Here is a 288358-nt window from a genome sequence, read left to right as displayed (position 1 = left end):
AACACAGTTGGTGCATTATTTAAACCAAACGGCATGACCATAAACTCGTAATGACCGTAACGTGTTCTGAAAGCAGTCTTTGGAATATCATCTTCTTTCACCCGCATTTGATGATACCCGGAACGTAAGTCAATCTTTGAATAAACAGACGAGCCTTGTAGTTGATCAAATAAGTCGTCGATTCTCGGTAGTGGGTAGCGGTTCGTGATGGTAAGTTTGTTCAACTCTCGGTAGTCGATACACAACCTGAATGTACCATCTTTCTTCTTGACAAACAAAACAGGAGCTCCCCACGGTGATGTGCTTGGTCGAATGAAACCACGCTCTAAAAGTTCTTGTAATTGGCTTTGCAGTTCTTTCATCTCGCTGGGTGCGAGTCTGTAAGGAGCACGAGCTATTGGTGCAGCTCCTGGTACAAGATCTATTTGAAATTCAACGGATCGATGTGGGGGTAATCCCGGTAATTCTTTCGGAAATACATCGGGAAATTCTTTTGCAATGGGAACATCATTGATGCTCTTTTCTTCAGTTTGTACTTTCTCGACGTGTGCTAGAACAGCATAGCAACCTTTTCTTATTAGTTTTTGTGCCTTCAAATTACTAATAAGATGTAGCTTCGTGTTGCCCTTTTCTCCGTACACCATTAAGGGTTTTCCTTTTTCTCGTATAATGCGAATTGCATTTTTGTAACAAACGATCTCCGCTTTCACTTCTTTCAACCAGTCCATACCGATTATCACATCAAAACTCCCTAACTCTACTGGTATCAAATCAATCTTAAATGTTTCGCTAACCAGTTTAATTTCTCGATTCCGACATATATTATCTGCTGAAATTAATTTACCATTTGCTAATTCGAGTAAAAATTTACTATCCAAAGGCGTCAATGGACAACTTAATTTAGCACAAAAATCTCTACTCATATAGCTTCTATCCGCACCCGAATCAAATAAAACGTAAGCAGATTTATTGTCAATAAGAAACGTACCCGTAACAAGCTCCGGGTCTTCCTGTGCCTCTACCGCATTAATATTGAAAACTCTTCCACGGCCTTGTCCATTCGTGTTCTCCTGGTTCGGGCAATTTCTAATAATGTGGCCTGGTTTTCCACATTTATAACAAACTACATTGGCATAACTTGCTCCGACACTACTTGCTCCGCCATTACTCGTTCCGACACCATTTGTTCCTTTCGTTCTATTAACCCCTGGTCCGTAGACCTCACACTTCGCCGCGCTATGACCATTTCTTTTACACTTGTTGCAAAATTTGGTGCAGAACCCCGAGTGATTCTTTTCACACCTTTGGCATAGCTGCTTCTGATTGTTGTTGTTGTTACGGTTATTATTGTTGTTGGGATGATTGTTGTAGTTGCTGTTGTTGTTGTTGTTGTTGTTGTTGTTGGGCCATTTGTTGTAGTTGCGATTGATGTTGTGATTGTTGGGATAATTGTTGCGATTATTGTTGTAATTGCTGTTGTTGTTGTATTGGTGATTCTTATCACCATTTTCCTCCCACTTTCTTTTGACTTGCTTCACATTGGCCTCTTCAGCAGTCTGTTCTTTAATTCTTTCTTCAATCTGGTTCACTAGTTTGTGAGCCGTTCTACATGCCTGTTGTATGGAGGCGGGCTCGTGTGAACTTATATCTTCTTGGATTCTTTCCGGTAATCCTTTCACAAACGCGTCGATCTTCTCTTCCTCATCTTCGAATGCTCCCGGACACAATAGGCACAATTCTGTGAATCGTCTTTCGTACGTGGTAATATCAAATCCTTGGGTTCGTAACCCTCTAAGTTCTGTCTTGAGCTTATTGACCTCGGTTCTGGGACGGTACTTCTCGTTCATCAAGTGCTTGAATGCTGACCACGGTAGTGCGTACGCATCATCTTGTCCCACTTGCTCTAGATAGGTATTCCACCATGTTAACGCAGAACCTGTGAAGGTATGCGTAGCGTACTTCAATTTGTCCTCTTCAGTACACTTACTTATGGCAAACACCGATTCAACCTTCTCGGTCCACCATTTCAATCCGATCGGTCCTTCGGTTCCATCAAATTCCAAAGGTTTGCAGGCAGTGAATTCTTTGTAGGTGCATCCTACACGATTTCCTGTACTGCTAGATCCAAGGTTATTGTTGGTATGTAGCGTAGCCTGTACTGTGGCTATGTTTGAAGCTAGAAAAGTACGGAATTCCTCTTCATTCATATTCACGGTGTGTCGAGTAGTCGGTGCCATTTCCTTCAAAATAGTTAAATGGAACAAGTTAATCATACAGAATATTAAGAGTAGTTAATAGTATTTCGTAGCATAATATGAACTCATTTATAAAAGCTTTTTCTTCATATTAGCGTTTTATAAGTTTAAATTCGGGTAGTACCTACCCGTTAAGTTCATACTTAGTAGCTAATATACAATTCAACTACTACAATTCTATATGAAAAACTGATTATAATAATATTTCGCGTTCAAACTTTTATACAATATTTTACAAACTTACAATACCGCTTATTTTACATAAAGCATGAAATATAGCACACAATAACTTTGATACAAGATAGTTGTGAAGACAATTCTAGCTAGTACACAAGTCGTTCAGCAAAGGCAATAAAGACACGTAATTCATACGTCCAGAAACAAGTCATGCATTCTGGTTTTACTAGAACTACTTCCCATCCTTGGTCTTGTGCAACATAACCATTATGGCCGTTGATAAGACAGCGTGTTGTAACGTCATCAAAGGGACGAGGGTTACGTAATGTCCAACAGTCCCGTAATAATCTAAAAACCTCATTTCTTACCCCAATTACCGACTCCGTCACTTGTGGAAACGTTTTGTTTAATAGTTGTAGCCCGATGTTCTTGTTCTCACTTTGGTGAGAAGCGAACATTACTAATCCGTAAGCATAACATGCTTCTTTATGTTGCATGTTAGCCGCTTTTTCTAAATCACGAAGTCCAATATTCGGATATATTGAGTCAAAATAATTTCTTAACCCGTTGCGTAAAATAGCATTTGGGTTCCCCGCAATATATGCGTCAAAATAAACACATCGTAACTTATGGGTTTCCCAATGTGATATCCCCCATCTTTCAAACGAAAGTCTCTTATAAACCAAGACATTCTTGGAACGTTCTTCGAATGTCTTACAAACTGATCTCGCCTTAAATAGTTGTGCCGAAGAATTCTGGCCGACTCTAGACAAGATTTCATCAATCATGTCTCCGGGTAGGTCTCTTAAAATATTGGGTTGTCTATCCATTTTGTGTTTTTAAACTGTAAAATAGATAAGAGTTAGATTCATAAAAAAATACTTATTAATACAAGCAATTTTTACATATATCATAAAGCATAAGAACACTATATTACATATATTACACCACACGAATACAACTATCTTATTCCGACTCGCTCGTTTCTTCTTCTTCGGTTTTGGTTCGTTTTGCCAAGTTTCTAGGGATATATGATGTTCCCCTAATACGAGCCGTCGTTGTCCACATTGGTTTAGAAAAACCTGGTGGTTTAGAGGTTCCCGGGTCATTGTTACAACTTAAGGACTTCGGGGGTTGACGATACATATAAAGTTCATCGGGGTTGGAATTAGATTTCTCTATTTTTATGCCCTTTCCCTTATTATTTTCTTTTGCCTTTTTAAATTCAGTTGGGGTAATTTCTATAACATCATCGGAATTCTCGTCGGAATCCGATTCATCGGAGAATTGGTAATCCTCCCAATATTTTGCTTCCTTGGCGGAAACACCATTGACCATAATTAACTTTGGTCGGTTGGTTGAGGATTTTCTTTTACTTAACCGTTTTATTATTTCCCCCACCGGTTCTATTTCTTCATCCGGTTCCGATTCTTCTTCCGGTTCCGATTCTTCTTCCGGTTCCGACTCTTCTTCCGGTTCCTCTTCGGGAACTTGTGAATCAGTCCACAAATCATTCCAATTTACATTTGACTCTTCATTATTATTAGGTGAGTCAATGGGACTTGTTCTAGAGGTAGACATCTATCACATAATATCAAACACGTTAAGAGATTAATATATCACATAATATTCATATGTTAAAAATATATAGTTTCCAACAAAAATGTTAATCAATCATTTTTAAAGAAAACACAGTCGAAGTCCAGACTCACTAATGCATCCTAACAAACTCGATAAGACACACTAATGCAAATTTTCTGGTTCTCTAAGACCAACGCTCGGATACCAACTGAAATGTCCCGTTCTTATTGATTAAAAATGTTCCATATTAATTGATTTCGTTGCGAGGTTTTGACCTCTATATGAGACGTTTTTCAAAGACTGCATTCATTTTTAAAACAAACCATAACCTTTATTTCATAAATAAAGGTTTAAAAAGCTTTACGTAGATTATCAAATAATGATAATCTAAAATATCCTGTTTACACACGACCATTACATAATGGTTTACAATACAAATATGTTACATCGAAATCAGTTTCTTGAATGCAGTTTTTACACAATATCATACAAACATGGACTCCAAATCTTGTCCTTATTTTAGTATGCAACAGCGGAAGCTCTTAATATTCACCTGAGAATAAACATGCTTTAAACGTCAACAAAAATGTTGGTGAGTTATAGGTTTAACCTATATATATCAAATCGTAACAATAGACCACAAGATTTCATATTTCAATACACATCCCATACATAGAGATAAAAATCATTCATATGGTGAACACCTAGTAACCGACAATAACAAGATGCATATATAAGAATATCCCCATCATTCTGGGACACCCTTCGGATATGATATAAATTTCGAAGTACTAAAGCATCCGGTACTTTGGATGGGGTTTGTTAGGCCCAATAGATCTATCTTTAGGATTCGCGTCAATTAGGGTGTCTGTTCCCTAATTCTTAGATTACCAGACTTAATAAAAAGGGACATATTCGATTTCGATAATTCAACCATAGAATGTAGTTTCACGTACTTGTGTCTATTTTGTAAATCATTTATAAAACCTGCATGTATTCTCATCCCAAAAATATTAGATTTTAAAAGTGGGACTATGTCATAACCCGTCCTTAACCATAAGAACGCGTTAGATAACGTATGATTTCATTGCGAGGTATTGACCTCTATATGAGACATTTTTGAAAGAAAACTGCATATATTATACATTACAAACCATAACCATTATTTTTGTTACAAGCTTAAGACAATAAAAAGAAGATTAACGTTTAGCGATAATCTTCGACTTACAAACTTTACAAATGATGACAACAACACGGTTTCTAGCATATTTTACAATACAACATCTCGGATATGCAGTTTTATTTTTGACACAAACATGCGTACGCAAGATCCTGGTTAGATCCAACATGATGCAGCGGAAGCTTTAGAAATCACCTGAGAATAGACATGTTTTAAAAGGTCAACATAAAGTTGGTGAGATATAGGTTTAATGCCGGCAGCAATATATATATAGACCACAAGATTTCGTATATAAACAGTTTAATAAAAGTATTCTAAGTGGTTGAGCACTTGGTAACCATACTTAACATTTTCACGTCGCATATTCCCTTTAATATGAAATCTTACTACACCGTACCAAGTGTAGTCACAAAACGAAGTACTGTGCAACCGTTGAATACTGGTCGTCCAGTCCGGTTGGGGTTGTCAGGCCCGATAGATCTATCAACAGGATTCGCGTTTACAATACCGCTGTAAATATTAGTTACCAAGCTACAGGGAAGTATGCCAGTGGTACAACTCAACGTAGAACATATTTTTCAGTTACTTGTGTCCATATCGTAAAACATAAAATACATGTATTCTCATCCCGAAATATTTAGAGTTTAAAAGTGGGACTATATACTCACCCTTGTCTTGATGATATATATATTTTGACTCGGTCTTCCGGTTGATATCACGAACCTATCCATATATAATATATCAATATGTTTTCATTTTAAAACAAACGTTATATATATATATATACTTGTTATACTTTTAATATTTTGAATATTTCCTTAGTCCGTAGTTAGCATTCCGATGTTAGTAATTCAATTTTAATGGTTCATTTTTAGATGTTTAATATACCCGCAATAAACAAAACCCCCAACGAAATAAATTAAACCCCATCGTATATGTATTGGTCGAGATTAATCTTGACCCATGGTACCGGTGTTGTCAAATGACGTGTTGCGTACATAAAGTACCGGTGTTGTCAAATAACGTTACGTATAGTTATCGTTTTGAAAACTTAAGTTAGTAGTTTCAAAATACACATATAACTTGTTGTTATTAATACAAAATGAGATATTAAAACATTTATTAATCATGTTAAATATGTATATATACATTTATATACACAAACGTATAATTATCATATATTGTATAGTTCGTGATATCATCGGTCAAACTAGACGGTCAAACGTTGTGTAAAACTCTTTTCGGAAATATAAATCTCGACAATTTGGATTGCTTATCATGTTGGCAAGGTTTAATTTATGTAAATATTAATCTTATGAGTATAGTATGATCGAAAAAGTGCGGGTCGTTACATTACCTCCCCGTTAAATAAATTTCGTCCCGAAATTTTTAAAATTGTACCTATTTTGCGTCATCGAGAAACAAATGCGGATACTTTCGTTTCATCTGATCCTCTCGTTCCCAAGTAAACTCGGGACCTCTTCTAGCATTCCAACGAACCTTAACAATCGGTATATTGCTCTGTTTGAGCTGTTTAACTTCTCGGTCCATGATTTCAATTGGTTCTTCGACGAATTGTAGTTTCTCGTCGACATGGATTTCTTCAAGAGGAATGGTGAGGTCTTCCTTTGCAAGACACTTCTTAAGGTTTGAGACGTGAAAGGTATTATGTACTCCGGCGAGTTGTTGCGGTAACTCGAGTCGATAAGCTACCGGTCCAATGCGTTCGATGATCTTGAACGGGCCTACATATCTTGGGTTCAGTTTACCTCTTTTACCGAAACGTATTACACCTTTCCAAGGTGACACCTTTAGCATAACCATGTCCCCGACCTGAAACTCTAATGGTTTCCTTCGAACATCGGCGTAGCTCTTTTGGCGACTACGAGCTGTTTTCAATCTCTCCTTGATTTGTACTATCTTCTCGGTCGTTTCATGTATGATCTCGGGACCAGTTAATTGTCGATCTCCTACTTCATTCCAACAGATAGGAGATCTACACTTCCTTCCATACAATGCTTCGAATGGCGCAGCTCCAATGCTCGCATGATAACTATTATTATACGAGAATTCTGCTAACGGTAGATATTTATCCCATCCGTTTCCAAAATCGATCACACATGCCCTGAGCATGTCTTCAAGAGTCTGAATTGTTCTTTCGCTCTGCCCGTCGGTCTGCGGATGATATGCGGTACTCATATCCAAACGAGTTCCTAGTGCTTCCTGTAGTGATTGCCAAAACTTTGAGGTAAATCTACTATCACGATCGGATATAATGGAAATAGGTATTCCATGCCTTGAAACAACTTCCTTTATATACAATCGTAATAGTTTCTCCATTCTATCCGTTTCCTTTATAGGCAAGAAATGTGCAGACTTGGTGAGACGATCAACAATCACCCAAATGGTGTCGTATCCCCAAGCAGTCTTTGGTAACTTCGTGATGAAATCCATGGTAATACCATCCCATTTCCATTCTGGGATTTCTGGTTGTTGAAGTAACCCTGACGGCTTTTGATGTTCTGCTTTGACTTTGGAACAAGTCAAACATTCCCCAACATATGTTGCAACGTCGGTCTTTAAGTTAGGCCACCAATAACGTGTCTTAAGATCTTGATACATCTTTCCAACTCCAGGATGTATCGAGTATCTTGTCTTATGTGCCTCGTTCAATATCAACTTCCTTAATCCACCCAACTTAGGTACCCAAATACGATTTGCAAAATATCTAATTCCGTCTTCCCGTATAACGAGTTGCTTCTCATACTTCTTCATTATTTCATTCTTTATGTTTTCTTTATTGAGTGCTTCTTGTTGAACTTCTTTGATTTGTGAGTTGAGATTCATGCGAATTTTTATATTCATTGCTCGAACTCGAATTGGTTCTCGTTCCTTTCTGCTTAAAGCATCGGCCACCACGTTCGCCTTTCCGGGATGATAACGAATTTCACAATCATAGTCGTTTATTAACTCGACCCACCTACGTTGCCTCATGTTCAATTGTTTCTGATCAAAAATATGTTGAAGGCTTTTATGATCAGTAAACACAGTGAATTTAACCCCATACAAGTAGTGTCTCCACATCTTCAATGCAAACACGACTGCTCCCAATTCTAGATCATGCGTCGTATAATTTCGCTCGTGAATCTTCAATTGTCGGGATGCAAATGCAATAACTTTCTTCCGTTGCATAAGAACACAACCAAAACCTTGTCGCGAAGCGTCACAATATATTTCAAAATCATCGTTCCCTTCTGGTAACGATAATATAGGCGCCGTAGTTAACTTCTTCTTCAGTATTTGAAATGCGTTCTCCTGCTCCGAGGTCCACTCATATTTCTTCCCTTTTTGCGTTAACGCTGTCAACGGCTTAGCTATTCGGGAAAAATCTTGAATAAACCTTCTATAATAACCGGCTAAACCCAAAAATTGGCGTATCTGTGTTGGTGTCTTAGGAGTCTCCCATTTTTCAATAGCTTCAGTTTTTGCTGGATCAACCTGAATTCCTTCGCTATTAACAACATGGCCAAGAAATTGCACTTCTTTCAACCAAAAAGCACATTTAGAAAATTTAGCATATAGCTGTTCTTTTCTTAACAACTCCAATATCAACCTTAAATGCTCTTCATGCTCTTGCTCACTCTTGGAATAGATAAGAATATCATCAATGAAAACGATAACAAACTTATCTAAATACGGACTACAAACTCGATTCATGAGGTCCATGAATACAGCTGGCGCATTCGTCAATCCAAACGGCATAACCAAAAATTCGTAATGACCATAACGTGTCCGAAAAGCAGTTTTCGGAATGTCCTCTTCTTTAACGCGTAGTTGATGATAGCCCGATCTTAAGTCGATTTTCGAATAAACACATGATCCTTGCAATTGATCAAATAAGTCATCAATTCTCGGTAGTGGATACCGATTCTTGATAGTTAACTTATTTAATTCACGATAGTCTATACACATCCTAAAAGATCCATCTTTCTTCTTAACAAACAAAATTGGAGCTCCCCACGGTGAAGTACTCGGTCGTATAAATCCACGGTCCAGTAATTCTTTTAACTGACTTTGAAGTTCTTTTAACTCGGACGGTGCAAGTCTATATGGAGCACGAGCCACTGGTGCAGCTCCTGGTACTAAATCTATTTGAAATTCTACCGATCTAAATGGAGGTAATCCCGGCAATTCTTCCGGAAAAACTTCAGGAAAATCTCTTGCCACAGGCACGTCGTTGATGCACTTTTCTTTCTTTTCGACTTTATTAACATGTGCTAAAATAGCGTAACATCCCTTTTCTAAACACTTCCTGGCTTTCAAACAGCTAATGAGTTTTAGCTTTGAATTACCCTTCTCTCCATAAATCATCACCGGTATTTTATCCTTACCAGGAATACGAATTGCCTTCTTAGCACAAACAACTTCCGCTCCTATTTTGGACATCCAGTCCATGCCGACTATTACATCAAAACCTCCTAATTCTACGGGTATTAAGTCGATTTTAAACGTTTCTCCGGCTAGATTTATTTCACAACCACGACAAATTTTATCGGCTTTAATTAGTTTACCATTAGCTAACTCAATCAAGTACTTAGCATCTAGAGGTAATGATGAACAATTCAATTTGGTGTAAAAATTTCTACACACATAACTTCTATCGGCGCCAGTATCAAATAAAATAGATGCTGATAAGTTATTAATGGTAAACGTACCCGTAACAAGCTCCGGGTCTTCTCGTGCCTCTCTAGCATTAATAACAAACGCTCTTCCACGTGCAGGTCCGCCATTCTGATTCGGGCACTGGCTCTTATAATGACCTTGTTTTCCACACCCAAAACAAGTAATGTTAGCCAAAGCAGTTCTATTTGCATTGGTGGCAGGAGTCTTGTTACCATTTGCATTTGTAACGAGAGCCTTACAATCTTCAGCAAGATGTCCCTGTCTATTGCATTTAGTGCACAACACACTACAGTAACCAAAATGATGTTTGTGACAACGGTTGCATAAAGGACTTTGTCCTTTGTAACCAAAGCCTGAACCACTACCCGCACCTTTCGTGGTTTCTTGTTTCTTATAAGGTTGTTGTTGGTTACCTCGATCATAACCTCCATTCCACTTTTTCTTATTCCCCAATACCTTCACCTCAGTATTGAATGCTTTCTTGTCCAAAATGACCTGATCCATTAGCTCGTTCGCCATGGTTATAGCTTCATGAATTGTTTTAGGTTTCGATGCCGTAACGTTTGCCTTGACCTTTCTGGGCAAACCACCTTTGTACATTTCAATCTTCCGTGCTTCGGTTGGAACCAATTCAGGACATAGTAAAACCAATTCCATGAATCGCTGATTGTAGTTGGTGATTTCAGTACCAACCACCTTCAAACTTCGTAACTCATCTTCTAACTTAATAACCTCATTCCTTGGACAATACTCGGTGATTATCATTGCTTTGAATTCTTCCCATGGAGTATCATAAGCTACATCTCCTCCTACCGCCTTCACATAATTCTTCCACCATGTGAGTGCACTATCTTGTAAAGTGCACGATGCAAACTTGGTCATGTCTTTTTCATCACAACCACTGATTTTAAACACCGTCTCCATCTTTTCTATCCATCGGGTTAAACCGATCGGTCCTTCTGTTCCACTGAATGATGAGGGCTTGCAAGCTTGAAAAGTTTTGTAAGTGCACCCCACACGAGGATTTGGATTAACTGCAGCAGCTCTTGCAGCCTCAACCCATAACATTCTGTCGTTCACTCGCTGGTTGATGAGTTCCTCGAGTTCTTGTTCCGTCATTCGATTCAATCGCGCCATTTCCTAATGAAAGAAAATAATTATTCACATGGAATATTATAGATGTAGTGTGTATTTATAGTACATTTATAGCTTGTTAATAATATGAACCAGGTATTATTATAAAAGCCTTTTCTTCTTATTAGCGTTTTATAATTATATCTAGGGTAGTACCTACCCGTTAATGTTCATACTTAATAGCTTAGTACAGAATCAATTACTACAATCTAAATAATACTTAACCATGGAAAATTATTGCATTTCATACTTCGCTATTTTACATATGCTTACATCAAACTTTAAACAAACCACACTAATAATATTATACAAAACATTATGTGATTCCATGGTTTAATACGGTAGCGCATCATTTGGTCTATTTCCCAAAACATTTATGTCCAGGGAATCCCCCAACGCGAATCCTAGCTGTCTCCCTACGTTTTGGCTGAGGTGCCGAAGAACTAGATGCCGGGATAGCACTAATAGGAATAGCGGGGATAGGGGTGGTAGTGTTGAGTGGAATTGGTGCCACATCATTCTCATTAAACTCGGGATTTGGATTTTCTAATTCATTAGCCTTTCGTTTCTTTCCTAGTTCGAACTCGTCTTTTGTAATTTCCTGTATTTCTTCCTCGGGTTCACTTTCCTCCTCGGGTTCACTTTCCTCCTCGGGTTCACTTTCCTCCTCGGGTTCACTTTCCGGGTTCTCTATAGTCGGTTCATCCGGAATTTGTGAGTCTTCCCCAAAGATATCACTTTCGTCATCGGATATGTTAATGACTGGAACACCATATGAAGGTTCTGATTCGGAGTCGCTGAATGTGATAATAAGTTTCGAGCCCGACATCTATCACATAACAACTAACCCATTAGTACTTACATAATATTTACATATAAATTTTTAACCAACAGTGATAAGCAATGGTTTTTTAAAATCAGACCCGGTCAAAGTCCAGACTTTACTAATGTATCCTAACGACTTCTTGGTTAGACACACTAATGCAAACCTGGTTCGCTAAGACCAACGCTCTGATACCACATGTCATAACCCGTCCTTAACCATAAGAACGCGTTAGATAACGTATGATTTCATTGCGAGGTATTGACCTCTATATGAGACATTTTTGAAAGAAAACTGCATATATTATACATTACAAACCATAACCATTATTTTTGTTACAAGCTTAAGACAATAAAAAGAAGATTAACGTTTAGCGATAATCTTCGACTTACAAACTTTACAAATGATGACAACAACACGGTTTCTAGCATATTTTACAATACAACATCTCGGATATGCAGTTTTATTTTTGACACAAACATGCGTACGCAAGATCCTGGTTAGATCCAACATGATGCAGCGGAAGCTTTAGAAATCACCTAAGAATAGACATGTTTTAAAAGGTCAACATAAAGTTGGTGAGATATAGGTTTAATGCCGGCAGCAATATATATATAGACCACAAGATTTCGTATATAAACAGTTTAATAAAAGTATTCTAAGTGGTTGAGCACTTGGTAACCATACTTAACATTTTCACGTCGCATATTCCCTTTAATATGAAATCTTACTACACCGTACCAAGTGTAGTCACAAAACGAAGTACTGTGCAACCGTTGAATACTGGTCGTCCAGTCCGGTTGGGGTTGTCAGGCCCGATAGATCTATCAACAGGATTCGCGTTTACAATACCGCTGTAAATATTAGTTACCAAGCTACAGGGAAGTATGCCAGTGGTACAACTCAACGTAGAACATATTTTTCAGTTACTTGTGTCCATATCGTAAAACATAAAATACATGTATTCTCATCCCGAAATATTTAGAGTTTAAAAGTGGGACTATATACTCACCCTTGTCTTGATGATATATATATTTTGACTCGGTCTTCCGGTTGATATCACGAACCTATCCATATATAATATATCAATATGTTTTCATTTTAAAACAAACGTTATATATATATATATACTTGTTATACTTTTAATATTTTGAATATTTCCTTAGTCCGTAGTTAGCATTCCGATGTTAGTAATTCAATTTTAATGGTTCATTTTTAGATGTTTAATATACCCGCAATAAACAAAACCCCCAACGAAATAAATTAAACCCCATCGTATATGTATTGGTCGAGATTAATCTTGACCCATGGTACCGGTGTTGTCAAATGACGTGTTGCGTACATAAAGTACCGGTGTTGTCAAATAACGTTACGTATAGTTATCGTTTTGAAAACTTAAGTTAGTAGTTTCAAAATACACATATAACTTGTTGTTATTAATACAAAATGAGATATTAAAACATTTATTAATCATGTTAAATATGTATATATACATTTATATACACAAACGTATAATTATCATATATTGTATAGTTCGTGATATCATCGGTCAAACTAGACGGTCAAACGTTGTGTAAAACTCTTTTCGGAAATATAAATCTCGACAATTTGGATTGCTTATCATGTTGGCAAGGTTTAATTTATGTAAATATTAATCTTATGAGTATAGTATGATCGAAAAAGTGCGGGTCGTTACAGACTATAACTCACTTTCACAGATTTTTACTTCGTCGGGAAGTAAGACTTGGCCACTGTTGATTCACGAACCTATAACAATATATACATATATATTAAAGTATGTTCAAAATATATTTACAACACTTTTAATATATTTTGATGTTTTAAGTTTATTAAGTCAGCTGTCCTCGTTAGTAACCTATAACTAGTTGTCCACAGTTAGATGTACAGAAATAAATCGATAAATATTATCTTGAATCAATCCACGACCCAGTGTATACGTATCTCAGTATTGATCACAACTCAAACTATATATATTTTGGAATCAACCTCAACCCTGTATAGCTAACTCCAACATTCACATATAGAGTGTCTATGGTTGTTCCGAAATATATATAGATGTGTCGACATGATAGGTCGAAACATTGTATACGTGTCTATGGTATCTCAAGATTACATAATATACAATACAAGTTGATTAAGTTATGGTTGGAATAGATTTGTTACCAATTTTCACGTAGCTAAAATGAGAAAAATTATCCAATCTTGTTTTACCCATAACTTCTTCATTTTAAATCCATTTTGAGTGAATCAAATTGCTATGGTTTCATATTGAACTCTATTTTATGAATCTAAATAGAAAAAGTATAGGTTTATAGTCGGAAAAATAAGTTACAAGTCGTTTTTGTAAAGGTAGTCATTTCAGTCGAAAGAACGACGTCTAGATTACCATTTTAGAAAACATACTTCCACTTTGAGTTTAACCATAATTTTTGGATATAGTTTCATGTTCATAATAAAAATCATTTTCTCAGAATAACAACTTTTAAATCAAAGTTTATCATAGTTTTTAATTAACTAACCCAAAACAGCCCGCGGTGTTACTACGACGGCGTAAATCCGGTTTTACGGTGTTTTTCGTGTTTCCAGGTTTTAAATCATTAAGTTAGCATATCATATAGATATAGAACATGTGTTTAGTTGATTTTAAAAGTCAAGTTAGAAGGATTAACTTTTGTTTGCGAACAAGTTTAGAATTAACTAAACTATGTTCTAGTGATTACAAGTTTAAACCTTCGAATAAGATAGCTTTATATGTATGAATCGAATGATGTTATGAACATCATTACTACCTTAATTTCCTTGGATAAACCTACTGGAAAAGAGAAAAATGGATCTAGCTTCAATGGATCCTTGGATGGCTCGAAGTTCTTGAAGCGTTATCATGACACGAAAACAAGTTCAAGTAAGATTATCACTTGAAATAAGATTGTTATAGTTATAGAAATTGAACCAAAGTTTGAATATGATTATTACCTTGTATTAGAATGATAACCTACTGTAAGAAACAAAGATTTCTTGAGGTTGGATGATCACCTTACAAGATTGGAAGTGAGCTAGCAAACTTGAAAGTATTCTTGATTTTATGAAACTAGAACTTTTGGAATTTATGAAGAACACTTAGAACTTGAAGATAGAACTTGAGAGAGATCAATTAGATGAAGAAAATTGAAGAATGAAAGTGTTTGTAGGTGTTTTTGGTCATTGGTGTATGGATTAGATATAAAGGATATGTAATTTTGTTTTCATGTAAATAAGTCATGAATGATTACTCATATTTTTGTAATTTTATGAGATATTTCATGCTAGTTGCCAAATGATGGTTCCCACATGTGTTAGGTGACTCACATGGGCTGCTAAGAGCTGATCATTGGAGTGTATATACCAATAGTACATACATCTAAAAGCTGTGTATTGTACGAGTACGAATACGGGTGCATACGAGTAGAATTGTTGATGAAACTGAACGAGGATGTAATTGTAAGCATTTTTGTTAAGTAGAAGTATTTTGATAAGTGTATTGAAGTCTTTCAAAAGTGTATAAATACATATTAAAACACTACATGTATATACCTTTTAACTGAGTCGTTAAGTCATCGTTAGTCGTTACATGTAAGTGTTGTTTTGAAACCTTTAGGTTAACGATCTTGTTAAATGTTGTTAACCCAATGTTTATAATATCAAATGAGATTTTAAATTATTATATTATCATGATATTATCATGTATGAATATCTCTTAATATGATATATATACATTAAATGTCTTTGCAACGATAATCGTTACATATATGTCTCGTTTAAAAATCATTAAGTTAGTAGTCTTGTTTTTACATATGTAGTTCATTGTTAATATACTTTATGATATGTTTTCTTATCATAGTATCATGTTAACTATATATATATATCCATATATATGTCATCATATAGTTTTTACAAGTTTTAACGTTCGTGAATCACCGATCAACTTGGGTGGTCAATTGTCTATATGAAACATATTTCAATTAATCAAGTCTTAACAAGTTTGATTGCTTAACATGTTGGAAACATTTAATCATGTAAATATCAATCTCAATTAATATATATAAACATGGAAAAGTTCGGGTCACTACAACCTACCCGTTAAATATTTTTACAATTTACAGTTTGTACAGAAGGGTTTTTAATTACAATCTTTATGAAGATATATATTCGTATATATTTTTCAGATGTAATCATGGATTTAATGAGTTAATATAATATTAAACTCATTTGATTTACAGTTGAAGATAATCTCCAAAGCCTTAGAGATTTCATAATTGTCGCGAAATATTTTGTTAATGAAGTTATGAATCAATACTTCATCGTTCATTTTTTATTGATATACCTCGGTATATGATATTGATGATCGTGGAGTTCTTGTGAAATTTACAAGGCACGAATAATGTTTTCTGGAAAGTTTCGAGTACATCGAAAATAGAAGTGAAAAATCAAACATGTATTTGAATAATACACTTAGTTTATTATGAAATGGAGTTTATTGTGCTGAAGCAGTGATTAATGATTGTTAAGTCATTAATGAAGGATGTACATCATAGCATATTAGTGATATGATTTAACCAAGTAGTACATACTAGTTAAGATTCACACGTAATAGTTTAGTACGAAAAGATTTATTATTGTTCCAAACCACATATATATAAAGTATACATATATAAATTTTTTTTTCGAGGAAGAATGAGTCAATACATCTTAACTCACAATTACTAATATTCCTTGGTATCTATGGGGTGTATGATGTTGATATCCGAAGTACCGAGTGTGATGTTGAGGTGTGGGATGCGGATGTTGTTATTGGTGAGGCTGATGCTATTGGTGGTGATGTTGATGGTACTGGTGGTGCTGGCTATGCTGCTGGTGCTGCTGATGCTCTTAGATTTCGCACCATATTCTCCAGAGCCACTACTCGAGCGCGAAGCTCGTTGACTTCTTCTACTATTCCGGTCGGACAAGTGGATGAATAAGATCTAGAATTCTGGATATTAGATATTCGTGGCGGGATATCCTGGAAATGAGGGTGAAAATTGTAGTGACCCGAACTTTTTCATGTTTATATATATTAATTGAGATTGATATTTACATGATTAAATGTTTCCAACATGTTAAGCAATCAAACTTGTTAAGACTTGATTAATTGAAATATGTTTCATATAGACAATTGACCACCCAAGTTGACCGGTGATTCACGAACGTTAAAACTTGTAAAAACTATATGGTGACATATATATGGATATATATATATATAGTTAACATGATACTATGATAAGTAAACATATCATTAAGTATATTAACAATGAACTACATATGTAAAAACAAGACTACTAACTTAATGATTTTTAAACGAGACATATATGTAACGATTATCGTTGTAAAGACATTTAATGTATATATATCATATTAAGAGATATTCATACATGATAATATCATGATAATATAATAATTTAAAATCTCATTTGATATTATAAACATTGGGTTAACAACATTTAACAAGATCGTTAACCTAAAGGTTTCAAAACAACACTTACATGTAACGACTAACGATGACTTAACGACTCAGTTAAAATGTATATACATGTAGTGTTTTAATATGTATTTATACACTTTTGAAAGACTTCAATACACTTATCAAAATACTTCTACTTAACAAAAATTCTTACAATTACATCCTCGTTCAGTTTCATCAACAATTCTACTCGTATGCACCCGTATTCGTACTCGTACAATACACAGCTTTTAGATGTATGTACTATTGGTATATACACTCCAATGATCAGCTCTTAGCAGCCCATGTGAGTCACCTAACACATGTGGGAACCATCATTTGGCAACTAGCATGAAATATCTCATAAAATTACAAAAATATGAGTAATCATTCATGACTTATTTACATGAAAATAAAATTACATATCCTTTATATCTAATCCATACACCAACGACCAAAAACACCTACAAACACTTTCATTCTTCAATTTTCTTCATCTAATTGATCTCTCTCAAGTTCTATCTTCAAGTTCTAAGTGTTCTTCATAAATTCTACAAGTTCTAGTTACATAAAATCAAGAATACTTTCAAGTTTGCTAGCTCACTTCCAATCTTGTAAGGTGATCATCCAACCTCAAGAAATCTTTAATTCTTACAGTAGGTTATCATTCTAATACAAGGTAATAATCATATTCAAACTTTGGTTCAATTTCTATAACTATAACAATCTTATTTCAAGTGATGATCTTACTTGAACTTGTTTTCGTGTCATGATTCTGCTTCAAGAACTTCGAGCCATCCAAGGATCCGTTGAAGCTAGATCCATTTTTATCTTTTCCAATAGGTTTATCCAAAGAACTTAAGGTAGTAATGATGTTCATAACATCATTCGATTCATACATATAAAGCTATCTTATTCGAAGGTTTAAACTTGTAATCACTAGAACATAGTTTAGTTAATTCTAAACTTGTTCGCAATTAAAAGTTAATCCTTCTAACTTGAATTTTAAAATCAACTAAACATATGTTCTATATCTATATGATATGCTAACTTAATGATTTAAAACCTGGAAACACGAAAAACACCGTAAAACCGGATTTACGCCGTCGTAGTAACACCGCGGGCTGTTTTGGGTTAGTTAATTAAAAACTATGATAAACTTTGATTTAAAAGTTGTTATTCTGAAAAAATGATTTTTATTATGAACATGAAACTATATCCAAAAATTATGGTTAAACTCAAAGTGGAAGTATGTTTTCTAAAATGGTCATCTAGATGTCGTTCTTTCGACTGAAATGACTACCTTTACAAAAATGACTTGTAACTTATTTTTCCGACAATAAACCTATACTTTTTCTGTTTAGATTCATAAAATAGAGTTCAATATGAAACCATAGCAATTTGATTCACTCAAAACGGATTTTTAAAATGAAGAAGTTATGGGTAAAACAAGATTGGATAATTTTTCTCATTTTAGCTACGTGAAAATTGGTAACAAATATATTCCAACCATAACTTAATCAACTTGTATTGTATATTATGTAATCTTGAGATACCATAGACACGTATACAATGTTTCGACCGATCATGTCGACACATCTATATATATTTCGGAACAACCATATACACTCTATATGTGAATATTGGAGTTAGCTATACAGGGTTGAGGTTGATTCCAAAATATATATAGTTTGAGTTGTGATCAATACTGAGATACGTATACACTGGGTCGTGGATTGATTCAAGATAATATTTATCGATTTATTTCTGTACATCTAACTGTGGACAATTAGTTGTAGGTTACTAACGAGGACAGCTGACTTAATAAACTTAAAACATCAAAATATATTAAAAGTGTTGTAAATATATTTTGAACATACTTTGATATATATGTATATATTGTTATAGGTTCGTGAATCAACCAGTGGCCAAGTCTTACTTCCCGACGAAGTAAAAATCTGTGAAAGTGAGTTATAGTCCCACTTTTAAAATCTAATATTTTTGGGATGAGAATACATGCAGGTTTTATAAATGATTTACAAAATAGACACAAGTACGTGAAACTACATTCTATGGTTGAATTATCGAAATCGAATATGCCCCTTTTTATTAAGTCTGGTAATCTAAGAATTAGGGAACAGACACCCTAATTGACGCGAATCCTAAAGATAGATCTATTGGGCCTAACAAACCCCATCCAAAGTACCGGATGCTTTAGTACTTCGAAATTTATATCATATCCGAAGGGTGTCCCGGAATGATGGGGATATTCTTATATATGCATCTTGTTAATGTCGGTTACCAGGTGTTCACCATATGAATGATTTTTATCTCTATGTATGGGATGTGTATTGAAATATGAAATCTTGTGGTCTATTATTATGATTTGATATATATAGGTTAAACCTATAACTCACCAACATTTTTGTTGACGTTTTAAGAATGTTTATTCTCAGGTGATTATTAAGAGCTTCCGCTATCGCATACTTAAATAAGGATGAGATTTGGAGTCCATGCTTGTATGATATTGTGTTAAAACTGCATTCAAGAAACTTATTTTGTTGTAACATATTTGTATTGTAAACCATTATGTAATGGTCGTGTGTAAACAGGATATTTTAGATTATCATTATTTGATAATCTACGTAAAGCTTTTTAAAACCTTTATCTATGAAATAAAGGTTATGGTTTGTTTTAAAAATGAATGCAGTCTTTGAAAAACGTCTCATATAGAGGTCAAAACCTCGCAACGAAATCAATTAATATGGAACGTTTTTAATCAATAAGAACGGGACATTTCAGTTGGTATCCGAGCGTTGGTCTTAGAGAACCAGAATTTTGCATTAGTGTGTCTTATCGAGTTTTTTAGGATGCATTAGTGAGTCTGGACTTCGACCGTGTTTACTTGAAAAATGATTGCTTAACAAATTTTGTTGGAAACTATACATTTTTAACATGTGAATATTATGTGATATATTAATCTCTTAACGCATTTGATATTATGTGATAGATGTCTACCTCTAGAACAAGTCCCATTGACTCACCTAATAATAATGAAGAGTCAAATGTAAATTGGAATGATTCGTGGACTGATTCACAAGTTCCCGAAGAGGAACCGGAAGAAGAGTCGGAACCGGAAGAAGAATCGGAACCGGAAGAAGAATCGGAACCGGATGAAGAAATAGAACCGGTGGGGGAAATAATAAAACGGTTAAGTAAAAGAAAATCCTCAACCAACCGACCAAGGTTAATTATGGTCAATGGTGTTTCCGCCAAGGAAGCAAATTATTGGGAGGATTACCAATTCTCCGATGAATCGGATTCCGAAGAGAATTCCGATGATGTTATAGAAATTACCCCAACTGAATTTAAAAAGGCAAAAGAAAATAATAAGGGAAAGGGCATAAAAATAGAGAAATCTAATTCCAACCCCGATGAACTTTATATGTATCGTCAACCCCCGAAGTCCTTAAGTTGTAACAATGACCTGGGAACCTCTAAACCACCAGGTTTTTCTAAACCAATGTGGAAAACGACGGCTCGTATTAGGGGAACATCATATATCCCTAGAAACTTGGCAAAACGAACCAAAACCGAAGAAGAAGAAACAAGCGAGTCGGAATAAGATAGTTGTATTCGTGTGGTGTAATATATGTAATATAGTGTGCTTATGCTTTATGATATATGTAAAAATTGCTTGTATTAATAAGTATTTTTTTTATGAATCTAACTCTTGTCTATTTTACAGTATAAAAACACAAAATGGATAGACAACCCAATATTTTAAGAGATCTACCCGGAGACATGATTGGTGAAATCTTGTCTAGAGTCGGTCAGAATTCTTCAGCACAACTATTTAAGGCGAGATCAGTTTGTAAGACATTCGAAGAACGTTCCAAGAATGCCTTGGTTTATAAAAGGCTTTCGTTCGAAAGATGGGGGATATCACATTGGGAAATCCATAAGTTACGATGTGTTTACTTTGACGCATATATTGCGGGGAACCCAAATGCTATTTTACGCAATGGGTTAAGAAATTATTTTGACTCAATATATCCGAATATTGGACTTTGTGATTTAGAAAAAGCGGCTAACATGCAACATAAAGAAGCATGTTATGCTTACGGATTAGTAATGTTCGCTTCTCACCAAAGTGATAACAAGAACATCGGGCTACAACTATTAAACAAAACGTTTCCACAAGTGCCGGAGTCGGTAATTGGGGTAAGAAATGAGGTTTTTAGATTGTTACGGGACTGTTGGACATTACGTAACCCTCGTCCCTTTGACAACGTTACAACACGCTGTCTTATCAACGGCCATAACGGTTATGTTCCACAAGACCAAGGATGGGAAGTAATCCTAGTAAAACCAGAATGCATGACTTGTTTCTGGGCGTATGAATTACGTGTCTTTATTGCCTTTGCTGAACAACTTGTGTACTAGCTAGAATTATCTTCACAACCATCTTGTATCAAATTTATTGTGTGCTATATTTCATGCTATATGTAAAATAAGCGGTATTGTAAGTTTGTAAAATATTGTGTAAAAGTTTGAACGCGAAATATTATTATAATCATTTTTTCATATAGAATTGTAGTAGTTGAATTGTATATTAGCTACTAAGTATGAACTTAACGGGTAGGTACTACCCGAATTTAAACTTATAAAATGCTAATATGAAGAAAAAGCTTTTATAAATGAGTTCATATTATGCTACGAAATACTATTAACTACTCTTAATATTTTGTATGATTAACTTGTTCCATTTGACTATTTTGAAGGAAATGGCACCGACTACTCGACACACCGTGAATATGAATGAAGAGGAATTCCGTACTTTTCTAGCTTCAAACATAACCGCAGTACAGGCTGCGCTACATACCAACAATAACCTTGGATCTAGCAGTACAGGAAATCGTGTAGGATGCACCTACAAAGAATTCACTGCCTGCAAACCTTTAGAATTTGATGGAACCGAAGGACCGATCGGATTGAAACGGTGGACCGAGAAGGTCGAATCGGTGTTTGCCATAAGTAAGTGTACTGAAGAGGACAAAGTGAAGTACGCTACGCATACCTTCACAGGTTCTGCGTTAACATGGTGGAATACCTATCTAGAGCAAGTGGGACAAGACGATACGTACGCACTACCGTGGTCAGCATTCAAGCACTTGATGAACGAGAAGTACCGTCCTAGAACCGAGGTCAATAAGCTCAAGACAGAACTTAGAGGGTTACGAACCCAAGGATTTGATATTACCACGTACGAAAGACGATTCACAGAATTGTGCCTATTGTGTCCGGGAGCATTCGAAGATGAGGAAGAGAAGATCGACGCATTTGTGAAAGGATTACCGGAAAGAATCCAAGAAGATATAAGTTCACACGAGCCCGCCTCCATACAACAGGCATGTAGAATGGCTCACAAACTAGTGAACCAGATTGAAGAAAGAATTAAAGAACAGACTGCTGAAGAGGCCAATGTGAAGCAAGTCAAAAGAAAGTGGGAGGAAAACGGTGATAAGAATCACCAATACAACAACAACAGCAATTACAACAGTAATCGCAACAATTATCCCAACAATCGCAACATCAATCGCAACTACAACAAATGGCCCAACAACAACAACAACAACAATAACAACAGCAACTACAACAATCATCCCAACAACAATAATAACCGCAACAACAACAACAATCAGAAGCAGCTATGCCAAAGGTGTGAAAAGTATCACTCGGGGTTCTGCACCAAATTTTGCAACAAGTGTAAAAGAAATGGTCATAGCGCGAGGAAGTGTGAGGTCTACGGACCAGGGGTTAATAGAACGAAAGGAACAAATGGTGTCGGAACGAGTAATGGCGGAGCAGGTAGTGTCGGAGCAAGTTATGCCAATGTAGTTTGTTATAAATGTGGAAAACCGGGCCACATTATTAGAAATTGCCCGAACCAGGAGAACACGAATGGACAAGGCCGCGGAAGAGTTTTCAATATTAATGCGGCAGAGGCACAGGAAGACCCGGAGGTTGTTACGGGTACGTTTCTTATTGACAGTAAATCTGCTTACGTTTTATTTGATTCGGGATAGAAGCTATATGAGTAGAGATTTTTGTGCTAAATTAATTTGTCCATTGACGCCTTTGGATAGTAAATTTTTACTCGAATTAGCAAATGGTAAATTAATTTCAGCAGATAATATATGTCGGAATCGAGAAATTAAACTGGTTAGCGAAACATTTAAGATTGATTTGATACCAGTAGAGTTAGGGAGTTTTGATGTGATAATCGGTATGGACTGGTTGAAAGAAGTGAAAGCAGAGATCGTTTGTTACAAAAATGCAATTCGCATTATACGAGAAAAAGGAAAACCCTTAATGGTGTACGGAGAAAAGGGCAACACGAAGCTACATCTTATTAGTAATTTGAAGGCACAAAAACTAATAAGAAAAGGTTGCTATGCTGTTCTAGCACACGTCGAGAAAGTACAAACTGAAGAAAAGAGCATCAATGATGTTCCCGTCGCAAAAGAATTTCCCGATGTATTTCCGAAAGAATTACCGGGATTACCCCCACATCGATCCGTTGAATTTCAAATAGATCTTGTACCAGGAGCTGCACCAATAGCTCGTGCTCCTTACAGACTCGCACCCAGTGAGATGAAAGAACTGCAAAGCCAATTACAAGAACTTTTAGAGCGTGGTTTCATTCGACCAAGCACATCACCGTGGGGAGCTCCTGTTTTGTTTGTCAAGAAGAAAGATGGTACATTCAGATTGTGTATCGACTACCGAGAGTTGAACAAACTTACCATCAAGAACCGCTACCCACTACCGAGAATCGACGACTTATTTGATCAACTACAAGGCTCGTCTGTTTATTCAAAGATTGACTTACGTTCCGGGTATCATCAAATGCGGGTGAAAGAAGATGATATTCCAAAGACTGCTTTCAGAACACGTTACGGTCATTACGAGTTTATGGTCATGCCGTTTGGTTTAACTAATGCACCAGCTATGTTCATGGACCTTATGAACCGAGTGTGTGGACCATACCTTGACAAGTTTGTCATTGTTTTCATTGATGACATACTTATTTACTCAAAGAATGACCAAGAACACGGTGAACATTTGAGAAAGGTGTTAGAAGTATTGAGGAAGGAAGAATTGTACGCTAAGTTTTCAAAGTGTGCATTTTGGTTGGAAGAAGTTCAATTCCTCGGTCACATAGTGAACAAAGAAGGTATTAAGGTGGATCCGACAAAGATAGAAACTGTTGAAAAGTGGGAAACCCCGAAAACTTCGAAACACATACGCCAGTTTTTAGGACTAGCTGGTTACTACAGAAGGTTCATCCAAGACTTTTCCAGAATAGCAAAACCCTTGACTGCATTAACGCATAAAGGGAAGAAATTTAAATGGAATGATGAACAAGAGAAAGCGTTTCAGTTATTGAAGAAAAAGCTAACTACGGCACCTATATTGTCATTGCCTGAAGGGAATGATGATTTTATGATTTATTGTGACGCATCAAAGCAAGGTCTCGGTTGTGTATTAATGCAACGAACGAAGGTGATTGCTTATGCGTCTAGACAATTGAAGATTCACGAACAAAATTATACGACGCATGATTTGGAATTAGGCGCGGTTGTTTTTTCATTAAAGACTTGGAGGCACTACTTATATGGGGTCAAAAGTATTATATATACCGACCACAAAAGTCTTCAACACATATTTAATCAAAAACAACTGAATATGAGGCAACGTAGGTGGATTGAATTGTTGAATGATTACGACTTTGAGATTCGTTACCACCCGGGGAAGGCAAATGTGGTATCCGATGCCTTGAGCAGGAAGGATAGAGAACCCATTCGAGTAAAATCTATGAATATAATGATTCATAATAACCTTACTACTCAAATAAAGGAGGCGCAACAAGGAGTTTTAAAAGAGGGAAATTTAAAGGATGAAATACCCAAAGGATCGGAGAAGCATCTTAATATTCGGGAAGACGGAACCCGGTATAGGGCTGAAAGGATTTGGGTACCAAAATTTGGAGATATGAGAGAAATGGTACTTAGAGAAGCTCATAAAACCAGATACTCAATACATCCTGGAACGTGGAAGATGTACAAGGATCTCAAGAGACATTTTTAGTGGCCGGGTATGAAAGCCGATGTTGCTAAATATGTAGGAGAATGTTTGACGTGTTCTAAGGTCAAAGCTGAGCATCAGAAACCATCAGGTCTACTTCAACAACCCGAAATCCCGGAATGGAAATGGGAAAACATTACCATGGATTTCATCACTAAATTGCCAAGGACTGCAAGTGGTTTTGATACTATTTGGGTAATAGTTGATCGTCTCACCAAATCAGCACACTTCCTGCCAATAAGAGAAGATGACAAGATGGAGAAGTTAGCACGACTGTATTTGAAGGAAGTTGTCTCCAGACATGGAATACCAATCTCTATTATCTCTGATAGGCATGGCAGATTTATTTCAAGATTCTGGCAGACATTACAGCAAGCATTAGGAACTCGTCTAGACATGAGTACTGCCTATCATCCACAAACTGATGGGCAGAGCGAAAGGACGATACAAACGCTTGAAGACTTGCTACGAGCATGTGTTATTGATTTCGGAAACAGTTGGGATCGACATCTACCGTTAGCAGAATTTTCCTACAACAACAGCTACCATTCAAGCATTGAGATGGCGCTGTTTGAAGCACTTTATGGTAGAAAGTGCAGGTCTCCGATTTGTTGGAGTGAAGTGGGGGATAGACAGATTACAGGTCCGGAGATTATACAAGAAACTACCGAGAAGATCATCCAAATTCAACAACGGTTGAAAACTGCCCAAAGTCGACAAAAGAGCTACGCTGACATTAAAAGAAAAGATATAGAATTTGAAATTAGAGAGATGGTCATGCTTAAAGTTTCACCTTGGAAAGGCGTTGTTCGATTTGGTAAACGAGGGAAATTAAATCCAAGGTATATTGGACCATTCAAGATTATTGATCGTGTCGGACCAGTAGCTTACCGACTTGAGTTACCTCAACAACTCGCGGCTGTACATAACACTTTCCACGTCTCGAATTTGAAGAAATGTTTTGCTAAAGAAGATCTCACTATTCCGTTAGATGAAATCCAAATCAACGAAAAACTCCAATTCATCGAAGAACCCGTCGAAATAATGGATCGTGAGGTTAAAAGACTTAAGCAAAACAAGATACCAATTGTTAAGGTTCAATGGAATGCTCGTAGAGGACCCGAGTTCACCTGGGAGCGTGAAGATCAGATGAAGAAGAAATACCCGCATCTATTTCCAGAAGATTCGTCAACACCTTCAACAGCTTAAAATTTCGGGACGAAATTTATTTAACGGGTAGGTACTGTAGTGACCCGAACTTTTTCATGTTTATATATATTAATTGAGATTGATATTTACATGATTAAATGTTTCCAACATGTTAAGCAATCAAACTTGTTAAGACTTGATTAATTGAAATATGTTTCATATAGACAATTGACCACCCAAGTTGACCGGTGATTCACGAACGTTAAAACTTGTAAAAACTATATGATGACATATATATGGATATATATATAGTTAACATGATACTATGATAAGTAAACATATCATTAAGTATATTAACAATGAACTACATATGTAAAAACAAGACTACTAACTTAATGATTTTTAAACGAGACATATATGTAACGATTATCGTTGTAAAGACATTTAATGTATATATATCATATTAAGAGATATTCATACATGATAATATCATGATAATATAATAATTTAAAATCTCATTTGATATTATAAACATTGGGTTAACAACATTTAACAAGATCGTTAACCTAAATGTTTCAAAACAACACTTACATGTAACGACTAACGATGACTTAACGACTCAGTTAAAATGTATATACATGTAGTGTTTTAATATGTATTTATACACTTTTGAAAGACTTCAATACACTTATCAAAATACTTCTACTTAACAAAAATTCTTACAATTACATCCTCGTTCAGTTTCATCAACAATTCTACTCGTATGCACCCGTATTCGTACTCGTACAATACACAGCTTTTAGATGTATGTACTATTGGTATATACACTCCAATTATCAGCTCTTAGCAGCCAATTTGAGGCACCTAACACATGTGGGAACCATCATTTGGCAACTAGCATGAAATATCTCATAAAATTACAAAAATATGAGTAATCATTCATGACTTATTTACATGAAAACAAAATTACATATCCTTTATATCTAATCCATACACCAACGACCAAAAACACCTACAAACACTTTCATTCTTCAATTTTCTTCATCTAATTGATCTCTCTCAAGTTCTATCTTCAAGTTCTAAGTGTTCTTCATAAATTCTACAAGTTCTAGTTACATAAAATCAAGAATACTTTCAAGTTTGCTAGCTCACTTCCAATCTTGTAAGGTGATCATCCAACCTCAAGAAATCTTTGTTTCTTACAGTAGGTTATCATTCTAATACAAGGTAATAATCATATTCAAACTTTGGTTCAATTTCTATAACTATAACAATCTTATTTCAAGTGATGATCTTACTTGAACTTGTTTTCGTGTCATGATTCTGCTTCAAGAACTTCGAGCCATCCAAGGATCCGTTGAAGCTAGATCCATTTTTCTCTTTTCCAATAGGTTTATCCAAGGAACTTAAGGTAGTAATGATGTTCACAACATCATTCGATTCATACATATAAAGCTATCTTATTCGAAGGTTTAAACTTGTAATCACTAGAACATAGTTTAGTTAATTCTAAACTTGTTCGCAAATAAAAGTTAATCCTTCTAACTTGACTTTTAAAATCAACTAAACATATGTTCTATATCTATATGATATGCTAACTTAATGATTTAAAACCTGGAAACACGAAAAACACCGTAAAACCGGATTTACGCCGTCGTAGTAACACCGCGGGCTGTTTTGGGTTAGTTAATTAAAAACTATGATAAACTTTGATTCAAAAGTTGTTATTCTGAAAAAATGATTTTTATTATGAACATGAAACTATATCCAAAAATTATGGTTAAACTCAAAGTGGAAGTATGTTTTCTAAAATGGTCATCTAGACGTCGTTCTTTCGACTGAAATGACTACCTTTACAAAAATAACTTGTAACTTATTTTTCCGACTATAAACCTATACTTTTTCTGTTTAGATTCATAAAATAGAGTTCAATATGAAACCATAGCAATTTGATTCACTCAAAACGGATTTAAAATGAAGAAGTTATGGGTAAAACAAGATTGGATAATTTTTCTCATTTTAGCTACGTGAAAATTGGTAACAAATCTATTCCAACCATAACTTAATCAACTTGTATTGTATATTATGTAATCTTGAGATACCATAGACACGTATACAATGTTTCGACCTATCATGTCGACACATCTATATATATTTCGGAACAACCATAGACACTCTATATGTGAATGTTGGAGTTAGCTATACAGGGTTGAGGTTGATTCCAAAATATATATAGTTTGAGTTGTGATCAATACTGAGATACGTATACACTGGGTCGTGGATTGATTCAAGATAATATTTATCGATTTATTTCTGTACAACTAACTGTGGACAACTAGTTGTAGGTTACTAACGAGGACAGCTGACTTAATAAACTTAAAACATCAAAATATATTAAAAGTGTTGTAAATATATTTTGAACATACTTTGATATATATGTATATATTGTTATAGGTTCGTGAATCAACCAGTGGCCAAGTCTTACTTCCCGACGAAGTAAAAATCTGTGAAAGTGAGTTATAGTCCCACTTTTAAAATCTAATATTTTTGGGATGAGAATACATGCAGGTTTTATAAATGATTTACAAAATAGACACAAGTACGTGAAACTACATTCTATGGTTGAATTATCGAAATCGAATATGCCCCTTTTTATTAAGTCTGATAATCTAAGAATTAGGGAACAGACACCCTAATTGACGCGAATCCTAAAGATAGATCGATTGGGCCTAACAAACCCCATCCAAAGTACTGGATGCTTTAGTACTTCGAAATTTATATCATATCCGAAGGGTGTCCCGGAATGATGGGGATATTCTTATATATGCATCTTGTTAATATCGGTTACCAGGTGTTCACCATATGAATGATTTTTATCTCTATGTATGGGATGTGTATTGAAATATGAAATCTTGTGGTCTATTATTATGATTTGATATATATAGGTTAAACCTATAACTCACCAACATTTTTGTTGACGTTTTAAGCATGTTTATTCTCAGGTGATTATTAAGAGCTTCCGCTATCGTATACTTAAATAAGGACGAGATTTGGAGTCCATGCTTGTATGATATTGTGTTAAAACTGCATTCAAGAAACTTATTTTGTTGTAACATATTTGTATTGTAAACCATATTATTTGTTAATCTACGTAAAGCTTTTTAAAACCTTTATCTATGAAATAAAGGTTATGGTTTGATTTAAAAATGAATGCAGTCTTTGAAAAACGTCTCATATAGAGGTCAAAACCTCGCAACGAAATCAATTAATATGGAACGTTTTTAATCAATAAGAACGGGACATTTCAAAAATGGTGTTCCGGATTGGTTCGCTGGTAAGTGCTTCAGGTTCTTCACCAAGAGGTGAATTCGGTTGGTGGAAGGGATCGCCTTCTTCTCGCCTCCATTGATTAAGTCGACTACGAACCCACCACCAATTCATCCAGAAAAGATGATGGCTAATAGGTTCGTTCGTTCCGGTTACGCTGTCCATGGAGCTCGAGGAATCAGATGAGAAATCTATATTATGTGTTTGGAATAGGGTTTGATATGAATTGAGTGTTGGATGCTATGTTTGTCTCCTTGAATAAGTGTATATAGCAAAAAGATTTCCGTAATTTATGGAGGAAATTTTGGAAATATATCAGACAAAATCTAATATAATAAGTATGATAGCGACAGGATTAGCCTATATGTAATTGGTACAATAATTGCAGTAAGATGTCAGTGGATCAAAAATGATAAGCAGTGAGAAGTAGTGATCGGTCGCGACTAGTGGTGTGAGGCGGCGTTGAGTAGTAGTAACCAACGATAAATAGCAAGGGGTAGTGGTATAAGATGATGAGTATGTCCAGGCAGTGTCTTCGTAGTGCCAAGTAGAAATCAGGGGTGACGGACAGTGTCGGGTAGTGACGAATTGTGACGTGATTACACGCTCCTTATAGGTTATAATAACAATTAAATCGTACGGTGTAAATTTCTACTCATATTTGAAATTAAACGGTTTATGTTCTAAACGGTATTTATTCAAGTAACCTACTTGACTCGCTCCTAATTCCTTATTTTGCGATGTCGGAACTTCTATATGAGTTACCGTAATGTAATCCCGGTCATTACATTACGCTATCTCACATTTTCATTCGACATAACTCCATAAGTTCAAGATGGCGTAATCAACTTAATTTAGTTAAATCTCGCGTCGCGTGTACGTATGTTGTAACATCCCGCATTTTTCCGTTAAATTATTTTTAACGCCGTTTTTTTTTTATTTTATTATTTAATATCCTCAGTATCTCGATTCGTATCCTCCATTAGCTACATTCTTAAAATATTTTCGTTATTGGATTATAACGTCTCCCGTACTCCCGTATAATTCAAAATATTCGTTCGGTAAATTCCCGCACCCGACTACAAACTAGAGGGACTAGTTTTGCCAAAAAGACAAAGAGGTGACTAGCACTTTGACTAGTCAACCTCCTCCCCATCTTTCTTTTTCATTTCTTTTCCAATTTCTTTTCATACTTCTCCATTTTCTCTCAATCCTTCAAAAAGGAAATCATCATCCATTTCAAATCGATCAAGCTTCAATCCAAACAAATTACATATTTGGAATCCTTGCATCTTCCTCTTCGATTCCATACCGATTTCATCAAATTTGGGTAACTTTCTAAAATCACTAGATTTCTTTAAATTCATGTTCTTGACTTAAAAGTGTGTCAATTAGTGTCTATGGCTCATCGTGATGTCGTGTATGTAATTTGTATGCTCGATTCGTTGTTTTTGGTGTAACTAGTCATTATGAAAATTTGCTTGCTAAATCTTTGATTTTGAATGATCAAATGTTGTTAGATTGTTAAAGTGCATTTTTTAAAAGTGTTACTAGTATCATTAGCTTCGTTTTGATGTATAGGTTGATTAAGAAAACTCCAAGAACATGATTAGTGATTTTGTGAACTTGGATTAGGGTTTGATAAGCTTTAGATGAACTTTTGATGCACCAAATGCTATGAAATATTGTAGATAAGAATTTTGTTGCAATGTGTGTATGATTACCTTCGAAACGGCATATCATACATGTAAATTGGTTGCCCGAATCATAAAATGCGTTTTAGAACTTGAAACTTTGATTATGAACGTTTAATGCGGTTTTTGGTTGTTGTTAGTGATGAATTGCTTGATGAAATGTGCTTAGTTGTTTTCCTTGTCAAATTACCTTTCTAATGATATAGGTTATGCGTTTTAAGTGTTTTCGGTGCATGAAATGTGTTATATTGTATTTTGGTTCGTGACTTGGACCATTTTTTCTGCAAACTGCATGATTCCCAGGTATTGCGCGCCGCGCATTTACACGCGCGCCGCGCAGAATCAGAGATCCCAGATGTTTGCCTTCTTGGTTGAGTTCTGACCAGAAATTGCACTTGGGTGCGCGCCGCGCAACCCAGTGCGCGCCGCGCAAAAGCCCCAGGCCACTCTCTTTTGTTTTTAAATGTCACAAAAATGTTTCCGCTTAACTAAAACTCCGTTTAACATGAAACTTGACTATTAGGCTCTTATATGACTTCTCGTCTTGGGAAAATTGTCGGATACCCGACCCGACCCCGTTGACTTTGACTTTGACTTTGACCAAGTTTGACTTTTAGTCAAACTTAACCAAACGATTATACAATCGTTCTAACATACTTAACTACTTGTATCGTGCATGAAACTTGACAAATTGATTCACATGCTATATTAATCGAGTCGTAACGAGCCATAGGACTAATTGAGCAACTTTGACCCTTCGTGACTATCGTTATTGATACAACCTATTTGTTTAGGTCGAGACTAGCGTTGTCCTTTGCGCACATTACTTGTTGAAGTACTTATTTACTCTTGCAATCAAAGGTGAGATCATAGTCCCACTTTTTAATCACTTTTATTCTTTACATCGTGGGCTGAGAAACACATACATTTCATACTTATTTACTTTTCATGCTTTTACATTGTGAACAAATACGAATACAAAGATGCATACGAGTTTGAACAAAAGTCCTCAATCCAATTATCATTAGTTCCACTTGCAGGGTGTAAGTGTAAGCGTGTAATTATGTTGTGTGGCCATACGGGTTTAACAAACCCTCATTCAGACGGTTCGCTACCGTTAGTGAATGAAATATAATTTCAACAATGTATAGTGTAAGTTCTAACACTAAATTCAAAATTCAGAGGGAAGATTCGGTTAAGCCTTGATAATTGGGTGCTCGTGATACAAATACTATTTTGGAATGTGAACGATTTTGGTTAAGCAATTCATAAAGAACCTTGTGGTTCAATACAATTTACTTATTAAACCTATGATTTCACCAACGTTTTCGTTGACAGATTCTTCTATGTTTTTCTTAGGTTTTTGAATGCTTAAGTGATACATGCTTCCGCACTCTTTTGATACTTGCTTGGATGTCGAGTATACATGCATATTTGGAGCATCTTTTTGACTACTTTTAAATTGTGTCGCATAGGTTTCAATTGTACGTTTAACATTGTAATGTAACTAGCCGTCGAACTTCTTTTGTAAACTTGAAACACCCTTTTACACTGAAATGAATGCGACATATTTTGGTCAAACGTTGTCTTAAAGACTTATGACCATGTAATGGGACCTACGTAGTCGACGCCGTCACTTGACGATTTGTCGGGGTCGCTACAAGTGGTATCAGAGCTGGTTTAACCTTAGCCGTAAAGGTAGTCACGCGCGCCGGCTGTTAGGCCGGGCACTCATACGGACTATGCTTTTTGGCGGGTTAATCGTAGAGGGGGTTCTCACAGTGTTACCTGTGACGAAGCATTGGCTCTTACCCCTTGCGATCCCTTGGAATTTGAAGGTTGGCAGTTTGGCAGAAATGCGGGCCGTAAAAACAGTGTCTGAGGTACACTCAGTGGTCACCAAGCAGTTAGCTGGAAAGGCACTGGGTGGGTTTCTACCCCATCTGTCGCTACAAGTGGTATCAGAGCCTTGGTTGTAGGGATTTAGAGTTCATTTGTGTCCACCCCGAGTCATAAGGTACATAGGTGAATCTAGACTACAACCGGCATATAGACTGAAGTAGGAATTACTTGACTATTTGTTCATTTATACTCGAACTCTTCTATCATATCTAACTCGTATTCGATCTTGATCTTACGTTGATAAATTTTGTTGATGCGCCACCTTGACTTTATGAAGTAATGTTAAATGCACATTAGAATCAGGGTAATATAATTTCCGGGATTATGTTACGGTGATTCACATGGACGTTCCGACATTATGACATAAAGAATTTAGGGCGAGTCAAGGAAAATTTTCTCTCTATCCTTATTCCATACTCCGGTTAGTATTGTTGAAAATACTAACCAACGATATTCTTGTGTCATGAAGGAACAATGGCTCGTCGACGCGCTCCTCCCGAAACTCCCGAACAAGCCCTCCAACGTATGATAGCCACTGCCGTGGATGCGGCCATGGCCGGTCACTCCTCCAACAACAACAATAACAACAATCATCACAACAACAGCAATGGAGCCGGAAATTCCAACGAAGGATGCTCCTATAAGAATTTCATGGGGTGCAAACCTCACACTTTTGATGGAACCGGGGGACCGGTTGTGCTCACCCGATGGTTTGAGCAAACGGAAGCCGTCTTTAGCATAAGCGGTTGTCGAGACCAAGACAAGGTTAGATATTCCACTCACACCTTCGCCGGTATCGCTCTCACATGGTGGAATTCGTATGTACAATCGGTGGGTATCCACGAAGCCCACGCTCTCTCTTGGGCCGACTTAAGAGGAAAGATGATCACCGAATATTTTCCTCGCGAAGAAACCCGAAGGCTCGAACAAGAACTAAGAGCTCTGAAAGCGGTCGGGAACGACCTTAAGGCCTATAATCAACGATTCTCCGAACTTGCTTTGATGTGCCCAAATCTTGTGAACCCCGAATCTTTAAGGGTTGAACTTTACATGGATGGTCTCCCCAAGAGCATCAAACAAGGAGTAATGTCATCCAAACCCGCTAACCACCAAGAGGCTTTGAATATGGCCCGCCAATTGATTGAAACAGTGGACGAGATTGAAGTGCCGGCACCTAAAGCCAAGGATAAGTCGGGTGACAACAAAAGAAAATGGGAAGCCCCCCAATCAAGCAATTACAACAACCCCGCCAAGAAGCCCTTCATCCCCAACGGCAAGAAAGGTTATACCGGACACCTACCGTATTGTAACGAGTGCTACAAACATCATTTAGGTGAATGTGGCAAACCATTTTGCTTGAAGTGTCAAAGAAGTGGCCATGTAGCCCACGATTGTAGGAATACCGCTCCCGTCGCTCAAAAGGAGCACAATGCACCCAAGACGGGTGTTTGTTTTGAATGTGGCCAACCGGGTCATTTTAGGAGTGCGTGCCCAAATAAGAAAATCAACCCCAACACCCGCCGTTGAACCTCCAACATCGACACCTAGGATGCCCGAGACGACGATGGACTAGTCACGGGTACGTTTCTTCACAACCAACCGTATATTTCATACTAATTCAATTCGGTTACAGCTAGACGTTTTATAACCAAGACTTTGACTCGTACCCTTTGCACTCCACCTTTTTCCCCTAGACACTACTTAGGCAATTTAAGTGACCAACGGAAAATATTGTGTGCCTATAAATTTTATTGGAGGATATACGTTAAGACTTTTGACTTGACACCTATAGAACTAGGGAGCTCGGAACCTATTCGTTAAAAAAAAAAAAAAAAAAAAAAAAAAATGTTTCCCCATCATCTTGTATAGATTATTGTGAACTGAGTAATTTTCGGTTGGAAACCGATACCCTCTCCCTCGCATCCATGACCTCATGATTTCTTGCATGAATCCCGTGTGTATTCCAAAACGACCTCCGTTCCGGTTATCATCAATTGGGGGTTAAGGGAGACAATGTCTCCTGAGTCTTTTCCGAACTCGCAACGTTAGTTGTAAATCTCTCTTAGTACCATTCGATTTATCCAAGGCTCGTCCGTATCCATAAACCTCCTAAACCACGTATGCAAACTTATCTAGACAAATCTGTTATCGTATTTATTGATGACATCTTAACTTATTCAAGTAAAGAAGGAAAACGAACAACATCACCATCTTACGCTCGAACTTTTGAGAAAAGAGCAACTCTATACCAAATTCTCCAAGTGAGAATTTCTGTTGAACGAAGTCCAATTTTCTAGACCATAATGTTAATGGTCAAGGCATTACAATCAATCTCGAAATCAAGCCACATGTAATCAGGAAACTCTCCCCACTCAGACTTGTATTCGTAAAATCTTAGATCTCGTCTGTTACTACCGAAGATTCATTTCTGACTTTTCTCGTGTTACACGACTTTTAAACTCGTTAACTCACTAAGGAAAAACTATAAACCTCTCCGTGTTCGAGCCTTGAGCGTGATTCTTCACACCAACATTTCTAGTTAAATTCGTTATTTTGCACGAAGAAGTCGAATACTAAATTGTGGATCCGATCAATTTTCTCGTCATCACGTACCACACTACACACCTCTGATATTTCACCGTTACCGTCTAATATTACTGGAATTTAAGATAACACACAATCCAACGATACTTCACTCTTCTTTGACTTAACGCCCTTGTGTTTCTGATAATCGGCCAACTATTATTCAACCCCGAACTATACAACTACGTGTACTATCTCGTTTCTCTTTCAGACTTCAACTTTTGACAACTAGAGGCACGTTATGGCAACCTCGAGATGTAAGCTCATCCTATTCAAAGTTCTCATTTCGCTCCTATCTTTATCGCTCGCACTTCCGTATAAGGAAACTTTTGTAACATTTCTCAATGGATAGAGAAACTCTTCATATTACATTAGTATTCGCCACGAGGGTGAATAGTCCTAACGAACATTTTTGAGCCCTAACTAACTTGTTCAAACATATCTTAAGGAATTCTTTTTCTAATATGGTGTACCATTGCCAATGCCAATTACCTCGGATCAAAATACTCGTATCGCTTCTAGTTTTGCAAGAAACCTTGGGAACCCGCTTAGACATGAGTACCGCGTATCTCTCACAAACCGACGAACCGAGCAAACGAACGATTTACATCCTGGAAGGACATGTTTCAAACTCGCATTATCGCTTTTAGTTGATCCCTCATACTACGATAGTTACCTTTCTTGTACTAACGCCGCACTTCCGAAACCCTATATGACCGCAAATGTCATACCCCTATTCGTTGGACCAACGCATGTGGCAAACAAACACCGAAATCTGAACTACATCAGGAAACAACAATTGAGATCATTCAAGTCCGAGAAGGGCTCGAGACGACCCGTAGTCGCCAAAAGAGTTATACCAAACTTAGATGAAAACCTCACAAAATCCCAGTGTGTAACCGCGAAATATTGAGAAACCGCACCTTGGACAGGTGTAATCCATTTTGGGAAATCGAGGAGGGTTATATTCGCAATATTTAACCTTTTGAAACTTTGGGGCGTATTGGAACCGCTCCCTACCATTTAGAACTGCCGACTCAATTAAGTTTCCGTTTACCTTACATTTTGTGTAACAAACTTAGAAACGTGTCCTGCGGAACAGGAACGTGCAATCATTCTAAATGCACCAACTATTGATGACAAACTCCGCTTCATAGGAAAACCGGCTGAACATGTGGATCGTAGAACCAAACCTTACTACTACGTAACACCCCGACTATTCAGATTCGTGGAAATGCCTAAGGATGTATCTTCACTTCTCCGTAGATTGAACAACACTATGTCTCGAGTAAGAGACATCGACTGTTACTTCCAACTAAATTTCGGGACGAAATTTCTTTTGAGGTGTGGATAATGTAACATCCCGCATTTTTCCGTTAAATTATTTTTAACGCCGTTTTTATTTTATTTTATTATTTAATATCCTCAGTATCTCGATTCGTATCCTCCATTAGCTACATTCTTAAAATATTTTCGTTATTGGATTATAACGTCTCCCGTACTCCCGTATAATTCAAAATATTCGTTCGGTAAATTCCCGCACCCGACTACAAACTAGAGGGACTAGTTTTGCCAAAAAGACAAAGAGGTGACTAGCACTTTGACTAGTCAACCTCCTCCCCATCTTTCTTTTTCATTTCTTTTCCAATTTCTTTTCATACTTCTCCATTTTCTCTCAATCCTTCAAAAAGGAAATCATCATCCATTTCAAATCGATCAAGCTTCAATCCAAACAAATTAGATATTTGGAATCCTTGCATCTTCCTCTTCGATTCCATACCGATTTCATCAAATTTGGGTAACTTTCTAAAATCACTAGATTTCTTTAAATTCATGTTCTTGACTTAAAAGTGTGTCAATTAGTGTCTATGGCTCATCGTGATGTCGTGTATGTAATTTGTATGCTCGATTCGTTGTTTTTGGTGTAACTAGTCATTATGAAAATTTGCTTGCTAAATCTTTGATTTTGAATGATCAAATGTTGTTAGATTGTTAAAGTGCATGTTTTAAAAGTGTTACTAGTATCATTAGCTTCGTTTTGATGTATAGGTTGATTAAGAAAACTCCAAGAACATGATTAGTGATTTTGTGAACTTGGATTAGGGTTTGATAAGCTTTAGATGAACTTTTGATGCACCAAATGCTATGAAATATTGTAGATAAGAATTTTGTTGCAATGTGTGTATGATTACCTTCGAAACGGCATATCATACATGTAAATTGGTTGCCCGAATCATAAAATGCGTTTTAGAACTTGAAACTTTGATTATGAACGTTTAATGCGGTTTTTGGTTGTTGTTAGTGATGAATTGCTTGATGAAATGTGCTTAGTTGTTTTCCTTGTCAAATTACCTTTCTAATGATATGGGTTATGCGTTTTAAGTGTTTTCGGTGCATGAAATGTGTTATATTGTATTTTGGTTCGTGACTTGGACCATTTTTTCTGCAAACTGCATGATTCCCAGGTATTGCGCGCCGCGCATTTACACGCGCGCCACGCAGAATCAGAGATCCCAGATGTTTGCCTTCTTGGTTGAGTTCTGACCAGAAATTGCACTTGGGTGCGCGCCGCGCAAAAGCCCCAGGCCACTCTCTTTTGTTTTTAAATGTCACAAAAATGTTTCCGCTTAACTAAAACTCCGTTTAACATGAAACTTGACTATTAGGCTCTTATATGACTTCTCGTCTTGGGAAAATTGTCGGATACCCGACCCGACCCCGTTGACTTTGACTTTGACTTTGACCAAGTTTGACTTTTAGTCAAACTTAACCAAACGATTATACAATCGTTCTAACATACTTAACTACTTGTATCGTGCATGAAACTTGACAAATTGATTCACATGCTATATTAATCGAGTCGTAACGAGCCATAGGACTAATTGAGCAACTTTGACCCTTCGTGACTATCGTTATTGATACAACCTATTTGTTTAGGTCGAGACTAGCGTTGTCCTTTGCGCACATTACTTGTTGAAGTACTTATTTACTCTTGCAATCAAAGGTGAGATCATAGTCCCACTTTTTAATCACTTTTATTCTTTACATCGTGGGCTGAGAAACACATACATTTCATACTTATTTACTTTTCATGCTTTTACATTGTGAACAAATACGAATACAAAGATGCATATGAGTTTGAATAAAAGTCCTCAATCCAATTATCATTAGTTCCACTTGCAGGGTGTAAGTGTAAGCGTGTAATTATGTTGTGTGGCCATACGGGTTTAACAAACCCTCATTCAGACGGTTCGCTACCGTTAGTGAATGAAATATAATTTCAACAATGTATAGTGTAAGTTCTAACACTAAATTCAAAATTCAGAGGGAAGATTCGGTTAAGCCTTGATAATTGGGTGCTCGTGATACAAATACTATTTTGGAATGTGAACGATTTTGGTTAAGCAATTCATAAAGAACCTTGTGGTTCAATACAATTTACTTACTAAACCTATGATTTCACCAACGTTTTCGTTGACAGATTCTTCTATGTTTTTCTCAGGTTTTTGAATGCTTAAGTGATACATGCTTCCGCACTCTTTTGATACTTGCTTGGATGTCGAGTATACATGCATATTTGGAGCATCTTTTTGACTACTTTTAAATTGTGTCGCATAGGTTTCAATTGTACGTTTAACATTGTAATGTAACTAGCCGTCGAACTTCTTTTGTAAACTTGAAACACCCTTTTACACTGAAATGAATGCGACATATTTTGGTCAAACGTTGTCTTAAAGACTTATGACCATGTAATGGGACCTACGTAGTCGACGCCGTCACTTGACGATTTGTCGGGGTCGCTACATATGTGATTCGTAGTATAACGTTTAGTTCAAGTCCATATCATATGGGTATAGGGTGTATATGTACGTGATGTAATGTGTAGCCCTACATGTCATATTGTGAAGCAAATAGTGCATGTATGGTGTATAAAAGTCATCCAAGACACACGACTATAGACTAGACTTCACTAATGCGCCCTACGGTTAGACACACTAATGTATCCTAGTTCTCTATAGCCAAAGCTCTGATACCATCTGTAACACCCTGTCAAAAATCCCTTTAACAGAATGTTAACTCTGGTCCCAGTGCTTGGCTTGACTTCTACATAACAGCAATATTCTACAGCGGAAGCAATTAATACCTGAGAATAAAACACGCAAAACGGATCAACAACAATGTTGAGTGAATCTGCAGGTTTTAGGCAAACAATACAGTATGTTTAAGGAATACATTTCGAAAACGGTTATTAGTGGAAGACCACCAAGGTTCAATGTTAAAAGTTAGACAACTCCGTGTCCCATTTCAAAAGTTTGTTGACACTATCATGTCAAGTTTCAATCATTTGTAGACAATACCATGTCAAGTTTCAAATATTCGTAGACAATACCATGTCAAGTTTTATCTCATTTGTTCGTAAACCACAGTTTTAAATAACGTTGTATAGTATCTGAAAAACAGCTATCAGAAATATAGTTTAGTTTACTTGACCACGAGATTTTACAAGTACAACTCCAAGTTGCGAAACGTTTGCATAATCTATGAGCACCTGAATACTAGCAATGACCCGAGTATAGAATCCACTATACCCGCCTTTACCTCATAAAATGTTATACACTTGTACGAATGTATTATGTTCAAAATAAATGCACCACAGTTTTTATAGCGGGTGAGGTTGTCAACCTAACGGATCCGTCCATCTAAATTGTGCCTACACCGATGGTATTTAAAGTATTCAAGCTAGAGGCTTTGTGTACAAACTCAATATGCAGATATAGTACTCGTGTCAATACAAAAAGCATTTGATAATATAAGTATAACAGCGTGTATTCTCATCCCTGAAAACATGTAAAAAGTGGGACTGTAGACTCACCTTTGAATAAAGCTCGGATTGAAAAGTGGACAATTTACTTGTACGGTTTATAGCCGAGTAATGCAACCTAAGTATATGTATTTAGGTTGGTCAATAAATATGTCTTAAACAAGTGTGGTTTCATAGTATAAGTTGTTTAATTGCTCGAATCGACGCGTTTCAAAGTAGAAGTCAACATACAATCAACTAATTCATGCAAGTCAAACAAAGTCAACCGAAGTCAAACCGAAAGTCAAACTTGGTCAAAGTAGTCAACCAAAGTCAACATCAGTAGGTTCATGTCAAATGTTGGTCAACATGTCAAACCTAAGTCAAACAACACGTTTTATATCATACATGGTCAATTTCACAATTTCAGTTTATCGTTGTGCACAAAGTTCATGCACATGTAGCAAAATTAGCATATTATCTCATAGTACAAAATTCATGCAAACATGGCAAACTCCAGATCATAAGTATACTCAAAATCGATTCCAAAAAGTCTATCCAGGGTCTCATACGATAATTAAAAGTCAGGAATCAGAAGGGATACATTTATGGTTTGCCAAGTCAGTTTCTGACCGCGCACTGATTTCGGTTTGGCTATAACCGGAGTTAGGGACATGAAATTGATACAAGACCAGTGGCCATGGTTCAAGGACAAGTTATACTAACACATATCAAAAATCGAGCAATTTTGGTTTAGCCAATTTGTACAGTTTATTCATGCAAGTTGAACATTCAGTTTTTCAGCTCAAATCAGAATTTACATAAAGTATGGCTCTATTGTGCCCAATGCATAAGGTTTCAGAGATTGACATAAACTAACAATAAGTCACATATCATGTTAAAATTCATATTCCAGAAGCTTACATGTTCATTCAATAAACACAATCAACAGAGTATAAAATAGAGAGCAATTTACAGATTCAATTCTAGTTTCGCTAGTCACATTCGCACGCGATTACCCGAAGATATAGATACAATTAGCCTATGATATATACATGAAAGATGAAGTAATTTTTGTGTACATTTCAAATATGCAAAGCTTTAAATCCAAAAGTTAACACATTTTATCATATAAGGCTGTTTTCATGCAATTGCTGTATAAATCAACTTTTTCACTAAATCGAGCATATCTCAGGTTATACATAAGTAAACGACATGATATCCTAGTGTAAATTGTGTGTTTTTAAATTACCTATCCAGTGGTTTTAATTTCACAAGCCAATTCATGATCTATCAAACCCAGATTTCGGATTACACAACAAAAACACAACGTTAATTTCAAATGGACATAACTTGATCATCCGGAAACGAAATTAAGCGAATCCAAAGCCTAAAATCAATAGTTTTTCTCAAGGATTATGAATATCACATAATATCATACATTTAAAAAGTCAAAATTTACTGTACATGCAATAAACAATTCGGTTTTCGCATTAATCAATCAAAAAGAGCAATTTATCGCATCTAGTATTCATCAAACATCAAGACTTGAGCAATAGACAACCTAATCCATGAAACCTTAATAAAAATTTGATTTTAGAGATTAGAGTTTATGTGTTTATACCTTTGATCACAAAATCGTTTATACAAACGCGTAGAGAACGATGCAAGCAACAATATTGATCAAAGAAGCAAAAACAAGAGATCAAAACTTGATGGAGAATTTTAGGGATGAAGGTATGGGATTATTTGGTGTGTATGGGGCTGCAATCATGGAGCAAGAATGATAGGAAAAAGAATGGGACATGTTCTCTTGTTACTTAGAAATTAAGAGAATATAGTTAGTGTCCTAAACAACCAAAAGTCAACAAACATGGGCCTAAACTAATAGTCAACATGCATTGGCTACTCATGGGACCAAGGATGATGAGGTATGAGGTCATGGCCATGTGGCCTCGGGCTCGGGTCTCGGGCTCTTTTTGTGTAAAAGCTCGTTCGCGCGTGGTTCGTTTCGAGTGCCATTAACCGTACCGAATCTTCGGAACGTTAACTAGTCGTTGAAACAAAATCACCGTGTTTAATTCATTAAGTAAATAATAAATTAAATTTCTTTCATAAGTTCAATAATTATTAAGAATAATTCTTCTATCGTTTTTCTGAGTTCCGTTAACTGAAAAGTTTTCTAGGCGATTAACTTTAATCGTATCGTTTCTAGTTTAATTCGTCAACCGAATTAAGTTCACTAATTAATATAACATATTAATTCAAGTAATCCACTAAGGATCAAATACGCATTTAATTACTTTAAATACGAAAAAGTTTCACATAGCCACTGTTAACTATTCTGGAAAAAAAAATTGGCGTATGAAAATTGTATGATTTAACTAACGATCGTCAAGTATTTAACGGAAGTTTTAACGGAAAAACTCGGGTTGTTACACATGTAGTGCACAAAATCCGGCTATTGTGACACTATTCCCAAAGATGTCTAAACGTCTATCGTCGCATCGATGTGCACCAAAACCCGGCTATTGTGCACATCGCGCACAAGCAAATAAATTATATACATACATGTATATCTATTCCACTCACCTTGTCGCCTTGAAGAATGCCACCGAATAATCCGCAACACACCGATGGAATGTACCTATTCCATTAACACAAATACATCAACACACTTAGAGTGGATTTACCAAACAACTCAAATTGACAACCAGTGCAATTTCGACCCAAATGCACTCCATAAGAGTTTCAACACTTCCATAATCACTAATCATAGTGATTATACTCGATTACAAGACACAAACATGGTTAAATCATTAACCAACCCAAAATACGCCAAATATCAAAATAGCAAGTTTCCATAAACCATCTTCATCAACTAAATGGGTTTTACAACAAATCAAACTCAAACCCTAACTTGAATATCAAATCTAACAAATGAAATTCGGAGTTTGAACTTACCAATACCGCCAAAATGATGCCGTTGACGAGATAAACAACTTTAAAACCCGAGCTTTGGTGAGAATCCGACTCCTTCTTCTCCAAATCAAGCTCTCTCTCTCTCTCTCTCTCTCTCTCTCACACTAAAAGTGGGTTTCTCTCACTAGATATGGTTGAGAGTGTTTGTGTGGGTGAAAAATGAGCTCCAATGGAGTTCTAGATCAGTTTTGATGATCCCAAACCGACCTCAAGTGAAAAGACCAAAGTACCCCTTTAATTTTAAGTAAAATACAGCTGCTGGCCCGTCAGGCCTTTTGGACGGCGTCCAAAAAGGTTGGACGGCGTCCAAAACAACTGGATCACTTTTCTGAACTTGTTTTGGTCGTAACTTTCAAACCGTAACTCCGTTTTCGATGAACCAAATATCGTTGGAAACGTAATGAGATTTCCTTTCTAATGGTAAGGTTTTGATACATCAACACAAACTTTATTTGGGGTTGAAAAGATGCGTACACACCTTGTCACTTCAGACAACGTCCAGTTTCCTTCGACGTTCAAGCAAGCAACACGTACGTGCTTCGTACACTTCATACACGCATCGTACACCATAAATACATTATGTACAATAAATATTTGGGTCTTACAACTCTCCCCCACTTAAACTCGATCACGCCCTCGTGATCTTTTCCACTTAACCAATCCGGACCTACTCAACGGTCCTCAATCATAAGTCCCAATCCCAACTTTCCTAGACAATTCTTCCCAATGAATCACCTTTAACAACTAAATCGTCACCCGCGATTTATCAAATCCGCCAACCGAGCACTAAAACTTTCCTCAATCTCTCACATTGGGGAAAAACTCGACCAATCTCGAACCGAGATATCAATTCCTTAGCGTACCTTTACCAAGGACAACGCTAAAAGCGACCAAGTCTCAACTTAAAGTCAACAATCCGAACGTTGAAGATCGAACCACATGAATCCTTATGGATTACACTTACCACTAAACATCCTTTGTAGTGCGCAATATAACCAATACGCCACTATCCTAACATCATAAGCAATGGCTAAGACCAAAAGCGTCCAAAATGACTAAGGCAACGCTAATCCTAAGGTGTACAAAATCGACTATTGTCACACCCGTAACAACATGTGAGCGAAACACGGCTATCGCATCACTAATCACACAACATGGTACTCACGATCCCACCATCGGTGTATAAAACAACCGATATATCACACCACACGGTCCTTATGACCCCACCATCAGTGTATAAAATAACCGATAGATCACTCAACACCGGATGAAGTCAGCGGACCCTGTCAACGGTCATGCTTCCTCGATATATCACTACACCCATGTTGAAGTCAGCAGACCCCGAACGGTCATGCTTCACCAATCACATACTCCCATGATGAAGTTAGCGGACCCCGAACGGTCATGCTTCACCAATCAACGCCCTTTTTGGCCTCGAACAACGAGTAGCGTAACATCGCGCTCTGGTACGCCATAGTGAATCCTAACGGATACCACTAACCATTCACACAATCGAGCAAGAACCACCTATATTGAACATAGGCACAAAACAATAATTCTCTAGAAGAGAATCCGATACGCACATCCCTTAACCGAGGGATTTCACCTTGCTCGTCAAACACGTCCTTTATCTCTCAACGAGATTTACCACATTATCACTTCGGTGATAATTCAAACCCAAAATCATAAGTACAATTTAATCGGAATTGTACTCTACCACAAATCGACCAAAACTAGGTCGCAACACAAGTTTTCGGATCTACTAAAAACGTCATCCGAAATCTCCCACTAGAACTTCCTCGTGCGGGAGTGTAACTCCCCCACTTGGAACTATGTTCCATAACCGCATCTTGTACAACCGTATAATGCTACCGAAGGTAGACTTTACCAACAATTGGGCTCACACGACCCATCACCACATCTTGCTCCAACCTTGAGCACACGAAGGATCTTAACCTATCCTTAAACACTTCGAACGAAAGGTGTACCACAATTACACAAACTCTACTCTCGCAATCATCCAATTGCTATAGTTTGTCAACTTCCACCTAGTCACTCATGTACCTAAGGGTTTCACTTCGGTACCCTAAGTACAATGTAACCGCAACACCATCGGAGTCGAACACCACGCTAGTAGGTATAAAAGAGGCACCTAATGTTGCGTCATGTAGGCTCCATTACCAACATACATCGAGATCCAAAACACTCGATCTCAAGGGTTCCAACCACCCGACGAACCTCACGATTCATCAACTTTAACACGAGAGCGAACACTGTAGTGACTCGAACTTTTCCATGTTTATATATATTAATTGAGATTAATATTTACATGATTAAATGTTTCCAACATGTTAAGCAATCAAACTTGTTAAGACTTGATTAATTGAAATATGTTTCATATAGACAATTGACCACCCAAGTTGACCGGTGATTCACGAACGTTAAAACTTGTAAAAACTATACGATGACATATATATGGTTATATATATAGTTAACATGTTTTTATTATAAGTATGTATTTCATTAGGTATTTTAACAATGAGTTATATACATAAAAATGAGACTATTAATTTAAGAAACTCGAAAACGATATATATAACGATTATCGTTATAACAACGTCTTACTAGGTACATATGAATCATATTAAGATATTGATACACTTGGTTAATTATGTTAAATGATAAGTAAATATATTATTAAGTGTATTAACAATGAAATACATATGTAAAAATATGACTACTAACTTAATGATTTCGAAACGAGACATATATGTAACGATTATCGTTGTAACGACATTTAACTTTATATACATCATACTGAGATATATTATATATCATAATATCATGATAATATAACAATTTAACATCTCATTTGTTATAATAAACAATGGGTTACCAACATTCAACAAGATCGTTAACCTAAAGGTTTCAAAACAACATTTACATGTAACGACTAACGATGACTTAACGACTCAGTTAAAATGTATATACATGTAGTGTTTTAATATGTATTCATACACTTTTTAAAGACTTCAAGACACTTATCAAAATACTTCTACTTAACAAAAATGCTTACAATTACATCCTCGTTCAGTTTCATCAACAATTCTACTCGTATGCACCCGTATTCGTACTCGTACAATACACAGCTTTTAGATGTATGTACTATTGGTATATACACCCCAATGATCAGCTCTTAGCTGCCCATGTGAGTCACCTAACACATGTGGGACCCATCATTTGGAAACTAGCATGAAATATCTCATAAAATTACAAAAATATGAGTAATCATTCATGACTTATTTACATGAAAACAAAATTACATATCCTTTATATCTAATCCATACACCAACGACCAAAAACACCTACAAACACTTTCATTCTTCAATTTTCTTCATCTAATTGATCTCTCTCAAGTTCTATCTTCAAGTTCTAAGTGTTCTTCATATATTTTACAAGTTCTAGTTACATAAAATCAAGAATACTTTCAAGTTTGCTAGCTCACTTCCAATCTTGTAAGGTGATCATCCAACCTCAAGAAATTTTTGTTTCTTACAGTAGGTTATCATTCTAATACAAGGTAATAATCATATTCAAACTTTGGTTCAATTTCTATAACTATAACAATCTTATTTCAAGTGATGATCTTACTTGAACTTGTTTTCGTGTCATGATTCTGCTTCAAGAACTTCGAGCCATCCAAGGATCCGTTGAAGCTAGATCCATTTTTCCCTTTTCCAGTAGGTTTATCCAAGGAACTTAAGGTAGTAATGATGTTCATAACATCATTCGATTCATATATATAAAGCTATCTTATTCGAAGGTTTAAACTTGTAATCACTAGAACATAGTTTAGTTAATTCTAAACTTGTTCGCAAACAAAAGTTAATCCTTCTAACTTGAATTTTAAAATCAACTAAACACATGTTCTATATCTATATGATATTCTAACTTAATGATTTAAAACCTGGAAACACGAAAAACACCGTAAAACCGGATTTACGCTGTCGTAGTAACACCGCGGGCTGTTTTGGGTTAGTTAATTAAAAACTATGATAAACTTTGATTTAAAAGTTGTTATTCTGAGAAAATGATTTTTATTATGAACATGAAACTATATCCAAAAATTATGGTTAAACTCAAAGTGGAAGTATGTTTTCTAAAATGGTCATCTAGACGTCGTTCTTTCGACTGAAATGACTACCTTTACAAAAACGACTTGTAACTTATTTTTCCGACTATAAACCTATACTTTTTCTGTTTAGATTCATAAAATAGAGTTCAATATGAAACCATAGCAATTTGATTCACTCAAAACGGATTTAAAATGAAGAAGTTATGGGTAAAACAAGATTGGATAATTTTTCTCATTTTAGCTACGTGAAAATTGGTAACAAATCTATTCCAACCATAACTTAATCAAATTGTATTGTATATTATGTAATCTTGAGATACCATAGACACGTATACAATGTTTCGACCTATCATGTCGACACATCTATATATATTTCGGAACAACCATAGACACTCTATATGTGAATGTTGGAGTTAGCTATACAGGGTTGAGGTTGATTCCAAAATATATATAGTTTGAGTTGTGATCAATACTGAGATATGTATACACTGGGTCGTGGATTGATTCAAGATAATATTTATCAATTTATTTCTGTACATCTAACTGTGGACAACTAGTTGTAGGTTACTAACGAGGACAGCTGACTTAATAAACTTAAAACATCAAAATATATTAAAAGTATTGTAAATATATTTTGAACATACTTTGATATATATGTATATATTGTTATAGGTTCGTGAATCAACCAGTGGCCAAGTCTTACTTCCCGACGAAGTAAAAATCTGTGAAAGTGAGTTATAGTCCCACTTTTAAAATCTAATATTTTTGGGATGAGAATACATGCAGGTTTTATAAATGATTTACAAAATAGACACAAGTACGTGAAACTACATTCTATGGTTGAATTATCGAAATCGAATATGCCCCTTTTTATTAAGTCTGGTAATCCAAGAATTAGGGAACAGACACCCTAATTGACGCGAATCCTAAAGATAGATCTATTGGGCCTAACAAACCCCATCCAAAGTACCGGATGCTTTAGTACTTCGAAATTTATATCATATCCGAAGGGTGTCCCGGAATGATGGGGATATTCTTATATATGCATCTTGTTAATATCGGTTACCAGGTGTTCACCATATGAATGATTTTTATCTCTATGTATGGGATGTGTATTGAAATATGAAATCTTGTGGTCTATTATTATGATTTGATATATATAGGTTAAACCTATAACTCACCAACATTTTTGTTGACGTTTTAAGCATGTTTATTCTCAGGTGATTATTAAGAGCTTCCGCTGTAGCATACTTAAATAAGGACGAGATTTGGAGTCCATGCTTGTATGATATTGTGTAAAAACTGCATTCAAGAAACTTATTTTGTTGTAACATATTTGTATTGTAAACCATTATGTAATGGTCGTGTGTAAACAGGATATTTTAGATTATCATTATTTGATAATCTACGTAAAGCTTTTTAAAACCTTTATCTATGAAATAAAGGTTATGGTTTGTTTTAAAAATGAATGCAGTCTTTGAAAAACGTCTCATATAGAGGTCAAAACCTCGCAACGAAATCAATTAATATGGAACGTTTTTAATCAATAAGAACGGGACATTTCAGTTGGTATCCGAGCGTTGGTCTTAGAGAACCAGAATTTTGCATTAGTGTGTCTTATCGAGTTTGTTAGGATGCATTAGTGAGTCTGGACTTCAACCGTGTTTACTTGAAAAATGATTGCTTAACAAATTTTGTTGGAAACTATATATTTAACATGTGAATATTATGTGATATATTAATCTCTTAACGCGTTTGATATTATGTGATAAATGTCTACCTCTAGAACAAGTCCCATTGACTCACCTAATAATAATGAAGAGTCAAATGTAAATTGGAATGATTCATGGACTGATTCACAAGTTCCCGAAGAGGAACCGGAAGAAGAGTCGGAACCGGAAGAAGAATCGGAACCGGATGAAGAAGTAGAACCGGTGGGGGAAATAATAAAACGGTTAAGTAAAAGAAAATCCTCAACCAACCGACCAAGGTTAATTATGGTCAATGGTGTTTCCGCCAAGGAAGCAAAATATTGGGAGGATTACCAATTCTCCGATGAATCGGATTCCGACGAGAATTCCGATGATGTTATAGAAATTTCCCCAACTGAATTTAAAAAGGCAAAAGAAAATAATAAGGGAAAGGGCATAAAAATAGATAAATCTAATTCCAGCCCCGATGAACTTTATATGTATCGTCAACCCCCGAAGTCCTTAAGTTGTAACAATGACCCGGGAACCTCTAAACCACCAGGTTTTTCTAAACCGTTGTGGAAAACGACAGTTAGTATTAGGGGAACATCATATATCCCTAGAAACTTGTCAAAACGAACCAAAACCGAAGAAGAAGAAACGAGCGAGTCGGAATAAGATAGTTGTATTCGTGTGGTGTAATATATGTAATATAGTGTTCTTATGCTTTATGATATATGTAAAAATTGCTTGTATTAATAAGTATTTTTTTATGAATCTAACTCTTGTCTATTTTACAGTTTAAAAACACAAAATGGATAGACAACCCAATATTTTAAGAGACCTACCCGAAGACATGATTGATGAAATCTTGTCTAGAGTCGGCCAGAATTCCTCGGCACAACTATTTAAGGCGAGATCAGTTTGTAAGACATTCGAAGAACGTTCCAAGAATGTCTTGGTTTATAAGAGACTTTCATTTGAAAGATGGGGGATATCACATTGGGAAACCCATAAGTTACGATGTGTTTACTTTGACACATATATTGCGGGGAACCCAAATGCTATTTTACGCAACGGGTTAAGAAATTATTTTGACTCAATATATCCGAATATTGGACTTCGTGATTTAGAAAAAGCGGCTAACATGCAACATAAAGAAGCATGTTATGCTTACGGATTAGTAAACTTCACTTCTCACCAAAGTGAGAACAAGAACATCGGGCTACAACTATTAAACAAAACGTTCCCACAAGTGATGGAGTCGGTAATTGCGGTAAGAAATGAGGTTTTTAGATTGTTACGGGACTGTTGGACATTATGTAACCCTCGTCCCTTTGACGACGTTACAACACGCTGTCTTATCAACGGCCATAACGGTTATGTTCCACAAGACCAAGGATGGGAAGTAGTCCTAGTAAAACCAGAATGCATGACTTGTTTCTGGACGTATGAATTACGTGTCTTTATTGCCTTTGCTGAACGACTTGTGTACTAGCTAGAATTATCTTCACAACTATCTTGTATCAAAGTTATTATGTGCTATATTTCATGCTTTATGTAAAATAAGCGGTATTGTAAGTTTGTAAAATATTGTATAAAAGTTTGAACGCGAAATATTATTATAATCAGTTTTTCATATAGAATTGTAGTAGTTGAATTGTATATTAGCTACTAAGTATGAACTTAACGGGTAGGTACTACCCGAATTTAAACTTATAAAACGCTAATATGAAGAAAAAGCTTTTATAAATGAGTTCATATTATGCTACGAAATACTATTAACTACTCTTAATATTCTGTATGATTAACTTGTTCCATTTAACTATTTTGAAGGAAATGGCACCGACTACTCTACACACCGAGAATATGAATGAAGAGGAATTCCGTACTTTTCTAGCTTCAAACATAGCCGCAGTACAGGCTGCGCTACATACCAACAATAACCTTAGATCTAGCAGTACAGGAAATCGTGTAGGATGCACCTACAAAGAATTCACTGCCTGCAAACCTTTGGAATTTGATGGAACCGAAGGACCGATCGGATTGAAACGGTGGACCGAGAAGGTCGAATCGGTGTTTGCCATAAGTAAGTGTACTGAAGAGGACAAAGTGAAGTACGCTACGCATACCTTCACAGGTTCTGCGTTAACATGGTGGAATACCTATCTAGAGCAAGTGGGACAAGACGATGTGTACGCACTACCGTGGTCAGCATTCAAGCACTTGATGAACGAGAAGTACCGTCCCAGAACCGAGGTCAATAAGCTCAAGATAGAACTTAGAGGGTTACGAACCCAAGGATTTGATATTACCACGTACGAAAGACGATTCACAGAATTGTGCCTATTGTGTCCGGGAGCATTCGAAGATGAGGAAGAGAAGATCGACGCATTTGTGAAAGGATTACCGGAAAGAATCCAAGAAGATATAAGTTCACACGAGCCCGCCTCTATACAACAGGCATGTAGAATGGCTCACAAACTAGTGAACCAGATTGAAGAAAGAATTAAAGAACAGACTGCTGAAGAGGCCAATGTGAAGCAAGTCAAAAGAAAGTGGGAGGAAAACGGTGATAAGAATCACCAATACAACAACAACAGCAATTACAACAATAATCGCAACAATTATCCCAACAATCGCAACATCAATCGCAACTACAACAAACGGCCCAACAACAACAACAACAACAACAACAACAACAACAACAACAGCAACAGCAACTACAACAATCATCCCAACAACAATAATAACCGCAACAACAACAACAATCAGAAGCAGCTATGCCAAAGGTGTGAAAAGTATCACTCGGGGTTCTGCACCAAATTTTGCAATAAGTGTAAAAGAAATGGTCATAGCGCAGCGAAGTGTGAGATCTACAGACCAGGGGTTAATAGAACGAAAGCAACAAATAGTGTCGGAACGAGTAATGGCGGAGCAAGTAGTGTCGGAGCAAGTTATGCCAATGTAGTTTGTTATAAATGTGGAAAACCGGGCCACATTTTTAGAAATTGCCCGAACCAGGAGAACACGAATGGACAAGGCCGCGGAAGAGTTTTCAATATTTATGCGGCAGAGGCACAGGAAGACCCGGAGCTTGTTACGGGTACGTTTCTTATTGACAATAAATCTGCTTACGTTTTATTTGATTCGGGTGCGGATAGAAGCTATATGAGTAGAGATTTTTGTGCTAAATTAAGTTGTCCATTGACGCCTTTGGATAGTAAATTTTTACTCGAATTAGCAAATGGTAAATTAATTTCAGCAGATAATATATGTCGGAATCGAGAAATTAAACTGGCTAGCGAAACATTTAAGATTGATTTGATACCAGTAGAGTTAGGGAGTTTTGATGTGATAATCGGTATGGACTGGTTGAAAGAAGTGAAAGCAGAGATCGTCTGTTACAAAAATGCAATTCGCATTATACGAGAAAAAGGAAAACCCTTAATGGTGTATGGAGAAAAGGGCAACACGAAGCTACATCTTATTAGTAATTTGAAGGCACAAAAACTAATAAGAAAAGGTTGCTATGCTGTTCTAGCACACGTCGAGAAAGTACAAACTGAAGAAAAGAGCATCAATGATGTTCCCATTGCAAAAGAATTTCCCGATGTATTTCCGAAAGAATTACCGGGATTACCCCCACATCGATCCATTGAATTTCAAATAGATCTTGTACCAGGAGCTGCACCAATAGCTCGTGCTCCTTACAGACTCGCACCCAGCGAGATGAAAGAACTGCAAAGCCAATTACAAGAACTTTTAGAGCGTGGTTTCATTCGACCAAGCACCTCACCGTGGGGAGCTCCTGTTTTGTTTGTCAAGAAGAAAGATGGTACATTCAGGTTGTGTATCGACTATCGAGAGTTGAACAAACTTACCATCAAGAACCGCTACCCACTACCGAGAATCGACGACTTATTTGATCAACTACAAGGCTCGTCTGTTTATTCAAAGATTGACTTACGTTCCGGGTATCATCAAATGCGGGTGAAAGAAGATGATATTCCAAAGACTGCTTTCATAACACGTTACGGTCATTACGAGTTTATGGTCATGCCGTTTGGTTTAACTAATGCACCAGCTGTGTTCATGGACCTTATGAACCGAGTGTGTGGACCATACCTTGACAAGTTTGTCATTGTTTTCATTGATGACATACTTATTTACTCAAAGAATGACCAAGAACACGGTGAACATTTGAGAAAGGTGTTAGAAGTATTGAGGAAGGAAAAATTGTACGCTAAGTTTTCAAAGTGTGCATTTTGGTTGGAAGAAGTTCAATTCCTCGGTCACATAGTGAACAAAGAAGGTATTAAGGTGGATCCGGCAAAGATAGAAACTGTTGAAAAGTGGGAAACCCCGAAAACTCCGAAACACATACGCCAGTTTTTAGGACTAGCTGGTTACTATTACTACAGAAGGTTCATCCAAGACTTTTCCAGAATAGCAAAACCCTTGACTGCATTAACGCATAAAGGGAAGAAATTTGAATGGAAGGATGAACAAGAGAAAGCGTTTCAGTTATTGAAGAAAAAGCTAACTACGGCACCTATATTGTCATTGCCTGAAGGGAATGATGATTTTGTGATTTATTGTGACGCATCAAAGCAAGGTCTCGGTTGTGTATTAATGCAATGAATGAAGGTGATTGCTTATGCCTCTAGACAATTGAAGATTCACGAGCAAAATTATACGACGCATGATTTGGAATTAGGCGCGGTTGTTTTTGCATTAAATACTTGGAGGCACTACTTATATGGGGTCAAAAGTATTATATATACCGACCACAAAAGTCTTCAACACATATTTAATCAGAAACAACTGAATATGAGGCAGCGTAGGTGGATTGAATTGTTGAATGATTACGACTTTGAGATTCGTTACCACCCGGGGAAGGCAAATGTGGTAGCCGATGCCTTGAGCAGGAAGGACAGAGAACCCATTCGAGTAAAATCTATGAATATAATGATTCATAATAACCTTACTACTCAAATAAAGGAGGCGCAACAAGGAGTTTTAAAAGAGGGAAATTTAAAGGATGAAATACCCAAAGGATCGGAGAAGCATCTTAATATTCCGGAAGACGGAACCCGGTATAGGGCTGAAAGGATTTGGGTACCAAAATTTGGAGATATGAGAGAAATGGCACTTAGAGAAGCTCATAAAACCAGATACTCAATACATCCTGGAACAGGGAAGATGTACAAGGATCTCAAGAAACATTTTTGGTGGTCGGGTATGAAAGCCGATGTTGCTAAATACGAAGGAGAATGTTTGACGTGTTCTAAGGTCAAAGCTGAGCATCAGAAACCATCAGGTCTACTTCAACAACCTGAAATCCCAGAATGGAAATGGGAAAACATTACCATGGATTTCATCACTAAATTGCCAAGGACTGCAAGTGGTTTTGATACTATTTGGGTAATAGTTGATCGTCTCACCAAATCAGCACACTTCCTGCCAATAAGAGAAGATGACAAGATGGAGAAGTTAGCACGACTGTATTTGAAGGAAGTCGTCTCCAGACATGGAATACCAATCTCTATTATCTCTGATAGGGATGGCAGATTTATTTCAAGATTCTGGCAGACATTATAGCAAGCATTAGGAACTCGTCTAGACATGAGTACTGCCTATCATCCACAAACTGATGGGCAGAGCGAAAGGACGATACAAACGCTTGAAGACATGCTACGAGCATGTGTTATTGATTTCGGAAACAGTTGGGATCGACATCTACCGTTAGCAGAATTTTCCTACAACAACAGCTACCATTCAAGCATTGAGATGGTGCCGTTTGAAGCACTTTATGGTAGAAAGTGCAGCTCTCCGATTTGTTGGAGTGAAGTGGGGGATAGACAGATTACGGGTCCGGAGATTATACAAGAAACTACCGAGAAGATCATCCAAATTCAACAACGGTTGAAAACCGCCCAAAGTCGACAAAAGAGCTACGCTGACATTAAAAGAAAAGATATAGAATTTGAAATTGGAGAGATGGTCATGCTTAAAGTTGCACCTTGGAAAGGCGTTGTTCGATTTGGTAAACGAGGGAAATTAAATCCAAGGTATATTGGACCATTCAAGATTATTGATCGTGTCGGACCAGTAGCTTACCGACTTGAGTTACCTCACTTTGCATGTCTCGAATTTGAAGAAATGTTTTGCTAAAGAAGATCTCACTATTCCGTTAGATGAAATCCAAATCAACGAAAAACTTCAATTCATCGAAGAACCCGTCGAAATAATGGATCGTGAGGTTAAAAGACTTAAGCAAAACAAGATACCAATTGTTAAGGTTCGATGGAATGCTCGTAGAGGACCCGAGTTCACCTGGGAGTGTGAAGATCAGATGAAGAAGAAATACCCGCATCTATTTCCAGAAGATTCGTCAACACCTTCAACAGCTTAAAATTTCGGGACGAAATTTATTTAACGGGTAGGTACTGTAGTGACCCGAACTTTTCCATGTTTATATATATTAATTGAGATTAATATTTACATGATTAAATGTTTCCAACATGTTAAGCAATCAAACTTGTTAAGACTTGATTAATTGAAATATGTTTCATATAGACAATTGACCAAACAAGTTGACCGGTGATTCACGAACGTTAAAACTTGTAAAAACTATACGATGACATATATATGGTTATATATATAGTTAACATGTTTTTATTATAAGTATGTATTTCATTAGGTATTTTAACAATGAGTTATATACATAAAAATGAGACTATTAATTTAAGAAACTCGAAAACGATATATATAACGATTATCGTTATAACAACGTCTTACTAGGTACATATGAATCATATTAAGATATTGATACACTTGGTTAATTATGTTAAATGATAAGTAAATATATTATTAAGTGTATTAACAATGAAATACATATGTAAAAATAAGACTACTAACTTAATGATTTCGAAACGAGACATATATGTAACGATTATCGTTGTAACGACATTTAACTGTATATACATCATACTGAGATATATTATATATCATAATATCATGATAATATAACAATTTAACATCTCATTTGTTATAATAAACAATGGGTTAACAACATTCAACAAGATCGTTAACCTAAAGGTTTCAAAACAACATTTACATGTAACGACTAACGATGACTTAACGACTCAGTTAAAATGTATATACATGTAGTGTTTTAATATGTATTCATACACTTTTGAAAGACTTCAAGACACTTATCAAAATACTTCTACTTAACAAAAATGCTTACAATTACATCCTCGTTCAGTTTCATCAACAATTCTACTCGTATGCACCCGTATTCGTACTCGTACAATACACAGCTTTTAGATGTATGTACTATTGGTATATACACCCCAATTATCAGCTCTTAGCAGCCCATGTGAGTCACCTAACACATGTGGGAACCATCATTTGGCAACTAGCATGAAATATCTCATAAAATTACAAAAATATGAGTAATCATTCATGACTTATTTACATGAAAACAAAATTACATATCCTTTATATCTAATCCATACACCAACGACCAAAAACACCTACAAACACTTTCATTCTTCAAATTTCTTCATCTAATTGATCTCTCTCAAGTTCTATCTTCAAGTTCTAAGTGTTCTTCATATATTTTACAAGTTCTAGTTACATAAAATCGAGAATACTTTCAAGTTTGCTAGCTCACTTCCAATCTTGTAAGGTGATCATCTAACCTCAAGAAATCTTTGTTTCTTACAGTAGGTTATCATTCTAATACAAGGTAATAATCATATTCAAACTTTGGTTCAATTTCTATAACTATAACAATCTTATTTCAAGTGATGATCTTACTTGAACTTGTTTTCGTGTCATGATTCTGCTTCAAGAACTTCTAGCCATCCAAGGATCCGTTGAAGCTAGATCCATTTTTCTCTTTTCTAGTAGGTTTATCCAAGGAACTTAAGGTAGTAATGATGTTCATAACATCATTCGATTCATACATATAAAGCTATCTTATTCGAAGGTTTAAACTTGTAATCACTAGAACATAGTTTAGTTAATTCTAAACTTGTTCGCAAACAAAAGTTAATCCTTCTAACTTGAATTTTAAAATCAACTAAACACATGTTCTATATCTATATGATATGCTAACTTAATGATTTAAAACCTGGAAACACGAAAAACACCGTAAAACTGGATTTACGCCGTCGTAGTAACACCGCGGGCTGTTTTGGGTTAGTTAATTAAAAACTATGATAAACTTTGATTTAAAAGTTGTTATTCTGAGAAAATGATTTTTATTATGAACATGAAACTATATCCAAAAATTATGGTTAAACTCAAAGTGGAAGTATGTTTTCTAAAATGGTCATCTAGACGTCGTTCTTTCGACTGAAATGACTACCTTTACAAAAATGACTTGTAACTTATTTTTCCGACTATAAACCTATACTTTTTCTGTTTAGATTCATAAAATAGAGTTCAATATGAAACCATAGCAATTTGATTCACTCAAAACGGATTTAAAATGAAGAAGTTATGGGTAAAACAAGATTGGATAATTTTTCTCATTTTAGCTACTGGAAAATTGGTAACAAATCTATTCCAACCATAACTTAATCAACTTGTATTGTATATTATGTAATCTTGAGATATCATAGACACGTATACAATATTTTGACCTATCATGTTGACACATCTATATATATTTCGGAACAACCATAGACACTCTATATGTGAATGTTGGAGTTAGCTATACAGGGTTGAGGTTGATTCCAAAATATATATAGTTTGAGTTGTGATCAATACTGAGATACGTATACACTGGGTCGTGGATTGATTCAAGATAATATTTATCAATTTATTTCTGTACATCTAACTGTGGACAACTAGTTGTAGGTTACTAATGAGGACAGCTGACTTAATAAACTTAAAACATCAAAATATATTAAAAGTGTTGTAAATATATTTTGAACATACTTTGATATATATGTATATATTGTTATAGGTTCGTGAATCAACCAGTGGCCAAGTCTTACTTCCCGACGAAGTAAAAATCTGTGAAAGTGAGTTATAGTCCCACTTTTAAAATCTAATATTTTTGGGATGAGAATACATGCAGGTTTTATAAATGATTTACAAAATAGACACAAGTACGTGAAACTACATTCTATGGTTGAATTATCGAAATCGAATATGCCCCTTTTTATTAAGTCTGGTAATCCAAGAATTAGGGAACAGACACCCTAATTGACGCGAATCCTAAAGATAGATCTATTGGGCCTAACAAACCCCATCCAAAGTACCGGATGCTTTAGTACTTCGAAATTTATATCATATCCGAAGGGTGTCCCGGAATGATGGGGATATTCTTATATATGCATCTTGTTAATGTCGGTTACCAGGTGTTCACCATATGAATGATTTTTATCTCTATGTATGGGATGTGTATTGAAATATGAAATCTTGTGGTCTATTATTATGATTTGATATATATAGGTTAAACCTATAACTCACCAACATTTTTGTTGACGTTTTAAGCATGTTTATTCTCAGGTGATTATTAAGAGCTTCCGCTGTAGCATACATAAATAAGGACGAGATTTGGAGTCCATGCTTGTATGATATTGTGTAAAAACTGCATTCAAGAAACTTATTTTGTTGTAACATATTTGTATTGTAAACCATTATGTAATGGTCGTGTGTAAACAGGATATTTTAGATTATCATTATTTGATAATCTACGTAAAGCTTTTTAAAACCTTTATCTATGAAATAAAGGTTATGGTTTGTTTTAAAAATGAATGCAGTCTTTGAAAAACGTCTCATATAGAGGTCAAAACCTCGCAACGAAATCAATTAATATGGAACGTTTTTAATCAATAAGAACGGGACATTTCAAACACGCTCTAACATCCGAACACCTAAGCCCACCCACATGGCTTGGTAGAAACATTTCCCAATACTAAGGAATGCTTGGTTGCACCAAGTCTTACGCCCTTCGCCCAACAATCAAAACATCAACATAGGGTACTTCCATTATGAACGTCACCCATAACGATAACATGCACAACACGATGCATTTAACATACTCCAACTCAAATGGCACATAATAAATAATGAAAGGACATATTTATTAAAACGAAACGTACCTTAACGTCTCCTTGCCACCCCCGTCCCCGCTAACTCGGGACATTCTGACTTACCCTTCATCTTGGCAATTGAAACATACCATGCCATCACCCTTTGGCACCGAACATTCCCAAGACTTGTGACCCCTCACGCCACAATAGTAACACCTAGACGCACTAGAATCCGATATACCCGTCCGTGTACCACCCGTGCTCACGCTCGGGCCCTTATTCCTCTTACTTGGAGCACCATAACAAACAACCCTTCTCTCACTTGAAGGTTCACCAACCTTCGATCGCGAATACGACTCGAAACCTCTAGCCGCGGCGAATAACTCCGCAAACGATTTCGCCTGAACTCTGCTAATCTCACTCTTCAAGTCATCATTCAAGATTCGATAAAAATCTTGCATCAACAAATGATCATTCCCCAAATACTCCGGGCAAAAACGAGCCTTCGCATAAAGGTCGTCTTGAGAGTATTCAAGTCCATAGTGTAGTGACCCGAACTTTTCCATGTTTCAAAATATTAAATGAAATTGTTATTTACATGATTAAGTGTTTCCAACATGTTAAGCAATCAAACTTCTTAAGACTTGATTAATTGAAATAGGTTTCATATAGACAATTGACCACCCAAGTTGACCGGTGATTCACGAACGTTAAAACTTGTAAAAACTATATGATGACATATATATGGTTATATATATAGTTAACATGATATTATGATAATTAAACATATCATTAAGTATATTAACAATGAACTACATCTGTAAAAACAAGACTACTAACTTAATGATTTTGAAAAGAGACATATATGTAACGATTATCGTTGTAACGACATTTAATGTAGATATATCATATTAAGAGATATTCGTACATCATAATATCATGATAATATAATAATTTAAAATCTCTTTTGATATTATAAACATTGGGTTAACAACATTTAACAAGATCGTTAACCTAAAGGTTTCAAAACAACACTTACATGTAACGACTAACGATGACTTAACGACTCAGTTAAAATGTATATACATGTAGTGTTTTAATATGTATTCATACACTTTTGAAAGACTTCAAGACGCTTATCAAAATACTTCTACTTAACAAAAATGCTTACAATTACATCCTCGTTCAGTTTCATCAACAATTCTACTCGTATGCACCCGTATTCGTACTCGTACAATACACAGCTTTTAGATGTATGTACTATTGGTATATACAATCCAATGATCAGCTCTTAGCAGCCCATGTGAGTCACCTAATACATGTGGGAACCATCATTTGGCAACTAGCAAGAAATATCTCATAAAATTACAAAAATATGAGTAATCATTCATGACTTATTTACATGAAAACAAAATTACATATCCTTTATATCTAATCCATACACCAACGACCAAAAATACCTACAAACACTTTCATTCTTCAATTTTCTTCATCTAATTGATCTCTCTCAAGTTCTATCTTCAAGTTCTAAGTGTTCTTCATAAATTCCAAAAGTTCTAGTTTCATAAAATCAAGAATACTTCCAAGATTGCAAGTTTACTTCCAAGTTTTCTAAATCCTTTCCAAGTAATCATCCAAGATCAAGAAACCTTTGTTACTTACAGTAGGTTATATTTCTAATACAAGGTAATAATCATATTCAAACTTTAATTCAATTTCTATAACTATAACAATCTTATTTCGAGTGGAAATCTTACTTGAAATTGTTTTAGTGTCATGATTCTGCTTCAAGAACTTTCAAGCCATCCAAGGATCCTTTGAAGATAGATCCATTTTTCTTATTTCCAGTAGGTTTATCCAAGAAACTTAAGATAGTAATAATGTTCATAACATCATTCGATTCATACATAAAAAGCTGTCTTATTCAACGTTATAAACTTGTAATCACTAGAACATAGTTTAGTTAATTCTAAACTTGTTCGCAAATAAAGTTAATCCTTCTAACTAGACTTTTAAAATCAACTAAACACATGTTCTATATCTATATGATATGCTAACTTAATGATTTAAAACCCAGAAACACGATAAACACCATAAAACTGGATATACGTCGTCGTAGTAAAACCGGGGGCTGTTTTGGTTGAGATAATTAAAAGCTAAGAAGAACTTTGATTTAAAAGCTATACTTCTGAAAAAATGATTTTTCTTATGAACATGAAACTATATCCAAAAATCATGGTTAAACTCAAAGTGAAAGTATGTTTTTCAAAATGGTCATCAAGATGTCGTTCTTTCGACGGAAATGACTACCTCTTTCAAAAATGACTTGTAACTTGTATTTCTGACTATAAACTTATACTTTTTCTGTTTAGATTCATAAATTTAAGTTCAATACGAAATCGTGGCCACTGGAATCACTCAAAACGGATTAGAAACGAAGAAATGGCGAGTAAAACAATATTGATAAAAACTACTCATTTTACCTACGTGAAAGTTAGTAATAAATCTATTCCAACCATAACTTAATCAATTTATATTGTATATTATGTAATCTTGAGATACCATAGACACATATACAATGTTTCGACCTATCATGTCGACTCATCTATATATATATATTGCGGAAAAACCATAGACACTATATATGTGAATGTTGGAGTTAGCTATACAGGGTTGAGGTTGATTCCAAAATAAATATATAGTTTGAGTTGTGATCAATACTGAGATACATATACACTGGGTCGTGGATTGATTCAAGATAATATTTATCGATTTATTTCTGTACATCTAACTGTGGACAACTAGTTGTAGGTTACTAACGAGGACAGCTGACTAAATAAACTTAAAACATCAAAATGTATTAAAAGTTTTGTAAATATATTTTGAACATACTTTGATATATATGTATATATTGTTATAGGTTTGTGAATCAACCAGTGGCCAAGTCTTACTTCCCGACGAAGTAAAAATCTGTGAAAGTGAGTTATAGTCCCACTTTTAAAACCTAATATTTTTGGGATGAGAATACATGCAGGTTTTATAAATGATTTACAAAATAGACACAAGTACGTGAAACTACATTCTATGTTTGAATTATCGAAATCGAATATGCCCCTTTTTATTAAGTCTGGTAATCTAAGAATTAGGGAACAAACAAACTAATTGACGCGAATCCTAAAGACAGATCTATTAGGCCTAACAAACCCCATCCAAAGTACCGGATGCTTTAGTACTTCGAAATTTATATCATATCCGAAGGGTGTCCCGGAATGATGGGGATATTCTTATATATGCATCTTGTTAATGTCGGTTACCAGGTGTTCACCATATGAATGATTTTTATCTCTATGTATGGGATGTGTATTGAAATATGAAATCTTGTGGTCTATTATTACGATTTGATATATATATAGGTTAAACCTATAACTCACCAACATTTTTGTTGACGTTTAAAGCATGTTTATTCTCAGGTGAATACTAAGAGCTTCCGGTGTTGCATACTAAAATAAGGACAAGATTTGGAGTCCATGTTTGTATGATATTGTGTAAAAACTGCATTCAAGAAACTGATTTCGATGTAACATATTTGTATTGTAAACCATTATGTAATGGTCGTGTGTAAACAGGATATTTTAGATTATCATTATTTGATAATGTACGTAAAGCTTTTTAAACCTTTATTTATGAAATAAAGGTTATGGTTTGTTTTAAAAATGAATGCAGTCTTTGAAAAACGTCTCATATAGAGGTCAAAACCTCGCAACGAAATCAATTAATATGGAACGTTTTTAATCAATAAGAACGGGACATTTTAGTTGGTATCCGAGCGTTGGTCTTAGAGAACCAGAAACTTTGCATTAGTGTGTCTTATCCAGTTTGTTAAGATACATTAGTGAGTCTGGATTTCGACCGTGTTTTCTTTAAAAATGATTGCTTAACATTTTTGTTGGAAACTATATATTTTTAACATGTATATATTATGTGATATATTAATCTCTTAACATGTTTGATATTGTGTGATAGATTTCTACCTCTAGCACAAATCCCATTGACTCACCTAATAATAACGAAGAGTCGAATATATATTGGACTGATTCACAAGTTCCCGAAGAGGAACCGGAAGAAGAATCAGAACCGGAAGAGGAGGAACCGGAGGAGGAAATAGAACCGGTGGGGAAAATAATAAAACGGTTAAGTAAAAGAAAATCTTCAACCAACCGACCAAGGTTAATTATGGTCAATGGTGTTTCCGCCAAGGAAGCAAAATATTGGGAGGATTACCAATTCTCTGATGAATCGGATTCCGACGAGAATTCCGATGATGTTATAGAAATTACCCCAACTGAATTTAAAAAGGCAAAAGAAAATAATAAGGGAAAGGGCATAAAAATAGAGAAATCTAATTCCAACCCCGATGAACTTTATATGTATCGTCAACCCCCGAAGTCCTTAAGTTGTAACAATGACCCGGGAACCTCTAAACCACCAGGTTTTTCTAAACCGTTGTGGAAAACGACAGCTAGTATTAGGGGAACATCATATATCCCTAGAAACTTGGCAAAACGAACCAAAACTGAAGAAGAAGAAACGAGTGAGTCGGAATAAGATAGTTGTATTCGTATGGTGTAATATATGTAATATAGTGTGCTTATGCTTTATGATATATGTAAAAATTGCTTGTATTAACAAGTATTTTTTTTATGAATCTAACTATTGTCTATTTTACAGTATAAAAACACAAAATTGGTAGACAACCCAATATTTTAAGAGACCTACCCGGAGACATGATTGATGAAATCTTCTCTAGAGTCGGTCAGAATTCTTAGGCACAACTATTTACGACGAAATCAGTTTGTAAGACATTCGAAGAACGTTCCAAGAATGCCTTGGTTTATAAGAGACTTTCGTTTGAAAGATAGGGGATATCACATTGGGAAGCCCATAAGTTACGATGTGTTTACTTTGACGCATATATTGCGGGGAACCCAAGTGCTATTTTACGCAACGGGTTAAGAAATTATTTTGACTCAATGTATCCGAACATAGGACTTCATGATTTAGAAAAAGCGGCTAACATGCAACATAAAGAAGCATGTTATGCTTACGGGTTAGTAATGTTCGCTTCTCACCAAAGTGAGAACAAGAACATCGGGCTACAACTATTAAATAAAACATTTCCACAAGTAACGGATTCAGTAGTTAGGGTGAGAAACAAGGTTTTTAGATTGTTACGGGACTGCTGGACATTACGTAACCCTCGTCCCTTTGACGACGTTATAACACGCTGTCTTATCAACGGCCATAACGGTTATGTTCCACAAGACCAAGGATGGGAAGTAGTCCTAGTAAAACCAGAATGCATGACTTGTTTCTGGACATATGAATTACGTGTCTTTATTGCCTTTACTGAACGACTTGTGTACTAGCTAAAATTATCTTCACAACTATCTTGTATCAAAGTTATTGTGTGCTATATTTCATGCTTTATGTAAAATAAGCGGTATTGTAAGTTTGTAAAATATTGTATAAAAGTTTGAACGCGAAATATTATTATAATCAGTTTTTCATATAGAATTGTAGTAGTTGAATTGTATATTAGCTACTAAGTATGAACTTAACGGGTAGGTACTACCCGAATTTAAACTTATAAAACGCTAATATGAAGAAAAAGCTTTTATAAATGAGTTTATATTATGCTACGAAATACTATTAACTACTCTTAATTTTCTGTATGATTAACTTGTTCCATTTGACTATTTTGAAGGAAATGGCACAACTACTCGACACACCGTGAATATGAATGAAGAGGAATTCCGTACTTTTCTAGCTTCCAACATAGCCGTAGTACAGGCTGCGCTACATACCAACAATAACCTTGGATCTAGCAGTACAGGAAATCGTGTAGGATGCACCTACAAAGAATTCACTGCCTGCAAACCTTTGGAATTTGATGGAACCGAAGGACCGATCGGATTGAAACGGTGGACCGAGAAGGTCGAATCGGTGTTTGCCATAAGTAAGTGTACTGAAGAGGACAAAGTGAAGTACGCTACGCATACCTTCACACGTTCTGCGTTAACATGGTGGAATACCTATCTAGAGCAAGTGGGACAAGATGATGCTTACGCACTACCGTGGTCAGCATTCAAGCACTTGATGAACGAGAAGTACCGTCCCAGATCCGAGGTCAATAAGCTCAAGACATAACTTAGAGGGTTACGAACCCAAGGATTTGATATTACCACGTACAAAAGACGATTCACAGAATTATGCCTATTGTGTCCGGGAGCGTTCGAAGATGAGGAAGAGAAGATCGACGCATTTGTGAAATGATTACCGGAAAGAATCCAAGAAGATATAAGTTCACACGAGCCCGCCTCCATACAACAGGCATGTAGAATAGCTCAAAAACTAGTGAACCATATTGAAGAAAGAATTAAAGAACAGACTGCTGAAGAGACCAATGTGAAGCAAGTCAAAAGAAAGTGGGAGGAAAACGGTGATAAGAATTACCAATACAACAACAACAGCAATTACAACAATAATCGCAACAATTATCCCAACAATCGCAATATCAATCGCAACTACAACAAACGGCCCAACAACAACAACAACAACAACAACAACAACAACAACAACAACAACAACAACAACAACAACAACAACAACAACAACAGCAACTACAACAATCATCCCAACAACAATAACAACCGCAACAACAACAACAATCAGAAGCAGCTATGCCAAAGGTGTGAAAAGTATCACTCGGGGTTCTGCACCAAATTTTGCAACAAGTGTAAAAGAAATGGTCATAGCGCGGTGAAGTGTGAGGTCTACGGACTAGGGGTTAACAGAACGAAAGGAACAAATGGTGTCGGAACGAGTAATGGCGGAGCAAGTAGCGTCGGAGCAAGTTATGCCAATGTAGTTTGTTATAAATGTGGGAAACCGGGCCACATTATTAGAAATTGCCCGAACCAAGAGAACACGAAGGGACAAGGCCGCGGAAGAGTTTTCAATATTAATGCGGCAGAGGCACAGGAAGACCCGGAGCTTGTTATGGGTACGTTTCTTATTGACAATAAATCTGCTTACGTTTTATTTGATTCGGGTGCGGATAGAAGCTATATGAGTAGAGATTTTTGTGCTAAAGTAAGTTGTCCATTGACGCCGTTGGATAGTAAATTTTTACTCGAATTAGCAAACGGTAAATTAATTTCAGCATATAATATATGCCGGAATCGAGAAATTAAACTGGATAGCGAAATATTTAAGATTGACTTGATACCAGTAGAGTTAGGGAGTTTTAATGTGATAATCGGTATGGACTGGTTGAAAGAAGTGAAAGCAGAGATCGTTTGTTACAAAAATGCAATTCGCATTATACGAGAAAAAGAAAAACCCTTAATGGTGTACGGAGAAAAGGGCAACACGAAGCTACATCTTATTAGTAATTTGAAGGCACAAAAACTAATAAGAAAAGATTGCTATGCTGTTCTAGCACACGTCGAGAAAGTACAAACTAAAGAAAAGAGCATCAATGATGTTCCCGTCGCAAAAGAATTTCCCGATGTATTTCCGAAAGAATTACCGGGATTACCCCCTCATTGATTCGTTGAATTTTAAATAGATCTTGTACCAGGAGCTGCACCAATAGCTCGTGCTCCTTACAGACTCGCACCCAGTGAGATGAAAGAACTGCAAAGTCAATTACAAGAACTTTTAGAACGTGGTTTCATTTGACCAAGTACATCACCGTGGGGAGCTCCTGTTTTGTTTGTCAAGAAGAAAGATGGTACATTCAGGTTGTGTATCGACTACCGAGAGTTGAACAAACTTACCATCAAGAACCGCTACCCACTACCGAGAATCGACGACTTATTTGATCAACTACAAGGCTCGTATGTTTATTCAAAGATTGACTTACGTTCCGGGTATCATCAAATGCGGGTGAAAGAAGATGATATTCCAAAGACTGCTTTTAGGACGCGTTATGGTCATTACGAGTTTATGGTTATGCCGTTTGGATTGACTAACGCACCAACTGTGTTCATGGACCTTATGAACTGAGTGTGTGGACCATACCTTGACAAGTTTGTCATTGTTTTCATTGATGACATACTTATTTACTCAAAGAATGACCAAGAACACGGTGAACATTTGAGAAAGGTGTTAGAAGTATTGAGGATGGAAGAATTGTACGCTAAGTTTTCAAAGTGTGCATTTTGGTTGGAAGAAGTTCAATTCCTCGGTCACATAGTGAACAAAGAAGGTATTAAGGTGGATCCGGCAAAAATAGAAGCTGTTGAAAAGTGGGAAACCCCGAAAACTCCGAAACACATACGCCAGTTTTTAGGAATAGCTGGTTACTACAGAAGGTTCATCCAAGACTTTTCCAGAATAGTAAAACCCTTGACTGCATTAACGCATAAAGGGAAGAAATTTGAATGGAAGGATGAACAAGAGAAAGCGTTCCAGTTATTGAAGAAAAAGCTAACTACGGCACCTATATTGTCATTGCCTGAAGGGAATGATGATTTTGTGATTTATTGTAACGCATTAAAGCAAGGTCTCGGTTGTGTATTAATGCAACGAACAAAGGTGATTGCTTATGCGTCTAGACAATTGAAGATTCACGAACAAAATTATACGATGCATGATTTGGAATTAGGCGCGGTTGTTTTTGCATTAAAGACTTGGAGGCACTACTTATATGGGGTCAAAAGTATTATATATACCGACCACAAAAGTCTTCAACACATATTTAATCAGAAACAACTGAATATGAGGCAGCGTAGGTGGATTGAATTTTTGAATGATTACGACTTTGAGATTCGTTACCACTCGGGGAAGGCAAATGTGGTATCCGACGCCTTGAGCAGGAAGGGCAGAGAACCCATTCGAGTAAAATCTATGAATATAATGATTCACAATAACCTTACTACTCAAATAAAGGAGGCGCAACAAGGAGTTTTAAAAGAGGGAAATTTAAAGGATGAAATACCCAAAGGATCGGAGAAGCATCTTAATATTCGGGAAGACGGAACCCGGTATAGGGCTGAAAGGATTTGGGTACCAAAATTTGGAGATATGAGAGAAATGGTACTTAGAGAAGCTCATAAAACCAGATACTCAATACATCCTGGAACGGGAAAGATGTACAAGGATCTCAAGAAACATTTTTGGTGGCCGGGTATGAAATCCGATGTTGCTAAATACGTAGGAGAATGTTTGACGTGTTCTAAGGTCAAAGCTGAGCTTCAGAAACCATCAGGTCTACTTCAACAACCCAAAATCCCAGAATGGAAATGGGAAAACATTACCATGGATTTCATCACTAAATTGCCAAGGACTGCAAGTGGTTTTGATACTATTTGGGTAATAGTTGATCGTCTCACCAAATCAGCACACTTCCTGCCAATAAGAGAAGATGACAAGATGGAGAAGTTAGCACGACTGTATTTGAAGGAAGTCGTCTCCAGACATGGAATACCAATCTCTATTATCTCTGATAGGGATGGCAGATTTATTTCAAGATTCTGGCAGACATTACAGCAAGCATTAGGAACTCGTCTAGACATGAGTACTGCCTATCATCCACAAACTGATGGGCAGAGTGAAAGGACGATACAAATGCTTGAAGACATGCTACGAGCATGTGTTATTGATTTCGGAAACAGTTGGGATCGACATCTACCGTTAGCAAAATTTTCCTACAACAACTGCTACCATTCAAGCATTGAGATGGCGCCGTTTGAAGCACTTTATGGTTGAAAGTGCAGGTCTCTGATTTGTTGGAGTGAAGTGGGGGATAGACATATCACGGGTCCGGAGATAATACAAGAAACTACCGAGAAGATCATCCAAATTCAACAACGGTTGAAAACCGCCTAAAGTCGACAAAAGAGCTACGCTGACATTAAAAGAAAAGATATAGAATTTGAAATTGGAGAGATGGTCATGCTTAAAGTTGCACCTTGGAAAGGCGTTGTTCGATTTGGTAAACGAGGGAAATTAAATCCAAGGTATATTGGACCATTCAAGATTTTTGATCGTGTCGGACCAGTAGCTTACCGACTTGAGTTACCTCAACAACTCGCGGCTGTACATAACACTTTCCACATCTCGAATTTAAAGAAATGTTTTGCTAAAGAAGATCTCACTATTCCGTTAGATGAAATCCAAATCAACGAAAAACTTCAATTTATCGAAGAACCCGTCAAAATAATGGATCATGAGGTTAAAAGACTTAAGCAAAACAAGATACCAATTGTTAAGGTTCGATGGAATGCTCATAGAGGACCCGAGTTCACCTGGGAATGAGAAGATCAGATAAAGAAGAAATACCCGCACTTATTTCCAGAAGATACGTCAACACCTCCAACTGCTTAAAATTTCGGGACGAAATTTATTTAACGGGTAGGTACTGTAGTGACCCGAACTTTTCCATGTTTATATATATTAAATGAAATTGTTATTTACATAATTAAGTGTTTCCAACATGTTAAGCAATCAAACTTGTTAAGACTTGATTAATTGAAATAGGTTTCATATAGACAATTGACCACCCAAGTTGACCGGTGATTCACGAACGTTAAAACTTGTAAAAACTATATGATGACATATATATGGTTATATATATAGTTAACATGATATTATGATAATTAAACATATCATTAAGTATATCAACAATGAACTACATATGTAAAAACAAGACTACTAACTTAATGATTTTGAAACGAGACATATACGTAACGATTATCGTTGTAACGACATTTAATGTATATATATATCATATTATGAGATATTCGTACATCATAATATCATGATAATATAATAATTTAAAATCTCTTTTGATATTATAAACATTGGGTTAACAACATTTAACAAGATCATTAACCTAAAGGTTTCAAAACAACACTTACATGTAACGACTAACGATGACTTAACGACTCAGTTAAAATGTATATACATGTAGTGTTTTAATATGTATTCATACACTTTTGAAAGACTTTAAGACACTTATCAAAATACTTCTACTTAACAAAAATGCTTACAATTACATCTTCGTTCAGTTTCATCAACAATTCTACTCGTATGCACCCGTATTCGTACTCGTACAATACACAGCTTTTAGATATATGTACTATTGGTATATACACTCCAATGATCAGCTCTTAGCAGCCCATGTGAGTCACCTAACACATGTGGGAACCATCATTTGGCAACTAGCATGAAATATCTCATAAAATTACAAAAATATGAGTAATCATTCATGACTTATTTACATGAAAACAAAATTACATATCCTTTATATCTAATCCATACACCAACGACCAAAAACACCTACAAACACTTTCATTCTTCAATTTTCTTCATCTAATTGATCTCTCTCAAGTTCTATCTTCAAGTTCTAAGTGTTCTTCATAAATTCCAAAAGTTCTAGTTTCATAAAATCAAGAATACTTCCAAGATTGCAAGTTTACTTCCAAGTTTTCTAAATCCATTCCAAGTAATCATCCAAGATCAAGAAACCTTTGTTACTTACAGTAGGCTATCTTGATAATACAAGGTAATAATCATATTCAAACTTTAATTCAATTTCTATAACTATAACAATCTTATTTCGAGTGGAAATCTTACTTGAAATTGTTTTTGTGTCATGATTCTGCTTCAAGAACTTTCAAGCCATCCAAGGATCCTTTGAAGCTAGATCCATTTTTCTCATTTCTATTAGGTTTATCCAAGGAACTTGAGGTAGTAATGATGTTCATAACATCATTCGATTCATACATAAAAAGCTGTCTTATTCAACGTTATAAACTTGTAATCACTAGAACATAGTTTAGTTAATTCTAAACTTGTTCGCAAATAAAGTTAATCCTTCTAACTATACTTTTAAAATCAACTAAACACATGTTCTATATCTATATGATATGCTAACTTAATGATTTAAAACCCAGAAACACGATAAACACCATAAAACTGGATATACGTCGTCGTAGTAAAACCGGGGGCTGTTTTGGTTAGGATAATTAAAAGCTAAGAAGAACTTTGATTTAAAAGCTATACTTCTGGATAAATGATTTTTCTTATGAACATGAAACTATATCCAAAAATCATGGTTAAACTCAAAGTGAAAGTATGTTTTTCAAAATGGTCATCAAGATGTCGTTCTTTCGACGGAAATGACTACCTCTTTCAAAAACGGCTTGTAACTTGTATTTCCGACTATAAACTTATACTTTTTCTGTTTAGATTCAAAAATTTAAGTTCAATACGAAACCGTGGCCACTGGAATCACTCAAAACGGATTAGAAACGAAGAAATGGCGAGTAAAACAATATTGATAAAAACTACTCATTTTACCTACGTGAAAGTTAGTAATAAATCTATTCCAACCATAACCTAATCAACTTATATTGTATATTATGTAATCTTGAGATACCATAGACACGTATACAATGTTTCGACCTATCATGTCGACCCATCTATATATATATATATATATATATATATATATATATATATATATATATATATATATATATATATATATATATATATATATATTGCGGAACAACCATAGACACTCTATATGTGAATGTTGGAGTTAGCTATACAGGGTTGAGGTTGATTCCAAAATATATATATAGTTTGAGTTGTGATCAATACTGAGATACGTATACACTGGATCGTGGATTGATTCAAGATAATATTTATTGATTTATTTCTGTACATCTAACTGTGGATAACTAGTTGTAGGTTACTAACGAGGACAGCTGACTTAATAAACTTAAAACATAAAAATGTATTAAAAGTTTTGTAACTATATTTTGAACATACTTTGATATATATGTATATATTGTTATAGGTTTGTGAATCAACCAGTGGTCAAGTCTTACTTTCCGATGAAGTAAAAATCTGTGAAAGTGAGTTATAGTCCTACTTTTAAAACCTAATATTTTTGGGATGAGAATACATGCAGGTTTTATAAATGATTTACAAAATAGACACAAGTACGTGAAACTACATTCTATGGTTGAATTATCGAAATCGAATATGCCCCTTTTTATTAAGTCTGGTAATCTAATAATTAGGGAACAGACACCCTAATTGACGCGAATCCTAAAGATAGATCTATTGGGCCTAACAAACCCCATCCAAAGTACCGGATGCTTTAGTACTTCGAAATTTATATCATATCCGAAGGGTGTCCCGGAATGATGGGGATATTCTTATATATGCATCTTGTTAATGTCGGTTATCAGGTGTTCACCATATGAATGATTTTTATCTCTATGTATGGGATGTGTATTGAAATATGAAATCTTGTGGTCTATTATTTCGATTTGATATATATATATAGGTTAAACCTATAACTCACCAACATTTTTGTTGACGTTTAAAGCATGTTTATTCTCAGGTGAATACTAATAGCTTCCGCTGTTGCATACTAAAATAAGGACAAGATTTGGAGTCCATGTTTGTATGATATTGTGTAAAAACTACATTCAAGAAACTGATTTCGATGTAACATATTTGTATTGTAAACCATTATGTAATGGTCGTGTGTAAACAGGATATTTTAGATTATCATTATTTGATAATCTACGTAAAGCTTTTTAAACCTTTATTTATGAAATAAAGGTTATGGTTTGTTTTAAAAATGAATGCAGTCTTTGAAAAATGTCTCATATAGAGGTCAAAACCTCGCAACGAAATCAATTAATATGGAATGTTTTTAAATAATAAGAACGGGACATTTCACATAGAACCTTGTGGCAAATTTCGCAACTCATTACGCATTTCCGACAAATTGGCTGAAGTTCGGAACTCCTCGAAGAATTCCTTCTTAAACTCGTCCCACGATAACACCATAAACGTTTCACCACCGACAAGGTCAATCTTACCATCCGACCAATCCTTCGCCCTACCTCGCAACAAACTAGTAGCGAGTCTCGTCTTTTTCTCAGGAGGGCATTCAATAGTGCGAAAACACCCTTGGACATCCGAGATCCAAGTCATACTTATCAAAGGATCCGGTTTCCCGTCATACATCGGGGGTTTAGTCCTCATGAAGCTCTTAAGACAATGCTCCATTTCATCACTACTTCGAGATTCGGAATACTTCCTATCCATCTCTTCTCGAAACGCACTCATTTGCTCTGCAACGGCGGCCGCAACGCTAGCGTTAAACTCCGCGTCGTTCGTCTCGATCTCAATTCCCGTCACCATTCTAAGGAATGCAAAGCGATTAGATCACGAACACATAAAACCACACACACAACACCGCCCCATCTTGCTAAACACTCACCGTACATCACTTGTTAGACACGATTTGCACCCGTAATAAGGTTTGCAAGTCCTTATTACGCACACACACCGTATCAACTCGTTAGTACAACGACCACCTCGCTCGATGATATAAATAAACACAAACAAAATTCTACGCGATATAAACACACGCGAGAATTATTATCACATCACAATAATATATTAATAATATCCGCATTACTAATATAAACGTTAGTCCACCTACAAATAAGGCACTAACTATAACCCATTCCGACCCGTAATCCTACAAGTCCCGCAACAAATTAAGCACACACAAAAGTCTAAGTCTAGGCACCTATCTCAAGTCACCTAAATCCCTTAGACTATGCTCTGATACCACTTGTAACAACCCAACCCGTTAACCATAAGAAAACGTGCCATAAAAAAAAAATTCTGGAACAGCACATCTGGACGGCGTCCAGATTTCTGGACGGCGTCCAGTTCTAAAAGACTGTACGGCGTCCAAGACCTTTGGATGGCGTCCCAAATGCCTGCCAGATTCTGATTTGCTTAACTTTTACACACGGGCGAAAAACCCGCTTCCCGACACTTTTAAACCAAAACACTTTCACAATATGTTAATAGTGATTAAACTAAGAGTTTTCCATAATAAAACCGAGTTTTACGACACCGGGCCCATAACGACCCATAATACCACAAGTGACCATTTCGACCCATTCGTTTATACAAAACATATACCGAGCATGGGATTGGGGATACGCTACCCAATCCTAATCAAATCCAAAAGCAAGTCTTCTAAAGCAAACTACGCAAGTCCACTAGTTCCCACGCTTACCCGAGCCACCTCATCCATGCAATCTATAAAAATGTAAACAACGAGAGGGTAAGCTAATGCTTAGTGAGTGCAATAGTTACACACATACATATATAATTTACCTACTTGCACTCCCTTACCCAAACCACACATTAATCCCGCATGTTAAAGCATAAGAAACGAGCATCAACAATCTTACCACAATAAACTCGTATAACAAGCGTAAAAGCTAGTAACATCAAAGCACCACAATTACCTCGTGTATCAATTCGCACAAGCTAGTAACATCAAACGTACAACTAGCATAAACCTTAGCATAATCTTGCATATCATCTCGTAACAAAGCTAGTATCATCAAAATCGTACAACTAGCAACATCATTAGCATAATAATCATAATAATAATTAAATGCTACACAACAACTATAAACCATGGTTAACCAATTCTTCGCAAGGGAATGACTTCGCGAAACAAGTCATCGATGTTCATAATAACCGTTAGCACCTAAACACGGCTATGGTATGCTAACCCCCGAGGAGTTCCAAAAACGGCTATGGCATCACCCCCAAGTGTTCCAAAAACGGCTATGGCATCACTTGATCAATGTGTGAGTAAAACACGGCTATTACTCACAATCATGTGGACAAACACGGCTATGTGCAACAATTTATACGGGCAACGATGTGGGAGTAAAACACGGCTATTACTCACCACCATATGCACAAACATGGCTATGTGCATAATTATCAATTGGACAAAACGGCTATGACCCACAACTATGGTCACAAAAATGGCTATGTGAAATCATTAATTCATGTGTGCAAAAACGGTTATGCAACACCTCAATGGTCACAAAAACGGCTATGTGACTCATTGTCAAATAGTAGCATTACAATAAATATATCGGGACCAAAATCTTAAGTCGCATGTTGTGCACAAAATCCGGCTATTGTGACACTATTCCCAAAGGTGTCTAAACGTCTATCGTCGCATCGATGTGCACCAAAACCCGGCTATTGTGCACATCGCGCACAAGCAAATAAATTATATACATACGTGTATATCTATTCCACTCACCTTGTCGCCTTGAAGAATGCCACCGAATAATCCGCAACACACCGATGAAATGTACCTATTCCATTAACACAAATACATCAACACACTTAGAGTGGATTTACCAGACAACCCAAATTGACAACTAGTGCAATTTCGACCCAAATGCACTTCCAAGCACAAACCGCGCCCAAACTAACCTATAATCACTAACACAAGTGAGAATGGTCCTAATACGTCAGTTAGACCCAAACATAGGTGTTAAACACCTATCTTGCCCAAAATGACACTTAAACCCTAATTTTGACCCATAAGTAGTCAACATCACGCCATTAGCAAGTTTTGACACCAAAACATATTTAACTCAGTTTCATACTTCAACTTAATCCATTTTAAGTTTATAAACCTTATCAAATTGACAATTGGGTCATAATCATCACCAAACCCTAATTTTGACTCTAGTCAAAATTAGTCATCCAACACACCTAAAAGAGTTTCAACACTTCCATAATCACTAATCATAGTGATTATACTCGATTACAAGACACAAACATGGTTAAATCATTAACAAACCCAAAACCCGCAAAATATCAAAATAGCAAGTTTCCATAAACCCTCTTCGTCAACTAAATGGGTTTTACAACAAATCAAACTCAAACCCTAACTTGAATATCAAATCTAACAAATGAAATTCGGAGTTTGAACTTACCAATACCGCCAAAATGATACCGTTGATGATATGAACAACTTTAAAACCCGAGCTTTGGTGAGAATCCGACTCCTTCTTCTCCAAATCAAGCTCTCTCTCTCTCTCTCTCTCTCACTAAAAGTGGGTTTCTCTCACTAGATATGGTTGAGAGTGTTTGTGTGGGTGAAAAATGAGCTCCAATGGAGTTCTAGATCAGTTTTGATGATCCCAAACCGACCCCAAGTGAAAAGACCAACGTACCCCTTTAATTTTAAGTAAAATACAGCTGCTGGCCCGTCAGGCCTTTTGGACGGCGTCCAAAAAGGTTGGACGGCGTCCAAAACAACTGGATCACTTTTCTGAACTTGTTTTGGTCGTAACTTTCAAACCGTAACTCCGTTTTCGATGAACCAAATATCGTTGGAAACGTAATGAGATTTCCTTTCTAATGGTAAGGTTTTGAAACATCAACACAAACTTTATTTGGGGTTGAAAAGATGCGTACACACCTTGTCACTTCAGACAACGTCCAGTTTCCTTCGACGTTCAAGCAAGCAACACGTACGTGCTTCGTACACTTCATACACGCATCGTACACCATAAATACATTATGTACAATAAATATTTGGGTCTTACAACTCTCCCCCACTTAAACTCGATCACGCCCTCGTGATCTTTTCCACTTAACCAATCCGGACCTACTCAACGGTCCTCAATCATAAGTCCCAATCCGAACTTTCCTAGACAATTCTTCCCAATGAATCACCTTTAACAACTAAATCGTCACCCGTGATTTATCAAATCCGCCAACCGAGCACTAAAACTTTCCTCAATCTCTCACATCGGGGAAAAACTCGACCAATCTCGAACCGAGATATCAATTCCTTAGCGTACCTTTACCAAGAACAACGCTAAAAGCGACCAAGTCTCAGCTTAAAGTCAACAATCCGAACGTTGAAGATCGAACCACATGAATCCTTACGGATTACACTTACCACTAAACATCCTTTGTAGTGCGCAATATAACCAATACGCCACTATCCTAACATCATAAGCAACGGCTAAGACCAAAAGAGCCCAAAACGACTATGGCAACGCTAATCCTAAGGTGTACAAAATCGACTATTGTCACACCCGTAACAACATGTGAGCGAAAAACGGCTATCGCATCACTAATCACACAACATGGTCCTCACGATCCCACCATCGGTGTATAAAACAACCGATAGATCACACCACACGGTCCTTATGACCCTACCATCGGTGTATAAAACAACCGATAGATCACTCAACACCGGATGAAGTCAGCGGACCCCGTCAACGGTCATGCTTCCCCGATATATCACTACTCTCATGATGAAGTCAGCGGACCCCGAACGGTCATGCTTCACCAATCACATACTCCCATGATGAAGTCAGCGGAGCCCGAACGGTCATGCTTCACCAATCAACGCCCTTTTTGGCCTCGAACAACGAGTAGCGTAACATCGCGCTCTGCTACGCCATAGTGAATCCTAACGGATACCACTAACCATTCACACAATCGAGCAAGAACCACCTATATCGAACATAGGCACAAAACAATAATTCTCTAGAAGAGAATCTGATACGCACATCCCTTAACCGAGGGATTTCACCTTGCTCGTCAAACACGTCCTTTATCTCTCAATGAGATTTACCACATTATCACTTCGGTGATAATTCAAATCCAAAATCATAAGTACAATTTAACCGGAATTGTACTCTACCACAAATTGACCAAAACTAGGTCTCAGCACAAGTTTTCGGATATACTAAAAACGTCATCCGAAATCTCCCACTAGAACTTCCTCGTGCGGGAGTGTAACTCCCCCACTTGGAACTACGTTCCATAACCGCATCTTGTACAACCGTACAATGCTACCGAAGGTAGACTTTACCAACAATTGGGCTCACACGACCCATCACCACATCTTGCTCCAACCTTGAGCACACGAAGGATCTTAACCTATCCTTAAACACTTCGAACGAAAGGTGTACCACAATTACACAAACTCTACTCTCGCAATCATCCAATTGCTATAGTTTGTCAACTTCCACCTAGTCACTCATGTACCTAAGGGTTTCACTTCGGTACCCTAAGTACAATGTAACCGCAACACCATCGGAGTCGAACACCACGCTAGTAGGTATAAAAGAGGCACCTAATGTCGCGTCATGTAGGCTCCATTACCAACATACATCGATATCCAAAACACTCGATCTCAAGGGTTCCAACCACCCGATGAACCTCACGGTTCATCAACTTTAACACGAGAGCGAACACGCTCTAACATCCGAACACCTAAGCCCACCCACATGGCTTGGTAGAAACATTTCCCAGTACTAAGGAATGCTTGGTTGCACCAAGTCTTACGCCCTTAGCCCAATAATCAAAATGTCAACATAGGGTACTTCCATTAGGAACGTCACCCATAACGATAACATGCACAACACGATGCATTTAACATACTCCAACTCAAACGGCACATAATAAATAATCAAAGGACATATTTATTAAAACGAAACGTACCTTAACGTCTCCTTGCCACCTCTGTCCCCGCTAACTCGGGACATTCTGACTTACGATGTCCTTCATCTTGGCAATTGAAACATACCGTGCCATTACCCTTTGGCACCGAACATTCCCAAGACTTGTGACCCCTCACGCCACAATTGTAACACCTAGAGGCACTAGAATCCGATATACCTTTCCGTGTACCACCCGTGCTCACGCTCGGACCCTTAGTCCTCTTACTTGGAGCACCATAAGAAACAACCCTTCTCTCACTTGAAGGTTCACCAACCTTCGATCGCGAATACGACTCGAAACCTCTAGCCGCGACGAATAACTCCGCAAACGATTTCGTCTGAACTCTGCTAATCTCACTCTTCAAGTCATCATTCAAGATTCGATAAAAATCTTACATCAACAAATGATCATTCCCCAAATACTCTGGGCAAAAACGAGCCTTTGCCATAAAGGTCGTCTTGAGAGTATTCAAGTCCATAGAACCTTGTTGCAAATTTCGTAACTCATTACGTATTTCCGACAAATCGACTGAAGTTCGGAACTCCTCGAAGAATTCCTTCTTAAACTCGTCCCACGATAACACCATAAATGTTTCACCACCGACAAGGTCAATCTTACCATCCAACCAATCCTTCGCCCTACCTCGCAACAAACTAGTAGCGAGTCTAGTCTTTTTCTCGGGAGGGCATTCAATAGTGCGAAAACACCCTTCGACATCCGAGATCCAAGTCATACTTATCAAAGGATCCGATTTCCCGTCATACATCGGGGGTTTAGTCCTCATGAAGCTCTTAAGACAACGCTCCATTTCACCACTACTCCGAGATTCGGAATACTTCCTATCCATCTCTTCTCGAAATGCATTCATTTGCTCTGCAACGGCGGCCGCAACGCTAGCGTTAAACTCCGCGTCGTTCGTCTCGATCTCAATTCCCGTCGCCATTCTAAGGAATTTAAAGCGATTAGATCCCGAACGCATAAAACCACACACACAACACCGCCCCATCTTGCTAAACACTCACCGTACATCACTTGTTAGACAAGATTTGCACCCGTAATAAGGTTTGCAAGTCCTTATTACGCGCACACACACACCGTATCAACTCGTTAGTACAATGACCGCCTCGCTCGATGATATAAACAAACACAAACAAAATTCTACGCGATATAAACACACGCGAGAATTATTATCACATCACAATAATATATTAATAATATCCGCATTACTAATATAAACTTTAGTCCACCTACAAACAAGGCACTAACTATAACCCATTCCAACCCGTAATCCTACAAGTCCCGCAACAAATTAAGCACACACAAAAGTCTAAGTCTAGGCACCTATCTCAAGTCACCTAAATCCCTTAGACCATGCTCTGATACCACTTATAACAACCCAACCCGTTAACCATCCGAAAACGTGCCATAAAAAAAAAAATTCTGGAACAGCACATCTGGACGGCGTCCAAATTTCTGGACGGCGTCCGGTTCTGAAAGACTGTACGGCGTCCAAGACCTTTGGATGGCGTCCCAAATGCCTGCCAGATTCTGATTTGCTTAACTTTTACACACGGGAGAAAAACCCGCTTCCCGACACTTTTAAACCAAAACACTTTCACAATATGTTAATAGTAATTAAACTAAGAGTTTTCCATAATAAAACCGAGTTTTACGACACCGGGCCCACAACGACCCAAAATACCAAAAGTGACCATTTCAACACATTCGTTTATACAAAACATAGACCGAGCATGGGATTGGGGATACGCTACCCAATCCTAATCAAATCCAAAAGCAAGTCTTCTAAAGCAAACTACGCAAGTCCACTAGTTCCCACGCTTACCCGAGCCACCTCATCCATGCAATCTATAAAAATGTAAACAACGAGAGGGTAAGCTAACGCTTAGTGAGTGCAATAGTTACACACATACATATATAATTTACCTACTTGCACTCCCTTACCCTAACCACACATTAATCCCGCATGTTAAAGCATAAGAAACTAGCATCAACAATCTTACCACAATAAACTCGTATAACAAGCGTAAAAGCTAGTAACATCAAACTCACCACAATTACCTCGTGTATCAATTCGCACAAGCTAGTAACATCAAACATACAACTAGCATAAACCTTAGCATAATCTCATAACAAAGCTAGTATCATCAAAATCGTACAACTAGCAACATCATTAGCATAATCATCATAATAATAATTAAATGCTACACAACAACTATAAACCATGGTTAACCAATTCTTCGTAAGGGAATGACTTCGCGAAACAAGTCATCGATGTTCATAACAACCGTTAGCACCCAAATACGGCTATGGTATGCTAACCCCCGAGGTGCTCCAAAAACGGCTATGGCATCACCCCCAAGTGTTCCAAAAACGGCTATGGCATCACTTGATCAATGTGTGAGTAAAACACGGCTATTACTCACAATCATGTGCATAAACATGGCTATGTGCAACAATTTATACGGGCAACGACGTGGGAGTAAAACACGGCTATTACTCACCGCCATATGCACAAACATGGCTATGTGCATAATTATCAATTGGACAAAACGGCTATGTCCCACAACTATGGTCACAAAAACGGCTATGTGACACCATTAATTCATGTGTGCAAAAACGAATATGCAACACCTTAATGGTCACAAAAACGGCTATGTGAATCATTGTCAAATAGTAGCATTATAATAAATATATCGGGACCAAAATCTTAAGTCGCATGTAGTGCACAAAATCCGGCTATTGTGACACTATTCCCAAAGGTGTCTAAACGTCTATCGTCGCATCGATGTGCACCAAAACCCGGCTATTATGCACATCGCGCACAAGCAAATAAATTATATACATACATGTATATCTATTCCACTCACCTTGTCGCCTTGAAGAATGCCACCGAATAATCCGCAACACATCGATGGAATGTACCTATTCCATTAACACAAATACATCAACACACTTAGAGTGGATTTACCAAACAACTCAAATTGACAACTAGTGCAATTTTGACCCAAATGCACTTCCATGCACAAACCGCGCCCAAACTAACCAATAATCACTAACACAAGTGAGAATGGTCATAATACGTCAATTAGACCCAAACATAGGTGTTAAACACCTATCTTGCCCAAAATGACACTTAAACCCTAATTTTGACCCATAAGGAGTCAACATCACGCCATTAGCAAGTTTTGACACCAAAACATATTTAACTCGGTTTCATACTTCAACTTAATCCATATTAAGTTTATAAACCTTATCAAATCGACAATTGGGTCATAATCATCACCAAACCCTAATTTTGACTCTAGTCAAAATTAGTCAACCAACACACCCAAAAGAGTTTCAACACTTCTATAATCACTAATCATAGTGATTATACTCGATTACAAGACACAAACATGGTTAAATCAATAACCAACCCAAAACCCGCCAAATATCAAAATACCAAGTTTTCATAAACCCTCTTCATCAACTAAATGGGTTTTACAACAAATCAAACTCAAACCCTAACTTAAATATCATATCTAACAAATGAAATTCGGAGTTTGAACTTACCAATACCGCCAAAATAATGTCGTTGACGAGATGAACAACTTTAAAACCCGAGCTTTGGTGAGAATCCGACTCCTTCTTCTCCAAATCAATCTCTCTCTCACTAAAAGTGGGTTTCTCTCACTAGATATGGTTGAGAGTGTTTGTGTGGGTGAAAAATGAGCTCCAATGGTATAACAACCCTCACTTTTCCATTATGAATTTACTAAATTACCCTTAGGGTTTCAGTGTCTTGTATTATTAGGGTTGTTATCCGGATAATAAATGACAAGAGATATTAACTTCTCGTAATAAATAAACACTAACCCTAATTATTAATACGAAACCCTAACACATTTAATAATAAACCCTAACCCTAATTAGCATTTAATACTATGAATCCTAATTATTCAAAACCCTAACCCTAAATAGTAACTCATTATATAAACCCTAATTCTAATATTAATTTAATACATGAACTTTTAATACTATGAATATATGTAATCTATAATAACTTGTTAATAAGTAAAGTACTACATAACTAACTTAGTAACAAAAATTTATATGATAAGTAATGTGGCCCAATTATAAATAATAAAAAGTATAAGTTAATAATATAGAAATAAAAGTTTAATATTATTAAATACCAAAAATATAAATAAAAATATATTAAATTCGTATTTAAAAATTAGAAAAAAAAATTTGAAATACTAAAATTCTAGAATAATCCTAATCTTATCTACAAAAAAAAAAATGTATACACCTAATATATATTCGGCCGAGAGTTAAAAGAAAAAAAAAGAGATAAATCTTGTTTTTATTTTTTTACTTAGTCCTAATGTATTTAAACTAGAAAAAAGACTACATTCCTAATTTAACTAATTCAAAAAAATGATCCCAAGATTTTAGCAAAATCCCACGGTTCATTTAAAAAAATTTATTATCTTCCTTTTATTTAATTTGTCAAATATTATTCTATAAATACTAGTTATCTACACATCTAATTTTTATCATTCACACTCACAAAAAAAAATATCCTCTCAAGAAATATCATGGCACTTTGAGGTATATCTCTATCCAACAATTTTTTTTTTGTTACGGTTCTTTTTATTATTTTTTTTATTAGCCGATTGCATTTTTATTTGATAATAAATTAAAATACAATGTTAAAATTTATATGAACATACTATAATTAATGTTAAGTATTCCAGTATGTATAAAATTTATTTTTATGAATTATATATTCGGTTTATATTTAAAATACAATTAAAAACAAATTTTGTTAGATATATACGAGTATATTTGAGTTAAATAATAAATAAATATATATAATTGATAAAAATAATTCTTACAGGTTCTTAAATATTAATACGATGTAATAGTACTCAAAATAATTTTGTAGATTTTATAAGTATTTAAATACTAATTATTATGTATTTAATGAGTATATATATTGAATACCTTGTAAAAATAGAAATTAAATTTTATAAAAAATAATAATCGGTTATAATAATTTTTACAGAGGTTATATGATATATAAAAATTATTGGAAGAGAAAAATTAATTATTATAACATTTTATATATTTATTCTGCATTTTAATATGTACCGAATCAAATTAATGTATAAAAGCGAATTTAAATGGAATAAAAATATTCACATCAGTTATTTTTGTTTAGAAATTATTTATAACAGTAGTAGCACTTATAAAAAGAATATTATAACAAGTTTTGGAATATTATCCATATTTAAATACGAATTACCTATTAATTAAACACAAAACTATGCGAAATTCGTAATAAATATTAACAGAAAGAAAAATAATTATATTTTTTTTTCTGAGATTATTATACTCGGAAAAAGCTGCGAAAATTATAAAAAATAAATAAATAGGCTGTTTAGTATTTAATGTACATTTGTTTGTGTTTAATTGTTAACCGAGAGGAAAAGAAAAAGAAATACAAAATAAATACAAAAGTGTATTAAATCTGATAATATAAAATTTTTATATAATTATTAGGATGTATAGACACTGTAAATATTATAAAAATTAATTTTAAAGTAATTTATCTTATTTATTCAATTATAGGCCGAATTTAAAGAGTAAATGATAAGAAAATATTGAATAAACAATATATTTATATAAAATTCAAATTTATAATTTTTATAACATATTTACAGAATATAGAACCTATAAAAAATATAAAATTATTTAATTGATTCAATTTAATATTTATTACCTAATTAACCTTGAATTATATAAATTGGATATATATAAAAATAAAAATGGGAAATAAAATATAAAAATGAGATATATTTATTTTATAAGATTTTGCACAGTTTAAAATACCTAAATAAACTTATAAAAATTTTATTTATATTTATTTGGTATTTATTGTAATTAAAAATGAATTTAAGGAAAAAGCTGCGAAAATTATAAAAAATAAATAAATAGGTTGTTTAGTATTTAATGTACATTTGTTTGTGTTTAATTGTTAACCGAGAGGAAAAGAAAAAGAAATACAAAATAAATACAAAAGTGTATTAAATCTGATAATATAAAATTTTTATATAATCATTAGGATGTATAGACACTTTAAAAATTATAAAAATTAATTTTAAAGTAATTTATCTTATTTATTCAATTATAGGCCGAATTTAAAGAGTAAATGATAAGAAAATATTGAATAAACAATATATTTATATAAAATTCGAATTTATAATTTTTATAACATATTTACAGAATATAGAACCTATAAAAAATATAAAATTATTTAATTGATTCGATTTAATATTTATTACCTAATTAACCTTGAATTATATAAATTGGATATATATAAAAATAAAAATGGGAAATAAAATATAAAAATGAGATATATTTATTTTATAAGATTTTGCACAGTTTAAAATACCTAAATAAACTTATAAAAATTTTATTTATATTTATTTGGTATTTATTGTAATTAAAAATGAATTTAAGGAGATAAATAATAAGTATAATGTTTATAATATAAGTTAATAAAAATAATAATACATTATTAATAAATACTTATATTATAACTTATTAAAATACTTTAGTTATTATATAATAATTAAAAGTTAATAATAATTAATCATACTAACCATAGTAATACATTAATAATGAATAATTATAATGTAACTATTAATACTTTATTATAAGTACGATTTAAAAATGAATAATAAGTCATTAATAAATAAATATAATATAACTTATTATATAATAATATGACTTAAAACTAAAGTGAAGGTTAATCAAGAGATAACGTACAAGTCATGCGAATTTCACCGCTACTTATGGTCGTAAGTGAATGATGTCTAGGTTGCCATTTATGGGTAAGCTTGTGGATCTCGAATGCCATGACTTAGATTCTGGTCAAGAGTCCTGGGCTCCCGGTTACATCTGGTCATTCCTGACTTATTTGATAGCAACGAAGTTTGAGTAAAGTTGTACAACATCTTAAGAAAGATTATAACCCGAACTTCCTAAATTTGGAAACTTACTATAAATGGAAACATTCCAAAAATAGTAACTTTTCGAAAATAGAACTCTTTTAGAAAACCATTATCATTAGTATAGTTACCATACTTATGTCCATTAGACAATATCTGATCGTGCATTCTATCTCTAGGTTGAGATCTCGATCACGTTCGTCCGTTCAATCCTCTCATTTGTGGAATATCTCTTCTGTGCTATTTAAGGTGATTTCATAGCCCCATTTTCTTTTACTGTTTTTATATATATTGGGGTGAGACACATGCTATCTTTTAAATATTTTACATGTTAGACACAAGTATAAAATCTTAAAATGCCATGTTATATGCTTAAGTCATATTAAATTCCCCTTAGAGTAATATCGTTAATTGCTATGTTTAGTGAGCTTAATTATTATGAATAGCGCTATTGAGGGTAACGCCTCTGTCCATTAACCTATGGTTGTGGACACATAATAATGATTTGGGGCCAGAAAGAGCCTTGGGGTTACCCTTTAGTCTCGATATTACAATTCGGCATATATTTTAAAGATTGATATGGTGAATGTCAATCTATTTTATTGAAATCTTGTGGTCTTAACAATTCATGAATAATTATAAACCTATGATATCACTCAACCTTTGTGTTGACTTTTTAAAGCATGTTTTGTCTCAGGTAATTAAGGTGCTGATAATGTGGATTGCTAGCTTTACATGGAGTCTGCATAATATCATCATTTATTTTAGTTTCATTTAATACATTGTTATTTCAATGTAAAGACAATATTTACTTTCGCTGCAAATAAAGAAGTTTACTTTTATAAAACATCTCATATAGAGTCGTTCTCGTTTAGGTACAATACTTGTTTTGATATAATTGGTCACAAATACCTCCGGCCCTATTTGGGAGTGTGACAGATTGGTATCAGAGCCAGGTTGAGTATAGAGAACTAGGATTGCATTTTATGTGTGCCTTATACAAATAGGTACCTTAGCAATGTAGGACTATACCTCTCCTTGACCTTAGTGCTTTTAATTAACACATTTACGTGTTATCTGCTTATACTTACATCCTTTATTTCTTTCTTAGAATGTCGAGCCAGTCAGGAAACTCAGTTAACTCTCCTAAGTACTCTCCAGCTACTCCACCACACTCCAATGACTCCGCAGACTCTGCTGATTCACCAAAGTATAAGCCAATGAGTACTCCTGAGTGGGAAGCTTACAAAAGTCTCCCAAACTACGACAGTGACTTCTCAAACTATGAGCCTGAAGAAGAGCCCACTCCTAAGGAGGCATCTCTAAAAAGAAAGCAACCAGAAACTACTACTGCTGATCAAGCCGGTCCATCAAAAAGGGCTAGCTCACCATTCTGTAATAACATGGAGCATGTGCTGAACAAATGTGATCTCATAAACCTTCAGCGCAGTAATGAAAAGTGTAAGAAAGCTTTACGTCGCCATGTTGCTCGAATTGAAGTGCGTTTGAACAGTTTGGAGAGAGAGAACAAGGTCTTGAAAGAGATCGTAATAGACTCCATTGCCACTCAAACTGAGAGACTAGAGAAGCTTGTTCAAAACAACTTGAAGGGGCTGAGAGAAGAGATCTTGAAGGTGAAGGCTGATGAGGAACGTGGTACACAATGGGGAAAACAGTCCATGGCTTATTTGGAAAAGGACATGGAGGCTAAAATGAAAGTGGAGAGAACCCGTGTCGATAATCGGTTTGCTATGATGGACTACCATCTCAACGTGCTCGGGGGCAGGTTTGATAACTTCTATAACAACCTTGAGTACCTTGATGATAAGCAGAAGGAAAAGAATGAAAAAGTAGAGAAGTTCATGAAAGATGCCCAAAACACTCTCATGGACAAAAAGAAGAAGGGTCCCGATCCTAAGTAGGAGTCATGTCTACTAGGATATCTATCCATGTTTTTCCATTCCTTAGTTGTTAATTTTAAATTCATAGTTGATTGTAATGGCTTTGCCCGCGTATTTTCCTTTTCCTGTTCAGTGTAATAAAGAGGATTTTCCTCTAGAACTTATTAATAAAAGTTGTTATGTGTTTAATGACTTGCCTTGAATTTATTACTACAAGGGTTATATGAACTTAATGATCACCTGTCATAAAATTATTAGACGTTACCACTCTATTCATTTAACTCGATTTGTCTATGTCTCTTGAAGGAAATGGTTCACCCACGAGCTCCAGCTACTCCAACTTATACCTTAACTGCAGAACAATTTCAGCAGCTACTCGCTGTAGCTCAAGGCGGTGGTGCTGCTCATGCTCCGCCCCACAATGTTACCTGCTCCTACAAAAATTTTATGGATTGCAAGCCTACATCTTACAACGAAACTGAAGGACCAATAGAATTGATTCATTGGTTCGAGAAACTTGAATCCGTGTTTCGCATCAGCAACTGTTTAGAAGCTGATCGTGTTAAGTATGCCACCCACACCCTTTCTGGGAGTGCTCTGACCTGGTGGAATGCCCATTGCCAAACTGTGGGGATTGATGTTGCTAACGCTACTCCATAGGATACCGTCAAAAGAATGATGACCGATAAGTACTGTCCTAGGAATCAGGTCCAGAAATTGGAGGCCGAATTCTATGGACACGTGGTAAAGAATGACGACATAGAGTCATACAATCATCGTTTTCTGGAGCTAGCATCCTTGTGTCCATCTATGGTCACCCCCTTATACAAGATGATAGAAAAGTATGGTGAGGGTCTACCTTATGATATCCAGGGGAATGTTATATCTACTGGTAAGGAAACTATTGAGGGTGCTATGCTGTTAGCCCAAGATTTAGTTATGGCTGCTAGAAGAAAGAAGGCAATTAGTAAACCAGCTGAGGTAAAGACAGGGGATAACAAAAGAAAGTTTGACAATCAGAGTAATAGTCCCAGCCAGAACTCAGGTAAGAAGCCAGCTGATGGGAAACCTAGATGTAACCGATGTGAGAAAAACCACTATGGGAGATGTATGGTACCATGCACCAACTGCAAGAAAATAGTTCATCTTGCCAAAAACTGTAGACTTCCTGCTGCTACAGCTTCTGCTGCAAAGGCCTATGTCCCTACCTGCTATGGTTGTGGGGAAAAAGGTCATATCAAGCCTAACTGTCCAAAGAAGAAAACTGATGCTGGTAATGCTAAAGGCAGGGCTTTTGTCATGACTACTGAAGAAGCCCGTGATGATGATGAAGTGATAACGGGTACGTTCCTTGTTAACAACTTCTGCGCTACTGTTCTATTTGATTCTGGTGCTGATAGAAGTTATGTGTCTACTGAATTTTGTGCCTTATTCACTGAAAAACCGCAAGCCTTAGAAATTAAGCGTCTTGTAGAAGTAGCAAATGGTAAACTTATGAAAGTAGACAGTGTTTATAAAAATTGTGATCTGATTCTAGCCGACAAACACTTTAAGATAGACTTATTGCCAGTCGAGTTGGGAAGCTTTGATGTAGTTGTAGGGATGGATTGGTTATCCCTAATAAAGGCAGGAATTATGTGCTTCGATAAAACCATTAACATTCCCCTTGAGAATGATGAAACCTTAATCATTCAAGGAGAAAAGAGTGGTTCAAAACTTAACCTCATTTCATGCATCAAAACCCGCAAGTACCTAATGAAAGGGTACCAAGCCATTCTAGCTCATGTAAAGGAAGTCAAACCGGATGAGAAACGAGTTGAAGATGTACCGATAGTTAGAGACTTTCCTGAAGTTTTTCCTGGGGAACTCCCTGGTCTTCCACCCCAAAGACAAGTTGAGTTTCAGATTGACTTGACTCCCGGTGCTGCACCTATTAGAAAGGTACCATACCGATTAGCTCCATTAGAGATGAAGAAATCATCCAACCAACTCCAGGAACTCTTAGACAAGAGTTTCATTCGTCCTAGTTCGTCTCCGTGGGGATCACACGTTCTCTTTGTTAAAAAGAAAGATGGCACATTGAGAATGTGTATCGATTACCGTGACCTCAACAAGCTGACCATTAAGAACCGTTACCCACTTCCGCGTATTGATGATCTATTTGACCAATTACAGGGTTCAAGTGTCTATTCAAAGATTGATCTTAGGTCGGGTTATCATCAATTGAGGGTCAAGGAAGCTGATGTTTCTAAGACTGCTTTTCGAACTCGTTATGGACATTATGAGTTTCTTGTCATGCCTTTTGGATTAACCAATGCTCCTGCTGTATTCATGGATCTTATGAACCGTGTATGCAAACCTTATCTTGACAAATTCGTGATCGTTTTCATCGATGATATCTTAATCTATTCCAAGAACGAGAAAGAGCATGAGCAACATCTGCGATTAATTCTAGAACTCTTAAAGAAGGAACAGCTGTACGCCAAATTCTCTAAGTGTGAATTTTGGTTGAGAACCGTACAATTCCTCTGGCATGTAGTTGATAGTAATGGAATACATGTCGATCCGCTATTCAGAACTGGGAAGTACCTAGAAGTGCGAAGCATATTCGCCAATTTTTGGGACTTACTGGTTATTAGCGAAGGTTTATCAAAGACTTTTCTCTTATAGCCAAACCTCTCACCAAGCTAACTCACAAGGGGAAGAAATTCGAGTGGTCCGAGGAACAGGAATGTGACAACCCGGAAATTTCCAACCAAATTTAAACTTTAATCTTTATATGTTTCCGACACGATAAGCAATGTTTGTTAAGTTAAATTTCAAGAATTTTAAACTATGTTCATACATTCATTCAACCTCGACCAAGTTCAAACGATTCACGAACCATTAAACGAATATGATTATATATGTATATGTGTATATATTATAACTTGAAACGTAAACAAAATATTAGATTAAATACTTTATATGATTGTATCTGTTTCAAAATGTTGATCAATGGAATTAGAAGATAAGATCAAATGATTGAATTATCAGATATATTGAATTATGATTACAAGTCTCTGTTGAAAGGCCCACGTTGATTTGAGAAATCATTCCATTTTAACAATATTCGGAATAAATGATAAAGTAACTTACATGTAAGAACAAAGTATCACCTAACGAGAGTTAGACAAAAATTAGTGGAGATTCCTGTTTGAGCTCTAATACGTATTTTACAATAATTTCCTCGTGTTGTTAATAGGTTAATTATTCAACTTTTATAGTGATTGATCATATAGAAAGAATAATTGGGATAAGGTTAGTCGACTAGACAAACCCATTTGATATGTTTACATTAAAATGATTATGTATGTTTGATTATCCTGTTGATTTAACCTTACGTTACACGATTGAACTATAAGTTAGAAACTGGGAACCATTATGACTTATGTATTATATGACTTAACTTTATTAAACGAAAACGTTTCTAAATAGTATAGAAATTGTTAATTTTTTTTTTAAAAAAAGGGTTTTGTTTAAATAACGTGAATTGAATATATACAATAAGTTGAAATGGTAATTGTTAGAACTAAGTACATAAATAACTTGCAACGCGTGTTAACAACGTGTTTATTATTAAATATATATGATTTCAATTACTTAAGTAAACAAGTTAAATTATATAAAACGAACTTTGAAATATAATTAGTTTTGAAAAGCTAAAAAAAAAATCATATTATTAGATAAATATTTTGAAGATATAAATTTATGATTTTAAATATATATATATATATATATATATATATATATATATATATATATATATATATATATATATATATATATATATATATATATATATATATATATATATATATATATATATATATATATTGTAACTTAGTCATAAAACGTTTTGGTTTAAACAAATATTATTAAATATGCTTTGATAAATAACAAGACTATGATTTATAGAAGTAAATGACCAAACACTAAAAAGATTAAGTTACACTTTGAGTGGGTTAGTTTTCCATTAATTTAAGTTAAATTATTAATAAGGGTACACGTCTCGTAACGTAAAAGGCTAGTTTTCTAAACGTACGAAAGTGCGCTCCAAAAACTGAAAGTGATACATGAGTCGAGTGACAACGTCCGTGGTATTTGAGTAAAAATTATATTTTTACCACGAACGTAAATATAATATAATATTTAATTAATTATATAAATTAAATATATTATATTAAATATTAAATAAACTAACCATTTCCACGTTTTTTCTTCTTTCATATGAGATGTAAAATAGAAGCCACAAATCAAGGAGCCTTTAAGTGGTTGGTGAGATTGAACTTCCATATATATCGAACGTACCCAGTTTTAATTTTTATTCAACTATCTCGATCTCACTCTCTCTAAATATACATATACATACTTATTTATTATATATTATTTATTATTATTATTATTATTATTATTATTATTATTATTATTATTATTATTATTATTAAACTTATTATTATTAGGAGCGATATTATTAGTAATATACATAAAATATCGAGTAGGATAGGGCTAAGGAAATTATGGGTTATAGCTATGGAGGTGATGGGTATGATTCATGGGTATGCTCGTGAGGTCAATCTAGTATTTATCATCTCCGTTGCGTCTACGTACTTTTTTTGCAATATTGAATCTCAATATTGATACGTGAGCACTCATAACTTAACTTTTATATACTAATAGTGTATCCCTGACTAGTGCTCGAGTATATAGGATTATGCATGCTTGCACTTTTGTTATTGCCTTTAGTTAGGTTATGTTAAATCTTGAATTAGTTACACCTGTGATTGAGATAAGATATAAGATATGCATGTCCTTGGAAAGCTAGCGAAAAATTAAGAACTTTTCCTTTAGATGTCGAATGGTTTCGATGAATGGATTAGAAGATATAGTCAATTGAATTTTTATTAAAAAAATGATTATTATTAATCGTCGTTATATTCGTTGTTCTAGTTTTATCAAACTATTATTATTACTATTATTATTATTATCATTAAAAAGTATTATCTTTAAAAATTGTTTTTTTTATTATTATTATTATTATCGTTAAAATTATAACTAGTACTATTATTATTTTTACCATTAAAATAGTTATTAGTATTAATATTATCATAACATTTATTATTATTAGTATTATCATAATTAAACTAATGATAGTAACATTTAACTATTATTATCATTAAAATGAACGCGACATAAAAGACGATTTAAAAGCTACTAACAAATTAATTAGGAAATAATGAGTATGAATATCATGATGAAATTTAAAATATTGTAAGAAATTGATTTAGATAAAATTATCGTTTTTCATTATTATTATTAAAATATTATTAATATTAAAAATATCATTTTTACAAAAGTTATTATTTTTTAATATGAATATCATTATTAATATAAATTTCACTAATATAATGAATTAGAATTATCATTTTTCATAATATCATTTTGGTAAATATAAAAATTAATATTTTTATTAATAAGATAAAAATAATTATTATTACAAAATAATACAACTGTTACTTACTATTATTATCAATGTCAATTTATCAAATAAATAAGTAATATGAATAATATAATTACCTTAATAAAACCTATCATAATATTTTATGAACTTTATAAATTTTATTACTTAAGATATATAAAAGTAAATTTTTTTATAAAATTACATTTAGTAATAAAAGAATTATATTGTTTACTCTAGTAAAATCTTTTAAAAATATTTAAAAATATAAAATGATGATATTTAAACTATATAATAATCATGTATAAAATCTTGAAATCATTCTTAGTCAAATTGACTTTTGTTGACTTTTGCATATTAGACTCGAGCGTTAGGATTGTGGTACACTATGTCTTGATTTAATTTATTAGACAAATATTAACAACACACAAATATATATACTTAATTTAGGTTCGTGAATCAGAGGCCAACTTTGCACTTGTTCAATGACGTTATATGTATTTTTACTACGAAATACAGTATGGTGAGTTCATTTGATTCCCTTTTTACTCATTACATTTTTGGGACTGAGAATACATGCAAAATGCTTTATTAACTGTTTTACAATATTTATATGCGTGAGTTTCATTTACTCCCTTTTACTCATTACATTTTTGGGCTGAGAATACATGCACTGTTTTAATAACTGTTTTACAATATTTATATGCGTGAGTTTCATTTACTCCCTTTTACTCATTACATTTTTGGGCTAAGAATACATGCACTGTTTTAATAACTGTTTTACAATATTTATATGCGTGAGTTTCATTTACTCCCTTTTACTCATTACATTTTTGGACTGAGAATACATGCACTGTTTTAATAACTTTTTTACAATATTTATATGCGTGAGTTTCATTTGCTCCCTTTTTAAATGCTTTTGCAATATATATTTTTGGGACTGAGAATACATGCGTTGTTTTTATAACTGTTTTACGAAATAGACACAAGTAATCAAAACTACATTATATGGTTGAATTATCGAAATCGAATATGCCCCTTTTTATTAAGTCTGGTAATCTAAGAATTAGGGAACAGACACCCTAATTGACGCGAATCCTAAAGATAGATCTATCGGGCCCAACAAGCCCCATCCAAAGTACCGGATGCTTTAGTACTTCGAAATTTATATCATGTCCGAAGGAGGATCCCGGAATGATGGGGATATTCTTATATGTATCTAGTTAATGTCGGTTACCAGGTGTTTACCATATGAATGATTATTTTTGTCTCTATGCATGGGACGTATATTTATGAGAACTGGAAATGAAATTCTTGTGGTCTATTAAAATGATGGAAATAAATGATTATGATAAACTAATGAACTCACCAACCTTTTGGTTGACACTTTAAAGCATGTTTATTCTCAGGTGTTAAAGAAATCTTCCGCTGTGCATTTGCTCATTTTAAAGATATTACTTGGAGTCTTTCATAGCATATTTTGAAGAACGTTGCATTCAAGTCATTGAGTTCATCAAAGATTATTATTAAATAAATTTATAGTTGGATAGTAGATATTATGAAATGGTATGCATGCCTATCAATTTTCGATGTAAAGAAAGTTTGTCTTTTAAAAACGAATGCAATGTTTGTAAAATGTATCATATAGAGGTCAAATACCTCGCAATGTAATCAACTATTGTGAATCATTTATAATGTATATGAATGGGTCCTTTCAGTTGGTATCAGAGCGGTGGTCTTAGCGAATCAGGTTTGCATTAGTGTGTCTAACTGATAAGTCGTTAGGATGCGTTAGTGAGTCTGGACTTCGACCGTGCCTGCATGTCAAAAGTTTTGCTTATCATTTCTAGTCGGAAATCATCTGCTTATCATCCTTAGGAAATTACCTGCTTATCACTATTAGTCTAGACACATCTTTCTACATTAATTGCATGAGTAGTGTATAGACAAAAATTCATATCTTAACGTATCTGCTAAATCATATCTTATCGTATTTGTTACTTTAAACTTTGCCTGACAAATCCCGCAAATTCCTCCGTAATCTACGAAATCTTTTGATCTATATATATAGATATCATGTGTAAATAGAATACCACCCGATAGTCATAAAAATCATTTCATATCGAAAAATCCTTTATTCAATCGTACAAAATGGAATTCGTCATTAGTTCAAGTCACTCGGATTCCGAAATGAAATCCCACTCAAGCTCCGAAAGCAGTGTGACCGGAATGGATCAACCAATCAGCCATCATCTATTCTGGATGAATTGGGGATGGGTTCGTAGCCTCCTTAATCATTGGAGACAAGAAGAAGGCGATCCTTTCCATCCACCACATTGCCCTCTTGACGAAGAACCTGAAGCACTTACCGGCGAACCTGTTCGAAACACCATTTTCTCGCTCATTTCCAGAGTATCTCGTCACGATTATATATTACATCAAATTTTAGATTTTATTTATCCACTCGTCCGAACCTACAATCACCCCGGTGTAATAGAAGAAGTTAACGAGCTTCGCGCTTGGGTAGTGGCTTTGGAGAATATGTTGCAAAGATTACAAACACCAGCAGCAGCACCAGCAGCATAACCAGTATCACCATCATCAATGCCAACAGTACCATTACCACCTCCAACCACAACCGTGTCGTAAACCTCAACTTCACAATCTGTTCCACGAGCATCAACGTCATACGCACCATAGATACCAAGGAGTACCAACAACGACAACTGACGAAGTATTAATTCATAAACTCATTGGAGAAACATTCCGCGGCGATTATGTAATCTCTAAAGTCTTAGAGATTATCTAATCTAGCCCTAACCATAAATCAGTTAAGCGAACCAAAATGATAGAAGGAAGAGTAGAAACCCTGACAAAATGGTGTGTGATTAACAAGCTAAACTTGCTTTACCAACAGCATCAACAGTACCGTCAGCGTTACCAGCATCGTCAGTACAGTCAACATCTGAATCAACAACACCGATAACATCACAAACTCCGTCAGTTCAAGAATCACTGGGGATATCATTACGAATCAATAACGTGTATATTGTATCAACGAGTTATGAAGAATTAACTCATTCCCTCTGAAGAAATTATATGTATATTATATATATATATATATATATATATATATATATATATATATATATATATATATATATATATATATATATATATATATATATATATATATATATATATATTGAAATAAATCTTTCCGTGCTAAGCTATTGTGTGTGAATCTTAACTACTCGGTTAATTCAAATTACAAATATGCAATAATGTACGTCTTTCACCTGCAATTTAACCATCGTTAACTACAATCTCTGTCTCAATTCAACAAATTCCAATTCATAATAAATGAAGTATATATTTGATTTTACACTTTCATCATCGATGTACCCGAAACTTTTCAGATAACATCATTCGTACTTTGCGAAGTTCACAAGGATTTAACGAAAACCAACATCACGCCTCAACAAATAACGAAGTATTGATTCATAATTTCAATGTCATTAAAGAAATACTGCGTAAAAGTTATGTACTTTTTAAAGCCTTTAGGGATTATTCAATTCTAGTTTCAACCGTAAATCAAATAAGTTTAATTTAACATTAACTCATTAAATCTATGTTACATCTGAAGAAAATATACATATATATATTTTCATAAAGACTGTAATAAAATTCTTTTGTACAAAATATTAATTGTGAAATTTTTTTTTAACGGGTAGGTAATACCCGAGAGATATATAAATTCACAATTAATATGTTACATTCTTCGAATCTGATTCATCAAATCATCCATTATACTCCCTACTTTCACAACAATATACATTCTTTTATAGAAATCAAAACAACCATACTCATTCAAAATTCAATTACATATTCTGATTTGATATCTCAAAAATTCAACTTGAGATATAACCAAAATCATCAGTCTTAAATCCTTACATTTTTCAAAGCTATACTTTGACTTCAAAACTGTGTTAGAACATCATACGATTACAATCTACGTTTAAACCATCATAAATTTCTGAAGACACTTCAAATAATGAGCAATTGAGATGATGATCCAACCACATATTACCCACAGTTACGTACTTAAAAAGCTCTTGAAACTAAAGTCATAATTCAACACATATCTGTGTCAAATCCTTTGGCATTTATTAGCAAAAATGACTTTTCAGATCCTTTCCAAAGTAGTCAATTTTGTCACAGCTCCAGCAAGTCAACTTCAACTTTTCAGTCAGACTAACCTTATTATAACCTTGAGATATACACCATCGTTACCAGGGAACCTTTTACATTCCACCACATTATTAGCAGATGTACCAACAACTTCATTACCCTTTGACTTTAGCCTCTCCAAAAAGTCATTATAATTATTCATTGAAACCCCATCATTTACTCATTCGCATCTTGTAATGAGAATTGCCATACGAATCATTGAGAATTAGCAATCAGTATTTTGAAATCTCGCAGGATGTCTATGCCAACAGTTAGATGTGTATATATAACGTCTATCTTCTGGACTTAATTTGAATGTGAAGTTTCTGAAAAACACTCCGAACTACGAATTGGTTCTCCGAAAATGGAAAAAAAAAATGCTGATGAAGCAGCAAAAACTATAAACGACTTTAAACAGTAAAAGCTGGATGATAATGATGAAGTGTGCCGGAAAAGCGCAGAAAAAGAGAAGTTTTAGAACTGGAAACGTATTGAGCAAAGTAGGAAGGAGGCTGTGGACAAATTACAAAGACTGAACCTGACTTCAAAGGATCCAAATGATTCAGTACCTGCTGAAGTCATTAACGAATAAGTTGCTCATGACTCTAAACCCCTGCGGACAATATTCTTTATCATCCTCTGATATTAGAAATTCTAAAATATCATCATATCTTTCATTATAAATATTCTCCATATTTCTGAAGATATTTTCTTAATTTTTCTTATTTGAAATCATTTACCTCTTCGCGCTATCTGTATTACATCATAAAAGAAACTATTTTAGTTTCTAAATTCTGAAACATTCAAGTTTAAAATAGGAATATTTTGAAGTAATGTTGGGAACTGAAGCATGAATTAGTATAATATATTGACACTTGATCAATGTGATTATATTACAGTAAATCAAGCTGAGTTTTTAAATGGAACGTGATGATTCACAGATCATAACATCATCATGTGCCATGTTATACGACTCTTGTATTCTATTTAACCTCTAAAATATCAAGAAAATATTTCTTGATGATTCGGCATTTTCCAAGGTATTCTAGTAATTTGACAAGTCAAGATCGTGCCATCACAATTTCCTTCCTAGAACATTAACAATGTTCATTCCGAAATTCATATCTGTGAATTCTGGACCATTACAAGCGGTGCTTAATCGCAAGAAGAAGAAACGAAAGGAAAAAACTCTGAAATAGAAATTGGGGTATAAATTGCAGCAAATAAAAGAGAGCATTAACTGTGAATGATATTGATTATAGAAGACAGAAGCAGAGACTTTGAAATATAAAGGAACATATAAATCCCAACGACAAACCAGAAATTATAAACCATATATATCGATGCATATAGCAATATAAAGTCACGGGAGAACTAGAAACACTATAAACCCAAGAGTATAGTAGAAGTAAATAGATTCTTCCGGCGGTAGATGAAAAAGAAGAATGACCGATATGAAAGTTAGAAGTATATCGAGAATCAGAACTTGATGGAGCATATTGATGAATACTTTAAAATATGAGTTGAGAGGGAAAGAATAGAAGGTGATGAAACATGACTAGGAACTTAGAAATCAACAGATTTAACTCACACAATGGCGAAATAAGTGAATCAAACCCTCTAGTGAATAGGTTAAGTTTTTTTTGATTAATTTAGTCAAACCACAACTAAATCAAGTGTGATTAGATCAACACCTAGAGCTATTATTCACCACCTGGGTGATTTGGACTGAGAGAGAATCGGAGGAGCTCACTAGATCTGAGTGTGTGTAACAAATGAGAGGCGTAACCTAAAATGAAGAACATAAGACTTTATATACCCCTGCTGTTGACTCACCCATATGATTCATTCATCACACGTACGAGTTGGCTTCATCAGCTGTACGGGTGATCACTCACTCGTGTCTTCTCATTTAGGTTGTAATTGTGACTTAGCTCAGCATCAACCGTGCGTATGAGCCTGTCAGCTGTACTAGTGAGGCTTCACTCGTACGTCTGACTAAGTCTAACATAGTCAAACATCTAAACCTCGTTCTTGCAGTTCCTGTAACCACATACAAACACGGATAGGATAATAACGAGCAATCATGGTGGCCTGTAAACTGTTGTACCTGCAATGGATGTGGGTAGATGTCTAGGGACTTGCATAAAATGCATCAACAGAAGGTGTGAGTTGTAAGGAAACGAAGGAGGTGAATTTATAAGAAAATCTCCGACAGAACAATTAAAATGGACGATCGCATTTAAAGCGGATCCTAATTCCCTTGATTACCGGAGAATCAAATCTTATTAAGAAGATTTTCTTCAAATCCATTGAAATCTGGGAATCAATCATATCTACGTCAAATGATAAGATGAATCTACACTTACTCATTTCACTCTTCTATGTTAGCTTCATTCGTACTCTTCATATAAATGGATTGTTTATCCAAATTATTCGCTGATGATAAAACTCTAATTTTCAGCCCGTATGCATCATGAAAACATACTTATTATCATTCACGACCTTTCCACTCAAATTTCGGGACAAAATTTCTTTAACGGGTAGGTACTGTGACAACCCGGAAATTTCCAACCAAATTTAAACTTTAATCTTTATATGTTTCCGACACGATAAGCAATGTTTGTTAAGTTAAATTTCAAGAATTTTAAACTATGTTCATACATTCATTCAACCTTGACTAAGTTCAAACGATTCACGAACCATTAAACGAATATGATTATATATGTATATGTGTATATATTATAACTTGAAACGTAAACAAAATATTAGATTAAATACTTTATATGATTGTATCTGTTTCAAAATGTTTATCAATGGAATTAGAAGATAAGATCAAATGATTGAATTATCAGATATATTGAATTATGATTACAAGTCTCTGTTGAAAGGCCCACGTTGATTTGAGAAATCATTCCATTTTAACAATATTCGGAATAAATGATAAAGTAATTTACATGTAAGAACAAAGTATCACCTAACGAGAGTTAGACAAAAAATAGTGGAGATTCCTGTTTGAGCTCTAATACGTATTTTAAAATAATTTCCTCGTGTTGTTAATAGGTTAATTATTCAACTTTTATAATGATTGATCATATAGAAAGAATAATTGGGATAAGGTTAGTCGACTAGATAAACCCATTTTATATGTTTACATTAAAATGATTATGTACGTTTGATTATCCTGTTGATTTAACCTTACGTTACACGATTGAACTATAAGTTAGAAACTGGGAACCATTATGACTTATGTATTATATGACTTAACTTTATTAAACGAAAACGTTTCTCAATAGTATAGAAATTGTTAAATTTTTTTTAAAAAAGGGTTTTGTTTAAATAACGTGAATTGAATATATACAATAAGTTAAAATGGTAATTGTTAGAACTAAGTACATAAATAACTTGCAACGCGTGTTAACAACGTGTTTATTATTAAATATATATGATTTCAATTACCTAAGTAAACAAGTTAAATTATATAAAACGAACTTTGAAATATAATTAGTTTTGAAAAGCTAAAAAAAAAAATCATATTATTAGATAAATATTTCGAACATATAAATTTATGATTTTAAATATATATATATATATATATATATATATATATATATATATATATATATATATATATATATATATATATATATATATATATATATATATATATATATATATATATATTGTAACTTAGTCATAAAACGTTTTGGTTTAAACAAATATTATTAAATATGCTTTGATAAATAACAAGACTATGATTTATAGAAGTAAATGACCAAACACTAAAAAGATTAAGTTACACTTTGAGTGGGTTAGTTTTCCATTAATTTAAGTCAAATTATTAATAAGGGTACACGTCTCGTAACGTAAAAGGCTAGTTTTCTAAACGTACGAAAGTGCGCTCCAAAAACTGAAAGTGATACATGAGTCGAGTGACAACGTCCGTGGTATTTAAGTAAAAATTATATTTTTACCACGAACGTAAATATAATATAATATTTAATTAATTATATAAATTAAATATATTATATTAAATATTAAATAAACTAACCATTTCCACGTTTTTTCTTCTTTCATATGAGATGTAAAATAGAAGCCACAAATCAAGGAGCCTTTAAGTGGTTGGTGAGATTGAACTTCCATATATATCGAACGTACCCAGTTTTAATTTTTATTCAACTATCTCGATCTCACTCTCTCTAAATATACATATACATACTTATTTATTATTTATTATTTATTATTATTATTATTATTATTATTATTATTATTATTATTATTATTATTATTATTATTATTATTATTATTATTATTATTATTATTATTATTATTAAACTTATTATTATTAGGAGCGATATTATTAGTAATATACATAAAATACTACGACGAGGTCATACGCGTGTTATTTTTCAAAACTGGTTTTCGAGTAGGATAGGGCTAAGGAAATTATGGGTTATAGCTATGGAGGTGATGGGTATGATTCATGGGTATGCTCGTGAGGTCAATCTAGTATTTATCATCTCCGTTGCGTCTACGTACTTTTTCTGCAATATTGAATCTCAATATTGATACGTGAGCACTCATAACTTAACTTTTATATACTAATAGTGTATCCCTGACTAGTGCTCGAGTATATAGGATTATGCATGCTTGCACTTTTGTTATTGCCTTTAGTTAGGTTATGTTAAATCTTGAATTAGTTACACCTGCGGTTGAGATAAGATATAAGATATGCATGTCCTTGGAAAGCTAGCGAAAAATTAAGAACTTTTCCTTTAGATGTCGAATGGTTTCGATGAATGGATTAGAAGATATAGTCAATTGAATTTTTATTAAAAAAATGATTATTATTAATCGTCGTTATATTCGTTGTTCTAGTTTTATCAAACTATTATTATTACTATTATTATTATTATCATTAAAAAGTATTATCATTAAAAATTGTTTTTTTTATTATTATTATTATTATCGTTAAAATTATAACTAGTACTATTATTATTTTTACCATTAAAATAGTTATTAGTATTAATATTATCATAACATTTATTATTATTAGTATTAAGTATTATCATAATTAAACTAATGATAGTAACATTTAACTATTATTATCATTAAAATGAACGCGACATAAAAGACGATTTAAAAGCTACTAACAAATCAATTAGGAAATAATGAGTATGAATATCATGATGAAATTTAAAATATTGTAAGAAATTGATTTAGATAAAATTATCGTTTTTCATTATTATTATTAAAATATTATTAATATTAAAAATATCATTTTTACAAAAGTTATTATTTTTTAATATGAATATCATTATTAATATAAATTTCACTAATATAATGAATTAGAATTATCATTTTTCATAATATCATTTTGGTAAATATAAAAATTAATATTTTTATTAATAAGATAAAAATAATTATTATTACAAAATAATACAACTGTTACTTACTATTATTATCAATGTCAATTTATTAAATAAATAAGTAATATGAATAATATAATTACCTTAATAAAACCTATCATAATATTTTATGAACTTTATAAATTTTATTACTTAAGATATATAAAAGTAAATTTTTTTTATAAAATTACATTTAGTAATAAAAGAATTATATTGTTTACTCTAGTAAAATCTTTTAAAAATATTTAAAAATATAAAACGATGATATTTAAACTATATAATAATCATGTATAAAATCTTGAAATCATTCTTAGTCAAATTGACTTTTGTTGACTTTTGCATATTAGACTCGAGCGTTAGGATTGTGGTACACTATGTCTTGATTTAATTTATTAGACAAATATTAACAACACACAAATATATATACTTAATTTAGGTTCGTGAATCAGAGGCCAACTTTGCACTTGTTCAATGACGTTATATGTATTTTTACTACGAAATACAGTATGGTGAGTTCATTTGATTCCTTTTTTACTCTTTACATTTTTGGGACTGAGAATACATGCAAAATGCTTTATTAACTGTTTTACAATATTTATATGCGTGAGTTTCATTTACTCCCTTTTACTCATTACATTTTTGGGCTGAGAATACATGCACTGTTTTAATAACTGTTTTACAATATTTATATGCGTGAGTTTCATTTACTCCCTTTTACTCATTACATTTTTGGCCTGAGAATACATGCACTGTTTTAATAACTGTTTTACAATATTTATATGCGTGAGTTTCATTTACTCCCTTTTACTCATTACATTTTTGGGCTGAGAATACATGCACTGTTTTAATAACTGTTTTACAATATTTATATGCGTGAGTTTCATTTGCTCCCTTTTTAAATGCTTTTGCAATATATATTTTTGGGACTGAGAATACATGCGTTGTTTTTATAACTGTTTTACGAAATAGACACAAGTAATCAAAACTACATTATATGGTTGAATTATCGAAATCGAATATGCCCATTTTTATTAAGTCTGGTAATCTAAGAATTAGGGAACAGACACCCTAATTGACGCGAATCCTAAAGATAGATCTATCGGGCCCAACAAGCCCCATCCAAAGTACCGGATGCTTTAGTACTTCGAAATTTATATCATGTCCGAAGGAGGATCCCGGAATGATGGGGATATTCTTATATGTATCTAGTTAATGTCGGTTACCAGGTGTTCACCATATGAATGATTATTTTTGTCTCTATGCATGGGACGTATATTTATGAGAACTGGAAATAAAATTCTTGTGGTCTATTAAAATGATGGAAATAAATGATTATGATAAACTAATGAACTCACCAACCTTTTGGTTGACACTTTAAAGCATGTTTATTCTCATGTGTTAAAGAAATCTTCCGCTGTGCATTTGCTCATTTTAAAGATATTACTTGGAGTCTTTCATAGCATATTTCGAAGAACGTTGCATTCGAGTCATTGAGTTCATCAAAGATTATTATTAAATAAATTTATAGTTGGATAGTAGATATTATGAAATGGTATGCATGCCTATCAATTTTCGATGTAAAGAAAGTTTGTCTTTTAAAAACGAATGCAATGTTTGTAAAATGTATCATATAGAGGTCAAATACCTCGCAATGTAATCAACTATTGTGAATCGTTTATAATGTATATGAACGGGTCCTTTCAAGGAATCTGCTTTCAAGATTCTAAAGGATAAATTGACCACAGCCCCGATTCTATCATTACCCGAGGGCACTGACAATTTTGTAGTCTATTGCGATGCCTCAAATCAAGGTTTCAGATGTGTTCTGATGCAATGTAAAAAGGTTATCGCCTATGCATCTAGACAGTTGAAGAAACATGAGAAGAATTATACCACACACGACTTGGAGTTAGGAGCTGTGGTATTTACATTGAAGATGTGGAGACATTACCTCTATGGGGTTAGAATCACGGTGTTTACCGATCATAAAAGTCTTCAACATATTTTTGACCAGAAGCAGCTTAACATGAGGCAAAGACATTGGATCGAGTTGTTAAATGACTACGACTGTGAGCTTAAATATCATCCTGGAAAGGCAACTGTAGTAGCCGATGCCCTTAGTAGAAAGGATCGTGCCAAACCAATCCGAGTCCGAGCTTTGAATGTGCGTATTCGCACTAATCTTACGTCTCAAATCCATGAGGCACAACTTGAGGCATTGAAGGAGGAGAATGTCCAACTCGAGGGACTTAAAGGTCTTGAAAAGAAATTTGAAACCAAGGGAAATGGAACACGTTATTTCAGTGGCCGAATCTGGGTCCCAATTTTTGGAAACATACGAGAACTAGTCTTGGATGAAGCACATAAGACTAGATATTCTATTCACCCAGGCTCTAGTAAAATGTATCATGATGTTAATGAGTTTTGGCCTAACCTGAAATCAGACATTGCTACGTATGTTAGTAAGTGTCTGACTTGTTTGAAAGTCAAAGCCGAGCATCAGAAGCCTTCTGGTTTACTTCAACAACCGGATATTCCGCAGTGGAAGTGGGAATGCATCACTATGGATTTTATCACTAAGTTGCCCAAGACTTCTAGTGGCAATGATACTATTTGGTTCATAGTGGATCATCTTACTAAATCTGCACATTTCTTACCGATGAAGGAAACTGACAAGATGGAGAGATTGTCACAACTATACATTAAAGTGGTCGTCTCCCGTCGTGGAGTACCTATCTCTATCATTTCTGACAGCGACAGTCGATTCATTTCCAGATTCTGGAAATCTTTACAATCTTCACTTGGAACTCAACTCGACATGAGTACTGCTTATCATCCGCAAACTGACGGTCAAAGTGAACGAACCATCCAAACGTTGGAAGATATGCTACATGCTTGTGTTATCGATTTTGGCAAAGGATGGGATAGACATTTGCCTTTGGCTGAATTTTCTTACAATAACAGCTACCACTCAAGTATTAAAGCTGCACCATTTGAGGCTTTATACGGGTGAAAATGTAGATCTCCACTGTGCTGGGATGAACTTGAAGATAGACAAATAACTGGTCCTGAAATCATACATGAAACGACAGAAAAGATCTTTCAGATTAAGAAACGATTAGAAACTGCCCGTAGCCGACAGAAAAGCTATGCTAATATTAATCGGAAAGATATAGAATTCCAAGTCGGTGATAAAGTCATGTTGAAAGTATCTCCTTGGAAGGGCGTTGCCCGTTTTGGCAAGAGAAGTAAACTTAGCCCACAATTTGTTGGACCTTTCAAGATTACTGAAAGAATTGGTCCTGTGGCGTATCGATTGGAATTACCCTCTGAGCTTAATAATGTGCATGATGTATTTCATTTCTCGAATCTTAAAAAGTGTCTTGCTGATGACACACTTGTTATTCCATTGGATGATATCCGCATTGATGATAAAATGCATTTCGTTGAAGAACCGATAGAGGTTATGGATCGTGAGGTTAAAGGTTTGAAACAAAGTACTATTCCTATTGTTAAGATCCGCTGGAATTCACGAAGAGGCCTCGAGTATACCTGGGAACGTGAAGACCAGATGAAGCGGAAATATCCTCATCTTTTTCCAACCGCTGATGCATCGAAGGAGTTTTCCTGAAACTTCGGGATGAAGTTTAAATTAACGGGGAGGTACTATAACAACCCTCACTTTTCCATTATGAATTTACTAAATTACCCTTAGGGTTTCAGTGTCTCGTATTATTAGGGTTGTTATCCGGATAATAAATGACAAGAGATATTAACTTCTCGTAATAAATAAACACTAACCCTAATTATTAATACGAAACCCTAACACATTTAATAATAAACCCTAACCCTAACCCTAATTAGCATTTAATACTATGAATCCTAATTATTCAAAACCCTAACCCTAAATAGTAACTCATTATATAAACCCTAATTCTAATATTAATTTAATACATGAACTTTTAATACTATGAATATATGTAATCTATAATAACTTGTTAATAAGTAAAGTACTACATAACTAACTTAGTAACAAAAATTTATATGATAAGTAATGTGGCCCAATTATAAATAATAAAAAGTATAAGTTAATAATATAGAAATAAAAGTTTAATATTATTAAATACCAAAAATATAAATATAAATATATTAAATTCGTATTTAAAATTTAGAAAGAAAAAAAAATTTGAAATACTAAAATTCTAGAATAATCCTAATCTTATCTACAAAAAAAAAAAAATGTATACACCTAATATATATTCGGCCGAGAGTTAAAAGAAAAAAAAAAGAGATAAATCTTGTTTTTATTTTTTACTTAGTCCTAATGTATTTAAACTAGAAAAAAGACTACATTCCTAATTTAACTAATTCAAAAAAATGATCCCAAGATTTTAGCAAAATCCCACGGTTCATTTAAAAAAATTGATTATCTTCCTTTTATTTAATTTGTCAAATATTATTCTATAAATACTAGTTATCTACACATCTAATTTTTATCATTCACACTCACAAAAAAAAAATATCCTCTCAAGAAATATCACGGCACTTTGAGGTATATCTCTATCCAACAAATTTTTTTTTTGTTACGGTTCTTTTTATTATTTTTTTTATTAGCCGATTGCATTTTTATTTGATAATAAATTAAAATACAATGTTAAAATTTATATGAACATACTATAATTAATGTTAAGTATTCCAGTATGTATAAAATTTATTTTTATGAATTATATATTCGGTTTATATTTAAAATACAATTAAAAACGAATTTTGTTAGATATATACGAGTATATTTGAGTTAAATAATAAATAAATATATATAATTGATAAAAATAATTCTTACGGGTTCTTAAATATTAATACGATGTAATAGTACTCAAAATAATTTTGTAGATTTTATAAGTATTTAAATACTAATTATTATGTATTTAATGAGTATATATATTGAATACCTTGTAAAAATAGAAATTAAATTTTATAAATAATAATAATTGGTTATAATAATTTTTACAGAGGTTATATGATATATAAAAATTATTGGAAGAGAAAAATTAATTATTATAACATTTTATATATTTATTCTGCATTTTAATAGTTACAGAATCAAATTAATGTATAAAAATGAATTTAAATGGAATAAAAATATTCACATCAGTTATTTTTGTTTATAAATTATTTATAACAGTAGTAGCACTTATAAAAAGAATATTATAACAAGTTTTGGAATATTATCCATATTTAAATACGAATTACCTATTAATTAAACACAAAACTATGCGAAATTCGTAATAAATATTAACAGAAAGAAAAATAATTATAAATTTTTTTTTTGAGATTATTATACTCGAAAAAAGCTGCAAAAATTTTAAAAAATAAATAAATAGGCTGTTTAGTATTTAATGTACATTTGTTTGTGTTTAATTGTTAACCGAGAGGAAAAGAAAAAGAAATACAAAATAAATACAAAAGTGTATTAAATTTGATAATATAAAAATTTTATATAATCATTAGGATGTATAGACACTGTAAATATTATAAAAATTAATTTTAAAGTAATTTATCTTATTTATTCAATTATAGGCCGAATTTAAAGAATAAATGATAATAAAATATTGAATAAACAATATATTTATATAAAACTCGAATTTATAATTTTTATAACATATTTAAAGAATATAGAACCTATAAAAAATATAAAATTATTTAATTGATTTGATTTAATATTTATTACCTAATTAACCTTGAATTATATAAATTCAAAATATATAAAAATAAAAATGGGAAATAAAATATAAAAACGAGATATATTTATTTTATAAGATTTTGCACAGTTTAAAATACCTAAATAAACTTATAAAAATTTTATTTATATTTATTTGGTATTTATTGTAATTAAAAATGAATTTAAGGAGATAAATAATAAGTATAATGTTTATAACATAAGTTAATAAAAATAATAATACATTATTAATAAATACTTATATTATAACTTATTAAAATACTTTAGTTATTATATAATAATTAAAAGTTAATAATAATTAATCATACTAACCATAGTAATACATTAATAATGAATAATTATAATGTAACTATTAATACTTTATTATAAGTATGATTTAAAAATGAATAATAAGTCATTAACAAATAAATATAATATAACTTATTATATAATAATATGACTTAAAACTAAAGTGAAGGTTAATCAAGAGATAACGTACAAGTCGTGCGAATTTCACCGCTACTTACGGTCGTAAGTGAATGATGTCTAGGTTGCCATTTATGGGTAAGCTTGTGGATCTCGAATGCCATGACTTAGATTCTGGTCAAGAGTCCTGGGCTCCCGGTTACATCTGGTCATTCCTGACTTATTTGATAGCAACGAAGTTTGAGTAAAGTTGTACAACATCTTAAGAAAGATTATAACCCGAACTTCCTAAATTTGGAAACTTACTATAAATGGAAACTTTCCAAAAATAGTAACTTTTCGAAAATAGAACTCTTTTAGAAAACCATTATCATTAGTATAGTTACCATACTTATGTCCATTAGACAATATCTGATCGTGCATTCTATCTCTAGGTTGAGATCTCGATCACGTTCGTCCGTTCAATCCTCTCATTTGTGGAATATCTCTTCTGTGCTATAAGGTGATTTCATAGCCCCATTTTCTTTTACTGTTTTTATATATATTGGGGTGAGACACATGCTATCTTTTAAATATTTTACATGTTAGACACAAGTACAAAATCTTAAAATGCCATGTTATATGCTTAAGTCATATTAAATTCCCCTTAGAGTAATATCGTTAATTGCTATGTTTAGTGAGCTTAATTATTATGAATAGCGCTGTTGAGGGTAACGCCTCTGTCCATTAACCTATGGTTGTGGACACATAATAATGATTTGGGGCCAGAAAGAGCCTTGGGGTTACCGTTTAGTCTCGATATTACAATTCGGCATATATTTTAAAGATTGATATGATGAATGTCAATCTATTTTATTGAAATATTGTGGTCTTAACAATTCATGAATAATTATAAACCTATGATATCACTCAACCTTTGTGTTGACTTTTTAAAGCATGTTTTGTCTCAGGTAATTAAGGTGTTGATAATGTGGATTGCTAGCTTTACATGGAGTCTGCATATAATATCATCATTTATTTTAGTTTTATTTAATACATTGTTATTTCAATGTAAAGACAATATTTACTTCTGCAAATAAAGAAGTTTACTTTTATAAAACATCTCATATAGAGTCGTTCTCGTTTAGGTACAATACTTGTTTTGATATAATTGGTCACAAATACCCCCGGCCCTATTTGGGGGTGTGACAAATGGAGTTCTAGATCAGTTTTGATGATCCCAAACTGACCCCAAGTGAAAAGACCAAAGTACCCCTTTAATTTTAAGTAAAATACAGCTGCTGGCCCATCAGGCCTTTTGGACGGCGTCCAAAAAGGTTGGACGGCGTCCAAAACAACTGGATCACTTTTCTGAACTTGTTTTGGTCGTAACTTTCAAACCGTAACTCCGTTTTCGATGAGCCAAATATCGTTGGAAACGTAATGAGATTTCCTTTCTAATGGTATGGTTTTGAAACATCAACAAAAAATTTATTTGGGGTTGAAAAGATGCGTACACACCTTGTCACTTCAGACAACGTCTAGTTTCCTTCGACGTTCGAGCAAGCAACACGTACGTGCTTCGTACACTTAATACACGCATCATACACCATAAATACATTATGTACAATAAATATTTGGGTCTTACATGCTAAGTATGGCCATGGAACCCGGTCAGTGTTGATTAGTATACTTCACCATAACGCGGTCTCAAGCATTGAACCCCGCTTGAGGGATTCTTAGTTAATTAAGGAACTGTTTATTTAAACACATAAAGGATTGGACCTTTAGGATAACTGAACGTGTTCATGGAAGTCTAATCGAATTGGCCATGGTGTTCTTATGGTTGAACTCTTTCCAAGGGCCTAACTATGTTTCTAAACCCAATCATTGACGAAAGCATCGAAACACATCACATCTCTTGGATATGGCATGAAAGGACTCGTTCATATACATTATAAACGATTCACAATAGTTGATTACATTGCGAGGTATTTGACCTCTATATGATACATTTTATAAACATTGCATTCGTTTTTAAAAGACAAACTTTCTTTACATCAAAAATTGACAGGCATGCATACCATTTCATAATATCCACTATCCAACTATAAATTGATTTAATAATAATCTTTGATGAACTCAATGACTCGAATGCAACGTTCTTCGAAATATGCTATGAAAGACTTCAAGTAATATCTTTCAAATGAGCAAATGCATTGCGGAAGATTTCTTTAACACCTGAGAATAAACATGCTTTAAAGCGTCAACCAAAAGGTTGGTGAGTTCATTAGTTTATCATAATCATTTATTTCCATCATTTTAATAGACCACAAGAATTTCATTTCCAGTTCTCATAAATATACGTCCCATGCATAGAGACAAAAATAATCATTCATATGGTGAACACCTGGTAATCGACATTAACTAGATACATATAAGAATATCCCCTATCATTCCGGGATCCTCCTTCGGACATGATATAAATTTCGAAGTACTAAAGTATCCGGTACTTTGGATGGGGTTTGTTAGGCCCAATAGATCTATCTTTAGGATTCGCGTCAATTAGGGTGTCTGTTCCCCAATTCTTAGATTACCAGACTTTAATAAAAAGGGGTGTCTGTTCCCCAATTCTTAGATATGATTTCGATAATTCAACCATAGAATGTAGTTTCAATTACTTGTGTCTATTTCGTCAAACATTTATAAAAGCGCATGTATTCTCAGTCCCAAAAATATAAAGGGTAAAAAGGCAAATGAAACTCACCATACTGTATTTCGTAGTAAAAATACATATAACGTCATTGACTAATGCTCGAGACTAATATGCAAAAGTCAACGAAAGTAAATTTGACTCAATATAATTTCCAAAAATCTATACATGATTAATATATAGTTTAAATATCGTCGTTTTATATTTTTAAATATTTTTAAAAGATTTATTAGAGTAAATAATATAATTTATTTATTAATAAATAAAATTTTATATTAAATTTATATAATAAAATATACTTTTATATATATTAAGTAATAAAATTTATAGGGTTCATTTAATATCATAAAGATAATATGATAGGTATTATTAAAGTAAGTTATTACACGTAGTAAAATATGTTTGTATCACATATTTATTTGATAAAATAATATCAATAATGATAGTAAGTAAAAGTTGTATTATTTTGTAATAATAATTATTATTATAAAAATATCAATATTTATAATTACTAAGATGACATTATGATAAAACAATAATTCTAATTATGATAACTTTAATATTTACGATAAATTTTAATATTATCTTTAAAATAATAATTCTATTTAACATAATAATAATAATTATATTTTATAGTAACAATGACATTTCTACTAAAATGATAATTTTTGTTAAAATGATATTTTTAATAATAACGACACTTTTAATAATAATAGTAATGATAAAAATAATAAGAACGATAATTTTATCTAAATCAATATCTTATAATATTTTAATTTCATCATGATACTCTTACTCATTATTTTCTAATCGTTTCGTTTAATAGCTTTTAATCGTCTTTTATATCGTGTTCATAATAATGATAATAATAGTAATCAAAATAATTAGGTATTACAAATATTTGTTTTAATTACACTAATATTAATAATGATAGTTACTATAACATTATTAACGATAATACTAATAATTATCTTAATGATAATATAGTAATAATAATAATAACAATAACAATAACCATTTTTAAATAATGATATATATATATATATATATATATTAATAATGATAATAATAATAATAATACTAATACTAATACTAATAATAATAATAATAATAACAATAATAATAATAATACTAATTATAATAATACTAATTATAACTTTAACGATAATAACGATAGTAATAATAAAAAAATAACAATTTTTAATGATAAATCCCTTTTATTGATAAAGATAAGAATAATCATAATAATAAGATAAAACTAGAACGACGATAAAAACGACGATAACAATAATCATTTTTAATAAAAATATCAAAAATTCAATTGATTATAACTTCTAATCCGTTCATCGAAACCATTCGATATCTAAAGGAAAAGTTCTTAATTTTTCGCTAGCTTTCCAAGGACATGCATATCTTATACCTTATCTCAACCGCTAGTGTAACTAATTCAAGATTCAACCTAACCTGTCTAAGGGCAATATCAAAAGTACAAGCATGCATAATCCTAAATACTCGAGCACTAGTCCGGGATACACTATTAGTATGTAAAAGTTAAATTATGAGTACTCACGTATCAATATTGAGATTCAATATTGCAGGAAAGGTACGTAGACGCAACGGAAATGATAAACACTATATTGACCTCACGAGCATACCCATGAACCATACTCAATCACCTCCATAGCTATAACCCATAATTTCCTTAATCCTATCCTACTCAAAAAATAATTTTGAAACTACTCGGACAGCACTCTGTCGTAATATTTTATGTATACTAATAATATCTTGAAATAATACGGAGTAAATATATATATATATATGTAAATCGATTGAGAGAGTTTAGAGAAAAATATCTTCAAGTTTCTATGAAATAATGAAACCTATTGAATTCTATTTATAATAGATTTTTGAATTATTAAAGTGAATTATTAATGTATGAATTATTAAAGTGAATTATTAAAGTGAATTATTAAAGTATGAATTATTAAAGTGAATTATTAAAGTATGAATTATTAAAGTGAATTATTAAAGTTAAAGTAAAGTAAAAATAATGTAAAGGTAAAGTTTAAGTATAGTAAAAGTATAAAACTATGTACGTATAATACGCGTATAAATATATATAATATTAATTTAAATCGTTATATATATTTAATAAAATAAAATATAAATATCGTTTTCTTTATCATACTAGTTAAGTAATGAGTTGTCAAAAGTGGTTCTAGATATTTATAAAAGTTATATACGTTTTAATAATAAAGTTCTTTTTAAACTGAAAATGTTTTTGTACGTTTGAAACTAAATAGATCAATCGAGTCTTTATGAGATTCAATCTTCCACTATCCTTTGTCTAGTTCTCAATGATTAACAATTTATTCATATTTATAAATCACTTTACCATTTTTCGAATATGGTTAAAATGGAAAGATTTCTCAAATCAACGTGGGCCTTTCAACAGAGACTTGTAATCATAATTCAATATATCTGATAATTCAATCATTTGATCTTATCTTCTAACTCCATTGATAAACATTTTAAAATAGATACAATCATATAAAGTATTTAATCTAATATTTTGTTTACGTTTCAAGTTATAATATATATACACATATACATATATAATCATATTCGTTTAATGGTTCGTGAATCGTTGGAACTTGGTCGAGGTTGAATGAATGTATGAACATAGTTTAAAATTCTTGAAATTTAACTTAACAAATATTGCTTATCGTGTCGGAAATATATAAAGATTAAAGTTTAAATTTGGTTGGAAATTTCCGGGTTGTCACAGTACCTACCCGTTAAAGAAATTTCGTCCCGAAATTTGAGTGGAAAGGTCGTGAATTGTCACGACCCTACTTTTTCCGTTATCTTTTTCCGTTAATTATTTAACGACCGTTAACTGTTAGTGTGTCACGTCATTTCCATGACCTATATTATTATTTTTGTAATAATATATATATATAATAATTATTATGTGTTATGTGGATATATGTATTCATATTTTAAATTATACGTTTCTACGTTCCGCGGATTTACATCCGGCGAATCTTTTCGGTTTTTAAACCAACGGTCGAGCTTTCGGGATTTTTAAATCCTAAATATTTTAAATATGATATTTTAAGGTCATATTATTAATAGGTGTATTTATATTTATTTTTCGTCGCGCGTTCGTTATCTTTCCGGATTTTTAATCGCGTAAGCGTGTTTTCGCGTTTCGGGTTTCGTTCGGGCTTCCGGGCCACAAGGAAATTAACATTTAACAATTTTGGACCCATGGGGCCCACCCCCATGCCATGTTCGGCCGACCCAAGGGGGGGGAGGGAGTAATACTCCCTTGCTTTTCCATTTTTCTTGTTTTATTTTTATTTCACTAATTTGAAACCTAAACCTAATACTTGCATTTTTGCTCTCAACCCTCTTCCCCCCCTCTCCCTTGAGCCGCCACCATCACCACCATAAACCACCATCTTCATCAAAAAGCTAGCTTGGATCATTAAATCGTTTGCATAATCGCGTTCCTCTCTTCGTTCTCTACACATCTATATACTTTGATTCTTGATTAGGGTATAAACCCTAACCCTAGATCTTTTCATTTTTATTTATTTTTCTGTATTTTGATGTTATATGATTAGTATGATATGTATAAGTTGTTGTAATGTTGTTTGGATGCGTAGAATTACTCGTTTGTTCATGTTTTCGGTTTGTAAATTTTGGACAGCAGTTTGAAACGTATATTCTGACTTTATAACTGATATGAATGTTAAAATAAAGTACATAAATGAGTTCCTCTCATCAAGACATTAACTTTAGACTCCGGATTCATGTCGTTTCGATTCCCGGAGCCCTAGATACGCTTAATTTGGTTTTTGTTAAAGATTGAAAGGTGTTCTTGGCATGAACAAGGTTGGGACCGACTTTGTGACCATCCTTGGTGTCTTTAGGGTGTCTCATTTGGTTAGGACTGATGGTGAGACGAATATTCATGTTCGGGTCACCTAAATCCGAGCCACGGTTCACCCGTTTTGCCCGAATTAGGGTTTTGAGTAAAATGATTTCCCAATTGAAGTCATGGCTGATATGCACGACTTAGGGACTGTTCTTGGAGGGTTCTTGAGTTCATAAATGTGTCGGGTGGTTTGAGTAGGTGAAGTTACATATGTGGCTTGCCCGAAACCGACACCCGGGGCTCAAGATACGACCCGGCGAACTTTTAAATTTATACTTATGGTTAATGATTTAACTTATGATAAAAATTTATGGATTTCATTATTAAATAAATTACTTATGTTAAAGAAGTAATTATTTTATTTTAAGACTTTTAATATAATTATTTATTATATTATTTAATTATTAATTATAATTTAATTAACATTTTAATTAAACTTATGATTAGTGATATTTTTATTATTAAAGGAAAATACTTATGATAAGTATTAAATTTAATTATGAGAAATTATTATAAGACTTATAATAAAGATTAAATAATTATTTAATTATTATAAGACTTAATTATTATTTAATTATGACTTAATTATTAAATACTTATGATTTAATAATTTTAATTAGAAACTTATGATATGATTAATAATTCATTATTAATTAATAATACTTATGATATGATTTAAAATTTATTATAAATTAATAATATTTATATTATGATTGATATTTAATTAATTAATTAAATACTTATGTTATACTAATTATAACATTTCAACTTATATTAACTTTAATAATTCATTTTATTTAATTAAACTTATGTTAAGACATTATTATACACTTTTGACTTTAAATAACATTATAACCTATGTTATTATTATAACTTACACTTTTAAAATTAATGTTGACTATGTTTGACCAAGGTTGACTTTTGAGTTGACTTTCGGTTGACTTTGACTTTCAGTTGACTTCTGTTGACTTTCTAAATAAGGAAACTTTCCTAACTTCAAAACTTTCTAAAAATAGAACTTTCTAAAAATGGAAACTTTCCAAAAATAGAAACTTTCCAAAAATAGAAACTTTCCAAAAATAGAAACTTTCTAAAATAGAAACTTTCCAAAAATAGAAACTTTCCTAAAATAGAAAACTTTCCAAAAATGGAAACCTGCTAAAAATAGAAACTTTCTAAAAATAGAAAGTGTGTGTCCTTATGCTGTTCCAATCAAACCGATGCTTGTTGAGTAATGTTCTATGCCTACTTGCAACATGTACAATAGCTATCATACTAAGACTTGGCCTAAGTTAGTTATTTATTTCGACCTGCTTTATTTATAGGTCGGCGTTGTGATCTTTCTTGATCATTTTACTTTACGTGCTGTTCGCTTGTTTGTGAGATTTCTTCAGTTGCTATTTAAGGTGAGTTATAGTCCCGTTTTTACATACTTTTCAAAGTATATTTTTGGGATGTGATTACATGCAGATTTTTATTTACGTTTAGACACAAGTAACAGTTAAATTTAATTATTCATTGTGAGTTGGACAAAAATATTCCCTAGTCTGGTAACTGTAATCATTGGTTTCTACCGGTGAACGCGAATCCTACGGATAGATCTATCGGGTTTGACAACCCCATTTCGAGCTAGTCGCGCTAGCAATTTATAATCGGAATGTTTAGTACTTCGTAATTTGTTGTAGATACACTGTCCAAGTGTATATTTTTATTGTGTTTGGAAAGGGTAAATAAAGGGTTAAGTGGTTACCAGGTGGCTCATTGATAATGGAATAATGTTTAATGTTTTCTAACATTTTTAAATCTTGTGGTCTAAAGTTTACTTATTTATTTAAACCTATAATTCACTCAACCTTTGTGTTGACAGTTTACTTGCATGTTTTCACAGGTACTTGAGTTATTTGATGCTTCCGCTGTCGTTAGAAGAGTCTGCATGCATTTGGGCAGATTTTATGAAACTATTTATGAAACTTAAGTTTGCATTCTATTTTGGATAATTTAAATTGTGGGATTGTTGGCAATGTTTTGTGTCAACTTTTGGTTTCATTTTATGGTTGGTTGGTTTTCAAACTACTTAATTTGGTTTGTTTCCTTTTGGGGAACATTTTGAAATAAAAGAATGCAACTTTGTTTATTTAATTCATTTAAGTCCGATCAAGCTGTGGGACCAACTGACGGATCCGTTAAGTGTTTTGACGGGGTCGTCACATGTGGTATCAGAGCTCTGGTTGTAGGGAACTAGGCGGTCTTAATGTGGTCAACCCGTGGTTATTAGGGTGCATTAGAGTCTAGTCTACAGCCCGACCTTTTTGCTATAGCATTAATATGCATTTCATTTCGTATAAGTTATATTATTAGCTTTCATATCTTTTGGTATATGGTTTGCGGTTTTGCTGTTTGCAGATGTCGACTTCGAGCGATAACTCTGTTGCTGCTCCTGCTCCACCGTCTCCTGCTAGACGTCGTGCTAATCAACCGGAGATCGATGATCCTGTTCATTACTATTTTTCTACCATTACTCATATGAACCGGGCTTATAATGAGGTGACACGTATTAACGCCCTTAGTGATTGTTTGCGCACCTTGCCACATAATGAAGTTATGGACGAGATCCGTGCCGACATGGGTAACTTTATCACTTTCAAGCATAGGGTTGAGGATGCGAACCGCAAGCGTGATCGAGAAGTTAATGCTAAGTTCGAGGCTCTCGAGAGCACTGTTCGTGTGTTGAAGGAAGAGTTGGATGTTGTGAAAGGGAAGTTGCGTAAGTATGAGGATCCTGCTGAGACTCATGCTGGACCAGCTTATCACACCCGCTCTAAGCGAATGTGATGTGATTATTCATATTGATTATCTATTTCATCAGACTTAATGTCCTTTTTATACATACATTTTGGGTTATGTACGGCGTTTTGCCGAGGATTTTATTAAGATTTTGTTATGGGATATTTTTCATTATGTATGGATGGTTATTTTTATGACATCTATTATCATTATCATGTTTTATTTCTGATGTTGTGGCTCTTGGCATGTTATATTATGCGTAATATATGTTCATGTATGTTAGGTGCTATGTATGTTGTATGATGTTATCATAAAATATGTATGCATGTGATGGTTATTTCTATAACAATCATAACTGTCATGTTATTACTCATAGTGTTAGTTGACTAATATCTTAATGGTTAGTCTTTTCGTGTTTTGATCTATTCCTTTATGACACTAGTATTATTCTTGGTACTAACGGATGTGTTATTCTATTTTGAAGATCATGCCTCCAAGAGAGTCCACTGAAGCGCGTATGCAACGCCTGATCAATGAAGGAATTGCTGCTGCTATGGCAGCAAATGCTGATGTTAACGCCAATGTGAACAACAACGTGGGATGCTCCCACAAAACTTTTATGGCTGGTCGACCTCAAGAATTCAGTGGTACGGAAGGACCAATAGGGCTTACTCGTTGGTTCGAGAAAATCGAATCTATTTTCAGGGTCAGTCGAGTTCGTGAAGAGGACAAAGTTAGTTTCGCTAGTTGCACTCTCAAGGATAGTGCCTTGACATGGTGGAACAATCTGGTTAGTAGTTTGGGAAGCGATGTAGCTTATGGTTTGGCCTGGAATGATTTTAAGGAAAGATTGATCACCCGCTATAGACCTCGGGGTGAGCTTAAGAAGCTAGAGGTTGAGCTCAAGAATTTGAAAATGCATGGCACCGAGTTAGATGCCTATGAACGAAGGTTTTTCGAGTTAACTTTGCTGTGTCCTAGGGTTTATGCGGATGAGGACCGCAAAATTGAGGCTTACATTGATGGTTTGTCCGAGAAGATTGAACACGGGGTTGAGTCCAGTGAACCCCAGACTATTGAGGCCGCTATGTCTATGGCCCACAAACTTAATGACAAGGTGTTGAGAAGAAGCAAGACTACAGTTGTTGAAAGTAGTGAGGAGGTTGTCAAGAAGGCTGAAAATGGGAAACGAAAGTGGGATAACAACCGCAATCAAAACCAAAATCAGCAGAAGAAACAGGATACCTCAGGTGCTAACAACAGAAATCAGTGTGTGTGTCCTCGTTGCTATAAAGTTCATGATGGTTACTGCACAGTTACTTATAAGAGGTGCTCTAAGCAAGGGCACATTGCTAAAGATTGTACAGTGCTTTTGCCGGGGTCTGCTACTCCCGCGACTGGTGGTAATAATAATAATGTTGGTAATAGAGGTGGTAACGGTAACGGTAATGGGAAATCGAATAATGGAGGTAATCCAAGGGTTTGTTATGAGTGTGGGAAGCCGGGGCATTTCCGAGATGCTTGTCCCAACAAGAAGACTGCAGAGACTGCACGCGGCCGAGCGTTCAACATTAATGCTAAGGATGCGGAGGAAGATCCTAAGCTTGTTACTGGTACGTTCTCAGTCAACGATTTATCAGTTTATGTTCTATTTGATTCAGGGGCTGATTTAAGTTTCGTGTCGAGTAAATTAAGTCCGAGAATCAAAACGCCGTTAACTCTCTTAGACAATACTTATGTTATTGAAGTAGCTAATGGTAAGGAACTTACTGCTAAGACTGTACATCGTAAGTGTAACATTAATCTGGGTGGTAGGGATTTCGAGATAGATTTGATACCGATTGAACTTGGTAGTTTTGATATTGTTATTGGTATGGATTGGTTGTCCGCGAACCGTGCCGAGATCGTCTGTTATGATAAGGCTATTCGTATTACTGATGTGATTGGAGAGCCACTGATGGTCTTTGGAGATAAGAAATGCACACAGTTAAACCTTATTAGCTGTATGAAAGTTCGAAAACATCTTCGCAAAGGCTGTCATGCTATCCTTGCTCATGTTGTTGATCCTAGTAAGGAAGTAAAGAACGTTGATGACGTTCATATTGTCAGGGATTTTCCCGAGGTGTTTCCCGATGACTTACCTGGCCTTCCGCCGCAACGCGCGGTAGAATTTCAAATTGATCTTGTTCCCGGTGCTGCTCCTGTAGCACGTGCTCCTTATCGTCTTGCGCCTTCTGAACTTCAAGAATTGTCAAGTCAACTTCGTGAGTTGATAGACAAGGGTTTTATTCGTCCTAGTTCGTCCCCTTGGGGAGCTCCTGTTCTGTTTGTTAAGAAGAAGGATGGTTCTTTTCGTTTATGCATTGATTATCGTGAACTGAATAAGCTCACTGTTAAAAATCGTTATCCTCTTCCGAGAATTGATGATCTGTTCGATCAGCTTCAGGGTTCTTCTGTTTATTCAAAAATTGATCTTCGTTCTGGCTATCATCAGTTGCGTGTTAAAGAATCTGATGTTTCAAAAACTGCTTTTCGCACCCGTTACGGTCACTTTGAATTTCTTGTTATGCCGTTCGGATTGACAAATGCACCTGCTGTGTTCATGGACCTCATGAACCGTGTGTGTAGACCCTATCTGGACAAGTTCGTTATTGTTTTCATCGACGACATCCTTATCTATTCTAAGAGTGATGAAGAGCACGAAGAACACTTGAGGTTAGTGCTTGATTTGTTAAGGAAAGAAGAGTTGTACGCTAAGTTCTCTAAGTGTGCTTTTTGGTTAAGAGAAGTTCAATTCCTTGGTCACATTGTTAGCAAACAAGGAATACAAGTTGATCCTGCTAAAATTGAGGCGATTGAAAAGTGGGAAACCCCGAAAACTCCTACTCAAATTCGTTAGTTCTTAGGATTGGCAGGTTACTATCGAAGGTTCATCCAGGATTTCTCTCGTATAGCGAAACCTCTGACTGCTTTAACGCATAAAGGGAAGAAGTATGAGTGGAAGGATGAACAGGAGAATGCTTTTCAGATTTTGAAGAAGAAACTGACTACCGCTCCGATATTGTCTCTACCGGAGGGTAATGATGATTTTGTTGTTTATTGTGACGCATCACGACAAGGCTATGGTTGCGTTTTGATGCAACGAAAGAAGGTTATTGCGTACGCATCACGTCAGTTGAAGATTCATGAGCAGAACTATACAACTCATGATTTAGAGTTGGGGGCCGTTGTTTTTGCACTTAAGATTTGGAGACATTATTTGTATGGGGTCAAGAGTACTGTGTACACAGATCACAAAAGTCTTCAACATATCCTCGATCAGAAACAGTTGAACATGAGACAACGAAGATGGATTGAGACGTTGAATGATTACGATTGTGACCTTTTGTATCACCCGGGTAAGGCCAATGTTGTGGCTGATGCATTGAGTCGTAAAGAAAGGACTGAACCTCGCAGGGTTAGGGCCTTGAATATGACAGTTAGATCAAACCTCGCAAGGCAGATTCTTGAGGCACAACAAGAAGCCTTAAAGGAAGAGAATTTTGTGAAAGAAAACGTAAGAGGTATGGCTAAGAAATTCGAGATTCGAGCAGATGGTACTAGGTACTTTGTAGGACGTCTTTGGGTTCCGAAGTTTGGTGAACTGCGACAACTTGTTTTGGATGAGGCTCACAAGTCTAGGTACTCTATTCATCCTGGTTCAGGGAAGATGTACCATGATCTTAAGGAGCTGTATTGGTGGCCAAATTTGAAAGGTGATGTGGCTACGTATGTGGCTAAGTGTTTGACCTGTTCGAAGGTCAAAGCTGAACATCAAAAACCGTCCGGATTGTTGGTACAACCAGAAATTCCCGAGTGGAAGTGGGAAGGTATCACTATGGATTTTATCACTAAGTTACCAAGAGTTTCGGGTGGCTACGATGCGATTTGGGTGATTGTAGATCGACTCACTAAGTCGGCTCACTTTTTGCCGATTAGGGAAACCGATTCCATGGAGAAACTCACCCGTTTGTATTTGAAAGAGATTGTTTCGAGGCATGGTGTTCCCGTTTCTATAATTTCCGACAGAGATAGTCGATTTGTATCGAGATTTTGGCAATCGTTGCAAGAAGCCTTGGGCACTAGATTGGATATGAGCACCGCTTATCATCCTCAAACGGATGGTCAAAGTGAGAGGACCATTCAGACATTAGAAGATATGTTGCGAGCTTGTGTGATTGATTTTGGAAATGGGTGGGATAAGTATTTGCCGTTAGCTGAGTTTTCTTATAACAACAGCTACCACGCAAGTATTAAAGCCGCACCGTTTGAAGCTTTGTACGGTAGGAAGTGTAGATCTCCTATTTGTTGGAATGAGGTTGGGGATGCTCAACTTACAGGTCCAGAGATTATTCACGAGACTACTGAGAAGATTGTTCAAATTAAAGAAAGGTTGAGAACTGCTAGAAGTCGGCAAAAGAGTTATGCCGACAAAGGAAGGAAAGATGTTGAATTTCAAGTTGGTGATCGTGTTATGTTAAAAGTTTCGCCTTGGAAGGGTGTTATTCGTTTTGGTAAAAGAGGGAAGTTAAGTCCTCGTTTCGTGGGACCGTTTGAGATCATTGAAAGAGTTGGACCAGTGGCTTATCGTTTGAAGTTGCCACAAGAACTCAGTGCTGTTCACGATGTTTTCCATATTTCGAACTTAAAGAAGTGTTTGGCTGAATTTGATCAGACTATTCCTTTGGAGGAACTTCAAGTTGACAAGCAATTGCATTTTATTGAGGAGCCAGTTGAGATCATGGACCGAGAGGTTAAGACTCTTAAACAGAGCAGAATTCCTATTGTTCGGGTTCGATGGAACGCTAGACGCGGTCCCGAGTTCACTTGGGAGCGTGAAGACCAAATGAAGCAGAAGTATCCGCATTTGTTCTCAGATGCCGAGTCAACCCCTGCGCCTGCTTAAATTTCGGGACGAAATTTCCGTAACGGGGAGGTACTGTCACGACCCTACTTTTTCCGTTATCTTTTTCCGTTAATTATTTAACGACCGTTAACTGTTAGTGTGTCACGTCATTTCCATGACCTATATTATTATTTTTGTAATAATATATATATATAATAATTATTATGTGTTATGTGGATATATGTATTCATATTTTAAATTATACGTTTCTACGTTCCGCGGATTTACATCCGGCGAATCTTTTCGGTTTTTAAACCAACGGTCGAGCTTTCGGGATTTTTAAATCCTAAATATTTTAAATATGATATTTTAAGGTCATATTATTAATAGGTGTATTTATATTTATTTTTCGTCGCGCGTTCGTTATCTTTCCGGATTTTTAATCGCGTAAGCGTGTTTTCGCGTTTCGGGTTTCGTTCGGGCTTCCGGGCCACAAGGAAATTAACATTTAACAATTTTGGACCCATGGGGCCCACCCCCATGCCATGTTCGGCCGACCCAAGGGGGGGGAGGGAGTAATACTCCCTTGCTTTTCCATTTTTCTTGTTTTATTTTTATTTCACTAATTTGAAACCTAAACCTAATACTTGCATTTTTGCTCTCAACCCTCTTCCCCCCCTCTCCCTTGAGCCGCCACCATCACCACCATAAACCACCATCTTCATCAAAAAGCTAGCTTGGATCATTAAATCGTTTGCATAATCGCGTTCCTCTCTTCGTTCTCTACACATCTATATACTTTGATTCTTGATTAGGGTATAAACCCTAACCCTAGATCTTTTCATTTTTATTTATTTTTCTGTATTTTGATGTTATATGATTAGTATGATATGTATAAGTTGTTGTAATGTTGTTTGGATGCGTAGAATTACTCGTTTGTTCATGTTTTCGGTTTGTAAATTTTGGACAGCAGTTTGAAACGTATATTCTGACTTTATAACTGATATGAATGTTAAAATAAAGTACATAAATGAGTTCCTCTCATCAAGACATTAACTTTAGACTCCGGATTCATGTCGTTTCGATTCCCGGAGCCCTAGATACGCTTAATTTGGTTTTTGTTAAAGATTGAAAGGTGTTCTTGGCATGAACAAGGTTGGGACCGACTTTGTGACCATCCTTGGTGTCTTTAGGGTGTCTCATTTGGTTAGGACTGATGGTGAGACGAATATTCATGTTCGGGTCACCTAAATCCGAGCCACGGTTCACCCGTTTTGCCCGAATTAGGGTTTTGAGTAAAATGATTTCCCAATTGAAGTCATGGCTGATATGCACGACTTAGGGACTGTTCTTGGAGGGTTCTTGAGTTCATAAATGTGTCGGGTGGTTTGAGTAGGTGAAGTTACATATGTGACTTGCCCGAAACCGACACCCGGGGCTCAAGATACGACCCGGCGAACTTTTAAATTTATACTTATGGTTAATGATTTAACTTATGATAAAAATTTATGGATTTCATTATTAAATAAATTACTTATGTTAAAGAAGTAATTATTTTATTTTAAGACTTTTAATATAATTATTTATTATATTATTTAATTATTAATTATAATTTAATTAACATTTTAATTAAACTTATGATTAGTGATATTTTTATTATTAAAGGAAAATACTTATGATAAGTATTAAATTTAATTATGAGAAATTATTATAAGACTTATAATAAAGATTAAATAATTATTTAATTATTATAAGACTTAATTATTATTTAATTATGACTTAATTATTAAATACTTATGATTTAATAATTTTAATTAGAAACTTATGATATGATTAATAATTCATTATTAATTAATAATACTTATGATATGATTTAAAATTTATTATAAATTAATAATATTTATATTATGATTGATATTTAATTAATTAATTAAATACTTATGTTATACTAATTATAACATTTCAACTTATATTAACTTTAATAATTCATTTTATTTAATTAAACTTATGTTAAGACATTATTATACACTTTTGACTTTAAATAACATTATAACCTATGTTATTATTATAACTTACACTTTTAAAATTAATGTTGACTATGTTTGACCAAGGTTGACTTTTGAGTTGACTTTCGGTTGACTTTGACTTTCAGTTGACTTCTGTTGACTTTCTAAATAAGGAAACTTTCCTAACTTCAAAACTTTCTAAAAATAGAACTTTCTAAAAATGGAAACTTTCCAAAAATAGAAACTTTCCAAAAATAGAAACTTTCCAAAAATAGAAACTTTCTAAAAATAGAAACTTTCCAAAAATAGAAACTTTCCTAAAATAGAAAACTTTCCAAAAATGGAAACCTGCTAAAAATAGAAACTTTCTAAAAATAGAAAGTGTGTGTCCTTATGCTGTTCCAATCAAACCGATGCTTGTTGAGTAATGTTCTATGCCTACTTGCAACATGTACAATAGCTATCATACTAAGACTTGGCCTAAGTTAGTTATTTATTTCGACCTGCTTTATTTATAGGTCGGCGTTGTGATCTTTCTTGATCATTTTACTTTACGTGCTGTTCGCTTGTTTGTGAGATTTCTTCAGTTGCTATTTAAGGTGAGTTATAGTCCCGTTTTTACATACTTTTCAAAGTATATTTTTGGGATGTGATTACATGCAGATTTTTATTTACGTTTAGACACAAGTAACAGTTAAATTTAATTATTCATTGTGAGTTGGACAAAAATATTCCCTAGTCTGGTAACTGTAATCATTGGTTTCTACCGGTGAACGCGAATCCTACGGATAGATCTATCGGGTTTGACAACCCCATTTCGAGCTAGTCGCGCTAGCAATTTATAATCGGAATGTTTAGTACTTCGTAATTTGTTGTAGATACACTGTCCAAGTGTATATTTTTATTGTGTTTGGCAAGGGTAAATAAAGGGTTAAGTGGTTACCAGGTGGCTCATTGATAATGGAATAATGTTTAATGTTTTCTAACATTTTTAAATCTTGTGGTCTAAAGTTTACTTATTTATTTAAACCTATAATTCACTCAACCTTTGTGTTGACAGTTTACTTGCATGTTTTCACAGGTACTTGAGTTATTTGATGCTTCCGCTGTCGTTAGAAGAGTCTGCATGCATTTGGGCAGATTTTATGAAACTATTTATGAAACTTAAGTTTGCATTCTATTTTGGATAATTTAAATTGTGGGATTGTTGGCAATGTTTTGTGTCAACTTTTGGTTTCATTTTATGGTTGGTTGGTTTTCAAACTACTTAATTTGGTTTGTTTCCTTTTGGGGAACATTTTGAAATAAAAGAATGCAACTTTGTTTATTTAATTCATTTAAGTCCGATCAAGCTGTGGGACCAACTGACGGATCCGTTAAGTGTTTTGACGGGGTCGTCACATGAATGATAATAAGTATGTTTTCATGATGCATCCGGGCTGAAAATTGGAGTTTTATCATCAGCGAATAATTTGAATAAACAATCCATTTATATGAAGAATACGAATGAAGCTAACATAGAAGAGTGAAATGAGTAAGTGTAGATTCATCTTATCATTTGACGTAGATATGATTGATTCCCAGATTTCAAGGGATTTGAAGAAAATCTTCTTAATAAGATTTGACTCTCCGGTAATCAAGGGAATTAGGATCCGCTTTAAATGCGATCTTCCATTTTAATTGTTCTGTCGGAGATTTTCTTATAAATTCACCTCCTTCGTTTCCTTACAACTCACACCTTCTATTGATGCATTTTATGCAAGTCCCTAGACATCTACCCACGTCCATTGCAGGTACAACAATTTACAGGCCACCATGATTGCTCGTTATTATCCTATCCGTGTTGTATGTGGTTACAGGAACTGCAGGAATGAGATTTAGATGTTTGACTATGTTAGACTTAGTCAGATGTACGAGTGAAGCCTCACTAGTTACGGCTGACAGGCTCATACGCACGGTTGATGCTGAGCTAAGTCACAATTACAACCTAAATGAGAAGACACGAGTGAGTGATCAACCGTACGGCTGATGAAGCCAACTCGTACGTGTGATGAATGAATCGTATGGGTGAGTCAACACCAGGGGTATATAAAGTCTTATGTTCTTCATTTTAGGTTAAGCCTCTCATTTGTTACACACACTCAGATCTAGTAAGCTCGTCCGATTCTTTCTCAGTCCAAATCACCCAGGTGGTGAATAATAGCTCTAGGTGTTGATCTAATCACACTTGATTTAGTTGTGGTTTGACTAAATTAATCAAAAAAAAAAACTTAACCTATTCACTAGAGGGTTTGATTCACTTATTCTGCCATTGTGTGAGTTAAATCTGTTGATTTCTAAGTTCCTAGTCATGTTTCATCACCTTCTATTCTTTCTCCCTCAACTCATATTTTAAAGTATTCATCAATATGCTCCATCCAGTTCTGATTCTCGATATACTTCTAACTTTCATATCGGTCATTCTTCTTTTTCATCTACCGCCGGAAGAATCTATTTACTTCTACTATACTCTTGGGTTTATAGTCTTTCTAGTTCTCCCGTGTCTTTATATTGCTATATGCATCGATATATATGGTTTATAATTTCTGGTTTGTCGTTGGGCTTTATATGTTCCCTTATATTTCAAAGTCTCTGCTTCTGTCTTCTATAATCATTATCATTCACAGTTAATGCTCTCTTTTATTTGCTGCAATTTATACCCCAATTTCTATTTCGGAGTTTTGTCCTTTTGTTTCTTCTTCTTGCGATTAAGCACCGCTTGTAATGGTCCAGAATTCACAGATATGAATTTTGGAATGAACATTGTTAATGTTCTAGGAAGGAAATTGTGATGGCACGATCTTGACTTGTCAAATTACTAGAATACCTTGGAAAAGGCCGAATCATCAAGAAATATTTTCTTGATATTTTAGAGGTTAAGTAGAATACAAGAGTCGTATAACATGGCACATGATGATGTTATGATCTGTGAATCATCACGTCCCATTTAGATACTCAGCATGACTTACTGTAATATAATCACATTGATCAAGTGTCATTATATTATACTAATTCATGCTTCAATTCCCAACACTACTTCAAAATATTCCTATTTTAAACTTGAATGTTTCAGAATTTAGAAACTAAAATAGTTTCTTTTATGATGTAATACAGATAGCGCGAAGAGGTAAATGATTTCAAATAAGAAAAATTAAGAAAATATCTTCAGAAATATGGAGGATATTTATAATGAAAGATATGATGATATTTTAGAATTTCTAATATCAGAGGATGATGAAGAATATTGTCCGCAGGGGTTTAGAGTCAGGAGCAAGGTATTCGTTAATGACTTCAGCAGGTACTGAATCATTTGAATCCTTTGAAGTCAGATTCAGTCTTTGTAATTTGTTCACAGCCTCCTTCCTACTTCGCTCAATCCGTTTCCCAGTTCCAAAATTTCTCTTTTTCTGCGCTTTGCCAGCACACTTCATCATTATCATCTAGCTTTTACCGTTTAAAGTCGTTTATAGTTTTTGCTGCTTCATCAGCATTTTTTTTTTGGAGAACCAATTCGTATTTCGGAGTATTTTTCAGAAACTTCACATTCAAATTAAGTCCAGAAGATAGACGTTATATATACACATATAACTGTTGGCGTAGACATGCTGCGAGGTTTCAAAATACTGATTGCTAATTCCCAATGATTCGTATGGCAATTCTCAATACAAGATGCGAATGAGTAAATGATGGGGTTTCAATGAATAATTATAATGACTTTTTGGAGAGGCTAAAGTCAAAGGGTAATGAAGTTGTTGGTACATCTGCTAATAATGTGGTGGAATGTAAAAGGTTTCCTGGTAACGATGGTGTATATCTCAAGGTTATAATAAGGTTAGTCTGACTGAAAAGTCGAAGTTGACTTGCTGGAGCTGTGACAAAACTGGCGACTTTGAATAGGAGTCGCAAAGTTATTTTTGCTAATAAATGCCAAAGAATCTGACGCGGATACGTTGTTTAAACTTTTACTTTGGTTTCAAGAGTTTTTCGGGTACATAACTGTGGGTAACATGTGGTTGGATCATCATCTCGATTGCTCATCATTCGAAGTGTCTTCAGAAATTTTCAAAGGGTTTGAACACAGATTGTAATCGTTAACATACATTTGATGTTCTAACACAGTTTTGAAGCCAAAATATAGCTTGTGAAAGATGTAAGGATCTAAGAGTGATGATTTTGGTCATATCCCAAGTTGAATTTTGAGATTTCAAAATCAGAATATGTAATTAAATTTTGAATGAGTATGGTTGTTTTGATTTCTATAAAAGAATGTATATTGTTGTGAAAGTAGGGAGTATAATGGATGATTTGTTGAATCAGATTCGAAGAATGTAACATATTAATTGTGAATTTATATATCTCTCGGGTATTACCTACCCGTTAAAAAAAATTTCACAATTAATATTTTGTACAAAAGAATTTTATTACAGTCTTTATGAAAATATATATATGTATATTTTCTTCAGATGTAACATAGATTTAATGAGTTAATGTTAAATTAAACTCATTTGATTTACGGTTGAAACTAGAATTGAATAATCCCTAAAAGCTTTAAAAAGTACATAACTTTTACGCAGTATTTCTTTAATGACATTGAAATTATGAATCAATACTTCGTTATTTGTTGATGTATGATGTTCGGTTCGTGGAATTCTTGTGAATTTCGTAAAGTACGAATGATGTTATCTGAAAAGTTTCGGGTACATCGATGATGAAAGTGTAAAATCAAATATATACTTGATTTATTATGAATTGGAATTTGTTGAATTGTGACAGAGATTGTAGTTAACGCTAGTTAAGTTGCGGCCGAAGGACGTACATTATTGCATATTTGTAATATGGATTAACCGAGTAGTTAAGATTCACACACAATAGCTTAGCAAGGAAAGATTTATTTCAATATATATATATATATATATATATATATATATATATATATATATATATATATATATATATATATATATATATATATATATATATATATATATATATATATATATATAATATACATATAATTTCTTCAGAGGGAATGAGTTAATTCTTCATAACTCGTTGATACAATATACACGTTATTGATTCGTAATGATGTCCACAGTGATTCTTGAACTGACGGAGTTTGTGATGTTATCTGTGTTGTTGATTCGGATGTTGACTGTACTGACGATGCTGGTAACGCTGACGGTACTGTTGATGCTGTTGGTAAAGCAAGTTTAGCTTGTTAATCACAGACCATTTTTGTCAGGGTTTCTACTCTTCCTTCTATCATTTTGGTTCGCTTAACTGATTTATGGTTAGGGCTAGATTAGATTATCTCTAAGACTTTAGAGATTACATAATCGCCGCGGAATGTTTCTCTAATGAAGTTATGAATTAATACTTCGTCAGTTATTGTTGTTGGTACTCCTTGGTATCTATGGTGCGTATGACGTTGATGCTCAAGTTGAGGTTTACGACGCAGTTGTGGTTGGAGGTGGTAATGGTACTGTTGGCGTTGATGATGGTGGTACTGGTTATGCTGCTGATGCTGCTGCTGGTGTTTGTAATCTCTGCACCATATTCTCCAAAGCCACTACCCGAGCGCGAAGCTCGTTGACTTCTTCTATTACACCGGGGTGATTGTCGGTTCGGACGAGCGGATAAATAAAATCTAAAATTTGATGTAATATATAATCGTGACGAGATACTCTGGAAATGAGCGAGAAAATGGTGTTTCGGACAGGTTCACCGGTAAGTGCTTCAGGTTCTTCGTCAAGAGGGCAATGTGGTGGATGGAAGGGATCACCTTCTTCTTGTCTCCAATGATTGAGGAGGCTAAGAACCCATCCCCAATTCATCCAGAATAGGTGATGACTAATTGGTTGATCTATTCCGGTCACACTGCTTTCGGAGTTTGAATGGGATTCCATTTCGGAATCTGAGTGACTTGAACTGATGACGAATTCCATTTCGTACGATTGGATAAAGGATTTTTTTTTCCGATATGAAATGATTTTGGCTAACAGATGGTATTCTAATTACATAGAATATATATATATATATATATATATATATATATATATATATATATATATATATATATATATATATATATATATCTATATATATATATATAGATCAAAAGATTTCGTAGATTACGGAGGACTTTGCGGGATATATCAGGCAAAGTTTAAAGTAACAGATACGATAAGATATGATTTAGCAGATATGCTAAGATATGAATTTTTGTCTATACACTATTCATGCAATCAATGCAGCAAGACGTGTCTTAGACTAAAAATGATAAGCAGGTAATTTCCTGAGGATGATAAGTAGTTAATTTTCGACACAAAATGATAAGCAAAACTTTTGACATGCAGACACGGTCGAAGTCCAGACTCACTAATGCATCCTATCGACTTATCAGTTAGACACACTAATGCAGACCTGGTTCGCTAAGACCACCGCTCTGATACCAACTGAAAGGACTCGTTCATATACATTATAAATGATTCACAATAGTTGATTACATTGCGAGGTATTTGACCTCTATATGATACATTTTACAAACATTGCATTCGTTTTTAAAAGACAAACTTTCTTTACATCGAAAATTGACAGGCATGCATACCATTTCATAATATCCACTATCCAACTATAAATTGATTTAATAATAATCTTTGATGAACTCAATGACTCGAATGCAACGTTATTCGAAATATGCTATGAAAGACTCCAAGTAATATCTTTAAAATGAGCAAATGCACAGCGGAAGATTTTTTTACACCTGAGAATAAACATGCTTCAAAGCATCAACCAAAAGGTTGGTGAGTTCATTAGTTTATCATAATCATTTATTTCCATCATTTTAATAGACCACAAGAATTTCATTTCCAGTTCTCATAAATATACGTCCCATGCATAGAGACAAAAATAATCATTCATATGGTGAACACCTGGTAACCGACATTAACTAGATACATATAAGAATATCCCCTATCATTCCGGGATCCTCCTTCGGACATGATATAAATTTCGAAGTACTAAAGCATCCGGTACTTTGGATGGGGTTTGTTAGGCCCAATAGATCTATCTTTAGGATTCGCGTCAATTAGGGTGTCTGTTCCCTAATTCTTAGATTACCAGACTTTAATAAAAAGGGGTATATTCGATTTCGATAATTCAACCATAGAATGTAGTTTCAATTACTTGTGTCTATTTCGTCAAACATTTATAAAAGCGCATGTATTCTCAGTCCCAAAAATATAAAGGGTAAAAAGGCAAATAAAACTCACCATACTGTATTTCGAAGTAAAAATACATATAACGTCATTGAACAAGTGCAAGGTTGGCCTCAGATTCACGAACCTAAATAAATTATATATATTTATGTGTTGGTCAATATTTGTCTAACAAATTAGGTCAAGTCATAGTGTACCACAATCCTAATGCTCGATACTAATATGCAAAAGTCAACAAAAGTAAATTTGACTCAATATAATTTCCAAAAATCTATACATGATTAATATATAGTTTAAATATCGTCATTTTATATTTTTAAATATTTTTAAAAGATTTATTAGAGTAAATAATATAATTTATTTATTAATAAATAAAATTTTATAATAAATTTATATAATAAAATATACTTTTATATATATTAAGTAATAAAATTTATAGGGTTCATTTAATATCATAAAGATAATATGATAGGTATTATTAATGTAAGTTATTACACGTAGTAAAATATGTTTGTATCACATATTTATTTGATAAAATAATATCTATAATGATAGCAAGTAAAAGTTGTATTATTTTGTAATAATAATTATTATTATAAAAATATCAATATTTATAATTACGAAGATGACATTATGATAAAACTATAATTCTAATTATGATAACTTTAATATTTACGATAATTTTTAATATTATCTTTAAAATAATAATTCTATTTAAAATAATAATAATAATGATATTTTATAGTAACAATGACATTTCTACTAAAATGATAATTTTTGTTAAAATGATAGTTTTAATACTAACGATACTTTTAATAATAATAGTAATGATAAAAATAATAAGAACGATAATTTTATCTAAATCAATATCTTATAATATTTTAATTTCATCATGATACTCTTACTCATTATTTCCTAATTGTTTCGTTTAATAGCTTTTAATCGTCTTTTATATCGTGTTCATAATAATGATAATAATAGTAATCAAAATAATTAGGTGTTACAAATATTTATTTTAATTACACTAATATTAATAATGATAGTTACTATAACATTATTAACGATAATACTAATAATTATCTTAATGATAATATAGTAATAATAATAATAACAATAACAATAACCATTTTTAAATAATGATATATATATATTAATAATGATAATAATAATAATAATAATAATAATAATACTAATAATAATAATAATAATAATAATAATAATAATAATAATAATAATAATAATAATAATAATAATAATAATAATAATAATAATAATAATAATAATAATTGGATAATAATAATAATAATAATAATACTAATTATAACTTTAACGATAATAACGATAGTAATAATAAAAAAAAATAACAATTTTTAATGATAAATCCCTTTTATTGATAAAGATAATAATAATCATAATAATAAGATAAAACTAGAACGACGATAAAAACGACGATAATAATAATCATTTTTAATAAAAATATCGAAAATTCAATTGATTATAACTTCTAATCCGTTCATCGAAACCATTCGATATCTAAAGGAAAAGTTCTTAATTTTTCGCTAGCTTTCCAAGGACATGCATATCTTATACCTTATCTCAACCGCTAGTGTAACTAATTCAAGATTCAACCTAACCTGTTTAAGGGCAATATCAAAAGTACAAGCATGCATAATCCTAAATACTCGAGCACTAGTCAGGGATACACTATTAGTATGTAAAAGTTAAATTATGAGTACTCACGTATCAATATTGAGATTCAATATTGCAGGAAAGGTACGTAGACGCAACGGAAATGATAAACACTATATTGACCTCACGAGCATACCCATGAACCATACTCAATCACCTCCATAGCTATAACCCATAATTTCCTTAATCCTATCCTACTCAAAAAATAATTTTGAAACTACTCGGACAGCACTCTGTCGTAATATTTTATGTATACTAATAATATCTTGAAATAATACGGAGTAAATATATATATATATATATATATATATATATATATATATATATATATATATATATATATATATATATATATGTAAATCGATTGAGAGAGTTTAGAGAAAAATATCTTCAAGTTTCTATGAAATAATGAAACCTATTGAATTCTATTTATAATAGATTTTTGAATTATTAAAGTGAATTATTAATGTATGAATTATTAAAGTGAATTATTAAAGTGAATTATTAAAGTATGAATTATTAAAGTGAATTATTAAAGTATGAATTATTAAAGTGAATTATTAAAGTTAAAGTAAAGTAAAAATAAAGTAAAGGTAAAGTTTAAGTATAGTAAAAGTATAAAACTATGTACGTATAATACGCGTATAAATATATATAATATTAATTTAAATCGTTATATATATTTAATAAAATAAAATATAAATATCGTTTTCTTTATCATACTAGTTAAGTAATGAGTTGTCAAAAGTGGTTCTAGATATTTATAAAAGTTATATACGTTTTAATAATAAAGTTCTTTTTAAACTGAAAATGTTTTTGTACGTTTGAAACTAAATAGATCAATCGAGTCTTTATGAGATTCAATCTTCCACTATCCATTGTCTAGTTCTCAATGATTGACTATTTGTTCTTATTTATAAATCACTTTACCATTTTCCGAATATGGTTAAAATGGAAAGATTTCTCAAATCAACGTGGGCCTTTCAACAGAGACTTGTAATCATAATTCAATATATCTGATAATTCAATCATTTGATCTTATCTTCTAACTCCATTGATAAACATTTTGAAACAGATACAATCATATAAAGTATTTAATCTAATATTTTGTTTACGTTTCAAGTTATAATATATATACACATATACATATATAATCATATTCGTTTAATGGTTCGTGAATCGTTGGAACTTGGTCGAGGTTGAATGAATGTATGAACATAGTTTAAAATTCTTGAAATTTAACTTAACAAATATTGCTTATCGTGTCGGAAATATATAAAGATTAAAGTTTAAATTTGGTTGGAAATTTCCGGGTTGTCACAGTACCTACCCGTTAAAGAAATTTCGTCCCGAAATTTGAGTGGAAAGGTCGTGAATGATAATAAGTATGTTTTCATGATGCATACGGGCTGAAAATTGGAGTTTTATCATCAGCGAATAATTTGAATAAACACTCCATTTATATGAAGAATACGAATGAAGCTAACATAGAAGAGTGAAATAAGTAAGTGTAGATTCATCTTATCATTTGACGTAGATATGATTGATTCCCAGATTTCAAGGGATTTGAAGAAAATCTTCTTAATAAGATTTGACTCTCCGGTAATCAAGGGAATTAGGATCCTCTTTAAATGCGATCGTCCATTTTAATTGTTCTGTCAGAGATTTTCTTATAAATTCACCTCCTTCGTTTCCTTACAACTCACACCTTCTATTGATGCATTTTATGCAAGTCCCTAGGCATCTACCCATGTCCATTGCAGGTACAACAATTTACAAGCCACCATGATTGCTCGTTATTATCCTATCCGTGTTTGTACGTGGTTACAGGAACTGCAGGAACGAGATTTAGATGTTTGACTATGTTAGACTTAGTCAGACGTACGAGTGAAGCCTCACTAGTTACGGTTGACAGGCTCATACGCACGGTTGATGCTGAGCTAAGTCACAATTACAACCTAAATGAGAAGACACGAGTGAGTAATCACCCGTACGGCTGATGAAGCCAACTCGTACGTGTGATGAATGAATCGTATGGGTGAGTCAACACCAGGGGTATATAAAGTCTTATGTTCTTCATTTTAGGTTAAGCATCTCATTTGTTACACACACTCAGATCTAGTGAGGTCGTCCGATTCTTTCTCAGTCCAAATCACCCAGGTGGTGAATAATAGCTCTAGGTGTTGATCTAATCACACTTGATTTAGTTGTGGTTTGACTAAATTAATCAAAAAAAAAAAAAAAAAACTTAACCTATTCACTAGAGGGTTTGATTCACTTATTCCGCCATTGTGTGAGTTAAATCTGTTGATTTCTAAGTTCCTAGTCATGTTTCATCGCCTTCTATTCTTTCCCCCTCAACTCATATTTTAAAGTATTCATCAATATGCTCCATCCAGTTCTGATTCTCGATATACTTCTAACTTTCATATCGGTCATTCTTCTTTTTCATCTACCGCCGAAAGAATCTATTTACTTCTAATATACTCTTAGGTTTATAGTCTTTCTAGTTCTCCCGTGTCTTTATATTGCTATATGCATCGATATATATGGTTTATAATTTCTGATTTGTCCTTGGGCTTTATATGTTCCCTTATATTTCAAAGTCTCTGCTTCTGTCTTCTATAATCATTATCATTCACAGTTAATGCTCTCTTTTATTTGCTGCAATTTATACCCCAATTTCTATTTCGGAGTTTTGTCCTTTTGTTTCTTCTTCTTACGATTAAGCACCGCTTGTAATGGTCCAGAATTCACAGATATGAATTTCGGAATGAACATTGTTAATGTTCTTGGAAGGAAATTGTGATGGCACGATCTTGACTTGTCAAATTACTAGAATACCTTGGAAAAGGCCGAATCATCAAGAAATATTTTCTTGATATTTTAGAGGTTAAGTAGAATACAAGAGTCGTATAACATAGCACATGATGATGTTATGATCTGTGAATCATCATGTTCCATTTAGAAACTCAGCATGACTTACTGTAATATAATCACATTGATCAAGTGTCATTATATTATACTAATTCATGCTTCAATTCCCAACACTACTTCAAAATATTCCTATTTTAAACTTGAATGTTTCAGAATTTAGAAACTAAAATAGTTTCTTTTATGATGTAATATAGATAGCGCGAAGAGGTAAATGATTTCAAATAAGAAATATTAAGAAAATATCTTCAGAAATATGGAGGATATTTATAATGAAAGATATGATGATATTTTAGAATTTCTAATATCAGAGGATGATGAAGAATATTGTCCGCAGGGGTTTAGAGTCAGGAGCAAGGTATTCGTTAATGACTTCAACAGGTACTGAATCATTTGGATCCTTTGAAGTCAGGTTCAGTCTTTGTAATTTGTTCACAGCCTCCTTCTGTAGCGACCCGACAAAATCGTCATTGACGGCGCCGTTAACTTAGGTCCCGTTGCGTGGTCATAGTCTCTATATGAGACGCGTTTGACCAAAATTATGTCGCATTCATTTAAAACGTACAAGACTTGCAAAGTTCAGTTTACCAAAAGGATCGACAATAAGTTTAAGATTACAAAAATAGTAATGTATAAATGAAATAACTTGCGACATAATTAATTGAAAATCACAGTTGCTATAAATAGCGTAAGTATGTATGTATGCTTGACTCCAAGCAAGAAATCAGAGTGTATGTATGTATGCTCGACCCCAAGCAAGTATGAAAGTACGCGGAAGCATGTATCAAATAGCCAAGTATGAACCTGAGAAACATATAGAAAACTGTCAACGAAAAACGTTGGTGAAATCATAGGTGTATTAATAAAAGTTATATTTTGAACCACAAGATTTAGTATTTCCATAAATTGATCATCCAAAAGTTGCATTCCAAAAGTTGGTTCGCGAGCACCCAATTATCAATGCTTAACATTTCCTTCCATAGAACCCCATCACAATAGTGTTAGAACATACACTGTTTCACGAAAATATATTCCATTCGTAAACAGTAGAGAACCGTTTGAATGAGGGTTTGTCAAACCCATATGGATCCATACAACATAAGTTCTCGCTTACACCCGGCAAGTGTAACTAATGATAATTGAATTGAGGATTTTTGTTCTAAACTCGCTGTAGAATGTTTGTTTCATCGGACTTGTGTTCAAAACATAAAAGTAAGTAGTATAAGATGTAACAAAGTATATGTTTCTCAGCCCACGATTTAAAAGTATAAAAGTTGTTGAAAAGGTGGGACTATGATCTCACCTCGAGTGCACGAGTATAAAAGTACTTCACAAAGTAAACGTGTGCATGAAAGTTGCTTAGCCTTGACCTAAACAAGTAAGTTGTATCAATTAACCGATTACGACACATGGTCGGGTGAAATGTGTTCAATTAGTCCTATGGGTCGTTACGACTCGAATATATAGCATGTGAATCACGTTGTCAAGTTTCATGCAAGAATCAAGTATGAAACAAGATTAGAACGATTGCATAAGTGTTTTGTTAAGTTTGACTAAAAGTCAAACTTGGTCAAAGTCAATGAAAAAGTCAACGGGGTCGGGTCGGGTCCCGAACTATTTTCCTAAGCTTAGAAATCATATATGAGCATGTTGTCCAAGTTTCATGTTGATCGGGGGTGTGTAGCATACTTAGAATTAAGCGAAAATTGACATTTTTGGGCAGTCTGCCTCAGATGCGCCGCATCTGCAGCTGTATCAGAAATTCTGGGGCAGTTTTCACTTATACGATTTCAACTTCAAACAACCATAACTTTTGACTCGTTAACATTCAAAACACGTATCTTATATCGTTGGAAAGGTAATTTAAAGAGGAATACAACTAAACACATTTCATGAATCAAATCCATCATTAACAACAATGAAAACCTCATCAAATGATCATTAAACGTTCAAAATCAAAGTTTCAAGTTCACAAAACGCATTTCTTGACTCGGGAATCCAATTTACACATACGATACATCGTATTGAAGGTAATTAAACATACGATACAATTAAACACTTGCTAATAACATTTCATGGCATTCAAAACATCAAAAGTTCGTTTTAGAGTTCATCAAACCCTAATCAAAATCATGAATTCAACCATTTTGTAAATGAAGCTTTTCTAAATCAACCTACACATCAAAATGAAGCTAATGATGCTAGTAACACATTTAATACATGAACTTTAACATTTAAACAACATTTAATCAACCAAAAGCAAGGATTAAGCACACCCATTTCAAATGTTCATGCTAGTTACTCAAAACAACAAATCGAGCAAACAAAACATATATTCATGCTAGACACGAGCCATAGACACTAAATAACACCATTTCAAGTATATAAAACGAATTTGGAGAAATCTAGTGTTTTAGAAACGTTTCCCAAATGTGATGAAATTGGTATCAAAATGTAGAGGATGAAGAGAGGATCACGAATATGTAATTTGTTTTGTGATGAACTTCCTTGATTGAATTTAGATGATAAATCTTTGATGTTGGGGTTTGAGAGAAAATATAGAAGTAGCAAGAATGAGGGAGGTGGAATGGATGGAGGAGAAGGCCATTTTGACTATTTGACCTAGTCAAATTTTTGCCCACTTGGCAAGTTTAGTCCCTCAAGTTTCAAAGCGGGTGCGAGAATTAACCGAGCGAATATTTTTAAAATGCTAGGGTAAACGAGTGATGTTATAATTAAATAACGAAAATATTAAAATGCTAGTCAACGAAAGATACGAATTTAGATAACGAAAGGTATTATCTAAAAAAAGACGGCTTTAAAATAAATTTAACGGAAAAACACGGGATGTTACATTACCTACACCTTAAAAGAAATTTCGTCCTGAAATTTAGTTAGAAGTAGTAGTTGTTGTTTATTCTTCGAAACCTTGCGTTGCAAATTCTACGGTTACGTGGAGGTACTTCCTTGGGCATTTCAACGAACTTTGACAGTCGGGATTTTTACGTTGTTTTAAAGTTTGGTTTCACGATTTATAGTTTCAACCGATCCTCCTAGAAAGTGAAGTTTATCGTTGATAGTAAGTTCATCGAAGAGGATAACAAGTTCTTGTTTCGCAAGATACATCTTTAAGTTTGATACACAGAATGTAGGATGAACGGAATTTGTTTGAGTCGGAAGTTCGAAACGGTAAGCAATGGGCACAACACGCCCCAAGATTTCAAAAGGATTAAAAATATCGCGGATTTAGCTTTCTACGTTTCCGAAATGAACTACACTTTTTCAAGGTGCGACTTTTAACGTTACGCGGTTTCCCACATGGAATTCGAAAGGTTTACATCTAATATTGGCATAGCTCCTTTGGCGACTACGGGCCGTCTCGAGACTTTCTTGGATTGGAAGGATTTTAACGGTTACTCCATGAATGAGTCTAGGTTCGATGACTTGATTATCATTTACTTGGTTCTACAAAAGGAGAATGACGTTTCCAGTCATATAAGATTTCAAAAGGTGTGACGTTAAGACTTGAATGATAACCATCGTTGTAAGAGAATTTGGTTAAAGGCAAAGACTTTTCTCAAGAAATTTTGAAGTTGATAACACAAACTCGTATTACGGTTTCCAAGGTTTGAATCGTACATTTGCTTTGTTCTTCGGTTTGTGGTTGATGTGCGGTACTCATGTCTAAACGTGGTCCCGAGACTTTTTGTGAGGCACTCCAAAATCTAGAAGTGAAACGAGGATCTCGATCCGAGATTAGGTACATTTCTGTAAGGTATATTCGAACAAGTTTATTAGGACTTGAAAACGTTAGTTAGAACAAGTTTATCAAGAAATTCGCGCTGCGGAAGATTTATCGGTTTCCGAAAACGTTTGTTAGAGCAAGTTTTTTATCGATTTCTGAAAAACGTTCGTTAGGACTATTCACCCTCGTGGCGAATACTAGTATAACGTGAAGAGTCTCTCTCTCCATTGAGAGTTTAGAATAATGATTTTCTTAAATGGAAGTATGAGTGTAATGCGAGAGAAGTTTCCGCCTCGATGTGAGCATACCAAACAGTTTGTAGTTCGTCGATAAAACTGTGCGAAAACGAGATAGTATACACGTGTAACATACGTCTGATGTTGAAAGAATTTGCCATTCATTTGGAAGCATAAATATGGTTCGACAATAATCGACGATGTATCCCGGGTATGGTTGTTATCAGTATTCTCGGAGGTGTCGGATGTTCAAACAAGAAAAATGAAATCATGTACATGGCACATGGTGGTGATTAGGTTGATCGAGTCCAATCACCATCACGAGTCATTAGAACTTTGGTATGGCTTACCGTAATATAACCACGTTGATCGAGTGTCGTTATATTACGCTAACTCATACCTCCATTCCCACATCACTCCATAGATTCAAGTTCATGAAATCGTGAAGTTTTAAAATGAACAAAGTGTAACGACGTCTCTAACGTGACTAGTATTAATCGAAAGAATTAGTGCAACTCTAAAGAGGTGTTCCCCGAGGGAAGTGTATAAATGTTTGTTCACGTCAAAGCGGTTCAAGTCAAACAATAATGTATTCCGGTACGAGAAGTGTAACGAATCATGATAACGAATAGTACGCAACCGTAGTGATAAATAGTGATGACGATACTCACCTAGAGTAGTGATGGTAGTAACAAGAAGTGGTAGATAGTAAGGAACACCGGTGTGACACCGATAGTAAGTTGATACGGTGGCGAATAACAATCTGGGAGACAGAGTTCCCGAACAAGTGTGACTAATGAAGTCGTCGTCATCCTTGCGCGTATGAATCTCGAATTTACGTGTGTTACTAGAAAATGTCAGAATACGGATTCGTATGGTGAAAGTTTGGTACCATTAAGAAGTTTGCCTAAGAATGATTCAAGTATAATGCACAAGTAGTCAAGTAAGTGCTATCTATAGCAAATGTATGTCAGAATGCAATGGTTAACTATCCGGTTATAGTCTAGATTCACTAATGCGTCCTAACGACTCGGTCAGACACACTAATGCACATCCTAGTTCCCTACAACCAACGCTCTGATACCATCTGTAGCGACCCGACAAAATCATCATTGACGGCGCTGTTAACTTAGGTCCCGTTGCGTGGTCATAGTCTCTATATGAGACGCGTTTGACGAAAATTATGTCGCATTCATTTAAAACGTACAAGACTTGCAAAGTTCAGTTTACCAAAAGGATCAACAACAAGTTTAAGATTACAAAAATAGTAATGTATAAATGAAATAACTTGCGACATAATTAATTGAAAATCACAGTTGCTATAAATAGCGTAAGTATGTATGTATGCTTGACTCCAAGCAAGAAATCAGAGTGTATGTATGTATGCTCGACCCCAAGCAAGTATGAAAGTACACGGAAGCATGTATCAAATAGCTAAGTATGAACCTGAGAAACATATAGAAAACTGTCAACGAAAAATGTTGGTGAAATCATAGGTGTATTAATAAAAGTTATATTTTGAACCACAAGATTTAGTATTTCCATAAATTGATCATCCAAAAGTTGCATTCCAAAAGTTGGTTCGCGAGCACCCAATTATCAATGCTTAACATTTCCTTCCATAGAACCCCATCACAATAGTGTTAGAACATACACTGTTTCACGAAAATATATTCCATTCGTAAACGGTAGCGAACCGTTTGAATGAGGGTTTGTCAAACCCATATGGATCCATACAACATAAGTTCTCGCTTACACCCGGCAAGTGTAACTAATGATAATCGAATTGAGGATTTTTGTTCTAAACTCGCTGTAGAATGTTTGTTTCATCGGACTTGTGTTCAAAACATAAAAGTAAGTAGTATAAGATGTAACAAAGTATATGTTTCTCAACCCACGATTTAAAAGTATAAAAGTTGTTGAAAAGGTGGGACTATGATCTCACCTCGAGTGCACGAGTATAAAAGTACTTCACAAAGTAAACGTGTGCATGAAAGTTGCTTAGCCTTGACCTAAACAAGTAAGTTGTATCAATTAACCAGTTACGACACATGGTCGGGTGAAATGTGTTCAATTAGTCATGTGGCTCGTTACGACTCGAATATATAGCATGTGAATCACGTTGTCAAGTTTCATGCAAGAATCAAGTATGAAACAAGATTAGAATGATTGCATATGTGTTTTGTTAAGTTTGACTAAAAGTCAAACTTGGTCAAAGTCAATGAAAAAGTCAACGGGGTCGGGTCGGGTCCCGAACTATTTTCCTAAGCTTAGAAATCATATATGAGCATGTTGACCAAGTTTCATGTTGATCGGGGGTGTGTAGCATACTTAGAATTAAGCGAAAATTGACATTTTTGGGCAGTCTGCCTCAGATGCGCCGCATCTGAGGCAGATGCGCCGCATCTGCAGCTGTATCAGAAATTCTGGTGCAGTTTTAACTTATACGATTTCAACTTCAAACAACCATAACTTTTGACTCGTTAACATTCAAAACACGTATCTTATATCGTTGGAAAGGTAATTTAAAGAGGAATAAAACTAAACACATTTAATGAATCAAATCCATCATTAACAACAATGAAAACCTCATCAAATGATCATTAAACGTTCAAAATAAAAGTTTCAAGTTCACAAAATGCATTTCTTGACTCGGGAATCCAATTTACACATACGATACATCGTTTTGAAGGTAATTAAACATACAATAAATTAAACACTTTCTAATAACATTTCATGGCATTCAAAACATCAAAAGTTCATTTTAGAGTTCATCAAACCCTAATCAAAATCATGAATTCAACCATTTTGTAAATGAAGCTTTTCTAAATCAACCTACACATCAAAATGAAGCTAATGATGCTAGTAACACATTTAATACATGAACTTTAACATTTAAACAACATTTAATCAACCAAAAGCAAGGATTAAGCACACCCATTTCAAATGTTCATGCTAGTTACTCAAAACAACAAATCGAGCAAACAAAACATATATTCATGCTAGACACGAGCCATAGACACTAACTAACACCATTTCAAGTATATAAAACGAATTTAGAGAAATCTAGTGTTTTAGAAACGTTACCCAAATGTGATGAAATTGGTATCAAAATGTAGAGGATGAAGAGAGGATCACGAATATGTAATTTGTTTTGTGATGAACTTCCTTGATTGAATTTAGATGATAAATCTTTGATGTTGGGGTTTGAGAGAAAATATGGAAGTAGCAAGAATGAGGGAGGTGGAATGGATGGAGGAGAAGGCCACTTTGACTATTTGACCTAGTCAAATTTTTGCCCACTTGGCAAGTTTAGTCCCTCAAGTTTCAAAGCGGGTGCGAGAATTAACCGAGCGAATATTTTTAAAATGCTAGGGTAAACGAGTGATATTATAATTAAATAATGAAAATATTAAAATGCTAGTCAATGAAAGATACAAATTTAGATAACGAAAGGTATTATCTAAAAAAAAAGACGGCGTTAAAATAAATTTAACGGAAAAACACGGGATGTTACACCTTCCTACTTTGCTCAATCCGTTTCCCAGTTCCAAAATTTCTCTTTTTCTGCGCTTTGCCAGGACACTTCATCATTATCATCCAGCTTTTACCATTTAAAGTCATTTATAGTTTTTGCTGCTTCATCAGCATTTGTTTTTCGGAGAACCAATTCGTAGTTCGGAGTATTTTTCAGAAACTTCACATTCAAATTAAGTCCAGAAGATAGACGTTATATATACACATATAACTGTTGGCGTAGATATGCTGCGAGGTTTCAAAATACTGATTGCTAATTCCCAATGATTCGTATGGCAATTCTCATTACAAGATGCGAATGAGTAAATGATGGAGTTTCAATGAATAATTATAATGACTTTTTGGAGAGGCTAAAGTCAAAGGGTAATGAAGTTATTGGTACATCTACTAATAATGTGGTGGAATGTAAAAGGTTTCCTGGTAACGATGGTGTATATCTCAAGGTTATAATAAGGTTAGTCTGACTGAAAAGTCAAAGTTGACTTGCTGGAGCTGTGACAAAACTGGCGACTTTGAATAGGAGTCGCAAAGTTATTTTTGCTAATAAATGCCAAAGAATCTGACGCGGATACGTTGTTTAAACTTTTACTTTGGTTTCAAGAGTTTTTCGGGTACATAACTGTGGGTAACATGTGGTTGGATCATCATCTCGATTGCTCATCATTCGAAGTGTCTTCAGAAATTTTCAAAGGGTTTGAACACAGATTGTAATCGTTAACATACATTTGATGTTCTAACACAGTTTTGAAGCCAAAATATAGCTTGTGAAAGATGTAAGGATCTAAGAGTGATGATTTTGGTCATATCCCAAGTTGAATTTTGAGATTTCAAAATCAGAATATGTAATTAAATTTTGAATGAGTATGGTTGTTTTGATTTCTATAAAAGAATGTATATTGTTGTGAAAGTAGGGAGTATAATGGATGATTTGTTGAATCAGATTCGAAGAATGTAACATATTAATTGTGAATTTATATATCTCTCGGGTATTACCTACCCGTTAAAAAAAATTTCACAATTAATATTTTGTACAAAAGAATTTTATTACAGTCTTTATGAAAATATATATATGTATATTTTCTTCAGATGTAACATAGATTTAATGAGTTAATGTTAAATTAAACTCATTTGATTTACGGTTGAAACTAGAATTGAATAATCCCTAAAAGCTTTAAAAAGTACATAACTTTTACGCAGCATTTCTTTAATGACATTGAAATTATGAATCAATACTTCGTTATTTGTTGATGTATGATGTTCGGTTCGTGGAATTCTTGTGAATTTCGCAAAGTACGAATGATGTTATCTGAAAAGTTTCGGGTACATCGATGATGAAAGTGTAAAATCAAATATATACTTGATTTATTATGAATTGGAATTTGTTGAATTGCGACAGAGATTGTAGTTAACGCTAGTTAAGTTGCGGCCGAAGGACGTACATTATTGCATATTTGTAATATGGATTAACCGAGTAGTTAAGATTCACACACAATAGCTTAGCAAGGAAAGATTTATTTCAATATATATATATATATATATATATATATATATATATATATATATATATATATATATATATATATATATATATATATATATATATATATATATATATATATATATATATATATATATATATATATATATATATATATATATAATATACATATAATTTCTTCAGAGGGAATGAGTTAATTCTTCATAACTCGTTGATACAATATACACGTTATTGATTCGTAATGATGTCCACAGTGATTCTTGAACTGACGGAGTTTGTGATGTTATCTGTGTTGTTGATTCGGATGTTGACTGTACTGACGATGCTGGTAACGCTGACGGTACTGTTGATGCTGTTGGTAAAGCAAGTTTAGCTTGTTAATCACAGACCATTTTTGTCAGGGTTTCTACTCTTCCTTCTATCATTTTGGTTCGCTTAACTGATTTATGGTTAGGGCTAGATTAGATTATCTCTAAGACTTTAGAGATTACATAATCGCCGCGGAATGTTTCTCTAATGAAGTTATGAATTAATACTTCGTCAGTTATTGTTATTGGTACTCCTTGGTATCTATGGTGCGTACGACGTTGATGCTCGTGGGACAGATTGTGAAGTTGAGGTTTACGACGCGGTTGTGGTTGGAGGTGGTAATGGTACTGTTGGCGTTGATGATGGTGGTACTGGTTATGCTGCTGATGCTGCTGCTGGTGTTTGTAATCTCTACACCATATTCCCCAAAGCCACTACCCGAGCGCGAAGCTCGTTGACTTCTTCTATTACACCGGGGTGATTGTCGGTTCAGACGAGCGGATAAATAAAATCTAAAATTTGATGTAATATATAATCGTGACGAGATACTCTGGAAATGAGCGAGAAAATGGTGTTTTGGACAGGTTCACCGGTAAGTGCTTCAGGTTCTTCGTCAAGAGGGCAATGTGGTGGATGGAAGGGATCACCTTCTTCTTGTCTCCAATGATTGAGGAGGCTACGAACCCATCCCCAATTCATCCAGAATAGGTGATGACTAATTGGTTGATCTATTCCGGTCACACTGCTTTCGGAGCTTGAATGGGATTCTGTAACGACCCGGAAATTTCCGACCAAATTTAAACCCTAAACTCTATATGGTTCCGACACGATAAGCAAAAATCTGTAATATTGAGTCTAGAAAGTTTGAAATCTTTATTCGGATAATCAGTTACCCTTTGACTAAGTCTGACGATTCACGAACAATTGTTTGAAAATAAATATGAATGTAAGTATATGTATATCAATATGATTTAACCATTTGAAATGAATCTATATATATAAATAGATATGATATCTATGTATAATTATTATATATATATACTGTAATACATAGGTATAGTGTATAAATATTCAATTAATAACTGGTAAACACTACATATGTACTAAATTGTAACATCAATATATTAAATGAATTACAAGATAGTATCCATCAGTTAGATTACTACTTTCATTGTTATTAAAAATAAGTATTAATACTTGTATTGACATCAGTAATATAAATATTACTATATAACACAAAAAAAAAAAATAAAGTTTGATGCATTTAAATTTTGTTATCGTTATTAGTATTATTGTAATTAGTAAAATTATAATTTTAATTATTATTTTGATTATTAGAAGCATTATCAATGACTTGGTTACTAAAATTATAAGTTTTATTTAAAGTTATTATTATCATTACACTTATCAACTAAATATTTTCATTATTATCCATTATTAATATCATTTGTAAATGTTAATTATTATTTTAGTTGTTATTATTATTAATAATATTATTATCAGTATTTTTATTAATATTTATAATTATTAACTAAAAAAAAAAGAAAAAAAAGAACAGATATATATAAACAAAAACAGATAGATGTCGATATCCTCTTTTTTTTTAATTTTTTTTTTCCTTGTCCCCTTCCCAATCGAATACTTTCTGTCCACATCGAACTTTATATCTGTTAAACTGATTCTGCAAATTCCGAAATTAATGGAATCATGAATCAAAACATCAACATAAATCCAAATCCAGTATCCTATCAATTTCACTTTTATATTTTTTTTTTATTTTCTGTACCGGGTTTATTATACCTGTCGACATCCCATTACCATATAACTCGATTATATTCAGTGTATGTAGGGAAAAACGACTTCACATCATCAACTATTATTTTCAAACACCCTACTCAGATCCTATTTAATCGAATGTAAACAGAAACACGAAGAACACCCCTGTTAATGTAACTTTTCAGCAAAACCTTGAATCCGAATCAAATTTCAAAAAGTATAAATGCTAAGTGGTTAGGAATCCTACATTAAACCTATCTGCAAAAGTTCAAAACCCATTATCATCTATCAAGAAAGAATTTTGGGGTCAAAGTTTGTTCATCAAAAGTCAACCTTCGCGTTCATCACACAAATTCGATTTTGTTTTAACGTTTCTGTTAATATTAATGAACCAGAAACCTTTAACGAATGATTTAGAAACTATTTTATGTTATAGCATTGGACTATTACTCGACAAAAATCAAAAATCATTTTTTTTTTCCTTCGAACGGCAGCAGCAGGAAGCACTCAACATTTTTTATTTTTTTTTATATTTTTATTTATTTATTTCTATTGAGCTAATCCTACTGGAAGGTCGTTTATTTTATTATAATTTACAAATTCTAAAACTTTATAAATAATTCTGTATAAATTTGATACCATTCTGGTTCGTTCTTGATTTCAAAGAAAAAGAAATAGGAGATGAAACGGATATAAGTTAAAACAATTTCAAATGGGTTGTTAATCAGATAAGTGACTCGGCTCAGTTGGTTAGGTGTTTGGTGATTGAATGTGAGGACCTAGGTTCGAACCCAGCTGGTGACTTCTATTTTTTGTTCTCAACCTATTTTAAGAGGTAGTGATATTATTATAATTATTATCATTATTATTATTATTATTATTATTATTATGATGTAATTATTAGTATCATTAATTATTATTATTATTAATTAATGTTATTACAAGTGTTATTAATGATATTATTATTAATTTTATCATTTCAAGTAATATTAACGAAAATATTAGTAATTTTCAAATCAATTTAATTAAATACAATCTTTTTTGTAAAATATATTTATAAGTATACTATATATAACTATAAATTAAATTAGATTGACAATCTTCACATAAATATCTATATATAATAAATTGAGTATTTTTAATAGATATATATGTATATATATTTAAATAGATAATAATCATTATCAAATATATATACAAGTTAATTACATAAAGTTATAATTATTCAATTTCGAGTACATGTTTTAATATATATATGAATAATATAGGTTCGTGAATCCGAGGCCAACCCTACACTTATTTCATGATGTCAATGATGTTATATGTATTTTTACTACAAAATACAGTATGGTGAGTATATAGTCCCCTTTTAAACTTTAAATATTTTGGGCTGAGAATACATGCGCTGTTTTTATAAATGATTTACGTTATGGACACAAGTGATTAAAAATGATATTCTGCGGATTGATGTGCTAGGTAATTTAGTTATATGTTATAATAGCATGTAAGCGCGAATCCTAAAGATAGATCTATCGGGTTTAACACCCCCATCCAGTAGGCTGCACTAGACATAAGAACTAGTGGGCGGATGTTTAGTACTTCGAGGATTATTTATACACTTGCGAGTGTACATATCCATCTTTGCGAAGATGACTTATTATATTATTGTTAAGGTTGGTTACTGAGGCCTCAACATAAGCAGAATGATTTTATACACTTGCGAGTGTATTATATTTTTATATATGAAATCTTGTGGTCCATAGTTATAACGCTGCTAGCATCAAACCTATATATCTCACCAACTTTATGTTGACTTTTTAAAGCATGTTTATTCTCAGGTACGAATTAAGTCTTCCGCTGTGCATTAGCTCATGTTAAGGATAATACTTAGAGTCGACCATCGCAATGGGACCAACTGTTGATGATTCTGTCCGGGAGGATTAGTCGCGGACGTTTCAGTTGGTATCAGAGCGTTGGTCTTAGCGAACCAGGCCTTGCATAAGTGTGTCTAACTGGTAGTTGTTAGGATACATTAGTGAGTCTGGACTTTGACCGTGTCTACCTGTCAAAAAGTTTTGCTTATCATTTCTAGTCGGAAACCATTTGCTTATCATCCTTAGGGAATTGCCTGCTTATTATTCTTTAGTCTAGACACGTCTTACTGTATTTAGTGCATCGATAGTGTATAGACAAAAATTCATATCTTAGCGCATGTGTAGACTTGCTTGTCATATGCCGTAAGTTCCTCTGTAGGCTATGAAATCTTTAGTATTATAGATATTCTATGAAGTTAGAATATCATCCTATATTCGAAAATCATTTCACATCGAAGATCCTTCTCATTCACCAAATTGCCCTCTTGGCAATGAACCAGAATCACTTACCGGCGAATCTGTTCGAGAAACCATTTTCTCCCTTATCTCTAGAGTATCTCGTCACGATTATATATTATCCCATATTTCGAATCTTGTTCCTTCGCTCGCTCCAACCGCCAATCATCCCGGTGTACAAGCAGAAGTTAACGAACTACGCGCTCGTGTGACGGCTTTGGAGAATATGGTGCGAATGTTGCAAACACCACCAGCAACACCAGCAGCATAATCAGCACCACCATCATCAACGTCAACGGTATCCTTATTATCCTCAAATCACAACCGCGTCGTAAATCTCCACGTCACAAACTATACCTCAAGCATAATCACCGTTCTACGTATTGTTCTATCTACATAATTTTCATTACATAACATTCTACATCAATTATCTCCGTTCGATATGACAATTATTTAATTTCTAAAGTTAGAAATTATGTAATCTGGTATTAACGATAAATCAAATGAGTTTAATATCTTATTGACTCATTAAATCCATAATTGCATCTGAAGAGAATATATATGCAAGTATATTTTCATAAAGATTGTAATTAAAAATTCTTTTGTACAAACTGTTAATGATGAAAATATTTTAACGGGTGGGTAGTACCCGAGGAATATTTAGAATTCACATTAATAAGTTACACTGTACATTCTTCGAATCTGATTCAACGGACGTTTGCTATCCTGCTTACAACCACCGATATACATATCTGTTCACCATAAAATGACCATTTCTGTTCAGATTTCATATTTGGATTTTGACCTATCAGAATCCAACAAGTGGCATAACGAAGAAAACATTGGACAAAAATAAAAAGTGTTAGAAACAAACGAATTAATTAATTGGAATTGTGTTAGGATTTCACGCTAACTGTTCAGGCTAACTGTTCCCGGCTAACATTTAATTTATCGCAATTTACATTCTCGCAATTTTTAATTTCTGCACTGTACATACTGTCGGGACACGTATGCAAGGTTTCGACTTATCATATCGAGCCATCTATATATATATTTCGGAACAACCACAGACACTCTATATGTGAAGGTGGGAGTTGGCTATACAGGGTCGGAGTTGATTCCAAAATATATATATACTTTGAGTTGTGATCGACACCGAGACCGGTACACGGGTCACGATACGTATTAATATTATATAATAAATTATATATGAATATGTTGAACTATTGGACTGTTGGACTGTTAATTTTGGACAATTAAAATGAGTTAAAATGCTGATTATATATATATGAAACTAAACAATTCTTCAAGTTTGCCACTTGATTCTATTTTAAACCTCATTCGTATCTTGACGATTACAATTCGCATTCACAACTTTTCATGATTCTTGAAAACACCTCGATCGAGAAGTTGAACCAGCCGCATCTCGTCTATGGAAGAAAGATTCATGCATACAGTTATGCACCTGAAAAACTTTCGAAACCGAAGTTATAGTTAAAACCTATCCGTTTCGAATTCCTTATCATTCATTAGCAAAAACAACCATACGATTCCTTTTCAAGAAGCTAATTTTGTCACAGCTCCACTTCGACTTCTCAGTGAGACTACTCCTATTATAACCTCGATATTTATACCTTGTCCTTTCGCCGTCGTTACCGGAGAACCTTTTATATTTCACAACATCAACAGCAGATGTACCAGCAACTCGTTATCTTTTTGGCGAAATCCGCAATTGGTATTTTGAAAATCTCATAGAAATTCTCCCAGTTATACCGACAACATCTATCCCTAAGAATTACATATTTCGAATGTGAAGTTTCTTAAAAACACCCTGAACTATGAAGTAGTTCTTGAAATGCTAATGAAGCAGCAAAAACTGTAAACGACTTTAACAGTCAAAAGTTTGACGATAAAATACAGTATGTTGGTAAAGCTCAGAAAAAGAGAAGGATGGAAACTGGAAAACGAATTAAGCGAAGTATGAAGGAGGCTGTGGACAAATCACAAAGAATAAGTTTGACTTCAAATAATCCAAACGATTCAGTGCCTGCTGAAGCCGTTAGTAAGAACCCTACTCCTTATTCTAAACCTTTCCAAATGATATTCTTCATCATCATCTTATCTTAGACATTATAAGATATCTTCATATTTTCCGTTATACATGTTTTTCATATTCCTGGAGATATTTTCATAACTATTATTAGAGATCATTTATCTCTCCGTAATGTCTGCAATACAACACAAAAGAAACTGTGAAACCTCCGAATTTAAAATACGAATGTTTTGAAGTAGTGTTGGGAATTGATGCATGAATTAGTATAATATAATGGAACTTGATCAACTTCATTATATTACATTAAGTTATGTTAAGTTTCTAATGGAATGTGATGATTCACAGTACCATCATCATGTGCCATGTTACACGGCTCTTACATTCTATCTAATCTCTAAAAATATCAAGAAAATATTTCTTGATGATTCGATCTTTTCCAGGATATTCTGGTAATTTGACAAATCAAAATCGTGCCATTACCATTCCTTTCTGTGAACATTAGCCATGTTCATTCCAAATCTTATACCTACGAATTCCGAACCATTGCTCGCTTGGCTTGAGGACGGGAAGAGGAAATGAAAGAATGAAGCTCCAAAATAGAAACTAGAGTATAAATTGCAGCAAATAGGAGAAAGAGTAGAGGATGTGGGATATGGAAATAAGGTAACAAAGGGGGTAGTTTTATAAGAGAAATATTCGACAAAGAAATCATAACAGATTTGCCGCATTAAATCAAATGAGATCCTGTTTCCTAGATCGCCGAAGAATCAAATTTTATTACAAAAGATTTTCTTTAAATCCGGAAAACAATCATAACCACGTCATCAGTTAAACGATACCATATTACTCATTTCACTCTCTTTTGCAATAGCTTCGCTCGTACGCTTCACATGATCGAAATGTTTTATCCATATCTATCAATAATGATAACACTTCATTATCACCTCATAATTGTCATGAAAACATTTCTATTATTATTTATGACAACCTCTACCAAATTTCGAGGACGAAATTTCTTTAACGGGTGGGTACTGTAACGACCCGGAAATTTCCGACCAAATTTAAACCCTAAACTCTATATGGTTCCGACACGATAAGCAAAAATCTGTAATATTGAGTCTAGAAAGTTTGAAATCTTTATTCGGATAATCAGTTACCCTTTGACTAAGTCTGACGATTCACGAACAATTGTTTGAAAATAAATATGAATGTAAGTATATGTATATCAATATGATTTAACCATTTGAAATGAATCTATATATATAAATAGATATGATATCTATGTATAATTATTATATATATATATTGTAATACATAGGTATAGTGTATAAATATTCAATTAATAACTGGTAAACACTACATATGTACTAAATTGTAACATCAATATATTAAATGAATTACAAGATAGTATCCATCATTTAGATTACTACTTTCATTGTTATTAAAAATAAGTATTAATACTTGTATTGACATCAGTAATATAAATATTACTATATAACACACACAAAAAAAAATAAAGTTTGATGCATTTAAATTTTGTTATCGTTATTAGTATTATTGTAATTAGTAAAATTATAATTTTAATTATTATTTTGATTATTAGAAGCATTATCAATGACTTGGTTACTAAAATTATAAGTTTTATTTAAAGTTATTATTATCATTAAACTTATCACCTAAATATTTTCATTATTATCCATTATTAATATCATTTGTAAATGTTAATTATTATTTTAGTTGTTATTATTATTAATAATATTATTATTAGTATTTTTATTAATATTTATAATTATTAACTAAAAAAAAAAAAAAAGAACAGATATATATAAACAAAAACAGATCGATGTCGATATCCTCTTTTTTTTTATTTTTTTTTTCCTTGTCCCCTTCCCAATCGAATACTTTCTGTCCACATCGAACTTTATATCTGTTAAACTGATTCTGCAAATTCCGAAATTAATGGAATCATGAATCAAAACATCAACATAAATCCAAATCCAGTATCCTATCAATTTCACTTTTATATATTTTTTTTTTATTTTCTGTACCGGGTTTATTATACCTGTCGACATCCCATTACCATATAACTCGATTATATTCAGTGTATGTAGGGAAAAACGACTTCACATCATCAACTATTATTTTCAAACACCCTTCTCAGATCCTATTTAATCGAATGTAAACAGAAACACGAAGAACACCCCTGTTAATGTAACTTTTTAGCAAAACCTTGAATCCGAATCAAATTTCAAAAAGTATAAATGCTAAGTGGTTAGGAATCCTACATTAAACCTATCTGCAAAAGTTCAAAACCCATTATCATCTATCAAGAAAGAATTTCGGGGTCAAAGTTTGTTCATCAAAAGTCAACCTTCGCGTTCATCACAAAAATTCGATTTTGTTTTAACGTTTCTGTTAATATTAATGAACCAGAAACCTTTAACGAATGATTTAGAAACTATTTTATGTTATAGCATTGGACTATTACTCGACAAAAATCAAAAATCATTTTTTTTTTCCTTCGAACGGCAGCAGCAGGAAGCACTCAACATTTTTTTTTTTTATATATTTTTATTTATTTATTTCTGTTGAGCTAATCCTACTGGAAGGTCGTTTATTTTATTATAATTTACAAATTCTAAAACTTTATAAATAATTCTGTATAAATTTGATACAATTCTGGTTCGTTCTTGATTTCAAAGAAAAAGAAATAGGAGATGAAACGGATATAAGTTAAAACAATTTCAAATGGGTTGTTAATCAGATAAGTGACTCGGCTCAGTTGGTTAGGTGTTTGGTGATTGAATGTGAGGACCTAGGTTCGAACCCAGCTGGTGACTTCTATTTTTTGTTCTCAACCTATTTTAAGAGGTAGTGATATTATTATAATTATTATCATTATTATTATTATTATTATTATTATTATTATTATTATTATGATGTAATTATTAGTATCATTAATTATTATTATTATTAATTAATGTTATTACAAGTGTTATTAATGATATTATTATTAATTTTATCATTTCAAGTAATATTAACGAAAATATTAGTAATTTTCAAATCAATTTTATTAAATACAATCTTCTTTGTAAAATATATTTATAAGTATACTATATATAACTATAAATTAAATTAGATTGACAATCTTCACATAAATATCTATATATAATAAATTGAGTATTTTTAATAGATATATATGTATATATATTTAAATAGATAATAATCATTATCAAATATATATACAAGTTAATTACATAAAGTTATAATTATTCAATTTCGAGTAGATGTTTTAATATATATATGAATAATATAGTTTCGTGAATCCGAGGCCAACCCTACACTTATTCCATGATGTCAATGATGTTATATGTATTTTTACTACAAAATACAGTATGGTGAGTATATAGTCCCCTTTTAAACTTTAAATATTTTGGGCTGAGAATACATGCGCTGTTTTTATAAATGATTTACGTTATGGACACAAGTGATTAAAAATGATATTCTGCGGATTGATGTGCTAGGTAATTTAGTTATATGTTATAATAGCATGTAAGCGCGAATCCTAAAGATAGATCTATCGGGTTTAACACCCCCATCCAGTAGGCTGCACTAGACATAAGAACTAGTGGGCGGATGTTTAGTACTTCGAGGATTATTTATACACTTGCGAGTGTACATATCCATCTTTGCGAAGATGACTTATTATATTATTGTTAAGGTTGGTTACTGAGGCCTCAACATAAGCAGAATGATTTTATACACTTGCGAGTGTATTATATTTTTATATATGAAATCTTGTGGTCCATAGTTATAACGCTGCTAGCATCAAACCTATATATCTCACCAACTTTATGTTGACTTTTTAAAGCATGTTTATTCTCAGGTACGAATTAAGTCTTCCGCTGTGCATTAGCTCATGTTAAGGATAATACTTGGAGTCGACCATCGCAATGGGACCAACTGTTGATGATTCCGTCCGGGAGGATTAGTCGCGGATGTTTCCCATTTCGGAATCTGAGTGACTTGAACTGATGACGAATTCCATTTCGTACGATTGGATAAAGGATTTTTTTTTTTCGATATGAAATGATTTTGGCTAACAGATGGTATTCTAATTACATAGAATATATATATATATATATATATATATATATATATATATATATATATATATATATATATATATATATATATATATATATATATATATATATATATATATATATTTAGATCAAAAGATTTCGTAGATTACGGAGGACTTTGCGGGATATATCAGGCAAAGTTTAAAGTAACAGATACGATAAGATATGATTTAGCAGATATGCTAAGATATGAATTTTTGTCTATACACTATTCATGCAATCAATGCAGCAAGACGTGTCTTAGACTAAAAATGATAAGCAGGTAATTTCCTGAGGATGATAAGTAGTTAATTTTCGACACAAAATGATAAGCAAAACTTTTGACATGCAGACACGGTCGAAGTCCAGACTCACTAATGCATCCTATCGACTTATCAGTTAGACACACTAATGCAGACCTGGTTCGCTAAGACCACCGCTCTGATACCAACTGAAAGGACTCGTTCATATACATTATAAACGATTCACAATAGTTGATTACATTGCGAGGTATTTGACCTCAATATGATACATTTTACAAACATTGCATTCGTTTTTAAAAGACAAACTTTCTTTACATCGAAAATTGACAGGCATGCATACCATTTCATAATATCCACTATCCAACTATAAATTGATTTAATAATAATCTTTGATGAACTCAATGACTCGAATGCAACGTTATTCGAAATATGCTATGAAAGACTCCGAGTAATATCTTTAAAATGAGCAAATGCACAGCGGAAGATTTCTTTAACACCTGAGAATAAACATGCTTCAAAGCGTCAACCAAAAGGTTGGTGAGTTCATTAGTTTATCATAATCATTTATTTCCATCATTTTAATAGACCACAAGAATTTCATTTCCAGTTCTCATAAATATACGTCCCATGCATAGAGACAAAACTAATCATTCATATGGTGAACACCTGGTAACCGACATTAACTAGATACATATAAGAATATCCCCTATCATTCCGGGATCCTCCTTCGGACATGATATAAATTTCAAAGTACTAAAGCATCCGGTACTTTGGATGGGGTTTGTTAGGCCCAATAGATCTATCTTTAGGATTCGCGTCAATTAGGGTGTCTGTTCCCTAATTCTTAGATTACCAGACTTTAATAAAAAGGGGTATATTCGATTTCGATAATTCAACCATAGAATGTAGTTTCAATTACTTGTGTCTATTTCGTCAAACATTTATAAAAGCGCATGTATTCTCAGTCCCAAAAATATAAAGGGTAAAAAGGCAAATAAAACTCACCATACTGTATTTCGAAGTAAAAATACATATAACGTCATTGAACAAGTGCAAGGTTGGCCTCAGATTCACGAACCTAAATAAATTATATATATTTATGTGTTGGTCAATATTTATCTAACAAATTAGGTCAAGTCATAGTGTACCACAATCCTAATGCTAAATACTAATATGCAAAAGTCAACAAAAGTAAATTTGACTCAATATAATTTCCAAAAATCTATACATGATTAATATATAGTTTAAATATCGTCGTTTTATATTTTTAAATATTTTTAAAAGATTTATTAGAGTAAATAATATAATTTATTTATTAATAAATAAATAAAATTTTATAATAAATTTATATAATAAAATATACTTTTATATATATTAAGTAATAAAATTTATAGGGTTCATTTAATATCATAAAGATAATATGATAGGTATTATTAAAGTAAGTTATTACACGTAGTAAAATATGTTTGTATCACATATTTATTTGATAAAATAATATCTATAATGATAGCAAGTAAAAGTTGTATTATTTTGTAATAATAATTATTATTATAAAAATATCAATATTTATAATTACTAAGATGACATTATGATAAAACTATAATTCTAATTATGATAACTTTAATATTTACGATAATTTTTAATATTATCTTTAAAATAATAATTCTATTTAAAATAATAATAATAATGATATTTTATAGTAACAATGACATTTCTACTAAAATGATAATTTTTGTTAAAATGATAGTTTTAATACTAACGATACTTTTAATAATAATAGTAATGATAAAAATAATAAGAACGATAATTTTATCTAAATCAATATCTTATAATATTTTAATTTCATCATGATACTCTTACTCATTATTTCCTAATTGTTTCGTTTAATAGCTTTTAATCGTCTTTTATATCGTGTTCATAATAATGATAATAATAGTAATCAAAATAATTAGGTGTTACAAATATTTGTTTTAATTACACTAATATTAATAATGATAGTTACTATAACATTATTAACGATAATACTAATAATTATCTTAATGATAATATAGTAATAATAATAATAACAATAACAATAACCATTTTTAAATAATGATATATATATATATATATATTAATAATGATAATAATAATAATAATAATAATAATAATAATAATAATAATAATAATAATAATAATAATAATAATAATAATAATAATAATAATTGGATAATAATAATAATAATAATAATACTAATTATAACTTTAACGATAATAACGATAGTAATAATAAAAAAAATAACAATTTTTAATGATAAATCCCTTTTATTGATAAAGATAATAATAATCATAATAATAAGATAAAACTAGAACGACGATAAAAATGACGATAATAATAATCATTTTTAATAAAAATATCGAAAATTCAATTGATTATAACTTCTAATCCGTTCATCGAAACCATTCGATATCTAAAGGAAAAGTTCTTAATTTTTCGCTAGCTTTCCAAGGACATGCATATCTTATACCTTATCTCAACCGCTAGTGTAACTAATTCAAGATTCAACCTAACCTGTCTAAGGGCAATATCAAAAGTACAAGCATGCATAATCCTAAATACTCGAGCACTAGTCAGGGATACACTATTAGTATGTAAAAGTTAAATTATGAGTACTCACGTATCAATATTGAGATTCAATATTGCAGGAAAGGTACGTAGACGCAACGGAAATGATAAACACTATATTGACCTCACGAGCATACCCATGAACCATACTCAATCACCTCCATAGCTATAACCCATAATTTCCTTAATCCTATCCTACTCGAAAAATAATTTCGAAACTACTCGGACAGCACTCCGTCGTAATATTTTATGTATACTAATAATATCTTGAAATAATACGGAGTAAATATATATATATATATATATGTAAATCGATTGAGAGAGTTTAGAGAAAAATATCTTCAAGTTTCTATGAAATAATGAAACCTATTGAATTCTATTTATAATAGATTTTTGAATTATTAAAGTGAATTATTAATGTATGAATTATTAAAGTGAATTATTAAAGTATGAATTATTAAAGTGAATTATTAAAGTTAAAGTAAAGTAAAAATAAAGTAAAGGTAAAGTTTAAGTATAGTAAAAGTATAAAACTATGTACGTATAATATGCGTATAAATATATATAATATTAATTTAAATTGTTATATATATTTAATAAAATAAAATATAAATATCGTTATCTTTATCATACTAGTTAAGTAATGAGTTGTCAAAAGTGGTTCTAGATATTTATAAAAGTTATATACGTTTTAATAATAAAGTTCTTTTTAAACTGAAAATGTTTTTGTACGTTTGAAACTAAATAGATCAATCGAGTCTTTATGAGATTCAATCTTCCACTATCCTTTCTCTAGTTCTCAATGATTGACAATTTGTTCTTATTTATAAATCACTTTACCATTTTCCGAATATGGTTAAAATGGAAAGATTTCTCAAATCAACGTGGGCCTTTCAACAGAGACTTGTAATCATAATTAAATATATCTGATAATTCAATCATTTGATCTTATCTTCTAACTCCATTGATAAACATTTTGAAACAGATACAATCATATAAAGTATTTAATCTAATATTTTGTTTACGTTTCAAGTTATAATATATATACACATATACATATATAATCATATTCGTTTAATGGTTCGTGAATCGTTGGAACTTGGTCGAGGTTGAATGAATGTATGAACATAGTTTAAAATTCTTGAAATTTAACTTAACAAATATTGCTTATCGTGTCGTAAATATATAAAGATTAAAGTTTAAATTTGGTTGGAAATTTCCGGGTTGTCACAGTACCTACCCGTTAAAGAAATTTCTTCCCGAAATTTGAGTGGAAAGGTCGTGAATGATAATAAGTATGTTTTCATGATGCATACGGGCTGAAAATTGGAGTTTTATCATCAGCGAATAATTTGAATAAACACTTCATTTATATGAAGAATACGAATGAAGCTAACATAGAAGAGTGAAATGAGTAAGTGTAGATTCATCTTATCATTTGACGTAGATATGATTGATTCCCAGATTTCAAGAGATTTGAAGAAAATCTTCTTAATAAGATTTGACTCTCCAGTAATCAAGGGAATTAGGATCCGCTTTAAATGCGATCGTCCATTTTAATTGTTCTGTCGGAGATTTTCTTATAAATTCACCTCCTTCATTTCCTTACAACTCACACCTTCTATTGATGCATTTTATGCAAGTCCCTAGACATCTACCCATGTCCATTGCAGGTACAACAATTTACAAGCCACCATGATTGCTCGTTATTATCCTATCCGTGTTTGTACGTGGTTACAGGAACTGCAGGAACGAGATTTAGATGTTTGACTATGTTAGACTTAGTCAGACGTACGAGTGAAGCCTCACTAGTTACGGCTGACAGGCTCATACGCACGGTTGATGCTGAGCTAAGTCACAATTACAACCTAAATGAGAAGACACGAGTGAGTGATCACCCGTACGGCTGATGAAGCCAACTCGTACGTGTAATGAATGAATCGTATGGGTGAGTCAACACCAGGGGTAAATAAAGTCTTATGTTCTTCATTTTAGGTTAAGCATCTCATTTGTTACACACACTCAGATCTAGTGAGCTCGTCCGATTCTTTCTCAGTCCAAATCACCCAGGTGGTGAATAATAGCTCTAGGTGTTGATCTAATCACACTTGATTTAGTTGTGGTTTGACTAAATTAATCAAAAAAAAAAAAACTTAACCTATTCACTAGAGGGTTTGATTCACTTATTCCGCCATTGTGTGAGTTAAATCTGTTGATTTCTAAGTTCCTAGTCATGTTTCATCGCCTTCTATTCTTTCCCCCTCAACTCATATTTTAAAGTATTCATCAATATGCTCCATCCAGTTCTGATTCTCGATATACTTCTAACTTTCATATCGGTCATTCTTCTTTTTCATCTACCGCCGAAAGAATCTATTTACTTCTACTATACTCTTGGGTTTATAGTCTTTCTAGTTCTCCCGTGTCTTTATATTGCTATATGCATCGATATATATGGTTTATAATTTCTGGTTTGTCGTTGGGCTTTATATGTTCCCTTATATTTCAAAGTCTCTACTTCTGTCTTCTATAATCATTATCATTCACAGTTAATGCTCTCTTTTATTTGCTGCAATTTATACCCCAATTTCTATTTCGGAGTTTTGTCCTTTTGTTTCTTCTTCTTACGATTAAGCACCGCTTGTAATGGTCCAGAATTCACAGATATGAATTTCGGAATGAACATTATTAATGTTCTAGGAAGGAAATTGTGATGGCACGATCTTGACTTGTCAAATTACTAGAATACCTTGGAAAAGGCCGAATCATCAAGAAAAATTTTCTTGATATTTTAGAGGTTAAGTAGAATACAAGAGTCGTATAACATAGCACATGATGATGTTATGATCTGTGAATCATCACGTTCCATTTAGAAACTCAGCATGACTTACTGTAATATAATCACATTGATCAAGTGTCATTATATTATACTAATTCATGCTTCAATTCCCAACACTACTTCAAAATATTCCTATTTTAAACTTGAATGTTTCAGAATTTAGAAACTAAAATAGTTTCTTTTATGATGTAATATAGATAGCGCGAAGAGGTAAATGATTTCAAATAAGAAATATTAAGAAAATATCTTCAGAAATATGGAGGATATTTATAATGAAAGATATGATGATATTTTAGAATTTCTAATATCAGAGGATGATGAAGAATATTGTCCGCAGGGGTTTAGAGTCAGGAGCAAGGTATTCGTTAATGACTTCAGCAGGTACTGAATCATTTGGATCCTTTGAAGTCAGGTTCAGTCTTTGTAATTTGTTCACAGCCTCCTTCTGTAGCGACCCGACAAAATCGTCATTGACGGCGCCGTTAACATAGGTCCCGTTGTGTAACGACCCGACCAAAACCGTTATTGACGGCGCCGTTAACTTAGGTCCCATTGCATGGTCGTAGTCCCTATATGAGACTCGTTTGACCAAAATTATGTCGCATTCATTTGAAAGGTACAAGACTTGCAAGTTTAGTTTACAAAACCGTTCGACAACAAATCTAAGTTTACAAAAGTCATAAAGTATAAATGAAATAACTTGCGACATAATTAGTTTAAAAACACAGTTGCTATAAATAGCGTAAGTATGTAAACAAAAGTTTGAATCCAAAAGTGCTATCCCTAGCGTATGCATGCATGGTTGACTCCAATCAAGTAATCAAAGAGTGCGGAAGCATGTATCAAGTAGCCAAGTATGAACCTGAGAAAACATGTAGAAAACTGTCAACGAAAAACGTTGGTGAGATCATAAATGTATTTGTAAAAGTATATTTTGAACCACAATAGTTTGTATAGATGATTATCCAAATCGTATTTATTCCGAAGAATGTAGTTTGTATTGCGAGCACCCAATTACCAAAGCTTAACTGAATCTTCCCTCTGAATTTTGAATATAGTGTTAGAACATACACTATGCACGTTGAAATTATATTTCATCCACTAATGGTAGCAAACCGTCTGAATGAGGGTTCGTTAAACCCGTATGGCCACACAACATAATCACTCGCTTACACTTACACCCTGCAAGTGGAACTAATGATAATTGGATTGAGGACTTTTGTTCTAACTCGTCTGTATCTTTGTATTAGTATTTGTGTTCAAAGTATAAAAGTATGAAAAGTATATATACATGTGAAATGTATATAAGTAAGTAATGTATATGTTTCTCAGCCCACGATTTAAAAGAATAAAAATTGTTGAAAAGGTGGGACTATGATCTCACCTCGAGTGCACGAGTATAAAAGTACTTCACAAAGTAACGTATGCATGAAAGTTGCTTAGCCTTGACCTAAACAAGTAAGTTGTGTCAATTAACCGGTTACGATACACGGTCGGGTGAAATGTGTTCAATTAGTCCTATGGCTCGTTACGACTCGATTAATTATAGCATGTGAATCAATTTGTCAAGTTTCATACAAGAATCACGTATAAAAGCATGTTAGAACGATTGCATAAAAGTTTGGTTAAGTTTGACTAAAAGTCAAACTTGGTCAAAGTCAACGAAAAAGTCAACACGTTCGGGTCGGGTCCCGGACTATTTTTCTATGCTAGTTATTCATATACAAGTATATTAGAACAAGTTTCATGTGAATCGGAGATCGATAGCTAGTCAAACATTTCACGTGAAAAGGGACATAATGAGCAGAATCTGGCCAGGCCAGTTCGCGCGCCGCGCGGGGATGGGGCGCGCCGCGCCACAATCTGGGCAGACCCTTTTCTGTTTTTCAAAGTATGCGCGAACCAAAACTCCTTCCAACCCAATTCTTGACCCGCAAACACCCAAAACATGTGTCTTATATCATCGGAAAGGTATTTTTACAAGGAATACAACTAAACACAATTCATCAATCACAAACATCATTTACAATAGCCGAAATCTCATTAAGTGATCAATAAAAGTCCATTTTCAAAGTTTCAAGTGTATCAATCGCATTTTAAGTTTCGGGAATCCAATTCACACATATGATATGCCGTTTTGAAGGTAATGAAGCATACATTACTACTAAACACTAACAATTAACATTTCATGGCATTCAAGCATCAAAAGTTCATGTCAAGAACTATCAAACCCTAGTCAAACATCACAAAATCCTTAATCGGGTTTTTGAAGTTTTCTTAATCAACCTACACATCAAAATGTAGCTAATGATACTAGTAACACAATTAAAACATGAACTTTAACAATTAAACAACTTTTAATCATCCAAAATCAAAGATTAAGCTAACCCACTTCAAAAGTTCAAACTAGTTACTCAAATCAACAAATCGAGCAAACAAAACATATATTCATGCTAGACACGAGCCATAGACACTAACTAACACAATTTCAAGTCAAAAACACGAATTTATAGAAATCTAGGGTTTTTAGAAAGTTACCCAAACTTGATGAAATTTGTATCAAAATGTAGAGGATGAAGAGAGGATCACGAAAATGTAATTTGTTTTGAAGTTTGCTTCCAATCCCGAATTTAGATGATGATTTTATGAAGTTGGGGTTTGTGTTCAAAAATGAGAAGTAGAGAGAAAGGGAAGGATGAAGGTGGGTGGTGATAATGAATGGATGAGATGGGGTTTGACTAGTTGACCTAGTCACTAGTTAGGCCCCTTTGCAACTTTGGTCCCTCGAGTTTCAAAGCGGGTGCGGGAATTAACCAAACGAATATTTTAAAAACGCTCGTGTAAATGGGTGATGTTAAAATTAAATAACGAGGGATATTATTTTAAAAAAAAAGACGGTGTTAAAATAAATTTAACGGAAAAACGCGGGATGTTACATTATCCACACCTCAAAAGAAATTTCGTCCCGAAATTTAGTTGGAAGTAGTAGTTGTTGAATCTTCCTCGAGATCTTGCGTTGTAAATTCTACGGATAAGTGAAGGTACGTCCTTGGGCATTTCAACGAACTTCGACGGTCGGGATTTTTACGTTGGATTGAAGTTTGGTTTCACGATTCATAATTTCAACCGGTTCTCCTAGGAAGTGGAGTGTACCATCGATAGCAAGCTCATCGAAGGGAATAGCAAGTTACGTCTTCAGGTTCTATGTAGGATGAACGGAGACTCAAATGAGTCAGAAAATCTAGATGACAAGCAACGGGTATAATACGCTCCATGGTTTCAAAAAGGATTAGTATATCGCGGATTTAGCATTCCTATGTTTCCCGAAACGGTTTACACCTCCTCAAGGTGCGACTTCTAACGTGACGCGGTTTCCCACATGGAACTCGAAAGGTTTACGTCTAACATTGGCAAGCTCTCTGGGCGACTACGAGTCGTGTTGGGTCTTTCTTGAATATGAATAAATTTTCTCAGTTGCTCATGAATAAACTCGGCCCCGGTGAATTGATCATCGTTTACTTTGTTCGACAAAAGATAATGACGTTTCTGGTCAGATGTGGTTTCAAAAGGTGTGACGTTAAGAATCGAATGATAACTATCGTGGTAAGAGATTCTGGTTAAAGGCAAGACTTTTCTCAAGTGGTTTGAAGTTGGTAACACAAATTTGTATTACGGTTTCCAACGTTTGAATCGTATGTTTGTTCGGTCCGTCGGGTTTTGGATGGTACGCGGTACTCATGTCTAAACGTGGTCCCGAGGCTTTTTGTAAGGCACTCCGAAATCTAGAAGTGAAACGAGGATCTCGATCCGAAACAAAGTACATTCCGTAAGGTATATTTGAACAAGTTTGTTAGGACAAGTTTCTCAAGAAAAATTCGCGTCGCGGAAGATTTATCGGTTTCCAAATACGTTCGTCGAGACTATTCACCCTCGAGGCGAATACTAGTATAACGTGAAGAGTCTCTCTCCATTGAGAATTTAAAATAAAAGATTTCCTGAACCAGAATTACGAGTGTAAGGCGAGAGAAGTTTCCGCCTCGATGCGAGCATAACGAGTAAATTGTAGTTAGTCAATAAGACTGTGTGAGGACGAGATAGTATACACGTGTAACATACGGCTGAAGTCGAAAGGAATCGGTAATTCATTCGGAAGCATAAGTATAGTTCGACAAAAATCGAAGGTGTGTCCCCGGTATCGTTGTTATCAATATTCTCGGAGTTTTCAGATGTCCAACATGAATAGATGAAGTCATGTACATGGCTCATGGTGGTGTTTAGGTTGATCGAGTCTAACCACCATCACGTGTCACTAGAACTTTGGTATGTCTTACCGTAATATAACCACGTTGATCGAGTGTCGTTATATTACGCTAACTCATACCTCCATTCCCACATCACTCTATAGATTCAAGTTCGTGTAATCGTGAAGTTTAAAATAAACAAAGTGTAACAACGTCTCTAACGTGACTCGTATTGAATCGAAAGAATTAGTGCAACTATAAAGAAGCGTTCCCCGAGGGAAGTGTATAAATGATTGTTCACGTCAATGTGGTTCGAGTCAGACAATAAGGTATTCAGGTATGAAAAGAGTAACGAGTCATGATAACGAGTAGCACGCAACCGTAGTGATAAATGTTGATGACGATACTCACCTAGAGTATTGATGGTAGTAACACCAAAAAGTAGATAGTAAGAAACACCAGTGGGAAACCGATAGTAAGTTGAAACGGTGGCAAATAACAATCCGGGAGACAGAGTTCCCGAACAAGTGTGACTAATGAAGTCTTCGCCATCCATACGTGTATGAATCATGAATTTACGTGTGTTACCAAAAAGTGGCGGAATACGAATTCGTATGATGAAGGTTGGGTACCATTAAAAAGTTTGCCTAAGAATGATTCAAGTATAATGCACAAGTAGTCAAGTAAGTGCTATCTATAGCAAATGTATGTCAGAATGCAAATGCTAACTATCCGGTTGTAGTCTAGACTCACTAATGCGTCCTAACGACTCTGTTAGACACACTAATGCACGTCCTAGTTCCCTACAACCAACGCTCTGATACCACTTGTAACGACCCGACCAAAACCGTTATTGACGGCGCCGTTAACTTAGGTCCCGTTGCGTGGTCGTAGTCCCTATATGAGACTCGTTTGACCAAAATTATGTCGCATTCATTTGAAAGGTACAAGACTTGCAAGTTTAGTTTACAAAACCGTTCGACAACAAGTCTAAGTTTACAAAAGTCATAAAGTATAAATGAAATAACTTGCGACATAATTAGTTTAAAAACACAGTTGCTATAAATAGCGTAAGTATGTAAACAAAAGTTTGAATCCAAAAGTGCTATCCCTAGCGTATGCATGCATGGTTGACTCCAATCAAGTAATCAAAGAGTGCGGAAGCATGTATCAAGTAGCCAAGTATGAACCTGAGAAAACATGTAGAAAACTGTCAACAAAAAACGTTGGTGAGATCATAAATGTATTTGTAAAAGTATATTTTGAACCACGATAGTTTATATAGATGATTATCCAAATCGTATTTATTCCGAAGAATGTAGTTTGTATTGCGAGCACCCAATTACCAAAGCTTAACTGAATCTTCCCTCTGAATTTTGAATATAGTGTTAGAACATACACTATGCACGTTGAAATTATATTTCATCCACTAACGGTAGCGAACCGTCTGAATGAGGGTTCGTTAAACCCGTATGGCCACACAACATAATCACTCGCTTACACTTACACCCTGCAAGTGGAACTAATGATAATTGGATTGAGGACTTTTGTTCTAACTCGTCTGTATCTTTGTATTCGTATTTGTGTTCAAAGTATAAAAGTATGAAAAGTATATATACATGTGAAATGTATATAAGTATGTAATGTATATGTTTCTCAGCCCATGATTTAAAAGAATAAAAGTTGTTGAAAAGGTGGGACTATGATCTCACCTCGAGTGCACGAGTATAAAAGTACTTCACAAAGTAACGTATGCATGAAAGTTGCTTAGCCTTGACCTAAACAAGTAAGTTGTGTCAATTAACCGGTTACGATACAAGGTCGGGTGAAATGTGTTCAATTAGTCCTATGGCTCGTTACGACTCGATTAATTATAGCATGTGAATCAATTTGTCAAGTTTCATACAAGAATCACGTATAAAAGCATGTTAGAACGATTGCATAAAAGTTTGGTTAAGTTTGACTAAAAGTCAAACTTGGTCAAAGTCAACGAAAAAGTCAACACGTTCGGGTCGGGTCCCGGACTATTTTTCTATGCTAGTTATTCATATACAAGTATATTAGAACAAGTTTCATGTGAATCGGAGATCGATAGCTAGTCAAACATTTCACGTGAAAAGGGACATAATGAGCAGAATCTGGCTAGGCCAGTTCGAGCGCCGCGCGGGGATGGGGCGCGCCGCGCCACCATCTGGGCAGACCCTTTTCTGTTTTTCAAAGTATGCGCGAACCAAAACTCCTTCCAACCCAATTCTTGACCCGCAAACACCCAAAACATGTGTCTTATATCATCGGAAAGGTATTTTTACAAGGAATACAACTAAACACAATTCATCAATCACAAACATCATTTACAATAGTCGAAATCTCATTAAGTGATCAATAAAAGTCCATTTTCAAAGTTTCAAGTTCATCAATCGCATTTTAAGTTTCGGGAATCCAATTCACACATATGATATGCCGTTTTGAAGGTAATGAAGCATACATTACTACTAAACACTAACAATTAACATTTCATGGCATTCAAGCATCAAAAGTTCATGTCAAGAACTATCAAACCCTAGTCAAACATCACAAAATCCTTAATCGGGTTTTTGAAGTTTTCTTAATCAACCTACACATCAAAATGTAGCTAATGATACTAGTAACACAATTAAAACATGAACTTTAACAATTAAACAACTTTTAATCATCCAAAATCAAAGATTAAGCTAACCCACTTCAAAAGTTCAAACTAGTTACTCAAATCAACAAATCGAGCAAACAAAACATATATTCATGCTAGACACGAGCCATAGACACTAACTAACACAATTTCAAGTCAAAAACACGAATTTATAGAAATCTAGAGTTTTTAGAAAGTTACCCAAACTTGATGAAATTTGTATCAAAATGTAGAGGATGAAGAGAGGATCACGAAAATGTAATTTGTTTTGAAGTTTGCTTCCAATCCCGAATTTAGATGATGATTTTATGAAGTTGGGGTTTGTGTTCAAAAATGAGAAGTAGAGAGAAAGGGAAGGATGAAGGTGGGTGGTGATAATGAATGGATGAGATGGGGTTTGACTAGTTGACCTAGTCACTAGTTAGGCCCCTTTGCAACTTTGGTCCCTCGAGTTTCAAAGCGGGTGCGGGAATTAACCAAACGAATATTTTAAAAATGCTCGTGTAAACGGGTGACGTTAAAATTAAATAACGAGGGATATTATTTTAAAAAAAAAAGACGGTGTTAAAATAAATTTAACGGAAAAATGCGGGATGTTACACGTTGCGTGGTCATAGTCTCTATATGAGACGCGTTTGACCAAAATTATGTCGCATTCATTTAAAACGTACAAGACTTGCAAAGTTCAGTTTACCAAAAGGATCGACAACAAGTTTAAGATTACAAAAATAGTAATGTATAAATGAAATAACTTGCGACATAATTAATTGAAAATCACAGTTGCTATAAATAGCGTAAGTATGTATGTATGCTTGACTCCAAGCAAGAAATCAGAGTGTATGTATGTATGCTCGACCCCAAGCAAGTATGAAAGTACGCGGAAGCATGTATCAAATAGCCAAGTATGAACCTGAGAAACATATAGAAAACTGTCAACGAAAAACGTTGGTGAAATCATAGGTGTATTAATAAAAGTTATATTTTGAACCACAAGATTTAGTATTTCCATAAATTGATCATCCAAAAGTTGCATTCCAAAAGTTGGTTCGCGAGCACCCAATTATCAATGCTTAACATTTCTTTCCATAGAACCCCATCACAATAGTGTTAGAACATACACTGTTTCACGAAAATATATTCCATTCGTAAACAGTAGCGAACCGATTGAATGAGGGTTTGTCAAACCCATATGGATCCATACAACATAAGTTCTCGCTTACACCCGGCAAGTGTAACTAATGATAATTGAATTGAGGATTTTTGTTCTAAACTCGCTGTAGAATGTTTGTTTCATCGGACTTGTGTTCAAAACATAAAAGTAAGTAGTATAAGATGTAACAAAGTATATGTTTCTCAGCCCACGATTTAAAAGTATAAAAGTTGTTGAAAAGGTGGGACTATGATCTCACCTCGAGTGCACGAGTATAAAAGTACTTCACAAAGTAAACGTGTGCATGAAAGTTGCTTAGCCTTGACCTAAACAAGTAAGTTGTATCAATTAACCGGTTACGACACATGGTCGGGTGAAATGTGTTCAATTAGTCCTATGGGTCGTTACGACTCGAATATATAGCATGTGAATCACGTTGTCAAGTTTCATGCAAGAATCAAGTATGAAACAAGATTAGAACGATTGCATAAGTGTTTTGTTAAGTTTGACTAAAAGTCAAACTTGGTCAAAGTCAACGAAAAAGTCAACGGGGTCGGGTCGGGTCCCGAACTATTTTCCTAAGCTTAGAAATCATATATGAGCATGTTGTCCAAGTTTCATGTTGATCGGGGGTGTGTAGCATACTTAGAATTAAGCGAAAATTGACATTTTTGGGCAGTCTGCCTCAGATGCGCCGCATCTGAGGCAGATGCGCCGCATCTGCAGCTGTATCAGAAATTCTGGTGCAGTTTTCACTTATACGATTTCAACTTCAAACAACCATAACTTTTGACTCGTTAACATTCAAAACACGTATCTTATATCGTTAGAAAGGTAATTTAAAGAGGAATACAACTAAACACATTTCATGAATCAAATCCATCATTAACAACAATGAAAACCTCATCAAATGATCATTAAACGTTCAAAATCAAAGTTTCAAGTTCACAAAACGCATTTCTTGACTCGGGAATCCAATTTACACATACGATACATCGTTTTGAAGGTAATTAAACATACAATACAATTAAACACTTGCTAATAACATTTCATGGCATTCAAAACATCAAAAGTTCGTTTTAGAGTTCATCAAACCCTAATCAAAATCATGAATTCAACCATTTTGTAAATGAAGCTTTTCTAAATCAACCTACACATCAAAATGAAGCTAATGATGCTAGTAACACATTTAATACATGAACTTTAACATTTAAACAACATTTAATCAACCAAAAGCAAGGATTAAGCACACCCATTTCAAATGTTCATGCTAGTTACTCAAAACAACAAATCGAGCAAACAAAACATATATTCATGCTAGACACGAGCCATAGACACTAAATAACACCATTTCAAGTATATAAAACGAATTTAGAGAAATCTAGTGTTTTAGAAACGTTTCCCAAATGTGATGAAATTGGTATCAAAATGTAGAGGATGAAGAGAGGATCACGAATATGTAATTTGTTTTGTGATGAACTTCCTTGATTGAATTTAGATGATAAATCTTTGATGTTGGGGTTTGAGAGAAAATATAGAAGTAGCAAGAATGAGGGAGGTGGAATGGATGGAGGAGAAGGCCACTTTGACTATTTGACCTAGTCAAATTTTTGCCCACTTGGCAAGTTTAGTCCCTCAAGTTTCAAAGCGGGTGCGAGAATTAACCGAGCGAATATTTTTAAAATGCTAGGGTAAACGAGTGATGTTATAATTAAATAACGAAAATATTAAAATGCTAGTCAACGAAAGATACGAATTTAGATAACGAAAGGTATTATCTAAAAAAAAGACGGCGTTAAAATAAATTTAACGGAAAAACACGGGATGTTACATTACCTACACCTTAAAAGAAATTTCGTCCCGAAATTTAGTTAGAAGTAGTAGTTGTTGTTTATTCTTCGAAACCTTGCGTTGCAAATTCTACGGTTACGTGGAGGTACTTCCTTGGGCATTTCAACGAACTTTGACAGTCGGGATTTTTACGTTGTTTTAAAGTTTGGTTTCACGATTTATAGTTTCAACCGATCCTCCTAGAAAGTGAAGTTTATCGTTGATAGTAAGTTCATCGAAGAGGATAACAAGTTCTTGTTTCGCAAGACACACCTTTAAGTTTGATACACAGAATGTAGGATGAACGGAATTTGTTTGAGTCGGAAGTTCGAAACGGTAAGCAATGGGCACAACACGCCCCAAGATTTCAAAAGGATTAAAAATATCGCGGATTTAGCTTTCTACGTTTCCGAAACGAACTACACTTTTTCAAGGTGTGACTTTTAACGTTACGCGGTTTCCCACATGGAATTCGAAAGGTTTACATCTAATATTGGCATAGCTCCTTTGGCGACTACGGGCCGTCTCGAGCCTTTCTCGGATTGGAAGGATTTTAACGGTTACTCCATGAATGAGTCTAGGTTCGATGACTTGATTATCATTTACTTGGTTCTACAAAAGGAGAATGACGTTTCCAGTCATATAAGATTTCAAAAGGTGTGACGTTAAGACTTGAATGATAACCATCGTTGTAAGAGAATTTGGTTAAAGGCAAAGACTTTTCTCAAGAAATTTTGAAGTTGATAACACAAACTCGTATTACGGTTTCCAAGGTTTGAATCGTACATTTGCTTTGTTCGTCGGTTTGTGGTTGATGTGCGGTACTCATGTCTAAACGTGGTCCCGAGACTTTTTGTGAGGCACTCCAAAATCTAGAAGTGAAACGAGGATCTCGATCCGAGATTAGGTACATTTCTGTAAGGTATATTCGAACAAGTTTGTTAGGACTTGAAAACGTTAGTTAGAACAAGTTTATCAAGAAATTCGCTCTGCGGAAGATTTATCGGTTTCCGAAAACGTTTGTTAGAGCAAGTTTTTTATCGATTTCTGAAAAACGTTCGTTAGGACTATTCACCCTCGTGGCGAATACTAGTATAACGTGAAGAGTCTCTCTCTCCATTGAGAGTTTAGAATAATGATTTCCTTAAATGGAAGTATGAGTGTAATGCGAGAGAAGTTTCCGCCTCGATGTGAGCATACCAAACAGTTTGTAGTTCGTCGATAAAACTGTGCGAAAACGAGATAGTATACACGTGTAACATACGTCTGATGTTGAAAGAATTTGCCATTCATTTGGAAGCATAAATATGGTTCGACAATAATCGACGATGTGTCCCGGGTATGGTTGTTATCAGTATTCTCGAAGTTGTCGGATGTTCAAACAAGAAAAATGAAATCATGTACATGGCACATGGTGGTGATTAGGTTGATCGAGTCCAATCACCATCACGAGTCATTAGAACTTTGGTATGGCTTACCATAATATAACCACGTTGATCGAGTGTCGTTATATTACGCTACCTCATACCTCCATTCCCACATCACTCCATAGATTCATGTTCATGAAATCGTGAAGTTTTAAAATGAACAAAGTGTAACGACGTCTCTAACGTGACTAGTATTAATCGAAAGAATTAGTGCAACTCTAAAGAGGTGTTCCCCGAGGGAAGTGTATAAATGTTTGTTCACGTCAAAGCGGTTCAAGTCAAACAATAATGTATTCCGGTACGAGAAGTGTAACGAATCATGATAACGAATAGTACGCAACCGTAGTGATAAATAGTGATGACGATACTCACCTAGAGTAGTGATGGTAGTAACAAGAAGTGGTAGATAGTAAGGAACACCGGTGTGACACCGATAGTAAGTTGATACGGTGGCGAATAACAATCTGGGAGACAGAGTTCCCGAACAAGTGTGACTAATGAAGTCGTCGTCATCCTTGCGCGTATGAATCTCGAATTTACGTGTGTTACTAGAAAATGTCAGAATACGGATTCGTATGGTGAAAGTTTGGTACCATTAAGAAGTTTGCCTAAGAATGATTCAAGTATAATGCACAAGTAGTCAAGTAAGTGCTATCTATAGCAAATGTATGTCAGAATGCAATGGTTAACTATCCGGTTATAGTCTAGATTCACTAATGCGTCCTAACGACTCTGTCAGACACACTAATGCACATCCTAGTTCCCTACAACCAACGCTCTGATACCATCTGTAGCGACCCGACAAAATCATCATTGACGGCGCCGTTAACTTAGGTCCCGTTGCGTGGTCATAGTCTCTATATGAGACGCGTTTGACCAAAATTATGTCGCATTCATTTAAAACGTACAAGACTTGCAAAGTTCAGTTTACCAAAAGGATCGACAACAAGTTTAAGATTACAAAAATAGTAATGTATAAATGAAATAACTTGCGACATAATTAATTGAAAATCACAGTTGCTATAAATAGCGTAAGTATGTATGTATGCTTGACTCCAAGCAAGAAATCAGAGTGTATGTATGTATGCTTGACCCCAAGCAAGTATGAAAGTACGCGGAAGCATGTATCAAATAGCTAAGTATGAACCTGAGAAACATATAGAAAACTGTCAACGAAAAACGTTGGTGAAATCATAGGTGTATCAATAAAAGTTATATTTTGAACCACAAGATTTAGTATTTCCATAAATTGATCATCCAAAAGTTGCATTCCAAAAGTTGGTTCGCGAGCACCCAATTATCAATGCTTAACATTTCCTTCCATAGAACCCCATCACAATAGTGTTAGAACATACACTGTTTCATGAAAATATATTCCATTCGTAAACGGTAGCGAACCGTTTGAATGAGGGTTTGTCAAACCCATATGGATCCATACAACATAAGTTCTCGCTTACACCCGGCAAGTGTAACTAATGATAATCGAATTGAGGATTTTTGTTCTAAACTCGCTGTAGAATGTTTGTTTCATCGGACTTGTGTTCAAAACATAAAAGTAAGTAGTATAAGATGTAACAAAGTATATGTTTCTCAGCCCACGATTTAAAAGTATAAAAGTTGTTGAAAAGGTGGGACTATGATCTCACCTCGAGTGCACGAGTATAAAAGTACTTCACAAAGTAAACGTGTGCATGAAAGTTGCTTAGCCTTGACCTAAACAAGTAAGTTGTATCAATTAACCAGTTACGACACATGGTCGGGTGAAATGTGTTCAATTAGTCCTGTGGCTCGTTACGACTCGAATATATAGCATGTGAATCACGTTGTCAAGTTTCATGCAAGAATCAAGTATGAAACAAGATTAGAATGATTGCATAAGTGTTTTGTTAAGTTTGACTAAAAGTCAAACTTCGTCGAAGTCAACGAAAAAGTCAACGGGGTCGGGTCGGGTCCCGAACTATTTTCCTAAGCTTAGAAATCATATATGAGCATGTTGTCCAAGTTTCATGTTGATCGGGGGTGTGTAGCATACTTAGAATTAAGCGAAAATTGACATTTTTGGGCAGTCTGCCTCAGATGCGGTATCAGAAATTCTGGGGCAGTTTTCACTTATACGATTTCAACTTCAAACAACCATAACTTTTGACTCGTTAACATTCAAAACACGTATCTTATATCGTTGGAAAGGTAATTTAAAGAGGAATAAAACTAAACACATTTCATTAATCAAATCCATCATTAACAATAATGAAAACCTCATCAAATGATCATTAAACGTTCAAAATCAAAGTTTCAAGTTCACAAAACGCATTTCTTGACTCGGGAATCCAATTTACACATACGATACATCGTTTTGAAGGTAATTAAACATACAATACAATTAAACACTTGCTAATAACATTTCATGGCATTCAAAACATCAAAAGTTCGTTTTAGAGTTCATCAAACCCTAATCAAAATCATGAATTCAACCATTTTGTAAATGAAGCTTTTCTAAATCAACCTACACATCAAAATGAAGCTAATGATGCTAGTAACACATTTAATACATGAACTTTAACATTTAAACAACATTTAATCAACCAAAATCAAGGATTAAGCACACCCATTTCAAATGTTCATGCTAGTTACTCAAAACAACAAATCGAGCAAACAAAACATATATTCATGCTAGACACGAGCCATAGACACTAACTAACACCATTTCAAGTATATAAAATGAATTTAGAGAAATCTAGTGTTTTAGAAACGTTACCCAAATGTGATGAAATTGGTATCAAAATGTAGAGGATGAAGAGAGGATCACGAATATGTAATTTGTTTTGTGATGAACTTCCTTGATTGAATTTAGATGATAAATCTTTGATGTTGGGGTTTGAGAGAAAATATGGAAGTAGCAAGAATGAGGGAGGTGGAATGGATGGAGGAGAAGGCCACTTTGACTATTTGACCTAGTCAAATTTTTGCCCACTTGGCAAGATTAGTCCCTCAAGTTTCAAAGCGGGTGCGAGAATTAACCGAGCGAATATTTTTAAAATGCTAGGGTAAACGAGTGATATTATAATTAAATAACGAAAATATTAAAATGCTAGTCAACGAAAGATACGAATTTAGATAACGAAAGGTATTATCTAAAAAAAAAGACGGCGTTAAAATAAATTTAACGAAAAAACACGGGATGTTACACCTTCCTACTTTGCTCAATCCGTTTCCCAGTTCCAAAATTTCTCTTTTTCTGCGCTTTGCCAGCACACTTCATCATTATCATCTAGCTTTTACCATTTAAAGTCATTTATAGTTTTTGCTGCTTCATCAGCATTTTTTTTTCGGAGAACCAATTCGTAGTTCGGAGTATTTTTCAGAAACTTCACATTCAAATTAAGTCCAGAAGATAGACGTTATATATACACATATAACTGTTGGCGTAGATATGCTGCGAGGTTTCAAAATACTGATTGCTAATTCCCAATGATTCGTATGGCAATTCTCATTACAAGATGCGAATGAGTAAATGATGGAGTTTCAATGAATAATTATAATGACTTTTTGGAGAGGCTAAAGTCAAAGGGTAATGAAGTTATTGGTACATCTGCTAATAATGTGGTGGAATGTAAAAGGTTTCCTGGTAACGATGGTGTATATCTCAAGGTTATAATAAGGTTAGTCTGACTGAAAAGTCGAAGTTGACTTGCTGGAGCTGTGACAAAACTGGCGACTTTGAATAGGAGTCGCAAAGTTATTTTTGCTAATAAATGCCAAAGAATCTGACGCGGATACGTTGTTTAAACTTTTACTTTGGTTTCAAGAGTTTTTCGGGTACATAACTGTGGGTAACATGTGGTTGGATCATCATCTCGATTGCTCATCATTCGAAGTGTCTTCAGAAATTTTCAAAGGGTTTGAACACAGATTGTAATCGTTAACATACATTTGATGTTCTAACACAGTTTTGAAGCCAAAATATAGCTTGTGAAAGATGTAAGGATCTAAGAGTGATGATTTTGGTCATATCCCAAGTTGAATTTTGAGATTTCAAAATCAGAATATGTAATTAAATTTTGAATGAGTATGGTTGTTTTGATTTCTATAAAAGAATGTATATTGTTGTGAAAGTAGGGAGTATAATGGATGATTTGTTGAATCAGATTCGAAGAATGTAACATATTAATTGTGAATTTATATATCTCTCGGGTATTACCTACCCGTTAAAAAAATTCACAATTAATATTTTGTACAAAAGAATTTTATTACAGTCTTTATGAAAATATATATGTATATTTTCTTCAGATGTAACATAGATTTAATGAGTTAATGTTAAATTAAACTCATTTGATTTACGGTTGAAACTAGAATTGAATAATCCCTAAAAGCTTTAAAAAGTACATAACTTTTACGCAGTATTTCTTTAATGACATTGAAATTATGAATCAATACTTCGTTATTTGTTGATGTATGATGTTCGGTTCGTGGAATTCTTGTGAATTTTGCAAAGTACGAATGATGTTATCTGAAAAGTTTCGGGTACATTGATGATGAAAGTGTAAAATCAAATATATACTTGATTTATTATGAATTGAAATTTGTTGAATTGCGACAGAGATTGTAGTTAACGCTAGTTAAGTTGCGGCCGAAGGACGTACATTATTGCATATTTGTAATATGGATTAACCGAGTAGTTAAGATTCACACACAATAGCTTAGCAAGGAAAGATTTATTTCAATATATATATATATATATATATATATATATATATATATATATATATATATATATATATATATATATATATATATATATATAATATACATATAATTTCTTCAGAGGGAATGAGTTAATTCTTCATAACTCATTGATACAATATACACGTTATTGATTCGTAATGATGTCCACAGTGATTCTTGAACTGACGGAGTTTGTGATGTTATCTGTGTTGTTGATTCGGATGTTGACTGTACTGACGATGCTGGTAACGCTGACGGTACTGTTGATGCTGTTGGTAAAGCAAGTTTAGCTTGTTAATCACACACCATTTTTGTCAGGGTTTCTACTCTTCCTTCTATCATTTTGGTTCGCTTAACTGATTTATGGTTAGGGCTAGATTAGATTATCTCTAAGACTTTAGAGATTACATAATCGCCGCGGAATGTTTCTCTAATGAAGTTATGAATTAATACTTCGTCAGTTATTGTTATTGGTACTCCTTGGTATCTATGGTGCGTACGACGTTGATGCTCGTGGGACAGATTGTGAAGTTGAGGTTTACGACGCGGTTGTGGTTGGAGGTGGTAATGGTACTGTTGGCGTTGATGATGGTGGTACTGGTTATGCTGCTGATGCTGCTGCTGGTGTTTGTAATCTCTGCACCATATTCTCCAAAGCCACTACCCGAGCGCGAAGCTCGTTGACTTCTTCTATTACACCGGGGTGATTGTCGGTTCGGACGAGCGGATAAATAAAATCTAAAATTTGATGTAATATATAATCATGACGAGATACTCTGGAAATGAGCGAGAAAATGGTGTTTCGGACAGGTTCACCGGTAAGTGCTTCAGGTTCTTCGTCAAGAGGGCAATGTGGTGGATGGAAGGGATCACCTTCTTCTTGTCTCCAATGATTGAGGAGGCTACGAACCCATCCCCAATTCATCCAGAATAGGTGATGACTAATTGGTTAATCTATTCCGGTCACACTGCTTTCGGAGCTTGAATGGGATTCCATTTCGGAATCTGAGTGACTTGAACTGATGACGAATTCCATTTCGTACGATTGGATAAAGGATTTTTTTTTCGACATGAAATGATTTTGGCTAACAGATGGTATTCTAATTACATAGAATATAAATATATATATATATATATATATATATATATATATATATATATATATATAGATCATAAGATTTCGTAGATTACGGAGGACTTTGCAGGATATGTCAGGCAAAGTTTAAAGTAACAGATACGATAAGATATGAATTAGCAGATATGCTAAGATATGAATTTTTGTCTATACACTATTCATGCAATCAATGCAGCAAGACGTGTCTTAGACTAAAAATGATAAGCAGGTAATTTCCTGAGGATGATAAGTAGTTAATTTTCAACACAAAATGATAAGCAAAACTTTTGACATGCAGACACGGTCGAAGTCCAGACTCACTAATGCATCCTATCGACTTATCAGTTAGACACACTAATGCAGACCTGGTTCACTAAGACCACCGCTCTGATACCAACTGAAAGGACTCGTTCATATACATTATAAACGATTCACAATAGTTGATTACATTGCGAGGTATTTGACCTCTATATGATACATTTTACAAACATTGCATTCGTTTTTAAAAGACAAACTTTCTTTAGATCGAAAATTGACAGGCATGCATACCATTTCATAATATCCACTATCCAACTATAAATTGATTTAATAATAATCTTTGATGAACTCAATGACTCGAATGCAACGTTCTTCGAAATATGCTATGAAAGACTCCAAGTAATATCTTTAAAATGAGCAAATGCACAGCGGAAGATTTCTTTAACACCTGAGAATAAACATGCTTTAAAGCGTCAACCAAAAGGTTGGTGAGTTCATTAGTTTATCATAATCATTTATTTCCATCATTTTAATAGACCACAAGAATTTCATTTCTAGTTCTCATAAATATACGTCCCATGCATAGAGACAAAAATAATCATTCATATGGTGAATACCTGGTAACTGACATTAACTAGATACATATAAGAATATCCCCTATCATTCCGGGATCCTCCTTCGGACATGATATAAATTTCGAAGTACTAAAGCATCCGGTACTTTGGATGGGGTTTGTTAGGCCCAATAGATCTATCTTTAGGATTCGCGTCAATTAGGGTGTCTGTTCCCTAATTCTTAGATTACCAGACTTTAATAAAAAGGGGTATCTTCGATTTCGATAATTCAACCATAGAATGTAGTTTCAATTACTTGTGTCTATTTCGTCAAACATTTATAAAAGCGCATGTATTCTCAGTCCCAAAAATATAAAGGGTAAAAAGGCAAATGAAACTCACCATACTGTATTTCGTAGTAAAAATACATATAACGTCATTGAACAAGTGCAAGGTTGGCCTCGGATTCACGAACCTAAATTAATTATATATATTTATGTGTTGGTCAATATTTGTCTAACAAATTAGGTCAAGTCATAGTGTACCACAATCCTAATGCTCGAGACTAATATGCAAAAGTCAACAAAAGTAAATTTGACTCAATATAATTTCTAAAAATCTATACATGATTAATATATAGTTTAAATATCGTCGTTTTATATTTTTAAATATTTTTAAAAGATTTATTAGAGTAAATAATATAATTTATTTATTAATAAATAAAATTTTATATTAAATTTATATAATAAAATATACTTTTATATATATTAAGTAATAAAATTTATAGGGTTCATTTAATATCATAAAGATAATATGATAGGTATTATTAAAGTAAGTTATTACACGTAGTAAAATATGTTTGTATCACATATTTATTTTTATAAAATAATATCTATAATGATAGTAAGTAAAAGTTGTATTATTTTGTAATAATAATTATTATTATAAAAATATCAATATTTATAATTACTAAGATGATATTATGATAAAACGATAATTCTAATTATGATAACTTTAATATTTACGATAATTTTTAATATTATCTTTAAAATAATAATTCTATTTAAAATAATAATAATAATAATATTTTATAGTAACAATGACATTTCTACTAAAATGATAATTTTTGTTAAAATGATAGTTTTAATACTAACGATACTTTTAATAATAATAGTAATGATAAAAATAATAAGAACGATAATTTTATCTAAATCAATATCTTATAATATTTTAATTTCATCATGATACTCTTACTCATTATTTCCTAATCTTTTCGTTTAATAGCTTTTAATCGTCTTTTATATCGTGTTCATAATAATGATAATAATAGTAATCAAAATAATTAGGTGTTACAAATATTTGTTTTAATTACACTAATATTAATAATGATAGTTACTATAACATTATTAACGATAATACTAATAATTATAATTATCTTAATGATAATATAGTAATAATAATAATAACAATAACAATAATTATTTTTAAATAATGATATATATATATATATATTAATAATGATAATAATAATAATAATAATACTAATAATAATAATAATAATAATAATAATAATAATAATAATAATAATAATAATAATTGGATAATAATAATAATAATACTAATTATAACTTTAACGATAATAACGATAGTAATAATAAAAAAAATAACAATTTTTAATGATAAATCCCTTTTATTGATAAAGATAATAATAATGATAATAATAAGATAAAACTAGAACGACGATAAAAACGACGATAATAATAATCATTTTTAATAAAAATATCGAAAATTCAATTGATTATAACTTCTAATCCGTTCATCGAAACCATTCGATATCTAAAGGAAAAGTTCTTAATTTTTCGCTAGCTTTCCAAGGACAGGCATATCTTATACCTTATCTCAACCGCAAGTGTAACTAATTCAAGATTCAACCTAACATGTCTAAGGGCAATATCAAAAGTACAAGCATGCATAATCCTAAATACTCGAGCACTAGTCAGGGATACACTATTAGTATGTAAAAGTTAAATTATGAGTACTCACGTATCAATATTGAGATTCAATATTGCAGGAAAGGTACGTAGACGCAACGGAAATGATAAACACTATATTGACCTCACGAGCATACCCATGAACCATACTCAATCACCTCTATAGCTATAACCCATAATTTCCTTAATCCTATCCTACTCGAAAACTAATTTCGAAACTACTCGGACAGCACTCCGTCGTAATATTTTATGTATACTAATAATATCTTGAAATAATACGGAGTAAAAATATATATATATATATATATATATATATATATATATATATATATATGTAAATCGATTGAGAGAGTTTAGAGAAAAATATCTTCAAGTTTCTATGAAATAATGAAACCTATTGAATTCTATTTATAATAGATTTTTGAATTATTAAAATGAATTATTAAAGTATGAATTATTAAAGTGAATTATTAAAGTATGAATTATTAAAGTGAATTATTAAAGTTAAAGTAAAGTAAAAATAAAGTAAAGGTAAAGTTTAAGTATAGTAAAAGTATAAAACTATGTACGTATAATACGCGTATAAATATATATAATATTAATTTAAATCGTTATATATATTTAATAAAATAAAATATAAATATCGTTATCTTTATCATACTAGTTAAGTAATGAGTTGTCAAAAGTGGTTCTAGATATTTATAAAAGTTATATACGTTTTAATAATAAAGTTCTTTTTAAACTGAAAATGTTTTTGTACGTTTGAAACTAAATAGATCAATCGAGTCTTTATGAGATTCAATCTTTCACTATCCTTTGTCTAGTTCTCAATGATTGACAATTTGTTCTTATTTATAAATCAATTTACCATTTTCCGAATATTGTTAAAATGGAAAGATTTCTCAAATCAACGTGGGCCTTTCAACAGAGACTTGTAATCATAATTCAATATATCTGATAATTCAATCATTTGATCTTATCTTCTAACTCCATTGATAAACATTTTGAAACAGATACAATCATATAAAGTATTTAATCTAATATTTTGTTTACCTTTCAAGTTATAATATATATACACATATACATATATAATCATATTCGTTTAATGGTTCGTGAATCGTTGGAAATTGGTCGAGGTTGAATGAATGTATGAACATAGTTTAAAATTCTTGAAATTTAACTTAACAAATATTGCTTATCGTGTCGAAAATATATAAAGATTAAAGTTTAAATTTGGTTGGAAATTTCCGGGTTGTCACATGGCATACCCTGTATTCTATTATGCTTAAGAAAGTTTAGACCTTTGTGGAATGTTAATACGTCACCCAACCGAGTAGCTCAATTGGATGACCCGTCTGAACGTGTATGCCTGTAGTCAGATTGCACGGGCATCGGAGGTAAGGGACGTTGCTGTCTATTCCGAATCTTCAAGCCTAACGCATTACCCAGTGACAAGTCTTATGATAGGGGCGTTAGGACTAGTGTAATGAATACAAGGTCACTACCTATTCATAAGCCAGCATTCCATAATCTAGGCAAAGTAACTGACGAAATCATAGTATGCACTTGCTTTAGCTTTATATGAATTACAAATTTTATCGTATTTACGTTACTTTATCTTATAAAGTAGAAAAATCCAAAATTAGGTAATAAACCATTATTCCTTCACTTTAGGATTATCTTAAGCTTTAGTTCTAGGTTCGATTCTACTGATTTGTTAAAAATTAAATCCTAGGTCATACTTCCCTTACCCACCATAATAAGGAGTAGTACAATTTAGGCCCCGCTAAATATAAATTTAAAACTATTGCCTCTCATCTCGATAGCTGATTCTGACGCCTTGCGGCCTAACGACACCGCATAAATAAAACCGTCCGTTTCAGTCACATCAGTATGGCGCCATTATTGGGTAAATTTCTAGCTCTAGGAGTGTAGAATGAAATAACCCCATGACAGGTTGCGCATGATATAACCATCATCGCTGAATGAGACAAAGAGAATTACGAATGGTCGGCAGGGATCCAACATTGGTAGGATAGCACGACGCAGTAGGGACCACGTGTGTACATAATTTATCCTATTAAATAGTACATTATGGTACTGGTACGTCCTTTTTGTCTCCTAATGGCTTTTAAAAGACAATGGCCTCCACCTATAAATAGGCATAATACAACCCAATTTCAGAGAGAGATCATCCTCATTCTATAATTCTTCAGAAAAAGGCACACGGCTAAATAATCATCACTCTCAGAGATCTACAAATCTCTCATCCACCCACGCTACCGAAACAGACACAACACCTAGCTTACGATCTCAGGTTGCGTTCTTTGAACATAAATCCTAACACCGTGCATGAGCCATCGATTCTGGCTGACCCGAACGATGTTGGGCTACGTTTAACCACCCCTTCTGAGATCATCCTCTTGTATCAGGGTTATTCACGGTACTTCAGACCGGAGAGTTAAACTCAAAAAGACCTTAAATGCCCCTAAGTTGTTGATCAAGCGTAGACCGAACTCCATTGACCATTTTGTGCTTGATCAGTATTATTAGGTTTCGTAAAGTTAGGGTCTCAAGTAATCAAACAGGCCCAATTTGTAATTTGTGGGGCCGGTGTTTTTAGCAACATGATCTAGATCTTGATTTTGATTGTGATGTACATATTGATCGATGATTGTTCATATAGAAAACCAATGTCACTAATAATTTGGTTACTTTTCATAGTGTAATGCCTAAAGATATCAGGCGAAAACGTGGATCATTTGTATTCCATCATTGGCATATACATGAACTTTGTATCTGTGAAGACGGTGTCGGTGTTGTAGTTGAACACTGGCTACATTATGGAAGTTTAACGGGTTATGTTCAAGTTGTTCCCAATCTCACTTACTACCTCAATATCAACAAAATGTTGTTGTATCTTGAAGCTTAAATTCATAAGATAAGGTTTGTAGCATGTTACTTTTATAATCTCTTGATTTTGGTTTGTCTCAAACCAAATGTATGCGAGTGCCGAGTACCTATGTTACTTCTAAAAGATCAATCCAATCCTTCATCACCTTCAAGGTAATTTTTGTTTCATCTTTGTATATTTTTACTCTTTTAGCATTAATAATACTCTAATATATCAAAAAGTGGATAAGAAACTTGTTATTGTATTAGACTAATTCGGTTCTGGGTTAACGGTTACATACAATATTAGTTGTAGGTGACATAAAGTTGTTACAGTATCGACCCATTTACTTATACATGTTGCGCTAGGTCTGCTGTTATCTCTAGTGGGTCAAATGGGTGAACGCATGTTGAATTTTCTTCTTCTCGATTCTGAAAGCATACGCAAAGCAGCAAAGTAGGGATATCCTAATAAAATGGTTGATTAATATGTCAAAAGTAGTCACTTTTATTTTAGGTTGAAACGAATCAGGTTGGGTTGACTCGGAACTTTTCATAACTTGGCTTACATGTCAATCCCTTTACATGTACTTTATTATGTTAATAGTGATAGTCTTTTTTTATTTGAATGGCGATATCGACATCGAATACTCTCATTTGTCACCCACAAACACGTTAGGAGGAAACCCAATTCGCGACGATGTTGGCAGTACCATCGAAGGTTGGGAAAACCCCCAGAGACCTTCCCAAATCGCATTGATGTTGGCAGTACCATCAAATGTTGGAAATTCTCTGCTTGGAGTGAGAATTGAACCTGAGTTGGCAGTACCCCAAGTGGAATCTCACCCCATACCACTCAAGCCAAGCTTCGGTGGTTAATAGTGATAGTCTTTTGCTTAACGCGATTTTTGGAAGTTTTGACTTATTAATTATGAGTAAGTTTTGGTGATCAGGTAAAGAAGGAAAATGAAGTGACTAAGACCTTATCAACTAAAAATGGGCCTAAGCATACACTTCTCAGTTCTTCGGAAACTACCATCTATTACAGAAGTTTACGAACCAAAGGTTGATGAAACATTAAAGAAAAATGAATGTTACAAAAGAAGTCTTTTGTAAGGAATGAATATCCCAAAATCTTTAAATCTAATGAAGCTTCGTCTAATCCAATAGGGGCTCGGTTTCTAGTCACCTATAGATGGATCATTCTTTCAATTTATATCCCTTAGCTTTTGCACATAGGAGATCGACACAGCTCTAGGACCACGGAGAAAGATGTAGACCGAGCAGGCTAAATAGACATCTACATCGAGGTCTCTACAAGTTAGTTTATATATTACTTGATTTGATTTTGTTCGCCTCAAGATGTTCCAATCTATGCAAGAAGTTCGTGAACATGTATACAAACTTAATTTTAATATACTTGTGAAATTATTTTATTGTGTCATTTAATTTAATTTATAAACTTTGATATTAAAAGTTTCTTTCACATGTAAAAAAACTCTGTTTTTTTAATCATTTCCCTACGGTTACAACACATTATATTTACAAATTCTTGTTTCTTGAGTTATTAGCTTTGAAGAATGTCTTCACTATATTTGAAGTTCTTAGTTAAGTAAAAAGCAAGTTAAAAGACCTCTAGTTGGTTCTGGCTTTTCATTTGAATTGAGCACTAGCAGCTAATATTTGTTACAACTAACATATCACTGTATCATTTGCATCGACATTATCATCTTAGTATTCAAATAACTCCGATTTCTTGTATGCATTGTGGTACGAAGTTTTTCATCTTATCAGTTAGTTTATGTGTACCATCACGTATGATTTTAATTTGCAACGATATTAAGTAAACATTTATTTTAGTTATGTTTTGAACTACAAAACTAATAATTATGTGTTGGAAAATTACGGTTTCACTAATTCCCACCACCCAGCCCAACAATAATAGTAAAGAAATAAGAACAATACACAACACAAGATTTAACGTAAAAACTCCAAAACATGAGAAAAATCACCGGCCCCCAAAGAGAGAAATACACTATATCACAAATTGTTACAATGATATAGACGACTCTCTTAAGCCAACTACACTCTCCAAAATATTTAACTAATACAACTCTCAAACAAGGGTAAGAAAGAAATAAATAATCATATACTTAGGGTGTGTTTGGATGAAAGTAGCTGGAGCTGGAGCTTGTAGGTGGAACTGGAGCTTATGAGATAGAGCTGGAGCTGGAGCTTATTTTTTAAGCTGGTAGCTGGAGCTTATTATTTTTTATAAGTATTTGGTAAACTAGCTGGAGCTTATTTTCCAGTTCATAAGCTCTACTTTTTTTCATAAGCTACTAAAAGTAGCTTATTTTTCAGAGCTTATGATTTTCATAAGCTCTATTTTTTCTCTACCAAACGAAGCTTATGACTTGGAGCTTATTAAAATCATAAGCTCAAGCTCCTATAAGCTCCCATAAGTTCTAACAAGCTCGTCACCCAAACACACCCTTAAAGTGTATTGATTGGTGCAATTTGAAATGAAGACTTAGCCCTCCTTTTATAACCAAGTCACCTACCTCCAACTTTCTCCTCCCACCTATGTGGAATAACATCCTTCACAAAGTAACCATATCGATTTTTCTATCAAAAAATAAAAACAACAAATCTCCACCTTTTTGATAGAAAAAGATAACCACACTTTAACATTATAAGGATAACCGATATAGATGCTTCCTCGACGACAACTTCAAGATCCTCATCTTCATGCCGATGAAATTATCTCCCAAGAGACAAAACTTGCATCTTTACCGAACATTGTCTAAACCGACAATCATTGTCATCACAGACAATCATAACTCTTAACAAGAATTATCATACTCCACCATTAAGAGTATATCACTTAGAATATCACATTCCAAGCATTTCACCTCGGCACATGTTGTATAACCAGCTGAACAGTTATGATGCAACTTCCTGTTTGGTTTTCCCGAAAGTTCCATCAGCTACAACATTAGTTTCCACCACACACCTTGCATCAACGCCAAACCAATGCCCATGTGCAATTTGTGGAACCACTAACGAACATTCCTTTCCATGGTGGCGCGGACACACCATGAGGATGGTGTGACTTCAGAGGAATTCGTCACTCTCCATAACAACGGAGACAATGTTAGCGTCTTTGGATCCATTTGCCGGATTAGTTCCACCTGGACAATTAACCCTTACATGCCCAGTCTTCCAGCACCTCCAGCATACCAGATTCTTCCCAGAGTTTCTGTTTGCCTATCCGAACACATCACTATCGTATCTCCTGATGACGAGACCCCATTACCTTCCAGTCTTTTCTCCTCGGATAGGAGCTTGCTAGTAACGTCTTCAAACTTCAGAGTTTTCTTCCCATACATCAAAATAGGTTTCATGTGTTCATAAGACGATGATAAAGATAATATCAACCTCAAAGCTTTATCTTCATCATACGTTTTAACTCCAATAGCCTCCAGTTCTGAAACAATACCGTTAAGAATACTTAGATGATCTGAAATCTTTGAACCCCCATCCATACGCAGAGTATGAAATTGTTCTTTAAGACACAACCGATTTGAGATGCCCTTGCCCTGGTACAACTGCTCTACTTTAACCCAAAGCTCATTTGCCGTTGATAACCCGTGCACATTTGCAAGCACGTTCTTTGCAAGACATAAACGAATCACACTTACTGCCCTCAAATCCATATCATCACATTCTTCTTCATCGAACTTACTGCTAGAATCACTGTCGGGAACAAAGGTGGGTTTACCTTTCAATGCCTTGTGTAACCCGGACTGAATCAACACATCCTTGACTTGAACCTGCCATAAGCCAAAATTGATCATCCCATCAAATTTCTCTACATCAAACCTCATTGGAATTAATTTCGACATCGTATCCGTATCCTATAAACAACACTTTCTATGATTTTGCTCACGTTTCGAATAGCCAAAAGATGTAGCAGGTAGCCAGGACCCTTTAAATCGAAAATCCACAACTCGCCACTAACAAATCCAACTATTACTACGAATCAGAAAAAAAAATATTGTCTAACCAGATACCGTATACGATCGATAGAACTCGTTTCTGATGTGGACGATCCACTCCCGTGGCAACCACAGAGCATACTCCGACTCCTATAACCGAGACCCCCGTCAAACCTGACGCTCTGATACCAGTTGTTGGGAAATTACGATCTCACTTGTAACGACCCGGATTTTTCCGATCATTTTATACCTATGAGATTAATATTTACATAAATTAAACCTTACCAACATGATAAGTAATCTAAATTGTTGAGATTTATGTTTTTAAAAAGAGTTTTACACAACGTTTGACCGTCCAATTTGACCGATGATATCACGAACTATATAACAAATGATAATTATATGTTTGTGTATATATATGTATTTATATATATTTAACATGATCTAAGAATGGTTTAACATCTTATTGTGTACTAATAACAATAAGTTATAAGTATACTTTGAGACTACTAACTTAAGTTTTCAAAATGATAACTATACATAACGTTATTTGACATATATACCTTTAACCTATAATACTTATACAAGTATCGTATAAATATGTATTTAATCACTTTTAAAGGGCTTATATACATAAAACAATATAAGTATATTTACAAAAGATAGCTATATTTGAATTCTCGTTCCGTTTCCTCAAAATTTCTACATGTATACCTAGAGTATATGTACTCATATCATACCCAGCTCCTATACGTATTTACTATTAGTATATACACATCACAATCACTTTATTAGCAGCCATGAGTCAGCCAATTTTGGATCTTAGCATGCATGATTAATCAATTTGGCATATTACAAGACTTTTGCACAATATTACAAATTTATACATCTTTTCACCACCATTTATACTCCATTCCAATTTCATTTTTACTACACATTTTCTCTAACCAAAAACACACTCTTAAGAACCTTAAGTGTTCTTCACAATCTCAGAAAATAACCATGAAGATCTAGCTTCAAAAACAAGCCTTAATCATCATAATAAATTCCTTACAAGAAAACTTCAATAATCCTTCCAAAAATACAAGTTTACTTCCAACCTTTTGATCCAACTCCACCACTCTTTTGGTTATAAGATTTTTCTCATCTTTTACAGTAACTTTGTCCAAGTAACTTGAGGTAGTAACCTTGTTCATAACGTTATTCGATTCATATTTATATAGCTATCTTATTTTGTGTTGTAAAATTTTAACAACAAAAACATAGTTTGAATGATTTCAAACTTGTTTGTAAACTAAATAGATCCTTCTAACTTAACTTTTAAAACACTTCAAGACCTGTAATATATCATAATGATATGCTAACTTAACAAGATATAACTTGGTTTTACAAAGAACATCTTAAAAACTGAATCTACGTTGTCGGAGTGCAACCGGGGGCTGTTTTGGGTTGGATAATTAAAAACCATCTTAAGCTTTGAATTGGAAGTTCATGTTCTGGAAAAATGATATTTCTTATGAATATGTCAACACATAAAAATTTCATGGTTTAACTCAAAGTGTAAGTATTTTTAGAAAAATGATCATTAAATGTTGTTTTTATGATGGAAAATGATCACTTTCATAAGTTTCACCAAAGTTTGACCTATAACCTGTGATTTCGAATACAACCTAAGGTATTTTCATTTCATATTCTTAAAATTTGACTCGATCCAAGGAAGTGGCAAGTTGAACCAACAAAAACGGAGTTGTAATGAAGAAACTACGACTAAAACAAGATCGGGTATCTGAAGCTACTTTAGCTACGAAAATATTTGGAGAAAAATTAAATTAATCATATATTTCTAATTAATATGATATTTCATATATATTTACTTATGATTTGATTTTATATATTTCAGGACCACCCGTAAACAACACGAGAAGATTAATCATAAGACCTCATGATTGTACGCAACACGTCATTTGACAACACGGTACTTTATGTACGCAACACGTCAGTTGACAACATGGTACCATGGGTCGAGATTAATTCTGATCAATACGAATACGATGGGGTCTTTATTTATTTTATTTAAGCAACTAATTGTGGACCACTAACATCGGACTGCTAACTACGGACTAAGAAAATATTAAAAGTATATATATATATATATATATATATATATATATATATATATATATATATATATATATATATATATGTAACGATTACTTAAAAAGAAAATATGTTGATATATTATATATATGGTTAGGTTCGTGATATCTATTGGAGACCAAGTCGTGATAAATACCTTCAAGGCAAAAGTGAGTATATAGTCCCACCTTTAAACTCTAAATATTTCGGGATGAGAATACATGCATTTTATGATTTACGTTATGGACACAAGTGATTAAAAATATATATTCTACGTTGAGTTGTACCACTGGCATACTTCCCCTGTAACTTGGTAACTATTATTTACATGAGGTATTGTAAACGCGAATCCTGTTGATAGATCTATCGGGCCTGACAACCCCAACCGGACTGGACGACCAGTATTCAACGGTTGCACAGTACTTCGTTTCGGTAACTACACTTGGTACGGTGTAGTAAGATTTCATAATAAAGGGAATATGTGACGTTGATTAAATGTTAAGTATGGTTATCAAGTGCTCAACAACTTAGAATATTTTTATTAAAACGCTTATATATGAAATCTTGTGGTCTATATTTATAACGCTGCCGGCATTAAACCTATATCTCACCAACTTTATGTTGACGTTTTAAGCATGTTTATTCTCAGGTGATAACTAAAAGCTTCCGCTGCAACATGTTGAATTTAAGCAAGATCTTGAGTATGCATATTTGTGTCAAAAATAAAACTGTATATCGGAGGATTTGTAATGTAAAATATGTTGGAAGTGGTATTGTTATTATCACATGTAAAGTTTGTAAGTCTAAGATTATCGCTACACGATAATCATTATTAAGTTGTTTAAACCTTGTATTTGTAATAAAAGCTATGGTTTGTATTGTAAAAATGAATGCAGTTTTTGAAAAATGTCGCATATAGAGGTCAATACCTCGCGATGAAATCATATGTTATTGTAATCGTCCTTATGGTTAAGGTCGGGTTATGACATGTGGTATCAGAGCGTTGGTCTTAGAGAACCAGAAAATTTGCATTAGTGTGTCTTATCGAGTTTGTTAGGATGCATTAGTGAGTCTGGACTTTGACCGTGTTTGATTTAGAAAACTATTGCTTATCCCTGTTGGTTAAAAAAATTAATATGTAAATATTATGTGATACTAACATACTAGTTGTTATGTGATAGATGTCTAGCTTAGAACTTGTTATCACCTTCAGCGACTCCGAACCAGAATCTTCAGATGGTGTTCCAGTCATTAACCTATCGATGATGAAAATGACACCTTTGGGGAAGACTCACAAGTTTCGGATGAATCAATTGAAGAGGAACCGGAAAGTGATCCTGAGGAGGAAGAAATACAGGAAATTACGAAAGACAAGTTCGAACGAGGAAAGAAACGAAAGGCTACTGAAATGGAAAATCCAAATCCCGAGTCTAGAGAGGATGTTGTGGCACCAACTCCACCAGATACTTCCACACCTATTCCCGCTATTCCTATTAGTTCTATCCCGACATCCAGTTCTTCGGTTCCTCAGCCAAAACGCAGGGAGACAACCAGGATAACCTTTAAGCGATTTCTTTGAACACAAACGCTTTGGGTTAAATGATGCGCTGTTGTTTTAAACCATGGGATCATATAATGTTTTGTATAATATTACTAGTGTGGTTTGCTTAATGTTTGATGTAAGATAAGCATATGTAAAATAGTGAAGTGTGAAATGCAATAATTTTCCATGGTTGAGTATTATTTGGGTGATAGTAATTGATTTTCGTACTAAGCTATTAAGTATGAACTTTAACGGGTAGGTACTACCCTAGGTATAATTATAAAACGCTAATAAGAAGAAATGGCTTTTATAATAATAACTGGTTCATATTATTAATAAGCTACGATGTACTGTAAATACATACTACATCTATAATATTCCATGTGAATAATTATTTTTTTCCATTTTTATTGAAGATTATGGCGCGATTGAACCGAATGACGGAACAAGAAATCCAGGAACTCATCAATCAGCGAGTGAATGACAGAATGTTATGGGTCGAGGCTGCAAGAGGTGCTGCAGTTAACCCAAATTCTCATGTGGGATGCACTTACAAAACTTTTCAAGGTTGCAAGCCCTCATCATTCAGTGGAACAGAAGGACCGGTCGGTTTAACCTGGTGGATCGAAAAGATTGAGTCTGTGTTTAAAATCAGTGGTTGTATTGAGAAGGACATGACCAAGTATGCATCGTGCACCTTACAAGATAGTGCACTCATGTGGTGGAAAAACTATGTGAAGGCCGTAGGAGGAGATGTAGCTTATGATACTCCCTGGGAAGAATTCAAAACAATGCTAATCAACGAGTATTGTCCAAGGAACGAGGTTAGGAAGTTAGAAGCTGAATTATGAAGCCTGAAAGTTATTGGTACTGAACTCACCAACTACAATCAGCGATTCATGGAATTAGCTTTGCTATGTCCCGAATTAGTACCAACTGAAGAACGGAAGATTGAACTGTAAAAAGACGGTTTGCCTAAAAAGGTCAAGGCAAATGTTACAGCATCCAAACCCAAGACTATTCATGAAGCTATCACCATGGCGAATGAGTTGATGGACCAGATTATTCTAGATAAGAACACCGATGTCAAGACATCGGGAAACAAAAGAAAGTGGGAAGGTAATCATCAACAATCCAACAAGAAACAAGAAACCACGCAAGGTGCGGGTAGCGGTTCGAACTCAGGTTACAAGGGACGAAATCCTTTATGTAACAGATGCCACAAACATCACTCTGGTTATTGTAATGTGGTGTGCAACAATTGTAATCAAAAAGGTCATCTTGCTGAAGATTGTAGGGTTCCCGCTACAAATACAAACGGTACCAAGACTCCTGCCACCAATGCAAATAGAACTGCCTTGGCCACTGTTACTTGTTATGGATGTGGGAAACAGGGTCATTATAAGAGTCAGTGCCCGAATCCAGAGAAGAATAACGGATCTGCACGTGGAAGAGCATTTATTATTAATGCTAGAGTGGCGTGCGAAGACCCGGAGCTTGTTACGGGTTCGTTTACCATTAATAACTTATCCGCATCTATTATATTTGATACTGGTGCCGATAGAAGTTACGTGTGTAGAGACTTTCACGCTAAATTGAATTGTTCATCATTACCTCTAGATGCTAAGTACATGATTGAGTTAGCTAATGGTAAACTAATTAAAGCCGATAAAATTTGCCGTGATTGTAAAATAAATTTAGCCGGAGAAATATTTAAGATTGATTTGATACCCGTAGAATTAGGAAGTTTTGATGTAATAGTCGGCATGGACTGGATGTCCAAAATAGGAGCTGAAGTTGTGTGTGCCAAGAAGGCAATTCGCATTCCTCGTAAGGATAAAACCCCAGTAATGATTTATGGAGAGAAGGGTAACTCAAAGCTAAAACTCATTAGTTGTTTGAAAGCTCAAAAGTGCTTGAAGAAAGGGTGTTATGCTATCTTAGCACATGTTAATAAAGTCGAAACGAAGGAAAAAGTGAAGAGCATCAATGGCGTGCCTGTGGCAAGAGATTTTCCTGAAGTCTTTCCAGAAGAGTTGCCGGGATTACCTCCATTTAGATCTGTAGAATTTCAAATAGATCTAGTACCTGGAGCTGCACCAGTGGCTCGTGCTCCATATAGACTTGCACCATCTGAGATGAAAGAGTTACAAAGCCAGTTACAAGAATTACTGGACCGTGGTTTCATTCGACCGAGCACTTCACCGTGGGGAGCTCCGATTTTATTCGTCAAGAAGAAAGACGAATCTTTTCGAATGTGTATAGATTATCGTGAATTAAATAAGTTAACTATCAAGAATCGGTATCCACTACCGAGAATTGATGACTTATTTGATCAATTGCAAGGATCATGTGTTTACTCGAAAATTGACCTAAGGTCGGGCTATCATCAACTACGCGTCAAAGAAGAAGATATTCCGAAAACTGCTTTTCGGACACGCTACGGTCATTATGAATTTTTGGTCATGCCGTTTGGATTAACGAATGCGCCAGCTGTATTCATGGACCTCATGAATTGAGTTTGTAGTCCGTATTTAGATAAGTTTGTTATCGTTTTCATTGACGATATTCTTATCTATTCCAAGAGTGAGCAAGAGCATGAACAACATTTAAGATTGGTATTAGAATTGTTAAGAAAAGAACAATTATACGCCAAATTTTCTAAGTGTGCATTTTGGTTGAAAGAAGTGCAATTTCTTGGCCATGTTGTTAGTAGCAAAGGAATTCAGGTTGACCCAGCTAAAATTGAGGCCATTGAAAAATAGGAGACTCCTAAGACACCAACGCAGATACGCCAATTTTTGGGTTTAGCTGGTTATTATAGAAGGTTTATTCAAGATTTTTCCCGAATAGCTAAACCATTAACAGCGTTAACGCAAAAAGGGAAGAAGTACGAATGGACTTTTGAGCAGGAGAGTGCATTTCAATTACTGAAGAAGAAGTTGACTACGGCACCTATTTTATCGTTACCTGAAGGGAACGATGATTTTGAGATATATTGTGACGCTTCGGGACAAGGTTTTGGTTGCGTCCTTATGCAACGAAAGAAAGTTATAGCATACGCATCTCGACAATTGAAGATTCACGAGCGGAATTATACGACGCATGATTTAGAATTGGTAGCAGTAGTATTTTCATTGAAGATATGGAGACACTTTATATGGGGTTAAATGCACTGTGTTTACTGATCATAAAAGCCTTCAACATATTTTTGATCAGAAACAGCTGAACATGAGGCAACGTAGGTGGGTCGAGCTGATAAACGACTATGATTGTGAGATTCGCTATCATCCCGGGAAAGCGAATGTAGTGGCCGACGCTCTAAGCAGAAAGGAACGGGAACCAATTTGAGTACGAGCAATGAACATAAAAATTCACATGAATCTCAACTCACAAATCAAATAGGCTCAACGAGAAGCTCTTACTAAAGAAAACATAGGAAATGAAATAATGAAGAAGTATGAGAAGCAACTCGTTATGCGGGAAGACGGAATTCGATATTTTGCAAACCGTATTTAGGTACCGAAGTTGGGTGGATTAAGGAAGTTGATATTGAATGAGGCACATAAGACAAGATACTCGATACATCCTGGAGTTGGAAAGATGTATCAAGATCTTAAGACGCATTATTGGTGGCCTAATTTGAAGACAGACGTTGCAACATATGTTGGGGAATGTTTAACTTGTTCCAATGTCAAAGCAGAACACCAGAAGCCGTCAGGGTTACTTCAACAACCAGAAATCCCAAAATGGAAATGGGACGGTATTACCATGGATTTCATCACAAAGTTACCTAAGACTGCCTGGGGTTATGACACCATTTGGGTAATAGTTGATCGTCTCACCAAATCTGCACATTTCTTGCCTATAAAGGAAACGGATAGAATGGAGAAACTATTACGATTATACATAAAGGAAATTGTTTCAAGGCATGGAATACCTATTTCCATTATATCCGATCGTAATAGTAGATTTACATCAAAGTTTTGGCAATCACTACAGGAGGCCCTGGGAACTCGTTTGGATATGAGCACCGCATATCATCCACAAACTGACAGGCAGAGTGAAAGAACAATTCAGACTCTTGAAGACATGCTCAGGGCATGTGTGATCGATTTTGGAAACGGATGGGATAAATATCTACCATTAGCAGAATTCTCTTATAATAACAGTTATCATGCGAGCATTAAAGCTGCACCATTCGAAGCACTGTATGGAAGGAAGTGTAGATCCCCTATCTGTTGGAATGAAGTAGGAGATCGACAATTAACTGGTCCCGAGATCATACACGAAACGACTGAGAAGATAGTACAAATCAAGGAGAGATTGAAAACAGCCCGTAGTCGCCAAAAGAGCAACGCCGATGTCCGAATTAAACATTAGAGTTTCAGATCGGTGACATGGTTATGTTAAAGGTGTCACCTTGGAAAGGTGTAATACGTTTCGGTAAAAGGGGTAAACTGAACCCAAGGTATGTAGGCCCGTTCAAGATCATCGAACGCATTGGACCGGTAGCTTATCGACTCGAGTTACCGCAACAACTCGCCGAAGTACATAATACATTTCACGTATCAAACCTTAAGAAATGTCTTGCAAAGGAAGATCTCACCATTCCTCTTGAAGAAATCCAAGTCGACGAGAAACTACAATTCATAGAAGAACCAGTCGAAATCATGGACCGTGAAGTTAAACAAGTCAAGCAGAGCAACATACCGATCGTTAAGGTTCGTTGGAATGCTCGAAGGGGTCCCGAGTTTACTTGGGAACGAGAGGATCAGATGAAACGAAAGTACCCACATTTGTTTCCCGAGAACGCAAAATAGGTACAATTTTAAAATTTCGGGACGAAATTTATTTAACGGGTAGGTACTGTAACGACCCGGATTTTTCCGATCATTTTATACCTATGAGATTAATATTTACATAAATTAAACCTTACCAACATGATAAGTAATCTAAATTGTTGAGATTTATGTTTTTAAAAAGAGTTTTACACAACGTTTGACCGTCCAATTTGACCGATGATATCACGAACTATATAACAAACGATAATTATATGTTTGTGTATATATATGTATTTATATATATTTAACATGATCTAAGAATGGTTTAACATCTTATTGTGTACTAATAACAATAAGTTATAAGTATACTTTGAGACTACTAACTTAAGTTTTCAAAATGATAACTATACGTAACGTTATTTGACATATATACCTTTAACCTATAATACTTATACAAGTATCGTATAAATATGTATTTAATCACTTTTAAAGGGCTTATATACATAAAACAATATAAGTATATTTACAAAAGATAGCTATATTTGAATTCTCGTTCCGTTTCCTCAAAATTTCTACATGTATACCTAGAGTATATGTACTCGTATCATACCCAGCTCCTATACGTATTTACTATTAGTATATACACATCACAATCACTTTATTAGCAGCCATGAGTCAGCCAATTTTGGATCTTAGCATGCATGATTAATCAATTTGGCATATTACAAGACTTTTGCACAATATTACAAATTTATACATCTTTTCACCACCATTTATACTCCATTCCAATTTCATTTTTACTACACATTTTCTCTAATCAAAAACACACTCTTAGGAACCTTAAGTGTTCTTCACAATCTCAGCAAATAACCATGAAGATCTAGCTTCAAAAACAAGCCTTAATCATCATAATAAATTCCTTACAAGAAAACTTCAATAATCCTTCCAAAAATACAAGTTTACTTCCAACCTTTTGATCTAACTCCACCACTCTTTTGGTTCTAAGATTTTTCTCATATTTTACAGTAACTTTGTCCAAGTAACTTGAGGTAGTAACCTTGTTCATAACCTTATTCGATTCATATTTATATAGCTATCTTATTTTGTGTTGTAAAATTTTAACAACAAGAACATAGTTTGAATGATTTCAAACTTGTTTGCAAACTAAATAGATCCTTCTAACTTAACTTTTAAAACACTTCAAGACCTGCAATATATCATAATGATATGCTAACTTAACAAGATATAACTTGGTTTTACAAAGAACATCTTAAAAACTGAATCTACGTCGTCGGAGTGCAACCGGGGGCTGTTTTGGGTTGGATAATTAAAAACCATCTTAAACTTTGAATTGGAAGTTCATGTTCTAGAAAAATGATATTTCTTATGAATATGTTAACACATAAAAATTTCATGGTTTAACTCAAAGTGTAAGTATTTTTAGAAAAATGATCATTAAATGTTGTTTTTATGATGGAAAATGATCACTTTCATAAGTTTCACCAAAGTTTGACCTATAACCTGTGATTTAGAATACAACCTAAGGTATTTTCAGTTCATATTCTTAAAATTTGACTCGATCCAAGGAAGTGGCAAGTTGAACCAACAAAAACGGAGTTGTAATGAAGAAACTACGACTAAAACAAGATCGGGTATCCGAAGCTAGTTTAGCTACGAAAATATTTGGAGAAAAATTAAATTAATCATATATTTCTAATTAATATGATATTTCATATATATTTACTTATGATTTGATTTTATATATTTCAGGACCACCCGTAAACAACACGAGAAGATTAATCATAAGACCTCATGATTGTACGCAACACGTCATTTGACAACACGGTACTTTATGTACGCAACACGTCACTTGACAACATGGTACCATGGGTCGAGATTAATTCTGATCAATACGAATACGATGGGGTCTTTATTTATTTTATTTAAGCAACTAATTGTGGACCACTAACATCGGACTGCTAACTACGGACTAAGAAAATATTAAAAGTATTAAAAGTATATATATATATATATATATATATATATATATATATATATATATATATATATATATATATATATATGTAACGATTACTTAAAAAGAAAATATGTTGATATATTTTATATATATGGTTAGGTTCGTGATATCTATCGGAGACCAAGTCGTGATAAATACCTTCAAGGCAAAAGTGAGTATATAGTCCCACTTTTAAACTCTAAATATTTCGGGATGAGAATACATGCATTTTATGATTTACGTTATGGACACAAGTGATTAAAAATATATATTCTACGTTGAGTTGTACCACTGGCATATTTCCCTGTAACTTGGTAACTATTATTTACATGAGGTATTGTAAACGCGAATCCTGTTGATAGATCTATCGGGCCTGACAACCCCAACCGGACTGGACGACCAGTATTCAACGGTTGCACAATACTTCGTTTCAGTAACTACACTTGGTACGGTGTAGTAAGATTTCATAATAAAGGGAATATGCGACGTTGATTAAATGTTAAGTATGGTTATCAAGTGCTCAACAACTTAGAATATTTTTATTAAAACGTTTATATATGAAATCTTGTGGTCTATATTTATAACGCTGCCGGCATTAAACCTATATCTCACCAACTTTATGTTGACGTTTTAAGCATGTTTATTCTCAGGTGATAACTAAAAGCTTCCGCTGCAAAATGTTGAATTTAAGCAAGATCTTGAGTATGCATATTTGTGTCAAAAATAAAACTGCATATCGGAGGATTTGTAATGTAAAATATGTTGGAAGTCGTATTGTTATTATCACATGTAAAGTTTGTAAGTCTAAGATTATCGCTAAACGATAATCATTATTAAGTTGTTTAAACCTTGTATTTGTGATAAAAGCTATGGTTTGTATTGTAAAAACGAATGCAGTTTTTGAAAAATGTCGCAGATAGAGGTCAATTGTAGTGACCCGAACTTTTACATGTTTATATATATTAATTGAGATTGATATTTACATGATTAAATGTTTCCAACATGTTAAGCAATCAAACTTGTTAACACTTGATTAATTGAAATAGGTTTCATATAGACAATTGACCACCCAAGTTGACCGGTGATTCACGAACGTTAAAACTTGTAAAAACTATATGATGACATATATATGGTTATATATATAGTTAACATGATATTATGATAAGTAAACATATCATTAATTATATTAACAATGAACTACATATGTAAAAACAAGACTACTAACTTAATGATTTTGAAACGAGACATATATGTAACGATTATCGTTGTAACGACATTTAATGTATATATATCATATTAAGAGATATTCGTACATCATAATATCATGATAATATAATAATTTAAAATCTCTTTTGATATTATAAACATTGGGTTAACAACATTTAACAAGATCGTTAACCTAAACGTTTCAAAACAACATTTACATGTAACGACTAACGATGACTTAACGACTCAGTTAAAATGTATATACATGTAGTGTTTTAATATGTATTCATACACTTTTGAAAGACTTCAAGACACTTATCAAAATACTTCTACTTAACAAAAATGCTTACAATTACATCCTCGTTCAGTTTCATTAACAATTCTACTCGTATGCACCCGTATTCGTACTCGTACAATACACAGCTTTTAGATGTATGTACTATTGGTATATACACTCTAATGATCAGCTCTTAGCAGCCCATGTGAGTCACCTAACACATGTGGGAACCATCATTTGGCAACTAGCATGAAATATCTCATAAAATTACAAAAATATGAGTAATCATTCATGACTTATTTACATGAAAACAAAATAACATATCCTTTATATCTAATCCATACACCAACGACCAAAAACACCTACAAACACTTTCATTCTTCAATTTTCTTCATCTAATTGATCTCTCTCAAGTTCTATCTTCAAGTTCTAAGTGTTCTTCATAAATTCCAAAAGTTCTAGTTCATAAAATCAAGAATACTTTCAAGTTTGCTAGCTCACTTCCAATCTTGTAAGGTGATCATCCAACCTCAAGAAATCTTTGTTTCTTACAGTAGGTTATCATTCTAATACAAGGTAATAATCATATTCAAACTTTGGTTCAATTTCTATAACTATAACAATCTTATTTCAAGTGATGATCTTACTTGAACTTGTTTTCGTGTCATGATTCTGCTTCAAGAACTTCGAGCCATCCAAGGATCCATTGAAGCTAGATCCATTTTTCTCTTTTCCAGTAGGTTTATCCAAGGAACTTAAGGTAGTAATGATGTTCATAACATCATTCGATTCATACATATAAAGCTATCTTATTCGAAGGTTTAAACTTGTAATCACTAGAACATAGTTTAGTTAATTCTAAACTTGTTCGCAAACAAAAGTTAATCCTTCTAACTTGACTTTTAAAATCAACTAAACACATGTTCTATATCTATATGATATGCTAACTTAATGATTTAAAACCTGGAAACACGAAAAACACCGTAAAACCGGATTTACGCCGTCGTAGTAACACCGCGGGCTGTTTTGGGTTAGTTAATTAAAAACTATGATAAACTTTGATTTAAAAGTTGTTATTCAGAGAAAATGATTTTTATTATGAACATGAAACTATATCCAAAAATTATGGTTAAACTCAAAGTGGAAGTATGTTTTCTAAAATGGTCATCTAGACGTCGTTCTTTCGACTGAAATGACTACCTTTACAAAAACGACTTGTAACTTATTTTTCCGACTATAAACCTATACTTTTCTGTTTAGATTCATAAAATAGAGTTCAATATGAAACCATAGCAATTTGATTCACTCAAAACGGATTTAAAATGAAGAAGTTATGGGTAAAACAAGATTGGATAATTTTTCTCATTTTAGCTACGTGAAAATTGGTAACAAATCTATTCCAACCATAACTTAATCAACTTGTATTGTATATTATGTAATCTTGAGATACCATAGACACGTATACAATGTTTCGACCTATCATGTCGACACATCTATATATATTTCGGAACAACCATAGACACTCTATATGTGAATGTTGGAGTTAGCTATACAGGGTTGAGGTTGATTCCAAAATATATATAATTTGAGTTGTGATCAATACTGAGATACGTATACACTGGGTCGTGGATTGATTCAAGATAATATTTATCGATTTATTTCTGTACATCTAACTGTGGACAACTAGTTGTAGGTTACTAACGAGGACAGTTGACTTAATAAACTCAAAACATCAAAATTTATTAAAAGTCTTGTAAATATATTTTGAACATACTTTGATATATATGTATATATTGTTATAGGTTCGTGAATCAACCAGTGGCCAAGTCTTACTTCCCGACGAAGTAAAAATCTGTGAAAGTGAGTTATAGTCCCACTTTTAAAATCTAATATTTTTGGGATGAGAATACATGCAGGTTTTATAAATGATTTACAAAATAGACACAAGTACGTGAAACTACATTCTATGGTTGAATTATCGAAATCAAATATGCCCCTTTTTATTAAGTCTAGTAATCTAAGAATTAGGGAACAGACACCCTAATTGACGCGAATCCTAAAGATAGATCTATTGGGCCTAACAAACCCCATCCAAAGTACCGGATGCTTTAGTACTTCAAAATTTATATCATATCCGAAGGGTGTCCCGGAATGATGGGGATATTCTTATATATGCATCTTGTTAATGTCGGTTACCAGGTGTTCACCATATGAATGATTTTTATCTCTATGTATGGGATGTGTATTGAAATATGAAATCTTGTGGTCTATTATTATGATTTGATATATATAGGTTAAACCTATAACTCACCAACATTTTTGTTGACGTTTTAAGCATGTTTATTCTCAGGTGATTATTAAGAGCTTCCGCTGTCGCATACTTAAATAAGGACGAGATTTGGAGTCCATGCTTGTATGATATTGTGTAAAAACTGCATTCAAGAAACTTATTTTGTTGTAACATATTTGTATTGTAAACCATTATGTAATGGTCGTGTGTAAACAGGATATTTTAGATTATCATTATTTGATAATCTACGTAAAGCTTTTTAAACCTTTATTGATGAAATAAAGGTTATGGTTTGTTTTAAAATGAATGCAGTCTTTGAAAAACGTCTCATATAGAGGTCAAAACCTCGCAACGAAATCAATTAATATGGAACGTTTTTAATCAATAAGAACGGGACATTTCATCAATACCTCGCGATGAAATCAAATGTTATTGTAATCGTCCTTATGGTTAAGGTCGGGTTATGACATCACTAATTCCCACACCCAGCCGAACAATAATAGTAAGGAAATAAGAACAATACACAACACAAGATTTAACGTGAAAACTCCAAAACAGGAGAAAAACCACCGACCCTCCAAAGAGAGAAATACATTATATCAAAAATTGTTACAATGATATAGACGACTCTCTTAAGCCAACTACACTCTCCAAAATATTTAACTAATACAACTCTCAAACAAGGGTAAGAAAGAAATAATCAAATACTTAAAGTGTATTGATTGGTGCAATTTGGAATGAAGAATTAGCCCTCCTTTTATAACCAAGTCACCTATCTCCAACTTTCTCCTCCCACCTATGTGGGATAACATCCTTCACAAAGTAACCATATCAATTTTTCTATCAAAAAATAAAACCAACATTATGGATATTAATACATCCATAAGAACTCTGCTACTAATAATTCAAGTTTCGATTTATTCGGTCGGAGGTATTCGGATTTTACATTTTTTAGAGTAAAACTGAAACTGAATTTAAAATTAAAATCGAAAAATTGAATTAAACTTTGTCCAGTTTCAGTTAAAACAGAAAATCATCATAAAAACTTAAATATAACCAGCTATTGATTACAACGTCATATAGCAAAAACTAACAAATAAATTAAGCATTTCAAATCTTGAATCACAAAGCAACAGTGTAACAAAAATAAAAGATATTTTATTTAAAAACAAAGCACAAACCTTATAATTTTCAAACAGAAAGTAACGGTGTAACAATCAGTAAATGATATTTGTTGCTTGTGAATTCTTTGTCTACAAACACATACCGATGATTTTAAGCAAACAAACAAAAATTATTTTTCATACATTCAGTTAATTAACAAAGAACAGGTAAAGGGTAAGGAATATAAGAACTAGCGCTAAATTACAATCAGAATATGTGTAACAAACCAAAAACATAAAGGTTAGACATTTACATTTGTTATAATCAATATTTAATTTTCAAAATCGTCGTTAAATTAATATTTTACTAAAAATCCAATGAATATTCATTAACCCGCTCAATCTCCAATCCATTGACATTCCTAGTAGTGTGGGAGAGAAAGTGATCAATTTGAGAGTAAAAATGTGTACATATGTTTTGCTGAAGTACATAAAGATAATAGTATGCGTACCCAATCAACAATTAGGCGGAATCCGAATATTATAGTATAAAAATACGCGTAGTCAATTTAAAAAGAATGGGCGGGAACTAAATTTTAGACAAAAAAAATAAGGATAAATAAGTCATAATCTAATGTATTGTTAAACATTAATTTGAATTCGGTTTAACTAAATGCGAAATTTTCAAACCAATAACCGAACCGAAAATTCAATTATGAATTCAATGTTGGTTTTGATCGATCAGAAAATCATTTATTAAATTCGGTTTGTTTTTTCCGGTTTGGTTTCAGATTATTTTTCATGTTAAAGGGTTTCACCCCAAATATTAAACAGCCCCGCGGGTGCCATCCCTAGACTAAGATATGTAATATTGGGTTTTCTTGAGCCCGTTTAGATATTGGGCCATGTGCGACTGCACACCTTGCACGCCAATATTCGGCCCTAATACCTGCAAACTTATTAGAATCCATGGTGTTATGAATGGTGGACCCAACAAGACGAGTTATTTAAACTAACCATTCACCCACAAACGTCAAACAAAATAGCTAACGCATACGAATGATAGATAAATGCATCAACGACACAGAATTTAACGTGGTTATATCTAATCTTCAAAACGCGAAGAAGGTTATTTCACAGACGCAAACCAGAGATTTTTCTACTATTTTTTCGTGTACATATTACAGGTTAAAATAAGATATATTTATAGTGATAAACTAAGACGAATACACTACTACAAAAATGGGAAATGGAAACCGGTTTTTAGTGGTTTAGGAACCGGTTTTAAAACCGGTTTCTATGGGTAGGGGTTTCTAAAGTGGAGACCGGTTTTGAAACCGGTTCCGAAACATGACTTTTGGAACCGGTTTTTACAAAAAAACAGGTTTCTATTCTCCAGAATAGAAACCCGTTTTTTAATAAAAACCGGTTTCTATTGTATTTTAAAAAATATATATATATTATGCAAACAGCACCATATATCCTAATGAAGATACGTCCATATCATGTCTAAAACTACATCTTCAAATTGAAGTCAGTATATGGTGGTTTAAAACATCCTCACAAGTTATCACAAATTTCTGTCTAATTATGTAGTCATTTAAATCATGTGTCTTTTAAGTCGTTGAATCCATTGCTTCATCGACCTGCAAATTTCAAAATATAATACCATCATCTTTTGGGACAATTCTTGAGGCTTTGATATATATATATATATATATATATATATATATATATATATATATATATATATATATATATATATATATATATATATATATATATATATAAAACTAATACATAAAGCAAAAATAGATTCTAAATCTTAACACTTGTATATATAGTGCCATAGGATTAAACTGACCTTTTCTTCAGTGAAGATGAAGTTGTCATGTAATGATTGGGCAATCATCTTTTAGTCACCTACAAAAAGAGATTTGTTGTTTACGTTTTTTTTCTAAGTTTCTTCGATCACCCAAAACTTAACACTTGTATATATATGTATATATTTTTAAGTGAAAAGAAAAATGAAATTAATTACCGTAGTTGCTGCAAGAATGACGAGGCTTTTGGTTTCTAGCTTGTAAAGTGGAATAGATGGTGAATTCATTTAAAAATTTAGAATGAAGATTGTGAATGATAAGGCTTTAGGATAAAATGAAGATTTTGAATTTTTTAATACTTTCATCTCCCGCCCAGATCACTTCAAAAAAATTTGGAGAAACGAGACCGGTTTTAAAAAAAACAGGTCTCTAAACATGGGAACCGGTTTTTTAGGAAAACAGGTTTCTAAAGTTAGGAATAGAGACCGGTTTTTTAGAAAAACCGGTTCCTAGTTTCCTTCTTTTTTTAAAACCGGTTCCCATTCACTATAGAAACCTGTTTTTTCATGTTTCTCTGAAAACCGGTTTCGTTTAGGGGTTTCTATTCTCATTTGTGTAGTAGTGATAAGAACCAAACGAGGACTCCACATTGTATTCCAATTCTGCCCGCCCCGAGTGTTTTTCGCGATTGCGAGTTTGTACCCCCAAAATCTTCGTTCTCGCGAAGTCTTCATCAGCATCAATCCATGTCCGTTTTAAAATTTCTTTACACTCAACACATGGCATCTTGAATAGCGGCAGAAAGCCCTTACATGCAATGGCGGATGCCGGAAATTTTTCGCTAGTGGTGAAAACAATTTTAAAAGCGTAGCAATTTTTTTTTGGGTAAAATATGAAGGTTCTTGGAAAAATATGAAGGTTTTTGAGCAAAATATGAAGGCTTTGAGGGACAATATGAAGACTTTTGGTTGCACTAAAAATTAATAATACACTGGAGACAGGTGTCCCCTGCCTCTACATATTTTCGCCAAATGATAAAAGGAAGGGAGATACGGAAACATCTTAATAGAAGGTATATGTTATTTAAAAAAAAAAAAAACAGACAGCTCTTGTAATGAAAAATTTAATTGATGACATATATATTTCAAAAAAAAAAATTTTTTTTTTTTGGTACGGCTATATTATATTTCAATTTTATAATATTGTTGTTTAGGTATATTTGTATGGAACAAAATGTATAAACTTTTTCCAGTAATTAAAATAGAAAAGATAAAAGGTTAGTGTCATTGGTAGGCTAAAAATGGTGGACAATGTTAGTTGGAGGGGGAATCAATATAAGTTGCCTATAAGGTAGGGCATTTGTGAATAGTAAAGTAAAAGTATGACAAGACGAGATTCATCATCATGTTTGGTTTCAATTTTTGTTTGACAGATAAAATGAACCAAGCTGCATTCAAACAACAACATGCATGACCTTTGTACGTGACTGTGTAGAAGGTAGCTAGCTAGGATCGACGATGAGTCTAATCAAACTTACCATAAATGTATACCGGAAAAGAGTAAGCATCTTATCAATCATTATACCCAAATCCGTTAATCATCAAACCAACTTCACATCTTTTATTTCTAATGTTTTTGCCTTTGTGTTTTGTACAAACATTCATGCATAGGCCAGCCGGCAACTAGCTTTACCTTACTTTATTTCTTTATAAATAAATATTACCGTAAGAAATATGAATGGTATATATTTGGTTTGTAAATTGTGTACAAGAAAGATTATGGACGATATCAATGTCGACTCACACTTTACATTTTTGTATAACAAATTATATAGACATAAAAGAAACTCTGATAAAAGTTGATTGTTAATGATTGTAAAACTTCATATAATCTTGTACGTGTTACATTGTTTTGGTTAATGGAAAAATATATAGATAGATTATTCTATTTTTTTAAACATACTCAACAAACGTATTAGCTAGATCATTAATTTGTTCAATTGAATAACTTAAATATACGTAATTAATAATATAATAAGCATAAGTTAAGTAACCTAATACGAGTATGTGTGTATAATATTGAAAGGTTATAACAAGTAACATCGTGATTTGATAGGTGCAGTATAATTTAATTAAACAAATTAATTATTTAAAAAATTTTCAAAGTAACGTTAAGTAATTAAACAAATTAATTATTTATAAAATTTTCAAAGTAACGTAACTTAGTCTAAAAATCATGCGGACTTACCTGACTTGCTACCGAGTTATCCAATTAAGCACACTACCTGAGTTCGATTCCTGTCTATGTCAAATCGTTCAAAAAGGTAGTGTGACCAAAGGGTACGCGTAATATGCAATTTACCCGGTAGCAGGTATCGCGCTTGGAGAGCTTGATTACCCGAAATTTACCCTCTATGAGAGAGTTAATGAACTCGTTCATAGAGAGTTTCCTCACTAATTTACCATATGTGTATTTATTGAATATATTGATATTGATATTGATTGAAATACTCAAAATATATGAGAATAGATATAGATATATATTATAGATATTATAGATATCTAATGAAATTAAACACGAAATGTTGTAAATACAAAGTTTAATTTTGGTATCGCTTAATTTGGATATGATATGATGTTAATAACATATTGTCGAAGAAACGATATATACAGTTATCAAGAATATCCGATTTAAATGATGGTTGAGCGAGATATAGGACGGAAAAACATGAGAAGAAAAAGAGTAACGGGAAAAAACTAAGGCATAACCAAAAAAGAGAAGAAAGAAAGGATTTGTGGGTACCAAGCTAGTTAATTAATTTGTTATACAAACATGGAAGTCAGTAGGAAGTAACCAAGAGTAATAGGGTGATTTCTATAAAAGGAAAGCCAGGAAGAGTCATATCAACGAAGCGACAATACCTTCCCCAATATTTGACCTCTTCTCCGGCCTTCTATTTCTCTATAATTCACACTTGTTTCCCCAATCCTCATTTATTTATTACAGTACTATTTATTTAACTACAAACTATGATTTGATTATATATATTTAGCTAGTGCGCGTTGTGCTCCAGTTTTTTTCGACCAATGACAAGTTAACAAAGTGGTCAATGAGATATATAAAAAATGCTTTAGTGATTGGCATTACGTCTACGTAAAAAAAATTATACAAATCTAATTCCATTAGAGTAGTTAGAAAAATTTTTACACAATCATCTATTCATTTATATGCAAATCTAATTCTATTAGAAGAATAGAAACCGTTTTTTTTAACGGGAAGCTTGTATCAGCGTAATATTTATTTCAACGACACTCACCATTTGCACACACACACACACACGTGTTCGGGAGGAAACACGAATCGCATTACAGGAATCCGATTCTTTAACTATCCCGAGGGGCAGACGGGCCGGGTTTGAATCCTGTTAGTACAATTTTTCGTATAACAGCTATAAGGTACCAGTACAAGACAATAGCTACTTAGCGTGGAGTGTATGATGCCGACTGATATTTTCCCTCGAGAAATAATCTCTGCAGACTCGGAACACGGATGAGAGATCCGTGGGGTGGCCTCAGTCAGTCTAGAAATCAATCTGTAATTGATCCGTCTAGCGTATTGCTGCTAAGCGGCTAATGTGCGTTTAGAGTGAGAAAGAACTGTGAGAGAGAAAATGTACTTCTCTCTGACTGAAGTTCAGATGTAAAATGTGGTGACCCAAGGGGTCTATTTATGGGCGTAGAATGTCCGAAATTCTCGGAATACACGTGTTAATCGCTGATTAATTCTGTTATGCGAAGTATCAGGAAGGTCGGTGGCGTGTGCTGACGTGGCTGCGTGCTGCTCACGCACTTAGTGAAAGGGCTTAAACATAGAAGCTGCCTGCAGGGGTTACGCATGACGCTGGGCGGCCTGCTATACGATGGGCGGCAAATGCTAAAAACCGCCAAATACTGTTATCTTTGTGCTCTTTGATCCATTTTTCTATATCAAAATGGTGTTTTTTATGCGTGTATCTCCTATGATACAACATTAAGTCCCCCAGTTTAATATCTTTATTTTTGCAAAAAATAAAGTTATTAAACTAAAAATAAAAGATGCATTTTTCCTCGGGAACAAAATCATGCTATAGCCGAACTTTCCTCTGTTGTGCCAGCTACTTTTTGATTATGGTTTGCAAAAAGTACCTTTTTCGAATTTTGAATTTTACTTTTCAATTAAATTTATTTTCGCGCATATGTATTCACCCGACATGTGGCAACATATGGTCCATGAGATTAACCGTCAACTGTTCATCTTCCACTCGCTATTTAATACCCAGATTTTACTGTTTCGCATTTACTTCAACCCAAATTAACTTTTCTTCATCTACCTTAAATCCTCTGTCAATAATTCCCCTCTTAAATACCTAATCAATGGCTATCTTTAATGTTGAAGATATTCCAAGTAGAATTTCATCAACATATCTCGATCGTGTTAGAATTGCATTCCCTAAATTTTTTAGGGCCGACGCTGTTCTTTCCGGCTCTCATGATCGTGCATCCCATCACCCTTCTGGGAAAGTTGCTATTTATGGTCGTGCTCTATATTTTTCTCATCTTCGTATCCCTTTTACAAAATTCTTTTTAGATGTTTATTGCTTTTACGGCGTTAGTGTTGGGCAATTTGAGCCTAGGTCCATTCGCAAAATTATGATTTTCGAGATGTACTGTCATGCTCGAGATATTACACCTTCTGTATGCCTGTTTTGTCATCTTGCAACTGTAAAGTCGTATGATAAAGGATGGTTGTGTATTACTTTGGATGGATTTTTGCTTAACTCTGGTGATTCATCAGAGGACTGGCAAAGCACCTTCTTCTTTATAAACAGTGAAGTAATTCCCAACGACCATTTGAAAACCTGTTATTGGCGTACATCGCTTGATCCTCCCAAAATTACTCATCCTAGGATAACTACTGATGAACGAAAGTTAGTAAATATGATGAAAAAGGAAAGAATTCCGAATCGACGATATCCAGAGCATATGCTTTCTCTATGCTCCCTTAACGCTGAATGGGATGAAGCAACTCGTGGCTGTGCTATTGTTATGTTAAAAAACAAAGGTATGTTCTGATGATATATTATAGCTTGTTCAGTAAGTTGTATTATCTAGTTAATAACTGTTACTTTTTGTTCTTTTAGCAATTACTCCGCTCACCGCCTTGCGCCATATCAAGTTTGATGATATACAATTTGCCTCTGAAAAGATGGTTGATGAGACACTTGAGAAAAGTTTGTGTGAAAACAAGCTTGTTGATGATGCTACTTTAACTCGAGCAAATTCGAGAAAACGCCGTGCTGCTGGTAATCTTTCTTTTGAGTCAATAGCAGAAGAAAATCTTTTTTGCTTTTTCCATATGCCTAGCAATGGTGGTTATTATAATGTTGATCCTGATAAATATCCAATATTGAATTGTGAGTCATCCTATCTGGATTGGAAAAACTTTTTGAATGACAACTGTTATTTTAATTCAGCCATGACATCTGAAGGAGAAGCAAAAATAAAGCTTGCTCTTCCGCCCCCCGCTCAGCGTAGCAGAATAGGGGAAAGCAGTTCACAGATTAGCCTTCCTAACTTAGATACTGCTGGTTTATCATCTATTTTGGCGGGTCTTCCTGGTAGCTATAAGGATTTTATGAAATATCTTGAAGTTATGGTGTCTCCTTCACTTCTTCATTTTTTTGAAAGTTTATCTGATTGTGATGCTCGAAAATGTCAAGCACATGGCATTATCTGGAATATTGCTGCATAGTTTAATAATTTAAAATGTTTTGAACATTCTGATCAGGTTCATCACGATAAATCTGAAAGAATTGAGAAAGATTGTCACGACCCTACTTTTTCCGTTATCTTTTATCGTTAATTATTTAACGACCGTTAACTGTTAATTGTGCTACGTCATTTCTATGACCTATATTATTAAATTAATAATAATATATTAATTATTGTGTGTTATGTGAATATTTGTATTCATATTTTGAGTTATACGTTTCTACGTATCGCGGATTTCTATACGGCGAATCTTTTCGGTTTTCAAACCAACGGTCGCGTTTTTGGGATATTTTAAACCTAATTATTTTAAATATGATATTTTAAAGTCATATTATTATAAAGAGTATTTATATTTATTTTTCATCGCGCGTTTGTTATCTCTCCGAATTTTTAATCGCGTAATCGTGTTTTCGCGTTTCGGGATTCGCTCGGGCTTTCGGGCCATAAGTAATTAAAATTTTAGCAAAATGGGCCAAGTGGGACCTACCCCACTCAACCCATCGGCCGAACCAAGAGGGGGAGGGGATACCCCTTTGTTTTCCATTTTTCTCATTCATTTTCATTTAATCATTTTTACACACTTAAACCTAAAATCTATTTTGGTGCTCTCTCCTCTTTCTCCTCTCCTTGCCGTCGCCCCACACCCACACAAACATCATCATCATCAATCAAAAAGCTAGCTTGGATCATCATTTAATTAGCATTAACGCGTTCTACTAATCATCCTCTACGCGATTATACTACTTGTTTCTCGATTAGGGTATAAACCCTAACCCTAAAACTTTTGATTTTTTATTATATTTCTGTATTTTGATTATATATTAATAGTATGATGATTACTTGTTGTTGTAATGGTGTTTGTATGCATAGAATTACTCATAAACACATGTTTTCGGTTTGATAAAATTGGGACATCAGCTATTTCGTGTATTTATGATATTGTGACTGTTATAAAAGTTAAAATAATGTATCTAGATGAGTTTCTCTCATCAAGAAATTAATTTTAGACTCCGGATTCATGTCGTTTCGATTCCCGGAGCCCTAGATATGATCAAAGTGGTATTTTGTTAAGATTGAATTGTGATATTGGTATGAACCAGGTTTGGTCTGACTTTGGGACCATATTTGGTGACTTTAGGGTGTGTTAGTGTGTTAGGACTGATGGTGGGACGAACTTTCATGTTCGGGTCATCTCAATCCGAGCCACGAATCACCCGTTATGTCTAAAACACGATTTTTAGTGAATTGAAGTTCCAAGTAGTGTAATAGCTGTATATCACGACTTGTGGACTGTTCTTGGGGTGTTCTTGAGTGTACCAGAGTGTCGGGTGGTTTGCTTAGGTGGAGATATATGTAAGGCTCGCCGAAAACCGACACCCGGGGCTCAGGATACGACCCGATGAACTTTTGATTTAAAACTTTTGACTAATTATTAAACTTATGATATAAATAATGGATTTCATTATCATTTAATTACTTATGATAAAAAAGTAATTATTATTATTTAAGACTTATGATATATATTTATTATATCATTTAATTAATACTTATGATTTAATTAACATTTTAATTAAACTTATGATTAATAATACTTTATTATTAATGGAAAATACTTATGATAAGTATTAAACTTATATTATGAGATTACTATTATAAGACTTATAATAAGCATTAATTAATTATTGATTACTATTATAAGACTGATAATAAGGATTAATTAATTATTTAACTATTATAAGGCTTAGTTATTATGTAATTATAATTTAATTATTAAATACTTATGATTTAATAATTATAATTAGAAACTTATGATATGATTAATAATTCATTATTAATTAATAATACTTATGATATGATTTAAAATTTATTATTAATTAATAATATTTACATTATGACTAATATTTAATTAATTAATTAAATACTTATGTTATATTAAATATATCATTTAAACTTATATTAACTTTAATAATTCATTTAAATTTAATTAAACTTATGTTATGACATAATTAGACATATTTAACTTTAACAAACGTTATAACTTACATTATTATTATAACTTACACTTTTAAAATTAATGTTGACCATGTTTGACCAAGGTTGACTTTTGAGTTAACTTTCGGCTGACATTGACTTTCAGTTGACTTTTGTTGACTTTCTAATTAAGGAAACTTTCCTAACTTATAAACTTTCCTAAAATAGCAACTTTCTAAATTTGGAAACTTTCCAAAAATAGAAACTTTCCAAAAATAGAAACTTTTCAAAAATAGAAACTTTCCAAAAATAGAAACTTTCCAAAAATGGAAACCTACTAAAAATAGAAACTTTCTAAAAATAGAAAGTGTGTGTCCGTAAGCTGTTCCGATCAAACCGATGCATATTGAGTATTGTTCTATGTCTACTTGCAACATGTACAATAGCTATCATACTAAGACTTGACCTAAGTTAGTTATTTATATCGACCTTCTTTGTTTATAGTTCGGCGTTGTGATCATTCCTGATCACTGTACTACATTTGCTGTTCACTTAATTGTGTTGGTTACTTCGTTACTATTAAGGTGAGTTATAGTCCCGTTTTTACATACTTTTCAAAGTATATTTTTGGGATGTGATTACATGCATTTTATTTCACGTTTAGACACAAGTGACAATTAAATTTAAATTATTCATTGTGAGTTGGACAAAAATATTCTCTAGTCTGGTAACTGTAATCATTGGTTTCTACCGGTGAACGCGAATCTTACGGATAGATCTATCGGGTTTGACAACCCCATTTCGAGCTAGTCGCGCTAGCAATTTATAATCGGAATGTTTAGTACTTCATATTTTGTTGTAGATACACTGTCCAGTGTATATTTTTATTGTGTTTGGCAAGGATAAATAAAGGGTTAAGTGGTTACCAGGTGGCTCATTGATAATGGAATAATGTTTAATGTTTTCTAACATTTTTAAATCTTGTGGTCTAAAGTTTATTTAATTATTTAAACCTATAATTCACTCAACCTTTGTGTTGACAGTTTACTCGCATGTTTTCACAGGTACTTGAGTTTATGTGATGCCTCTGCTGTGTTTAGAAGAGTCTGCATGCATTTGGGCAGATTTTTATGAAACAGTTTATGAAACTTTGGCTTGCATTCAGTTTTTGAATAATTAATACTTGTGGGTTGTTGGCAATGTTTTGTGTCAACTTTGGATTGTTAATATGTTGGGTTACTTTTAAACTACATATTTTGGTATGCTTTCCTTTTTGGGAAACTTTTGAAATAAAAGAATGCAATGTCGTTTGTTAAATTCATTTAAGTTCGATCAAGCTGTGGGACCAAGTGACAGAGCCGTTAAGTGTTTTAACGGGGCCATCACAGTTGGTATCAGAGCTCTGGTTGTAGGGAACTAAGCGGTCTTAATGTGGTCAACCCGTGGTTCTTAGGGTGCATTAGAGTCTAGTCTACAGCCCGACCCTTTTGCTATAGCATTATTATGCATTTCATTTCGAATAAGTTATATCATAAGCATTTATATCTTTTGGTATGTGGTTTGCGGTTTTACTATTTGCAGATGTCGACTTCGAGCGATAACTCCGTTACTGCTCCTGCTCCTCCGGCTGCTGCCAGACGTCGTGCTGGTCAACCTTTGATCGATGATCCTGTTCACTACTACTTTTCCACCCTTACTCACATGAACATGGCTTACAATGAAGTGACGTGTATTAATGCTCTTAGTGATTGTATGCGTACTTTGCCACATAACGAGATGATGGACCAAATTCAAGCTAGTATGGATTCGTTTGTTAGCTTCAAGAATAATGTTGGGTTCAAGAATCGTAAGCGTAACCGTGAAGTTGACGCTAAATTCGAGGCTCTCAAGAGCACAGTTCGTGGTTTGAAGGTAGAGTTGGAAGAAGTGAAAGGAAAGTTGCGGAAGTATGAGCCTCCTGCCGAGACTCATGCCGGCCCAGCTTATCACACCCGCTCTAAGCAGATGTGATATGATGATTCATGATTGATTACTTATTTCATAAGACTTAATATCCTTTCATACATACATTTTTGGGTTATGTACGGCTTTTTGCCGAGGATTTTATTAAGATTTTGTTATGGGATGTTTTTAATTATGTAGGGATGGTTATTTTTATGACATCTATTATCATTATCACATTTTATTTCTGATGTTGTGACTCTTAGCATGTTATATTATGCGTAATGTAGATCATGTATGTAGGTGCTATGTATGTTGTATGATGATATCATAAAATATGTATGCATGTGGTGGTTATTTCTATAACAATCATAACTGTCATGTTATTACTCATAGTGTTTACTGACTATTATTTTAATGGTTAATCTTTTCGTGTTCGATCTATTCCTTTATAACACTGGTATTATTCTTAGTATTAACGGTTGTGTTATTCTGTTTTGAAGATCATGCCTCCTAGAGAGTCCAACGAAGCCCGTATGCAACGTCTTATTACTGAAGGGATAGCTGCTGCTATGGCAGCAAATGTAAATGCTAATGCTAATGCGAACAACAATCAGGTGGGGTGTTCCCACAAAACGTTTATGGCGAGTCGTCCACAGGAATTCAGTGGTACGGAAGGACCTATAGGACTTACCCGCTGGTTCGAGAAAATCAAGTCTATTTTTAGGGTTAGTCGAGTCCGAGAGGAGGACAAGGTTAGTTTTGCTAGCTGCACTTTGAAGGATAGTGCATTGACCTGGTGGAATAACTTGGTTAATAGTTTGGGAAATGATGTGGCTTATGGCTTAACTTGGAATAATTTCAAGGAAAGAATGATCACCCGCTACCGTCCTAGGGGTGAGCTTAAGAAGTTAGAGGTTGAAATTAAGAACTTGAAGATGAAGGGCACCGAATTAGATGCCTACGAGTAAAGGCTCTTCGAGTTGACTTTGTTGTGTCCTAATGTTTATGCGGATGAGAATCTTAAAATTGAAGCTTACATTGATGGGCTATCCGAGAAAATTGAGCATGGGGTTGAATCTAGTGAGCCCCAGACTATTGAGGCCACGATGTCTATGGCTCATAAGTTGAATGATAAGATCTTGAGAAGAAGCAAGGCTGCTGTAACCGAACCCAGTGAAGAGACTGTTAAGAAAGCTGATAATGGGAAGAGAAAGTGGGATAATAACCGCAATCAAAGCCAAGGTCAGCAGAAAAAGTAGGATACTTCTGGTTCAAATAACCGCAGTCAGCATGTGTGTCCTCGTTGTTACAAGGCTCATGATGGTTTCTGTACCGTGACTTGCAAGAGGTGTTCCAAACAGGGACACATTGCTAAGGATTGTACGGTGCTTCTGCCGGGTTCTGCTACTCCTACTGCAGGTGGTAATAATGGTAATAATGCTGGTAATAGAGGTGGGAATGGTAATGGTAATGGTAATGGTAATGGAACCCCAAATAATGGTGGTAATCCGAGAGTTTGTTACGAGTGTGGGAAGCCGGGGCATTTCCGCGATGCCTGTCCCAACAAGAAGACTGCAGAGACTGTACGAGGAAGAGTGTTCAACATTAACGCTAGGGATGCTGAGGAAGATCCTAAACTTGTTACTGGTACGTTCTCGGTCAACGATTTATCAGTTTATGTACTATTTGATTCAGGGGCTGATTTGAGTTTTGTGTCGAGTAAATTAAGTCCAAAAATCAAAACACCGTTAACTCCTTTAGACAATACTTACGTTGTTAAAATAGCTAATGGTAAAGTGCTCACTGCTAAGACTGGGTATCGTAAGTGTAACATTAATCTGGCTGGTAGAGATTTTGAGATAGATTTGGTACCGATTGAACTTGGTAGTTTTGACATTGTCATTGGGATGGATTGGTTATCTGCGAATCGTGCTGAGATTGTGTGTTATGATAAAGCTATTCATATTACTAATGTGGTTGGAGAGCCGCTGATGGTTTTTGGAGATAAGAAATGCCGACAGTTAAATCTTATTAGTTGTTTGAAAGTTCTTAAACATCTTCGCAAAGGCTGTCATGCTATTCTAGCCCATGTTGTTGATTCCGATAAAGAAACGAAGAGCGTTGGTGATGTTCATATTGTTAGAGATTTTCCCGAGGTATTTCCCGAAGATTTACCTGGCCTTCCGCCGCAACGCGCGGTAGAATTTCAAATTGATCTTGTTCCCGGTGCTGCTCCTGTAGCACGTGCTCCTTATCATCTTGCACCTTCTGAACTTCAAGAATTGTCGAGTCAACTCCGTGAGTTGTTAGACAAGGGTTTCATTCGTCCTAGTTCGTCCCCTTGGGGAGCTCCTGTTCTGTTTGTTAAGAAGAAGGATGGTTCTTTTCGTTTGTGCATTGATTATCGTAAGTTGAACAAGATTATTATTAAAAACCGTTATCCCCTTCCGAGAATTGATGATCTGTTTGATCAGCTCCAGGGTTCATCTGTTTATTCAAAAATCGATCTTCGTTCCGGCTATCATCAGTTACTTGTTAAAGAATCTGATGTTTCGAAAACTGCTTTTCGCACCGGTTACGGTCACTTTGAGTTTCTTGTTATGCTGTTCGGATTGACAAATGCACCTGCTGTGTTCATGGACCTCATGAACCGTGTATGTAGACCCTATCTGGACAAGTTCTTTATTGTGTTCATCGACGACATCCTTATTTATTCGAAGAGTGATGATGAGCACGAGGAACATTTGAGGTTAGTGCTTGATCTGTTGAGAAAAGAAGAGTTGTACACTAAGTTCTCTAAGTGTGCATTCTGGTTACGAGAAGTTCAATTCCTTGGACATATTGTTAGTAAAAAAGGGATTCAAGTTGATCCTGCTAAGATTGAAGCGATTGAAAGGTGGGAAACTCCGAAAACTCCTACTCAAATTCGTCAGTTCCTAGGATTAGCAGGTTACTATAGAAGGTTCATTCAAGATTTCTCTCGTATTGTAAAACCTCTGACTGCTTTAACGCATAAAGGAAAGAAATATGAGTGGAAGAATGAACAAGGGACTGCTTTTCAGATTTTAAAGAAGAAGTTGACTACCGCTCCGATATTGTCACTACCTGAGGGTAATGATGATTTTGTTGTTTATTGTGATGCTTCGCGTCAAGGCTTTGGTTGTGTTTTGATGCAACGAAAGAAAGTTATTGCGTAAGCGTCACGTCAGTTGAAGATTCACGAACAGAATTATACAACTCATGATTCAATGGAGAAGCTTACACGTTTGTACTTGAAGGAGATTGTTTCTAGGCATGGTGTTCCTGTATCCATTATTTTAGACCGAGACAGTTGATTTGTATCAAGGTTTTGGCGATCTTTACAGGAAGCCTTGGGAAATAGGTTAGATATGAGCACCGCTTATCATTCTCAAACGGATGATCAGAGCGAAAGGACCATTTAGACGTTAGAAGATATGTTACGAGCGTGTGTTATTGATTTTGGTAATGGGTGGGATAAATATTTGCCGCTAGCTGAGTTTTCTTATAACAACAGTTATCACGCAAGTATTCAAGCCGCACCGTTTGAAGTTCTGTACGGTAGGAAGTGTAGGTCTCCTATCTGTTGGAATGAGGTTGGGGATGCTCAACTCACAGGTCCAGAAATTATTCACGAGACTACCGAGAAGATTGTACAGATTAAGGAAAGGTTGAGAACAGCTAGAAGTCGGCAAAAGAGTTATGCCGATAGGGGAAGGAAAGATGTGGAATTTCAAGTTGGTGATCGTGTTATGTTAAAGGTTTCACCTTGGAAGGGTGTGATCTATTTTGGTAAAAGGGGAAAGTTAAGTCGTCGTTTTGTTGGACTGTTTGAGATTGTTGAGAGAGTTGGACCGGCGGCTTATCGTTTGAAGTTGTCACAAGAACTCAGTGCTGTTCACGATGTTTTTCATGTATCGAATTTAAAGAATTGTTTGGTCGAAGCTGATAAGACTATTCCTCTGGAAGAACTTCATGTTGATAAGCAACTACATTTTATTGAGGAGCCTGTTGAAATTATGGATCGAGAAGTTAAGACTCTTAAGCAGAGCCGAATTCCTATTGTCCGGGTTAGATGGAACGCCAGACGCGGTCCCGAGTTCACTTGGGAGCATGAAGATCAGATGAAGCAGAAGTACCCGCATTTGTTCCCAGATGCTGAGTCAACCCCTGCACCTGCTTAAATTTCGGGACGAAATTTCCGTAACGGGAAGGTACTGTCACGACCCTACTTTTTCCGTTATCTTTTATCGTTAATTATTTAACGACCTTTAACTGTTAATTGTGCTACGTCATTTCTATGACCTATATTATTAAATTAATAATAATATATTAATTATTGTGTGTTATGTGAATATTTGTATTCATATTTTGAGTTATACGTTTCTACGGGTCGCGGATTTCTATCCGGCGAATCTTTTCGGTTTTCAAACCAACGGTCGCGTTTTTGGGATATTTTAAACCTAATTATTTTAAATATGATATTTTAAAGTCATATTATTATAAAGAGTATTTATATTTATTTTTCGTCGCGCGTTTGTTATCTCTCCGAATTTTTAATCGCGTAATCGTGTTTTCGCGTTTCGGGATTCGCTCGTGCTTTCGGGCCATAAGTAATTAAACTTTTAGCAAAATGGGCCAAGTGGGACCCACCCCACTCAACCCATCAGCCGAACCAAGAGGGGGAGGGGATACCCCTTTGTTTTCCATTTTTCTCATTCATTTTCATTTAATCAATTTTACACACTTAAACCTAAAATCTATTTTGGTGCTCTCTCCTCTTTCTCCTCTTTCTCCTCTCCTTGCCATCACCCCACACCCACACAAACATCATCATCATCAATCAAAAAGCTAGCTTGGATCATCATTTAATTAGCATTAATGTGTTCTACTAATCATCCTCTACGCGATTATACTACTTGTTTCTCGATTAGGGTATAAACCCTAACCCTAGAACTTTTTATTTTTCATTATATTTCTGTATTTTGATTATATATTAATAGTATGATGATTACTTGTTGTTGTAATGGTGTTTGTATGCATAGAATTACTCATAAACACATGTTTTCGGTTTGATAAAATTGGGACATCAGCTGTTTCATGTATTTCTGATATTGTGACTGTTATAAAAGTTAAAATAATGTATCTAGATGAGTTTCTCTCATCAAGACATTAATTTTAGACTCCGGATTCATGTCGTTTCGATTCCCGGAGCCCTAGATATGATCAAAGTGGTATTTTGTTAAGATTGAATTGTGATATTGGTATGAACCAGGTTTGGTCCGACTATGTGACCATATTTGGTGACTTTAGGGTGTGTTAGTGTGTTAGGACTGATGGTGGGACGAACTTTCATGTTCGGGTCATCTCAATCCGAGCCACGAATCACCCGTTATGTCTAAAACACGATTTTTAGTGAATTGAAGTTCCAAGTAGTGTAATGGCTGTACATCACGACTTGTGGACTATTCTTGTGGTGTTCTTGAGTGTACCAAAGTGTCAGGTAGTTTGCTTAGGCGGAGATATATGTAAGGCTCGCCGAAAACCGACACCCGGGGCTCAGGATACGACCCGATGAACTTTTGATTTAAAACTTTTGAATAATTATTAAACTTATGATATAAATAATGGATTTCATTATCATTTAATTACTTATGATAAAAAAGTAATTATTATTATTTAATACTTATGATATATATTTATTATATCATTTAATTAATACTTATAATTTAATTAACATTTTAATTAAACTTATGATTAATAATACTTTATTATTACTGGAAAATACTTATGATAAGTATTAAACTTATATTATGAGATTACTATTATAAGAATTATAATAAGGATTAATTAACTATTTAATTATTATAAGGTTTAGTTATTATGTAATTATAATTTAATTATTAAATACTTATGATTTAATAATTATAATTAGAAACTTATGATATGATTAATAATTCATTATTAATAAATAATACTTATGATATGATTTAAAATTTATTATTAATTAATAATACTTACATAATGACTAATATTTAATTAATTAATTAAATACTTATGTTATATTAAATATATCATTTAAACTTATATTAACTTTAATAATTCATTTTAATTTAATTAAACTTATGTTATGACATAATTAGACATATTTAACTTTAACAAACGTTATAACTTACATTATTATTATAACTTACACTTTTAAAATTAACGTTGACCATGTTTAACCAAGGTTGACTTTTGAGTTGACTTTCGGTTGACTTTGACTTTCAGTTGACTTTTGTTGACTTTCTAATTAAGGAAACTTTCTTAACTTATAAACTTTCCTAAAATAGCAACTTTCTACATTTGGAAACTTTCCAAAAATAGAAACTTTCCAAAAATAGAAACTTTCCAAAAATAGAAACTTTCTAAAAATAGAAAGTGTGTGTCCGTAAGCTGTTCTGATCAAACCGATGCATATTGAGTATTGTTCTATGTCTACTTGCAACATGTTCAATAGCTATCATACTAAGACTTGACCTAAGTTAGTTATTTATATCGACCTGCTTTATTTATAGGTCGGCGTTGTGATCATTCCTGATCACTGTACTACATTTGCTGTTCGCTTAATTGTGTTGGTTACTTCGTTACTATTAAGGTGAGTTATAGTCTCGTTTTTACATACTTTTCAAAGTATATTTTTGGGATGTGATTACATGCATTTTATTTCACGTTTAGACATAAGTGACAATTAAATTTAAATTATTCATTGTGAGTTGGACAAAAATATTCCCTAGTCTGGTAACTGTAATCATTGGTTTCTACCGGTGAACGCGAATCCTACGGATAGATCTATCGGGTTTGACAACCCCATTTCGAGCTAGTCGCGATAGCAATTTATAATCAGAATGTTTAGTACTTCGTATTTTGTTGTAGATACACTGTCCAGTGAATATTTTTATTGTGTTTGGCATGGGTAAATAAAGGGTTAAGTGGTTACCAGGTGACTCATTGATAATGGAATAATGTTTAATGTTTTTTAACATTTTTAAATCTTGTGGTCTAAAGTTTTTTTAATTATTTAAACCTATAATTCACTCAACCTTTGGGTTGACAGTTTACTCGCATGTTTTCACAGGTACTTGAGTTTATGTGATGCTTCCGCTGTGTTTAGAAGAGTCTGCATGCATTTGGGCAGATTTTTATAAAACAGTTTATGAAACTTTGGCTTACATTCGGTTTTTGAATAATTAATACTTGTGGGTTGTTGGCAATGTTTTGTGTCAACTTTGGATTGTTAATATGTTGGGTTACTTTTAAACTACATATTTTGGTACATTTTCCTTTTTGGGAAACTTTTGAAATAAAAGAATGCAATGTCGTTTGTTAAATTCATTTAAGTTCGATCAAGCTGTGGGACCAAGTGACGGAGCCGTTAAGTGTTTTGACGGGGCCATCACAAAGATTCAGAATTATTGAAAACTGCAAGTCTTGAGTTGGATGCTGTTATTGCTACCAAGAATGCTCATGAGGCCCGCTATGTTGAAATGGCAACAAAAGGAAAATGGTATCTTCATAAGATTGAAACATTAACTCGATCTGAAACAGCATTAAAGGAACAACTGGAGGTAAGTAAGGATGAGACCAATCGACTTATTGCAGGTGTTCCAAAGATTATAAAAAATGCTTTTGCTTCTGAAAAATTAAGCAAGCCTTTTGATGAGTTCATAACCGTTGCGCTGGACGCTGAACGGATAAGATTTCTAGAATCGCTGCAGAAGGGTGTTCCTGATTTCCCTAAATCTTTACCTAAAACCCTCACATCACAATTGAAACCGGATGCAGAAGATAGATTTAAGGTAATAGGTGAGCAGATAGAGCATCTATCATTTTCTTAATTAGAAAACTTATGTAATAATGCTGCTACATCAGTAGATGATGTCTTAAATTTAAAATTTTATGTGTACTGCTTGTATTACTTGCTGGTTATTAATGTGTTTTGTATATTTAATTACTTTGTATTTTTTTTGCCAAAGCTTTATATGTTTGATTTGAAAAATCAAAAATGATGGCTAGCCATTTCTTGTTTGTATTATTTTACGTCATGACGGTCGTAGATACATTCTATTGCCTGGATGTTCAGCGGATTTCTACGTCATTCGCTGCCATTTCAACCTTTTGTTTATGATTGAACTTCTGCCATCGAGAATAAATTTCTCTTCTGTGGACAGGGATGACACACAGCTTTGTGACATCTGATAAAAATCCTTGGCCGGATAAAAATTATGAACAGTATGTTATAAGAATAATTGTCTGAATTCTTATTACTTAATGAAATTTTTACATTTATGATTGCATCTCGTATTCACAATAGTTGATCAGGCTATTTGAATATGCAATACTACGCATAAAATTTCTTTAAACTCATTGCATTCCATGTTCGTTGAATTTCCTTACCGGAGGGCGCTGCAAGGGTATATGATCCATTAGGATGTGCCCGTACAATTTTGTATGGACCTTCCCATCATGGCCCTAACTTCCCTTATTTTTCATGTCTGCTTGTTTCATTGTGCCTCAACACTAAATCTCCTTCCTGTAATATTTTGCCATGCGCTGCTTAGCATCTGCTTGACTGATGGCGGCCATAATTCGCCTCTCTTCCAATAAATTCAAGTTTTCACGCAAGATAGATGAATTATTTTCTATATCAAATGCCAAAACTCTTTGTGTCGGAATACGGATCTCAGCTGGTATTACTGCCTTAGTGCCATATACCAAGCTGAACGGTATTTCACCCGTGCTCCATTTTAACGTTATACGGTGAGCCCACAACACATATGGTACTTCATCTACCCATTTAGTCTGACTTAAACCCAATCTAGCCTTTATGCCAGCTACAATTTCCTTATTTGTTACTCAACTTGGCCATTGGCTTGCGGGTGAACAACTGAGGTAAATGTTTGTTAGATGTTTAATTCCTCACACCAACTTCTGAACGGATTATCTGCAAACTGCTTACCATTATCGCTTACAATTTTGTTTGGTAAACCATATCTACATACAATATCATTCTATACAAACTTCTTTATATTTTCACCCGTTATCTGTGCTAACACCTTTGCTTCAACCCACTTACTGAAGAAATCAATTGCAACCACTAGGAACTTTGCATTTCCCACACTTCTTGGAAATGGCCCTACTATATCAATTGCCCACTTGCAAAATGGAAATGCAGATAACGTTGGACGGTTTTGTGCCGCTGACAAGCATCACATGTTTTGATTACTTCTGCTGTATCTATGTAAATTGTTTGCCAATAATATCCTTGTCGCATTATCCGTCCTACAACAGTTCTATAACCAGAATGCTGTGCACACAAACCTTCATGCATCTCTTTTACCACATCTATTACTTCTTGCAGTGTTAAACACTTTAAATTTGGACCATTGAAAGATTTTCTATAAAGTACCCCATTTTCCAACACGTAAAGCGGAGCACTTACCTTTATCCGTCTTACGTCCGTGACATTAGCTGGCAGTGTTTCGTCCTGCAAATACTTCACATAGGGAGTCATCCAACACTGTCCTCCATCTTCAACTGTTGCCACTACTACTTTTTCATCAATTGATTTATCCTTCAAAACTTCCACCAACACTTTCTTATGCAAGTGATCAAATGTTAGGGTTGCTAACTTGCTTAAAACATCTTCCTTTTTATTCTTATTTCTCGATATTTGCACAACTTCCAAAGTTTCGAAATTTTTTGAAATTTTCTCAACCAATTGCAAATATCTTTTCATTCAAAACTCCTTTGCTTCAAATGCTCCGTTAACCTGTTGTGCTACAATTTGAGAATCTACATATGCACGCAGATATTTTATTCCCATCTCAGACGCTATGCGGAGGCCGAAAAGCAATGCCTCATATTCTGCTTCGTTATTGGATGCATAAAAGCAAAACTTTAGTGCATATGTATGTTCTTCCCCTTCCGGGCTGGTAAGCACCAATCCTGCACCAACTCCTTCCTCACTTGATGCACCATCAGTGTGCAATTCCCACATGCAATTACTGCTTTTTACATTTTGCAAATAATCCACCTTTTCAGTTGTTTCCAAAAGAAAATCTGCCAAAATTTGCCCTTTATCTGCATGTCGTGGTGAGAAATTTATTTCATATTTCCCCAATTCAATCGCCCATTTTGCCAAACGTCCTAACGACTCTGGATGTTTCAAAATTTGTTTTATTGGTTGATCTGTCAAGACGAGAATTGAATGTGCTTGAAAATAACGTCTGAGTCGTCTAGCTGTGTGTGTTAAAGCATATACCAATTTTTTAATTGGCGGATAGTTAACTTCACTTTGCTGTAATATCTTACTGACAAAGTATATTGGCATTTGTACCCCGTTTCGTTCTGCGATTAAAACTGAACTAATGGTTTCTACCGATGCTGCCATATATAAAATTAACGTTTCTCCTGCTATTGGTGTATTTAAAGTAGGCAATTCTTTTAAGAGTCGCTTAAAATCCTGAAAAGCTGTTTCAGCCTCTTCCGTCCACATAAAATCCTTTTAAGGCTGCCAATCTTCCATTCAAGCGTTGCACTTCTTTCTTTATTTTTAGAGAAACCATATCTTCAATTGCTTGAATCTTTTTTGGATTTGTCTTAATTCCTCTCTCTGTAACAATATGACCTAAAAATTTGCCTTCTTCCACACCAAAAGTTCATTTCTTAGGATTCAACTTCATATTAACTCTTCGTAATGATTCAAAGGTTTCGAGAGTATCTCTAAGCAAACTTTCTTCCGTATGACTCTTGACAACAATATCATCAACATAGGCTTCCACATTCCTGCCTATTTGATCTTTAAACGCCTTATCAATTACACGTTGATAACTTGCTCCTGCATTCTTCAATCCAAAAGGCATCATGATGTAGCAAAAAATTCCATCTGGTGTGTGAAACACTGTTTTATCTTGATCTCGTATTGCCATGGGAATTTGATGATACCCCTTGAATGCATCCAAAAAAGACTTAAATTGATATCCACTTACAGATTCCACTTTCCAATCGATTTCTGGTAAAGGGTAGTTGTCCTTTGGATATGCTTTATTTATATCTGTGAAATCCATACACATCCTCCATGTGTTATCTGGCTTTCTAACCATCACTGGATTTGCTACCCACGTTTGGTATTTCAATTCCCTCAATATTCCAGCATCCACTGATTTTTTAACTTCTTCTCTAAGAAATTTGGTTCGATCTGAAGCCATGCCTCTTTTCTTTTGACATACTGGTGGGATATTGGGATTCACACCGAGCTTATGTTTAGCTATATGACGTGGTACTCCAGTCATATCAGAGTCTTGCCATGAGTGTATCATATTTGCTTCAATAGGTATTATCTTATGATTATACCTTTTGGTGCTCTTGAGAGTTGAGTGATCCTTTAGAACGGATGGCGCCATATATTGGTACGATTTTCCGTATAGCGGCTGTAAGGTACCAGTACAAGACAATAGCTACTTAGCTTAGAGTGTATGATGCTGACTGATGTTTTCCCTCGAGAAATAATCTCTGAAGACCCGGAACACGAATGAGAGATCCGTGGGGTGGCCTCAATCAGTCTGGGGATCAATCTGTAATTGATCCGTCTAGCGTATTGCTGCTAAGCGGCTAATGTATTTTTAGAGTGAGAAAGAACTATGTGAGAGAGAAAGTGTACTTCTCTCTGACTGAAGTTCAGATGTAAAATATGGTGACCTAAGGGGTCTATTTATAGGCGTAGAATGTCCGAAATTCTCGGGATACACGTGTCAATTGCTGATTAATTCTGTTATGCAAAGTATCCGACAGGTCTGTGGCATGTGCTGACGTGGCTGCGTGCTTCTCACGTGCTTAGTGAAAGGGCTTAAGCATAGAATCTGCCTGCAGGGCTTACGCATGACGTTGGGCGGTCTGCTGTACGCTGGGCGGCAAATGCTAAAAACTGCCAAATATTGTTATCTTTTGTGCTCTTTGTTCCATTTTTCTGTATAAAAATGATGTTTTTATGCGTGTATCCCCTGGGATACACCATTAAATCCTGAATGGATTCAGGAGAAAACTCCCTTGGTATCAATCTGGATATCCATATTTCAGTCAGATTAATTAAAGGGATGGGCAGAGCGAAGCTCGAACCCATGACCTAACTCCCAGTCCCAACACACAAGGTGAAGGGGATACCATTGAAGCAATGCTTCGTTGAAGCAATGCCATTTTACCCAATCATTTATATGCAAATCTAATTCTATTAAAAGAATAGAAACTATTTTACCCAATTATTTATAGTTACAAAAGCAAGAATGTATATTTACAATTTGGGTAGGCTGTTAAGTAGTTCGTTGTTTGCAAATTGTACGTTAAACACAAGAACATGGACTGCAAACCTTCTCATGAAGCCTTGGAAGTTGAGTGAACCTGCCACAAATGTCTTCAAAGTTAACAAACCGTGACACCTATGCTACTTTCAAACGTGTAAAAGAAATCGGAGTAACTATATAATTAAACTGTTATCTAAAAGACTAAAACACAAAATGTAATGAACATACTACTTTTCAAGATTTTTCAAATTGACACAAAACTTTTCTTTTTTATAAATCAACCCAATATAGTCTACTTTTCAAGATTTTTTAATTGACACAAAACTTTCCTTTATTACAAATCAACCCAAAACTTTTCAATTAATATAACTCAATCAAAAATTTTTGCTTATTCAAAATTAACCACATATCTTTTCATTTTTATGTTTTTCAGTTATCACAAATCCACCGCATAACTTTTTGCTTTTATTATTACAAATCAACCACAAAACTTTTCATGTAAATCAATCTATTATTATTATTATTATTATTATTATTATTATTATTATTATTATTATTATTATTATTATTATTATTATTATTATTATATTTATTATTATTATTATTATTATTATTATTATTATTATTATTATTATTATTATTATTATTATTATTATTATTATTATTATTATTATTATTATTATTATTATTATTATTATTATTATTATTATTATTATTATTATTATTATTATTATTATTATTATTACTTTGTTTTCTTTTTCTTAACGTTGGGTTTTTTACCCATTTTAATTTATGTCATTTGCTTCTAATTTTTTTCTCCTTTTTTCAATCGGATTTAGCTAATGTTCCCCCCACCACAATGCGAGGGCGCCCTAACTAGTTTGAACCGATCATCAATATGTCCAAGCTAGGGCGCCTTAATTTTGGGTTTGCAGTTGACCACTTGTTAGGTCTAAAATATGATGTATGTTGTAGTTTATGTAAGTGATGTAAGTGAGGATGGTATAGAGTAAAAATACCATCACAACACCTAGCTTCATTAAGCTTTTCCCTCATTCTACACCAATGAACTTTGGCTCTTAAATGTTTAACATTCATCTTCATCTTAATCAAACTACTACCACCACATATTTCTAGAATCATTTTCATCATATTAACAACAATTCTAGTAGCAATATACATATACACACATTCATACATCCCATTATCTACAATTAAGCAAACAATCACGAATTCAACTGAAATCTTACCCTTTCTGTTATCAGAGCTTAAGAGAGCTTTCTCATCGATCCGTAGCATGAATTCATGTTGAATTTATTCAGTTTCATTATCTCAGTTTGTCATTTGTGTTACAGAGCATCATAAACACCAAAATTCATTTTCTTCACAGTAACTTGAAATTGATTATTGATTTGTGATTCATAACAATCAGTGAAGCTTTGACAATCATCGTATAACACTTACATCAATCTCAGATTACACAATTCGTTGATCAACGTTTCAAGAAAAAAGTCAAAATCATCATACTGGTTGTTCTTGGATCTAAACATCATTGACGAGTATTAGGATTTCAGTTTGGAACAACTTACATGTATAAATCATGGCCTGAAACATTGTAGATTGAGGGACTGCCACAAGGTATAGTTTATAGTAGTAAGTTGTGCTAGTAGGATTTACCATTGTTAGTTTTCTTATGTAGTATTTGTATTGTCGTAGAATTATTGATTTTATTGTATAGTGTAGGGTTGCTTTGCGTTAGCTATACTAGTTGAGTTTCTCTGTTGCCTGGTTGTGCCCTTTATTGTTAGAACCTCGATCAGTCGGGTTCTCCCCAAGAGGTGAATCTCGATTGGTTAGGTTCATCCCAAGGGGGTCAACCTTGATTGGTTGGGTTGTGTCTTGTGGACTATTGTCTGTGGAGGATAGTTGACGTATTCGTTACGTGTGGATGGCTATATTGGGAATATAGTAGTTAGAACTATCTGTAATGATCATATACATATGCATGTATATGCATATTTTAAGTGCAAAAGGTAAAGCCAAAGCAAGTGCAAACATGGCTGCGCCAATAAAACAACAATAATGCGGAAGTCTGCATAAATTCAAGATTGCAAAACTGTCCCACATAACTACTGCGGATCTCTAAAGTGTGCGCAAACATTGAATCCGCAAAGATTCCAAACCTATAAATAGAGAGCTTGGCCTCTCATTTTAGTTTGTTGAGTGCAATTACTCTGGCCTTTTGTGATTCACTCGTGACTTTGCCAGAGGATTAATCATAATTTGGCTAACGTAATTCGATCAAGACCGGAACATAGTGATTGATCACTTGATGCTAGGTGAAAGACGATCATAATAAACATTGTCAACACCACAATCCACCCCTCATTGCACTCAATCCTTTGATTAGATTAACCTCTAATCTAGGATTGATCAATTGGAGCCATCCGTGGGACACGAATTAGAACTGAATTCAATAAATTTATTTCGTAAAATCGAATAATTAAATGCGGAATTCAATTTTAATCTTGTTCTTGTTTAACGAATTGCAGGTTGATACTTTAGCATTTGATTTCTAAGCAAGTTCTGAATTGAACAGAAAATGAAAAAGCATTGTGACAACGCAGTTACTAAGAAAACTGTAAAAATTTCAAAGCTCCAATGTCAGCGAAATAGCATATTTAAAAATGATTCAAGTACTAAAGATACCGCATGTTTAAAACAGAACTGGTCAGCAGTATCAAATTCACGTAAAGATAAGCTAAATTGCGCAGATATACAAAAAATGCCAAATGTAAGCATAATGGCGCAACAAACGCAAAAAAACTATTGAGGCTAAAATTTTTTCAAATGAGCATATACATACGTAAGAAGCACAGGTAATAGGCATGGTTCATAAGCGAAAGAAGGCTCACAAAAGAAAAACCACAAAAACGCCCGAAATGTGGCAGCTTGCGCCAATAACATTTTCGCCAATACAAAATTTGGGCATCATTGATGCACCCATAATTATATACTGTAAAATTGCAAACACAGGGATAACAATCATGAAAGTGCATGTAGACACTGGAAGCAGCGTGGACATCATATATGAACAATGTTTTCGTAAATTGCCAGAAAGCATCAAGGCAGAGTTAATGAAGGTATTTCGTATGCCCGAGAGACATATTAAATTAATGTGGCTAATATGTTTTGATCCAAGTCGGGTCATACCCAATAACAAGCTTACCGCTACCTTATACGTATTTAATCTTAACGATTGGATCATTAAATAAATACGCGACACTTGGGTTTTAAAAAATCAGTTTTCTAAAATATTATCACTTGAGATAAATTATTTGGATAATTTATAAGATAAGGAATTAATTATTTATAGGTTTAAATAATTATGTTGTGTTATATTTTATAAATTGGTTTATAAAATGCAAGTAACTTAACAAATACATGGGTTTTATAACTAGTTTTATAAAAATTATTCGTTTTTGAAATCCCCTCATATATGGCATTTTTGGGGAACAAAAAGGGGGCTTACCCATGATTATTTATTGGTTACTTTTAATACACTTCCTTAAGTGAATGCTTATGCTTTTAACAAAAAGATCACTCAAGCATTCAAAACAAGTTGGAAAAACTCTCTCTTTCTCTCCCTTTTGCTACTGGCCGAACCCAAACAAGAAAAAAAAGAGGGAGTTTTGCTTCGTAATTTAGTCCATCAAGTGTCTAAAATCCTAACAAAATCATTGGTGGTGTTGGTCACAAAAGGCTTGTAGGTATTACTCTCTTGAGGCTTTAAGTTAGAAGTTATTATTCCATCATCTTCATCATCATCTTGCTCATTCGAATCAACCCTCAACAAGCTTGAGGAGATATAATCTCTTAACCCACTTTTAGTTTGTAAGTATATTTCACAGCTTGATCCTACTTGGGATTTAACTCAATTGATTAAAGATTTATATCTTAAAATGGTAATATATACATTTGCTTCCGCTTTGTTTGATTCTTAAAATGGTTTTAAGTATTATGAAACTCGTTAAATCCCAACAATGGTATCTAGAGCTGAAGTTGTTGAAATATTCTTCGAGATGTTTGTTTAAACCCACTATATTTTTGCATTTTATGAACATGCATGAAAGTAGAATGCAAAAATTTTGGGTTTGGGTGGGTTTCTTACTTTGGCCAAAATCTTGGGGACCCAAAATGGGTTTTGGGTTCTTCCATTTTGGTCATGTTTGGTTGTATGTTAATGTTCACAATCCTAGCCTTGACCTTGTGGTTGGTTGCATGCTTGTTTGATTTAATATTTATTCATTTGGCATGTAATATTATTTATTCATTTTGTTATGTAATTTATTTAATATTTGGTATGTAAAATAGATTAGGTTATATTTTCATTTTCTAGAAAAATGTATTAGGATATGTTTTTTTTGTAAAAGATGAAAATATAAGAAGGAAACAAAGGAAGAACACAAGAAGATTGCATTTGGATGCAAGATTAAGTGGGAGATTTGAAATCTCCTACTTTGTGTTTTGAGCCATTGACCGGTGACATTTGTTTTCGGCTAAACAAATGTCTACCAAAAGGCTTGATTGTGAACATATTGTTTTGCATGCGTGGTTGTTTTGTATGATTGTGGATTGTGTATTTTATTACTACAAGTTTATCACACAAGTTAACAACAATCATAACTATAATTTAAGTGGTTAAATTAGAAATTATTAACGACATGCAAAGAGCAAAACTTTAATTTAAATTGGTTAAATTAAAATGGCTAAAAGGATTTAATAATTGGTTATTAAGACATAATAAAATGGTGTAGTTTCAAAGTAATAAAATTAGCTTTATTACAAGACATGAAAAATCTTTTCATAAGAACCACACACTAAATGCATGTTAGTGTATGGTATAGAATTTTTCTTAAACTAGAAATAATGAAACTTAAAATAGAAACTTAAAATCCCTTTTATAAACAAGGTAAACAAGTTTAACACCATCCTTTTGTGTGACACTTAGACGTATTAGGGAACTTATAATGGGATAAAGGTCACCCAACCGTTATAAGCAAACTAATATGATTAAGGTGAATTTCACGTACTTGTGGGATAAAGGTCAACTAACCACTTGTATGTTAAGTTTACATGTTTACACAAGTAGGACGACTTGATTTGGGAATCATGAACTTACGGTCACCGAAGCATGAGGAACAAATAGGCGTTGATGGGATAAATATGCCATGCAAAAAGATTGCATGATCCCATACCTCAGGAGTTTCAAAGGGATTGCAATTGTCATATAAATGACTACCTAGCTAAATTAAATAACGGGATAAAGGTCACCTAACCGGAATTTGGTTTACCGTTGGATTCTAAAATTTAATACATCAATTGAATTTAAAAAGGGTATTGATTGATAAATAAATTAAAATTGATACTTAAACGAACTTTGTTAAATTTTGTAGATGGCCGAAAATAACAACAACATTCCAAACGCACCAATCAACTTTAATAATCTATCTTTAAGGTCCTTACTCGAAAAGGAAAAACTCAACCATACGAATTTCATGGATTGGTATCACAATCTAAGAATTGTCCTCAAGCTTGAGGATAGGGCGTATGTGTTGGAAGACCCCATTCCCGATCAACTCGAGGAGGATGATGTCGAGGGTATGGCATATTGGGAGAAATATTGCCCCGATTCGGTGCAAGTTTCTTGCCTTATGCTTGGGACCATGATCCCAGAACTCCAAAAGGATTATGAGCATCATGGAGTATACGAGATGATCACTCAGTTGAAGGAGATGTTCCTTCAACAAGCTCGTATTGAGTGCTTCGAAACAGTTTGAGCACTTCATGCTTGTCGAATGGACGACTCTCAATCTGTCTCATCCTATGTTCTCAAAATGAAAAGCCTAATTGATCGATTGCACTATCTAAACTGTAACGTGTCTAATGAATTAGCCATGGACCTTATCCTCAACTCTTTGTCAAAAATGTTTGACACATTTGTGTTGAACTACAACATGAATGGTTGGGATAAGAACATTAGCAAATTGCATGCCATGCTTAGGACGGCCGAATCAACCATTGGTAAAAGGGCTTCACCCATGCTTATGATCAATGAAGGTGGGTCCAAGAACAATTCCACTTCTAAGGCAAAAGTGGCTAAGAGGAAAGGACCCGCCTACCAAGGCAAGGGTAAGGCAAAGGGGAAGATGGTTACCCCAACCAAAAAAAACAAGAAGCAAAAGGTTGCCAGTCAAGCTAACCCCAAGGAAGATCCGTGCTTTGCTTACGGTGAAATGGGTCACTGGAAATGCAACTGCCCGATCTACCTAAAGGAGTTGAAAGAAAAGAGGGATGCAGGGAAAACCTCAGGTAATGTATATATGGTATACGTTGAGCTTAGTATTACTTCTTCTAATACATGGGTATTAGACACAGATTGTGAAACTCATATTTGCAATTCTTTGCAGGGGTTCAAAAGAAGTAAATAAGATGCGGGAACAACAAGTCTCTTCATGGGAAATGGTGCAAAGGTGCACGTAGAAGCTCAAGGAGACTTTGTTTTGAAGCTACAAACTGGTTTGGAGCTTGTTTTAAAAAATGTTTTGTATGCTCCTGATTTGACTCGAAACATTATTTCTATTTCCCGTTTAAGACAATGTGTTTTTGATTTTAATTTTATTAATGATGATATCCATGTTTCTTTAGATAATGTGTTCTATTTCAAGGCTTCACCTTTGAATGGTATTTATGAATTGGTTCATGATGACATATCACACAATAGCTCAATATTCCATGCAAACACCAAGAAACTCAAAAAGAATTTGAGTGATTCCTACTTATGGCATTGTCGCCTTGGTCACATAAACAAGAACCGAATGCATACACTTCAAAAGAATGGTCTTTTAAAATCAAGTGAGCTAGACTCATTTGATGTATGTGAATCTTGCTTACAAGGCAAAATGACTAAAGCACCTTTCAAAGGGACCTATGAAATGGCTAAGGACTTATTGGGATTAATACATTCGGATGTATGTAGACTCTTTAAGCCCATGACTAGGAATGGTGAAAGATACTTCATTACTTTCATTGATGACTTCAGTCATTTTGGATATGTCTATTTATTAAGGCACAAGGACGAAACTTTTGAAGCATTCAAAGAATATCAAAACGAAGTACAAAATCAACTCAACAAGACAATCAAGGTACTTCGTACCAATAGAGTAGGTGAATACCTAAGCGGGCTTTCCAAGATCATCTTAAAGGTTGTGGGATTATCTCGCAACTCACTCCTCCTGGAACACCCCAACTTAATGGAGTGTCCGAAAGGAGGAACCGAACCCTAATGGATATGGTTCGATCTATGATGGCAAGAAGCTCGTTACCTCTATCATTTTGGGGTTATTGTCTATGCTCCGCGGCTCGTATTTTAAATATGGCCCCAACTAAGAAAGTGGAATGAACTCCTCATGAGATGTGGTTTGGAAAACATCCTTCTCTATCATACTTGAAAGTATGGGGATGTGAAGCTTATCCTAAGCGCTCTATCGCTAATAAGCTGAATGCTCGATCCACGAAGTGTATCTTCATAGGATATCCCAAGGATGATATGGGATACTATTTCTATGATCTAATCAAGCAAAATGTATTTATTGCTCGAAAGGCGGAATTCCTTGAAACTAAGTTCCTAATGGAAGGTAATAATGAAAGGAAGATATATCTTGAAGAGGTTCAAGATCAAGGAGATGATACACAATTGGTTGACACTAGCACTCAACATCAAAATGTTAGGAATGATCACATGGGTGATCAAAGTATACAAGACGTTCGTAGATCTGGTAGGATTAGTAATCCTCCTGAGAGATATGGGTTTCTCATGGATGGTTGCTATGTGGTGGATTTGGATGAACCAACAAAATACCAAGATGCTTTATCAAGGATTGATAAAGATAAATGGCAAAAAGCCATGAACGCTGAGATGCAATCCATGTATGACAACCAAGTTTAGGAACTTGTTGTACAACCTACTAGCTCCAGGCTAGTTGATTATAAATGGCTTTTCAAGAAGAAAACCGACATACATGGAAACTTGGATACATATAAAGCTAGACTTGTAGCAAAAGGTTTCACTCAAACTCAAGGGGTTGACTATGATGAAACTTTTTTTCCAGTGGCAATGCTAAAGTCTATTAGGATATTATTTGCCATTGCTGCTCATTATGATTATGAAATATGGCAAATGGATGTCAAGACCGCTTTCCTAAATGGATATCTTGAGGAAGATGTCTATATGGTTCAGCCTAAAGGTTTTGTTGATCCGAAATATCCTAATTATGTGTGCAAGTTAAGGAAGTCAACCTACGGATTGAAACAAGCATCTAGAATGTGGAATCATCATTTTAATGAGGAGGCCAAGAAATTTGGCTTCATTAAAAATGGTGATAAAGCTTGTGTATACAAGAAATCTAGTGGGAGCATTATCATGTTCCTTGTACTATATGTGGATGATATATTGTTATTTGGAAATGATATTTCGACAATGCAAGGTGTTAAAACTTGGCTAAGTAGATGCTTCTCCATTAAGGATCTTGGAAAGCACAATACGTTTTGGGGACTGGGATCTACAGAAATAGATCCAAGAAATTGATAGGTTTGAATCAAAGTGCATACATTGAAAAGGTCTTGAAAAGGTTTAAGATGGAGAATTCTAAGAAAGGTTTGGTACCTATTCAAAGAGGAACGCTCCTCAGTTCATCTCAGTGCCCCACCACAAAAAATGAACATGAGAGAATGAAGAATGTCCCATATGCGTCTGCTATTGGGTCAATCATGTATGAAATGATATGCACTAGACCGGATGTGTCATGCTCTCTTAGCTTGACAAGTAGATACCAGAATAACCCTAGAAACAGTCATTGGATTGCGGTTAAAAGTATATTGAAATACCTTAGGAGGACTAAGGATATGTTTCTCATATACAGGTCTGGTGAAGAGGAACTCGCTGTAAAAGGTTACGTGGACGCGAGTTTCCAAACTGATCGATATGATTCTCGATCACAATTCGGTTATGTCTTCACGTTAAATGGAGGTGCGGTCACTTGGAAGAGTTCAAAAAGATGTTGTTGCATTATCTACTACAGAGTCGGAGTACATTGCCGCCTCATTGGCAGCTCAGGAAGCTGCATGGATGAAGAAATTCATCAACGACTTAGGAGTAGTCCCTTCCATTCAGGACCCTCTTGAGATCTTTTGTGACAACGAGGGTGTGATTCCCCAAATCAAGGAACCTCGTGCTCACCAAAAGACCCGTCACATTGAGCGGAGATTGAACTACATAAGGGATGAAGTTGAAAAGGGAAAGATATGTATTCTCAAAGTTCACACAGATCTTAATATAGCGGATCCACTCACGAAGCTCTTACATGGAGCAAAACATGAAGGACATGTTTGTGCATTAGGGCCATGATATTCTAGTGATTATTTGTGATCTGTTTTATGTATTGTAATGGAATGAAGTTGTTCAAACTCATTAATATAATTATGGTGTTAATTTATCAAATTTGGGTTATGTTCCTATTTTGCATATTTTATCCATGAATAAGCTATTATTCTAACTTCTGTAGTCGGTCACATTTGTGAGAGCAAGTGTGAGGTCTAGACTATTATGAACTTGGATTGATATACATTCACATGCTGAATGTGGGGCAAGGTTGCAACTAAGGTTCATAGATATTTGTGGGATACAGATATTGGAAGGCCCGCTCTTAAGATTTACGGTATGGAGCCTTTGTGGTTGATCACATGTAATCTTGAGTAAAGGCGAATATCATTGTATCCTCTAACCTGAGATACATATTGGGTTCGGATATTTACCAATTATTGTGCCTTGATTCTTTCCTTCGCTATTATGAAATATGGTAGTTCATAAGGAAGAGCTCAGGTATAATGCAAGGTATATATTTAGGACATATGTAGTCAAGATGGAATTTGTCCCTCTTATTTGTTGAGAGTTAGATGTCTAAGGCCTGATAAAGTTAAATCTAGAAAGAGTGATCACTCTGTGTCTCTTGGATTTAATATGACATTTAGGACAAAAGGATGTGATGAAAGATTCACCTATTCATGTTCGAGATGGGAACTTGAAAGGGATGATGTTATTGAATGGAACAAAGTCATAACATATTGGGGGTGATGGACGGTCGTTAGGTGGTATCCATCACTAGCATTAATTTCTTATGTTTCTCGTGCAAGTGGGAGATTGAAGGTATTTAGTATGCCCGAGAGACATATTAAATTAATGTGGCTAATATGTTTTGATCCAAGTCGGGTCATACCCAATAACAACCTTACCGACTTATACATATTTAATCTTAACGATTGGATCACTAAATAAATACGCGACACTTGGATTTTAGAAAAATCAGTTTTCTAAAATATTATCACTTGAGATAAATTATTTGGATAATTTATAAGAAAAGGAATTAATTATTTATAGGTTTAAATAATTATGTTGTGTTATATTTTATAAATTGGTTTATAAAATGCAAGTAACTTAACAAATACATGGGTTTTATAACTAGTTTTATAAAAATTATTCATTTTTGAAATCCCCTCATAGATGGCGTTTTTGGGGAACAAAAAAGGGGGCTTACCCATGCTTATTTATTGGTTACTTTTAATACACACTTCCTTAAGTGCATGCTTATGCTTTTAACAAAAAGGTCACTCAAGCATTCAAAACAAGTTGGAAAAACTCTCTCTTTCTATCCCTTTTGCTGCTGGCCGAACCCAAACAAGAAAAAAAAAGAGGGAGTTTTGCTTCGTAATTTAGTCCATCAAGTGTCTAAAATCCTAACAAAATCATTGGTGGTGTTGGTCACAAAAGGTTTTTGGGTATTACTCTCTTGAGGCTTCAAGTTAGAAGTTGTTATTCCATCATCTTCATCATCATCTTGCTCATTCGAATCAACCCTCAATAAGTTTGAGGAGGTATAATCTCTTAACCCACTTTTAGTTTGTAAGTATATTTCACAACTTGATCCTACTTGGGATTTAACTCAATTGATTAAAGATTTATATCTTAAAATGGTAATATATACATTTGCTTCCGCTTTATTTGATTCTTAAAATGGTTTTAAGTATTATGAAACTTGTTAAATCCCAAAAGTTAATGCCTACTGCGGTTTCGTTATCTGGCTTTTGCAGGAGAATTTGCATGGTCTGTTGGGCAGTTATCATTGAATATAGAACTTATCTATGAGACAGACACAAAGTTAATGCGCCAAGCAAGGCTGGATTTATATGTTATGCGGTCTGCTTAACGCTATAATATGCTGTTGGGGCGCTCCGCGCTATCAAAACTTGGCATTATTTCCTCGACAATACATGGCATGATAAATTTTACAACATGCAAAGGAGTTGAAACAATGAATTTTGCGAAAATAAAACCAATTTGCGCAATGATCAATCCCTAATTAATGAAGTTACTTAATTGTGGATTGAGTGCAATAAGATTATGATGGAGGATGGAGTGTTTGATGATTATTTTGGGCCCCGATGATCGTCTTTCACTTTAACTATCAAGTGATCAACCACCCTGACCCGGTCTTGATTGTTAATTAGCATAATTCACCTTTACGCGATGTAAAAATCCCTTGGGTAAGATCACAAATGGAAATCACAAAGGCTTAGGTAAAATGGCAGAGAATCAACAACCCATAAATGAGAGGCCAAGCTCCCTATTTATAGTATTCGAGATATCCGCGGTCTGCGAATCACCCAACTGTTCGCGGAAACTTAGCGGATTAAACCGCGGTCCCTTATTAACGCGGAAACATAACCGCTGTGCTTTATTTTCAGCGAATATTGCATAGCTTTGCTTTAGAGTTCACGTAATTCTGCTTTTGACCTTTAGTAAATAAAACACACATATACAATGCCATGTATATGATCAAGTCCCCCCAGTTTATTATGATTCATTTTGCGAAGCGGATGTTGTAGTGACCCGAACTTTTCCGAACCTTTCTATGATTATATGTTTAATGAAAACTATATTTACATGATTAAATGTTTCCAACATGTTAAGCAATCAAACTTGTTAAGACTTGGTTAATTGAAACGGAAATTTTGTAAACGTCTGATTACCCAGTTTGACCAATGATTCACGAATGCTATAAGTTGTATATGACATGATGATACATAAATGAATAAATATATATGTTTAACATGATATAATGATCATCAAGTATCTCATTAAAAATAGTAACAATAAGTTATATACTTAAAAAGGAGACTATTGACGTATGAAACTCGAAACGATACATATAACGATTATCGTTATAACCACGTCTTAATAAATGTATATGAAGCATATTAATACATTGTTATATTATATATAACATTATAATATGATAATTAAATATATCATTAAGTGTATTAACAATGAACTACATAAGTAAAAACAAGACTACTAACTTAAGGATTTCGAAACGAGACATATATGTAACGATTATCGTTGTAACGACATTTAAATGTATATATCATATTAAGATATATTAATATATCATAATATCATGATAATATAATAATTTAAAATCTCATTTGATATTATAAACTTTGGGTTAACAACATTTAACAAGATCGTTAACCTAAAGGTCTTAAAACAACACTTACATGTAACGACTAACGATGACTTAATGACTCAGTTAAAATGTATATACATGTAGTGTTTTAATATGTATTCATACACTTTTGAAAGACTTCAAGACACTTATCAAAATACTTCTACTTAACAAAAATACTTACAATTACATCCTCGTTCAGTTTCATCAACAATTCTACTCGTATGCACCCGTATTCGTACTCGTACAATACATAGCTTTTAGATGTATGTACTATTGGTATATACACTCTAATGATCAGCTATTAGCAGCCCATGTGAGTCACCTAACACATGTGGGAACTATCATTTGGCAACTAGCATGAAATATCTCATAAAATTACAAAAATATGAGTAATCATTCATGACTTATTTACATGAAAACAAAATTACATATCCTTTATATCTAATCCATACACCAACGACCAAAAACACCTATAAACACATTCATTCTTCAATTTTCTTCATCTAATTGATCTCTCTCAAGTTCTAACTTCAAGTTCTAAGTGTTCTTCATAAATTCTACAAATTCAAGTTACATAAAATCAAGAATACTTTCAAGTTTGCTAGCTCACTTCCAATTTTGTAAGGTGATCATCCAACCTCAAGAAATCTTTGTTTCTTATAGTAGGTTATCATTCTAATACAAGGTAATAATCATATTCAAACTTTGGTTCAATTTCTATAACTATAACAATCTTATTTCAAGTGATGATCTTACTTGAACTTGTTTTCGTGTCATGATTCTGCTTCAAGAACTTCGAGCCATCCAAGGATCCGTTGAAGCTAGATCCATTTTTCACTTTTCTAGTAGGTTTATACAAGGAACTTAAGGTAGTAATGGTGTTCATAACATCATTCGATTCATGCATAAAAAGCTATCATATTCGAAGTGGTAAACTAGTAATCACTAGAACATAGTTTAGTTAATTCTAAACTTGTTCGCAAATAAAGTTAATCCTTCTAACTACACTTTTAAAATCAACTATACATATGATCTATATCTATATGATATGTTAAATTAATGATTTAAAACCCGGAAACACGATAAACACCATAAAACCGGATTTACACCGTCGTAGTTACAACCGGGGGCTGTTTTGGTTTGGATAATTAAAAACTATGAAAAACTTTGATTTAAAAGCTATACTTCTGGGAAAATAATTTTTCTTATGAACATGAAACCATATCCAAAAATCATGGTTAAACTCAAAGTGAAAGTATGTTTTTCAAAACAGTCATCAAGATGTCGTTCTTTCGACGGAAATGACTACCTCTTTCAAAAACGACTTGTAACTTGTATTTCTGACTATAAACCTATACCTTTTCTGTTTAGTTTCATAAAGTCAAGTTCAATACGAAACCGTGGCCGTTTAAATCACTCAAAACGGATTAGAAACGAAGAAATGGCGAGCAAAACAAAATTGGTAAAAACTACTCATTTTAGCTACGTGAAAATTGGTAACAAATCTATTCCAACCATAACTTAATCAACTTGTATTGTATATTATGTAATCTTGAGATACCATAGACACATATATAATATTTCGACCTATCATGTCGACACATCTATATATATTTCGGAACAACCATAGACACTCTATATGTAAATGTTGGAGTTAGCTATACAGGGTTGAGGTTGATTCAAAAATATATATAGTTTGAGTTGTGATCAATACTGAGATATGCATACACTGGGTTGTGGATTGATTCAAGATAATATATATCGATTTATTTCTGTACATCTAACTGTGGACAACTAGTTGTAGGTTACTAACGAGGACAACTGACTTAATAAACTTAAAACATCAAAATGTATTAAAATTGTTGTAAATATATTTTGAACATACTTTGATATATATGTACATATTTGTTATAGGTTCGTGAATCGACCAGTGGCCAAGTCTTACTTCCCGACGAAGTAAAAAATCTGTGAAAGTGAGTTATAGTCCCACTTTTAAAATCTAATATTTTTGGGATGAGAATACATGCAGGTTTTATAAATGATTTACAAAATAGACACAAGTACGTGAAACTACATTCTATGGTTGAATTATCTAAATCGAATATGCCCCTTTTTATTAAGTCTGGTAATCTAAGAATTAGGAAACAGACACCCTAATTGACGCGAATCCTAAAGATAGATCTATTGGGCCTAACAAACCCCATCCAAAGTACCGGATGTTTTAGTACTTCGAAAATTATATCATATCCGAAGGGTGTCTCGGAATGATGGGGATATTCTTAAATATGCATCTTGTTAATGTCAGTTACCAGGTGTTCACCATATGAATGATTTTTATCTCTATGTATGGGATGTGTATTGAAATATGAAATCTTGTGGTCTATTATTATGATTTGATAATATATAGGTTAAACCTATAACTCACCAACATTTTTGTTGACGTTTTAAGCATGTTTATTCTCAGGTGATTATTAAGAGCTTCCGCTGTCACATACTTAAATAAGGACGAGATTTGGAGTCAATGCTTGTATGATATTGTGTAAAAACTGTATTCAAGAAACTTATTTCGTTATAACATATTTGTATTGTAAACCATTATGTAATGGTCGCGTGTAAACAGGATATTTTAGATTATCATTATTTGATAATCTACGTAAAGCTTTTTAAACCTTTATTGATGAAATAAAGGTTATGGTTTGTTTTAAAATGAATGTAGTCTTTGAAAAACGTCTCATATAGAGGTTAAAATCTCGCAACAAAATCAATTAATATGGAACGTTTTTAATCAATAAGAACGGGACATTTCAGTTGGTATCCGAGCGTTGTTCTTAGAGAACCAGAATTTTTCATTAGTGTATCTTATCGAGTTTGTTAGGATGCATTAGTGAGTCTGGACTTCGACCATGTTTACTTGAAAAATGATTGCTTAACAAATTTTGTTGGAAACTATATATTTTTAACATGTGAATATTATGTGATATATTAATCTCTTAACGTGTTTGATATTATGTGATAGATGTCTACCTCTAGAACAAGTCCCATTGACTCACCTAATAATAATGAAGAGTCAAATGTAAATTGGAATGATTCGTGGACTGATTCACAAGTTCCCGAAGAGGAACCGGAAGAAGAGTCGGAACCGAAAGAAGAAATAGAACCAGTGGGGGAAATAATAAAACGGTTAAGTAGAAGAAAATCCTCAACCAACCGACCAAAGTTAATTATGGTCAATGGTGTTTCCGCCAAGGAAGCAAAGTATTGGGAGGATTACCAATTCTCCGATGAATCGGATCCTGACAAGGATTCCGATGATGTTATAGAAATTACCCCAACACAATTTAATAAGGCAAAAGAGAACAATAAGAGAAAGGGTATAAAAATAGAGAAATTTGATTCCAAACCCGATGAACTTTATATGTATCGTCAACACCCGTATTTCTTAAGTTGTGACAATAACCCGGGAACCTCTAAACCACCAGGTTTTTCTAAACCAATGTGGAAAACTACGGCTCGTATTAGGGGAACATCATATATCCCTAGAAACTTGGCAAAACGAACCAAAACCGAAGAAGAAGAAACGAGCGAGTCGGAATAAGATAGTTGTATTCGTGTGGTGTAATATATGTAATATATTGTGCTTATGCTTTATGATATATGTTAAAATTGCTTGTATTAATAAGTATTTTTTTATGAATCTAACTCTTGTCTATTTTACAGTATAAAAACACAAAATGGATAGACAACCCAATATTTTAAGAGACCTACCCGAAGACATGATTGATGAAATCTTGTCTAGAGTCGGTCAGAATTCATCGGCATAACTATTTAAGGCGAGATCAGTTTGTAAGACATTCGAAGAACGTTCTAAGAATGCCTTGGTTTATAAAAGGCTTTCGTTCGAAAGATGGGGGATATCACATTGGGAAATCCATAAGTTACGATGTGTTTACTTTGACGCATATATTGCGGGGAACCCAAATGCTATTTTACGCAACGGGTTAAGAAATTATTTTGACTCAATATATCCGCATATAGGACTTCGTGATTTAGAAAAAGCGGCTAACATGCAACATAAAGAAGCATGTTATGCTTACGGGTTAGTAATGTTCGCTTCTCACCAAAGTGAGAACAAGAACATCGGGCTACAACTATTAAACAAAACGTTCCCACAAGTGACGGAGTCGGTAATTGGGGTAAGAAATGAGGTTTTTAGATTGTTACAGGACTGTTGGACATTACGTAACCCTCGTCCCTTTAACGACGTTACAATACGCTGTCTTATCAACGGCCATAACAGTTATATTCCACAAGACCAAGGATGGGAAGTAGTCCTAGTAAAACCAGAATGCATGACTTGTTTCTGGACGTATGAATTACGTGTCTTTATTGCCTTTGCTGAACGACTTGTGTACTAGCTAGAATTATCTTCACAACCATCTTGTATCAAATTTATTGTGTGATATATTTCATGATATATGTAAAATAAGCGGTATTGTAAGTTTGTAAAATATTGTGTAAAAGTTTGAACGCGAAATATTATTATAATCAGTTTTTCATATAGAATTGTAGTAGTTGAATTGTATATTAGCTACTAAGTATGAACTTAACGGGTAGGTACTACCCGAATTTAAACTTATAAAACGCTAATATGAAGAAAAAGCTTTTATAAATGAGTTCATATTATGCTACGAGATACTATTGACTACTCTTAATATTCTGTATGATTAACTTGTTTCATTTGACTATTTTGAAGGAAATGGCACCAACTACTCGACACACCTTGAATATGAGCGAAGAGGAATTTCGTGCCTTTCTTGCTTCAAATATAGCCGCAGTACAGGCTGCGCTACATACCAACAATAACCTTGGATCTAGCAGTACAGGAAATCGTGTAGGATGCACCTACAAAGAATTCACTGCCTGCAAACCTTTGGAATTTGATGGAACCGAAGGACCGATCGGATTGAAACGGTGGACCGAGAAGGTCAAATCGGTGTTTGCCATAAGTAAGTGTACTGAAGAGGACAAAGTGAAGTACGCTACGCATACCTTCACAGGTACTGCGTTAACATGGTGGAATACCTATCTAGAGCAAGTGGGATAAGATGATGCTTACGCACTACCGTGGTCAGCATTCAAGCACTTGATGAACGAGAAGTACCGTCCCAGAACCGAGGTCAATAAGCTCAAGACAGAACTTAGAGGGTTACGAACCCGAGGATTTGATATTACCACGTATGAAAGACGATTCACAGAATTGTGCCTATTGTGTCCGGGAGCGTTCGAAGATGAGGAAGAGAAGATCGACGCGTTTGTGAAAGGATTACCAGAAAGAATCCAAGAAGATATAAGTTCACACGAGCCCGCCTCCATACAACAGGCATGTAGAATGGCTCATAAACTAGTGAACCAGATTGAGGAAAGAATTAAAGAACAGGCGGCTGAAGAGGCCAATGTGAAGCAAGTCAAAAGAAAGTGGAAGGAAAATGGTGATAAGAATCACCAATACAACAACAACAGCAATTACAACAATAATCGCAACAACTATCCCAACAATCGCAACATCAATCGCAACTACAACAAATGGCCCAACAACAACAACAACAACAACAACAACAACAACAACAACAACAACAACAACAACAACAATCATCCCAATAACAATAACAACCGCAACAACAACAATAATCAGAAGCAGCTATGCCAAAGGTGTGAAAAGTATCACTCAGGGTTCTGCACCAAATTTTGCAACAAGTGTAAAAGAAATGGTCATAGCGCGGTGAAGTGTGAGGTCTACGGACCAGGGGTTAACAGAACGAAAGGAACAAATGGTGTCGGAACGAGTAATGGTGGAGCAAGTAGTGTCAGAGCAAGTTATGCCAATGTAGTTTGTTATAAATGTGGAAAACCGAGCCACATTATTAGAAATTGCCCGAACCAGGAGAACACGAATGGACAAGGCCGCGGAAGAGTTTTTAATATTAATGTGGCAGAGGCACAGGAAGACCCGGAGCTTGTTACGGGTATGTTTCTTATTGACAATAAATCTGCTTACGTTTTATTTGATTCGGGTGCGGATAGAAGCTATATGAGTAGAGATTTTTGTGCTAAATTAAGTTGTCCATTGATGCCGTTGGATAGTAAATTTTTACTCGAGTTAGTAAACGGTAAATTAATTTCAGCAGATTATATATGCCGAAATCGAGAAATTAAACTGGGTAGCAAAATATTTAAGATTGATTTGATACCAGTAGAGTTAGGGAGTTTTGATGTAATACTTGGCATGGACTGGCTGAAGAGGGTGAAAGTAGAGATCGTATGTTATAAAAATGCAATTCGCATTGTACGAGAAGAAGGAGAACCCTTAATGGTGTACGGAGAAAAGGGCAACACGAAGCTACATCTTATTAGTAATTTGAAGGCACAAAAACTAATAAGAAAAGGTTGCTATGCTGTTCTAGCACACGTCGAGAAAGTACAAACTGAAGAAAAGAGCATCAATGATGTTTTTGTCGCAAAAGAATTTCCCGATGTATTTCTGAAAGAATTACCGGGACTACCTCCACATCGATCTGTTGAATTTCAAATAGATCTTGTACAAGGAGCTGTACCAATAGCTCGTACTCCTTATAGACTCGCACCCAGCGAGATGAAAGAACTACAAAGCCAACTGCAAGAACTATTAGAATGTAGTTTCATTCGACCAAGCACATCACCATGGGGAGGTCCTGTTTTGTTTGTCAAGAAGAAAGATGGTACATTTAGGTTGTGTATTGACTACAGAGAGTTGAACAAACTTACCATCAAAAACTGTTATCCACTGCCGAGAATTGATGACTTATTTGATCAACTACAAGGCTCATCGGTTTATTCGAAGATCGATTTACGTTCTGGATATCATCAAATGCGAGTAAAGGAGGATGATATTTCAAAAACTGCTTTTAGGACGCGTTATGGTCATTACGAGTTTATGGTTATGTCGTTTGGATTGACTAACGCACCAGCTGTGTTCATGGACCTTATGAACCGAGTGTGTGGGCCATATCTTGACAAGTTTGTCATTGTTTTCATCGATGACATACTTATTTACTCAAAGAATGATCAAGAGCACGAAGAACATTTGAGAAAAGTGCTAAAAGTATTGAGGAAAGAAAAACTGTACGCTAAGTTTTCAAAGTGTGCATTTTGGTTGGAAGAAGTTCAATTCCTCGGTCACATAGTGAACAAAGAAGGTATACAGGTGGACCCGGCAAAGATCGAAACCGTTGAAAAGTGGGAAACCCCAAAAACTCCGAAGCATATACGTCAATTTTTAGGATTGACTGGTTACTACAGAAGATTCATCCAAGATTTCTCCAAAATAGCAAAACCCTTGACTGCATTAACGCATAAAGGGAAGAAATTTGAATGGAAGGATGAACAAGAGAAGGCGTTTCAGTTATTGAAGAATAATCTAACTACGGTACCTATATTGTCATTGCCTGAAGGGAATGATGATTTTGTGATATATTGTGACGCCTCAAAGAAAGGTCTCGGTTGTGTATTAATTCAACGAACGAAGGTAATTGCTTATGCGTCTAGACAAGTGAAGATTCACGAGCAAAATTATACGACGCATGATTTGGAATTAGGCGCGGTTGTTTTTGCATTAAAGACTTGGAGGCACTACTTATATGGGGTCAAAAGTATTATCTATACCGACCACAAAAGTCTTCAACACATATTTAATCAGAAACAACTGAACATGAGGCAGCGTAGGTGGATTGAATAGTTGAATGATTACGACTTTGAGATTCGTTACCACCCGGGGAAGGTAAATGTGGTAGCCGACGCCTTGAGTAGAAAGGACAGAGAACCCATTCGAGTAAAATCTATGAATATAATGATTCACAATAACCTTACTACTCAAATAAAGGAGGCGTAACAAGGAGTTTTAAAAGAGGGAAATTTAAAGAATGAAATACCCAAAGGATCGGAGAAGCATCTTAATATTCGGGAAGATGGAACCCGGTATAGGGCTGAAAGCATTTGGGTACCAAAATTTGGAGATATGAGAGAAATGGTACTTAGAGAAGCTCATAAAACTAGATACTCAATACATCCTGGAACATGGAAGATGTACAAGGATCTCAAGAAACATTTTTGGTGGCCAGGTATGAAGGCCGATGTTTCTAAATACGTAGGGGAATGTTTGACGTGTTCTAAGGTCAAAGCGGAGCATCAGAAACTATCAGGTCTACTTCAACAACCCGAAATCCCAGAATGGAAATGGGAAAACATTACCATGGATTTCATCACTAAATTGCCAAGGACTGCAAGTGGTTTTGATACTATTTGGGTAATAGTTGATCGTCTCACCAAATCAGCACACTTCCTACCAATAAGAGAAGATGACAAGATGGAGAAGTTAGCAAGACTGTATTTGAAGGAAGTAGTCTCCATACATGGAATACCAATCTCTATTATCTCTGATAGGGATGGCAGATTTATTTCAAGATTCTGGCAGACATTACAGTAAGCATTAAGAACTCGTCTAGACATGAGTACTGCCTATCATCCACAAACTGATGGGCAGAGTGAAAGGACAATACAAACGCTTGAAGACATGCTACGAGCATGTGTTATTGATTTCGAAAACAGTTGGGATCGACATCTACCGTTAGCAGAATTTTCCTACAACAATAGCTACCATTTAAGCATTAAGATGGCTCCGTTTGAAGCACTTTATGGTAGAAAGTGCAGGTCTCCGATTTGTTGGAGTGAAGTGGGGGATAGACAGATTACGGGACCGGAGATAATACAAGAAACTACTGAGAAGATCATCCAAATTCAACAACGGTTGAAAACCGCCCAAAGTAGACAAAAGAGCTACGACGACATTAAAAGAAAAGATATAGAATTTGAAATTGGAGAGATGGTCATGCTTAAGGTTGCACCTTGGAAAGGTGTTGTTCGATTTGGTAAACAAGGGAAATTAAATCCAAGGTATATTGGACCATTCCAGATTATTGATCGTGTCGGACCAGTAGCTTACCGACTTGAGTTACCTCAATAACTCGCGGCTGTACATAACACTTTCCACGTCTCGAATTTAAAGAAATGTTTTGCTAAAGAAGATCTCACTATTCCGTTGGACGAAATCTAAATCAATGAAAAACTTCAATTCATTGAAGAACCCGTTGAAATAATGGATCGTGCGGTTAAGAGACTTAAATAAAACAAGATACCAATTGTTAAGGTTCGATGGAATGCTCGTAGAGGACCCGAGTTCGCCTGGGAACGAGAAGATCAGATGAAGAAGAAGTACCCGCACTTATTTCCAGAAGATGAGCCAACACCTCCAATCGCTTAAAATTTCGGGACGAAATTTATTTAACGGGTATGTACAGTAGTGACCCGAACTTTTCCAAACCTTTCTATGATTATATGTTTAATGAAAACTATATTTACATGATTAAATGTTTCCAACATGTTAAGCAATCAAACTTGTTAAGACTTGGTTAATTGAAACGGAAATTTTGTAAACATCCGATTACCCAGTTTGACCAATGATTCACGAACGCTATAAGTTGTATATGACATGATGATACATAAATGAATAAATATATATGTTTAACATGATATAATGATCATCAAGTATCTCATTAAAAATAGTAACAATAAGTTATATACTTAAAAAGGAGACTATTGACGTATGAAACTCGAAACGATATATATAACGATTATCGTTATAACCACGTCTTACTAAATATATATGAAGCATATTAATACATTGTTATATTATATATAACATGATAATATGATAATTAAATATATCATTAAGTGTATTAACAATGAACTACATAAGTAAAAACAAGACTACTAACTTAAGGATTTCGAAACGAGACATATATGTAACGATTATCGTTGTAACGACATTTAAATGTATATATCATATTAAAAATATATTAATATATCATAATATCATGATAATATAATAATTTAAAATCTCATTTGATATTATAAACTTTGGGTTAACAACATTTAACAAGATCGTTAACCTAAAGGTCTCAAAACAACACTTACATGTAACGACTAACGATGACTTAACGACTCAGTTAAAATGTATATACATGTAGTGTTTTAATATGTATTCATAAACTTTTGAAAGACTTCAAGACACTTATCAAAATACTTCTACTTAACAAAAATGCTTACAATTACATCCTCGTTCAGTTTCATCAACAATTCTACTCGTATGCACTCGTATTCGTACTCGTACAATACACAGCTTTTAAATGTATGTACTATTGGTATATACACTCCAATGATCAGCTCTTAGCAGCCCATGTGAGTCACCTAACACATGTGGGAACCATCATTTGGCAACTAGTATGAAATATCTCATAAAATTACAAAAATATGAGTAATCATTCATGACTTATTTACATGAAAACAAAATTACATATCCTTTATATCTAATCCATACACCAACGACCAAAAACACATACAAACACTTTCATTCTTCAATTTTCTTCATCTAATTGATCTCCCTCAAGTTCTAACTTCAAGTTCTAAGTGTTCTTCATAAATTCTACAAGTTCTAGTTACATAAAATCAAGAATACTTTCAAGTTTGCTAGCTCACTTCCAATCTTGTAAGGTGATCATCCAACCTCAAGAAATCATTGTTTCTTACAGTAGGTTATCATTCTAATACAAGGTAATAATCATATTCAAACTTTGGTTCAATTTATATAACTATAACAATCTTATTTCAAGTGATGATCTTACTTGAACTTGTTTTCGTGTCATGATTCTGCTTCAAGAACTTCGAGCCATCTAAGGATCCGTTGAAGCTAGATCCATTTTTCTCTTTTCCAGTAGGTTTATCCAAGGAACTTAAGGTAGTAATGATGTTCATAACATCATTCGATTCATGCATAAAAAGCTATCATATTCGAAGTGGTAAACTAGTAATCACTAGAACATAATTTAGTTAATTCTGAACTTGTTCGCAAATAAAGTTAATCCTTCTAACTACACTTTTAAAATCAACTATACACATGATCTATATCTATATGATATGCTAACTTAATGATTTAAAATCCGGAAACACGATAAACACCATAAAATCGGATTTACGCCGTCGTAGTTACAACCGGGGGCTGTTTTGGTTTGGATAATTAAAAACTATGAAAAACTTTGATTTAAAAGCTATACTTCTGGGAAAATAATTTTTCTTATGGACATGAAACCATATCCAAAAATCATGGTTAAACTCAAAGTGAAAGTAGGTTTTTCAAAACAGTCATCAAGATGTCGTTCTTTCGACGAAAATGACTACCTCTTTCAAAAATGACTTGTAACTTGTATTTTTGACTATAAACCTATACCTTTTCTGTTTAGTTTCATAAAGTCAAGTTCAATACGAAACCGTGGCCGCTTAAATCACTCAAAATGGATTAGAAACGAAGAAATGGCGAGCAAAACAAAATTGGTAAAAACTACTCATTTTAGCTACGTGAAAATTGGTAACAAATCTATTCCAATTATAACTTAATCAACTTGTATTGTATATTATGTAATCTTGAGATACCATAGACACGTATACAATGTTTTGACCTATCATGTCGACACATCTATATATATTTCGGAACAACCATAGACACTCTATATGTGAATGTTGGAGTTAGCTATACAGGGTTGAGGTTGATTCCAAAATATATATAGTTTGAGTTTTGATCAATACTGAGATATGTATACACTGGGTCGTGGATTGATTCAAGATAATATATATCGATTTATTTCTGTACATCTAACTGTGGATAACTAGTTGTAGGTTACTAACGAGGACAACTGACTTAATAAACTAAAAACATCAAAATGTATTAAAAGTGTTGTAAATATATTTTGAACATACTTTGATATATATTTACATATTTGTTATAGGTTAGTGAATTGACCAGTGGCCAAGTCTTACTTCCCGACGAAGTAAAAAATCTGTGAAAGTGAGTTATAGTCCCACTTTTAAAATCTAGTATTTTTGGTATGAGAATACATGCAGGTTTTATAAATGATTTACAAAATAAACACAAGTACGTGAAACTACATTCTATGGTTGAATTATCGAAATCAAATATGCCCCTTTTTATTAAGTCTGGTAATCTAAGAATTAGGGAACAGACACCCTAGTTGACGTGAATCCTAAAGATAGATCTATTGGGCCTAACAAACTCCATCCAAAGTACCGGATGCTTTAGTACTTCGAAAATTATATCATATCCGAAGGGTGTCCCAGAATGATGGGGATATTCTTAAATATGCATCTTGTTAATGTCGTTTACCAGGTGTTCACCATATGAATGATTTTTATCTCTATGTATGGGATGTGTATTGAAATATGAAATCTTGTGGTCTATTATTATGATTTGACGTTTTAAGCATGTTTATTCTCAGGTGATTATTAAGAGCTTCCTGAAGGTATTTCGTATGCCCGAGAGACATATTAAATTAATGTGGCTAATATGTTTTGATCAAAGTTGGGTCATACCCAATAACAAGCTTACCGACACCTTATTCGTATTTGATCTTAACGATTGGATCATTGATTAAATACGCGACACTTGAATTTTAAGGAAGAGGTTTCTTAAATAATATCACTTGATATGTTTATATAAGTTATGGAACAACTTTTATAACAAGGACTTAATTATTTATAGGTTAAATAATTAATTAAGTTATGATATATTTTATAAAATTGGTTTTATAAAATATACATAACAAATAATATACAAGTTTATAAAATGTATTTTATGAAATCAAGTTTTATAAAAACTGATTTTGTAAAATCAGTTTTTTTTATAAAAGTATATTATATCATAGCAATGTGAGTGGCATGGGAGTTAGAAGAAGCATGCATTTGTTTAAGACTTGCTACCCATGCTTAACTAAGACCAAGAGACTTGGTATTACACACACACATTCATTCAAACATATCAAAATAGAAGCAAAACTTCACAGATTCTGCTCCAAAAGGAGCTGACTGCCGTTGCCATTTTTGGCATCAAAGGGGTTCCAAATTTTGGTTTTGCAAGCTCTTATCAAGTGTAAAACAAATCCTAACTATTTACAAAGGTGTTAGGGTTATTGCTTGTGGGTATTACTTGCTTGAGGCTTCAAGTTAGAAGCTCTATTGTTCATCATCTTTATCATCATCTTGCAACTTGAAAACAACCCTCAACTTGCTTGAGGAGGTATATATCTTCTCCTCTTGTTCTTATATGTAAGTATACATTCTAGACTTGATATTAACATGGAATTTAACTTAAAGGGTAAACATATAAACATGAACTTATTATTTTGCTTCCGCTTGCTTTATGTAGTGACCCGAACTTTTCCATGTTTATATATATTAATTGAGATTGATGTTTACATGATTAAAAGTTTCCAACATGTTAAGCAATCAAACTTGTTAAGACTTGATTAATTGAAATAGGTTTCATATAGACAATTGACCACCCAAGTTGACCGGTGATTCACGAACGTTAAAACTTGTAAAAAAACTATATGATGACATATATATGGTTATATATATAGTTAACATGATATTATGATAAGTAAACATATCATTAATTATATTAACAATGAACTACATATGTAAAAACAAGACTACTAACTTAATGATTTTGAAACGAGACATATATGTAACGTTTATCGTTGTAACGACATTTAATGTATATATATCATATTAAGAGATATTCGTACATCATAATATCATGATAATATAATAATTTAAAATCTCTTTTGATATTATAAACATTGGGTTAACAACATTTAACAAGATCGTTAACCTAAAAGTTTCAAAACAACACTTACATGTAACGACTAACGATGACTTAACGACTCAGTTAAAATGTATATACATGTAGTGTTTTAATATGTATTTATACACTTTTGAAAGACTTCAATACACTTATCAAAATACTTCTACTTAACAAAAATGCTTACAATTACATTCTCGTTCAGTTTCATCAACAATTCTACTCGTATGCACCCGTATTCGTACTCGTACAATACACAGCTTTTAGATGTATGTACTATTGGTATATACACTCCAATGATCAGCTCTTAGCAGCCCATGTGAGTCACCTAACACATGTGGGAACCATCATTTGGCAACTAGCATGAAATATCTCATAAGATTACAAAAATATGAGTAATCATTCATGACTTATTTACATGAAAACAAAATTACATATCCTTTATATCTAATCCATACACCAACGACCAAAAACACCTACAAACACTTTCATTCTTCAATTTTCTTCATCTAATTGAACTCTCTCAAGTTCTATCTTCAAGTTCTAAGTGTTCTTCATAAATTCCAAAAGTTCTAGTTTCATAAAATCAAGAATACTTTCAAGTTTGCTAGCTCACTTCCAATCTTGTAAGGTGATCATCCAACCTCAAGAAATCTTTGTTTCTTACAGTAGGTTATCATTCTAATACAAGGTAATAATCATATTCAAACTTTGGTTCAATTTCTATAACTATAACAATCTTATTTCAAGTGATAATCTTACTTGAACTTGTTTTCGTGTCATGATTTTGCTTCAAGAACTTTGAGCCATCCAAGGATCCATTGAAGCTAGATCCATTTTTCTCTTTTCCAGTAGGTTCATCCAAGGAACTTAAGGTAGTAATGATGTTCATAACATCATTCGATTCATACATATAAAGCTATCTTATTCGAAGGTTTAAACTTGTAATCACTAGAACATAGTTTAGTTAATTCTAAACTTGTTCGCAAACAAAAGTTAATCCTTCTAACTTGACTTTTAAAATCAACTAAACACATGTTCTATATCTATATGATATGCTAACTTAATGATTTAAAACCTGGAAACACGAAAAACACCGTAAAACCGGATTTACGCCGTCGTAGTAACACCGCGGGCTGTTTTGGGTTAGTTAATTAAAAACTATGATAAACTTTGATTTAAAAGTTGTTATTCTGAGAAAATGATTTTTATTATGAACATGAAACTATATCCAAAAATTATGGTTAAACTCAAAGTGGAAGTATGTTTTCTAAAATGGTCATCTAGACGTCGTTCTTTCGACTGAAATGACTACCTTTACAAAAACGACTTGTAACTTATTTTTCCGACTAGAAACCTATACTTTTTTTGTTTATATTCATAAAATAGAGTTCAATATGAAACCATAGCAATTTGATTCACTCAAAACGGATTTAAAATGAAGAAGTTATGGGTAAAACAAGATTGGATAATTTTTCTCATTTTAGCTACGTGAAAATTGGTAACAAATCTATTCCAACCATAACTTAATCAACTTGTATTATATATTATGTAATCTTGAGATACCATAGACACGTATACAATGTTTTGACCTATCATGTCGACACATCTATATATATTTCGGAACAACCATAGACACTCTATATGTGAATGTTGGAGTTAGCTATACAGGGTTGAGGTTGATTCCAAAATATATATAGTTTGAGTTGTGATCAATACTGAGATACGTATACACTGGGTCGTGGATTGATTCAAGATAATATTTATCGATTTATTTCTGTACATCTAACTGTGGACAACTAGTTGTAGGTTACTAACGAGGACAGCTGACTTAATAAACTTAAAACATCAAAATATATTAAAAGTGTTGTAAATATATTTTGAACATACTTTGATATATATGTATATATTGTTATAGGTTCGTGAATCAACCAGTGGCCAAGTCTTACTTCCCGACGAAGTAAAAATCTGTGAAAGTGAGTTATAGTTTCACTTTTAAAATCTAATATTTTTGGGATGAGAATACATGCAGGTTTTATAAATGATTTACAAAATAGACACAAGTACGTGAAACTACATTCTATGGTTGAATTATCGAAATCGAATATGCCCCTTTTTATTAAGTCTGGTAATCTAAGAATTAGGGAACAGACACCCTAATTGACGCGAATCCTAAAGATAGATCTATTGGGCCTAACAAACCCCATCCAAAGTACCGGATGCTTTAGTACTTCGAAATTTATATCATATCCGAAGGGTGTCCCGGAATGATGGGGATATTCTTATATATGCATCTTGTTATTGTCGGTTACCAGGTGTTCACCATATGAATGATTTTTATCTCTATGTATGGGATGTGTATTGAAATATGAAATCTTGTGGTCTATTGTTACGATTTGATATATATAGGTTAAACCTATAACTCACCAACATTTTTGTTGACGTTTTAAACATGTTTATTCTCAGGTGATTATTAAGAGCTTCCGCTGTCGCATACTTAAATAAGGACAAGATTTGGAGTCCATGCTTGTATGATATTGTGTAAAAACTGCATTCAAGAAACTTATTTTGTTGTAACATATTTGTATTGTAAACCATTATGTAATGGTCGTGTGTAAACAGGATATTTTAGATTATCATTATTTGATAATCTACGTAAAGCTTTTTAAACCTTTATTGATGAAATAAAGGTTATGGTTTGTTTAAAAATGAATGCAGTCTTTGAAAAACGTCTCATATAGAGGTCAAAACCTCGCAACGAAATCAATTAATATGGAACGTTTTTAATCAATAAGAACGGGACATTTCAGTTGGTATCCGAGCGTTGGTCTTAGAGAACCAGAAAATTTGCATTAGTGTGTCTTATCGAGTTTGTTAGGATGCATTAGTGAGTCTGGACTTCGACCGTGTTTTCTTTAAAAATGATTGCTTAACATTTTTGTTGGAAACTATATATTTTTAACATATGAATATTATGTGATATATTAATCTCTTAACGTGTTTGATATTATGTGATAGATGTCTACCTCTAGAACAAGTCCCATTGACTCACCTAATAATAATGAAGAGTCAAATGTAAATTGGAATGATTTGTGGACTGATTCACAAGTTCCCGAAGAGGAACCGGAAGAAGAGTCGGAACCGGAAGAAGAATCGGAACTGAAAGAAGAATCGGAACCGGATGAAGAAATAGAACCGGTGGGGGAAATAATAAAACGGTTAAGTAAAAGAAAATCCTCAACCAACCGACCAAAGTTAATTATGGTCAATAGTGTTTCCGCCAAGGAAGCAAAATATTGGGAGGATTACCAATTCTCCGATGAATCGGATTTCGACGAGAATTCCGATGATGTTATAGAAATTACCCCAACTGAATTTAAAAAGGCAAAAGAAAATAATAAGGGAAAGGGCATAAAAATAGAGAAATCTAATTCCAACCCCGATGAACTTTATATGTATCGTCAACCCCCGAAGTCCTTAAGTTGTAACAATGACCCGGGAACCTCTAAACCACCAGGTTTTTCTAAACCAATGTGGACAACGACGGCTCGTATTAGGGGAACATCATATATCCCTAGAAACTTGGCAAAACGAACCAAAACCGAAGAAGAAGAAACGAGCGAGTCGGAATAAGATAGTTGTATTCGTGTGGTGTAATATATGGAATATAGTGTTCTTATGCTTTATGATATATGTAAAAATTGCTTGTATTAATAAGAATTTTTTTTTTATGAATCTAACTCTTGTCTATTTTACAGTTTAAAAACACAAAATGGATAGACAACCCAATATTTTAAGAGACCTACCCGGAGACATGATTGATGAAATCTTGTCTAGAGTCGGCCAGAATTCTTCGGCACAACTATTTAAGGCGAGATCAGTTTGTAAGACATTCGAAGAACGTTCCAAGAATGTCTTGGTTTATAAGAGACTTTCGTTTGAAAGATGGGGGATATCACATTGGGAAACCCATAAGTTACGATGTGTTTACTTTGACGCATATATTGCGGGGAACCCAAATGCTATTTTACGCAACGGGTTAAGAAATTATTTTGACTCAATATATCCGAATATTGGACTTCGTGATTTAGAAAAAGCGGCTAACATGCAACATAAAGAAGCATGTTATGCTTACGGATTAGTAATGTTCGCTTCTCACCAAAGTGAGAACAAGAACATCGGGCTACAACTATTAAACAAAACGTTTCCACAAGTGACGGAGTCGGTAATTGGGGTAAGAAATGAGGTTTTTAGATTATTACGGGACTGTTGGACATTACGTAACCCTCGTCCCTTTGATGACGTTACAACACGCTGTCTTATCAACGGCCATAACGGTTATGTTGCACAAGACCAAGGATGGGAAGTAGTCCTAGTAAAACCAGAATGCATGACTTGTTTCTGGACGTATGAATTACGTGTCTTTATTGCCTTTGCCGAACGACTTGTGTACTAGCTAGAATTGTCTTCACAACTATCTTGTATCAAAGTTATTGTGTGCTATATTTCATGCTTTATGTAAAATAAGCGGTATTGTAAGTTGTAAAATATTGTATAAAAGTTTGAACGCGAAATATTATTACAATCAGTTTTTCATATAGAATTGTAGTAGTTGAATTGTATATTAGCTACTAAGTATGAACTTAACGGGTAGGTACTACCCGAATTTAAACTTATAAAACGCTAATATGAAGAAAAAGCTTTTATAAATGAGTTCATATTATGCTACGAAATACTATTAACTACTCTTAATATTCTGTATGATTAACTTGTTCCATTTAACTATTTTGAAGGAAATGGCACCGACTACTAGACACACCGTGAATATGAATGAAGAGGAATTCCGTACTTTTCTAGCTTCAAACATAGCCGCAGTACAGGCTGCGCTACATACCAACAATAACCTTGGATCTAGCAGTACAGGAAATCGTGTAGGATGCACCTACAAAGAATTCACTGCCTGCAAACCTTTGGAATTTGATGGAACCGAAGGACCGATCGGATTGAAACGGTGGACCGAGAAGGTTGAATCGGTGTTTGCCATAAGTAAGTGTACTGAAGAGGACAAAGTGAAGTACGCTACGCATACCTTCACAGGTTCTGCGTTAACATGGTGGAATACCTATCTAGAGCAAGTGGGACAAGATGATGCGTACGCACTACCGTGGTCAGCATTCAAGCACTTGATGAACGAGAAGTACCGTCCCAGAACCGAGGTCAATAAGCTCAAGACAGAACTTAGAGGGTTACGAACCCAAGGATTTGATATTACCACGTACGAAAGACGATTCACAGAATTGTGCCTATTGTGTCCGGGAGCATTCGAAGATGAGGAAGAGAAGATCGACTCGTTTGTGAAAGGATTACCGGAAAGAATCCAAGAAGATATAAGTTCACACGAGCCCGCCTCCATACAACAGGCATGTAGAATGGCTCACAAACTAGTGAACCAGATTGAAGAAAGAATTAAAGAACAGACTGCTGAAGAGGCCAATGTGAAGCAAGTCAAAAGAAAGTGGGAGGAAAACGGTGATAAGAATCACCAATACAACAACAACAGCAATTACAACAATAATCGCAACAATTATCCCAACAATCGCAACATCAATCGCAACTACAACAAACGGCCCAACAACAACAACAACAACAACAACAACAGCAACTACAACAATCATCCCAACAACAATAATAACCGCAACAACAACAACAATCAGAAGCAACTATGCCAAAGGTGTGAAAAGAATCACTCGGGGTTCTGCACCAAATTTTGCAACAAGTGTAAAAGAAATGGTCATAGCGCGGCGAAGTGTGAGGTCTACGGACCAGGGGTTAATAGAACGAAAGGAACAAATGGTGTCGGAACGAGTAATGGCGGAGCAAGTAGTGTCGGAGCAAGTTATGCCAATGTAGTTTGTTATAAATGTGGAAAACCAGGCCACATTATTAGAAATTGCCCGAACCAGGAGAACACGAATGGACAAGGCCGTGGAAGAGTTTTCAATATTAATGCGGTAGAGGCACAGGAAGACCCGGAGCTTGTTACGGGTACGTTTCTTATTGACAATAAATCTGCTTACGTTTTATTTGATTCGGGTGCGGATAGAAGCTATATGAGTAGAGATTTTTGTGCTAAATTAAGTTGTCCATTGACGCCTTTGGATAGTAAATTTTTACTCGAATTAGCAAATGGTAAATTAATTTCAGCAGATAATATATGTCGGAATCGAGAAATTAAACTGGTTAGCGAAACATTTAAGATTGATTTGATACCAGTAGAGTTAGGGAGTTTTGATGTGATAATCGGTATGGACTGGTTGAAAGAAGTGAAAGCGGAGATCGTTTGTTACAAAAATGCAATTCGCATTATACGAGAAAAAGGAAAACCCTTAATGGTGTACGGAGAAAAGGGCAACACGAAGCTACATCTTATTAGTAATTTGAAGGCACAAAAACTAATAAGAAAAGGTTGCTATGCTGTTCTAGCACACGTCGAGAAAGTACAAACTGAAGAAAAGAGCATCAATGATGTTCCCATTGCAAAAGAATTTCCCGATGTATTTCCGAAAGAATTACCGGGATTACCCCCACATCGATCCGTTGAATTTCAAATAGATCTTGTACCAGGAGCTGCACCAATAGCTCGTGCTCCTTACAGACTCGCACCCAGCGAGATGAAAGAACTGCAAAGCCAATTACAAGAACTTTTAGAGCGTGGTTTCATTCGACCAAGCACATCACCGTGGGGAGCTCCTGTTTTGTTTGTCAAGAAGAAAGATGGTACATTCAGGTTGTGTATCGACTACCGAGAGTTGAACAAACTTACCATCAAGAACCGCTACCCACTACCGAGAATCGACGACTTATTTGATCAACTACAAGGCTCGTCTGTTTATTCAAAGATTGACTTACGTTCCGGGTATCATCAAATGCGGGTGAAAGAAGATGATATTCCAAAGACTGCTTTCAGAACACGTTACGGTCATTACGAGTTTATGGTCATGCCGTTTGGTTTAACTAATGCACCAGCTGTGTTCATGGACCTTATGAACCGAGTGTGTGGACCATACCTTGACAAGTTTGTCATTGTTTTCATTGATGACATACTTATTTACTCAAAGAATGACCAAGAACACGATGAACATTTGAGAAAGGTGTTAGAAGTATTGAGGAAGGAAGAATTGTACGCTAAGTTTTCAAAGTGTGCATTTTGGTTGGAAGAAGTTCAATTCCTCGGTCACATAGTGAACAAAGAAGGTATTAAGGTGGATCCGGCAAAGATAGAAACTGTTGAAAAGTGGGAAACCCCGAAAACTCCGAAACACATACGCCAGTTTTTAGGACTAGCTGGTTACTACAGAAGGTTCATCCAAGACTTTTCCAGAATAGCAAAACCCTTGACTGCATTAACGCATAAAGGGAAGAAATTTGAATGGAATGATGAACAAGAGAAAGCGTTTCAGTTATTGAAGAAAAAGCTAACTACGGCACCTATATTGTCATTGCCTGAAGGGAATGATGATTTTGTGATTTATTGTGACGCATCAAAGCAAGGTCTCGGTTGTGTATTAATGCAACGAACGAAGGTGATTGCTTATGCGTCTAGACAATTGAAGATTCACGAACAAAATTATACGACGCATGATTTGGAATTAGGCGCGGTTGTTTTTGCATTAAAGACTTGGAGGCACTACTTATATGGGGTCAAAAGTATTATATATACCGACCACAAAAGTCTTCAACACATATTTAATCAGAAACAACTGAATATGAGGCAGCGTAGGTGGATTGAATTATTGAATGATTACGATTTTGAGGTTCGTTACCACCCGGGGAAGGCAAATGTGGTAGCCGATGCCTTGAGCAGGAAGGATAGAGAACCCATTCGAGTAAAATCTATGAATATAATGATTCATAATAACATTACTACTCAAATAAAGGAGGCGCAACAAGGAGTTTTAAAAGAGGGAAATTTAAAGGATGAAATACCCAAAGGATCGGAGAAGCATCTTAATATTCGGGAAGACGGAACCCGGTATAGGGCTGAAAGGATTTGGGTACCAAAATTTGGAGATATGAGAGAAATGGTACTTAGAGAAGCTCATAAAACCAGATACTCAATACATCCTGGAACGGGGAAGATGTACAAGGATCTCAAGAAACATTTTTGGTGGCCGGGTATGAAAGCCGATGTTGCTAAATACGTAGGAGAATGTTTGACGTGTTCTAAGGTCAAAGCTGAGCATCAGAAACCATCAGGTCTACTTCAACAACCCGAAATCCCGGAATGGAAATGGGAAAACATTACCATGGATTTCATCACTAAATTGCCAAGGACTGCAAGTGGTTTTGATACTATTTGGGTAATAGTTGATCGTCTCACCAAATCAGCACACTTCCTACCAATAAGAGAAGATGACAAGATGGAGAAGTTAGCACGACTGTATTTGAAGGAAGTCGTCTCTAGACATGGAATACCAATCTCTATTATCTCTGATAGGGATGGCAGATTTATTTCAAGATTCTGGCAGACATTACAGCAAGCATTAGGAACTCGTCTAGACATGAGTACTGCCTATCATCCACAAACTGATGGGCAGAGCGAAAGGACGATACAAACGCTTGAAGACATGCTACGAGCATGTGTTATTGATTTCGGAAACAGTTGGGATCGACATCTACCGTTAGCAGAATTTTCCTACAACAACAGCTACCATTCAAGCATTGAGATGGCGCCGTTTGAAGCACTTTATGGTAGAAAGTGCAGGTCTCCGATTTGTTGGAGTGAGGTGGGGGATAGACATATTACGGGTCCGGAGATTATACAAGAAACTACCGAGAAGATCATCCAAATTCAACAACGGTTGAAAACCGCCCAAAGTCGACAAAAGAGCTACGCTGACATTAAAAGAAAAGATATAGAATTTGAAATTGGAGAGATGGTCATGCTTAAAGTTTCACCTTGGAAAGGCGTTGTTCGATTTGGTAAACGAGGGAAATTAAATCCAAGGTATATTGGACCATTCAAGATTATTGATCGTGTCGGACCAGTAGCTTACCGACTTGAGTTACCTCAACAACTCGCGGCTGTACATAACACTTTCCACGTCTCGAATTTGAAGAAATGTTTTGCTAAAGAAGATCTCACTATTCCGTTAGATGAAATCCAAATCAACGAAAAACTCCAATTCATCGAAGAACCCGTCGAAATAATGGATCGTGAGGTTAAAAGACTTAAGCAAAACAAGATACCAATTGGTAAGGTTCGATGGAATGCTTGTAGAGGACCCGAATTCACCTGGGAGCGTGAAGATCAGATGAAGAAGAAATACCCGAATCTATTTCCAGAAGATTCGTCAACACCTTCAACAGCTTAAAATTTCGGGACGAAATTTATTTAACGGGTAGGTACTGTAGTGACCCGAACTTTTCCATGTTTATATATATTAATTGAGATTGATGTTTACATGATTAAAAGTTTCCAACATGTTAAGCAATCAAACTTGTTAAGACTTGATTAATTGAAATAGGTTTCATATAGACAATTGACCACCCAAGTTGACCGGTGATTCACGAACGTTAAAACTTGTAAAAAAACTATATGATGACATATATATGGTTATATATATAGTTAACATGATATTATGATAAGTAAACATATCATTAATTATATTAACAATGAACTACATATGTAAAAACAAGACTACTAACTTAATGATTTTGAAACGAGACATATATGTAACGTTTATCGTTGTAACGACATTTAATGTATATATATCATATTAAGAGATATTCGTACATCATAATATCATGATAATATAATAATTTAAAATCTCTTTTGATATTATAAACATTGGGTTAACAACATTTAACAAGATCGTTAACCTAAAGGTTTCAAAACAACACTTACATGTAACGACTAACGATGACTTAACGACTCAGTTAAAATGTATATACATGTAGTGTTTTAATATGTATTTATACACTTTTGAAAGACTTCAATACACTTATCAAAATACTTCTACTTAACAAAAATGCTTACAATTACATTCTCGTTCAGTTTCATCAACAATTCTACTCGTATGCACCCGTATTCGTACTCGTACAATACAAAGCTTTTAGATGTATGTACTATTGGTATATACACTCCAATGATCAGCTCTTAGCAGCCCATGTGAGTCACCTAACACATGTGGGAACCATCATTTGGCAACTAGCATGAAATATCTCATAAGATTACAAAAATATGAGTAATCATTCATGACTTATTTACATGAAAACAAAATTACATATCCTTTATATCTAATCCATACACCAACGACCAAAAACACCTACAAACACTTTCATTCTTCAATTTTCTTCATCTAATTGAACTCTCTCAAGTTCTATCTTCAAGTTCTAAGTGTTCTTCATAAATTCTAAAAGTTCTAGTTTCATAAAATCAAGAATACTTTCAAGTTTGCTAGCTCACTTCCAATCTTGTAAGGTGATCATCCAACCTCAAGAAATCTTTGTTTCTTACAGTAGGTTATCATTCTAATACAAGGTAATAATCATATTCAAACTTTGGTTCAATTTCTATAACTATAACAATCTTATTTCAAGTGATAATCTTACTTGAACTTGTTTTCGTGTCATGATTTTGCTTCAAGAACTTTGAGCCATCCAAGGATCCATTGAAGCTAGATCCATTTTTCTCTTTTCCAGTAGGTTCATCCAAGGAACTTAAGGTAGTAATGATGTTCATAACATCATTCGATTCATACATATAAAGCTATCTTATTCGAAGGTTTAAACTTGTAATCACTAGAACATAGTTTAGTTAATTCTAAACTTGTTCGCAAACAAAAGTTAATCCTTCTAACTTGACTTTTAAAATCAACTAAACACATGTTCTATATCTATATGATATGCTAACTTAATGATTTAAAACCTGGAAACACGAAAAACACCGTAAAACCGGATTTACGCCGTCGTAGTAACACCGCGGGCTGTTTTGGGTTAGTTAATTTAAAACTATGATAAACTTTGATTTAAAAGTTGTTATTCTGAGAAAATGATTTTTATTATGAACATGAAACTATATCCAAAAATTATGGTTAAACTCAAAGTGGAAGTATGTTTTCTAAAATGGTCATCTAGACGTCGTTCTTTCGACTGAAATGACTACCTTTACAAAAACGACTTGTAACTAATTTTTCCTACTAGAAACCTATACTTTTTTTGTTTAGATTCATAAAATAGAGTTCAATATGAAACCATAGCAATTTGATTCACTCAAAACGGATTTAAAATGAAGAAGTTATGGGTAAAACAAGATTGGATAATTTTTCTCATTTTAGCTACGTGAAAATTGGTAACAAATCTATTCCAACCATAACTTAATCAACTTGTATTATATATTATGTAATCTTGAGATACCATAGACACGTATACAATGTTTCGACCTATCATGTCGACACATCTATATATATTTCGGAACAACCATAGACACTCTATATGTGAATGTTGGAGTTAGCTATACAGGGTTGAGGTTGATTCCAAAATATATATAGTTTGAGTTGTGATCAATACTGAGATACGTATACACTGGGTCGTGGATTGATTTAAGATAATATTTATCGATTTATTTCTGTACATCTAACTGTGGACAACTAGTTGTAGGTTACTAACGAGGACAGCTGACTTAATAAACTTAAAACATCAAAATATATTAAAAGTGTTGTAAATATATTTTGAACATACTTTGATATATATGTATATATTGTTATAGGTTCGTGAATCAACCAGTGGCCAAGTCTTACTTCCCGACGAAGTAAAAATCTGTGAAAGTGAGTTATAGTCTCACTTTTAAAATCTAATATTTTTGGGATGAGAATACATGCAGGTTTTATAAATGATTTACAAAATAGACACAAGTACGTGAAACTACATTCTATGGTTGAATTATCGAAATCGAATATGCCCCTTTTTATTAAGTCTGGTAATCTAAGAATTAGGGAACAGACACCCTAATTGACGTGAATCCTAAAGATAGATCTATTGGGCCTAACAAACCCCATCCAAAGTACCGGATGCTTTAGTACTTCGAAATTTATATCATATCCGAAGGGTGTCCCGGAATGATGGGGATATTCTTATATATGCATCTTGTTATTGTCGGTTACCAGGTGTTCACCATATGAATGATTTTTATCTCTATGTATGGGATGTGTATTGAAATATGAAATCTTGTGGTCTATTGTTACGATTTGATATATATAGGTTAAACCTATAACTCACCAACATTTTTGTTGACGTTTTAAGCATGTTTATTCTCAGGTGATTATTAAGAGCTTCCGCTGTCACATACTTAAATAAGGACAAGATTTGGAGTCCATGCTTGTATGATATTGTGTAAAAACTGCATTCAAGAAACTTATTTTGTTGTAACATATTTGTATTGTAAACCATTATGTAATGGTCGTGTGTAAACAGGATATTTTAGATTATCATTATTTGATAATCTACGTAAAGCTTTTTAAACCTTTATTGATGAAATAAAGGTTATGGTTTGTTTAAAAATGAATGCAGTCTTTGAAAAACGTCTCATATAGAGGTCAAAACCTCGCAACGAAATCAATTAATATGGAACGTTTTTAATCAATAAGAACGGGACATTTCACTTTAACACTACTACAAATTGGTTTTGTAATTATGTTAACTATTAGAACATGTTTTATGAACTTGTTAAATTCCATCAATGGTATCTAGAGCCGAAGTCTATGGATTATGCTTCTTATATTGTCTTTAAATCCATTAAATTTTCATTCCATGCACATGCATGAATATGGAATACAAAAATTTTCGGGTTTGGGAGGGTTTATTAGTTTGGCTGAATTCTTAAGAGGTTCCAAGAGGGTTTGGAACTTGCAAATTGGTCATATTTGTTGTATGTAGTTGTTCACAATCAATGCCTTGACCTTATGATTGAATGCATGTGTGTTTGAATGATTTGTTTTATTCATTTGGTATGTAATAATTAGTTCATTCATTTTGTTGTAATATTCATTTATTTGGTTATGTAATTTATTTTATATTTGGTATGTAAAATAGATTAGGTTGTATTTTCATTTTCTAGAAAAATGTATTAGGATATTTTTTGTAAAAATGAAGATACAAGATGAAGACTTGGAAGATGCATTTGGATGCAGGATTAAGTGGGAGATTTTGAAATCTCCTACTTAGTGTTATAACCCTTAACCGGTGACATTTGTTTTCGGCTAACAAATGTCTACCAAATTGGCTTAATTGTGAACACATTTGTTTGCATGCGTTGTTGTTTTATTTCTTGTATGATTGTGGATTGTGTATGTTACTACAACAAGTTATCACACAAGTTAACAACAAGCATAACTACAATTTAATTGGTTAAATTATTAACGACATGCAAAACGTCAATTTAAATGGCTAAATTAAAAACGGCTAAAAGGACATTAATAAACGGTTATTAAGAACATGATAAGGATCATATATATAAAATGGTTTATATCAAGTAATTGGCTAAAATTACAAGACTTGAAAATGGATTTCAAATGAACCATACACTAAATGCATGTTGGTGTATGGCATACAAGTTTTCTTAAACTAGAAATAATGAAAACTTAAAATCCCTTATTAACAAGGCCAACAAGTTAAACGCCATCCTTTTGTGTGACACTTGAAAATATTAGGGAACTCATAATGGGATAAAGGTCACCTAACCGTTATGAGCAAACTAATATGATTGAGGTAAATTTCGCACACTTGTGGGATAAAGGTCACCTAACCACTTGGATATTAAATTTACACGTTTACACAAGTAGGACGACTTGATTTGGGAATCATGAACTTAGGGTCACCGAAGCATGAGGAACAAATAGGCGTTGATGGGATGAATATGCCATGCAAAAGGATTACATGATCTCATAACTTAGAAGTTGCAAAAGGATTGCAATTGTCATATAATGACTACCTAGCTAAATCAAATGACGGGATAAAGGTCACCTAACCGAAATTTGATTTACCGTTGGATTCTAAAAATTTAATAAATATCAATTGGATTTAAAGGGTATTGATTGTTAAATTAAAATTAATACTTAAACAACTTTGTTAAAATTTGTAGATGGCCGCCAATAACAACAACAACATTCCAAACGCACCTATCAACTTTAACAACCAATCGTTGAGGTCAATCTTCGAAAAAGAAAAACTCAACCATACGAACTTCATGGATTGGTTCCGCAATCTAAGAATTGTCCTCAAACTTGAGGATAGGGCGTATGCGTTGGAAGACCCCATTCCCGATCAACCGGACGAGGATGATATGGAAGGCATGGCTTATTGGGAGAAATATTGCACCGATTCGTTACAAGTTTCTTGCCTCATGCTTGGGACTATGATACCCGAACTCCAAAAGGATTTTGAGCATCATAGTGCATATGACATGATCACACAGTTGAAGGAGATGTTCCTTCAATAAGCTCGTGTCGAGCGCTTTGAAACGGTCCGAGCGCTTCATGCATGTCGGATGGACGACACCCAATCCGTTTCATCTTATGTCCTTAAGATGAAAAGCCTGATTGATCGAGCAAACCATCTAAAGTGCAACGTGTCTAATGAATTAGCCACTGACCTTATCCTTAACTCATTGTCAAAGAGGTTTAACACATTCGTGTTAAATTATAACATGAATGGTTGGGATAAAAGCATTGGCGAATTACATGCCATGCTTAAGACGGCCGAAGCGAGCATGGGTAAAAGGGCTTCACCTATGTTTATGATCAATGAAGGCGGGTCCAAAAACAATAACACTTCTAATCCGAAGGCGGCTAAGAGGAAAGGACCTGCTACTAAGGCAAGGGCAAGGGAAAGGGGAAGATGGTTACCCCAACCAACAACAACAAGAAGCAAAAGGTTACCGGAAAGGCTAACCCCAAGGAAGATTCGTGCTTTGGTTGCGGTGAAATGGGTCACTGGAAACGCAACTGCCCGGTCTACCTTAAGGAGTTGAAGGAAAAGAGGGATGCAGGGCAAACCTCAGGTAATGTATATATGGTATACATTGAGCTTAGTATTACTTCTTCTAATACATGGGTATTAGACATAGGATGTGGAACTCACATTTGCAATTCTATGCAGGGGTTCAAAAGAAGTAAACAAGAAGCGGGAACATCAAATCTCTACATGGAAAATGGAGCTAAGGTGCACGTAGTAGCTCACGGAGACTTTATTCTAAAGCTTCCAAGTGGTTTGGAACTTATTTTGAAAAATGTTTTGTATGCACCCGATTTATCGCGAAACATTATTTCTGTATCTCGTTTAATACAATGTGGTTTTAATCTTAATTTCATTAATGATGATATCCATGTTTCTTTAGATAGTGTGTTCTATTTCAAGGCTTCACCTGTGAATGGTATTTATGAATTGGTTCATAATGACACATCATACAATAGCTCAATATACCATGCAAACACCAAAAAACTCAAAAGGGATTTGAGTGATTCCTACTTATGGCATTGTCGCCTTGGTCACATAAACAAGAATCGAATGCATACACTTCAAAAGAATGGACTTTTGAAATCAAATGAACTAGACTCGTTTGATGTATGTGAATCTTGTTTACAAGGCAAATTGACAAAAGCACCTTTCAAAGGGACCTATGAAAGGGCTAAAGACTTATTGGGATTAATACATTCGGATGTATGTGGACCCTTTAAGCCCATAACAAGGAATGGTGAAAGATACTTCGTTACTTTCATTGATGACTTCAGTCATTTTGGATATGTCTACTTGTTAAGACATAAAGTCAAAACTTTTGAAGCATTCAAAGAGTATCAAAACGAAGTACAAAATCAACTCAATAAGACAATCAAGGTACTTCGTACCGATAGAGGAGGTGAATACCTAAGCGATGCTTTCCAAGATCATCTTAGAAGTTGTGGGATTATCTCGTAACTCACTCCTCCTGGAACACCCCAACTGAATGGAGTTTCCGAAAGGAGGAACCGAACCCCAATGGATATGGTTCGATCTATGATAGCTAGAAGCTCGTTACCTCTATCATTTTGGGGTTATTGTCTATGCTCCGCTGCTCGTATTTTAAATATGGCCCCAACCACGAAAGTGGAACGAACACCTCATGAGATGTGGTTTGGAAAACCTCCATCTCTATCATACTTAAAGGTATGGGGAAGTAAAGCTTACCCTAAGCGTTACGTCCCTAATAAGTTGAATGCTCGATCCACGAAGTGTATCTTCATAGGATATCCCAAGGATGATATGGAATATTATTTCTATGATCCTTTCGAACAGAATGTATTTGTTGCTCGGAAGGCTGAATTCCTTAAAACTAAGTTCCTAATGGAAAGTAATAGTGAAAGGAAGATAGATCTTGAGGAGGTTCGAGATCAAGTAGATGATACACAATTGGTTGATACTAGCACTCAACATGAAAATGTTGAAAGTGATCAAATGGATGATCAAAATACACAAGACGTTCGCAAATATAGTAGGATTAGTAATCCTCCTGAGAGATATGGGTTTCTCAGGGATGGTTGCTATGTGGTTGATTTGGATGAACCAACAAGCTACCAAGATGCTTTATCAAGAATTGATAAAGATAAATGGCAGGAAGCCATGAACGCCGAGATGTAATCCATGTATGACAACCAAGTTTGGGAACTGGTTGTACAACCTACTGGTTCAAGGCTAGTTGATTGTAAATGGCTTTTCAAAATGAAAACCGACATACATGGAAACTTGGATACATATAAAGCTAGACTTGTTGCAAAAGGTTTCACTCAAACTCAAGGGATTGACTATGATGAAACTTTTTCGCCTGTGGCAATGCTAAAGTCTATTAGGATATTATTCGCCATTGCTGCTCATTATGATTATGAAATATGGCAAATGGATGTCAAGACCGATTTCCTAAATGGATATCTTGTGGAAGATGTCTATATGGTTCAGCCTGAAGGTTTTGTTGATCGGAAATATCCTAAAAAGGTATGCAAGTTGAAGAAGTCAATCTACGGATTGAAACAAGCATCTAGAATGTGGAATCATCGTTTTAATGAGGAATCCGAGAAATTTGGCTTCATTAAAAATGGTGATGAACTTGTGTATATAAGAAAGCTAGTGGGAGCACTATCATGTTCCTTGTACTATATGTGGATGATATATTGTTATTTGGAAATGATATTCCGGAAATGCAAGGAGTTAAAACTTGGCTAAGTAAATGCTTCTCCATTAAGGGTCTTGGCGAAGCACAATACGTTTTGGGGATTGGGATCTACAGGAATAGATCCAAGAAACTGATAGGTTTGAATCAAAGTGCATACATTGAAAAGGTCTTGAAAAGGTTCAAGATGGAGAACTCTAAGAGTGGTTTGGTACCTATTCAAAGAGGAACACCTCTCAGTTCATCTCAGTGCCCTACCACGAAAGATGAACAAGAGAGAATGAAGAGTCCCTTATGCATCTGCTATTGGGTCAATCATGTATGCAATGATATGCACTAGACCGGATGTGTCATGCTCCCTAAGCTTGACAAGTAGATACCAGAATAACCCAGGAAACAGTCATTGGATTGCGGTTAAAAGTATATTGTGAAATGTCCCGTTCTTATTGATTAAAAACGTTCCATATTAATTGATTTTGTTGCGAGGTTTTGACCTTTATATGAGACATTTTTCAAAGACTGCATTCATTTTTAAAACAAACCATAACCTTTATTTCATAAATAACGGTTTAAAAAGCTTTACGTAGATTATCAAATAATGATAATCTAAAATATCCTGTTTACACACGACCATTACATAATGGTTTACAATACAAATATGTTACATCGAAATCAGTTTCTTGAATGCAGTTTTTACACAATATCATACAAACATGGACTCCAAATCTTGTCCTTATTTTAGTATGCAACAGCGGAAGCTCTTAGTATTCACCTGAGAATAAACATGCTTTAAACGTCAACAAAAATGTTGGTGAGTTATAGGTTTAACCTATATATATCATATCGTAACAATAGACCACAAGATTTTATATTTCAATACACATCCCATACATAGAGATAAAAATCATTCATATGGTGAACACCTGGTAACCGACATTAACAAGATGCATATATATAAGAATATCCCCATCATTCCGGGACACCCTTCGGATATGATATAAATTTCGAAGTACTAAAGCATCCGGTACTTTGGATGGGGTTTGTTAGGCCCAATAGATCTATCTTTAGGATTCGCGTCAATTAGGGTGTCTGTTCCCTAATTCTTAGATTACCAGACTTAATAAAAAGGGGCATATTCCATTTCGATAATTCAACCATAGAATGTAGTTTCACGTACTTGTGTCTATTTTGTAAATCATTTATAAAACCTGCATGTATTCTCATCCCAAAAATATTAGATTTTAAAAGTGGGACTATAACTCACTTTCACAGATTTTTACTTCGTCGGGAAGTAAGACTTGGCCACTGGTTGATTCACGAACCTATAACAATATATACATATATATCAAAGTATGTTTAAAATATATTTACAACACTTTTAATATATTTTGATGTTTTAAGTTTATTAAGTCAGATGTCCTCGTTAGTAACCTACAACTAGTTGTCCATAGTTAGATGTACAGAAATAAATCGATAAATATTATCTTGAATCAATCCACGACCCAGTGTATACGTATCTCAGTATTGATCACAACTCAAACTATATATATTTTGGAATCAACCTCAACCCTGTATAGCTAACTCCAACTTTCACATATAGAGTGTCTATGGTTGTTCCGAAATATATATAGATGTGTCGACATGATAGGTCGAAACATTGTATACGTGTCTATGGTATCTCAAGATTACATAATATACAATACAAGTTGATTAAGTTATGGTTGGAATAGATTTGTTACCAATTTTCACGTAGCTAAAATGAGAAAAATTATCCAATCTTGTTTTACCCATAACTTCTTCATTTTAAATCCGTTTTGAGTGAATCAAATTGCTATGGTTTCATATTGAACTCTATTTTATGAATCTAAATAGAAAAAGTATAGGTTTATGGTCGGAAAAATAAGTTACAAGTCGTTTTTGTAAAGGTAGTCATTTCAGTCGAAAGAACGACGTCTAGATGACCATTTTAGAAAACATACTTCCACTTTGAGTTTAACCATAATTTTTGGATATAGTTTCATGTTCATAATAAAAATCATTTTCTCAGAATAACAACTTTTAAATCAAAGTTTATCATAGTTTTTAATTAACTAACCCAAAACAGCCTGCGGTGTTACTACGAAGGCGTAAATCCGGTTTTACGGTGTTTTTCGTGTTTCCAGGTTTTAAATCATTAAGTTAGCATATCATATAGATATAGAACATGTGTGTAGTTAATTTTAAAAGTCAAGTTAGAAGGATTAACTTTTGTTTGCGAACAAGTTTAGAATTAACTAAACTATGTTCTAGTGATTACGAGTTTAAACCTTCGAATAAGATAGTTTTATATATATGAATCGAATGATGTTATGAACATCATTACTACCTCAAGTTTAGTAGGTAAACCTACTGGAAGTGAAAGAAATGATCTAGCTTCAAAGGATCTTGGATGGCTTGAAAGTTCTTGAAGTAGGATCATGACACAAAAACAAGTTCAAGTAAGATTTTTACTCGAATTAAGATAGTTTATAGTTATAGAAATTGAATTAAAGTTTGAATATGAATATTACATTGAATAAGAAAGATAACCTACTGTATATAACAAAGGTTTCTTGATCTTAGATGATTACTTGGAATGGATTAGAAAGCTTGGAAGTAAATTAGTAAACTTGAAGGGATTTTTGAAGTGTTCTTCCTATGATGATTATAGCTTGATTCTTGAAGTGATTTTTGATGAAGATGATGACTAACTACTGGAAAAATACGTTCATAATAGTGTGTGTGTGTTGAGAGAGAATTAGAAAGAGAATTGGAAGTGAAATGGAGTGAATGATGAGTGGTAATTGGTGAGTGGTGAGTGGGGTTAAAAGGAGTTCTAGTTAGTTAACTAGCTCATGGTAGAAGTTAAAATTGATTAGTAATACATGACATAATCAAGAGTGGAATCCCATGCTAGTTCCTATTGGTATATACTCATAGTAAGTACGTTTTGAAGCTGTGTATAATACGGGTAAGAATACGACTAGAATTCTTGATGAAAGAAAAGAATGGAAAAGTAACTGTAACCATTTTCGTTAAGTATGAGTGTTTTGATATATGTCTTGAAGTCTTCCAAAAGTATTTTAATACATCTAAATACACTACATGTATATACATTTTAACTGAGTCGTTAAGTCATCGTTAGTCGTTACATGTAAGTGTTGTTTTGAAACCTTTAAGTTAACGATCTCAATTAATGTTGTTAACCCATTGTTTATTATATCTAATGAGATGTTAAATTATTATATTATCATGATATTATGATATATTAATATATCTTAATATGATATATATACATTTAAATGTCGTTACAACGATAATCGTTACATATATGTCTCGTTTCGAAATCCTTAAGTTAGTAGTCTTGTTTATATGTATATAACTCATTGTTAATATACTTATGGAGATACTTACTTATCATAATCTCATGTTAACCATATGTATATCCATATATATATCGTCATGTCATTTTTACAAGTTTTAACGTTCGTGAATCGCCGGTCAACTTGGGTGGTCAATTGTCTATATGAAACATATTTCGGTTAATCAAGTCTTAACAAGTTTGATTGCTTAACATGTTGGAAACATTTAATCATGTAAATATCAATCTCAATTAATATATATAAACATGGAAAAGTTCGGGTCACTACAGTACCTACCCGTTAAATAAATTTCGTCCCGAAATTTTAAGCTGTTGAAGGTGTTGACGAATCTTCTGGAAATAGATGTGGGTATTTCTTCTTCATCTGATCTTCACATTCCCAGGTGAACTCGGGTCCTCTACGAGCATTCCATCGAACCTTAACAATTGGTATCTTGTTTTGCTTAAGTCTTTTAACCTCACGATCCATTATTTTGACGGGTTCTTCGATGAATTGGAGTTTTTCGTTGATTTGGATTTCATCTAACGGAATAGTGAGATCTTCTTTAGCAAAACATTTCTTCAAATTCAAGACGTGGAAAGTGTTATGTACAGCCGCGAGTTGTTGAGGTAACTCAAGTCGGTAAGCTACTGGTCCGACACGATCAATAATCTTGAATGATCCAATATACCTTGGATTTAATTTCCCTCGTTTACCAAATCGAACAACGCCTTTCCAAGGTGCAACTTTAAGCATGACCATCTCTCCAATTTCAAATTTTATATCTTTTCTTTTAATGTCAGCGTAGCTCTTTTGTCGACTTTGGGCGGTTTTCAACCGTTGTTGAATTTGGATGATCTTCTCGGTAGTTTCTTGTATAATCTCCGGACCCGTAATCTGTCTATCCCCCACTTCACTCCAACAAATCGGAGACCTGCACTTTCTACCATAAAGTGCTTCAAACGGCGCCATCTCAATGCTTGAATGGTAGCTGTTGTTGTAGGAAAATTCTGCTAATGGTAGTTGTCGATCCCAACTGTTTCCGAAATCAATAACACATGCTCGTAGCATGTCTTCAAGCGTTTGTATCGTCCTTTCACTCTGCCCATCAGTTTGTGAATGATAGGCAGTACTCATGTCTAGACGAGTTCCTAATGCTTGCTGTAATGTCTGCCAGAATCTTGAAATAAATCTGCCATCCCTATCAGAGATAATAGAGATTGGTATTCCATGTCTGGAGACGACTTCCTTCAAATACAGTCGTGCTAACTTCTCCATCTTGTCATCTTCTCTTATTGGCAGGAAATGTGCTGATTTGGTGAGACGATCAACTATTACCCAAATAGTATCAAAACCACTTGCAGTCCTTGGCAATTTAGTGATGAAATCCATGGTAATGTTTTCCCATTTCCATTCCGGGATTTCGGGTTGTTGAAGTAGACCTGATGGTTTCTGATGCTTAGCTTTGACCTTAGAACACGTCAAACATTCTCCTACGTATTTAGCAACATCGGCTTTCATACCTGGCCACCAAAAATATTTCCTGAGATCCTTGTACATCTTCCCCGTTCCAGGATGTATTGAATATCTGGTTTTATGAGCTTCTCTAAGTACCATTTCTCTCATATCTCCAAATTTTGGTACCCAAATCCTTTCAGCCCTATACCGGGTTCCGTCTTCCCGAATATTAAGATGTTTCTCCGATCCTTTGGGTATTTCATCCTTTAAATTTTCCTCTTTTAAAACTCCTTGTTGCGCCTCCTTTATTTGAGTAGTAAGGTTATTATGAATCATTATATTCATAGATTTTACTCGAATGGGTTCTCTGTCCTTCCTGCTCAAGGCATCGGCTACCACATTTGCCTTCCCCGGGTGGTAACGAATCTCAAAGTCGTAATCATTCAATAATTCAATCCACCTACGCTGCCTCATATTCAGTTGTTTCTGATTAAATATGTGTTGAAGACTTTTGTGGTAGGTATATATAATACTTTTGACCCCATATAAGTAGTGCCTCCAAGTCTTTAATGCAAAAACAACCACGCCTAATTCCAAATCATGCGTCGTATAATTTTGTTCGTGAATCTTCAATTGTCTAGACGCATAAGCAATCACCTTCGTTCGTTGCATTAATACACAACCGAGACCTTGCTTTGATGCGTCACAATAAATCACAAAATCATCATTCCCTTCAGGCAATGACAATATAGGTGCCGTAGTTAGCTTTTTCTTCAATAACTGAAACGCTTTCTCTTGTTCATCATTCCATTCAAATTTCTTCCCTTTATGCGTTAATGCAGTCAAGGGTTTTGCTATTCTGGAAAAGTCTTGGATGAACCTTCTGTAGTAACCAGCTAGTCCTAAAAACTGGCGTATGTGTTTCGGAGTTTTCGGGGTTTCCCACTTTTCAACAGTTTCTATCTTTGCCGGATCCACCTTAATACCTTCTTTGTTCACTATGTGACCGAGGAATTGAACTTCTTCCAACCAAAATGCACACTTTGAAAACTTAGCGTACAATTCTTCCTTCCTCAATACTTCTAACACCTTTCTCAAATGTTCACCGTGTTCTTGGTCATTCTTTGAGTAAATAAGTATGTCATCAATGAAAACAATGACAAACTTGTCAAGGTATGGTCCACACACTCGGTTCATAAGGTCCATGAACACAGCTGGTGCATTAGTTAAACCAAACGGCATGACCATAAACTCGTAATGACCGTAACGTGTTCTGAAAGCAGTCTTTGGAATATCATCTTCTTTCACCCGCATTTGATGATACCCGGAACGTAAGTCAATCTTTGAATAAACAGACGAGCCTTGTAGTTGATCAAATAAGTCGTCGATTCTCGGTAGTGGGTAGCGGTTCTTGATGGTAAGTTTGTTCAACTCTCGGTAGTCGATACACAACCTGAATGTACCATCTTTCTTCTTGACAAACAAAACAGGAGCTCCCTACGGTGATGTGCTTGGTCGAATGAAATCACGCTCTAAAAGTTCTTGTAATTGTCTTTGCAGTTCTTTCATCTCTCTGGGTGCGAGTCTGTAAGGAGCACGAGCTATTGGTGCAGCTCCTGGTACAAGATCTATTTGAAATTCAACGGATCGATGTGGGGGTAATCCCGGTAATTCTTTCGGAAATACATCGGGAAATTCTTTTGCAATGGGAACATCATTGATGCTCTTTTCTTCAGTTTGTACTTTCTCGACGTGTGCTAGAACAACATAGCAACCTTTTCTTATTAGTTTTTGTGCCTTCAAATTACTAATAATATGTAGCTTCGTGTTGCCCTTTTCTCCGTACACCATTAAGGGTTTTCCTTTTTCTCGTATAATGCGAATTGCATTTTTGTAACAAACGATCTCTGCTTTCACTTCTTTCAACCAGTCCATACCGATTATCACATCAAAACTCCCTAACTCTACTGGTATCAAATCAATCTTAAATGTTTCGCTAACCAGTTTAATTTCTCGATTCCGACATATATTATCTGCTGAAATTAATTTACCATTTGCTAATTCGAGTAAAAATTTACTATCCAAAGGCGTCAATGGACAACTTAATTTAGCACAAAAATCTCTACTCATATAGCTTCTATCCGCACCCGAATCAAATAAAATGTAAGCAGATTTATTGTCAATAAGAAACGTACCCGTAACAAGCTCCGGGTCTTCCTGTGCCTCTGCCGCATTAATATTGAAAACTCTTCCGCGGCCTTGTCCATTCGTGTTCTCCTGGTTCGGGCAATTTCTAATAATGTGGCCTGGTTTTCCACATTTATAACAAACTACATTGGCATAACTTGCTCCGACACTACTTGCTCCGCCATTACTTGTTCCGACACCATTTGTTCCTTTCGTTCTATTAACCCTTGGTCCGTAGACCTCACACTTCGCCGCGCTATGACCATTTCTTTTACACTTGTTGCAAAATTTGGTGCAGAACCCCGAGTGATACTTTTCACACCTTTGGCATAGCTGCTTCTGATTGTTGTTGTTGTTGCGGTTATTATTGTTGTTGGGATGATTGTTGTAGTTGCTGTTGTTGTTATTGTTGTTGTTGTTGGGCCGTTTGTTGTAGTTGCGATTGATGTTGCGATTGTTGGGATAATTGTTGCGATTATTGTTGTAATTGCTGTTGTTGTTGTATTGGTGATTCTTATCACCGTTTTCCTCCCACTTTCTTTTGACTTGCTTCACATTGGCCTCTTCAGCAGTCTGTTCTTTAATTCTTTCTTCAATCTGGTTCACTAGTTTGTGAGCCATTCTACATGCCTGTTGTATGGAGGCGGGCTCGTGTGAACTTATATCTTCTTGGATTCTTTCCGGTAATCCTTTCACAAACGCGTCGATCTTCTCTTCCTCATCTTCGAATGCTCCCGGACACAATAGGCACAATTCTGTGAATCGTCTTTCATACGTGGTAATATCAAATCCTTGGGTTCGTAACCCTCTAAGTTCTGTCTTGAGCTTATTGACCTCGGTTCTGGGACGGTACTTCTCGCTCATCAAGTGCTTGAATGCTGACCACGGTAGTGCATACGCATCATCTTGTCCCACTTGCTCTAGATAGGTATTCCACCATGTTAACGCAGAACCTGTGAAGGTATGCGTAGCGTACTTCACTTTGTCCTCTTCAATACACTTACTTATGGCAAACACCGATTCGACCTTCTCGGTCCACCGTTTCAATCCAATCGGTCCTTCGGTTCCATCAAATTCCAAAGGTTTGCAGGCAGTGAATTCTTTGTAGGTGCATCCTACACGATTTCCTGTAATGCCATATCCAAGGTTATTGTTGGTATGTAGCGCAGCCTATACTGCGGCTATGTTTGAAGCTAGAAAAGTACGGAATTCCTCTTCATTCATATTCACGGTGTCGAGTAGTCGGTGCCATTTCCTTCAAAATAGTCAAATGGAACAAGTTAATCATACAGAATATTAAGAGTAGTTAATAGTATTTCGTAGCATAATATGAACTCATTTATAAAAGCTTTTTCTTCATATTAGCATTTTATAAGTTTAAATTCGGGTAGTACCTACCCGTTAAGTTCATACTTAGTAGCTAATATACAATTCAACTACTACAATTCTATATGAAAAACTGATTGTAATAATATTTCGCGTTCAAACTTTTATACAATATTTTACAAACTTACAATATCGCTTATTTTACATAAAGCATGAAATATAGCACACAATAACTTTGATACAAGATAGTTGTGAAGATAATTCTAGCTAGTACACAAGTCGTTCAGCAAAGGCAATAAAGACACGTAATTCATACGTCCAGAAACAAGTCATGCATTCTGGTTTTACTAGGACTACTTCCCATCCTTGGTCTTGTGGAACATAACCGTTATGGCCGTTGATAAGACAGCGTGTTGTAACGTCGTCAAAGGGACGAGGGTTACGTAATGACCAATAGTCTCGTAATAACCTAAAAACCTCATTTCTTACCCCAATTACCGACTCCGTCACTTGTGGGAACGTTTTGTTTAATAGTTGTAGCCCGATGTTCTTGTTCTCACTTTGGTGAGAAGCGAACATTACTAACCCGTAAGCATAAAATGCTTCTTTATGTTGCAGGTTAGCCGCTTTTTCTAAATCACGAAGTCCTATATTCGGATATACTGAGTCAAAATAATTTCTTAACCCGTTGCGTAAAATAGCATTTGGGTTCCCCGCAATATATGCGTCAAAGTAAACACATCGTAACTTATAGATATCCCAATGTGATATCCCCCATCTTTCGAACGAAAGCCTTTTATAAACTAAGGCATTCTTGAAACGTTCTTCGAATGTCTTACAAACTGATCTCGCCTTAAATAGTTGTGCCGAGGAATTCTGACCGACTCTAGAAAAGATTTCATCAATCATGTCTCCGGGTAGGTCTCTTAAAATATTGGGTTGTCTATCCATTTTGTGTTTTTATACTGTAAAATAGACAAGAGTTAGATTCATAAAAAAAATACTTATTAATACAAGCAATTTTTACATATATCATAAAGCATAAGCACACTATATTACATATATTACACCACACGAATACAACTATCTTATTCCGACTCGCTCTTTTCTTCTTGTTCGGTTTTGGTTCGTTTTACCAAGTTTCTAGGGATATATGATGTTCCCCTAATACGAGCCGTCGTTGTCCACATTGGTTTAGAAAAACCTGGTGGTTTAGAGGTTCCCGGGTCATTGTTACAACTTAAGGACTTCGGGGGTTGACGATACATATAAAGTTCATCGGGGTTGGAATTAGATTTCTCTATTTTTATGCCATTTCCCTTATTATTTTCTTTTGCCTTTTTAAATTCAGTTGGGGTAATTTCTATAACATCATCGGAATTCTCGTCGGAATCCGATTCATCGGAGAATTGGTAATCCTCCCAATATTTTGCTTCCTTGGCGGAAACACCATTGACCATAATTAACCTTGGTCGGTTGGTTGAGGATTCTCTTTTACTTAACCGTTTTATTATTTCCCCCACCGGTTCTATTTCTTCTTCCGGTTCCGATTCTTCTTCCGGTTCCGATTCTTCTTCCGGTTCCGACTCTTCTTCCGGTTCCTCTTCGGGAACTTGTGAATCAGTCCACGAATCATTCCAATTTACATTTGACTCTTCATTATTATTAGGTGAGTCAATGGGACTTGTTCTAGAGGTAGACATCTATCACATAATATCAAACACGTTAAGAGATTAATATATCACATAATATTCATATGTTAAAAATATATAGTTTCCAACAAAAATGTTAAGCAATCATTTTTAAAGAAAACACGGTCGAAGTCCAGACTCACTAATGCATCCTAACAAACTCGATAAGACACACTAATGCAAATTTTCTGGTTCTCTAAGACCAACGCTCGGATACCAACTGAAATGTCCCGTTCTTATTGATTAAAAACGTTCCATATTAATTGATTTCGTTGCGAGGTTTTGACCTTTATATGAGACGTTTTCCAAAGACTGCATTCATTTTTAAAACAAACCATAACCTTTATTTCATAAATAAAGGTTTAAAAAGCTTTACGTAGATTATCAAATAATGATAATCTAAAATATCCTGTTTACACACGACCATTACATAATGGTTTACAATACAAATATGTTACATCGAAATCAGTTTCTTGAATGCAGTTTTTACACAATATCATACAAACATGGACTCCAAATCTTGTCCTTATTTTAGTATGCAACAGCGGAAGCTCTTAGTATTCACCTGAGAATAAACATGCTTTAAACGTCAACAAAAATGTTGGTGAGTTATAGGTTTAACCTATATATATCAAATCGTAACAATAGACCACAAGATTTTATATTTCAATACACATCCCATACATAGAGATAAAAATCATTCATATGGTGAACACCTGGTAACCGACATTAACAAGATGCATATATATAAGAATATCCCCATCATTCCGGGACACCCTTCGGATATGATATAAATTTCGAAGTACTAAAGCATCCGGTACTTTGGATGGGGTTTGTTAGGCCCAATAGATGTATCTTTAGGATTCGCGTCAATTAGGGTGTCTGTTCCCTAATTCTTAGATTACCAGACTTAATAAAAAGGGGTATATTCGATTTCGATAATTTAACCATAGAATGTAGTTTCACGTACTTGTGTCTATTTTGTAAATCATTTATAAAACCTGCATGTATTCTCATCCCAAAAATATTAGATTTTAAAAGTGGGACTATAACTCACTTTCACAGATTTTTACTTTGTCGGGAAGTAAGACTTGGCCACTGGTTGATTCACGAACCTATAACAATATATACATATATATCAAAGTATGTTTAAAATATATTTACAACACTTTTAATATATTTTGATGTTTTAAGTTTATTAAGTCAGCTGTCCTCGTTAGTAACCTACAACTAGTTGTCCATAGTTAGATGTACAGAAATAAATCGATAAATATTATCTTGAATCAATCCACAACCCAGTGTATACGTATCTCAGTATTGATCACAACTCAAACTATATATATTTTGGAATCAACCTCAACCCTGTATAGCTAACTCCAACATTCACATATAGAGTGTCTATGGTTGTTCCGAAATTTATATAGATGTGTCGACATGATAGGTCGAAACATTGTATACGTGTCTATGGTATCTCAAGATTACATAATATACAATACAAGTTGATTAAGTTATGGTTGGAATAGATTTGTTACCAATTTTCACGTAGCTAAAATGAGAAAAATTATCCAATCTTGTTTTACCCATAACTTCTTCATTTTAAATCCGTTTTGAGTGAATCAAATTGCTATGGTTTCATATTGAACTCTATTTTATGAATCTAAACAGAAAAAGTATAGGTTTATAGTCGGAAAAATAAGTTACAAGTCGTTTTTGTAAAGGTAGTCATTTCAGTCGAAAGAACGACGTCTAGATGACCATTTTAGAAAACATACTTCCACTTTGAGTTTAACCATAATTTTTGGATATAGTTTCATGTTCATAATAAAAATAATTTTCTCAGAATAACAACTTTTAAATCAAAGTTTATCGTAGTTTTTAATTAACTAACCCAAAACAGCCCGCGGTGTTACTACGACGGCATAAATCCGGTTTTACGGTGTTTTTCGTGTTTCCAGGTTTTAAATCATTAAGTTAGCATATCATATAGATATAGAACATGTGTGTAGTTAATTTTAAAAGTCAACTTAGAAGGATTAACTTTTGTTTGCGAACAAGTTTAGAATTAACTAAACTATGTTCTAGTGATTACGAGTTTAAACCTTCGAATAAGATAGTTTTATATATATGAATCGAATGATGTTATGAACATCATTACTACCTCAAGTTTAGTAGGTAAACCTACTGGAAGTGACAAGAAATGATCTAGCTTCAAAGGATCTTGGATGGCTTGAAAGTTCTTGAAGTAGGATCATGACACAAAAACAAGTTCAAGTAAGATTTTTACTTGAATTAAGATAGTTTATAGTTATAGAAATTGAATCAAAGTTTGAATATGAATATTACCTTGAATAAGAAAGATAACCTACTGTATATAACAAAGGTTTCTTGATCTTAGATGATTACTTGGAATGGATTAGAAAGCTTGGAAGTAAATTAGTAAACTTGAAGGGATTTTTGAAGTGTTCTTGAAGTGTTCTTCCTATGATGATTATAGCTTGATTCTTGAAGTGATTTTTGATGAAGATGATGATTAACTACTGGAAAAATACGTTCATAATAGTGTGTGTGTGTGTGTGTTGAGAGAGAATTAGAAAGATAATTGGAAGTGAAATGGAGTGAATGATGAGTGGTAATTGGTGAGTGGTGAGTGGGGTTAAAAGGAGTTCTAGTTAGTTGACTAGCTCATGGTAGAAGTTAAAATTGATTAGTCATACATGACATAATCAAGAGTGGAATCCCATGCTAGTTCCTATTGGTATATACTCATAGTAAGTACGTTTTGAAGCTGTGTATAATACGGGTAAGAATACGACTAGAATTCTTGATGAAAGAAAAGAATGAAAAAGTAACTGTAACTATTTTCGTTAAGTATGAGTGTTTTGATATATGTCTTGAAGTCTTCCAAAAGTATTTTAATACATCTAAATACACTACATGTATATACATTTTAACTGAGTCGTTAAGTCATCGTTAGTCGTTACATGTAAGTGTTGTTTTGAAACCTTTAAGTTAACGATCACAATTAATGTTGTTAACCCATTGTTTATTATATCTAATGAGATGTTAAATTATTATATTATCATGATATTATGATATATTAATATATCTTAATATGATATATATACATTTAAATGTCGTTACAACGATAATCGTTACATATATGTCTCGTTTCGAAATCCTTAAGTTAGTAGTCTTGTTTATATGTATATAACTCATTGTTAATATACTTATGGAGATACTTACTTATCATAATCTCATGTTAACCATATGTATATCCATATATATATCGTCATGTCGTTTTTACAAGTTTTAACGTTCGTGAATCGCCGGTCAACTTGGGTGGTCAATTGTCTATATGAAACATATTTCAATTAATCAAGTCTTAACAAGTTTGATTGCTTAACATGTTGGAAACATTTAATCATGTAAATTTCAATCTCAATTAATATATATAAACATGGAAAAGTTCGGGTCACTACATATTGAAATACCTTAGGAGGACTAAGGATATGTTTCTAATATATGGATCTGGTGAGGAGGAACTTGCTGTAAAGGGTTACGTGGACGCAAGTTTCCAAACTGATCGAGATGATTCTCGATCACAGTCCGGTTATGTCTTCACGTTAAATGGAGGTGCGGTCTCTTGGAAGAGTTCAAAACAGGATGTTGTTGCATTATCCACTACAGAGTCAGAGTACATTGCCGCCTCACTGGCAGCTCAGGAAGCTGCATAGATGAAGAAATTCATCGACGACTTAGGAGTAGTCCCTTCCATTCAGGACCCTCTTGAGATCTTTTGTGACAACGAGGGTGCGATTGCTCAAATCAAAGAACCTCGTGCTCACCAAAAGACCCGTCACATTGAGCGGAGATTCAACTACATAAGAGATGAAGTTGAAAAGGGAAAGATATGTATTCGCAAAGTTCACTCAGATCTAAATATAGCGGATCCTCTCACAAAGCTCTTACATGGATCAAAACATACAGGTCATGTTTGTGCATTAGGGCTTCGATATTCTAGTGATTGGTCATGATCTGTTTTAAGTATTGTAACGGAACGAAATTGTTCAAACTCATTAATATAATTGTGGTATTAATTTATTTTGAGTCATGTTCCTATTTTGCATATTTTATCCATGAATAAGTAATTATTCTAAATTCCATAGTCGATCACATTCATGGGAACAAGTGTGAGGTTTAGACTATTATGAACTTGGATTGGTATACATTCACGGACTGAATGTGGGGCAAGGTTTCTACCAAGGTTCATAGATATTTGTGGGATGCAAATATTGGAAGACCCGCCCTCAAGATTTGCTAAATGAAGCCTTTGTGGTTGATCACATGTAATCTTGAGTAAAGGCGAATATCATTGTATCCTCTGACCTGAGATACATATTGGGTTCAGATATTTACCAAGTATTGTGCCTTGATTCTTTCCTTCGCTATTCTGAAATATGGTAGTTCATAAGGAAGAGCTCAGGTATAATGCAAAGTATATATCTAGGACGTATGTGGTCAAGATGGAATTTGTCCCTCTTATTCGTTGAGAGTCAGATGTCTAAGGCCTGATAAAGTTAAATCTATGAGAGTGATCACTCTGTATCTCTTGGATTTGACATGACATCTAGGACGAAAGGATATGATGAAAAGATTCACCTATTCATATTCGAGATGGGAACTCAAAAGGGATGATGTTATTGAATGGCACAAAGTCATAACATATTGGGGGTGATGGACGGTCGTTAGGTGGTATCCATCATTTGCATTAATTTCTTATGTTTCTCGTGCAAGTGGGAGATTGAAGGTATTTCGTATGCACGAGAGACATATTAAATTAATGTGGCTAATATGTTTTGATCCAAGTCGGGTCATACCCAATAACAAGCTTACCGACACCTTATTCGTATTTGATCTTAACGATTGGATCATTGATTAAATACGCGGCACTTGAATATTAAGGAAGAGGTTTCTTAAATAATATCACTTGATATGTTTATATTAGTTATGGAACAACTTATATAACAAGGACTTAATTATTTATAGGTTAAATAATTAATTAAGTTATGATACATTTTATAAAATTGGTTTTATAAAATATACATAACAAATAATATACAAGTTTATAAAATGTATTTTATGAAATCAAGTTTTATAAAAACTGATTTTGTAAAATCAGTTTTTTTATAAAAGTATATTATATCATAGCAATGTGAGTGGCATGGGAGTTAGAAGAAGCATGCATTTGTTTAATACTTGCTACCCGTGCTTAACTAAGACCAAGAGACTTGGTATTACACACACACATTCATTCAAACATATCAAAATAGAAGCAAAACTGCACAGATTCTGCTCCAAAAGGAGCTGACTGCCGTGGCCATTTTTGGCATAAAAGGGGTTCCAAATTTTGGTTTTGCAAGCTCTTATCAAGTGTAAAACAAATCCTAACTATTTACAAAGGTGTTGGGGTAATTGCTTATGGGTATTACTTGCTTGAGGCTTCAAGTTAGAAGCTCTATTGTTCATCATCTTTATCATCATCTTGCAACTTGAAAACAACCCTCAACTTGCTTGAGGAGGTATATATCTTCTCGTCTTGTTCTTATATGTATGTATACATTCTAGACTTGATATTAA

The sequence above is a fragment of the Rutidosis leptorrhynchoides genome, chromosome 7, assembly GCF_046630445.1.
Source record: "Rutidosis leptorrhynchoides isolate AG116_Rl617_1_P2 chromosome 7, CSIRO_AGI_Rlap_v1, whole genome shotgun sequence".
NCBI lineage: Eukaryota > Viridiplantae > Streptophyta > Magnoliopsida > Asterales > Asteraceae > Rutidosis > Rutidosis leptorrhynchoides.
This window is presented reverse-complemented; position numbering follows the sequence as displayed.